Raw genomic sequence first — 243,793 nt, 5'->3', positions numbered from 1 at the left:
TATTACAGTGATAGATCGGTAATTTTGACATCTGTCAACACCCGATTTCTTTGGGATTGGAATTATTATATTCTTCTTGAAGTCCAAGGGTATTTTACCTGTATCATACATGTTGCTCACCAGATGGTAGAGTTTCGTCAAGGCTGGCTCTCTCAGGGCTATCAGTAGTTGTACTCGCTGGGCCTTGTTTCGACTTAGGTCTTTCAGTGCTCTGTCGAATTCTTCACGCAATATCACATCTCCCATTTCATCTTCATCTACACTCTCTTCCACTTCCATAATATTGTCCTCAAGTACATCGCCGTTGTATAGATCCTCTATATACTCCTTCCACCTTTCTGCTTTCCCCTCTTTGCTTAGAACTGGGTTTCCATTTGAGCTCTTGATATTCATATATGTTGTTGTGTTGTGGTCTTCAGTCCTGAGACTGGTTTGATGCAGCTCTCCATGCTACTCTATCCTGTGCAAGCTTTTTCATCTCCCAGTACCTACTGCAACATACATCCTTCTGAATCTGCTTAGTGTATTCATCTCTTGGCCTCCCTCTACGATTTTTACCATCCACGCTGCCCTCCAATACTAAATTGGTGATCCCTTGATGCCTCAGAACATGTCCTACCAACCGATCCCTTCTTCTGGTCAAGTTGTGCCATAAACTTCTCTTCTCCCCAATCCTATTCAATACTTCCTCATTAGTTATGTGATCTACCCATCTAATCTTCAGCATTCTTCTGTAGCACCACATTTCGAAAGCTTCTATTCTCTTCTTGTGCAAACTATTTATCGTCCATGTTTCACTTCCACACGTGGCTACACTCCATACAAATACTTTCAGAAATAACTTCCTGACACTTAAATCAGTACTCGATGTTAACAAATTTCTCTTCTTCAGAAACGCTTTCCTTGCCATTGCCAGCCTACATTTTATATCCTCTCTACTTCGACCATCATCAGTTATTTTGCTCCCCGAATAGCAAAACTCCTTTACTACTTTAAGTGCCTCATTTAATAAATCTAATTCCCTCAGCATCACCCGACTTAATTAGACTACATTCCATTATCCTTGTTTTGCTTTTGTTGATGTTCATCTTATATCCTCCTTTCAAGACACTGTCCATTCCATTCAACTGCTCTTCCAAGTCCTTTGCTGTCTCTGACAGAATTACAATGTCATCGGCGAACCTCAAAATTTTTATTTCTTCTCCATGAATTTTAATACCTACTCCGAATTTTTCTTCTGTTTCCTTTACTGCTTGCTCAATATACAGATTGAACAACATCGGGGAGAGGCTACAACCCTGTCTTACTCCCTTCCCAACCACTGCTTCCCTTTCATGTCCCTTGACTCTTATAACTGCCATCTGGTTTCTGTACAAATTGTAAATAGCCTTTCGCTCCCTGTATTTTACCCCTGCCACCTTTAGAATTTGAAAGAGAGTATTCCAGTCAACATTGTCAAAAGCTTTCTCTAAGTCTACAAATGCGAGAAACGTAGGTTTGCCTTTCCTTAATCTTTCTTCTAAGATAAGTCGTAAGGTCAGTATTGCCTCACGTGTTCCAGTGTTTCTACGGAATCCAAAATGATCTTCCCCGAGGTTGGCTTCTACTAGTTTTTCCATTCGTCTGTAAAGAATTCGTGTTAGTATTTTGCAGCTGTGACTTATTAAGCTGATAGTTCGGTAATTTTCACATGTGTCAACACCTGCTTTCTTTGGGATTGGAATTATTATATTCTTCTTGAAGTCTGAGGGTATTTTGCCTGTTTCATACATCTTGCTCACCAGATGGTAGAGTTTTGTCAGGACTGGCTCTCCCACGGCCGTCAGTAGTTCCAATGGAATATTGTCTACTCCGGGGGCCTTGTTTCGACTCAGGTCTTTCAGTGCTCTGTCAAACTCTTCACGCAGTATCATATCTCCCATTTCATCTTCATCTACATCCTCTTCCATTTCCATAATATTGTCCTCAAGTACATCGCCCTTGTATAGACCCTCTATATACTCCTTCCACCTTTCTGCTTTCCCTTCTTTGCTTAGAACTGGGTTTCCATCTGAGCTCTTGATATTCATACAAGTCGTTCTCTTATCTCCAAAGGTCTCTTTAATTTTCCTGTAGGCGGTATCTATCTTACCCCTAGTGAGATAGGCCTCTACATCCTTACATTTGTCCTCTAGCCATCCCTGCTTAGCCATTTTGCACTTCCTGTCGATCCCATTTTTGAGACGTTTGTATTCCTTTTTGCCTGTTTCACTTACTGCATTTTTATATTTTCTCCTTTCAGCAATTAAATTCAATATTTCTTCTGTTACCCAAGGATTTCTACTAGCCCTCGTCTTTTTACCTACTTGATCCTCTGCTGCCTTCACTACTTCATCCCTCAAAGCTACCCATTCTTCTTCTACTGTATTTATTTCCCCCATTCCTGTCAATTGCTCCCTTATGCTCTCCCTGAATCTCTGTACAACCTCTGGTTCTTTTAGTTTATCCAGGTCCCATCTCCTTAAATTCCCACCTTTTTGCAGTTTCTTCAGTTTTAATCTACAGGCCATAACCAATAGATTGTGGTCAGAGTCCACATCTGCCCCTGGAAATGTCTTACAATTTAAAACCTGGTTCCTAAATCTCTGTCTTAACATTATATAATCTATCTGATACCTTTTAGTATCTCCAGTGTTCTTCCATGTATACAACCTTCTTTCATGATTCTTAAACCAAGTGTTTGTTATGATTATGTTGTGCTCTGTGCAAAATTCTACCAGGCGGCTTCCTCTTTCATTTCTGTCCCCCAATCCATATTCACCTACTATGTTTCCTTCTCTCCCTTTTCCTACACTCGAATTCCAGTCATCCATGACTATTAAATTTTCGTCTCCCTTCACAATCTGAATAATTTCTTTTATTTCATCATACATTTCTTCAATTTCTTCGTCATCTGCAGAGCTAGTTGGCATATAAACTTGTACTACTGTAGTAGGTGTGGGTTTCGTATCTATCTTGGCCACAATAATGCGTTCACTATGCTGTTTGTAGTAGCTTACCTGCATTCCTATTTTCCTATTCATTATTAAACCTACTCCTGCATTACCCCTATTTGATTTTGTGTGTATAACCCTGTAGTCACCTGACCAGAAGTCTTGTTCCTCCTGCCACCGAACTTCACTAATTCCCACTATATCTAACTTCAACCTATCCATTTCCCTTTTTAAATTTTCTAACCTACCTGCCCGATTAAGGGATCTGACATTCCACGCTTCGATCCGTAGAACGCCAGTTTTATTTCTCCTGATAACGACATCCTCTTGAGTAGTCCCCGCCCGGAGATCCGAATCGGGGACTATTTTACCTCCGGAATATTTTACCCAAGAGGACGCCATCATCATGTAATCATACAGTAAAGCTGCATGCCCTCGGGAAAAATTACGGCTGTAGTTTCCCCTTGCTTTCAGCCGTTCGCAGTACCAGCACAGCAAGGCTGTTTTGGTTATTGTTACAAGGCCAGATCAGTCAATCATCCAGACTGTTGCCCTTGCAACTACTGAAAAAGCTGCTGCCCCTCTTCAGGAACCACACGTTTGTCTGGCCTCTCAACAGATACCCCTCCGTTGTGGTTGCACCTAGGGTACGGCTATCTGTATCGCTGAGGCACGCAAGCCTCCCCACCAACGCCAAGGTCCATGGTTCATGGGGGGAATATTCATATAAGTGTTTCTCTTTTCTCCAAAGGTCTCTTTAATTTACCTGTAGGTAGTATCCATCTTACCACTAGTGAAATTTCCTCTACGTCCTTACATTTGTCCTCTAGCCATCCTCGATTAGCCATTTTGCACTTCCTGTCGATCTCATTTTTGACAACTTTGTTTTCCTTTTTTCCTGCACCGTTTACAGCATTTTTATATTTTCTCATTTCATCAATTACATTCAATATATCATCTGTTACTCATGGATTTCTACTAGCCCTCGTCTTTTTACTTACCTGATCCTCTGCTACCTTCACTATTTCATCTTATTCTGCTGTATTTCTTTCCGCCATTCTTGTCAATGGATCCCTAATGATCTCTCTGTAACACTCTACAACCTCTGGTTCTGTCAGTTCATTCAGGTCCCATCTCCTTAAATTCCCACCTTCTTTCAGTTTATTCAGTTTTAATCTACAGTTCATAATCAATAGATTTTGGTCAAAGTGCACATCCGCCCCTGAAAATGTCTGACAGTTTAAAACCTGTTTCCTAAAAGTCTGTCTTAGCATTATATAATGTATCTGAAACCTTCCAGGATCTCCAGGCCTCTTCCATGTATACAACCTTCTTTCATGATCCTTCAACCAAGTGTTAGCTATGATTAAGCTACGCCCTGTGCAAAATTTAACGAGGTTGCTTCCTCTTTCATTCCGTACCCCCATTTCATATTCACTTACTACGTTTCCCTGTGTTCCTTCTACTACTGTCGAATTCCAGTCATCCATGACTATTAAATTTTGGCTCCCTTCACTATCTCAATAATTTCCTTTATCTCGTCATACATTTCATCGATCTCTTTTTCATCTGCGGAGCTAGTTGGCATTTAAACTTGTACTACTGCGGTAGGCGTGGGCTTCGTATCAATCTGGGCCACAACAATTCGTTCACTATGCTGTTTGTAGTAGCTTACCCGCACCCCTATTTTTTATTCATTATCAAACGTACTCTTGTGTTACCCCTATTTCATTTTGTATTTACAACCCTGTATTCTTCTGACCAGAAATCTGGTTCCTCCTGCCACCGAACTTCACTAAGCCCCACTATATCAAACTTCGACCTATCCATTTCCCTTTTTAAATTTTCTAACCTACCTGCCCAATTAAGGGAAGTGACATTCCACACTCCGATCTGTAGAACGTTAATTTTCTTTCCTTTGATAACGACGTCCTCCTGAGCATTCCCCTCCCAGAGATCCTAATGGGGAACTATTTCATCTCCGAAATATTTTACCCAAGAGGACGCCATCATCATTTAACCATACAGTCAAGCTGCATGCTATTGGGAAAAATTATGGCTGTAGTTTCCCCTTGCTTTCAGCTGTTCGCAATACCAGCACAGCATGACCTTTTTGGTTAGTGTTACAAGGCCAGATCAGTCAATCATCCAGATCGTTGCCCCTGAAACTATTGAAGAGGCTGCTGCCGCTCTTCAGGGACCACACGTTTGTCTGGCCTCTCAACAGGTACCCCTCCATTGTCGTTGCACCTACGGTAAGGCTATCTGTATCTCTGAGGCACGCAAGCCTCCCCACCAATGGCAAGGTCCATGGTTCATTAGGGGGCTTGAAGGAATATTCTTGAAGGAATATTAAAATATAATTTCTGTAGTATAGTATGAGAACTAGGTTGGTTGGTTGGTTGCTTGGGGAAGGAGACCAGACAGCGTGGTCATCGGTCTCATCGGATTGGGGAAGGAAGGGGAGGGAAGTCGGGCGTGCCCTTTCAGAGGAACCATCCCGGCATTTGCCTGGAGTGATTTAGGGAAATCACGGAAAACCTAAATCAGGATGGCCGGACGTGGGATTGAACCGTCCTCCTCCCGAACGTGAGTCCAGTGTGCTAACCACTGCGTCACCTCGCTCGGTGAGAACAAGGAGGTGGGACAAAGACTATTTAAGCACAAAGGAAAGAGAAATCAAAACTGAAAAATAAATAATTTTTCAGTTATTTTGTTCCTCATGCTCCTATTGTGAATAATAAATATCAGTAGCCTACTGAATCGTACCAAACAGATCCTACAGAAAGCAGTATTAAAGACTGTAAAACTAAGGCATTATGACACTGTAATTGACAGTGAAGGATTATGTGCCTTACATTTTGCTTTACACCTCATAGAACAAGCAAAAGTAAGTCATATGCGATATATAATCCATATATTGAATCTAAGACTACTTTCCGTCATGTATGGTAGCTTCTGTTTATTGCAACTCTAAATAATATCATTAAATACCGAACTCATTTTTAATATAATGAATGATAATCTTGCTATTTGTATTCAACCGAAACTACTCACCTAGAGGTCCTTGGGCACCAACTGCAACGCGTTCTGGAAAGAAAAGAAACCTTAAATTTATTAACTTGTGTGTAAAAGAACTTACTTCAAGATACAGACCGTGTTTCATAAGGAATTAAGGCGTATATCGATAATTCCGCATCTCCTTGTTAAAAATGTTGTACAATCATTTTACTTTCATTGACTGCAATAATATAATAAACTTTAATTGTGTTTTCATTACATTCTAGCCCATTAAGTATCACATTAATCGTCACTTTGTGAGCCTGAGTTGCATATACTGGCAGTTTCCATACACAACAGTCAACTTAAAATATCATGGCAAATATCTTTTTTAGACCTTTGATCACTTTTTAAATTAAAATTACTTGATACTACATGGTAACATAGCTTTCAGATGAAGGAAGCAAGCCTTAATGAGGCGAAATATGATTCACGAAACTGGATTACAAACATGGCAAGATCATATGTTGTCCATGTTGCAGTGTGACTTGGAAACTTCTGTTGTTTATAAATTAAAACAACTATCTCCACCAGTCATTTTTATTTTCTCACATGACGCATTTTGATGGATTACGTCTTCATCTTCAGGTGGGAAAGGTTTGTTTACTAAATGTAGCCATCTGTTTGTTTTGAACTTCATTTGGCAAATGGTACAGCATAAAGAACGCATAGGGTTGTTGAAAATATACATTTTCATCAATAAGTGGCACACACGCGAAAGAACACATAAATGATGAAGATGTGTATTTATGAGGACTATGAGGGTCCGTTCTGCTGGAACATCTCCGAAATGAAGTTTGAAACAAACAGCTAGGTACATCCAACAAACAAAATGGAGTGAAGACCACTGATCCAACTAGCTCATGGAAAGCATCGTGGGTGAAACTGAAAGTGAGCAGGTTGAGGGTTTACGTATTGAATCATAAAAGTCGAAATTGCCGAGCATAACACGCGTAAATAACATATCTTTGATGGTATCAACCTAGGTGAGGCCATAGTCATAACAGACGAATTATGCCTCAGTTTTCTATGGAAAAATAAACAAATAATTATAAGAAGACATTCCATCCTCTTCATTGTACTGCTGTCTTCTGTAGCCTGTTGTCACATTTCCTCATCAGATGTCACATTGTAAGTTATGCTTATAATAATGTTGAAGTTTGTGTCTGGCTTTGATTACTGCTTGGACTTTTTACTACCAATTGATTCATTCATTTGGTCCTAGTGAATTAATAGGAAGTTGGAAGCACAGTCAACCTAAAAAGAATGATTATCAAATGTTTCAAGGTAGATTACGCAAGCCGGCAGCAGTGGCCGTGCGGTTCTAGGCGCAACAGTCCGGAACTGCGCGACCGCTGCGGTCGCAGGTTCGAATCCTGTCTCGGGCATGGATGTATGTGATGTCCTTAGGTTAGTTAGGTTTAAGTAGATCTAAGTTCTAGGGGACTGATGACCTCAGATGTTAAGTCCCATAGTGCTTAGGGCCATTTTTGAAGATTAGGCTAAAGCCTTCACACACAACAGTGGTTCAAAAACTCAGATGCAAAAGGAATTTTCTCAGGCATCAAAACAAAATCATTCCTTTATGTTTCGGCAAAAAGCAGGAAATTACTTTTTAAACTTCATTACTATAATCACTATTTCGTAATACTGTAATACAGCACTAGCATTATCACGTGACATGGTGTGGTGGAAGTTAAAGATTGTGCAAACGAATGTAGGAACAACTTCTTACTCACACTGTTCACCCACGAGGCTACGACACTAAAATTTAGACATAAAATCATACACTATTGACCATTAAAAATGCTACAGCACGAATATGACGTGCTACAGACGCGAAATTTAACCGACAGGAAGAAGATGCTGTGATATGCAAACGATTGGCTTTTCGGAACATTCACACAAGGTTGGCGTCGGTGGCGACACCTACAACGCGCTGACATGAGGAAAGTTTCCAACCGATTTCTCATACACACCGGCCGAAGTGGCCGTGCGGTTAAAGGCGCTGCAGTCTGGAACCGCAAGACCGCTACGGTCGCAGGTTCGAATCCTGCCTCGGGCATGGATGTTTGTGATGTCCTTAGGTTAGTTAGGTTTAACTAGTTCTAAGTTCTAGGGGACTAATGACCTCAGCAGTTGAGTCCCATAGTGCTCAGAACCATTTTTTTTCTCATACACGAACAGTAATTGACCGGCGTTGCCTGGTGAAACGTTGTTGTAATGATTCGTGTAAGGAGGAGAAATGCGTACCATCCCGTTTTCGACTTTGATAAAGGTCGGATTGTAGCCTACCGCGATTGCGATTTATCCTATCGCGACATTGCTGCTCGCGTTCGTCGAGATCCAGTGACCGTTAGCAGAATATGGAATCGTTGGGTTCAGGAGGGTAATACGGAACGCCGTGCTGGATCCCAACGGCCTCGTATCACTTGCAGTCGAGATGACAGGCATCTTATCCGCATGGCTGTAACGGATCGTGCAGCCACGTCCCGATCACTGAGTGAACAGACGGGAACGTTTGCAAGACAACAACCATCTGCACGAACAGTTCGACGACGTTTGCAGCAGCATGGAGTATCAGCACGGAGACCGTGGCTGCGGTTACCCTTGACGTTGCATCACAGACAGGAGCGCCTGAGATGGTGTACTCGACGACGAACCTGGGTGCGCGAATGGAAAAACGTAATTTTTTCGGTTGAATCCAAGTTCTGTGTACAGCATCATGATGGTCGCATCCGTGTTTGGTGAAATCGCTGTGAACGCACATTGGAACGTGTATTCGTCATCGGCATACCGGCGTATCACCCGGCGTGATGGTATGGGGTGCCATTGGTTACAAATCTCGGTCTACTCTTGTTGGCATTGTCGGCAGTTTGAACAGTGGACGTTACATTTCCGATGTGTTACGACCCGTGGCTCTACCCTTCATTCGATCCCGGCGAAACCCCACATTTCAGAAGGATAATGCACGACCGCATGTTGCAGGCCCTGTACGGGCCTTTTCGGATACGGAAACTGTTCGACTGCCGCCCTGGCCAGAACATTCTCCAGATCTCTCACCAATTGGAAACGTCTGGTCAATGGTGGCCGAACAACTGGCTCGTCACAATACGCCAGTCACGACTCTTGATGAACTGTGGTATCGTGTTGAAGCTGCATGGGCAGCTGTAACTGTTCACGTCATCCAAGCTCTGTTTGACTCAATGCCCAGGCGTATCAAGGCCATTATTACGTCAAGAGGTGGTTGTTCTGGGCACTGATTTCTCAGGATCTATGCACCCAAATTGCGTGAAAATGTAATCACATGTCAGTTCTGGTGTAATATAATGGTCCAATTAATACCCAGTTATCATTTGCATTTCTTTTTGGTGTAGCAATTGTAATGGCCAGTAGTGTATATGCTCTAATATTTCATGTAAATTCCATGTCTGAGGTGTAGTTATTTCCCAAAATTGACCATAAATGACTTCATTATTTAGTTCGCAACAGATAAATGAACTATTTTGTAGTAGAACACAAATTAACAATGTAATGGCTACTAAAATTTCAAATAGCCTACATGCTATTATTATTATAACTATACATGCCAGTGGTCAGATAGAAAACCTGAAGTTCTCTAATTTCTGCCACTGCAGAAGTAATGATTACAACATTTAAGTGATTTGCAAAGGGAAGTGCGGACATTTTGAATCGGTTGATTTTAAATGGGGGTGCGGTATGTCCCTGAACCAAGTGTCACAAGGGAGGGGGTTGGTGCGGAGGGGACGTGTTTTGTAACAATGTGTACACCCTCACGGTGGAAAAAAAAATGGTTGAAATGGCTCTAAGCCCTTTGGGACTTAACATCTATGGTCATCAGTCCCCTAGAACTTAGAACTACTTAAACCTAACTAACCTAAGGACAGCACACAACACCCAGTCATCACGAGGCAGAGAAAATCCCTGACCCCGCCGGGAATCGAACCCTGAAACCCGGGCGTGGGAAGCGAGAACGCTCCCGCACGACCACGAGCTGCGGACTCACGGTGGAAAACCAGCTTTCTTTTGTGAGGAGGAGCTACAGGAGTCGCATGCGATGAACTGTTGATTGTTTCATGACATTACAAAATAAAAGACTGTTAGAAATAAGCAGTATCAATTGTGTTTATGACTCGTGTAATTAATAAAACATACACAAAACATGATTTATCTTTCTTTACAAATAAAAGTGTTTAACGAAAATTCTTTTTCATTCTAAAGTGTAGGTAGAGGACTACCAACAAATATCTGATCGCACTGAAGAATAATGCTGGGAGGAACGGTTGAAATCATTGATCTCTATTGGGTCATGAATACTGTCCGTATTTTCATACTCAGACTTTATACACACACCAAAGAAGTTTTCCATCACCTCGGTCCCGAGAGTTAGCGAAGCTGTACAGAAAATAGGAATAGAGATCAACATAAACGTAATTTCCGCCCTCTTTACTGGTCATGAAATCTACACATTGCATGTCGCACCACCTTTCAGCGAGACCTTCGGAGGTCGTCGTCCAGATTGCTGTACCACTAATACCCAGTAGCACGCCCCCTTGCATTGGTGCATGCCTGTATTTGTCGTTCCAAAGTACCCACAAGTTCATCAAGACACTGTTGGTCCGGATTATCCGGCTCCTCAACGGCGATTCGGCGTAGACCCCACAGAGTGGTTGGTGGATCTCATCGTCCGTAAACAGCCCTTTTCAATCTATCGCAGGCATGTTCGATAGTGTTCATGTCTAGAGAACATACTGGCCACTCCAGTCGAGCGATGTCGTTCTCCTGAAGGACGTCATTCACAAGATGTGCACGATGGGGGCGCGAATTGTCGTCCATGAAGTCGAATGCCTCGCGAATACGTTGCCGATATGGTTGCACTATCGGTCGGAGGATGGCAGTCAAGTATCGTACTGCCGTTACGGCCTGTTATATCACCACCAGCGGCGCACGTCGGCTCCACATAATGCCACAACAAAACGGCATGGAACCTCCACCTTGCTGTACACACTGGGCAGCATGTCTAAGGCCTTCAGCCTCACCGGGTTGCCTCCAAACATGTCTCCAACGATTGTCTGGTTGAAGGTATATGCGACACTCATCGGTGAAGAGCACGTGATGCCAATCCTGAGCGGTCCTTTCGGCATGTTGCTGGGCCTATCTGCACTGCTCTGCATTGTGTCTTGGTTGCAAGGATGGACCTCGCATGGACGTCTGGAGTGAAGTTGCGCATCATGCAACCTGTTATACACAGTTTGAGTCGTAACACGACGTTCTGTGGCTGCACGAAAAGCATTATTCAACATGGTGGCGTTACTGTCAGGGTTCGTCCGATGCATAATCCATACGTAGCGGTCATCCACTGCAGTAGTAGCTCTTGGGCGGCCTGAGCGAGGCATGTCATCGACAGTTCCTGTCTCTCTGTATCTCCTCCATGCCCGAACAACATCGCTTTGGTTCACTCCGAGACGCCTGGACACTTCAGAGCCCTTCCTGGCATAAAGTAAGAACGCGGACGCGATCCATCCGCGGTATTGACCATCTATGCACGGTTGAACTACAGACAACACGAGCCGTGTGCCTCCTTCCTGGAGCAATGACTGGAACTGAACGGCTGTCAGACCCCCTCCGTCTAACACGAGATCCTCATGGGTGGTTGTTTACATCTCCTGTCGAGTTTAGTGACATCTCTGAACAGTCAAAGGGGCTGTGTCTGTGATACAATAACCACAGTCAACGTCTATCTTCAGGAGTTCTGGGTACCGGAGTGACGTAGAAATTTTTTGATGTGTGTATTTTGGGTACAGGATATACATACATTTCTTTCCATTTTACATTCCTTGATCAGCTTTTACCTCTCACTGTTTCCATACGATCCTCCGTTAATTATCAGTACACGTTAACGTGACCATGCTCTTCATATGCCTGCCAGCGACTACCTTCATAAACAGACTCCAACTGCTCGTAGCTGAAACTCTGGAACGACGTATCTGTTGTCACACACCAGAGAAGATTACCTATTCGTCCACCGATTGACTACCCGTGGCGTGAAAGAATAATTTATAGAATGTGCGGAGAGTAAATTTGTACAAAACGCGATCTATGTGAGGACGTAGTTTTCTCACCGAGTTATTGCTTAAGTTGTAGCAAAACGCTGTATTTACACTTCATAATTAACAAAACCTAAGGCATGTCCATGTTTGTACTGTAAAAGCTGGAAATTGAAAACGTAGCAGCTACATTATTTGCATCTGAGTACGTGTTGCAAAATTAAGATACCTGTGCAGCGCCACAGAGGAAGCCTATTATATATGTAACGAACACCTCGAGAATGAGCTAAGTAACTAAAATAACGAAACTCCCCCCAAACAGGCCATGAAGTCCCAACGGCACCGACCGGCCGCCGTGTCATCTTCAGCCCTCAGGCGTCACAGAATGCGGATATGAAGTGGCATGTGGTCTGCACACCACTCTCCCAGCCGTATGTCAGTTTCCGAGACCGGAGTCGCTACTTATCTGTCAAGTAGCTCCTCCGTTTCCCTTACAAGGGCTGAGTGCACCCCACTTGCCAAGAGCGCTCGGCAGACCGGACGGTCATCCATCCAAGTGCTAGCCCAGCCCGACAGCCCTTAACTTCGGTGATCTGACGGGAACCGGTGTTACCACTGCGGCAAGGCCGTTGGCAACTAACTAATTAGTGTGAAAGAAGTCTAGTCCTCCCCTCCCCCCCCCCCCCCTCTATGCAACACTCTGATAAACCCATGAACATCAAGTATAGTCCTACGCAACCAAACATTTCCTTTATGTCGAATTACGTGATCATTAATAAACATTGTGAACTACTGTGCTAGGATATGTTATTTCATTCTGTTTTATTGCCTTCTCATAAAATTTGGGACGTTATGAAGATAGGATACTGGTCAAATTGCCTGACACGAAAATACAGGCATTCTGCGCTTGGCAGGATACTGATCAAATTGGTCGAGAGGGAAAAGCAGGTCTTCTCCGGCAGGCAATAGCTGTAAACGTAGCACAAAAAAAAAACACAGAACAGCACGCCACACTGATTTATGTGAGGTTACACACAGCTATGTAGGTCATGTTTGGTGGAACATAAATGCGTACAAGCAAAAGGTTTGAAATGTATTTTGCAGTAGCGTATTTATTTGGTTTCTAGAGACAGGAACAGCCTTTGTAGAGAACACCTATGACAAATACCCATTGACAGAATACTGAAGTGTCAAAGAAACTAGTGTAGGTATGCGCATTCAAAAACAGACATATGTAACCAGGCAGAATACGGCGCTGCGGTGAACAAAGCCTATGTAAGACAACAAGTATGTGGCGCCGTTGTTGGATCGGTTACTGCTGCTACAGTTCCAGGTTACCAAGACTTAAGTGAGTTTGAACGTGGTGTTATAGTCGGTACACAAGGGAAGGGACATAGCTACTCCAAGGTAGCGATGAAGTGCGGATTTTTCCTTACTACAATTTTACGAGTGTAGCGTGCAAATAAGGAATCCGGTGAAACATCAAATCTCCGACATCGCTGCGGCCGGTAAAAGATTCTGCAAGAACGCGACCAACGACGACTGACGACAATCGTTCAACATGGCAGAAGTGCAACCCATATGCAGATTGCTGCAGATATCAATGCTGGGGCATCAAGAAGTGTCATTGCAAGAAACATTCAACGATACATCATCGATATGGGCTTTCGGAACCGTAGGTCCCCTCGTTCACCCTTGATGACTGCACGACACAGAACGTTACACCTCGCCTGGCCCTGTCAACACAGACATTGGACTGTTCATCACTGAAAACATGTTGGCTGGTTGGATGGACGTTCTCGTTTTAAATTGTATCGAGCAAGTGGGCGTGTACGGGTATGGAGACAACCTCATGAATACATGGACACTGCATATCAGCAGCGGACCGTTCAAATTTGTGTAGGCTCTGTAATGGCGTGGGGCGTGTGCAGTTGGAGTGATGTGGAAGCTCTGATACGTCTAGATACGATTCTCACAGGTGAAACGTACGTAAGCATCCTGTCTGATCACCTGTATCCATTCATGTCCATTGTGCATTCCGACGGATTTGGGCAATTCCAGCTGGACAATGCAACACTAGGGACAGCTCCAACATTGCTACAGACTGGCTCCGGGAACATTCTTTCGAGTATAAATACTTCCGCTGGCCGCCAAACTCCCCAGACATGAAGATTATTGAGCATATCTGGTATGCCTTGCAACGTACTCTTCATAAGACATTAACGCTACCTCTATCTCTAACGGATTTGTGGACACCAATGTAGGATTTATTGCGTCCTCTCCAGCACTACATCAGAGATTAGTCGAGTCCATGCTACGTCGTGTTGCGGTACATCTGCGTGCTCGCTGGGGCCCTACACGATATTAGGCAGGTGTACCAGTTTGTTAGGCTCTTCAGTGTCGATCAGGGAAGTTTGTTTGCTAGGTAGTGTTCAGCAATTCATTTTGTAGTATCCACGGGAAAAGGGCAAGTCCTGTCAGTGCGAAGCATAACTCACGGAAAGTTACGAGACTGGAGGAACTGGTCACATAGGCCCAACAACAGCCAGACCTCGAAGGGAGGTTTCATAAAATATCACAGGCTCCTAAACGCATACAGGAGAAAACGCTGACCAGAGGCGCCAGGGTGATGAAGGTCGTGTATAGTGGTGACATTACAAGGTGTAAAAACGAGAATGATATAAATGCATACAAGGAGAGATGTAAGAGGCAGAAGAAGGGACCGAGTCCTTGCAAGGGTCACCCGTACATAATTAAGAATCCATAGCCGGCCTAAAACATAGTGCAACGACAAATGCAGTTAGTACTGTTAGTTCCATTTTAAGTAGACACAGCGGCACTACTTAGTCACCGCCTGTGTGTAAAGACTTGTCCTCTTTGTGAGTATAGTTCTCTTAGAGCTGGTATATCAGGAGTCAATACTGTTTCCTGAATACAGTCAGAACCTGTAAAACACTCATACTGTTTGTAATTTCAATACTTATTCAAACCTCTCACCTTTTGTAATAAGGATATTTTAACATCTTCAGTAAAGACACTCTCTCACTTAGAACTATTCTCACCTTCCCCAACCTTGTTGCCCAGTAGCAAGCAATACTAACTATTGGGACACGAGAATTTTCTGTCCCTGGGTTTCCTTAAAACCCAGTATCATTATCATCCTTAGTAGATGTTGGGAAGTAATCGGGAAGGAGACATTATGTGACACTACAATGTTTCTAGTCACTTATGCAAGCATAAGTATTTGTGGGTTTTTTCCATGGAGGTTAAAATATCTCATTATTAGACCATTCTATAAGAAGGATGACCCCACAAATATCAATAATCCTCTTTAATGTCATGCCTTATACAATTTTCTAAAAGTTTTGAGAAGGTTATGTACTCACTTCCTGGTTGTCACATACCTGTATGGTAATGGGAGATTTGGCCAATCACAGACTGTATTTGAGAAAGAGCACTCTACTGAGAGTGACTATGATACATTTACTGAGCCCATAATAATTATCTTAAAATGATAAAATATATCACCATTTAGGAGATTTTGTGGTTTGTCAAAGAGGTCTGATTGTGTGAATCATAACATTTTATGGTACTGGAGTAGTTAACAGACGCCTTGTTGAGCTCCTATTTAGGAAACAAAAATCACCCTAGCCTCTTTGATTAATACAAAGAAAGAAGCCACACGTGGAGAGATACGACAATGAGAGTTCCACATGGTTCGAATATTGGCACACTACTGTGTGTTTTAATTATTGTATTTGGATCAGGAGGAAGAAATAGTTCAGCTTGCAGATCATACAAACATTGCTGAGAAGCGGAGAAAAGAATTATATGTAGAGAAAATAATAAGTGATGGTCTTGTGAAAGTTGGTGACTGGTCCTGCACAACTGGACTACCTTTAAACTTTGAAAAACACAGCTAATCCAGTTTAGCACTGTTGAAAATATACCACTTCCTGTTAATCTAGTGTACTGCTAAGAAGTAATAAACAGTGTAGAAAGTTTTAGGTTCTTATATGTTGATATTAACGAAAATTTAAATGGAAAAACTATATATCAGACTTGCTACAAGGTTTTGGTTCACCTACATTTGAATCAATCGTTTTTCCACTTCTTAGGTCCTACAGAGGTAGGTCTATCATTACTGTTTAAAAGAAGACCAGTGATGCTATTGATTGGGTAGTAAAGGAAAACTAAGTTGATAATTATTTTTGAATAGGCAATAGTCACTAACGTGCACCACCCTAAAAAAAAGAAAAAAGAAAAAAAAATGGGCATGGATACAGCTGAACAGCGAGTAGCAATTGTTTGTTACTTATAAAATTTTATTACCTAACAAATGTTGTGTGATGCAGATATTGCAAGTTATACTGAAATTGTAAGTAGAATAAGGAAAAAGGGGAAGAATTTCTTCCAGTTACATTAGTAACAAAACAAAATCTGCTTCATTGAAGGGTACTAAAATTACACTCATGAAAATTAAAACTTAACAAACGCGCTATTACGTTTGATTATCACAAACATAACCTCCAATATCATCAGCAAAAGAAAGAAAACAGCTGTAATAAATATCCATTTCATTATTCTGTAATCAACTTGACTTATTTGATCCAGGTGTAAGAAGAATTGTTTCAAAGTAGCTTGAGAGAAAAACATATTTTTTTAAGGATTAATAGATCCTCAAGAGGCCAAACAGGGATGACCAAGAAAAAAGTTAAACTCTACAATGTACTTTCTACTACTTTGTATATCATGAGTAGGTTGGTTATTATATGAAGAGGTTTTTAACATTACAGTAGTGAGAAACAAGCATGAAGAATAAGATAAGTTAAGCTCTATGGAAAAACCCCAAATGACAGGAGAGGTAGAAGAGTTACACATAGCCTCAAATGCTCTGTTCATGAGGAATACATCCAGTCATTCCTCTTATGAGAAAGTCATGACACTACTTACAAGGTGTACTATCCTAGTGCAGACTTAAAAGTGAAAATGATGTGGAAATTGTTCTTGAAGAAGACAGTAAAATAGCTTATGACTTTTACTGGAACTTCTTTAGGAACAATTCAAGTTACTGATTTGGAAGCCAAAGGCCTATGAAGAGCTGCATTTAAAACTTAGAACTACATTTCTCAGTGTTGTAGCAAACCGAATAGCCACTGCAGAATTGATGATACATCAACATACAAGTAGAAAATTTTACTCAGATCTCAAGCAGAAAGTGTCAGGTGGGACAAACAAGGAGATGAAAGTATTATCCTTATCATTGTATTACATACCAAAATCACTTTGGTGGACGTACCAGAACAGGAACTCTTTTATTTAAAAACACTTAGAGTGAATGTTTTTTTTTGCATTCATGATAGAAAAAGAGGATTTAGTGCATATTATTTTTACCAGGAAGGAAAAGGTAAAAAGGCCCTAGTGAAGTCTGTTCTTTTCTGTTTGGCTGTCTTAAGTCTGTAGTCAAAAGCATCACAGATGTTAGGTTGTTTTGTGACAACTGTGTTGAACAGAACTGGAACCAGTCTCTGTGCACTTTCTTGCTATCACTTACAGATTCTGGTCATTTGCAAAACTACAACAATATTACCCTATGAGAAGGCACAGCTTTCTAGTTGTGGCTGAGATTTTGGGATTATCTGCGAATGGGTTAGTTGCTATGACAGAATTTTAATTATCTGTCAGATTATAAAGTACATTATTCACAGTACAGAAAAGTAGGCAAACTCAATGATAACAGAAGTCAAAGCATCCATAATTGAAGACTTCATGTGCTGATGGATGAAACACAATAAGAAAAACACTTTTCTGAGGAAACAAGGACCAAGTGTAGAACTGAAAGAGATAACTGTGGAATCAGCACTCTGTTCCACTTTGTTTACTTCTGTGACAGATACAGATATGTGAAAGGATACAGTAATATTGATCATAGCGTGTAAGAGAGGATATCTTCCTCCACCATCAGAATTTGCGTGTTCCTGAAGAACAGTTCCAGTAGCAGAGAAAAAAAAATGCAAGACTTCAAATAGATGAAGCAGTATATTACACGTGAATTTAAGACATTTTATGAGGAAATATTCAGCTGGCCAACAGATAATAATGGTGTAGAGGGCGATTGAAAAAAGTGAATTTCCATTTAATTGCATGTTTTTTAAACTTCTCCAATATTACGCACTTTGATTAAAGTTTTATTCTTTGTGTGCGGTTCTGAATGATTTACAGTGTAATAGAATGTTAATCACCAGGCCTCCATTACGTTTCTGTGTGTCATTAAGACAATATATTTTAAAACTATGAATTTTCCCATTTTTGAAACCCTAACAACTACTATTAGGTGTTACAAATAGTGAAAAGTTACACTAAAAACCAATAAACTTTCATTAAAACTCTGTTGCTATGTTTAGAAGTCTATATTTTCAAACAGTTTGCTTCTAAATTATTTTTCTTCAATTTCCCACACATTTATATTTCTTGATATACACTCTTCATCTGCCATACAAGTAATAGTAAACTTCCGTGATACTGAAGTTAGAAAATTAAGATATGTTGCTTATCTGCTTGCTTAATGTAGGAAAATATTCTTGGTTAACTCCTCCCGTAGACAAATAGTATTCAGTTCACAAAGGAGAGTAATGAGAATTATCTGTTTAATACACATATGCACATGCCACAGGCATCTCTTTAAGCATAGGGAATATTAACCATGGCCTCACACGATATTTATTCATGTATGAATTTTTTTATCAATACTTCATCTGGGTTTGAGAGTAACTGAGATATTCACAAGTTTAACAATAGAAGGAAGAATGGTCTAACTTTGGTACAGAAAGGATTGATATCTGGAGCTGTAAATTTCTTTGGAACTTTATCCAATGAAATAAAATACTTGTCAGAAAGCAAAGAGCAAAGGTGACGAATATGAGTATTCTCCCTAGCAGATCCTTGTGTATCATAGTGAAATTCTTGGATATATGCATGGAGATTTTTTCTTATATATATATATATATATATATATATATATATATATATATATATATATATATACATGAACAGAATGTAGTCATTTTCTTTGTGTAAAAAACTATGTGTTGTATATTTGTTCATTTGACATATTCCACACTATAACATTTATTGTGAATTTTGCCATTTCAAGGAAGCGTACTTTTTATCTCCGTTAAATTGATATGTTCGACATCTTAACATTTATTGTGAATATGATCTAGGGAACTCTTAGCTAGACAGTTAACCCTGTAGAGACTATTCAATACTCAGAGTTGACAAGACAAAATGCACTTGGTTTGGTAATGATTGTCTGATACACAATAACAACTAGCACTTAATGATTTGGGGAATGCAAGAAAACAGCTATGAGAAAGAAACTGATAGCATAAAACAGAACTACAGTGAAGGATCAAAGAAACTGATATGCATATTCAAATACAGAGATATGTAAACAGGCAGATTACGGCGCGGCGGTCGGCAACGCCAGTATAAGACAACCAGTGTCTGGAGCAGTTGTTAGATCGGTTACTGCTGCTACAATGGCAGATTATGAAGATTTCAGTGAGTTTGAACGTAGTGTTACAGTCGGCGCACGAGCGATGGGACACAGCATCTCCGAGGTAGCGATGAAATGGGGACTTTCGCGTGTGACCACTTCACAAGTGTACCGTGAATATCAGCAATCCGGTAGAACATCAAATCTCCGTCATCGCTACGGCAGGGAAAAGATCCTACTAAAACGGAACCTACGACGACTGAAGAGAATCGTTTAGATGCAACCCTTACGCCGATTGCTGCAGATTTAATTCCTGGAACATCAATATGTGTCAGTGTGTGACCCATTCAACAAAACATTATCGATATGGGTTATGGGAGACGAAAGCCCTCTCGCACACCCTTGATGACTGCATGACACAAAGCTGCACCTCTCACCTGGGTCCTTCAACACCGACATTCGTCTGTTGATGATTGGAAATCATGTTGCCTGGTCGGATGAGTCCCGTTTGAAATTGTATCGAGCAGTTGGATGTGTACAGGTATGGAGACAACCTCATGAAACTATGAACCCTGAATGTCAGCAGGGCACTGCCCAAGCTCGTCGAGGCTGTGTAATGGTGTAGGGCGTGGGCATTTGGAGTAATATGGGACCCCTCATACGTCTAGATACGATTCTGACGGGTGACACGCACGTAAGCATCCTTTCTGATCATCTGCATCCATTCATGTCCATTGTGAATCCCAACGGACTTGGGCAATTCTAACAGAACAGTGCGACACCCAACACGTCAAGAATTGCTAGAGTGGCTCGAGGATTCTGAGATCAAAGACTTCCGCTGGCCACCAAACTCCCCAGACATGAAGATTATTGAGCATATCTGGGATGGCTTGTAACGTGCTTTTCAGAAGAGGTGTCCAGCCCCTCGTACTCTTACGTATGTTTGATGAACAGCCCTGCAGGATTCATGGTGTCAGATCCCTCCAGCAGTACTTCAGACACTAGTCGAGTCTATGTCACGTCGTTTTGCGGCGCTTCTGCGTGCTCGCGGGGGCTCTACGTGGTATTAGGCAGTTGTACCAGTTTCTTTGGCTCTTCAGTGTATGAACCAGAGATATTTTAACGTATAAAAAATAAGCAACTAAGTTATCTTCAGAAGCGGATAGAAATTCGGTACAATGACTATGGCTGTGCTTGTACTGATCAGACAGTTGTGGTTGCAAGAGGTTTCGTGCTTGTAGTCCGTGGAATAGCACATACAAGTGAAGGAGTACACGGTGGAAAACTTCAAGTAGATCTGTAACATATAGCTGGTTTCTTTGACATCACTAAGTGCAACAAGTTGCATTTTATGGAGCCCTCCATGATTGATGGGTCACATATTTCTCTTTGAAGTGACTCTTTGTGAAGAATTTCACTGTAGTCGTATTACGCTCAACAGAGTCCATGGATTTATGATATGAATGGGCATACTGATAAAGACCTGTCACATTATCCACTGCCAATCTTGAAAGATATTCGAGTTATGACCACTGGCGCTGTTTCAGAACAGCGATCTGTCACGAAATGTGTGCCACTGAGGCAATGATACGCTGATGATGACTGTTCGCCAGAATTCTTTACTCTCTTTGAGAGATCATCAATCGGATGAAACGAGTTGTATCGCCCTAAGAGCTTAATTATTTATGTTTCTGGGCCGGCTTCAAGTCTGCCTTAAGCTGCTAAGATTTAAATTGGTTATTATAACACAATATATGTATATATTGTTAGAGATTAACATAGAAAGAATAAAATTTCGTTTATTATCAATTTACATTGTCTGTCACAACTGTGCTGCAGTGGGCAGCGGGACTCTGTAGTAAAAATTTTCTCCCTTTTGGTAGACAGCTGTAGAGTTTCCTTCTGGGGATTATTAGACACACACTAAACGTTACAAGCAGCAGGTTTCTGTAACTGTAGACCCAGTGCAGATTTGCTTCAATTTCTCTAACACACAAGTTAACTGGGGAAACTTATGCTTGAAACAAATACAGCCCCTTAACATCGTTATGAACTCACTGCATTAAAGATTTTTCTAGTAACATGGCAATTTACAGTGATGCTGACGAAGTCTAGGTACGACTCTTTTGTGCTAGGAAAAGCTCAATTTCACCGACAGCATTATGGTTTTGTGACATTGTGATTTTGAAAACCATCTCTCAACAGGTTATTCATGAGAATTACGTCGTCTTCCTTCCATGGATTCCCGTTAATTCGATGCATCTACGTGAACTACATCCACATACTTACTCCACAAGCCATTGTACGGTGCGTGGCGGAGTGTGCTCTGTACCGCTACTGGTTGTTTCCTTTCCTGTTCTACTCGCAAATATAGCGAGGAAAAAGCGATTACCTATATGCCTCCCTGTGAGCCATAATTTATCTTATACTCGTGTTCCTTACGTGAAAAGTATGCTGGAGGAAGTAGAGTAGTTCAGCAGTCAGCTTCAGCTGAATTTTCTCATTAGCGTTGTCGAACCGTAAGTCGCCTTCCCTTCACGGATTCCCACTTCAGCTCCGAAATACTTCTGTGTTGTTCGAATCAACCGGGAACAAATCTAGCGGACCACTTCTGAACTGCTTCGATGCCCTCCTTTAATACGACGTGGCAGCCATCCCAGTAGGAGCTAAAGGCCGATTTCGGATCGAACAAAGATCAAGCAAAAATGGTATAAAAACGCGATTTTTTCAAAGCACCCTATTTCCTAATGAAAGTCCATTTGCAGTGTTGCATGAAGGAACATAGAAACAACCATTTTTTCAAGCATTTTTCACTGTTTTTACATCATGTCTGGGAAAAAAACCGATTTTTTAAAAATCTTAAAATTTCAAGCAAATAAGGAGAAAGAAGGTTTTATACTGAAAAAGAAATTTTTAAAATACTTTCTGTGTAGATAGATGCGATTATCACTAAGAAGTGTAAACTTTGTGAAGTGGGGAAATCAATCGACAACTATCGTTCACATGGGCGCACGAAAAATAAACATTCATATATGAGTAAAGAATGTGATAAAAAAGTATCAAAAAATTTGTATCTCACCAATACCAGAGCGCTCTGTGTATGTGGAATATATATTATATATCAATATTATAAAAAGCTCTACAAGCAATTTTCGAACAATTAACACAAGAAACTCTTGGAATCCATGAAAAATAAAGAGGAGGATAATACAACAAAAATATATGAACTGTCAAGAAATTAAAGATTCTGGAAATTTTTATCCAGATCCAGCGTCTAGGGGCAAGGTGCAAGCAAGTGTAAGATCTATTATCCAGAATATTGGAAAATAAAGTGATCAGTATCTGTGGCACAGAAGTTGTTACATGTTGTCTTACAGAACATCTACTAACGGCCAAAAATCCAGATTCAACAGGCTGCAGGTTGCACTTTCTTCTGCAGGTGCAAAAATACAGAAAATTGAACTTTCATGAAATGTTTAAAAATTATCGTTTGAAACTCTGTGTTGTGCGTCATATGTCAAATATTTCTTGCCGTATATAATTTTGTAGGTGAGGGCATCATTTGGAATTATATCGAATTTAATCACTGAAAGGGGCACACAGTGTCATAGCAGTCTTTGGTGTTCTGAGGAGGAGCAGACAGAAGTTCAGAGCACTCTCTTGCCCATGGGGCGCGAAACTGCCCCTAAAGGCGAAAGAATCGGCAATGATCAACAGCATGAGGATGCAGAAGGCAGGGGAAACCACAGCATTAACGACACGTAACGTGTATCCACAGGACATGTGCCCTCTAACTGACAAAGTGACATGATGATCTCTCCATTGGCAAATGATTCCGAAACAGTTCTCCATTCGGATCTCCAGGAGGGCTCTGCCAAGGGAGAGGTAACCGTGAGAAAAAGATTGAATAAACAACGAAAGCATAACGTTCTACGAGTCAGGACGTGGAGTGTCGGAAGTTTGAAATTGGTAGGGAAACCAGAAAATCGGAAAACGGCATTACAAAGTTTCGATCTATATATAGTAGAGGTCAGTGAAGTGAAATGGAAAGAAGACAACGATTTATGGTCAGATGAGTGTAGCGTAATATCAACAGCAGCAGATAATCGAGAATGAGATTTTCACTCTGCAGCGGAGTGTGCGCTGATACGAAACTTCCTGGCAGATTAAAACTGTGTGCCCGACCGAGACTCGAACTCGGGACCTTTGCCTTTCGCGGGCAAGTGCTCTACCATCGGAGCTACCGAAGCACGACTCACGCCCGGTACTCACAGCTTTACTTCTGCCAGTACCTCGTCTCCTACCTTCCAAACTTTACAGAAGCTCTCCTGCGAACCTTGCAGAACTAACACTCCTGAAAGAAAGGATATTGCCAGTACCTCGTCTGTGAGTACCGGGCGTGAGTCGTGCTTTGGTAGCTCAGATGGTAGAGCACTTGCCCGCGAAAGGCAAAGGTCCCGAGTTGGAGTCTCGGTCGGGCACACAGTCTTAATCTGCCAGGAAGTTTCAGCAGCAGATAATGATACAATGAGAGTAAAATTTTTTAAGAACATGAAGATAGCGCAGAGAGCGTCTTACTGTAAACAGTTCAGTGATATGGTAGTTCCCACTAGAATTTACAGCAAAGTAACACTGACATCGACAGTTCAGATATACATGCTGAAGTCGCAGGCTGAAAATGAAGTGATAAAGAAAGTATGTGGTGATACTAAACAGATAATTCAGTATGTAGAGCAACATGAAAATCTGTTAGTCATGAGACTGGAATATGTTTGGAGGGGAAGGTTTAGAGGAAAGGGCTGCGGGAGAATATAGGCTAGGTACTAGGAATGAAAGAGGACAAAAACCAGTTCTGTAATAAATTTTAGCTAGTTGTAGGGAATAGTCCCATGAAGAATCACAAGAGCAGGAGCTATACTTGAAAAATGCTGGGAGGTATAGGAAAAGTTCAGTTTGATTATATCATGGTCAGACAGAGATTCCAAAATCAGGTACCGGATTGTAAGGTGTACCCAGGAGCAGATATGGAATCAGATCACAATGTAGTGGTGATCAACAGTAGGCTGAAGTTTAAGAGACTAGTCAGGAAGAATCAATGCTCAAAGAAGTAGGGTATGGAGGTACTAAGGAACTACAAGATACGCTTGAAGTTATCTGAGGCTATAGACACGGCATTACGAAGTAGCTCGATAGGCAGTACAGTTGAAGAGGAATGGACATCTCTAAAAAGGGCAATCACAGAAGTTGGAAGCAAATATACAAGCAGCATGAAGGTAACTGCTAAGAAACCATGGCTAACAGATGAAATACTTCAGTAGTTCGATGAAAGAAGGAAGTACAAAAATGTTAAGGGTAATTAAGATATACAAAAATTCGAGTCACTGAGGAATGAGATGAAAGGGAAGAGCAAGGAAGCTAAGACGGAATGACTACTCGAAAAAGTGAAGCAATCGAAAAGGAATGAGTGTTGGAAGCACTGAATCAGCATATAGGAAAGTCAAAACAACCTGCGGTCATATTAAAGCAAGGGCGGTAACATTAAGAGTGCAACGCGAACTCCACTCTTAAATGCACAGAAGAGAGCGGATAGGTGGGAAGAGTGCACTGAAGACCTCTCTGAGGGGGGAAACTTCTCTAATGTTATAGAAGAAGAAACAGGAGCCGGTATAGAAGAGATAAGAAATCCAGTATTAAAAAATGAGAATTTAAAAGAGCTTTGCAAGACTTGCGATCAAATAAGGCACAAATGATAGATAACATTTCCTTAGAATTTCTAAAATTATTGGGCAAAGTTGCAGCCAAACGACTATTCACATTCGTGTGTAGAGTCTATAAGTCTGACGATGTACCGTGTGACTTTCTGGAAAATATCATCCACACAATTCCAAAGACTGCAAGAGCTCACAAGTACGGCAATTATCGGATAATCAGCATAACAGCTCATACATCCAAGTTGCTGACAATAACAATATTTAGAAAAACGAAAAAATGGGATATGTTAGTGACGATCAGTATGGCCATAGGAAAGGTAAAAGCACCCGGGAGGTCGTTTTTGACGTTGTGGTTGATAATGGAAACGAGAGTAAGGCAATTCAGAATAAGTTTATAGGATTTGTCGACCTGGAAAATGTGTTCGACAATGTAAAATGGTGCAAGATGTTCGAAATTCTGAGGAAAACAGGGGTAAGCTACAGGGAGTGACCAGTGATGTACAACAACTTCAAGAGCCAAGACGGAGTAGTAATCGTTGAATACCAAGAGTGAATTGCTAGAATTAAAAAGGGTGTAAGACAGGGCTGTAGTCCTTCGCTTCTACTGTTAAATTTACACGTGCAAGAAGAAATGATGGAAATATAAGGAAGGTTCAAGAGTGGAATTAAAATTCTCGGTGAAAGGATACCAACGATAAGATTCACTGATGACATTGATATCGACTGGAATTACAGGATCTGCTCAATGGAATATACAGTCTAATGAGTACCGAATATGGATTGAGAGTAAATCGAAGTAAGATGTAACTAACGAGAAGTATCAGAAATGACAACAGCAATAAATTGAACACCAGGATTGCTGGCCGTGAAATAGATGAAGTTAAGTAATTCTGCTACCTAGGCAGCAAAATAAACCATGCCAGACGAGCAATGAGAATATAAAAAGCAGAATAGTACTGGTAAAGAGGGCTTTCCTGGCCAAGGGAAGTCTAGCAGCATCAAACATAAGCCATAATATGGGGAATAAATCTCTAAGAAAGTAGGTTTGGAGCACCCCGTTGTATGGTAGTGAAACATGGACTGTGGGAAAACCGGAACAGAGGAGAATCGAAGCATTTAGGATGTGTCACTACAGAAGGGAGTTGAAAATTAGGTGTACAGGTAAGCTAAGAAATGCGAAGGTTCTCTGCAGAATTGGAGAGGAAAGAAGTATACGGAAAACACTAACAAGAAGAAGGGACAGAGTGGGACATCTGTTAAGACATCACGGACTGCCTTCCACAGTAGTAGAGAGAGCTGTAGGTCGTAAAAACTGTAGAGAAAGAGAGAGACTGGAATACAAACAGCAAATAATTGAGGACATAGGTTGCAAGTGCTACTCTGAGATAAGGGGGTTTCCGTACGAGAGAAATTCGTGGTGGGCCGCAGCAAACCTGCCAGAAGACTGTTGATTAAAAAAAAAATTCTTACCTGACATGTTGATCACATAAATGGGGTACTTTTCTATGAAACAACAGGTTTACGTTAACATTGCCTTACAGATGTGTAACACGTTTAAAATCACGAAATGTGTCGTAAGCCTTCAGATACTTGTTTGATGGACCTAAGTTTCTCATCTCTTGTGGAAAAACTTCATTTTTTTCAGTTTTCACGTGGATAATTTGTAGCGTGAGATGATCAGACAATGCAAAGCCAACGAGTTGATTGTTTTTACGATTTGTCTGAAACACAACGAACATAAAGTAGATCATGTGGAACTGTGTAGAATTGGACATTAACTGAATTGAACATTAACTGAAAACATCTCTTGTAACTCAATCTTGTACTCTGCACATTTTGTTCTTCAGTGAATGGCACGGTAATTTTCGAATTTTTAAGCCTTTCTTGTTTTAGTTAAATTTGATATTTAGGATAGTGTTTGACAACAGGCACACGAATTTCCGTGTTTTCTACTATAATTGTATCTTCTTTTGGTAATGCCTCTTTTATCTTAACATTGCATCATTTCGATCACTCCATCGAAGACGAGCGCCGTCTGCACTTTAACTCCAAGGGAAGCTTACTGTTAGATTACATACCCCTGTAATTTCTTTAAAAACTTTTTTTTTTTTTTACTTTTCACTTTATCATTCATGAGTATATGATCTTCCATACCTAATTCATCGACATGGCACGAACTCAAACATAACAAAACTGATGAAAACATAAAAGCATGCTCCATACTAGACAAAATATTATTTCCTTTTCTTATGGACACGAAGTCAAAAAGTTTGCTACATCGTTATCAGTTTCATTCAACTGTTAATAATACGTTGGATATCCTGTCCCACCAGCTTGAAAAATTCGGAAACTCATTTACAACTGGACACGAAGGAGACGAACCTAACCATTACAAATGTGAATGTTGACCTCCACACCTTTGTTAGGAATATTTTAAGTTAGGAATATTTTTAGTCCTCTAGCTCACAGGCAATGAGTAAAAATAGTAGTTTTGTAAGTTGCTCATTTATAGAGAAATAAATTTTATTACTTCATTTCTAAAACGGCTTTTATACTGATGCCATTGAAGTCACTCAAATTGTCATTTCAATAGATATGGTTACTTCCAAGTTCTTAACTTTCTCGTGGATTGGAACAACTAAAGGATGATGAGGCTCATTAATTATTGGTGAACCAAACCCGTCATTGGTCTTAAATGATGCCATAATGGTAGTTTCTCAATGACACGGGTCCCTATCACATACATTCCATTGGGCAGATTAAAATGTACGTTAATTACCTCAAATGGTATAATTTTTGGAAGGTCATGAGTGGCGGTTTTTACATTTTCAGAAATAATTTGTTCGCCAAATCACAGTACTCTTCGAACACTGCATTTTCTGCCCATGTGACCTGCCACAATTCTCACATGCACGTTCCATTTCGTATCACTTTGTAACGTTGAACCCACATATTTACACAAAGTGACTGTGTCAGGAAGGGCACTATTAATTCTGTATCTGAACATTAAAGGTTTGTTTTTTCTACTCATCCGAATTAACTTATATTTTTCTATATTTAGAACCAGCTGCCATTCATCACACCAACTAGAAACTTTGTCTAACTCGTCACTCACTTTCGACACCTTCCTGTACACCACAGCATCATCACGAAACAACCACAGGTTGTTGCTCACCATATACACTCCTGGAAACTGAAATAAGAACACCGTAAATTCATTGTCCCAGGAAGGGGAAACTTTATTGACACATTCCTGGGGTCAGATACATCACATGATCACACTGACAGAACCACAGGCACATAGACACAGGCAACAGAGCATGCACAATGTCGGCACTAGTACAGTGTATATCCACCTTTCGCAGCAATGCCGGCTGCTATTCTCCCATGGAGACGATCGTGGAGATGCTGGATGTAGTCCTGTGGAACGGCTTGCCATGCCATTTCCACCTGGCGCCTCAGTTGGACCAGCGTTCGTGCTGGACGTGCAGACCGCGTGAGATGACGCTTCATCCAGTCCCAAACATGCTCAATGGGGGACAGATCCGGAGATCTTGCTGGCCAGGGTAGTTGACTTACACCTTCTAGAGCACGTTGGGTGGCACGGGATACATGCGGACGTGCATTGTCCTGTTGGAACAGCAAGTTCCCTTGCCGGTCTAGGAATGGTAGAACGATGGGTTCGATGACGGTTTGGATGTACCGTGCACTATTCAGTGTCCCCTCGACGATCACCAGTGGTGTACGGCCAGTGTAGGAGATCGCTCCCCGCACCATGATGCCGGGTGTTGGCCCTGTGTGCCTCGGTCGTATGCAGTCCTGATTGTGGCGCTCACCTGCACGGCGCCAAACACGCATACGACCATCATTGGCACCAAGGCAGAAGCGACTCTCATCGCTGAAGACGACACGTCTCCATTCGTCCCTCCATTCACGCCTGTCGCGACACCACTCGAGGCGGGCTGCACGATGTTGGGGCGTGAGCGGAAGACGGCCTAACGGTGTGCGGGACCGTAGCAGAGCTTCATGGAGACGGTTGCGAATGGTCCTCGCCGATACCCCAGGAGCAACAGTGTCCCTAATTTGCTGGGAAGTGGCGGTGCGGTCCCCTACGGCACTGCGTAGGATCCTACGGTCTTGGCGTGCATCCGTGCGTCGCTGCGGTCCGGTCCCAGGTCGACGGGCACGTGCACCTTCCGCCGACCACTGGCGACAACATCGATGTACTGTGGAGACCTCACGCCCCACGTGTTGAGCAATTCGGCGGTACGTCCACCCGGCCTCCCGCATGCCCACTATACACCCTCGCTCAACGTCCGTCAACTGCACATACGGTTCACGTCCACGCTGTCGCGGCATGCTACCAGTGTTAAAGGCTGCGATGGAGCTCCGTATGCCACGGAAAACTGGCTGACACTGACGGTGGCGGTGCACAAATGCTGCTCAGCTAGCGCCATTCGACGGACAACACCGCGGTTCCTGGTGTGTCCGCTGTGCCGTGCGTGTGATCATTGCTTGTACAGCCCTCTCGCAGTGTCCGGAGCAAGTATGGTGGGTCTGACACATCGGTGTCAATGTGTTCTTTTTTCCATTTCCAGGAGTGTGTGTATATATATATATATATATATATATATATATATATATATATATATATATATATCAGATACTCATCAACCAGGATAGGAAGGTCACCAATCGTTAATTTGCTGTCTTGTTGCACAAGAACTGATCAGCAGAACATCTGTGCAGGAATACCCGGAAAAATTGGATTCTAGTACAGGCAGTAGTTAACAAAGCGATACAAATTCCACCATTGCAGTGGTAGCAAGTGATTCGAAAGTATGCAATTCTCATAAGGGAGAAAGTTCCAGTTTAATCAAAAGTACATTCTTCTTTTTTATCTTCATCTGTTCCTATCAGAATGTTAGTTATAAATGCAAAAGCAAATGTGTAAATATTAAGTTGATTATGTAACAGCAACCTTTACCATTCTTCTTTTGAACAGTGAGGTATGACCACAACGTGTTGTCCGATAGCTGAGTGGTCAGCGTGAAGGAGATCCGTCCTACGTGCTCGGGTTCGATTCCCAGCTGGGTCGGGAATATTCTGCGCTAAAGGACTGGGTGTTGCCTTCACCATCATTTCGTCCCCATCCGGCGCGCAAGTCGCCCAATGTGGCGTAGAGTGTAATAAGACCTGCACCGAGGCGGACGGACCTGCCCCGTAAGGTGCCTCCCGACCAATGACGTGAAACGCTCATTTCCAGTACCACAATGTGTTCTTCGTTTGGAGAGATTAGTCAACGATAGCCTAAGACCTACGCGATTAAAGAGTTATCCGCAGACAAAATGTCAGATCATCTAAGTAAACCGATCGAATTTTTTTAACGTCATAAGCAACAACTAAAAGGAAAGGTCATATTCCTCAAAAACCAGGTACCAGTTCCTATTAAAGTCCTATGAAGATATATCCAGGTATCCTACTTGATTGCAAAATCCAAATCACCACACATTATTGGCGAGAAATTAATTCTTCCCACAGCCATCTAAATACAAGGAGAAAGGTTAGACGAGAGTCTGAAGTTGATACCACAGTCAGACGACATGGTGATTGTCTTGATACAGCAGCCTCTGACATGACAAATCAGTTGCTGGAACGTCTTCATGAAAGCCTAAATTTCGCCCTGCAACTTGATGACAGTACTGATACGGGAAATCTTTCCCAGCTTCTTGCTACTGTACGCTTCTGTTACGAAAGTGAAATACGAGAGAAAAAAATGGTTAAAATGGCTCTGAGCACTATGGGAGTTAACTTCTGAGGTCATCAGTCCCCTAGAACTTAGAACTACTTAAACCTAACTAACCTAAGGGCATCACACACATCCATGCCCGAGGGAGGATTCGAAACTGCTACCGTAGCGGTCGCGATGTTACAGACTGTAGTGCCTAGGACCGCTCGGCCACTCTGGCCGGCCGAAATGGGATAGAACTTCCAATTTCTCAAAGCTCTAGAAGGGAGGACTTCTTTTTCGTCCATTCCTTTTTGTTGACTGCAATCTGTCTTGGACAAATTGTATTCGTACATGTACCAATGGGGCGGCAGCATTTACTGGAACTACGATCGTTGCCCAGAAAGTAATGCATCGCAATATTTCCTCAGCTGAAAACAATGCTACGAATGCGAAACGTTACGTATCTATCATTTGAAGTCTCCTGAGTGAGCGGGCGGAGTTTCCGTCACTTGCCCTGAAAAACAGGTACTGGTTCCCATTAAAGTCCTAAGACATCGTGATTCTAGGTCAGTTTAAAAATGGCGTCCGTAGGACATGTACGATACAAACAACCTGCCGTCACTGAATTCTTCACTGCAGAGGAAGAACTTATGGGGAATATTCACAAACGCTTATACAAAGCTTATGGAGCATCTGCACCAGAGGGCGGTTCGCCGGAGTTCCACGATTTCAAGCGGGAGACCATCCACGGCTGTCACACCTGGCACACCTGACCTAGCCTACTCGGACTTCCACTTGTTTGGACCATTAAGGACACCACTCGTGGAAGACATTTTGAGGACGATGAGGAGGTGATTCACACAGTGAAGCACTGACTCCGCCACCAGGACAAGGACTTCTACCGACTGTGCATACACGTCCTTTTTAGTGCTGGAGGAAGGCCACAGAACGGGATGGAGATTGTGAGGAAAAACCGTGTGTATACATCAAACAACGGCCTTTCGCGTGAGCAATTCTCATTGTGTTCAATAAAGAAAAAGAAAAAAATGTGCTTCATTATTTTCTGGGCAACCCCTCGAAGAAAGCGGTTCGTAGCAAGGGGATGTGCTGTTTTAGCTTCAGTAAAATTCACACCAGAAAGCATTGGCTTCTGAAGTAATACGACTGGAAGTCAATAAAGTGCTCAACAACACTGTCGGTGTTGCAAATTTTAGTAAAAGTACAAGGTTTAAACAGTAGCTGTTTTCCATTCTTTGCGAGGAGATGGGTTGTATACATGCTTCGCTTCTACTGCACTCTGAGGTACCTCGGCTGTCATGTGGTAAAATGATTCGTCGCGTTCTGGAGCTCAAGGGTGAATTTTTCCTACTGAACAGCAATCCTACACTCACGACTGTGTTTTAGAACGACAAATGGATTGTAATGTTACACTACTTGACCGACGTCTTGAGAAGCCGAATTTTCTCTAGGTACACTATGTAATCAAAAATGCTGACTTTCAAGTTCGTGGCGCCCTACGTCGATAATGCTGGATACTGGAAGCTTTCTTGGGGAACGGCAGCCCATTCTTCACGGAGTGCTGCACTGAGTACAGGTATCGATGTCGGTCGGTGAGGTCTGGCACGAAGTTGGCATTACAAACCATCCCAGAGGTGTTGTATAGCATTCAGGCATGGACTCTGTGCAGGCCAGACCATTACAGGGATGTTATTGTCGTGTAACCAATCCGCCAAAGGTCGTGCATTATGATCAGGTGCTCGATCGTGTTGAAAAATGCAGTCGCCATCCCCGAATTGCTCTTCAACGTTGGGAAGCCACAAGGTGTTTAAAACATTAATGTAGGTCCATGGTGTGACAGTGTCACGCAAAACAACAAGGGGAACAAGCCCCCTCCATGAAAAACACGACCACACCATAACACCTCCGCCTCCGAATTTTACTATAGGCACTACACACGCTGGCAGATGACGTTCACCGGGCATTCGCGATACCCACACCCTGCCATCGGATCGCCACTTTGTGTACCGTGATTCGTCACTTCACACAAAATTTTACCACTGTTCAATCGTACAATGCTAAACGCTCTTTACACAGAGCGAGGCTTTTACCGGCGTGATGGGTGGCTTATGAGCAGCCGTTCGACGGTGAAATCCAAGTTTTCTCACCTCCCGCCTAACTGCCATAGTACTTGCAGTGGATTCTGATGCAGTTTGGAATTACTGTGTGTTGGTCTGGATAGATGTCTGCCTATTAGACATTACGACCCTCTTCAACTGCCGGCGGTCTCTGTCAGTCATCAGACGAGATGGGCCTGTACGCTTTTGTGCTGTATGTGTCCTTCCAAAATTCCACTTCACTATTGTATCGGAAACAGTGGACCTAGAGATATTTAGGAGTGTGGAAATCTCACGTACAGACGTATGACACAAGTGACACCCAATCACCTGACACGTTCGAAGTCTGTGAGTTCCGTGTGGCGCCCAACTCTGCTGTCTCACGATGTCTAATGACTACTGACCTCGCTGATATGGAGTACCTGGCGGTAGCTGGCAGCACAATGCACCTAATGTGAAAAACGTATGTTTTAGGGGGTGTCCGGATACTTTTGATCCCATAGTGTATCACTTCAGCGAGGCAAGATTAGTAACATCTTTCGAAGGGGGAAAGTGCTTGCGTTTAAGGAAAACTTGTACTTTGAAAAACCTGTATTGAGAACAGTAACTGCAAGATGTTTTCTTGTCTCAATGAGTTCGCGGAGGAAAATAGTGTGGATGTAGGGAAAATTAGTACCGTTAGTGTAGGGTATGGTTGTGGCCTTACTCAGCAGTTCCATGATATATATCCGAATTCTTCATTTGAGTATAATTTGATCCACAAGCCTTTCGATACGATCGACCACTTATGAACAGTGGAACAGGAGATGTTAATGGAATTCTGAAGTGATAGAACTCTTCGAAATGAATTTAAATAGAAGTCTCTCGAAACGTTTTGTGTGCAGACTCGGAATGAATATCCCAATTCATCAAGAAGTATATTGGACGTGTGATAGCCCTTCATGTCGACTTACTTGTGAGATTCAACATTTTCCACGATCGTATTAGTGAAGATGGAATTTCAGTCTCAGCTGCAGATGTAAAGGGGCTTATGAGTCACTGTTTCAAACATCCAACGAAGACTGGATCTGCTTTATTCGCAAATTCAAGCGCCACATCACACTAAAAGTCCAAATGTCAAAATTTTACAAATTTTGAACCATGTGCATTTGTGCACTTTTTTATTTTCTTTCCAGATGATCAGTCTGAATAAAACAGTTTCTAAATGAGTATTTAAAATTTGATTATTGTTCTATCTCATTTGCACATTGGTATCTTTCAAATACGAAAGGATTCGTAATGAATTAAGGTCCATATAAATGGATAAATGGAAACAAACTGTGAACAACTAACTTATTTGTGAACTAAGTTTTTTTAAAAAAGGTTTGTTAACTTTCAGTTCCTTAGAATAATAGAAATGTATGATAATTTCAAAAATATTTAAATTTAATATCATCGAAGCACATTCTCTATTAATCATTACTGTTATAATAATAATAATAATAATCATTATTATTATTATTGTTATTATTATTATTGTGACAGATAGTTACAATAATCAAACAGAACTAAGTGGATATCATGGGATATTTTTGTGCCAAGTATAAGAAGTGTTGAAGAAGGAAAGAAAAATGGGGCGGGAGGGGAACAAAAGAAGAATTTTGGTTTCAGAAGGTGAGTGCAGAGGGAAAAACTATGAGAACCCCTGCATTGGTGGCCAGTACTGTGGAGGCCAACTGTTCGGTTCCCAGCGACCACCTCAGATACTTCTGATCTGGAAAGGTCAGTATTGGGATGCCTTTTAGACTACATAACAAGCCTTCAAAGTGGTGCCAAGTAGAAAGGCTTGAACCAGTCTGGCAGCCGCATGATATCAATTTATTTTCGTATCGCTGTTCCAAAGAATTTTCCAAACTGTAGGACCAGTAGGTACTTGCAGTTAACACATGTTTTGAAAGAAATGTTGAAAATTATGTAATGAGATAGAAAGTACATACCAAGGTTAAGACACCTTCCAAGGTTGTAAACCTTAGTACCTTTTCCGAAGAACTTGAATTTTACTTCATGATTTCCTTGGTCATACGGAATCCGGAAAATGTCTCTTTGCCACTTCCCGTCAGGGTGCTATCAACATAAAACAGGATCTCCTATGAGCATAAATACTGTAAAATCACAATACTGTAACAATGAATGCGAATTCTGAACTGAATTTTGCACATTGTAATTAATCCTCTACATAAGGAGAACTATTACACTAAAGCAGAGAAAAAAGAAGGAAAACTATTACTAGCAAACAGAGTACTCATCAAGAACAACTGTGAAGTAGTGAAATATGGAGAGCACAAAACTTAAGGAATTAATGCAGAAAAGACTAAATAAGTAACACATAAGATGCATCTAGGAAATACAACTGTCTCTCAAAGAAATGTTGGAGGACACATCTATAATATTTACCCACAAAAATTTAATCTCTAGCAACAACAATGTTTCCAAATACAAATTAAAGTTTTTTCTTCCTAAGAATCTGATCATTACTGTATGTGAATAATGGAATTAAAATAATTAGATAATTACAAACTTTTAAACGCCTTTCTTGTACTTTTATAGATGTATTTAATTTAGTGTGTTCTACTATTATCTTTTCAACTCAGTGACACTGCACAGACTGAACATGAGGTTACAGTGTACATTACTTTTTATCTTCCTCCTAGCCACACAGTATTTTATTTTTCGCTGTTCTTCACGTAATTATTCGATACATCCAACTGAAAGCACGTCTTTTATGCTACATATTTCATGTTAATCGTCGATCATAATCATATGGCTATTTCTCCATTCACAAATGTTCTTCCAGTCATACTGAATAAAGGTCTATTCCCTTATCTCATGCTGTACTACTTCTAGATTCTGCTCTTTGTTGCATTATGGCTAACTTGTAGGAACTGCATTCCTTGGCATATTTTGTTGTTATGAGTAAATGCTTTTCTGGACATAAGAAATCCCCATGCAGCAGTACCTTAACTTCATAACAAGCTCTAATGTCCTTTAATGTTCAATAATTATTTGTCTCCGCTCACAGACTATGAAAGAATACTACTACTCGACTGTGCATTATGAACACACATGCTGCTAGCACCATAATATAGTGTAACACCAGTTCATTACATATGTAATAAAGTTAATGAATTTTCTGGAAGGTCGCGTCAGCTCTGAAGCTACTTGTACAGTTGTCTCTGGCAACCTATGCATATCTATCCGCATTCCTGCTCTTAACGAACGTTGCTACAATTGTCTTTCTAGCAGACTATTAGAAGCAAGTGCTGACTGCACAGAGATTTCCTTGAGCTGTTTGGTAACAACTCAGTGGTTCAAGATCCATTTCCCACCTTGTTTAAGTATACAGTAGTGATAGAACTACACATGCCGTAGCAGTGCCCGTCTATGACTGAAAATAAGTTAATTTGTTCAATATATACTAAAAAGCTAAAAACAAAAAAGAAGGTTTACGAAGGAATTAATCCCATAGGACGGAAATTAGTAGACACATGTACAAATACAGACAAACAAATGACTACAATTTTAAAAGAGAAAGAGCTCTACAAACTGGGCTAGTGAATAACGCGTTGGTCCATATCTGGCCTTTCCGCAAGTAGTTATTCGTCTTGGCATTGATTAAAACAGTTGTTGTGTGTCCTTCTGAGGAATCAAAACCAACAATATCAGAGGCCAAAGAGCAAAACTGGCACGAAAACAGCATGAAATTACCATTTTTTTTACCAAAAATAGAAATTTTCACAGAAATGAGGAAAACCACATTAATGGAGGAAAAATAGTCAAGCTGTATCTTGCTTATTACTTCGAGCTTCATCATCATTGGCTGCTGAGCTTTTTCTACTCCTTTTTTTTCTCTTTCAACATCAATGGCAGTTCTCTACCAATCATAATCTTGAAAAGTTCATCGTCGTCGTCGTCGGCTGATACTCGTATCCGGGTTTGCATTTCTTTCCTGAGATTTCCTTTGTCACGGTTCAGGTGTGGAAGTGTCGTTGATGGCTTAGCAATCCAATCCTAGAGTGGAACAGGTGGCTGAGCCTGGAGGAGTTTACGTCTCCGGCGTTTGTCATCCTCCATTCTTCGACGTTCCAGCTCAAAGTTTTGAAGAGCATTTGAGGTAACTGAGCGCCAGCGACTTCGGTCTTCTGCTATTGTGGACCAGTTACTCGGATCGATCCTTATAACGTTTGAGAGGGGCACCTCGTGGCCTTTTACCTGTGCTCACTTCGCTGTACAGATTACGTGCTGCCCATGTAGCATTTGGACGCCTTACAGAGCGTGTCATCCTGAATAAAGACCTAAAACTGTACACCAAACTGATGGTGTACAAAGCTGTAGTCATTTCCACCATGCTACATGGTTGCGAAACCTGGACGTTATATCGCTGAGCTCTGAAGAAACTAGAACGCTTCAAATTTTTAAATTTGCTGATTCTCACTTTATTCCTCACCTTACATTTAGGCTTGGCATCTTCAACATGAACTGCCTTCAGTAGTTCCTTCTCATTTCCTTTGCTTACATCTGTTGGCTTCATCTTTACCGTTGAAAGTTCATGCATTAACTCGAACCATCCATCTTGATCATTCCAACACATTTCTACTTCTTCTTTCCGTAAGTACCAGGCCTTTCATTTACTTAGAAAAATTTTTCTATAGAATAAATTTTCTGTTCACACCCAACTTTTGTTTAGTCATAAAAAACCCAGGAATTTCACATACACTTTGTCATCCTTCTTCCTCAAGAGTTTCTCAACAGGCTATACGTGTGGAAACTTCATCTTCTATAGCTGATGTTCATTAAAAATTTCTTTCCCTCCTTCCCCTCCAAGGTATTCAGCTTGTATGAAACTGGCTTAGAGAAAACAGCTCGATCAACCATAAGAAATTTTGTTAACTAGTTGACTTTGTAGCCCTTTTGTAAAATTTTTAAATTTGCTGATTCTCACTTTATTGCTCACCTTACATTTAGGCTTGGCATCTTCAACATGAACTGCCTTCAGTAGTTCCTTCTCATCTTCTTTCGTTACATCTGTTCGCTCCATCTTTACCGTTGAAAGCATCCAGTTATTGTACTCATCAACCAACTTTTCAACCAGTTCAATTGATTTGTAGTTACCCTGAACAGCAAACTCTTTGCACATTTTCTTCCATTGGTGTTCCGTTAAATCCTTCGACAAAAGATGCATTCGTCTCTCAAAATGTTGAGTACCGGTTGATATCTCGTTTCTTCGCCACTTTTCAAAATTGTTTGTTGTAAAAATTTTTACCGTTTCTGTCTGCACATTTTTTTCCGAAGGCATCCTCCACATATTTGTCGTTACATGCGATGGCCGATGCAAAATTTGAGAAGACATTGATGACAGTCAATAAACATTTGGGTCTTTTGTTAATTTTTGAAATGGATTTCAGAGTACCAGAGTCCATTTCTATTACGTCAGCTAGCCATCAATCGTATATGAAAAGTTGGATGACATTACTTCTTTTAAAAAATTTTCCCAAGTTTTCTGTAGTTCGTTGGTGGTTTCTTCACGAACATTCACTACCTCTCTAGCGGCTACAATTTTTTTGACAAATTTACTTTTCTTTCTCTTACATACTGTAGGAAGACCTTCATCAAAGTGAAATATTCTCCCGACATAGTAGTATAGTTCATGTTGACCTAGGTCGTCAACCAATTGTCTTGGTGTTAGCACCAAATAAATCGAAGACAAACTTCTTCTCGTTGTCTTTGTGGTAACGCGCCAAGTGTGTGTCAACGTTAACAGAAGTATCTAAATTTACCGCTCCACACACAACACTTTTTGGTTGACTGGTTAGTTCACCGATCATGCAAATACCACGAAAGTGGCTGATTTACAACTGTTTTGCCAACTTTGCTAGGTTAAAATTTGGTTGAGCTTTGTAGCTCCCTCATTCTCTATTGCATGGTTGTGTCCCTTCTGTTCTTCCAATACTACATCGTTCTTTTGTTTTGTCGTGATTACGTTTTGCAATGGCAACAACGCCACCAGGCAGTGAACGAATTACTCCTGGTGCGGCAAGTAAAATTGGTAGAAATCCTCCTTTATGTTAGGGTAGTCCTGACCCTTAATTCTTTCTCATAAGATATCCAATAATTTTTTACGAGACGTATGCCTAGAGTTATGAGTAGGTTTACACCAGTATTTTGCTTGTCTTTCCTCGTCCGTTGCGAGTCAGTCAAAAACTCGTGATTGCTGTAGAGCGGATAGTTGCTGAGTTTAGTCTTCCCACTCGGCAGAACACTGTAGTCAATCGTGAAATTGTTCATTTACGCAGACAAAAAAGATGAACCATTTTTATGAACCTCATCTGTTGTCATCCAAGCCATGGCTAGTTTTCCTTTTCCATACACTATTCCTCTTATTGTCATTGCAGGCAATTTTTAACCAAATGAAGCATATTCCGCTTGCATTTGTCCCTTTGGGGCCGACTGCCGTTCTTTGCCAGCTCTACGTGTTTTATCTAGACCTTTGTGGTATCTGTAGACTACGTCACGTCTTTTGCCTATTTCATACAACGGATTAATTCCTTGTTTCCTTGAGCCAGTCTTTCATCCAGTGTTGTTCCTGGACCACAATAAATGTGTCCTGGTAGATGCCTTTCGAACGCAAGTTCGTTGATCATCGTTTTCACCAAGCCTTTACCATACTTTTCACTTTAGCGGAATGTATGCGGAAGATTGTTCAAATATCTGACTCCTGGGAATGTTGATGAATAAGTTACTGTATTTATTCCGCAACATCTGTTTTACTACCTATATTTTCAGTGTTAAAATATTTGTTGCCTTCCATCTCCTCACCATGGATACTCATTAATCTATCTCGTAACTGATGTACATCATTCATCCAGATATACTCGACTGCTTTGTCTGTGTACATATTTATGACGACTTCACCCACTTTCTCATCAGCATTTGAACGAATGGTCAACACTTTGATCAAACTTCAGTCTTGGGAAGAAAAGGTCAACCATTTCTCTTACCAAATAAATGTTCTTGGCCACCACTCATGAACCATGGACCTTGCTGTTGGTGGGAAGGCTTGCGTGCTTCAGCAATACAGATAGCTGTGCCATAAGTGCAATGGAGGGGTATATGTTGAGATGCCTGACACACGTGGGGCTCCTCAAAAGGGCCAGTAGCCTTTTCAGTAGCTGCAGGGGCAACAGTCTGGACGATTGACTGATCAGGCTTTGTAACACTAACCAAAACACAATATCTGTGCTGGCACTGCGAACGGCTGAAAGCAATGGGAAACAAGCCCTAATTTTCCCCCAGAATATGCAGCTTTACTGTATTGTTAAATGATGATTTTGTCCTCGTGGGTAAAATATACCGGAGGTAAAATAGCCCCCATTCGGATCTCCAGGCGAAGACTACTCAGAGGACGTCGTTATCAGCAGAAACAGAACTGGCGTTCTACAGAGCATAGCGTGGAATGTAAGATTCCTTAATCGGACAGGTAGGTTAGAAAATTTAAAAAGGGAAGTAAATGGGTTAATGTTAGATATGCTGGGAATTAGTGAAGTACGGAGGCAGGAGGAACAAGACTTCTGGTCACGTGAATGCAGGCTTATAGAAACAAAATCAAGTAAGGATAATGCACGAGTAGGTTTAATAATGAATAAAAAATATAGGAACGCGGATAAGCTACAACGAAAAGCATAGTGAACACATTAGTGTAGCCAAGATAGACCCGAAGCCCACGCCTACCACAGTAGTACACGTTTATATGGCAACTAGCTCCGCAGATAATGAACAGATTCAAGAAATTTATGTGAGATAAAAGAAATTATTCAGATAGTTAAGGGAGAGGAAAATGTCATAGGAGAAGATAGAGAATGAGAAGTAGTAGGTGAATGTGGATTAGGAGTAAGAAATGAAAGATGAAGCCGCCTGGTAGAATTTTGCACAGAGCATAACTTAATCATTACTAATACTTGTTTTAAAAATCATGAAGGAAGGCTGTATACATGCAAGAGGCCTGAAGACACTGGAAAGTTCAAAAATGGTTCAAATGGCTCTGAGCACTACGGGACTTAGCTTGTGAGGTCATCAGTCCCCTAGAACTTAGAACGACTTAAACATAATTAACCTAAGGACATCACACACATCCATGCCCGAGGCAGGACTCGAACCTGCGACCGTAGCGGTCGCGTGGTTCCAGATTGTAGCGCCTAGAACCGCTCGGCTTTCCCGGCCGGCCCGGAAGGTTTCAGATAGATTGTATAAAGGTAAGACAGAGATTGAGGAAACAGGTTTTAAATTTACAGGGGCAGATGTGGCCCTGACCACAATTTATTGTTTATGAACTATAGACTGAAATTGAAGAAACTGCAAAAGGTAGGAATTTAAAGAGATTGGACCTGAATAAATTGAAAGAACCATAGGTTGTAGAGCGTTTCAGAGGGAACAAGATCGAGAGCTATCAGTTCTGTCCGTCCCCAGGAAACGAGAAGATGAAAGACAAACTAAATACTCCCAACAAGGATCATCCGTTCTTCTAGTCAGCCTCGTCACGCTTGACTTCGTCTCTTGCCGATGAGACAGCTATGAAAGGTCACATCCTCAACAACGGGAAGATAGAGAGTATGAAAGATGTTCTTGGTGGGTTCTTCAAAGCTTATATATAAAGAAGTGATAGTGACGTAAGAAGGCGATCTACCAGTATGTTTCACATGAAGTTGAGGTGCCAGCGATGCCATTCTTCGTTAGTCTGATCGAAATGACGCCGTTGTTGAAGTAGTAGGTATGCTTCCAAAGGTAGGCAAAATTGTTGTCGAGAGTGTGGCAATCCGTGCTGCCGCAGTAAGATGCGCACCAGAATATTTGCTCAAACTACTACAAGAAAGGCCTCAAATCTGAAAATTCCCATTTATTTCTTTGAAGCACAGACAGTCGAGATGACAGGACTGAGCAGCAAAAGAAATTTCGAGCTAGATGTCACAAATTACTACATTTCCTAAGAATTTGGCATGCCTCACCGAATTTTCGTTCTGATCCAAACTAATTGCAAAAATAATCAGTTGGCTGACTCTTCCCTGTTCGATCACGTCCAGCTTCAGAACGCCTACCTGACGAATAGGGGAAACGAAGTTTTTCCTCAATAAATGTGGAAACCCGACCCACCTGGCGACATTCTGAAAGCTTACGGTGCTTTTCGTGATTTGAAATGTGCGACACAGGAGAGGGGTGACTTTAACTTAAATCTATTCAGTTTCGTCCAAAATTATTCCATCTGTGTCTTAGACATGTCAGTAATCATAACTGCATTGGCAACGCAAAATATGACAATGAAGCTGTGTGCAACGTTCAACGGTAAAATTCCGAATGATGCACATGTCTATATAATCATATATGGCAAGATAACATTTGATATACGACGCTCGACACAGAATTGTCAGTGAAATTTTTTAAGAATTTTCTGTACGAAGTGACTTCTGAAGTAATCTTTCGACTCTGTCCAGTCTTAAGACTGCTTCCTCTGGCTCTTACATTTCCATTAGTCTTATGTGTTTTGCCGTTAGTTCATGCCTTTTCATGTCTGCAGGCCCCCCTCACCCACACACACACACACACACATTACATTTATGTCAGTGTTACTCCTATGTTGTCGATGACAAATTTTACATCTGTTTGCACGTTTATCCATAGCTAATAGATTTATAAAAACGCAGTCACAAGTTTAATTTCTTGGCACTTACTATATATTTTTTGTTGCTTTCTTCTCTTTCGTCATCCCCCACGGAATATAACACTCAGAGTTCTTTGTTGGTGAGATTCTTTATTTTTTAGATATTTTATGACATTCTTTGCCTGTGTTATAATGTTTCTCCATCATTTACATATGTGGTTGAAAGTCATCGAGTGACTTCTCCTTATAACCGTGAATTCGTCTTTATGTCACCACCATTTATGTAGAAAAAAGCCTTGGTATGTTTAAAGTCGAATTGCTTCAAGATCTTTTTCTACATAAATGGGTAAACGTGAGGTAAGAATACCTGCCCTTTCTTGTTTTGTAACCGTGTGTTACCCTGATAAAGATGAAGTGTCTGCCTTTATAATCAGTTGAGTGATTAACACGTTTTTCATTTGTTTAATCCCGATGACGACGAAATTCGTGCAGTTTATGAGTATTACCAACAACGTAATTGGGTAAGTAGTGCTCGTACGGGAGTATATCTATTATATTTTTCAGGTCTATATCTTATTGTTGTGAGGAATCAACGCTTGTTTATTCACTAATTTGGGACGACTTCACTTCTATCACGTATCTTCGTACCAGGTTCATCGTTCTTTATTTTTCAACGTCGATGAACAATCTTTGCACTCTTGAAGCCACATTATATCCTTCATTACACATGTTTTGACTCCTTTCGAATTTTCTTTCTTTCTTGCTATCAACTTTACTAACATACATTTTTGCTCTCATACAAAAAAATTCTTTCATTATTGTTCCATTGCACTGATCCTTCATCTTTCCTACAACTTTCTTGTTCACTGGCGGTACACTGTAAATACTCTCTGTTCGATAGTCACTTGTGTCAACTTTTTCGATCATCAGTTCATCTCATCGTAGAAATCTTCAGACTCTTTGTTTTAGATGATGCTGCCAGTGCCTTCGTAACTAAGTTCAGTTTTTTCTCCGTATTTAACCTTCATCATGTTGTGGTACAGGTCGCACATTGACTGTACACGTCGAGTACGCTCATACCAACAAAACATGGCTTGTTGAAGACGATTTTTACCTTCTAGAATGAAACTTTCACTCTACAGCGGAGTGTGCGCTGATATGAAACTTCCTGGCAGATTAAAACTGTGTGCCGGATCGAGACTCGAACTCGGGACCTTTGCATTCGCGGGCAAATGCTCTACCAACTGAGCTACCCGAGCACGACTCACGCCCCATCCTCACAGCTTTACTTCTGCCAGTACCTCGTCTCCTACCTTCCAAACTTAATCTGCCAGGGGGACGAGTACAGTAATCAGGTCCAGATGGATGTGAGTTGCAGTGGCTATGCAGAAATGCAGAAGATTGCACAGGCTACGGTAGCATGTACAGCTGCATCAAACCAGTCTTCGGACTGAGGACTATAACAACAACAACAACAACGATTTTGTCAGTTTCTTGAATAAATTTTCGAAAAGTAGCAAAGAAAAGAATATTAGGAAAGATTTAGGATAAGAACTCTTTGACCCTCTTGGACAACTACATCTTCCTTGTTTCTTCAGAGAAAGTCATAAATGACTTCACAACAAGGTTCTGCCAAGGAATAAACAAGAAAATTTGTCTGGAGGGCACTACCGAATATTAGACCTTAACGTTCTGCCGAAGATGAGGACTAGGACAAGAACGAATAAATGAAAACGTTAAGAGAGGAATCATCCCGGCGTAATCAAATCAGGGAAAACATGAAAACGTAAATCCTCACGACCGAAAATGTTTGAAACGTCCTAAACGTGAGATCAGGCTCTTAACTACCATAACACGGCGCTCCTTCTAGCTCCATGTGGCGTGCTCAACGATTCTGCCAAAGCCTTCCATTGCACGGATCTCAGAATTCCCCATGGGCAACTTAAGTGATACGATGTTGATGGGATCCTTTTCGCATTTATAGTTACCACATTGACAAACTATAACACAGAAATAAAAATTGTAGCACAGAGTGGGAGGCATTAAGACAACGCAACTGCTACCGACCATTAACTGTTCACGTAAATAGCTTCGTTCTGTCTTGCGTGCTTCATTTATAACAACAAATCGCTGCGTACTTTTATTCTTCGCCTGTCTGTTACGAAGGAACATAGTCCCTTGTGATGCCGTCTGTATCGGGATCAGGCGAAAGGCCTGACACAAACACTTTAGTACAGTGACCAAATGTGACAAAATACGTATGTTGATCATCTGTCTGTTTTATGTGTATCAGTTGGGAAAGAATTTTTTACTACGTTTTCAGAGTGTTGTGCCATCCCCATGACATTAGTGTGAAAACCTACGAAACTAATGCGGCGATATTAAAAACAATCGTATTGATAAAAGTCATAAAGACGATGTGTTGTGATTATTGCAGTGAAGGGGATGCAACGCACTTCCCTGGGGCACACTCGAGGTTACTTCCACGTCTGACGGAGAGTCTCCATCCGAGATAACAAGCTGCATCCTCCCGACAAAAAATCCTCGATACACTGACAAACACCGCTTGTACGCCACATTGTCGTACTTCTGACAATAGGCGTAACTGGTACTGAGTCAAATGCTTTTCGGAATCGAGAAATACCGCACCTACCTGATTGGCTTGATCCGAAGCTTTCTGTATGTCACGAGGGAAAAATGCGAGTTGGGTTTCACATTACCGATGTTTTCAGGGGCCATGCTGGTTGACATGGAGGAGATCATTCCGTTCCACATACCTCATTACGTTTGAACTCAGGATATTGGACGGTAGTTTCGTGGATCACTTCTGCTACCCGTCTTGTAGGCAGGTGTCATCTGTGCCTCTTTCCAAGAGATGGGCACGGTTTTTTGTTGGAGGGGTTAGTTGGAAGAGGGGCTTACACAGTCTCTATAGAGTCTGACAGGTATTCCATCGGGCCAAAGAGTTTTGTTTAGTTTTAACAATTCCAACAGTTTCTCAATGCCACTGACACTTTGTTTTTACTCGTGTGAGGACTAAATTCTATTGGGTTTTCCTTCGTGAAGGAACATTTGAAAACGGAATTAAGCATTTCAACCTTTGCTTTGCTACCCTCAATTTCATTTCCTGCCTCATTTGCTAGGAGCTGGACCATAACTAACTGACTAACAAACCAACAGTATTTAGATATTGTGCTGCCGTACACCTTCGCCACCTCACCGGTCGGCACTGGGAAACCCTGTATAGAAGGCACTGCTGAACTAGGCGCGCCTATGGTCGAGAAGACCAAGACACGCCCCCAGGCTCCACGCTGATAACGCCCCCTGGGCAGCGTGCATATCGGCCGCTGCCTCCGACCGACCTGTCTCAAGCTCTCAATCTCAGCACCCAAGTGCGTCGCATTGTGCTCCAGTCGTCCACAGTGATAGTCATCAACTTAGTTAGCTGTGAGGTCATCGCATATACACTACTGGCCATTAAAATTGCTACACCACGAAGATGACGTGCTACAGGCGCGAAATTTAACCGACAAGAACAAGATGCTGTGATATGCAAATGACTAGCTTATCAGAGCATTCACACAAGGTTGGCGCCGGTGGTGACCCCTACAACGTGCTGACATGAGGAAAGTTTCCAACCGATTTCTCATACACAAAGAGCAGTTGACCGACGTAGCCTCGTGAAACGTTGTTGTGATGCCTCGTGTAAGGAGGAGAAATGCGTACCATCGTTTCCGACTTTGATAAAGGTCGGATCGTAGTCTATGGCGATTGCGGTTTATCGTATCGTGACATTGCTGCTCGCGTTGGTCGAGATCCAATGACTGTTAGGAGAATATGGAATCGGTGGGTTCAGGAGGGTTATACGGAACGCCGTGCTGGATGCCAACGCCATCGTATCAGTAGCAGTCGAGATGCCAGGCATCATATCCGCGTGATTGTAACAGATCGTGCAGCCACGTCTCGATCCCAGAGTCAACAGATGGGGACGTTAGCAAGACGACAACCATCTGTACTAACAGTTCGACGACGATTGCAGTAGCACGGACTATGAGCTCGTAGACCATTGCTGCGGTTACCATTGACGCTGCATTACAGACAGGAGCACCTGCGATGGTGTACTCGACGACGAACCTGGGTGCACGAATGGCAAAACGTCATTTTTTTCTGATGAATCCAGGTTCTGTTTACAGCATCACGATGGTCAATCCGTGTTTGGCGACATCGCGGTGAACGCACATTGGAAGCGTGCATTCGTCATCGTCATATTGGCGTATCACATTGCTTGATGGAATGGGGTGCCATTGGTTACACGTCAAAGTCACCTCTTGTTCGCATTGACGGCACTTTGAACAGTGGAGGTTACATTTAAGATTTGTTACGACCCGTGGCCCTACCCTCCATTCGATCCCTCAGAAACCCTACATTTCAACAGGATAATGCACGACCGCATGTTGCACGTCCTGTACGGGCCTTTCTGGATACATAAAATGTTCGACTCCTGCCCCGGCCAGCACATTCTCCAGATCTCTCACCAATTGAAAACGTCTGGTCAATGGTGGCCGAGCAACTGGCTCGTCACAATACACCAGTCACTACTCTTGACGAACTGTGGTATCGTGTTGAAGCTGCATGGGCAACTGTACCTGAAAGCCCCATCCAAACTCTGTTTGACTTAATGCCCAGGCATATCGAGGCCGTTATTACGGCCAGAGGTGGTTGTTATGGGTACTGATTTCTCAGGATCTATGCACCCAAATTGCGCGAAAATGTAATCACATGTCAGTTGTTGTATAATATATTTGTCCAATGAGTACCCATTTATCATCTTTATTTCTTCTTGGTGTAACAATTTTAATGGCCAGCAGTGTAGTTCAAATGCTGACACGGATAGGGTTCAGGAATTGGTACATGTTATCTGATTGCTGTTAACCACAGAAATTCAGACTACACGCTATTGAAGTTAAGTATTCAATCGATTCCTGTAATAAAGTGTATGGCAACCGCGTTTGCATCTTGTGTTGTACAGAGAAGAAACTGGCCACCCAGTCCTCATCCAGCCAGAACCACAAAACGTTACAGAAGGCACAGCCACAACAGATAACAACAGAACAAGATCATTTGAGAATATTCTGGTACCAGAGTCATTGAAAGTGTCATTCATTGCTCTTTTAAGAGCCAAACGCATTTCATTAAGCATTTCGCTATTTGTAGGTCTATGGTTTGTTTTATACCTATTATGCAGTAACCTCTGTTTCTTTAAAGCTTTCTTTGCTGTGACTGTTTACCATGTACCATCCCTCCCATTATGAACTGTCCTACACATACACTATGTAATTAAAAGTATCCAGACCCCGCCCCCTCCCAAAATATACGTTTTTCATATTAGGTGCATTGTGCTGCCAACTACTGCCAGGTACTCCATATCAGCGAGCTCAGTAGTCATTGGACATTGTGAAAGAACAGAATCGGGCGCTCTGCAGAACTCGCGAACTTCCAACGTGGTCAGGTGATTGGGTGTCATACTCCTAAACAGCTCTAGGTCCACTCTTTCCACTGTGATAGTGAAGTGGAAACGAGAAGGGACAAGTACAGCACAAAAGTGTGCAGGTCGAGCTCGTCTGTTGGCTGATAGAGACCACCGACAGTTGAAGAGGGTCGCAATGTGTAATAGGCAGACATATATCCAGACGATCACACAGGAATTCGAAACTATACTATACCAGGGTCCATTGAAACTACTACGACATTTAGTCGGGAGGCGAGAAAACTTGGATTTGATGGTCGAGCAGCTGCTCATAAACCACACATCGCGAAGGAAAATGCCAAACGACGCCTCTATTGGTGTAAGGAGCGTAAACATTGGACGATTGACAATGGAAAAACGTTGAGTGACGAACCACGGTACATAACGTGGCAATCCGATGGCAGGGTGTGGGTATGGCGAATTACCGGCGAACGTCATCTGCCAGAGTGCTAGTGCCAATATTAAAATTCGGTGGCGGTCGTGTTACGGTGTGGTCGTGTTTTTCATGGAGGGGTTTTGCACCCTTAATTGTGCCACTATTACAACACAAGCCTACGATGATTTAAATACCATCTTGCATCCCACTGTTGAAGAGCAATTCAAGGATGGCGATTGCATCTTTCAACATGATTGAGCACCTGTTCATAATGCACGGCCTGTGGCGGAGTGGTTACACAACAATAACATCCCTGTAATGGACTGGCCTGCACAGAGTCCTGACCTTAATCCTACACAACACCTTTGGGATGTTTTCGTGCCAGGCCTCACCGACTGACATCAATACCTCTCTTTGGTGCAGCACTCCATGAAGAATGGGCTGCCATTCCCCTAGAAACGTTGCAGCATCTGATTAAACGTATGCCTGCGAGAGAGGAAGCTGTCATCAAGGCTAAGGGTGGGCCAACACAATTCCAGCATTACCGATGGTGGGCGCCACGAACTTGTAAGACTTTTTCAGCCACGTGTCCGGGCACTTTTGATCACATAGTGTGTGTAAGAAAATGAAACACCTACTGTAGACCTTAAGATGTCTTCTATCGTCTGGCCACCAGTTTCGGTGCTTCAGTCCAACATCTTCAGGACTGAGGTGATGCTGAAGGGGTTAACACCATCCATATACACCAAGCGTCATCGGCCAACATCTATAGCTGTTTACACACACCATCTGTAACTGTGATGTTGACTCTCCAGCCATGAACTTAACAGTTGAAACTGGTTTCCATACAGTAAATGAAATCATAAGGACGGCTGTAGGTGTTTCATTCTCTGACACAAGATTTTGCGCACCCATCATAATCTTCAAAAAGTAGGGACATATAACGCCACTCGATTATATGGCGCGCAATGTGGTAACCCTGCAGCTGTGCAATATCCTCAAGTGTGACTTACATGCGTTTTGCTCAGACCATTAGCGAAAATTGTCTCCATTGACAAAGCCACTGAGGTGGAAGTGAACTTTATCGAAAATTGGCAGGTTGTTAATGAAACTATCGTGCATTTTTGCTAACTTGCGTTCAGCATATTGTGTACCCATCCGCAGAGCGTTGAAGTTGCCTTACGATCTGCAGCTTGTATACTTTCAGTGTTTCCAGAATGAGATTTTCACTCTGCAGCGGAGTGTGCGCTGATATGAAACTTCCTGGCAGATTAAAACTGTGTGCCGGATCGAGACTCGAACTCGGGACCTTTGCCTTTCGCGGGCAAGTGCTCTACCAACTGAGCTACCCAAGCACGACTCACGCCCGGTTCTCACAGCTTTACTTCTGCCAGTATCTCGTCTCCTACCTTCCAAACATTACAGAAGCTCTCCTGCGAACCTTGCAGAACTAGCACTCCTGAAAGAAAGGATATTGCGGAGACATGGCTTAGCCACAGCCTGGGGGAGCTTCTGTAAAGTTTGGAAGGTAGGAGACGAGATACTGGCAGATGTAAAGCTGTGAGAACCGGGCGCAGCTCAGTTGGTAGAGCACTTGCCCGCGAAAGACAAAGGTACCGAGTTCGAGTCTCGGTCCGGTACACAGTTTCAATCTGCCAGGAAGTTTCACTTTTAGTGTTCTTTGGACGCTGGAACGATGCAGCTGTGAGGAATTTGCATGATGCGGAACAGAGTGAAAAGTGCTTGTTACGAAAGCAGTTCGCACGGCCCCGATTTTATCTCGGGTGTGAGCTGTTCACGGACTCCCTGCGGACTGCTTCTTCAGTGTAGAGTCCGTCACTTAAAATAGCACTGGGGGGGGGGGGGGGGGGAAGACGGCAAAATTCTCAATGCGCGGCATTCACAGTTCCATACTTGTAATACCGCAGAGGCATGCCGCACTCCGCCCCACTGCCCCAAGTTTACTGTCCACTAAATGGCGAGACAGTGCGAGCAGCGTGTAGTGGATAATTCGGTGTCGCCAGCCTCACAGCACGCCCACAACATGTTCCAAAATTTCCTATTCTCTTGAGTCGCCCTGTACTAAGCACTTCCAGTAAAACTAAAATTATATATCGCTGTAATTACTGGTAATGACTACATCAAATCGCCACTAGATGTCCCTATGTAGATGTCAACTTCTCTACGATAGTCAGGAAGGAATTCGCAATTCTAGTTTGAGCTAAAAAGAATGAATGCAACATCTCATTCGGTTTGATTCTCTGTAGTATTTTTATGAAATTTCTATGTTTACCGTCGCAAGCATAATCTCTTTTGCCACAATGAAGCTGGAGCAGTGCAAGGGAGACAATGGTACTCACGGGGGAGCGTCGGTGTTCGTTATCGAAACTTACATGACAACGATTTCGTGCAAACGTTGTGGTCTGGTGTTTGCTGAGAAGTAGTGCCAGCAAAGAATGCCCTACAGCGCTTATTCCGAAAATGGGTCACACCGGATCTGTTTCCAAGAAGTAAAAGAAAAATAAAACATTCCGAAACGTGCCCACACACCAGAAAATGTGGCTGTAGTTCACCAGAAAATGTTTCCGAGTCCTTCCAAATCAACTTGACACCTGTCACAAGAGGCCGGCACATTACTTCTATCGTGCGGGCGAGTACTCCACCTGGATCCGCACGTCTATCGCTACCGAGTGACTATTTTCTGCATTGAAACCAGCACATGCTCTTCATCACCTGCAGTTTTGTGAGTGGCTGTTCACCGAGTTAATAATGTATGGCCTGGACATAGATCTGTTCTTTATGTGGATAAAGCTTACTTTCACCTCAGTGCTTATGTCAACTCACAGAATTACAGGTTCTGCGCAGCGGAGAATCCATTTAACTTCCGTGAACCACCACTGCATGATCATATGGTTGACGTTTAGTGTGCAGTGTCTGCACGTGACGTTATTGGTCCCACCTTCTTTCATCAGACGCTGACCTCGGCGCTTTACATTACGAACATTTTGAAACCATTTGAGCCATTATTAACGGAGGCTGAAAAGACCTACAGTTACTTCCAACAGCATGGAGCAACTGCTGACACAGCTGACCAATGCTTGGAACACATTCACACAATCTTCACGTATGACAGAGTTGTTAGCATAGACCAGCTCTAGCTAGCCATCCAGGCAACTTTATATGTCAGTGTGCAATTACTTTGTGTGGGGAGCCCTCAATTCGAAGGTGTATCGCAACAATCCTCATAGTTTTCAAGAACTACTACAAAATATTCCGGATGAGGCAGCAGCAACTCCAGCACTCTAGCTTTGATCCGCCTTCAGCAACTTGGTGACCAGAATCCAAAAGTGCCTGGACGTGGATGGCGGTCACTTTTAGCATATGCTGTAGTCATCTTAGTACCGTATTTTCTTTCCTCCGCTGTGTTTATTCGTATCCTGGAAATCTGTTCTTCTGCCCACTTTAATTTTCCCCATCCTGTACACACACACACACACACGCACACGCACACACACAAACACACACACAATAATGTATACAGGGTTAATGACCTAATACTTGAACCTCATATATCGCAGAAATGGAAAGTGCTATTATGTGTAGTTTCACAAAATGGATTCTAAATCTGGGGCTTCTCTTGATAGCTAATAAAAAGATTGTAATAATCCAGTCTATTGTTTCTACTAACATACAATTCTTCAAAACAAATTAAACGATGCTTATTGCCATTAACAAAGAAAAAGCAGGGCAAATTACATTGTCAGAGGTGTTTGTTATAGGATTCTAGTGCAAGCCGTCATGTTTTGTATCCCTCGTCGACACTTGTTCGTGGTATTCAACCTGCATAGTTGCTAGGTACAGCGTTATGTTTGCCTGCAGTGTGCTTGTGTCTGTTACTGTGTGACAGGTCAGGCAGAGGGTCATGAGTGGACTGTGGGATTTTCCAAATACAGAAAAAGCCGACATACTCGTGCTATATGGAGAGTGTAGGAAGACCTTCACAAAAATTATCTGTTATTCCAATATCGAACAGTGCGTCCAGAAAACGAACACCTGTATCTCTCTGTGTGAGCTCTGATTTCCCTCATTTTATCATAGTGATCGTTTCTCATCATGTAGGTCGGCTCAACAAAGTAACAAAATATTTTCGCTGTCAGAGGAGAACGTTTGTGATTGAAATTTCCTGAGACGATACTGCCGCAACGAAATACGCCTTTGTTTTAATGACATCCACACTAAATCCGGCATCATGTCAGTGACATTCTTTCCCCTATTTCTCAGTAATACGAAACGGGCTGCTCTTCTTTGAACTTTCTCGATGTGCTCCGGAAATCCTAACCAGTAAGAACTGCACACCTAGCACCAGCACTCCAAATGAGGACGGACAAGTGTACTATAGGCAGTCTCTTTAGTATATCTGTTACGTTATGTAACTGTTCTGCCAATGAAATGCATTCTTTGGTTTACATTCTCCACAACATTTTCTATGTGTTCTTTCCAATTTAAGTTTTTCGTAATTGCTATTCCTAGGTATTTAATTGAATTTACTGCCTTTAGATTTGGTTGGCTTGTCGTGCAACCGAAGTTAACAGATTCCTCTTAGTACTCATGTGGATGACCTCTCACTTATTATTTAGGATCTACGGCCAATTCTCGCCCAATACACATATCTTTTCTAATCGTTTCGCAATTCGTTTTGGACTTCTGATGACTTTACTAGACGATAAGCGACAGCATCATCTGCAAAGAAACCAAGATGGCTGCTCAGATGTCTCCTAAATTGTTTACGTAGATCAGCAACAAAATAAGATCTACAACACTACTTTGGGGAATACCAGAAATCAGTTCCAGTAAATCCAATCACATAACTGAGACGATATTCCATAAGCATGCAACTTGACTACAAGCTGCTTGTGAGGGTAATGCAGCTAGTCTTCAAAGGAAATTGCTTATGGTTCACTTGTTAGATGTATCCAATAATATCTGTCATTTGTGCAGGACCCATTCAAAATAAAACTAACTTGAGATACAGTCTGTATAAAACTAAAGGCAGCACGAATGGTACACTTGTTTGGCTCGCAAAAGAGCATAATGGAGACCAGTTGAGGCTTGAATATATATTGCACACAAGAACTTTAAGCAGCGAGTCACTCTTTCCAGTCTGCATCCGTGAATGGAATGTACAACAACATACATATGTCGCACAAGGAGAAATATCGTCTGCCATGCACTTCATAGTAGTGTGTAGAGTGTGCGAGTAAATGTAGATGTTGCAGTTATTGGACATTTAAAGCAGCTATTCGGTTCTGATTTCCTTTAAGGCTGCATGTCTGTAACATGGCTAATTTAAAAACAAAAAGGGGAAACACGTACCTTCAACTTTTGGAGTTACAGGGATTTTACTTTATGTGTGGTTGTGGCCCATCGCCCTTACACCTCAGTAAGAAATTTATCTATCGTCTGCCTACCAACAACGTTGCTTGCAGAAAGGTTGCGAAACTGTAACTCTCTTGTTTCTATGTCCACTTCTAATGTGTTAATCCTGCTACACTTAATTGTGTTCCTGTCCCGTGGTCCGCTACGTAATCATATTAATCTTTTCAGTTAATTTTTGTATATGTTATTATTACTGCGGTAATAAATCAGTCTTCCATTGTTCACGCAGTTACCGGCACATTTATTGCTGCCCAAGTCCCTCACATTCCATCTCACTAATTTTACTTTATTCTGTGTAACAAATTTCATTTCACTGATCCTGACTTTTTGTTTTTTCCTGAACTTCTTCGCATTACCTCAGTAGACTTACGTTTCAATAGTAGTCATTCTACCTGCAGTGTCAAATGAAACCCATTAAGATGAAATTCAAGTTGACTTGTCAAATGATGGTTCTAACTACTGGAAAAATACATTAATATCTATCTCTTTACCATTGTTAGAAAGAGATGAATGCATAAGTCAGTCCTCTTCTAAAAGAACGTTGCGTGAAGCTAAAATATGCTGTGAAGTTGGCATTCCTATCAGGATGCATGTAGCTTTTTGTTTATGTGACTGGAAGAACAAAAATAGAATGGCACACACATAGGAAAGGACCGAAATTTACTGCTGAGTTAGCAGCAATACAATTTAGATTTTGGCATATATCTTTTCTATTTAGCTCAAAGGACAGTAAGTTTAATAAAAGACTCTAGAAGCAAAATGGTGCAAGCTATGACTTCCAGGCATAGCACACATTATCCATGTTTAATGAACCCTATGGGTAAGAAAAGGAACATAAATAATTGTTTCACTCAGAGCTTTTAGCATTAAGACTGTAATCAATTTATTTGGTCTCACATCCTAGCATGTGGTAACTATGTTTCGTGGGTAAGGTTAAGGTTTAATTAACTGTGAACGAAATGCTTAACAATGAGGTCATTTAAGATGATGCACCAGCTAAGGTGGGACAATAATGGAGATAAAAAACTGATTTGACCCTTTTCAAATAAACAATCAAGGAACCTGATTTAATCGTTTAAGTGAAACCACAGAATATCTAATTACCTTGACTCGATGAGGATTTGAGGGTAAGTCGTCATTGACATGAATCTAGAGAATTAGCCAATCCACCACCTAACTGAGTGCTCATAGTTTTGCAAAACTAGTTAAAACTTTTGCAACATGGAAGTAGTGTTATGAAGTGAATGTGAAAAACATTTGGGAGATCGTATTATGAAGAAAGCTAAGATAAAGAGCTAAATTTTTATTTTGTTTCATCTCTTCCATGGTAAAAAAATGCAATAATACTACAGTAGTGATCTTTTCTTTGGATCAGCTTCAGAGTGTCAGAGGTTATTTCAGAACTCTCAGACAGCTAGCAAACTTGAAGTTTACACCAATGACTAGAAAAAAGGGAAAAATTTACTTGTAGTATTTAATTAATAATTATTTTTAATTGTAATATCTTGCTTGTTTTGATAAACAGCTGGATGTGAAGAAATGGTGAAGGTGAATTTTAATGTTTGGATTCAAAGGAAATATTTGTTTGCCCAAAAAGTCTATTAGAGATAGCCCTGTCCTATCTATTGATGGAGTGCAAGCACTACATTGTCATCTCTAGCTGATACTGAAGTTAAGTTGACTAGGTAATTTAGCCCAAGTATTCAAATATTCATTACTCTAGACGTCATTTCCTAACGTATCTGAACGAAAATGGAGGCTTTATCAAGTGTACGAATATCTGCAGCGTCAGAATCACTTAGAGGGAGACCCTATTCGTCTCGTGAGTCGCGAGTGTTTAGAAGTCTGCCACTGACACAAAACAGGTGGCATCCAGCTGGAGCCTGTTCCATTTGGAACGCACCTCTTGTTTATGTGGATGTATCAGCAATGAAATACCTTTTTCAATTTTTTTATTATTCAGTAGGCGATTTTAGGTGCAGGCATCACGACTGTATTCTGTTTTGAATTTAGTTTCACTACCCCACATTCACAATGAAATCTTAGAAATTTGCCAACATCAGAGAGTCAATTGACAGATTCCAGAGATTGCTAAACCAGTCTCTTAACTTTAGGAATGGCGAAAGCTTTCATGTTAACTCTTCCTAAAGAACCATGGTTATCTGAATTTATCTTCAGGATGTATATGACATATGATACGTGCATGCCATGTCTTAAGACAGTAAATTAAGTTGTTATAATCTGTTCAGTGACCTCTTAATGTTGATTACATTTGTTCATTGGGTTTTCAAATATCTTGAATATAAGGAACATGGAAATAGGTTGACTGGCGTACTATGATGGAGGCTGAAGTGTTAGTCACATTTACAGAGCTCAAGGATATGCACAAAAGAGGGAGGCCTGCAGAAGGCGTGAAGAAAACAATGTAACACAGAAGGGAAAATGTGATGAGTTCTTTGGCTCTGAATTTAAGATATCAGTCACCCAGAATTGTATTTAGTTATAACCTTTCATGTTACATGTTTCTGAACAACCATGGTTATCTGGAATCATCTTCATGATGGATATCATCCTATGTCTTAAGATAGTGGATTGAGTTGTTGTATACTGTTTAATAACAGTTGAACTTTGATTATTTTTGTTCATTGCCTTTTTATATATCTTGAGTGTATGAAACATAAAAAAGGTTTAGTTATGTAGCATGACGAAGGCTTAAGTGTTAGTCAGAGTTACAGAGCTTAAGGATATCTACTAAAATGGGAGGCCTATGAATGGTTTGAACAAGGCATATTAAAACAGAAGGGAAAGGCAGTGAGTTCTTTGACTGCAAATTTATGTTTTCAGTCACCCAGATTGGTATAAAGTTGAGATGACATTTGAATGAATGTATGGATAAAACTTCATCCACCTAAGGATTGCATTCTATGGGGCAAGAAAACAGTCAGGGGATTAGCTTGAACTTGAAGTAAGATGCATAGTTTGTAGGACTTCAGATGTGACAAAATACAGCTAGTAGTGCTCACTGTGAACAGTACGATATAAATTTAGAATGTGTAGAAAGTATAGAAGGTCACGTACACAGTTCTGATATTCTGGAATAACTGTCATAGTTTCGTGTGACATGTATTACTGGCTTATAAGTGATTGCTGTAGGCTAATTTATACAAATGTTTTGTTAGCACAAAGAGTAATACCAAGAATGAGTGCAGTGAACATACTAATGAGAGCAGTGCCATTTGCATCACTTTTATTCATTTATTAATTGAAGGAAGCTGTAATTTGCTATTGTCATTCCCACTGAATTTAGAGAATAATGGAAATCGCACAGGAAGAATACGTAGGAGAAATCTGTAAGAATAGGCCAAAGGAAGGCAGAAAATATGAAAAATAAATTCACAAAACACAAAGAAAAAATACAGAGTGAGATCAGTGCTGGAGGTCATTGGAGAAAACTATAATTTTAATAAATAAGCCTATTTTGCTTTGGTATTACATTTAATTTCTTGTCTAAAGTTTTTAGACTTTGGAATATGCTTTAAAAGTGTTGCCATATTCATAAGAATACATGAAGTATGAGGTGCCCCATAATAACACTTGACACAGCATTTCACATAGGTGTTTAATCATTTGGACTTTTATTAATTGGTTGCTTAAGGGAGACTAACATACTTATGTTCAGTACTCAGTGCAGGGCATAGTAAATTTTATTCTTAGGTAGTGGTATCTACTCAAAGTGTATTATTAACTGGAACAAGTTTCTACACAGACCACTTCTATAAAAGAAATTTTCCTCTGAAAATAGGTTATATTTAAAAATGAAGTTTAAATCTAAGAATTTAATTAATAATTTAGGTTAATGTAGGAAACCAAAATGTTTAATATAAATAATAATAATTGTTCTTCAGAGAGATTTCCATAGCTAACAACAAAAGACATCCACAATCTCTTTCTTAAGTGTTTAGAAATTTAATAACTTGGATGTGATGATGATGATGATTCTTGTAGTGTACAAAACTAATTCCTGTGCAAAGTGATTATTATTTCTTGCGGCTTATGAGTGTACTTTGATCATCTATAGGGCACATCATTGCAAGTTATGACTATATTCAAATAGTTACATTCTCCAATTTTCACAAAGGAGAGAAGCTAATCATAAGATTGAGTTATGAGAAAGTGGGTAATTCCAACCAGTCAGGTTGTTTTAAGAAATATGAGGTCATTATTTTGTTGGTAGCTATGAAAGGAGATTGGAAAGTTCATGTCCAATATCAGAACCATGAATATGAAGGATGCAAGAAGAAATAGTCAAGTTAATTATGTTTCACTATTTCTCTACTATTACAAGACTTATAGCAGATTCTAGTATTATAAAATATGATTCTCTAATTTACAAACTTAAATGATTCACTCAAATAAAATAAATACAGTACAAAAGAGACCTGCATTATGCAAGAAATGAGTTCATTGACATACCTTGAAGGTAAACTGTGGATTAATTAATTGGTCACTGAGGCTCACCATCAGGGAACCATGTTGTATACTGTATGTCAGAGACAAACAATCTTCACCGACAGGTAATGAAGAAACAGGAAGTGTTAGATGGCCATCATTCTCACCAGCTTCAATTTCTAAATATTTGAAACCTGTCATTATACAGCACTTGTTTATTAAACATTTTCCATATGTTCTACAAGCTTTCATCAAACAACTCAAATATAAACATAATGGGAACAAAAAACTTCCTGGCAGATTAAAACTGTGTGCCCGACCGAGACTCGAACTCGGGACCTTTGCCTTTCGCGGGCAAGTGCTCTACCATCTGAGCTACCGAAGCACGACTCACGCCCGGTACTCACAGCTTTACTTCTGCCAGTACCTCGTCTCCTACCTTCCAAACTTTACAGAAGCTCTCCTGCGAAACTTGCAGAACTAGCACTCATTCTGGATAATGGGAACACTTTCCAACATTGAAGGTGTTGTAGAAATATATATTATTTGAGCTATAAAAATATAACTAAAACAACTGGAAATGTAATATTAAGGCAGTGTAGATGCAAAAATGAGCTGACTGAATTGACAGATAGAGGACATATGTAACATTAAATTAGAGATGTAAATATTGAGCTCTGACTGACTGAAACTACTAGCACAGCAAATGCCAATTTGTTGAAGTTAGTTTCAAACTCGCCAGAAAAAGAATGAGAGGCAGTGAATGAAAATGTGATGTGTCTCAGTTAATAAACACCGAGTATCTCCCTTTAAGAGTCTTGAGATTACACTAACTGTTGGTAATTACATAAAGGTTATTAAAATTTTGCAAAGAAATTAAAAGAATTAGTGAGATAGAGTATTTGAGATGTAACTTATTTTCCCAAAATTGCATGACAGAAACCAAATAACATCAGAAACTGAAAACTAGAGGCAAAAAGAATTCATCTATAGATATATTAAACTTCAGTATTTTCTGTCTGCAGGTGCAGTAAACACTGTACATATCTAATTCACTTGAGCCCATACTCATCAATGCAAATGATTTCCTTGGTTGCCTTACAGTAGTTCTTCCATTTATATCTATGTGAAGAGCTGGGTAATTTACCTGTCTCTTTGTAGAAAAACGATCACATACAAACAAATTCCTTCAAAGCACTCAAGCAAATTGAGTTGTTGTTTCATTAGCTGATCTTTTCAGTAGAATAATATGAAACAATTTGAACAGTATCAATGTTTACTGCTGGTAGAGACTGGTTTAAAAATAATTAGTTGCTCTACATCTATCAAAAAATGAACTGCTTCTCACATGTAACAACAGATTTTCCCTAATATAAGCGTTCACAACATAGTGAGTAATGAAATATGTTAAAGTAAATACAGTGGGAATCATAAGTTATGAAAGATACAATAATAAATGTCAGAACTGGTTGAATAACTGTAATAAGGGAAGGCAGGGCGTTTTGGTAAAGTATTGGAAACAGTGTAACAATGAGAATGTTGTTTTCATGACAACTTCACATTAAGTTAGTCACTAGTATATTCAGTTATTCTAGTAAATTCTTGCAATATTTTGCATATTTTGTTTGTCCATTAGATGTCATAGAAAAGAACTAAAATTATGGGGACAACTTCTAGAAAAAAATATATAAGCAAATTTTAAACTATGTCACCCATGCCCTATTGATCTTATCACTGAAACAATAATAGTAATAATAATAATAATAATAATAATAATAATAATAATCATTAGAATGGATTGCATTGTAAGACAAAACAATTACAATAAAAATAACAAACTGAATGAAAGTACAGATTAAAATATAAATGCAAAGTACTTTTTGTCCACTGTTGTTCACTGTAAGACAAATATAAGAGGTGACGCACCATAAGGGAGCTATGCAAATAGCTTACAAATTTATATTCATACATGCATTGATGAAAAATACAAAACAGTAAACTTTGGCGGCTGTTGGATGGATATGTGACACTGCAGTGTAGATTAATTGTGCTGTGGGCAAGCATAACAAACAGGGGCGTTATTAATACCAAGGTACAAGATCTTCACGAATTTCATTTCGTGTACTCAGTTGGACAGTAATTAAGCCTTGCCGACAGATGTGTGGACAATATACGTGAGATGTAAGCATTTGAGAGAGGATGTATGGCTGCGCTCAAAGAACCTGCTTGGTGAATCGTTTGACATTTGAATAGGAGTGATATCACTATTCGATGATGTTGGCAGAAATGGGTGAACCACGAGAGAACACGGCATCAAAAAGCAAGCAGTCGGCCTAGAGAGCTGACAGAGCAAGAGGACTGAGCACTCGTCTTAGCCCCAGATTTAACATTGTCATTGATCCAATGTGCACCTGCTGCCTCAGTGACCACAAAGACCACTAATAGGTGGCTGACAGAAAGAGGGCTGAGCTCACAGCACCACTTATGCCTACTAGCATGACCTTTGTACACAAACAAGCCCATTTGCAGTGGCTTTGGGCACATTCACTCTGGAATCTCATTGACTGGACTATAACTGTCTTCAGTGATGAGTCCCTCTCCAAACTGAGCCCTAATGACTAGTGAAAGCACGCCTGGAATACACTCCAGACAGCGGCCATATGACTCGACAACCAGAATTGATGGTCTGGGACATCATTTTATGTCATAGCAGGACCCCTTTCGTTGTTGTGCTTACCAAACCTTACATTGGCTACCAAGGTCGCTGGATCTCTCCCCAACTAACAACGTTTGGGCCATTAAGGGCACGGCCCTCAAAGCACATGGGGATTTTTACCATGTAAGGTGCTGATTGGACAGAATTTGGTATGATATCCTCAAAATGACGTCCAACAACCCTGTCAGTCATTGCCAGGACAAATACCTAGTTTCATAAGGCCCACATGTTCACCAATTCCTTATTGACTCGATCAGTTTTTGAAGTTCTTTCTCTTGAATAAATCATCCTATTTTTCTGGAAATGTAGTCACTTATTTGCCTGTACATTTACATCGCATCTACCATTTCCGTCCCACTCGGATAATTCCTTCGTGGTTCATCATTGTCGTTTTTTTTCTTTCTTTTTTTCGTCATCGACTGTATTATGTTGTGATCAAGGACACTGCCAGTGGATACAAATAAGACCACCATCTTTTAGAATGTATTGTTCTTATTTCCTGTTACAAATGTTTTGTTTCTTTTAGCCTTTAGAACAATGTTCTAATCTTAAGTAGGATAAAATAATGTTTTCCTGTGATCCCTTAAGAGGACTACGAGTTTGGGATCCAGTCAGTTACATGTCTTGTTCAAGGTCACTTAAAATGAATATGAAGCCAAGTGTTTTAACAGTTGTAAGGTCTGAGGATAATTCCGCTAGAGAGCGGCAGTGTGTGAATTACGGATCTCAGATGCGTCGAGAATTGGTACGTCTGGAAATTACAGGCGCCTCCAACACAGCGTGCCATGGGAGCACGGGAAATTGTGGCAGGCTAAACAGTGAAACCCAATAAGACCTGAACGCTGCGGTAGTAACGGCGCGCGAGCTACGCCACACAGCGAGGGGTCGACTGGAGCATGGCAAACAAGGCACTGCTCTACGTAACTAACTGTGGAACGGCAGCTGTCACGAAAATTAAACTTGATTCACACTAAAAACATACAAATAATATACTTGTGTACTTCACCCAGGAGCAATGGTACGGCCTGGAACGGATGTTCCAAGGGAAATGGACATCTAAGTACGACTTTTGGCATCGCTTTAAATACACTCATGCTCACAAATTAAGGACAATTACAGAATGTGGCGCCACACGACGTGGCACTGCACAGAACTGGCGCTAATAGCATAGGCACATAGGGTACACACACTACACAGATCTGTAAGTCCACGGTATTGGTGATATGTTGAGAAAACCGTTCCGAAACACATGCGCTACCGAACGCCACTGTTTCCTGCGCATTTACCCCGACATCAATATGGGATATGATCACCATGCACACGTACACAGGCCTCACAACGAGTTGGCATACTCTGGATCAGGTGGTCGAGCAGTGCCTCTCGGAGTTCCTGGAGTGTTCAAGCGGTTTGAAGATGTGCAAGGACGTCGACCGAGAGCATCTCAGACGTGCTCGATGGGGTTTTGGTCTGGAGAACAGGCAGGCCACTCCATTCGCCTGATATCTTCCGTTTCAATAGCAGCTCTGTGGGCCTGTGCGTTATCACCCATCAGGAGGAAGGTGGGACCCATTGCACCCTGAAAAGGCGGACATACTGGTGCAAAATGACGTCTCGATAGACCAGACCTGTTACAGTTCCTCTGCCACAGACATGCAGGGGTGCACGTGCATCAATCATAATCCCACCCCACACCATCAAACCACGACCTCCATACAGGTCCCTTTCTAGGACATTAAGGGGTTGGTATCTGGTTCCAGGTTCACGCCAGATAAAAAGCCGCCGAGAATCGCTGTTTAGACTATACCAGGACTCGTCGGTCAACATAACCTAGGACCACTGTTCCAATGACACCTGACTTTACGGGCTCTCCTGTGACCAGGGGTCAGTGGACAGCACCTTGCCGGTCTCCGGGCGAATACATCGTGTCTGCTCAGTAGTCTGTAGATTGTATGTCTGGAGACAACTGTTCCAGTGTCTGTGATAAGGTCCCGAGCGAGGCTACCTGCAGTATTCCGTGGCCGTCTGCAGGCACTGATCGTGAGATATCGATCTTCTTGTGGTGTTGTACACTGTGGACGTCCCGTACTGTAGCGCCTGGACACGTTTCCTGTCTGCTGGAATCATTGCCATAAACTTGAGATCACACTTGGTGGCACACGGGGAGCGCGTGTTACGACCTGCTGTGTTTGACCAGCCTCCAGTCGCCCTAGTATTCTGTCCATCATAACGTCATCTATATGTGTTCTTTGAGTCATTTTCAACACACAGTCACCACTAGCACGTCTGAAAACGTATGCACACTTATTCGCTGCACCGTACTCTGACATGTACCAACACCCCTCTGCGTATGTGGACTGCTTCCAGCGTCACCGTGCGACGACCGGAAGTCAAATGCACCGCACGGTCATTCCGCGAAGTGATGTAGAGCCGAAAACGCCCACCAGAGTGTTGTTTCACCATTTATCAGCATTATCCTTAATTCATGAGCATGAGAGTGTAAGAGAGGAGGAAAAATGAAACTGTGCGGTTTTATAATTCCGGCGATACTGATGCCATACTAGTATACAATCACAGTAAATGGTTTTCAAAATACAGTCTATTCAAGAGAAGACTTCCAGTGCCATGCCAAAGGAAACATTACAAATCACTCACTCTTTCACGCAGGAAGATGCAGTTGGTGACCTCTCCCAAGTGTTGGTAGATATGTGCTAGGCATTGGTAGTAATACTAGCACGTTCAGTAATGCGTGGATCATTTTTAGGAGGAGACTGGTCAGGTTACAATTTAACAATAATAACAGTAACACAATTAATAGTTCAGACATTTACAGTATATACCTACAGGTGTAGTGTGACAAGAAGTGGACAAAGTGGGAACTATCGCCTCTTTTGCCTGAAGTAAAGTAAGGAAACCATGGAAAATATAAACCAGGAGGACCAGATGAAGATTAGAGCCTCCATAATTGTAAATAAAAGGTCAGACTGTTGGAAACACAGTAACCTCATTCAGGTTATACCTAGTGCAGAGTACGTTTTTGCACAGATTTTTTTTCACATAGGAAAAGATTGTTGCTACACTGTCCACTCACTCCTCACAATCTATCACAGTACACTTTTTACACGTCATTTCATGCTGAAATTCTACGTCCAGCATCATTATACATAAATAAGGTCATATGAACGATGTTTTGGTAAATTTACCTGTATAATGAGTGAGGTATTAAGCTCAGGAAGAGGGTAAAATCTTAGTATCACACATTGTGGAGGTTTAAGAGTAAGTCGAAGTGTTACGTGAAATGGCAATGTGTTATTATTATTATTTACAAATTTGAAAGGAGTCTACTGGGGCAAACATGTATGTGACACCCGAATATGACAAGCATGTTGATGTAAACTAAACTGAAACTCTGATACTGTAAACGATGTACGTCTCTTGTAGGCTTTATAAATCGGATAGCCGACTGTGCCCGACCGCAGAGCCAAAGATACCGCTTCTGGTCTGAGACTGTGGTGTTGGAGTAAGAGAGCGCTTGGCACACAGTTGTAGGCAGCTGTCTGTGAGCGAAAGACGATGGAGCAGGCAGTTTCTGTGGTGTGCTCTGTGAAGCCACCAAGTGTTAGATTACTGTTAGTGTTGTTGAACATGGAAGCAAAAGTCTTCATGCACGCAAGGTAAAGATTTTAAATAATTGTGATATTTGTTTTTGCCAGCACGTTAGTATAGATGAGTTGGCTGATAATTTATAGTTGTTGAATGACCCCAGAATGTATAAGTAAACATTTTATAAGAAGGCTAGTTAGATATTTCACTTTCGTAATGTTGTTAAGATTTGTTAACAGAGCTATGTGTAATTTGCATTTATATAGGATTAGTGACGTTAGATGATACTTGCTGTTCAAATCTCATTGTTTGTGAATCAGTTGTCAGTAATGTAACTTCAGTAATCAGATGTTTTTGAATAGACAAACTTAACTTCCAATATAATTTTGCTAAAAAAATCTGTGTTATTCATTCACCACAATCAGTACCACCTGGGTAGGTCATATGTTTTTTTAAAGACGTTGGATATTCCTTAAATGTTTTCATTTAGCAACCAAAAGAATTTCATGTGCATTTAAAGGTTTCATGGCCAGTACTGCACACTGCTGAACCTGTAGCTACCATATTTATAATTTTTTTATGAGGGATCAGAATATATCGCATTACTCCGTTGCTGCTTTAGAGGTAAGTCAGTTCAGTTTATTTGTTATGTGCGCAGAGACAAAAGTTATTGAGTTTTGAACAGGGCCAGGTGATTCAGTGCCTAAGGGGCTGAATGTATTTTGCAGTGACTGTATTATTGGTATTGTGAGCTGCATTGCCCAATCAGTTCGTATAAAGCTTTTTCAAACAATAACACAGAGTAAGCACACCAGTTATAACACGCTACACGACGATTCGAATAAAGTATGCATTCCCACTTCAGGCATTCATTCGATGTAATCGCAAACATTTTTAAACGGACCTTACACAATTTCTACCATACCTCTACTCTGCACAAGCCAATAAATTCTTTACTGTGCGGAATACGTTACTCAACCGGTACTTTCTAAGTGCCTTTTTAAAATCAGTTCGTTTTGGTAATCGAGTCAGTTTCCTTCGGATATTTATTGTACAGTTCTATTCCTTGCTAGAACCTCTAAATCCACATTTAGATCTACGTGACTACTCTGCTAGGGACTACATCGAACGGCCTACAGACTATTCCTCCACGGTTCCACCGTCTAGCGGCGCGCGGAAAAAACAAACACTTAAATATTTGCGAGGAAGACCTGATTTCTCTTATTTTATTACGACGGCCGTCTCTTCAAATGTAGGTGTGAGTCAAAAATATATTTTCGCGTTCGTTGCAGAGAGTCGATGACTGAAATTTCTCGTGACGAAAATACCTTTGCTTTCATGACTGACACCCGAGCCCACTCATCTTGCCCGTGACACTCCCTCCCCTGTACTACGAAACGAGCTGCACTTCTTTGAACTTTTTCGATGTCCCCCGTCAGTCCCGTCTGGTAAGGATTCCATATCGCACAGTAGTACCCTGGGCACGCACAAGCGTAGTAGAGGAAAGGTGCCTACTATGCGATAGTTCCCTAATATGAGACACCCCAACTGTGCTCATGTTAGGGGTTGCACTCTGGCGGAGAGTTTCTTAAACACGTCTACTGCGTGCCAGACGGCGACACAGCGAGTACGATGCCTTAGTTGAGCCGGACACAGTACCTAGAGATTGATACAAAATTTCTTGTGTTTGGAGTTTTTGCGACATCTGTGTTAAGACAATATTTCAGCTTAATGGTGAGTGGATATTACTGCACTCTTTTATTGATGTTATTTGTGACGCTATTACCTACAATAATTGACATTTAGGTTCATTTTCCAACGAACGTTGTTAGCAAGTGCGTGATTCTTTGTGTAACACGGCGAAATTCCTAATATGCGATAGTATGGGGATCCAAATACGCCACAGTGTCGCATATTACGATATCTATCGCATATTGGGGGGAGTCGTTCTCTCACGATTTGTTATATGTAATGTACGCAATATTATCACGACATAACAATGTTTTATCATTTATTGTAGTAAAATGTTGGCAAGTGAAATACTGCCTTGCAATGGAAGAGCGATTTTATGCTCTTAAATGTAAGGACATACGAAGCATGGCCTTCCTGTTAGCTGTCAGAAATAGGCTGAAGAATCCCTTCAATTCAGAAAAGGCTTCAGCAGGAAAGAAATTGTTCCGAGTTTTCCTTAACAGACCTCCCATTTCATCAATGGAGACTCCTCAGGGTCTTGCAGCAGAAAGAGTGAAAGCTTTAACTCCAGAAAATGTGGGGAGATTTTTTGATATTTACGAATCTGTGCTATCTGAAGTCAACCATAACCAGCATCGAGTCTTCAATGTTGACGAAACTGCAGCACAAACACAGCAAGTTTATTACTAGGAAAGGGAAGAGACAAGTTGCTGCCTTGACTTCAGCAGAAAGGGGAGATCTCACCACAGTTGTAACGTGTATGAACGCAGCTGGCACTTACGTTCCACCACTAATAGTCTTCCCAAGGAAGAATATGAAGCAGGAATTGATGGACGGTGCACCTGCAGGATCAATATCAGCTTGTCATCCAAGTGGCTGCATGCACACTCATTTTTACTCAGTGGTTTGATCATTTTGTGAGTCATGTCGAGCCATCTTCAAAAAAAAAAATGGCTCTGAGCACTATGGGACTCAACTGCTGAGGTCATTAGTCCCCTAGAACTTAGAACTAGTTAAACCTAACTAACCTAAGGACATCACAAACATCCATGCCCGAGGCAGGATTCGAACCTGCGACCGTAGCGGTCTTGCGGTTCCAGACTGCAGCGCCTTTAACCGCACGGCCACTTCGGCCGGCGAGCCATCTTCAAATGGACCTGACATTTTGATTCTTGATGGTCATTATTCCCACACAAAGAATCTCGATGTGTTTGACAAAGCACGCGAAAACAATGTTCATATTGTATGTTTTCCATCTCACTCAACGCATAAAATGCAGCCACTTGACGTCGGATTTATGGGGCCTTTGAAAACCTACTATGCCCAAGAGATAGTAACGTGGTTGGCAAGTAATCCAGGTCATGTTATCACGCCATTATTAACAGCCAGGTTATTTGGGGCAACTTACAACCGAGCAGCAGCAATGGAAGCATCTGTGAATGCCTTCAGAAAAACAGGTCTCATCCCATGCAACACTAACATCTTCGCAGAACATGAATTTTCAATTCATCGCTATGCTGCCGCTCTTCAAGAAAGAGATGCCAAAACCGAAAATGAAACTACTGATGGTGATGGTCAAGCTGTCAGCCCGGCAGACATCAGACCTCTCCCACACATCGCAAAACCACCTGGAGACAGTCAAATATAACGTCGACTCCTTATGTGAAGCAATTTCAAGAATCTAAACAGAAGAAATCAGAGGTTGAAACTAAGAAAACAGCCAGAATGTTATTTGGGGAGAAGAGTGGAAAATCTTCAAATCGTTAACCTAAAGCAAAAGAATCGTCTAGTGACTCCGCATCCGATGTCCATCTTGATGTCAGTGCACATTCAGACAGCATTGATGATGATGCGGAGTGTCTGTTCTGTACTGGGGGCTTCTCTGAAGGCAAACACTGGGAGAAATGGGCACAGTGCATGAAATGTTATCGCTGGGCTCATGAAGATTGCCGTGTCACAGAAGACAATTTTGTTTGCCCCAGATGTCGTAAATATAAACCTAAGTAGTGTGAAATGAGTGAAGGATAACAGAAATGATTGAACATTTAAAAATTGTATATTCATATGTCATTATTCTGTAATAAAATAATGAAAGCAAAATCCTGTTACTGCCTCAGATTAGCAAACCTTGATCTCATTTCTACGAAATGCCATGTTTGTGAAGATTTAATTACTGAAAGATTGTTTATGATTGCAAATACGATAATTCGATGAAAAAATTAAATAACGCAAGATATTATTACCATCATAAAAATACAATTGCACTTACTTTTAGGTCTTTCAAATGGGTTTACAAAAGTGTGTCTCATATTAGGCATCTTTCCTCTACAGGTAGCTTCTTTATTGGATTGTTTTCAATCTTCTAAGTGTTCTGCCAATAAAACGCAATCTTTCGTTCGATTTCCCCACAGCACTGTCTGCATGATACTTTCGATTTAAGTTGTTAGTAGACGTAACTCCTAGGTATTTAGCTGAACTGATAGCCTTTAAATTTTTGTGATTAGTAGATTACTTTTCATTCTCGCTTGGGCCACATCACGCCTTTTATTTTTTGGAGCCAACTGCCACATTTAGCACCATATAGATATCTTGCCTATATCATTTTTAAGTCAGTTTTGATCTTCTGATGATTTTACTAGACAGTAAGTGGCACTATCATTTGCAAGTAACCTAAGACGGTTGCTGAGAAAGTCTGCTAACTCATTTATATACGCCAAGAACATCGTGATTTGGGAAACGCCAGATATCGCTTCCGTTCTCCTCGAGGAATTCCAGTCAGTTCTTATGAGCTGTGACCTTTCTGACAGGAAATGCCGAATCTAGTTATATTTAAAGAGAAGTACTTGCTTCTAATTCTCCGTTGATACCAAAGCTATAAACATTGACCAAAATAAATACTTTCTCCTCGACGCTCTCACATTTGCCGAAAACCGCGCTTCGACTTGTCTAGCCGCTATAAATGGGGTGTTACGGTTTTACATAACTCACCCTGTATACCACTAAAAAATCTATAAAACCGTAGTGTCTATCTGTTTGTTTCTGAACATACTAATCTACAAAACTACTAGACAAATTTCCATGTGATTTTCCTAAGTCGTTTCAGCAAAGTTTTGGGCACCGTACAGACTTTAGTTCATCATCAGATCACGAAAAAAAAATGCGATTTCAAGTTTTACTAAGACCTTCCTGTCCGTCTATCTACCTGAACTCTAATCTCTAAAACTACCAGACGACTTATTATGGAATTTTCACTCGTAACTTTACCGTAGCTAGGGACACCGTATTCCAGCAAAATCATGTCACAAGAAAGATATTCATACATATTATAAAAATTTATCTACATGTGTATGTATGTGCATTTTCCCCATCTTCTCCGGAACCACTGGACCAATTTCAACCAAACTTGGTACACATACATTAGATGATCAAAAGTATCCGGACAACCCACAAAACACACTTTTTTCATATTAGGTGCGTTGTGCTGCCGCCTACTGCCAGGTACTCCATATCAGCGACCTCAGTACTCGTTTCAGATCGTGAGAGAGCAAAAATGGGGCGCTCCGCATCACTCACGGACCTTGAACGTGGTCAGGTGATTGGGTGTCACTTGTGTCATACGTCTGTACCTGAGATTTCGACACTCCTAAACATCCCTACGTCCACTTTTTTCTGATGTGATAGTCAAGTGCAAACGTGAAGAGACACGTACAGCACAAAAGCAAGCAGGCCGACCTCGTCAGTTGACTGACAGAGACCGCCGACAGTCGAAGAGGGTTGTAATGCGTAATAGGCAGACATCTATCCACGACATCAACACGAATTCTGAACTGCATCAGGATCCACTGCAAGTACTATGACAGTTAAGCGGGAGATGAGAAAACTTGGATCTCATGATCTAGCGGCTACTCATAAGCCACACATCACGCCGGTAAATGCCATACGACGCCTCCCTTAGTGTAAAGAGCGTGGACATCCGACGATTGAGAAGTGGAAAACGTTGTGTGGAGTAACAAATCACGGTACACAATGTGGCAGGGTGTGGGTATGGCGAATGGCCAGTGAACGTCATGTGCCAGCGTGTGTAGTGCCAACAGTAAAATTCGTAGGCGATGGTGTGGACGTGTTTTCCATGGAGGGGGCTTGCACCCCTTCTTGTTTTGCTTGACACTATCACAGCAGAGGCCTACATTGATTTTTTTAAGCACCTTCTGGCTTCCCACTGTTGAAGAGAAATTAGGGGATGGCGATTGCAACTTTCAACACGATCGAGCACCTGTTCATAATGCACGGCCTGTAGCGGAGTGGTTACACGACAATAACACCCCTGTAATGGACTGGCCTGCCAGAGTCCTTCCCTGATTCCTATAGAACACCTTTGGGATGTTTTGGAACGCCGACTTCGTGCCAGACCTCACCGACCGACATCGATACCTTTTCTCATTGCAGCACCCCGTGAAGAATGGGCTGCCATTCCCCAAGAAACTTCCCAGCACCTGACTGAACGTATGCCTGCGAGAGAGGAAGCTGTCAACAAGGCTAAGGGTGGACCAACACAATATTGAACCCCAGCATTACCGATGGAGGGCGCCACGAACTTGCAAGTCGTTTTCACCCAGGTGTCTTGATACTTTTCATCACATAGTGTATCATTAACTGTCTGGAAAGAATCGCTGTGAGTGTAAGAGCCACCTATACCCATCAAAGGCGAGAGAAAAATAAGTGTAGGTCGCAAAGCGCAGATACACAGATTGTATTCATCCATTGTTTGAGAACAAGAGTTCTTGGCGATATACGAAAGTTATTCCCGCTGATCCCTCACACGTAATGACGAAAGTAAAAAAGTTTCCATTTCCGCATCAGGCATTACGTTTTACGTTACTAATCATTTATCTGTAATTCTATTCGCGACCCATTTCAGGACATATGACGTCGTAGACACTAAGATGCATCGTGCATGATTTTTACATTTATTATTAATAACTCACTGGACCAGAAGAATAAAACATGGTGTCAGGAGCATAAATCCTGGACCGCTGATCAGTGGAAGCTCGTCATATGGTCCGACCAGTCAACGTTTTCGTTTCTTCCGACATTGGGCCGTGTTTACGTCTGGAGAACACCAAAAGAAGTCTACATTCCAGATTCCTTAATTCTAACGGCTAAGCATGGAGGTGGAAGTGTGGTATTGTGAGCTGCCATATCATTCCATTCTGCTGTTCCCATCATTATTCTCAAACTCCGTGTTACAGCCAACGATTATGTGAACATTTTAGGTGATAAGTCGTATCCCGTGATTCAAAGTTTGTTCCTCAACAATGATGCCATATTTCGGGACAACTATACACCCATTCACACAGCCAGGACAGTAGAATCGCCGAGCATGCAACAGAACAGCAGCGTCTTCTCTGGAAAGCACAGTCCCCGGACCTGAACATTATGGAACCCTTGTGAGCGGTTTTGGTGAGCAGACCATGGAGCAGATTTCCGCCCCCCTCGTCACTACAGCTGTTACAAGAGGTTATGATAGAAGAGTGGCACAACATTCCACTAGAGACTATGCAATTATTATATGACAGAACTTCAAGAAGAATCACACCTCTATTAAGGGCAAATGGGGCTCCAACCCTTATTAATAAACCATCGCCCAACTAAGTGAAGTGTTCACATTACTTTGCCCATCCCCTGTACAATGTATACTATGGTACTATACGCAATGTCTAGTACGGGATCACTTACCGATTTTCAACAAATTTTACACACAATTTCAAACGTGTACGAAAATCCCCACGAAATGACGAAAGGAAAACAGTGTACCTCTCACTACGTTTTCGCCGCTCACACAGTAAAACTGCGGCATCAGGCACGACGTTTTAATTGATTACTGCTGTACTACTACCTATATTTGAGACACATTTTCCAGATAGTGTTTGCGTATAGCACCGAATATACGTGCTAAATTGTGACATTGTACGGCACAAAGTTAGGACATACGACTTCATAAAAACATAGATGCGTGAGGAAGTACCGACGTCTGAATTTACAATTTCTTTGATATTACCTCTATGTGTAACGTATTTATCAGACAGTATGCACATATGCTGTTGAATGTATCTACAAAAATATGTCATTGACGGCACAAACAGAGGGTCATAAAGGGATCGATATAGCAAGGAAAGAGGAGGAGATAGAGACAGGGTGGGAAGATGGTCAGAGGAATTGGGGGGAAGGAGATCGACTAATAGAACTGAAATAAGTATTACCCGGGCCACGTTGGGTACTCAGATACGTTTGGTTAGTGAAATGTCAAGTTTTCTTCTGCCTTAGAGAATTTCACTTATATATGGTGACCGCCGCTGCAACTTTTTCATTTCAGTGACGTTGAACTGTCACAACGTTATTAACATCTACCACAGGCTCTTGGTTGTTTTTTCACAAGTCTTCCAAGTAAGGGGAGCTGACTGCCTCTATGTCCTTTTTACGCGACCAGCGTTCTGTTATCCTACTCCTTCTGTCTGCATGAACATAAGTCAAAAACTTTTGCCCCACAGATTTTGTGTAATAACATACCGTCTTGAAGTCTTGAAGTCTGGAAGGTAGGAGACGAGGTACTGGCTGAAGTAAAGCTGTGAGGACTGGGCGTGAGTCGTGCTTGCGTAGCTCAGTTGGTAGAGCGCTTGCCCGCGAGAGGCAAAGGTCCCGAGTTCGAGTCTCGGTCTGGCACACAATTTTAATCTGCTAGGAAGTTTCAACGTACCGTCTTCCTTGTTTTCTACAGATATCGGTTTACACATACTGAACGTCGCTGTAACATTTCCGTATGAAATAACCTGAACTATTACGGTGTTAGTGGTATGTCTGAGAAGTTATTTGGTGTTTTCTCTCAAGCCTGTGAGCTAAGGGAGAACTGACAGGTTGTGTGACATCTGTATACGTCTGGAGCTACTGTATATTACCTAACTCTAGTTCTCCATCGCGGAAAAGAAGTAATAAGGGCAGCAGAATGTTTCAAACTCAACCTCGGATTCAGGGTTCCTACATTTTTCCAAAAATGAGAGTATCGAAGGGCGATCTGTTTTAATTGTTAAAAACCATTCAAACGCCAAGAACGCACAAATTTTTTTATTCAAGATAACCGGTTTCAGGAGTCTTACTTCTCATCTTCAGGTCTTAAACATTTTTTGTAGTGAAAGACGTTGATTTTACGTTGAACCTTCTTGTGCATGACGATCAACGCAAAATGAATATGTTTCAATACAAATAATGTTTAAGACATGGAGATGACAGATAAGACTCCTGAAATCGGTAGTCTCGAATGAAAAACATTTTGTGCGATCTTGTCTGCTGAATGATTTTTAACATTTTTTCCAACAGTTTTCGTGTGAATAACTGCCCCTTTCTTCTTCTCCTCCACAGATTTCCACGTACATATCCTGAACATGTCTGAAGAACTTCATTACGTCGTTAATTAAGACTTCCGGGCCAAGAGGCCGTGATCGAACGGTAGAAAATCTTCCGCCTGACGTTTCGGTGACAGCTACAGGCAACATTTTCTGCAGTGAGCCGACCATTGGCTCCTAGGCATTGTTAGAATTATTTGTCGGAAAAACTGATCATCACATTAAAAATTTAATGCAAAACCTGAAGGAGATTACTATCAGCCCATAATCATTGCAGTTTCGATGTGGTATCCCTGTTCACCATGGTTTCGATTGACGAAGCTCCTTCTTCCACAGCTCACACGTTTACTACTGGTATAGTAGCCTTGTTTCGACACTCCCTATCCTCGACTTATTTTCAGGATAACAGTGAGTTCTACCAAGGTATTGAAGGAGTGGCAATGGGAAGCCCTCTAAGTCCGGTTGTTGTCAATCATTTTATGAAATTTTTTGAACAACAGGCGCTGCAGTCAGCCAGTTAAAGTTCTTTGAAGTGGTATCGGTATGTGGATGATACTTTTGTGATATGGACTCACTGTGAAGAGGAACTGAATGGTTTCTTGTTGCATTTAAATAGTATTTATCCGAACACACAGTGTACTATGGAGACATAGAGTAATGGACTGCTTAATTTTTGGATCTTACAGTAATAACATTGAAGAGGGGACCTCAGGTCAGAAGATATATAGGAGGGTAGGAAAGGTACACATAGCGATCGTTACCTCCATAAGGATTCCATGTAGTTGCGGTAAGGTTTATGTTGGAACAACAAAAAGAAGTGTTGATATTTGCCTGGGACACACCGACAGAATGGCTGTACCGGATTATGTTTTTGAAAAAGGTGATCATCAAATAAAATGCAGTCAGGTGAGCGCGCCACCTAAGACACTGCATTACTATGGACATACACTGAAGAGCCAAACAAACTGGTACAACTGCCTAATATCGTGTAGGGCGCCCGCGAGCACACATAAGTGCTGCAACCCGACGTGGCATGGACTCGGCTGATGTTTGAGTAGCCGTCTTAGATTGTTTGCATATTATGCTGTCATTTACCGTTTTGTACAGTCATCAGATGATCAAAACCACGCGCAAAATGATTTAGATATCTGTACGGTGCGAAAAGTGCCTATTGGCCCTGAATAAAGAAAACTGCGAAGTTATTCACATGAATACTAAAAGAAATCAATTAAATTTCGATTATGTGGTAAGTCACACAAACCTGAGGGCTGTAATTCGACTGAATACTTAGGGATAACTATTACAAATAACCTAAATTGGAACGGTCACATAGATAATATTGTGGGTAGAGCAAACCAAAGACTGTGATTCATTGGCAGAACACTTAGAAGGTGCAACAGGTCTACCAAAGAGACTGCTAACACTACGGTTGTCCGCCCAATTCTGGAGTACTGCTGTGCGGTGTGGGATCCGCATCATGTGGGACTGACGGATGACATTGAAAAAGTGCAAAGAAGGGCAGCTCCTTTTGTATTATCGCTAAACAGGGGAGATAGTGTCACAGACATGATACGTGAATTGGAGTGGCAATGATTAAAATAAAGGCGTTTTTGAAACTTCCTGGCAGATTAAAACTGTGTTGCGGGCCCAGACTCGAACTCGGGACCCTTGTCTTTCGAGGGCAAGTGCTCTACCAAGTGAGCTACCCAAGCACGACTCACTCTCCCGCCTCACAGCTTTACTTCTGCCAGTACGCCGCCTCCCACCTTCCAAACTTTACAGAAGCTCTCCTGCGAACCTTGCAGAACTAGCACTCCTGAAAGAAAGGATATTGCGGAGACATGGCTTAGCCACAGCCTGGAGTGAATTCACACCTATGAGTCCTGCAGGACTGCCCATAAATCCGTAAGAGTGTGAGGGGATCGAGCTCTCTTCTGAACAGCTCATTGTAAGGCATCCTGCGGAGTTGGGTGTGCAGCGGAAGTGTTTAAATTCAGAAGAGTGCTCCTGGAGCCACACTTTTGCATTGTCCTGCTGGAATTGCCCAAGTTCGTTGGAATGCACAATGGACATGAACAGACGCAGGTCATCAGACAGGATGCTTACGTAAGTGTCACGTGTCAAAGTTCAAAATGGTTCAAATGTCTCTGAGCACTATGGGACTTAACATCTAAGGTAATCAATCCTGTAGAACTTAGAACTACTTAAACCTAACTAACCTAAAGACAGCACACACATCCATGCCCGAGGCAGGATTCGAACCTGCGACCGTAGCGGTCGCCCGGTTCCAGACTGAAGCGCCTAGAACCGCTCGGCCACACCGGCCGGCTTTCGCACAATTGTTTTATTGATCTCCATTGTAGGATGTAATTTTAGTAAGTAACTAAAAGATTTTGTTCCAGCATTACTCTGGTAATTTGACGGTTACTTAAGCTTTAGTGTTTTTTCTTTCTTAATTCCGATGTTAAGGTTTTGCTAATGAAAGTGTCCTCCTATTCAGGATTTTTTACTTCTGATGAAGGTATATTTATATATACCGAACCTTGGTTAAGAATTTTAATAAATCTTTATCCGCCCGGCGGATTTGTGTCGAGGTCCGGTGAGCCGGTCAGTCTGTGGATGGTTTATAGGTGGTTTTCCACCTGCCTCGGCGAATGGAGGCTGGTTCCCCTTATTCCGCCTCAGCTACACTATGTCGGCGATCGCTACGCAAACACGTTCTCCACGTACGCGTATACCACCATTACTCTACCACGCAAACATAGGGGTTATACTAGTCTGGTGTGAGACATTCCCTGGGGGGTCCACTGGGGATCGAACAATACAATAACCCTGGGTTCGGTGAGGGGCGGCGGAGGAGTGAAGTGGACTGCGGTAGTGGTCGTGGGGTTGTGGACCACTGTGGCTGCAGCAGGGACGGAGCCTCTCCGTCGTTTCTAGGTTCCCGGATAACGTAACGTAACATAACAAGGACATAGAAGCATTGTTAATTCACTATGAGTGAAATGTGTTCATTTGCAGTAGAAGAACGTAACACTATTTAGTACAGTATGTACAGAACAACACGAATGTTCACCAAAATGCCATTTACTAAGATCTTGTGTCAGCCAGTACAACACAACATTGTTTTATACATCTGCACGTGTAGCAGGGCTTCCACCAAGATTACCTACCTGCCTATGTGTAACGTATAAGATAACCAGAATATGTGTATAAAATACGAGGATGGTTTGAAAAGTTCTCGGAAACACCACGAGAGGTCAGCGCTAGCGCAACGAGTTGCTCACGTGACATTCACTGGACTGCTGCCTGTAAACATGTGCCACGGAAGACAGCTGTGGCGGTGACGTGGCTCTGTTGATGTTCCCGCGTAGTGATTTGCGAAGATGGAAAAAATCGAGATTCGAGCGTGATTAAGTACTTTGTCAAGAAAGGTATGAAAGCCAAGGACATTCGTGCCGATTTCCAGAATACTCCCTCATATTCAACTGTCGCCAAGTAGACAAATCAATTTAAATTTGGTCGGGAGAGCTTAGACGATGATCCGCGCAGTGGTCGGTCAACATGTGTCACTACTCCAGAAAACATTGCAAAAGTGCACGAAATGGTCACGGAGGATCGCCGATTGAAGGTGCGTGAAATTGCTCACACCTGCCAGATGTCATCTGAAAGGGTATTGAGACGGGTGTTACGATAAATGAAGGAAAACCCCCAGTTGGGAAACGGGGCCAAAATTAGTTGGTTATTGTAGAGTTACAATTTACAATTTCTTTATTGATTACTTCAACCATTAAAAGTCATTTCCTTATCACTTGACCAGTAACAGATCCAAAAAAGCTAGTAGGCATGACTGCCTTTTCAAAACAATTTACTTTACAGTTAACGGCCAAACCATTTTACTTAAATCCGACTTTGTTAAAACATTTGACAACAAATCAAAATTTTCCAAGTAATGAAACTAAAAACTTTACTTTACCGTTAATAGCCAAGCCATTTTACTTAAAACAGACTTTGATAAAGCATTTAATAACAAAAATAACTTTCCAAGTAATGAAACAAAAAAAAACACCAATTTGCATACAATTTCGCTACCGAACATGTAGGGAACCAACTTCTTTTAAACTTTGGCACAACAAGATATTAAATTATAAGGGCTCGCTTACAGGGAGGCAGAACTCGCATTTTCAATGGATGCCAAGTAGATTAAAACAATCAAAGTAAAGATACAGTCATTCACCTTTTACAATAACTACCAATTTTAATGCCACGTAATTTTAAAAACCTACCAAAAAGAGAAACTTAACCTTTCTAAACAGTGGCCAAAAACAGTCAGAGTAAAACACGACCATTTAACATTTTACAATAACTAACAACTTTAATACCACGTCCTGCCACCAAAATGTCCTGGGATAGAAATAATTAACCGACCGGGTGTAAGGGCGGCCACAATTGTCTCCCGAAGAATGCTCAGGCTAGAAGCGGACTAACAGAACCACAACGCCTCACATTCAGCAGTCACATCGACCTCACGGGAGGCCAGGGGAGGAGGAGGAATCAAATCAGGAACCACAATCCCTGCCCAAAAATACACTTCCTCGCAAGCACTACTAATAAGAAGCCAAAAGATCACTGTCTATAGCTACACCGGCGACAGGGACAGGAAACCCGAACGCAGGAGGCCACAAGGCAGGAGAGACGCTGGTTGCACAAACCAAAATTCTTCAATTAACATTTAAACCTTTAACCAACTTAACTTGCAGTTTAGCAGAGAAACAGCGGGTGAACTCCGATGCAAAGGTTCCTCACATCCGACCGTGTCCACGTCGCCAGCGAACCCAACCGGGCACAGTCACGCAGCCACGCGCTCTGTCACCGCAGCCCTCGTCTTCTCTGCACCCACGGTGGCGAAATACCACTCCTCAGGTTAGGCGAGTTACTAGTCCGTCATTCCCGCCTCCAGACGGAAAATTTAAAGACGTCCGTTGCCACTCCCACCAAGTAGTGATTCGGAACCACAGCCGTGGCCCCCGGGTGTTCGCAGCAAGAGCTTACAGTCTTGTCCCGTCAACTCGTCCCACTCGTCTCGCACCGCCAGTATAGACCACGCGGCTTCTCGGAACAACAGCCAACTCTCAACGGCCACGCCACGCCGCGGTCTCAACTACGACATTCTCTAATTCCCGATTTTAAAAACCCGACCGACTGACTCGTCACCAGCCGGCCGCGGTGATCTAGCGGTTCTAGGCGCTCAGTCCAGAGTCGTGCGACTGCTACGGTCGCAGGTTCGAATCCTGCCTCGGGCATGGATGTGTGTGATGTCCTTAGGTTAGTTAGGTTTAAGTAGTTCTAGGGGACTGATGACCATTGATGTTAAGTCCCATAGTGCTCAGAGCCATTTGAACAATTTTTGACTCGTCACCGCTAGGCAACCAACCGGCCATCCCCCCAACGATCTAATCGCCTTACACAAGGCTAACAGGAAGCAACGACTCGAAGATCGATAAGACCGGACACGCGGCCAGAGGGGAATCTCAACAGAATCGTACGCAGCATAACGATAAATATGAAAGACTCAATTAACGATGGAATGGAAGGACTCAGAACAATCTTTACAGCGCGATATATGTTGAGAGCCGACACACGGCTCAGGTATATCACATTTTATCTGAATAATTGGAAATGAAAAAAATTACCTACAAGATGGATGCCACGACTGTTAACGCTGGATCAGAAACGCACAAGAATGAACATATCGGAGCAACGTTTGTCCCGCTTTAGGAGAACGAAGAAGAATTTCTGCCCCGTTCTGTGACCACAGATGAAACCTGGGTGCACCACTATACCCCAGAGACAAAACAACAGTCAAAGCAGTGGAAACATGCTGATTCTCTGCCACCAAAGAAAGCAAAGACAATTCCTTCAGCAGGAAAGGTCACGGCTTCAGTGTTCTTGGATGCAAAAGGGATTCTGTTTGTAGATTGTCTTCCCACTGGGCAAACAATTACTGGAGAATACTACGCTAACCTAACGGACAAATTGCAACAAAAAATAAGCGAAAAAGGCCAGGTTTAGCGAGGAACAAAGTCATCTTCCATCAAGTCAATGCGTGCCCGCACACATGTGCCGTCGCCATGGCAAAATTACACGAACTAAGGTATGAAATGTTGCCACACCAGGCTTATTCACCTGATACGGCTCCGTCAGAGTTCCATCTCTTCTCAAAACTGAAATTTTTTTTTGGTGGACGAAGGTTCACTTCAAACGAAGAATTGATAGCCTGAGTTGACAACTATTTTTCAGACCTGGAGGAAACTCATTTTCGAGATGGGTTCAAGGCACTGGAACATCGTTGGACCAAGTGCATTAATGTAAAAGGACAGTACATTGAAAAATAAAATAGTTTCAGTGATGTAAGCACTTTTTTCTATTCCGTTCCGACAACTTTTCAAACCACCCTCGTACACTGCATTCGTTTAGAAGGTAGGTGAATAATAAACAGTTGTGCTGTAAATAGTGTCCTCTATCACGGTCACTATACCTCCCAACCAGTGGAAAAGTATGTAACGTTGGCAGTAAAACTTATACAAAAAATTTCAGGACAGCACTACGTTTGGTTGCAGGAAGAACACATCTATGGCTGGGAAGTGTAGCACTCAACAAGTGAATTTATTTGCAAGCAGTACACTGCATTCGTTTAGAAGGTAGGTGAATAATAAACAGTTGTGCTGTAAGTAGTGTCCTCTATCACGGTCACTATACCTCCCAACCAGTGGAAAAGTATGTAACGTTGGCAGTAAAACTTATACAAAAAATTTCAGGACAGCACTACGTTTGGTTGCAAGAAGAACACATCTATGGCTGGGAAGTGTAGCACTCAACAAGTGAATTTATTTGCAAGCAGTACACTGCATTCGTTTAGAAGGTAGGTGAATAATAAACAGTTGTGCTGTAAATAGTGTCCTCTATCACGGTCACTATACCTCCCAACCAGTGGAAAAGTATGTAACGTTGGCAGTAAAACTTATACAAAAAATTTCAGGACAGCACTACGTTTGGTTGCAAGAAGAACACATCTATGGCTGGGAAGTGTAGCACTCAACAAGTGAATTTATTTGCAAGCAGTACACTGCATTCATTTAGAAGGTAGGTGAATAATAAACAGTTGTGCTGTAAATAGTGTCCTCTATCACGGTCACTATACCTCCCAACCAGTGGAAAAGTATGTAACGTTGGCAGTAAAACTTATACAAAAAATTTCAGGACAGCACTACGTTTGGTTGCAAGAAGAACACATCTATGGCTGGGAAGTGTAGCACTCAACAAGTGAATTTATTAGCAAGCAGTACACTGCATTCGTTTAGAAGGTAGGTGAATAATAAACAGTTGTGCTGTAAATAGTGTCCTCTATCACGGTCACTATACCTCCCAACCAGTGGAAAAGTATGTAACGTTGGCAGTAAAACTTATACAAAAAATTTAAGGACAGCACTACGTTTGGTTGCAGGAAGAACACATCTATGGCTGGGAAGTGTAGCACTCAACAAGTGAATTTATTTGCAAGCAGTACACTGCATTCGTTTAGAAGGTAGGTGAATAATAAACAGTTGTGCTGTAAATAGTGTCCTCTATCACGGTCACTATACCTCCCAACCAGTGGAAAAGTGTGTAACGTTGGCAGTAAAACTTATACAAAAAATTTCAGGACAGCACTACGTTTGGTTGCAAGAAGAACACATCTATGGCTGGGAAGTGTAGCACTCAACAAGTGAATTTATTTGCAAGCAGTACACTGCATTCGTTTAGAAGGTAGGTGAATAATAAACAGTTGTGCTGTAAATAGTGTCCTCTATCACGGTCACTATACCTCCCAACCAGTGGAAAAGTATGTAACGTTGGCAGTAAAACTTATACAAAAAATTTCAGGACAGCACTACGTTTGGTTGCAGGAAGAACACATCTATGGCTGGGAAGTGTAGCACTCAACAAGTGAATTTATTTGCAAGCAGTACACTGCATTCGTTTAGAAGGTAGGTGAATAATAAACAGTTGTGCTGTAAATAGTGTCCTCTATCACGGTCACTATACCTCCCAACCAGTGGAAAAGTATGTAACGTTGGCAGTAAAACTTATACAAAAAATTTCAGGACAGCACTACGTTTGGTTGCAAGAAGAACACATCTATGGCTGGGAAGTGTAGCACTCAACAAGTGAATTTATTTGCAAGCAGTACACTGCATTCGTTTAGAAGGTAGGTGAATAATAAACAGTTGTGCTGTAAATAGTGTCCTCTATCACGGTCACTATACCTCCCAACCAGTGGAAAAGTATGTAACGTTGGCAGTAAAAGTTATACAAAAAATTTCAGGACAGCACTACGTTTGGTTGCAAGAAGAACACATCTATGGCTGGGAAGTGTAGCACTCAACAAGTGAATTTATTTGCAAGCAGTACACTGCATTCGTTTAGAAGGTAGGTGAATAATAAACAGTTGTGCTGTAAATAGTGTCCTCTATCACGGTCACTATAACTCCCAACCAGTGGAAAAGTATGTAACGTTGGCAGTAAAACTTATACAAAAAATTTCAGGACAGCACTACGTTTGGTTGCAAGAAGAACACATCTATGGCTGGGAAGTGTAGCACTCAACAAGTGAATTTATTTGCAAGCAGTACACTGCATTCGTTTAGAAGGTAGGTGAATAATAAACAGTTGTGCTGTAAATAGTGTCCTCTATCACGGTCACTATACCTCCCAACCAGTGGAAAAGTATGTAACGTTGGCAGTAAAACTTATACAAAAAATTTCAGGACAGCACTACGTTTGGTTGCAAGAAGAACACATCTATGGCTGGGAAGTGTAGCACTCAACAAGTGAATTTATTTGCAAGCAGTACACTGCATTCGTTTAGAAGGTAGGTGAATAATAAACAGTTGTGCTGTAAATAGTGTCCTCTATCACGGTCACTATACCTCCCAACCAGTGGAAAAGTATGTAACGTTGGCAGTAAAACTTATACAAAAAATTTCAGGACAGCACTACGTTTGGTTGCAAGAAGAACACATCTATGGCTGGGAAGTGTAGCACTCAACAAGTGAATTTATTTGCAAGCAGTACACTGCATTCGTTTAGAAGGTAGGTGAATAATAAACAGTTGTGCTGTAAATAGTGTCCTCTATCACGGTCACTATACCTCCCAACCAGTGGAAAAGTATGTAACGTTGGCAGTAAAACTTATACAAAAAATTTCAGGACAGCACTACGTTTGGTTGCAAGAAGAACACATCTATGGCTGGGAAGTGTAGCACTCAACAAGTGAATTTATTTGCAAGCAGTACACTGCATTCGTTTAGAAGGTAGGTGAATAATAAACAGTTGTGCTGTAAATAGTGTCCTCTATCACGGTCACTATACCTCCCAACCAGTGGAAAAGTATGTAACGTTGGCAGTAAAACTTATACAAAAAATTTCAGGACAGCACTACGTTTGGTTGCAAGAAGAACACATCTATGGCTGGGAAGTGTAGCACTCAACAAGTGAATTTATTTGCAAGCAGTACACTGCATTCGTTTAGAAGGTAGGTGAATAATAAACAGTTGTGCTGTAAATAGTGTCCTCTATCACGGTCACTATACCTCCCAACCAGTGGAAAAGTATGTAACGTTGGCAGTAAAACTTATACAAAAAATTTCAGGACAGCACTACGTTTGGTTGCAAGAAGAACACATCTATGGCTGGGAAGTGTAGCACTCAACAAGTGAATTTATTTGCAAGCAGTGGGCTGTTCATAAAAATAAAATACTTGCTAAACATAAAGGGAGCTTAAATTTCAACACAAAAGCACAGTTATAGATGTTACATGGAGGTAATGCAAATTTTTCTATAGTGCTGTTCAATCTCTCATTCATCTCATGTACCTCCCATCACTTCCTACAGCAATGTGTGGAAGTATATTTGAGGGAGGTGGATGGTTTGAATTCACTTGCGACAAACATACGATTAGAAACCGAATCAATGGCCATTTTTGGAGAAAACGAATGGGCTGTTCATAAAAATAAAATACTTGCTAAACATAAAGGGAGCTTAAATTTCAACACAAAAGCACAGTTATAGATGTTACATGGAGGTAATGCAAATTTTTCTATAGTGCTGTTCAATCTCTCATTCATCTCATGTACCTCCCATCACCTCCTACAGCAATGTGTGGAAGTATTTTTCTACTTTTTAAGCTTTGTAGATCTCACCTACATGTCTTGAATGTGACGTGTTTGATTTGTTTACTTCAATTAACGACGTTTCTTTCGTTCTTATAAGAATGCTAAACCCTAGCTTGTAAACAGGGATTATTGTCTTTTTCTTACAGCACTCAAGTAAAGAGGAAGAAAACTGATGAGTAGAGCATACGTTCATCATGTGTAGTTTATGGGAAGATAACATATTTATACAGACGTAATTCCATTTTTATTCGTTTCTTGAACAGGATCTCACTATCCGTTGCTACAAAATGTAAGGATTTATTTTGTTGTTAATAGTCTCTGCATACACATTCAGCGAGAGAATGTATCGGTTTGAGGATATTATTGTACCTAAGCAGTCTACAGTCGCTGAGATGCAGTAAATTACGTACCTGTCGTATATGAAACACGTTGTCTGAAGGAATATGAATTCCAACTTTGTCCACTTGTAATGAGTAAGTTTTGACCAGAGCTTCTGAGTACAGTTTCTTCCGTACTCGGATAGAGACGCTTAATAACACTTGCTTCGGTAGTGTCTCCGTCATATAGATATCCAAAATCCGTATCGTAATTAAGGCGATACCGTTCATGATGATTACTCGTTTCGTGCAATGTCTGAGAAAGAAAATGCCCACAAAAATTACTTAGGATATCACTTTAAAGGATGCAAACAGAGGCAAAAGGAACAAATCATTCATAGAGAAATATAAAAATTTAGATACCAACAGTGTATTATTATTTCACATTTTAATGACTAAACGTATGTTAAAGAGGAGTTATCTACATTATCATTTTTGGCTTAAAGCCAGCAAAACTCTTTAAATGAAAGAACACAAGACTTCCCTTTTCTGATATTGCTAAGCATTCGTTTTTGCTTTTCGGCTTCCAAGGATAACGCTAATGTCAACCTAATGCTGGAAGTCCAGTCCAACTGCTTTTGGTATATGACTGGCTGCAAAAGTCTTCTGCCTCCTTATATTAAATAAATTCCTGCAGACTTACGCAACTGCCTTTGCACCATTTTTCCTAGACAACTTAAATTATCCATCGACAGTACGCAAGTTTGATAGGAATTAAACAGACCAGTAACAGAACACAAGGCACTTATCGAAACATTTAAATTCTTCATTAACACGCGAGGATAAGCACCTGACGTGTCCAGACAGAACATACTGGGATGGTCGTGTTATATAATTTATATAGTACCAGAAATTATCGGCAATCACTTGTAAACTTCCCAGCTAAACACCTTTGCTAAAGGACTGAAGAAGGACTCACCCATGAGAAGGTGTGCATATCTGAACCAAAGTAAGGTATTTAATTTTGATACAGCCTGCCCCTTGAGACATGCTGTGTGGGGGAGGGGGGGAGGCTGGTGGATATGGCAGCAGAATTGAATTCGTAATTAGTGGAGTAAGGCTAGAAAACCGTAATGTCACACCCTTCATAACCTGGTTACCAAATTGCAAATTCCAGCAGGATAACGCAAGATCCCAGAATACGGTTCACGTCTCTCATAGCTTGAAGAATTTACGGATGCTAGACTGGCCTGCTCTGTCCCCTGTGTGGCTCACGTGGTACATGTCTGGGATGAAAGCGAAATCCACACACACTACCATCCCTGTATGTCATCAGCAATGTTCATGAAATGAATAAGCGTGGTCTATAGATACGGCTGTTCTTTCACTCCACATCGAAAACAAAATTTATTCGTGCCTGTAGGGATTATACCTGGTACTGATATTGATAATGGGCATCAGTCCTGAGTGGTACAATAGGTTTGCTCACTTAATACTGTTACGTGGTGAACATCTCCAAAAAGTTTGATCGAACTGGACAGGTGCTTCATGGTATAACACTTCTCATTTCAGTCGCTGTACAACATTTACAATGTAAAGTCTCAACGCTTTTCGCTTCAGTGACTTGGTAGAGGTATATACCCTTCCCAACAAAAATGAAACACAAAGGGTACATACGCCGCATGCCTTACTACCGTTATGTCGCTACTTGTATTTGTTTATATTTTTTATTGCGCGTCATACTCTATATTTGCATCAATGAACGATATAGAAGTGCGTACGTCATAAAAATGGGATCACCTTTCAGAATTTCAGCTACAGCTTAGGTCGAGTAAGATGTATTTTAGTCTTGCCTGTCCCCAGTGCTGCCAAATGCTCCAACAGAAACGACACCCTGGTTCAGTTTCCTTTCTGTTGAGAGTGAAACAAAACTGTACGGCGCGTAAGCATTACCTCGTTACAAGTTTAACAACATTAATCTCCTTATCTTACACAACAGACAGGTATGTGTTAGTGTGGACACGTGTCGTAGTGTACGGAAGTGTTCTTCTGCATTCATTAGAACTCTACAGTTTACTGTCGATGTTTTCATTTCCAGAGGGGACTACGCTTTAATGCTTTCAAATATTACTTTCCCAAATTATAATATGCTAAGAGATGAACAAAAAATAATTCCTACAATTAACAATGAAGGCTCTCTCTGGCATGGCTCTCTCTGGCATGGTGAATGGGGATTCGGTGCCTAACTTTGATAGCGTCAAGACATATATCAGTGGATGACAATAGTTAATTTTCAACCATCGAAGTAGAGTCATGTACACTTCACTTTTATTTACAAAAATGAAACTGCCCGCCGCGCGGAGTGGCCGCGCGGTCTCAGCCGCCATGTCACGGACAGCGCGGCCGCTCCCGCCGGAGGTTCGAGTCCTCCCTCGGGCATGGGTGTCTCTGTTGTTCTTGGCATAAGTTAGTTTAAGTTAGTGTGTAAGCTTAGGGACTGTTGAGCCCAGCAGTTTTGTCCTTTGAGAATTCACACACATTTGAACATTGGCCCTATGTACAACCTTTATTCGCATTTTTTTTTTGTGGAGGGATGTATATTTAACGTAACAGACTCACAGCAATTAGCTTTGCATACCATTTCTCCTACCTTTTCAATTTGCTCCTCTTATTGATATTATGCCCCAGATATCGTTAGTTATTAATTTATTGATTCAATGATTGTTTTCCCTAAATTGCATCAACGTCAGTGACTTCCAATATTGTGTAACAAGGCAGAAGAAGTGAATGCTAGATCTGTCGTAGACTGTACTAAAAATCAGTTACTTACTGTTATTCTGCCCATTTTCTTAAATACAAGAAATTTATCTATATGATTTTTAATGTACTAAAATTTACAAGACCATTGTCTGAAAGTACTTGCATGGACTGTAGTGTTATATACAACTTCTAAATGGTGGAACTACTTCTAGGTAGTTCCCACACAGGGAAGTGTGGTAGGTCCGCTGTTGTTTTCTATCTACATAAATGACCTTTTGGATAGGGTGGATAGCAATGTGCGGCTGTTTGCTGACGATGCTGTGATGTATGGGAAGGTGTCGTAGTTGAGTGACTGTAGGAGGATACAAGATGACTTGGACAGGATTTGTGATTGGTGTAAAGAATGGCAGCTAACTCTAAATATAGATAAATGTAAATGAATGCAGATGAATAGGAAAAAGAATACAGTGATGTTTGAATATTCCATTAGCAGTGTAGCGCTTGGCACAGTACGTCGATTAAGTATTTGGGCGTAACATTGCAGAGCGATAGGAAGTGGGCCAAGCATGTAATGGCAGTTGTGGGGAAGGAGGATAGTCGTCTTCGGTTCATTGGTTGAATTTTGGGAAGATGTGGCTCATCTGTAAAGGAGACCGCTTATAAAACACTGATACTACCTATTCTTGAGTACTGCTCAGCACTTGGGATCCCTATCAGGTCGGACTGAGGGAGGACATAGAAGCAATTCAGAGGCGGGCAGCTAGATTTGTTACTGGTAGGTTAAATCATCACGCGTTACGGAAATGCTTCAGGAACTCGGGTGGGAGTCTCTGGAGGAATGGAGGCGTTCTTTTCGTGAATCGCTACTGACGAAATTTAGAGAACCAGCATCTCCGGCTGACTGCAGTACAATTTTACTACCACCAACTTACATTTCGCGGAAAGACCACAAAGATAAGATAAGAGAGATTAGGGCTCGTACAGAGGCATATATGCAGTCATTTTTCCCTCGTTGTGTTTGGGACTGGAAGATGCTAGTTGTGGTACGAGGTACCCTCCGCCACGCACTGTATGGTGGATTGCGGAGTATGTATGTAGATGTAGATGTAGAAGTACAACAGGCTACCAGTTTTATTATGCAAAGTACCTTTATTGCACTATGTACATGTTTCCATTACTGGCCAGTCTCGACGCTTGGCCGCTTTCAGATGTCTGCGAATACAATGCCAAAAGAACAGTAAACAGGTGAGACACATTGATGAACCACCCTACGCTTCCGTATTACGGTTCTTGTCACATTATTCACATAACGAGGGTGATGCGCGTCCCACATTTAAAACCTGTTTCCTGCTATCTGGAGACTGATATTAATTCCTACAGACACATATCGAACGTTTACATACACACATAAAGAAAAGTTTTTGCATCACCCCGGTTCCCAGAACTCCTGAAGACAGACTTTGACTGTGGATATTGTATCTCAGACAGAAACCCCTGTGACTGTTCAGAGCTCTCACTAAACCCGCCCAGAGATGTAAACAACCATGCATGAGTAGCGCCTATTAGACGGAGGGGGTCCGACAGTCGTTCCACCAGGAAGGAGGTACACGGCCCGTGTTGTCTGTAGTTCAACCGTGCCTAGACGGTCAATACCGCGGTTCGATCGCGTCTGCATTGTTACTTTGTGCTAGGAAGGGCTCTCAGCAAGGAAAGGGTCCAGGCGTCTCGGAGTGAACCGAAGCGATCTTGTTCGGACATGGAAGAGATACAGAGAGACAGGAGCTGTCCATGACATGCCTCGCTTAGTCCACTGCAGTGGATGACCACTACCTACGAATTACAGCTCGCACGAACTCTAACAGCATCGCCACCATGTTGAATAATGCTATTTATGCAGCCACAGGACGTCCTGTTAAGACTCAAACTGCGAGCAATAGGCTGCATGGTGCGCAACTTCACCACCGACGTCCATGGCGAAGTCCATCTTTGCACCACGACACCATGCAGCGCGGTACAGATGGGCCCAACAACATGCCGAATGAACCGCTCAGGATTGGCATCACGTTCCTTTCACCGCGAGTGTCGCATATACCTTCAAGCAGACAATCGTTAGAGACGTGTTTTGAGGCAACGCGGTCAGGCTGAACGCCTTAGACACACTGTCCAGTGAATGCGGCAAGTGGAGGTTCTGTGCCGTTTTGGTGTGGCATTATGTGGGGCCGACGTACGCAGCTGTTGGTCACGGAAGGCGCCGTAACGGATGTACGATACGTGAGTACCATCCTCCGACTGATAGTACACTATTTTCAGCAGCAGATTAGTGAGGCATACGTCTGCATGGACGAGAATTCGCGCCCCCATCGTGCACAGCCTGTGAATGAGTTCCTTCAGGATAACGACATCGCTCGACCAGAGTGGCTAGCATGTTCTCCGGACATGAACCCTATTGTACATGCCTGGGATAGATTGAAAAGGTATGTTTATGGACGACGTGACCCGCCAACCACTCTGAGGGACCTACGCCGAATCACCGTTAAGGAGTGTGACAATCTGGACCAACAGTGCCTTGATGAACTTGTGGATAATATGCCACAATGAATACAGGCACGCATCAATGCAAGAGGAGGTGCAACTGGGTATTAGAGGTACCGGTGTGTACAGCAGTGTGGATCACCGCCTCTGAAGGTCTCGCTGTATGGTGGTACAACATGCAATGTGTGGTTTTCATGAGCAATAATAATGGTGGAAATGATGTTTATGTAGATCTCTGTTCCAATTTTCTGTATAGGATCCGGAACTCTCGGACCCGAGGTGATGCAAAACTTTTTTTGCTGTGTGTAAGACTGTGATAAACAACTGTTCAAACTCTTCAGATGTCCCTGAAATAAATTCAATTTTAGGGACGAAAATACCATTTCACATTTTTCGAAATTATTACAATTATCTAAATGGATAAAAGTAGACTGGTCAGATAACTAACACAATCAGAAACGCAGGACGCAGTGTAGAATAAACAGCAATGTTACAAAGCAGACTCAATGAGTTGGCTCATGCCTTGAGTGTGTGGAAGAATCATTGCAATGATAGTTATGTTCTGGAAATATTGGGGAGAGCGAAGTAGCTGATAAGAAACATGACCCAAATGCAAAGTAATTACAATAATTTTATGAGAAAGAAATGCAAAGAACTGAAATAAAAGATAATTATGAAATGAGCGCACAATACTGCATTAATAGCAAAGGATTATAAATTCTTCTGTTTCACTGAGTACATTTGACAGACAGAAAATTTATTGGAACAAGGGATAAAAGCACAAGCAGATAGCATCAACGACATTAAAGGAGAGATTCGGGTAATTAGTGACACTGCACAAAGTGTAAGACGTCGTGGTGTCCTGACCTTCATTGCTTACATATTCCGCCCTCGCAATCATATTCCGCACATCAAGATGCTTCATTCGAACCCAAACTCGATAAGTTAAAGTCAATGTTGTATGAATTCATGTAAACGATATGCAAATAACTAGTAAATCGCAAATGCGCAATGAGATTGAAATACTCGAGGCTTGCGTACGCACACACATTCCAGACATGACGGTCACTGGAGCTTTTAGTTCGGGAGAGGCAGACCGCGCCTGGGAGGCCAGTCACTTCAGAGGACGATTCAGCTTATCTATGACGGCCGATGACCACCCGTGGAGCGGACAGCATTTGCCCGAGTGAAAGGGGAGAACGACCCCGTGTTCGCCTTAAAAGCAAATTCCGCTACATTGTGTGGGAATGCCCAACCTACACATTCTTTACAAACATAGCATGCAGTTTCAGAGGTTTTCACAGGGAGACAGCAAACGCCAAACGCCGATGCTGCAGATTTCCGGATTGGTCGCCTTTAACGAAACGTCATTCTCCCGTTTTAGAAGAGTAATGCTGATTGACAGACGATATTTCTGACGCCTTGAGCTGAAGGAGTAATGGAAGAGACAAAAAGATATACCCCTTCACGTCTGGTGTGGAGAGGGGCCGTTCCGTTGTAGCTCGTGGAACGAGAACACGTAACGAGAGTGTATACGCTCGTACGTGTACTCAAAAAGTGAGGAACAAGTCTCTCCTCAGTACTTCACTGGGAGAGGACCTTTCTCGAGAGCTAATCGGAGTGCGACTCTATAGTGAGTCCTTGCGATTAAGCGTAGTTTACTGTATTGGCCGCCACACTTATTGTGCAGTGTCAACAGACAGAGTTACAGTTAAATGCCTGCGAGCGAATTTTTGAGTGGCATCGTGGTGGACTGTTTATCTGACCAGTGTACCACGCCAATAGGTAGACTAGGGGCGAATAGGAGTCCTTGACTTCATCAAGGCGTAGGGAGAGTTTGATTGGCGAAGGTCAATCCAGATAGAACGAGAGTTACCTTATTTGTCAGCAACGAGCGGCGCAGACAGCAGTCATCGCAGCTTACGGTATTGTGTGCTACAGCTCTTGCGAGCCCCATATTTCCTCCACAACAGTACACTTCACTGCATTTCACACGTCACAGCATCAACCGTAACTAACAACACTCTACCAAATAATTATTCAAGTTGAGTAGGCGCGACTCTCAGCCATTCTGCCAAGTCAATAACAATCTTAAACTTTGTATAAAAATTTCATTAGTAAATCCTATCCTTAAGGGGTAACTTCACATTCTGAAAAGAACACCAAAATAACTTGTTCAGTTCATAAATAAAAGTGCCATTGTGATTTCTCAGAATTTTTTCAAAATAAATAATAAATTTCGTTAGTTTCATGTTTTTCTTACACTAACTAGCACTACTCCAGTACCAAAGTATCCCACTAGTTACGTAAGAAATGTTGTGAATTTTTTGTGTCATTTCCTTCCAGTGGACGACTCCAGAAGATTTTTATTGCTAAAAGTTTTTCAGGCATTTCTATTTAGAACGTTAGGAGCGTCTGTCTGACTTCTGTAGTAGTGTGGGGGTGGAAATGGCATCTTGCAGGAGCCAAAGTGTAAAGGGTACATCTCTGATTAATCCGTTGCGCGGAATGACAAAATAGCACTCACAGACTCACAAAGGGATTAAAGGAATAGATTAAGAATTCGACAGAGTAAATGCAAAGTAAATTTAAATATTTCAGAAAAAAGTGAATAACTTTGGTGCTGGAGCCAAAAATATTCTAGTTATTTAGAAAAAGGAATGCTGAGAAGAGAATGAACCTGAAAACCATTTAAGAATCAAGTCAAACCTGCAAAGACAAACAACTGGGTGTGGAGAAGTGCTATGTCTGCTAGAGAGGGAGTTGAAGTTAGGTGGGTAAAAGGGATAGATAATAGAGAAAGAAATCGAGGAACTGTAGAAAAAGACAGCATTAGTTTACTCAGTTGCTTAATAAACTGCACTATGCTAAATGAGATTTGGAGGGTACATATGTGGGAGGCATGAGCTCAGCAGGAATGGTATCGTGTAGTACAGTGTGGTATTGTTTTATTAATTAGAAATGTAAGGCAGTAGGGATTTTACATTCTGAACTTTCAATAGGGCTGTTATAGAACATTTATCAAGTAAATGGCATGAAAAATGAAAGGAAATTTATTTTGTAGAAGTCTATTGCAGGTTAATGGCGTTTCATGCACTTGTGGAGCGAAAAAGAAGCTTCGCAATTTTAAGGACTTCCAAGATTAAACTATGGTAGCTCACTTTACCAAAGGAAGACCAAGAAGAGCTAAAATTGAGTTTAAGAAGACATCTGCTTAAAACGAGCGTACTATGTTAATCGGATACTACTTTGAAGAAATATTAAAGAAAGTGTAACACCTATGTTGTAGCTCAGATACTGAAAATATAATAGAAATTTCGTGCAGGTAATTATATACATCCACATAAATAGGCTGTAAGCCAAATGACTTTCAGTGGCAGAGCGTACTTCTGGTACCACTAACTGATCCCCTCTTCCTGGTTCCATTCGTGAATGGCTCGTTGGAAAAATGATTGTCAGTAAGCCTCTGTATTAGCTATAATTTCTCGAATTTTCTCGTTGTGGTAGTTTCACGAGACGTATGTCGGAGGAGGTAATACGTTTTCCGACTCCTCCCGGAACGCACAGTAGTTCTCACAGTGACGCACAATTCCTCTCATGTGGCGCCTGCCACTGGAATTAGTTGAGTATGTCTGCAACGCTCTCGCACCGACAAAATAACCCCTCCCTCCCTCTCTTCTCCCCCCTCTCCCCCCTCACTCTCCCACTCACTCTCTCTCTCTCTCTCTCACTGTGTCTCTCTCTCTTCTATCAGTCCTAGTAGGTAATGATAGGAGATAGATAAACTGCGCTCAGGAATCGGTCGAACAAGTTCGTCTTGTGTGGAAGAGTTACATTTCCCTCAGAGTCGCCCTCAATCTACTATCTCCTTTTCGTGCTATTTGTGTTATCTGGTCACTCCGCTTAAGATCGCTTCGGATGGTAACTCCCACACAGTTTATAGAAGAATAACTTCTTATCAATAATTATGCAGAACTGCAAATTTTTTTCCTGGATATGTGTAAAATTTTGCATTTATTTACATTCATGATGAACAGGCAGCCCATGCACAAACGTTTTCAATCCTTCTATCTAAATAATCGAATGATTTGAAGGACGCAAATGAAGCAACGTCCATCTAGACGTCAGCAGTGTATCATTAGGGACAGACCTCCTAGGGCTGGCACCCCTTGCCTCCCCAGACCCAAAGAATTGGTGCTGGGGGACCTACAGTTCGATGTGGGTACTGAAACCTTGTGCTACTTGCCTGTTTCCGCATTAACAAAAAATACAATGGGTGAAACATGAAATAGGTAACAGAAAAATCGACTGATGGTTAAATGGCAAGCCTCTGATTTTGTAGTCTGACACTTACCTGCTTAGCTATCGAGCCACACTTTTAGCAGGACGCTTAACAAAATACGTTTTCAGTTACCTTCAAGATTCGTAGGGATCCAGGTGAAACCTAGTTTTTGTAATGGGGTACAATTATCAATAAGGTTCAAATCCACTACAAAGTGAATGTAACAATAGCAAAAATTTAAAAAACTGGCTGTGTATTGCTTATATTTTCCAGGTTTAAAAATATAAACTGTAGCAATCAATTTAATATAGTTGTAGCACAACGTTAATATTGCTCCTAGGCAAAATTCTAATAAATCACCGACTTACTTACAAGGGAACCTCCCCATCGCACCCCCCTCAGAATTAGTTATAAGTTGGCACAGTGGATAGGCCTTGAAAAACTGAACACACATCAATCGAGAAAACAGGAAGAAGTTGTATGGAACTATGAAAAAATAAGCAAAATATACAAACTGAGTAGTCCATGTGTAAGATAGGTTGTCCCGTGGTTAATTTGTGCAGCTGTGGAGCGATAGGTCGTTGGTTCAAGTCTTCCCTCGGGAGAAAATTTTTATTTTTATTTTCAGACAATTATCAAAGTTCAGGCACTCACATATAATCAACTTCGCTCTTCAAAATTCCAGGACATTTTCAGATTTGCTTGGACATATGCAGGATTTGACGGTTTACACACGGAAAAATTTGAAAACGTTAAAAACATATGTTGTGACAGAGCACAGACAAAACTGTGCAACTGTGAAACTGGTGCATTCATTTGTTGCAGTTTATGTGACAAACTCTTATGTTTTCACACTTTTTTGGAAGTGATTATCACATCCACAAGAAAACCTAAATTGGGCAAGGTAGACGAATCTTTTTACCCATTCACCAAGTGTACAAGTTAGGTGGGTCGACAACATATTCCTGTCATGTGACGCACATGCCATCACCAGTGTCGTATAGAATATATCAGACGTGTTTTCCTGTGGAGAAATCGGTTGACCTATGACCTTGCAATCAAATGTTTTCGGTTTCCATTGGACAGGCACGTCCTTTCGGCTACTAATCGCACGGGTTTGCGGTGCGGTCGCAAAACACAGACACTAAACTTATTACAGTGAACAGAGACGTCAATGAACGAACGGACAGATCATAACTTTGCGAAAATAAAGAAAGAAAAATTTTCACTCTTGGGAAGATTTGAACCAGGAACCTCTCGTTCCACAGTTGCTCACGCTATCCACGGGACCACTGCGCTCCTGAACGCAGATTGTCCTAGACGTTGCCTATCTTGCACATGGACTATATATATATATATATATATATATATATATATATATATATATATATATATATATATTTTGCTTATTTTTTCATAGTTCCACGCAACTTCTTCCTGTTTTCTCGATTGATCTGTGTTCAGTTTATCAAGGCCTATCCACTGTGCCAACTTATAACTAAATCTGAGGGGGGTGCGATGGGGAGGTTCCCTTGTTAGAGATTTACTCAGTCATTAATTTAGTTTATTTTCCACTGCGTGAGCAAGTTCAACTAAATTTTACACTTAATACAAGTCAGTTTGTATCCCAATACTGTAACATTTCCAAGTCAAAGATATAATTTGTTACTTACGATTTCTACAATATGACCCTTTGGTGCTTTTATCAGCCACCGACAATAACTGTTACGGATAGTAAACTCTCCTGAAGTTCCTGACAAAACAAAGTCACATCCTGGAATCTCAGTGCAGATAGTGGGGCTTGTGAGAGTGTATCCTTCATTACAAGAGCAAACTGTTTCATATTCCACGGTTTCACATTTCTGTGAGCAGTTACCATTATTTTCTATACAGCGATCATCGTGAGGCATTGCTGAAACAAAAACCATAAATTCTGAAATAGGGTAAGTAACGTCACCTGGAAAATTTATAATAATAGCATAAATTTCTAAGAAATATATTAAAATATTTCCAAATGTATATTATCAATATTCCCTTTTAAAATGAATGTTGTACTAAACAATTACAAATCAGAGTGGCAGCTTTAACTTTGACAGAGCTCAGAACATGAGTTCTCTTCCAAATCGTTCTTCATTCGTAATATGGGAAGTAGTAAAGCCGTAGATCAGAGAAAACAAAATGAATGAAAGCACAGTATCCGGAAATTTACCTTGCAGCCTATATTACAGATTCGAAGTGGACGTTTGGGCCATCAACAGACTGAAACGTATATTTCTTGCTACAGTCTCTCAAATATTGCTTCTGTGATTGAATTAATAACTTCACTCATAAAACGTGTTACGTTATTACGTCTACCATTCCAGCACTTCATACAATTCTGAACCGATGTTTTAGAAAGTAAACCGACCACAGAGAAGCAAATCGATTCTATGAAAACAACAGTCACAAATGACGAGAGTTCCATCAAAATAATTTGTAAGGAGACACAATTTTTCTTTCCAACTTGACGCACATGTGATAGGTATAATCTGACAGGCGACTTGGGTAATGAACATTAGTACGTTTTGTTCATTGGAGCCTGTTTTCTATGGTAAAATTGTATATTAGGATCGATGATCAAAATGGACTACACGGGCATACAGAAATACCCTTTTCTCTTTAACCCAATATATAAACTATCAGAGAAAAAATGATAGAGAGAGAAAGAGAGATACAACAACAAAGAAAATTGCAAATGAGCTTCAGGTTTGTGTAGCTGTCACACGAATACGCCAGGTTGATGTTTCTGTTTTTAACCTAGAGGGCAGGATCCCTAGCATATCCTCACTGAACGTATTAGGCAAATTGCTTGTTACAGTACTCCATCTCTTGTACAGTTTCCCGAAATTCCTTCCGCCAGTGAATTTCTAACTGGGAATCTGTACCTCATGTTTTCTTAATTCCTATGGCATAAATGTTCCTTCCATTTTCTCCTCCTTTGATTTATTTTTTCTTTTAGGTTATACATTCCTAAAAATTGTCGTATATCTTCATTCTATTTATATTCTTCCGTTGAACATCCTTCCATTCTTCTCAGAATGCTCGTTTCTGGAGCCTGTATTCTTGTTTCTTGGTGTATTGTTGTTGTCCAAGCTGCACTTCCCCGTGTACTGGTTGGTGCTATTATGTTTCGATAAGCATCACCTAGGATTCTTTCTTGGCTTTATTCTGAAAGTTTTATACCACGATTCTCATATGAAATAAAATTTAATTTTTATTTCACTTCATACCTTTGTTCATATGTGATATCACAGTCCAGATATCTAAAATTTCTTATTACCTCCAACATTTTGTTATTCAAGAGCATTTTTGATCTTACTGCTTGTATGCGCTACAACGACCTACCTTTCGTTTTATCTACATAGATTTTTACGTTGTAACCTGAAGCCATCTGGTGCAACTTACACAACTCCACCAGAACGTTGTCTCAATTCTCTACAATCAGAACTAAGTCATCTCTATATACAAAAAGCAAAGTCCTGCGTAACTGACACACTGATTCATCTTCCCCAGCCCAAACGCTAAGGATACATACTTAAAATCTTATACTGTAGCGAAATACCTACTTTAAGTCGATGGAATAGGGTGATACACCATGTGATCAAAAGTATCTGGACACCTGGTTGAAAATGACTTACAAGTTCGTAGCGCCCCCCATTGGTTCCAACGGTCTGTGCACTATGGGACTTAGCATCTGAGATCATCAGTCCTCTAGAACTTAGTACTACTTAAACCTAACTAAGCTAAGGACATCACACACAACCATGCCCAAAGCAGGATTCGAACCTGCAACTGTAGCGGTCCCACGGTTCCACACTGAAACACCTAGAACCGCTCGGCCACTCCGGCCGGCCTGTAAGCATTGTTTACCTTCTAAATCATTCTCTATATTGCTAATAGAGCGTTCCCAAGAATGCTTTTGAAGTGATGTTATTTATTATTCCGTAGGACCAAATTGAGGAGCAAATATCCAAGGTCATGGAACTTTTCAGTATACGGAATTACAACACAATAGTAATAACAGATAAAAATAAAATGTTTATGAACCCGAAAAACGTCAATCCATAAGTTTAAGTAAATGCAATCAACTACACAACCAGAATCAGCTTCATTTTTCAAAGAACTCCTCGACAGAATAGAAGGAGTGACCCATGAGGAAACTCTTCAGTTTCGATTTGAAAGCGCTTGGATTACTGCTAAGGATTTTGAATCTGGTAGCGTACTGAAAGTGGATGCATCAGTATACTGCACACTTTTCTACACAAGAGATAAGGAAGTCCGATGCAACCGATCAAAACGCAGGTTTGAAACAGATGGTGCTATGGTTGGCCCGCTAGATGACGCTGCCATAGGTCAAACGGATATCAACTGCGTTTCTTTTAAGTAGGAACACCCATTTTTTACTACATATTTCGTTCTTTGTAGTTTTTTCGTTTGATGCGTATTTCGTGAGATATTTGGCCGTCACTATCATTGGACAATCCTATATATATATATATATATACTGGGTGGTCCAATGATGTAGTTTCAAAATACCCATACTCGTGATCAGGGGTCGACAACAGTTCGTAAACTTACACCACTTATTGCCCGAACCGCCCGTTTCTGAGCCAAAAATATCCTTTTAGAATGGGAAGAACTACCCCAAATACAATGCCATACGACATAAGCGAATTAAAATAAGCAAAGTAGATTAATTTTAGTTTCGAACGATCACTCACTTCAGATACCGTTTGAATAAGATCCTGAGCGTGGACTTTCCACGACGATTTACTATTTATCTGAACTGTTCAGATTCACTAATCATATAAGCATGCTGTGACATTAAAATGTCTGATTTTGTTGAATTGTGTGATAGAAACTGTAAAGCCTGCGTCTTACTGTGATATTGCGTTAGTTTATTTGCCACAAACCATTAACTTAGGCCATGAACTGCATTATGTTGCAGATAACATCCTTTACTACCAAGCTAGTGTCATCAGCAAACAGAAATAGTTTAGTTACCCGTAATATTAGAGGGCAAATTATTTATATAAATGAGTAACAGGAGTGGCCATAACACTGATCCCTGGGGCAACCCCCCACTTGAATGCACCCTACTCAGACCACACATCACAGCCATTCTCAGGATTATGAATAATAACGTTTGGCTGTCTGTTGCTAAAGCAAGAGGTGAACCAATTTTGAGCTACTCCCTGTCTTACCTAATGGTACAACTTCTGGAGCAATATTTTGTGATCAACACAATCAAAAACCTTAGTTAAATAAAAAATATGCCTAGCGGTCGAGATCTTTTGTTTAACCTACCCAGTACTTCACAGAGAAAAGAGAATATAGCATTTTGAGTTGTTTAACGGCCTCTAAAACTGTACATTTGATAGTAGATTATGTGATTTAAAATAGCTTTAGCAAACGCCGATGGCATAGAAATAGGTCTAAAATTGTCTACATTGTCCCTTTATCCCTTTTTTTAAGGCGGATTTACTACTGAGTACTTTAATCGTTCAGGAAACTGACCATTACGGAAGGAAAAATCACAAATATGGCTAAATACAGGGCTAACGTGCAGTACAGTACTTCAATTTTCTGCTGGGCACTCCATCATATCCATGAGAGTCTTAAGTGTTTTCATTATTCACTCAATCTCACCCTTGTCTTTAGCACAGAGGAGTATTTCAGACATCAATCTCAGAAAGGCATTTGCAAAGAAAGTTATATGATTCCCTGTGGAAACTAAATTTTTATTTAATTCGCCAGAATGCTCAGAAAATGATTGTTAAATACTGTACATGCATTTGTTGTATCAGTAACATAAATATTGTTACTACAAATTGATTTTATATTGTCGACCTTGCGCTGCTGACCATATGGTTTTAATGTTATCCTGTGAATTAGTTATTCTATTTGATACCACATACTCATAGCCTTTCTAATAACGTTTTTAAGCACCTTACAACTGTAGCTTGATTGTGACTACTTCCAACATTTTTATATAATCCCACTTTTTTCTACATGATATACTTATCCTAATAGTCAACCACTTAGGCTGCCTATTACTGCTAGTACCCTGTTTAGAACTTTCTAATGGAAAGGAACTCTCAAAGAGCATGAGAACTGTGTTAAGAAATGCATTATATTTATCATCTATGTTATTGGCACTATAAATTTCCTGCCACTCTTGTTCCTTGACAGGATTCAAAAGGCTGTTGTATTAACTTTCATACATAGCTTATAAATATATGTGACATTTATTTGAGTAGCAGAGCATTTTAATGTTAAAATTCGTGCATCATGGTCTGAAAGGCCATTCAGCCCTTTACTGACAGACTATTTATGTTGGTATTGAAAGCTTCTAGTTTTTCTTTAACTGCTGTTTCCATGTCTTCTTTCCAAATCCTCACTTGTCAACATTTCCTTTGTATCCCTTTTTTTCCCAAACCTAGATATAGCTGTTTCTAAGTTTTTTGCGTTTTCCAAGTCTTCTACCGATACCAAATTTGCTAATGTCATTATTGTTAGACATCTCTTATGCTGTTATCTTCTACAAGGCACTCCTTAAAAACTTGTTCTTCCTTTAGGTCCTAAATTGATTTTTGTAGTTTTCTCCTTCTTGTGTAGATGTCAGTTACTGACAGAAGTAAGAAGTGGTATGATTGATCCAGTATCCACTCTTCACTAGCCTCCGTATGTCTACTCTGTACTTGTAACCCCTTATTTGTTCTTATATTATACGTAATATGCCAACATCGTCCTGCTGAACAGGTGTATTTGTGTACATCATTTCCCCTAAAGTAGCTATTGGAATTTTGAAGCAATGAAACGAAGGAAAATCTCTTAGCATTTTGCCGTTTTCACTACATACATTTTCTTCAAATGTGCCACCTATTTTTAAACTTGTATATTTCCAATTCTATCAATGAGATCCGCTTTGAGTAAAACGTAATTTTTATTATACCTGTTTAATGTCATTCGTAATTGTCTTTGAACGGGAATCGTCAATTTTCTTTCTTCCAGGGCATCTTTAAATCTTTTTTACAGCAATACATTCATTTAGATATTCATAGTCTAGTTTTCTATTATCCCATTTTCTATTACCATAGATGGCAATAATATAATAATTGCAATCCGAAAGAAAGTAGGTGTTGACAGATGTGAAAATTACCGAACTATCAATTAAATAAGTCACAGCTGCAAAATACTGACGCGAATTCTTTACAGACGAATGGAAAAATTGGTAGAAGCCAACCTCGGGGAGGATCAGTTTGGATTCCGTAGAAATGTTGGAACACGTGAGGCAATACTGACCTTACGACTTATGTTAGAAGAAAGATTAAGGAAGGGCAAACCTACGGTGGCAGGGAGCGAAAGGCTATTTACAATTTGTACAGAAACTAGATGGCATTTATAAGGGTCGAGGGGCATGAAAGGGAAGCAGTGGTTGGGAAGGGTGTGAGACAGGATTGTAGCCTCTCCCTGATGTTATTCAATCTGTATATCGAGCAAACAGGAAAGGAAACAAAAGAAAAATTCGGAGTAGGTATTAAAATCCATGGAGAAGAAATAAAAACCTTGAGGTTCGCCGATGACATTGTAATTCTGTCAGAGAAAACAAAGGACTTGGAAGAGCAGTTGAACGGAATGGACAGGGTTTTGAAAGGAGGATATAAGATGAACGTCAACAAAAGGGAAACAATGGTAATGGAATGTAGTCAAATTAAGTCGGGTGATGCTGAGGGAATTAGATTAGGAAATAAGACACTTAAGATAGTGAAGGAGTTTTGCTATTTGGGGAGAAAAATCACTGATGATGCTCGAAGTAGAGAGGGTATAAAATGTAGACTGGCAATGGCTGGGAAGGCGTTTCTGAAGAAGAGAAATTTGCTAATATCGAGTATAGATTTAAGTATCAGGAAGTCGTTTCTGAAAGTATTTGTGTGGAGTGTAACCATGTATGGAAGTGAAACATGGACGATAAATAGTCTGCACAAGAAGAGAATAGAAGCTTTCGAGATGTGGTGCTGCAGAAGAATGCTGAAGATTAGATGGGTAGATCACATAACTAATGAAGAGTTATTGAATAGAATTGGGGAGGAGTTTGTGGCACAACTTGACAAGAAGAAGGGACCAGTTGGTAGGACATGTTCTGAGACATCAAGGGATCACAAATTTAGCAATGAAGGGCAGCGTGGAGGGTAAAAATCGTAGAGGGAGACCAAGGGATGGATACACTAAGCAGATACAGAAGGATGTAGGTTGCAGTAAGCACTGGGAGATGAAGAATCTTGCACAGGATAGAGTAGCATGGAGAGCTATATCAAACCAGTCTCAGGACTGAAGACCACAAGAACAACAACAGATGACAACACCTTTACTTGTTCTTTGTTCTTGTTTTACTCCGCTATAGATGATAATATCGTCATCGACATATTAATTTCGGATTTCTTATCTGTGTCTTCAATCGCCACAAAATCCTTTTCCCTCAAATGTTTAGCTAATTCTGCTTCCTTAAGAGCAAGTCCCCTAACGTTACAGGTGGCGAGTTTCTAAGCTTCATTAAACGGTTTTGTCCCTGTCTCTTGCCTGTGCTGTATCCTGCTAATCCGTTCTGTTTCTGAAGCTAGATTGGACACTATCAGTGATGGTTGAGTCCCTGAATGGGGTACTGAGCCATCACAGTCAAGACTGGTTATGAGGCAGCATTCTCTGAACTTTATCAGGTACAGCCGATAGCTGGCGTAGGTGGGTACCGTGCAGTACTTCCTTTCTACTCAATGTTGTTGTTATTATACAGCCAGTACTCGGTCGTCAGAATGTGGACTGCTAGGCGGGGTACACCGTAGGTGGGTTATGTTGACAGGCAGATGAGAGAGACTGTACACTCGCTTCATGATCGCACTGGTACCCACTAGTCGGCAGGATATACAGAAAATTCACTGTCTGAGATTATAGTCATTAGTCATAGATAGCCGATAGTGATGGATGTATGTATGAGACAGTGAACCGATCTTTGCACAGATTATCACAACTATATCATAAGCAACACCTACGATTTTCATCTCAAATACCATTCGACATGTGTAATAAAAACACATTGTCTTATTTTATGAACCCCTCGTGCTCATTCATAGACAAGAAAATCGGAAGTGAAATGAATGGTTCAAATGGCTCTGAGCACTATGGGACTCAACTGCTGAGGTCATTAGTCCCCTAGAACTTAGAACTAGTTAAACCTAACTAACCTAAGGACATCACAAACATCCATGCCCGAGGCAGGATTCGAACCTGCGACCGTAGCGGTCTTGCGGTTCCAGACTGCAGCGCCTTTAACCGCACGGCCACTTCGGCCGGCCTGAAGTGAAATGAGTGCAGCTGTTTAATGACAATGGAACTAAATATGTACATCCTTTCTAGGCCTAAGGCTTTAGTCACATACACAGTAAAAAGAAACGGAAATATCAACCAGCCATAGCACCAGTGCTAAAATTATTTAAGGAAACGCGTAATTTTATTTCGGAAAATTTGCTTCGGTTTGAAATATGAAATGGGGAATGCGATGAGTGCTATTCTATTAACAATGCCAACAGAAACGAGGCAAAGACACATGTCACAAGAAGTGGTTCAGCACTGCAGAGACAGCAATGTCCCAGTACCATGGCATACTATACAGGGTGAGTCACCTAACATTACCGCTGGATATATTTCGTAAACCACATCAAATACGGACGAACCGATTCCACAGACCGAACGTGAGGAGAGGGGCTAGTGTAATTGTTTAATACAAACCATACAAAAATTAACGGTTGTATGTTTTTTAACACAATCCTACGTTTTTTTAAATGGAAACCCGTTAGTTTGGTTAGCACATCTGAACATATAAACAAATACGTAATCAGTGCCGTTTGTTGCATTGTAAAATGTTAATTACATCCGGAGATATTGTAACCTAAATTTGCTGCACACAATTGCAATCTCTGGCTTAAAGAATGTCGTACACGCAGCAGTACATCTGGTGTAATGTCGCCGCAGGCTGCCACAATACGTTGTTTCATATCCTCTGGGGTTGTAGGCACATCACGGTACACACGGTACATGATGGCCACCACATTGAACATCTATTGGCCCGACATGTCGGGACACACTCTATTCCACTCGGTAATTGAAAACAGAAACCACGTGTGTACGTGTACCTCACCCCTCATGGTAATGTACATGTGCGTCAGTGAAAAAGACCACTAAAAAGGTGTTAGCATGTAGACGTAATGTGCTGTTCCAGTCTCTTCTGTACCTAAGGTCCATCACCGTTCCCTTCGGATCCCTACATGATTTGGTGCTCTCCGATACACACGATCGAACAGCGGAGGAGTGGTACTCAAGCGTCAACTTTAGGTTACAATATCTCCGGATGTAATTAACATTTTACAATGCAACAAACGGCACTGATTACGTATTTGTTTATATGTTCAGATGTGCTAACAAAACTAACGTGGTTCCATTAAAAAAAACGTAGGTTTGTGTTAAAAAACGTACTTCTGTGCATTTTTGTATGGTTTGTATTAAACAGTTACACTAGCCCCTCTCCTCACGTTCGGTCTGTGGAATCGGTTCGTCAGTATTTGATGTGGTTTACGAAATATATCCAGCGGTAACGTTAGGTGACTCACCCTGTATACCTTTTATAATGTGCACCTCGTCCACCCGGTAGCTACTCACTGCCACTGGTGGACACACATTGTTTAAGTATTACAGAATGGCACCGACCATAGTCTGTAAATACACTGGTGTCCAAAATTAAAGCTAGAAACCGCTATTTTCCCTTCCCTTGTCTGCTTCAAGATATCATTGTACAAACTGCCAAGAGATGTCTTTACGATCGTGTTCTGCATGGAAGATGGTATTCCAGTCCATGGACAACCACGCCAGCAATTATTTCAGGGACCCCATCAAATGAGGTGGTATTATCATTTTCTTTAGTACTAATCATAGATTTTCTGTCCAGTTCTCGAACTTCCAGTGCCAACATAGTGCGTTATTTCACAATTCCGACAGGACTCGTTCAGATGATTAAGTTACTGCCTTATTTCCATTTTTATTCAGCAATTTATCATATTACTATCGTTACTCATAATTAGAACCATTAATAATACATTGTGTTTTTGTCCCATTTATCTTTCCTTGCATTTTTTGTATTAGTATAAACCGGGACCTAGAAACGACGGAGAGGCTTCGGAGAGGCTTCGGAGGGGCTTCGTGGGGTTCACAACCCCACAACAGGTCACAGCAGCCCACCCAACCCCCGCCGCCCCGCATCGAACCCAGGGTTATTGTGCGGTTCGGCCCTCAATAGACTCCCCCGGGAGCGTCTCATACCAGACGAGTGTAACCACAAATGATTGCGTGGTAGAATAATTAGGGTGTACACGTTCATGGAAACGGTGTTTGCGTGGTAATCGCCAGCATAGTGTAATTGAGGCAGAATAGAACCAGCCCGCATTCGCCAAGATAGATGGAAAACCGCTTCATCCCTCAATCGTTGTTGTGGGGTATGAGGATACCCCACCCCCCAAAATTCCAATGCCTGTAACGTCAGAATTTTACGTACTGCACACTTCCGTTCATACGTAGCTTTCGTTCAGGTTGTTATGAGAAATTGTAGTGACCAGTTTTTGTTGCGAGCTGCTGTTATTTTGACTTGGTAAGTAGAATAACTTTCTTAGGGTATGACGTGACCCCACGACACAGTTTTATTTACGAACTCAGTAATTTTAAACAATTTATAAACTGACATTTCTTACAGAAATATCACTCAGTATGGCTAACAAGGCCAGAGTGGGATATCCCCGTTTTTCAGACTTTTATCACTCAGTGGTTACATGAGTTGGAAGATATAGACGAGCCGACTAAGGCGCTGCAGTCACGGACTATGCAGCTGGTCCTGGCGGACGTTCGAGTCCCCCCTCGGGCATGGGTGTGTGTGTTGTCCTTAGGATAATTTAGGTTAAGTAGTGTGTAAGCTTAGGGACTGATGACCTTAGCAGTTAAGTCCCATAATATTTCACACAAATTTTTTGGAAGATATTGAATACAGTGTTGCTGAAGCTGCCAACGAAAGTGGTCCTCAATCCAACAGTGAACACGACACTGAATCAGAACTGGAAATAGCAGGTGGGTGTGAATGAGTTAGACAAGGAACAAAACAGAACACTTTGTATGGACGCAACCGCTGTAAGTGGTCAACAGTGGAACCGAAGAAAAATATTCGAACGCCTGCTCATAATATTACAGTACAACTTACTGGACTCAAAGGGAATGCACAACGTTTTGGCCATTCTTGTAACCTACTGCAGGTATGGCAATGCCCTTTCTTTTCACAGGTCATGGTAACTGAAGTTGTAACACACACAAATGAGAAAATCAAGCAATATAGAAGTCGATATGTTGATGAAACCAGAACAGAATTGAGAGATGTTTCACTGATAGAAATGAAGGCCTTTATTGTATTACTGCACTATACTGCAGTACTGTAATGTTATTCAATCTGTATATTGAGCAAGCAGTAAAGGAAAGTAAAGAAAAATTCGGAGTAGGTATTAAAATTCATGGAAAAGAAGTAAAAACTTTGAGGTTCGCCGATGACATTGTAATTCTGTCAGAGACAGCAAAGGACGTGGAAGAGCAGTTGAACGGAATGGACAATGTCTTGAAAGGAGGATATAAGATGAACATCAACAAAAGCAAAACGAGGATTATGGAATGTAGTCAAATTAAATCGGGTGATGCTGAGGGAATTAGATTAGGAAATGAGACACTTAAAGTAGTAAAGAACTTTTGCTATTTAGGGAGTAAAATAACTGATGATAGTCGAAGTAGAGAGGATATAAAATGTAGACTGGCAATGGCAAGGAAATCGTTTCTGAAGAATAGAAATTTGTTAACATCGAGTATAGATTTAAGTGTCAGGAAGTCGTTTCTGAAAGTATTTGTATGGAGTGTAGCCATGTATGGAAGTGAAACATGGACGATAACTAGTTTGGACAAGAAGAGAATAGAAGCTTTCGAAATGTGGTGCTACAGAAGAATGCTGAACATAAGGTGGGTAGATCACGTAGCTAATGAGGAGGTACTGAAATGGATTGGGGAGAAGAAAAGTTTGTGGCACAACTTGACTAGAAGAAGGGATCGGTTGGTAGGACATGTTTTGAGGCATCAAGGGATCACACATTTAGCATTGGAGGGCAGCGTGAAGGGTAAAAATCATAGAGGGAGACAAAGAGATGAATACACTAAGCAGATTCAGAATGATGTAAGTTGCAGTAGGTATTGGGAGATGAAGAAGCTTGCACAGGATAGAGTAACATGGAGAACTGCATCAAACCAATCTCAGGACTGAAGACCACAACAACAACCACAACTGCAATTTTCAGATCCAGTAAAGAGACTCTTGAACCCCTCTTTGCTACCGTTGGTACCAGTCGCGATATATTTCGCTGCACAATGTCATAGAAACGGATGTTAATTCTGCTAATCTGCCTTTGATTCGATGACTCTTGAACTGGGAATGACAGACTGAAAACCGAACCTGCAGCTGCAATATCATATCTATTTAATTCACTTGTCAGAAACTGTCAAGACTGCTACTGCATAGGAGAAACAACCTGTATTGATGAAATGTTGCTAGGATTTCATGGAAGATGCAGAAATAAAGTCTATATGGCATCGGAACCTGAAAAATATGGCCTCAAAACCATGATCTTATGTGATCCCAGAACACAGTACCTCCTAAACGCCTACAAAACACTGGCAAAGGCAGCCACAGAATGGGTTTGTCATCTGAGGAGAAGAAATTACTGATATCATCACGGAGTGTAAACCTGTCCAGGGTACTTGAAGAAATATCACAGCTGACAATTACTTCAGCTCAATAGAAGTAGTTGACGAGTTGAAGAAAAAGAAAAGAAAACGGAAGCTAACTTACGTAACCACTCTGAAGAAAAATGACACGGAATTTCCATTAGGATTCTTGCCACAAAAGAATCGTAAACAGGGCTCGTCCAAATATGGGTTTACTAGAGACAAGACCCTGGTTTGGTATGTGCCCGATAAAAATGAAGCAGTGGAATTAATTTCATGTATGCAGCACTCTAAAAGCACGGATGATGAGACAAGCAAGGCTGCAATAATACAAACAAAAGGAGGTGTTGACGGATTAGATAAAAAAGATGTATGACCTTATCAACTAACAGGCGCACCTGTCGTTGGCCAATGGCAATGTTGTTTTTTGGTATGGTTAACACTGCTGATGTAAATTCACATGTACTTTATTCAGGCCTCAGGGACAATAAACCTCTCTCATGATTCGATTTCCGAAAGGACCTTTCAAGGCAACTGTGTCAGATGCACCTAAATGAAAGGTTACTCAATGCAAGACTACCTAGTTTCTATTGGACGTATTCTCAATAAGCCATAGCATTCTTAAGTGCAAAACGTTGGTCCAGTGAAACGGAAGATGCGTTTCCTGTTTCCTCGATCATCGGATAAGAAAACTGAACTGCTCTGTATGAACTGCAAACGACATATTTGTGCATGCTGGAGGCACTCAATACCTTTTGAGTGTGTGACTAAATGAATATTTGCGTAAGTTCAGGGTTAGTGGAATTACGTTAAATTGAACCTTACCTGATTAACCTTTGTTATGTTTGATATTTTGGACACTAATGCACATAACTGAAGTGCTCTTAATTTCCAATGTCATGCTTTAAATTTTTTTCGGTTATTAACATATACTTTGCAAAAAGTTAGTTTTAATTTTCTTCCATAACTAACAGATACTTCGCAATTTGAACTGGCGAGCTACAGAGGTATCAACTTTTAAAAAGGCCATTGTTATGTTTTGATTTTGCAAAGCTGTTTTGATGGCAATAAAGGCTAAATAGCAATGGGAACAGCAAGTATTCATTACTTTATATTAATGTTCAAATGCTTGTGTAGAAAATTCGATAAGAGTGTGGGATATGTAAGTATCCGACGACACAGTTTATTTCATAAAACATTCACGACACCGACTAGGGTTTAGAAACCCTCCACAGGCTGGCCCACTCGGGAAGCAGCGCGTAAGACCACGCGCCTATCTGGGTGGGCTCCTGTTAGTCTGACTTTCAGCACTGTTACACACAGATTCTTCTAGTTCTGTTTAACGAGTTTCTCCTGTCTTACTCGAACGCTTTTTTGGCGTGTTTCGTCATATGACCACCCGTAACGCTAGTGTATACTTCTGCTGTCTTCGCTTAGCTCGAATGTTCTTCATTTCAATAATGAAACAATACATCGGGTACGTATTTTTTCGTGCGTAGAACAATGCGTTTCGAGAATTTATTCTCACTGTCAAGTGAAAATATTTACAGAAGTGTTTTGCGTGCTGTTTGCATGTGTGTGGTGCCTCCCTCGCAATGTGTCGTCTTTTTGGGGTTAAGATATCGTACTGTGATAGCTCACGCACACACACAATGTGAAATTTTACGCACAGCATTATGGAGAAGGCACAGTAAACTCTTACCACAAAGAGACGACTGCACGTCGGTCGTATGAACTGCAGCCAAGCCTGAAACTCGTATTACGTACAAGCAGAAGGGGAACAGAGTCAGTCAAGTTGTGAGACATACAAAACTTAAGACATCCCAGTACATTAACATTAACCGACAACAGCATTAGACCAGCTGTCTTACGGAAAAACCTGCGTGGTCTTGGTAAGGGCAAAGTAATACGTGTAGGTTTGTCCCAGCGAACAGAATGGCACTTTATATTACCTACAGTAATAGCTGAACCACAGACGAAACAAAGAGTCGTTGATTATTTCATCCAAGAAAACGACTGTAGCCACGAAAATTTGTGTATGTAGCAAACAAACGCCATAAGAAAAGGTCATCATGAGTATCAGATCAGCACCTACTGGATACGATGGCGTCGCAGTCCAAATGGTGAAACTTATTATTGGACATCTGCTGCCCATCATAACAGATATCTTCAACCACTCCTCAACCGAAAGTGGTTTCCCTCAGGCCCGGAAACAGGAACTAGTTAAGCCGTTACCTAAAAAAGATGCTGCTACAGCAACCTCTGAATACAACATACTTGCACAATTCCTGCACTGAACAAGGTGTTAGAATATATCGTCTACGACCAGCTAACAAACTGCTTAACTGCAGACAACCTACAAGACGAATGACAATCAGGCCTCCAGAAACACTGCAGCACAACATCTGCCTTAATACAACAGTTGAGCTGAAGCTTGCCATGGATGAACAAGAGGCGGCTGTGATGTGCTTCTTAGACTTCAGCAAAAACTTGCACACTGCCCACTATTACATTTCACTTGTCGAGCTGAGCAGCCTAAATTCCTCGCCAAGTGCATTGCCATGGTTTTGCTCATATCTGACGCTCCTCAGCAATCCGACGCGCCCAGCACAATAAATTCATAACCGAGGCAGGTACTATCAGGTGTCCCCCACGGTTTCGTAATAGGTCCTTCACTCTTTTCATTGTACATAAATGATGTGTCCTCACTTTTGTCCTACAGGTAATACCACACCCACTGTGGTTACCTCCAGTGGTATATTAGTGCAAAACCAATAAACCTGAAGACAGCTATCAGGAATTTTAGTACCAACCTGTGCGCACTTGCAAAATGGGTGCTGGATATAGCGTTAAGTCTCAACTCATCTAAAACCCAAGCAGCGCTGGTTAGTCATTCTAGGTTCATCAGCCTGAAATCTCGGTAATACGTAGCATCTTTAACCCTAAATGTGACAAATATCAACTTATTTCCTTCAGCAAGAGTCTATGGGTAATAATAGATGAAAATCTAAACTGGACATACCATGTGAAAGAAGACGTCAGCATCTCTCCAAGCATAAGAAACTCTTTCCTCTTAATGCGAAAAAGAAACTTGTAGAAACTGCTATACTTCACTTATTGATAACTGCAAGGTCTTTGTCAAGAAAGCTCGTGGCCGCTGGAACTGGTTATGATTGCTTGTGTTCATTCTATTGATGACGATCGACTCTTTGGACATTTTTCCCCATTACGGTAGATGCGCAGTTGCCTTGGCTGCGTGCAGAGAAGCGCACAGATTTCCGTACTCTCTGTCCTCTCTATTGGCTGATCAACGTACGCTGTTCTCCCCTGCTTCTCCTCGATCTTAACCATCTGAACAACACGTCAGAAACACCCATTCCCACCAGGGCAAAATCCCTTCCGTCCCACTCCATCGTTCACCCACGTTCTCGAGTCCTTCTCAGTAGCAGCAACTCGGCTTTGGATTGAATTCCCCCATTATATTAGAGAACTGAGCAACAACTCCAGCTTCAGTCGACAGTTACTGACATTTTGACTCAAACAACAACAAGGATTACCACTGCCCCCTTACGTACTCCAATTCGCAGTATTCTTAACCCATAACTCGTTGTATCAGAAAACGTCTATTTCAAACAACTAAAAATTCTTCTTATACCTGCCACTATCATTACTGTCATTGTCATTATTGTTATTACTACTATCATCACTGTTGGTCGCAGTAGCTGTAGCATTACAAGTACTGACAGTACTTTCATTAGTTCACAGATAGCGTAATTTATTCAGCCTTGCTACTTCAGACACTCAGACCTTATCTCATATTAAAATTATTATTTCTTGGTTACTATGATGTAATAAAGGCACTGTATTTGTGAAATCCTGGTCCGATGTGAAAGAGGGCCTGATGGCTCTAATCAGACCAAGTTAAATAAATAAAATAAAAGATATAGTATATAGCTTAGATATTAGAGTAAAAACGTTATGTTGCATTATGATAATATTAAATATGTATTTAACAACATGGCCAATCAGTAAAGTTTTTTATTTGTATTTTTTATTTTATCTGAGTTAGTGCTATGGTGGTATTCCACTTTGCCTTGCTCTGTAGCGGTAATGTTCAGCATACTTAGTTTTGCGATATACTGTTTTCCCTAAATCCCAGGTGTCTCGTCACAGTACCTCAGTCGAAACCGACCAGTAGGACTCGAGAAATGACCATTCTGTACGAACTTAATTATGTACATAGGTAGTTTATCCATCCCGCGAACCTAGATTTTCGACAATTTTCGCCCTTTATCGTTAACGATACTGGCAATATATCAACATCTGGCAGATAAATGGCCTCATGTTTTGAATGCATTGACTTTAAAGCCTAATTATTTTACATTGCAAAGAAACCGTTGACCTTAGTACGTGACATACATTTCAACTTCATAGATCTGCCTATTCCTGAGGAAAAGGAATCTTAACTGACAGACAGACGGTAAAGAAATGAAAAAAAAAATACTTTTTTCGTGTGATAGAATTGCACATTAATATTTTCAATTTTTTTCTCTTACTTGTGCTGTGAACCCTTAATTCTTGCCAAATTTTATGATTCTAGGTCAATTTGAAGTTCTTCCCTATAGGTTTTGATGAGAGAGTATTTTCAAATGTGACATACATGGCCACACCTTTGGATTTAACTGACTTACACTGAAAAGCAAAAGAAACTGGTATACCTGCCCCTGCGAGCACAAAGAAGTGCTGCTACACAAGGTGGCATGTACTTAACTGTCTGAAGTAGTGCTAAAGGGAACTGCACCATGATTCCTGCAGGGCGGTCCACAAATCCGTAAGAGTATGTGGGGGTGGATATCTCCTCTGAAGAGCACGTCACAAGGTATCCCAAATTTGCTCAATAATGTTCATGTCTGAGGAGTTTGGTTGCCAGCGGAAGTGTTTAAATTCAGAGGAGTGTTCCTGGAGCCACTCTGTAGCAATTCTGGACGTGTGGGGTGTCGCATCGTCCTGTTGGAAATGCCCAAGTTAGTCATAATGCACAATGGACATGAATGGATGCAGGTGATTACACAGGATCCTTACGTACGTGTCACCTGTCAGAGTCGTATCTAGACATATCAAACGCCCCACGTCACTCCAGCTGCACGCGCTCAGAGTGTTCCTACAGCCACTCTGTAGGAATTCTGGGCATATGAGGTGTCGCATTGTCCTGCTGGAGTTGCCCAACTACGTCGGAAAGCGCAATGGTCATGGATGAATGCAGGTGATAAGACAGGACATTTATGTACGTGTCACCTGTCGGAGTCGTATCTAGACTTATCAGGAGTCCCATACCACTCGAACTGCACTCGCTGTAATATTATTGGATTTCAGCTACTTAGCATGTGTGATATTTGTCATTAAAGAAAAGGACAGCCAACGAGCTGTAGTTTGTAAAGATGCTAAGCATCACAACTTCCAATGTGTTAATCTTTCTCTTACGAAATTCCACTAATGTGCTTTCATTTCAATTTTTATATTCAAGTAGGTCCCTTAGGCATTTTCATCGAAGATTCTGATTGCGTGAAGGCAATCCGGGTCAAAAGGTGAATTATTCGCGTAATCAATCCGTACGTCTCCTGAACACAATCGAGAACTGACGCATCGGTGATCAATTAATAATCTCGCTCTCTTTTCAAGTCGTACTGAAAAACCAGCACACAGGATAGCCGTAAGTACGCAATCTGGTGTTAGGCTGCATTTTGCCTGTAAATATCACCAACAAATAGTGACAGCATCACTGTTATTATTTACTACTATTTCTTATACAGTATAAGCAAGTTCCCAACGCCAGAACGCCCCACACAATAACAGCCTCCGCCAGCTTGAACAGTTCCCTGCTGATATGCAGGGTCTATGGAGCCGTGAGATTATCTCCAAATTCATACACGGCCATGCGCTCGATACAATTTGAAACGAGATTCGTCCGACCAGACAACACATTTCCAGTCATCAACAATCCAATGTCGGTGTTGACGGGCCCAGGCTCTGTGTCGTGCAGTCACCGACGATACACGAGTGGACCTTCGGCTCCGAAGGCCCATATCGGTGATGTTTCGTCGAATGGTTCGCACACTGTCGCGTGTTGATGGACCAGCACTGAAATCTGCACCAGTTTGCGGATGGCTTGCACTTTCGTCACGTAGAACAATTCTCTTCAGTCGGCGTTGGTCCCTCACTTGTAGTATCTTTCTCAAGCCGCTGCAATGTCGGAGATTTGATGTTTTAGCCGATACCTGATATTGACAGTACACTCGTGAAATGGTCGTACGGGAAAATCGCCACTCCATCGTTACGTCGGAGATGAGTCCCATCGCTGTTGCGCCGCATATGACACTATCTACATCTACATATACATCACATGATTACTCTCCAATTCACATTTAAGTGCTTGGCAGAGGGTTCATCGAACCATAATCATACTATCTCTCTACCATTCCACTCCCGAACAGCGCGTGGGAAAAATGAACACCTAAACCTTTCTGTTCGAGCTCTAATTTCTCTTATTTTATTTTGATGATCATTCCTACCTATGTAGGTTGGGCTCAACAAAATACTTTTGCATTCGGAAGTGAAAGTTGGTGACTGAAATTTCGTAAATAGATCTCGCCGCGACGAAAAACGTCTTTGCTTTAATGACTTCCATCCCAACTCGCGTATCATATCTGCCACACTCTCTTCCCTATTACGTGATAATACAAAACGAGCTGCCCTTTTTTGCACCCTTTCGATGTCCTCCGTCAATCCCAGCTGGTAAGGATCCCACACGGCGCAGCAACATTCCAACAGAGGACGAAGGAGTGTAGTGCAAGCTGTGGACTTGTTGCATCTTTTAAGTGTCCTGCCAATGAAACGCAACCTTTGGCTCGCCTTCCCCACAATATTATCTATGTGGTCTTTCCAACTGAAGTTGTTTGTAATTTTAACACCCAGGTACCTAGTTGAATTGACATCCTCGAGAATTGTACTATTTATCGAGTAATCGATTTCCAACGGATTTATTTTGGAACTCATGTGAATCACCTCACACTTTTCGTTATTTAGCGTCAACTGCCACCTGCCACACCATACAGAAATATTTTCTAAATCGCTTTGCAAGTGATATTGGTCTTCGGATGACCTTACTAGACGGTAAATTACAGCAACAGCTGCGAACAACCTAAGAGAACTGCTCAGATTGTCACCGAGGTCATTTATATAGATCAGGAACAGCAGAGGACCCAGGACGCTTCCCTGGGGAACACCTGATATCACTTCAGTTTTACTCTATGATTTTCCGTCTATTACTACGAACTGCGACCTTCCTGCCAGGAAATCACGAATCCAGTCGCACAACAGAGACGATACCGCATCGGCCCGCAGCTTCATTAGAAGTCGCTTGTGAGGAACGGTGTCAAAAGCTTTCCGGAAATCTAGAAATACAGAATCAACCTGAGATCCTCTGTCGATAGCGGCCATTACTTCGTGCGAATAAAGAGCTAGCTGCGTTGCACAGGAACGATGTTTTCTGAAACCATGGTGATTATTTAACGGATCTGCGCCTGACACTTGTTGTCTTAGATAGACGTTCCCGACCACAGCGCAGTGTTCTGGCTCTTTACGTACCTCTGTATTTGAATAGGCGTGCCTATACGAATGGCTTTGACGCTGCATTGTAGAAGCTTAAATCTTTTATACCATGGAGAGACTTGATACGTCTACCTGTTCCAGAGAAAAAGGGTTCTTAAGAGCCAAGCAGGAAGATAGACAGACGGACAAAGTGATCCTACAAGGTTTCCATTTCTACCGAATGAGCTGCAGAACCTTAAGAAAGAAGGAATATCATAGTTTAAGGTCCAGTCAACAGGGAGCTCATTAGAGATGGAGCGCAAGCTCGGATTGTGAAAAGAAGAGGAACGAAATCGTCCGTGCCCTTTCAAACGAACCACACCGGTAGCTCCCTACACCTACATCTACATCTACGTGATTACTCTGCTGTTCACAATAAAGTGCCTGGCAGAGGGTTCCATGAACCACCTTCGTGCTGTCTACCGTTCCACTCTCGAACGGCATGCGGGAAAAACGAGCACTTACATTTTTCCGTGCGAGCCCTGATTTCACTTATTTTATCGTGATGATCATTTCTCCCTATGTAGGTGGGTGCCAACAGAATGTTTTCTCAATCGGAGGAGAAAACTGGTGATTGAAATTTCATGAGAAGATCCCGTCGCAAAGCAAAACGCCTTTGCTTTAATAATTGCCACTGCAATTCATGTATCATGTCTATGACACTATCTCCCCTATTTCGCGATAGTACAAAACGAGCTCCCCTTCTTTGTACTTTTCCGATGTCATCCGTCAGTCCCACCTTATTCGGATCCCACATCGCACAGCAGTACTCCAGAATAGGGCGGACAAGCGTAGTGTAAGCAGTCTCTTTGGTAGACCTGTCGCACCTTCTAAGTGTTCTGCCAATGTATCGCAGTCTTCGGTTTGCTCTACCCACAATATTATCTATGTGATCGTTCCCATTTAGGTTATTTGTAATTGTAATCCCTAAGTATTTAGTAGAATTTACAGCCTTCAGATTTGTGTGAGTTATCGCGTAATCGAAATTTAGCTGATTTCTTTTAGTACATCATGTGAATGACTTCGCACTTTTCCTTATTCAGGGTCAATTGCCACTTTTCGCACGATACAGATATCTTATCTAAATCATTTGGAAGTCGTTTTGATCATCTGATGACTTTACAAGACGGTAAATGACAGATTCATCTGCAAACAATCTAAGAGGGCTATTCAGATTGCCTCCTGTGTCGTTAATATAGATCAGAAACAATAGAGGGCCTATAACACTTCCTTGGAGGACGCCGGATATTACTTCTGTTTTATTCGATGACTTTCCGTCTGTTACTACGAACTGTGTGCTTTCTGACAGGAAATCACGAATCCAGTCCCAAAACCGAGGCGATACACCATAGGCACGCAGTTTCGTTAGAAGACGCTTGTGAGGAACGATGTCGAAAGCCTTCTGGAAATCTAAAAATATGGAATCAATTTGACATACCCTGTCGATAGCACTTATTACTTCATGAGTATAAAGAGCTAGTTTCTTTTCACAACAACGATATTTTGTGAATCTGTGTTGACTATATGTCAATAAATCGCTTTCTTCGAGGAACTTCATAATGTTCGAATACCGTATATGTTCTAAACCCCTACTGCAGATCGACGTTAGTGATATAGGCCTGTAATTCAGCGGATTACTCCTCCTTCCCTTTTTGGGTATTGGTGTGACTTGAGCAATTTTCCAGTCTTTAGGTACGTATCTTTCTGTGAGCGAGTGGTTGTATAAAATTGCAAAATACGGAGCTATTTTATCTGCATACTCTGAGAGGAACCTGACTGGTATACAGTCTGGACCGGAGGCCTTGCCTTTTTTTAAGTGATTTAAGCTGCTTCTTTACAACGAGGATATCTACTTCTATGTTTCTCATCTTGGCAGTTGTTATTGATTGGAATTCATGAATATTTTCTTCATCTTCTTTGGTGAAGGAGTTTCGGAAAATCGTGCCATTGTCATCAGTGACTTCACCGTTGTTATCGCGCAGTGAAGGTATTGATTGTGCCTTGCCACTGGTGTGCTTTATGTATGACCAGAATCTCTTTGGGTTTTCTGCCAGATTTTGAGACAGACTTCCGTTGTGAAAATTATTAAAAGCATCTCTCATTGAAGTACGTGCCATGTTTCGAACTTCTGTAAAACTTTGCCAATATTGGGGATTTTGCGTTCTTTTACATTTGGCATGCTTTTTTCGTTGCTTCTGCAACAAAGATGACCCTAGAGCGACTTTAGGGAAATCCTGGAAAAACTAAACATGGAACGTGCGGCAGGGGGATTTGAGCCGCTGTCTTCACGAATGGAGCTTCACCGTGCTGGCCAGCCTGCCGACTAGCAGGGTCGCATCGGGGAAGGATTTACAGTTCACGAGACCAGGCTTACCCTCTCAGCACGGGTAGGAATGACAAATCCTCAAACGATCAACTTACAGGTCAACATCAACGATACAAATAAAGGAAGGTAGCTACACAACAGTTTGACGTCTACACACATTATCTGGAGACCACCATACAGCGTGTGACCGATGGTACGTTGAACCAATACTGGTCATCTCCTTTCCTGTTGAACTCGGAAATTGAATGTGGCAGAAACAACCGTCCATATGGCACAGTATGAGCACAAATTTCTCGTATCTTGTCCTTTAGCGAAACGTACCGTGTCAGCAGAAGAATCGTTCTGCAGTCAGCCGTAAGTGCCCGTTCTGTAAATTTTCTCGATAGTGGTTCGCGAAATGTACCTCGTCTTCTTTCCAGGGATTCCCATTTTAGTTCACGAAGCTGACCCGAACTACTCACGTGATAATTGAACCTTATGCTAACGCTTGTAGCAGCGTAGTTCTCAATTGCTTCGATGTCTTCCTTTAATCTGAACTGATGGGTTCCCAAACACCCCAGCTACTAAATACTTAGGGATTACAATTACAAATAACCTAAATTGAAACTATCACATAGATAATACTGTATGTAGAGCAAACCGAAGACTGGGATTCATTGGCAGAACACTTGGAAGGTGCAACGGGTCTACCAAAGAGACTGCTCACACCACCCTTGTCCGCCCTATTCTGGAGTACTGCTGTGCGGTATGGGATCCGCATAAGGTGGGACTGACGGATAACATCGAAAAAATACAACGAAGGGCAGCTCCTTTTGTATTATCGCAAAATAGTGGAGATAGTGTCACAGACATGACACGTGAATTGGAGTGGCAATGATTAAAAGAAACGCGTTTTTGAAACTTCGTGGCAGATTAAAACTGTGTGCCGGACCGTGACTCGAACTCGGGACCTTTGCCTTTCGTGGGCAAGTGCTCTACCAACTGAGCTCCCAAAGCACGACTCACGCCCCGTCCTCACAGCTTTACTTCTGCCAGTACCTCGTCTCCTACCTCTCAAACTTTACAGGAGAGCTTTACAGTGCACACTCCGCTGCAGAGTGAAAATCTCATTCAAAAGGCGTTTCTCGTTGCGACAGGATCTTCTCATGAAATTTCAATCACCAGTTTTCTCCTCCTATTGCGAAAACATTCTGTTGGCACTCACCTACATAGGGAAAAATGATGATCACGATAAAATAAGAGGAATCAGAGCTTGCACGGAAAAATTTAAGTGGTCCTTTTTCCCGATTGCCGTTCGAGAATGGAACGGTAGAGAGACAAATATTTGGGCGTAACATTGGAGAGCGATATGAAGTGGGACAAGCATGTAATGACAGGTTTGGGGGAAGGAGGATAGTCGTCTTCGGTTCATTTGTAGAATTGGCCGCACTGGTGCTCGCACTAGTCATCTCCTATGTAGGTGAGCTACACTTCCCTACAATTTACCAAGTAAACAGTAGTAAGCCATTCACTTTCCCTACTTATAACCTCATGTCTTCACTCACATTTCCTCGGAAGGCTACTCTTAGACTTTTAACCGATTGACTGTGTCGGACAGCATACCACTAATATTACACTGAAGCGCCAAAGAAACAGGAGTAGCCATCAGTATTCAAATACAGAGATATGTAAACAGCCAGAATACGGCGTTACAGTCGGCAACGCCTGTATGAGACAACAAGTGCCAGGCGCACTTGTTATCTCAGTTATCGCTTCTACAATGGCAGGTTATCACAAGTGAGTTTGAACGTGGTGTTATAGTCGGCGCACGTGCGATGGAGCACAGAATCTCAGAGATAGCGATCAAAGGGGCATTTTCCCTGATGACCATTTCACGAGTGTACCATCAATATAAGGAATCCGGTAAAACATCAGATCTCTGACATCCCTGCAGCCGGAAAAAGATCGTGCAAGAATGTAGCAAACGACGACTGAAGAGAATCGTTCTACGTGACAGAAGTAGAACCCTTCTGCAAATTGTTGCAGAATTCAGTGCTGGGGCATCTACAAGTGTCAGCGTGCGAATCATTCAACGAAACATCATCGATATGGTGCTGAAGGCCCACTCGTGTACCCTTGATGACTGCATGACACAAAACTTTACACCTCACCTGGGACATTGGACTGTTGATGGCTGGTCGGACGAGTGTCGTATATAACTGTATCGGGCGGATGGACGTGCACGAGTATGCACACATCCGTGGACCCTGCATGTCAGCAGGGGACTCTTCGAGGTGGTGGAGGCTCCGTAATGATGTGGAGCGTGTGCAGTTGGCGTGATATGGGACCCCTGATACGCCTAGGTACGACTCTGACTGGTGACACGTGCGTACGCATCCTGTCTGATCACGCGCATTCATTCATGTCCGTTGTGCCTTCCGACGGACTTGGGCAAATCCAGAAGGACAGTGCGAGAACTCAAAAGTCAAGAATTGCTGCAGTGTGGCTCCAGGAACACTCTCCTGAGTTTAAACGCTTTCGCTGGCCACCAAATTACTAACAATATCTGGGACGCCTTTCAACATGCAGTTCAGAAGTGACCTCCAACCCTAGTACGGATTTATGGACAGCCCTGCAGTATTCATGGTGTCAGTTCCCTCCAGCACTACTTCAGAAATTAGTCGAGTCCATACCACGTGGTGTTGCGTCACTTCTGCGTGATCGCCAGGGTCCTACACGATATTAGGCAGGCGTACCAGTTTCTTTGTCTCTTCAGTGTATTTCCATTGCACAAATACTAGAATTCTACTTGTAACTGATTTACTACCTTTGAACTGATTTCGGAAGCCTGCCTGAAATCGAGTGGACAGTCACAGCGGCTGTGATTAACAATCTGTTCTTGTAGTCGGCATAGCAAAGTAGTGGCTGTAACATTGTGAACTGCTTATTGTGATCTAAGTTACGAGCTTTCCTGCTGACAGGAACTACTGATCAGTTCTTGCCAAATAAGACAGCAGATTAACGATGGGGGAGTTTCCCGCCTTTATTCATAGTAATGACTACCTGTCAGTAGCAATATATGTTCACTGGAAATCTTTTTTTTTTTCCTTAGACAATATGAAATATAAATATTTCAATGTAAGTCGGTCCCCCCTCTATTACTCTCTGTAGTTTTCGTCCCCACTTTGAGAACTGATGGCTCGTCCTAAAAATAAAAATTCCTGCGAGCTGTCCAAGTACTCAGCTACCCGAGTACTTCCTATCCGTGTGTTGACCGCACAAGAGCAATCCTAAAGCCCTCCACTGCAGATCGTAGGTCCAGAAACCTGCAGTAAAGACCATCGGAGAATCGACAGGGCCTTTTTTTGGGCTCCAAACAAAAGGTTTTCCAAGGACAGTGTTCCAAAGAGTACTTTTCCAATGCTCCAAATTCGTGTAAAACGGGAAGAAACCTAATATGTAGTACAATGAAAGTACCCTCGGCCATGCTCTTAATTGTGTTCCGCGAAGTATGAATTTAGGCGCCGAATCATGTGTAATGTCTTCAAATCAGATTTTCTTGTTCATACATAAATTTTATTGCCGTAGTCGAGATTGACTCAATGGATACGTCAATGAACTTAAAACGTGCAATTTGTTAGTTTCTGACGCCCTTCAGATGATAACGTTAACCATTTATAAACGAGGAACTTAATAATGTGAATTTCCATGCTTTTGTCTTCGTATATATTGGTTACAATATTTCTGTAAGTGTTTACGGTCAAACAGTTATTTACTGTATCTCTATATTCTCTGTTTTAGTCATGTAAAGAAATGCTATAAATTATTAACTGCAATGTAACTATAATTTTAAGAAAATTTTGAAGTCTACAGATTTTCTACAGTAGAAACAATTTTCATAACACAGTCTAGGTGTACTAAAGTTATCGCTTATCCGCAAAACAGGGTCGGTAACACAGCTTAAGCTGCTTATTTTCGATTATTAAAAAAGGTAAGTTTCAATACTGCTGCATCTTTACACAGAAACTTCAAAGCGGTTTTATCAGTATAGTGTATACATATTATTTCTCGATTGTTTCATTTTGTGGTTATGGGCAGACAAAGTGACCTTCCATCTAAAAACGTTACACTTGAAAAGATCTTACAACAAGTAAAACAGAATTTACACAGGGAAATAGCTAAAAGGCTGCAAAATCTGACAAAAAGGAGTAAACCACATTAGACACACATTAAATTGTGGTCAAAATTATCATTCTGCTCGACAAGGAGGATGTGGACAGAAAGCAAACTCAGTCAAAGAACTGAATGGAAACATATCCGAGTTGCCAAAAACAGAAAGAGTGCTAAGATTCAAGACTTTAAGAATGTTAAAGACTTCTACAGAGTACACATTTTTATCTCCAATGCCTTCAGAAAACTGCTGCAGATCTTCTACACCATCAGCCAAGGAGGAAAGCTAGTTAACTCCTGCAGTGGCTGAGAAAAGACCCAGCAAGGCTGATGATCTTCAAAATCAATTTGCGAGTGTCTACATCAAGGTAAGAACCATTTAAATTCTGAATACTCCATCTTCTTAAAATTTGTTGACACATAGTTTTTCATAAAAATACATATTTGTTTTGGGACACATCACGTGAAACAGGACTGAGTTCCAGCATTCTTTGAAGCTACCATCTAGAAGTTGTAAACTCAATTCTTTTTAGCCAACCGTAATACTACATTAATACTTGATTGACTTTCAGATGTCAAGAAAGCAGCCAACATATGACAAGTCCCATAGATAAGGAATTTTCGTTGTCATATGTCGCTGAAATCAGGAAACATTTTCTTTGTTACTTTGTGCTGAATTCATCAAACATGCAGCTTCTGTTTCAGTGTAGAACCTAATGTACGCCCTTTGTATACGATCTCTTTATATTGTTGACATTTCCATAAATCAACAGCAATCAATTTCTGTAAAAAGTTCAAGGACTGGTTTCCTGGTGAAGACTTTGCTTTCAAAGCATGATGGCGACCAACATATTAAAGCTGAATTGTTGTTGTTGTTGTTGTTGTTGTTATTGCTGTTGTTGTCCTCAGTCCAAAGACTGGTCTGTGGCAGCTCTCCATGCTACTGTATCATGTGCAAGCCTCTTCATCTCCAAGTAACTACTGCACCTACATCCTTCTGAATCTGCTTAATGTATTCTTTTTCCCTTCCCAGTTCTATTCGGTACCTTTCCATTACTTAGGTGATCTACCATTTAATCTTCAGCATTCTTCTCTAGCACCACATTGGAAAAGCTTCTATTCTCTTTATGTGTATACTGTTTGTCGTCCACGTTTCAACCCCATACATGGCTACACTCCATTCAAATACTTTCAGAAAAGGCTTCAAACACTTAAATCTATGTTCGATATTAACAAATTTCTCTTCTTCAGAAATGCTTTTCTTACCATTGCCAGCCTACATTTTACATTTTCTCTACTTCGGCCATCAGTCATTCTGCTGCTCAACTAGCAGAATTCATCTGCTACCTTAAGTGTATCGTTCTGTAATTGTCTCGTTTCCTAATGTGATTCCTCCGGCATCAAGTATTTCAGTTTGACTACATTCCATTATCCTTGTTTGCTTTTGTTGATATTATCTGATACCCTCCTTTCAAGACACTGTCCATTCTGCTCTTCAAAGTCTTTTGCTGTCTCTGAGAGAATTATAATGTCATTTGTAAGCTTCATAGTTTACTATTTCTTCTCCCTGGACTTTAATGTCTGCTCCAAATATTTCTATGGTTCTCTTTACTGTATGATCAATGTACAGATAGAATAACATTGGGTACAGGCTGCAACCCCATCTCACTCCCTTCTCAATCACTGTTTTCCTTTCATGCGCCTCCACTCTTGTAACTTCCATCTGGTTTCTGTACTGGTTGGTAAACAGACTTTCTCTCCCTGCCAGGAAGTTTCATATCAGCGCACACTCCGGTGCAGAGTCAAAATCTCATTCTGGAAACATCCCCCAGGCTGTGGCTAAGCCATGTCTCCGCAATATCCTTTCTTTCAGGAGTGCTAGTTCTGCAAGGTTCGCAGGAGAGCTTCTGTGAAGTTTGGAAGGTAGGAGACGAGATACTGGCAGAAGTAAAGCTGTGAGACCGGGCGTGAGTCGTGCTTCGGTAGCTCAGATGGTAGAGCACTTGCCCGCGAAAGGCAAAGGTCCCGAGTTCGAGTATCGGTCGGGCACACAGTTTTAATCTGCCTGGAAGTTTAATATCAGCGCACACTCCGCTGCAGAGTGAAAATCTCATTCTGGAAATTTCTCTCCCTGTATTTTGCTCCTCTTACCTGCAGCATCTCAAAGAGTGTAGTCCAGTCAACACTGTCAAAAGCTTTCTCGAAGTCTTCAAACGCTATAAATGCACATCGGCATCTAACGGTTTTTCCGTTCTTCTGTAAAGAGTAGGTGTTAGTGTTCTGCAGTCACGACTTATTAAACTATCTGTTCGCTAGTATTCACAGCTGTTAGCACCTGCTTTCTTTGGAACGGGAATTGTTATATTTATCTTGAAGGGTGGTGTATGTCACCTGTCTTATACATCTTGCACGCCAGATGGAAGAGTTTCGTCATAGTTGGTTCTCCTAAGGATATCAGTGTTTCTGACTGAATGTCGACTACTCCCAAGAACTTTTACCGACTTAGGTCTTTCATTGCCCTATCAAATATTCTCTCAGTATGATATCTCCCATCTGATCTTCATCTACGTCCTCTTTCATTCTATAGCATTGCCCTCAAATACATTTCCCTTGTATAAACTCCCTATATTTTGTTTCCAACTTTCAGTTTTCCCATCTTTGCTTTTCTCTGGACTTCGATGTGAGCTCTTGATATTCATACAGGTGGTTCCCTTTTCTCCAAAGGTCTCTTTAATTTTTCAGTAGGCGCCATCTATTTTCCTCTAGTGACACATGCTTATAAATTCTTACATTTCTCCTCTATCCACTCCCGCTTAGCCATTTTGCAGTTCCTGCTGTTTCATTTTTTAGACGTTTGTGTTCCCTTTCGCCTGCTTCATTTATTGGGTTCTTATATTTTCTCCTTTCATCAATTAAATTCAATATCCCTTGCATTAGCAAGGATTTCTACTAGCTCTCGTCTTTTTATCTACTTGATCCCCTGCTGCTTTCCCTATTTCGTCTCTTAAAGATACCCTTTTCTCTTTTACTGTATTCCTTTCCCCTGTTCTTGTCAATCGTTCCCTAATGCTCCCTCAGAAAGTCAGTAAATCTTCGGTTGTTTCAGTTTATCCAGGTCCCTTCTCTTTAAATTCCCACCTTTTTGCAGTTTCTTCAGTTTTAATCTACAGTTCATAACCAGTAAATTGTGGTCAAAGTGCACAGCTGCCCCTGGAAATGCCTTAAAATTAATAACCTGGATCCAAAATCTCTGTCTTACCAATATACAGGATGTTCCATTGACAGTGACCAGGCCAAATATCTCACGAAATAAGCATCAAACAAAAAAACTACAAAGAACGAAACTCGTCTAGCTTGAAGGGGGAAACCAGATGGCGCTATGGTTGGCCCGCTAGATGGCGCTGCCATAGGTCAAACGGATATCAACTGCGTTTTTTTAAACAGAAACCCCCGTTTTTATTTCATATTCGTGTTGTACGTAAAGAAATATGAATGTTTTAGTTGGACTACTTTTTTCGCTTTGTGATAGATGCTACGGTAATAGTGACAAACGTATAAGTACGTGGTATCACGTAACATTCCGCCAGTGCGGACGGTATTTGCTTGGTGATACATTACCTGTGTTAAAATGGACAGATTACCAATTGCGGAAAAGGTCGATAGCTTGTTGATATATGACTATTGTGATCAAAATGCCCAACGGGCGTGTGCTATGTATGCTGCTCGGTATCCTGGACGACATCATCCACGTGTCCGGACCGTTCGCTGGATAGTTACGTTATTTAAGGAAACAGGAAGTGTTCAGCCACATGTGAAACGTCGACCACGAGCTGCAACAAATGATGATGCCCAAGTAGGTGTTTTAGCTGCTGTCGCGGCTAATCCGCGCATCAGTAGCAGACAAATTGTGCGGGAATCGGGGAATCTCAATAACGTCGGTGTTGAGAATGCTACATCAACATCGATTACATCCGAATCTCTATGCACCAGAAATTGCATGGCGACGACTTTGAACATCGTGTACAGTTGTGCCTCTGGGCACAAGAGAAACTACGGGACGATGACTGATTTTTTGCACGCGTTCTGCGAAGCGGCTTTCAGGAACAGCAGTAACATAAACCGGCACAATATGCACTATTGTGCAACGGAAAATCCACGATGGCTGCGACAAGTGGAACATCAGCGACCTTGGCCGGTTAATGTATGGTGCGGCATTATGGGAGGAAGGACAATTGGCCCTCATTTTATCGATGGCAATCTAAATGGTGCAATGTATGCTGATTTCCTTTTTGTTCTACCGATGTTACTACAAGATGTTTCGCTGCATGACAGAATGGCGATGTACTTCTAAACATGATGGATGTCCGGCACATAGGTCGCGTGCGGTTGTAGCGGCATTGAATACCATAATTCGTGACAGGTGGATTGATCGTCGAAGCACCATACCCCCCGCCCGTTCACCGGATCCGACGTCCCCAGATTTCTTTCTGTGTGGGAAGTTGAAGGATATTTGATATCGTGATCCACCGACAACGTCTGACAACGTGCGTCAGCGCATTGTCAATGCATGTGCGAACATTACGGAAGACGAACTACTCGTTCGTGAGATATTGGGCCCAGTCAGTATCAATGGAACACCCTGTGTAAAAAATCTGAAACCTTCGAATGTTTCCAGGCCTCTTCCCCATATACAGCCTTCTTTCATGAATCTCGAACGGCGTGTTAGAAATGATTAAATTAACCTCTGCACAAAATTTTACCCGGTGGCTTCCTCTTTTATCCCTTTCCCCCAGTCCATATTCACCTACTATAATTCCTTCTGTTCCTTAACCGGTCAGTTTTGGTGGACAACTGTACAAAATCTTTGTTAAGGTCTCGGAGTAGTCCAGTTACGAAACTACTAAAGAATTTGTGGGAAGTTGTGGATCACAGATTGGGGTAAACTTCTATTACCACAAAGACAAAACTCACCGATGGCTTACAAAAATATTCCAGGGATAAGTAGATTTTTTATTTTTCTGGGACAGTTACACATGAGATTTTATTTCAAGAGTGCAGCACACAGCTTCAGTACAAGATTCAGAATATATTTGTTGTGTGTGTAGATATTCGCCAATTAGCCACATTCAGCAGTGTTTGAGATACAGAATTTTCTATCATCATGTCCAGCGACTGTCACAGAACCAAACCCATTTCTCACAGCATCGCATTTATACAGAAGTCACTGTGTTAACTTGACCCTCAACCAGAGATGCTGGTAATCTCTTGACATTTTCCTAGTTCGCTTAGTTCAAAAAACGAAATAAAAAACGTTTTCAGTACCATATACACTGAAGCGCCAGAGAAACTGGTATAGACATGCGTATTCAAAAACAAAGATATGTAAACAGATCGAATACGGCGCTACGGTCGGAAACACCTATATAAGAGAACAAGCGGCTGAAGCAGTTGTTAGTTCGGTTACTGCTGCTACCATGGCAGGTTATTAAGATTTATTTGAGTTTCAGTGTGATGTTATAGTCGGTGCACAGGTGGTGGGACACAGCATCTTCGCGATAGTGATGAAGGAGGGATTTTCCAGTACGTCTATTTCACGTGTGTACCTTGAATATCAGGAATCTGGCAAAACATCAAATTTCTATATGGCTGCCTTCCGGGAAAAGGTCCTGCAAGAACGGGACTTATGACAGAAGTGCAACCCTTCCGCAGATTGCTTCAAATTTCAGTGCTGTGCTATCAGTAAACGTCAGTGTGTGAACCATTCGACGAAACGTCATCGATATGGGCTTTCGGAGCTAAAGGCCCTCTCGTGTACCCTTGATGACTGTACTGTACTGTTGATGACTGGAAGCATGTTGCCTTGTCAGACGAGTCTCGCTTCAAATTTTATGGAGCAGATGGACCTGTATGGGTATGGAGACAACCTCACGAATCCATGGACCCTGCATATCAGCAGTGGACTGTTCAAGCTGGTGGAGGTCCTGCAATGGTGTGGGACATTTGCAGTTAGGGTGATATGGGACCCCTGATACATCTAGATACGACTCTAACAGGTGACACATGCGTATGCATACTGTTGTGATCACCTGGATCCATTCATATCCATTGTGCATTCCCTCGGACTTGGTCAATTTCAGCAGGACAATGCGACACCCTACACATCCAAAATTGCTACCGAGGGGCTCCCGGAACTTTATTCTGGCCACCAAACTCCCCAGACATGAACATTATAGAGCATATCCGGGACGCCTTGCAACGTGCTGTTCAGAAGAGATCTCCAGCCCCTCGTACTCTTACGGATTTTTGGAGAGCCCTGCAGTCAGTTCCCTCCAGCACTACTTCAGACATTAGTCAAGTCCATGCCATATGGTGTAGTGGCACTCTTTTGTGCTCGAGGGGGCCCTACACGATATTATGCAAGTATACCAATTTCTTTGGCTCTTCAGTGTATTTATTAGGAGTACAATACAGTGCAAGTATCTATACTCCTGCAGTTATATCCTCTACAGAATGAAGAAGAGAAGCCATTGGCCTCTCATCTGACATTAGAAAAGCATTTCTCAGCTCCATTGAAAGTGTACAGAATAAAGACCCGGACTTCTGTGCAGTGAGTGAGGAAGTGATGTTCGAGGGTAACGCTCTTCCCTCTATCATATTCGCTAAATTTTACAATTCCTGTATAATAACATTTAACTGTTACTCATTAGGCACATGTAGAAATGGATGTACAGGAATGATTTAGTCACAATTTCAAGATATGCTCGGAATGACCTACATAAGTATGTCAAGTCAGAACAGATAATCCTCATCATGTTTTTCTGGGATACGAATATCCTTTGTGCACATACAGAATCTCCTCAAAACGTGGTTCTACATGACAGAGAAGGGAAATATCGCTTATATGTATATGTGAGGCTTGAATTTGTACTTGCAAGAAGCCTGTCAACTTCTTCTGTCTTAAGATGTAAGGCGTTTGGTATTATTGATTGATTGTCTTGTGATAAAAAAGTTTTGCTTGTAAACGTTCTCAGGAAAAGTGTGTGTGTTATGTTTATGTTGAGAGTGACAGTTTTTCGTAAACCTCATCCTTTTACAATTTGGCAAATCATTCACATTACACGCCACATCACTCTTAATTATGACTATGTTATCTTCAAATACTTTCTTTTTTTCTTATCTCCCCCATTTATTGGAAAACCACTGATGCAAATCAAGTTCTTTGTTAAACAGGAACTGGAATGATTTATCAAATAATAAAATAAAATCACTCGTATCGATATAAGACAAATTTGAAACAGCAGAAATGTATGTCTTCATTAACGTACCCTACTCGTTTATAATACAGCTATCTACTTTGTGATTGTCACTTGTTTTATTAGCAAACTTCTACTCGTTGGTGAACCAATCTTTATTGACAATAATGATAAGAAGACGAATAGAGTGGATCAGATGTAAAACGCACAACATATTCCACCAAGTACAGAAAAGACAGATACTTGCCTTGGTAAGCATAGTAAGGTACCGCAACAGCTTTTCTCTCAAAATTGTACTGCTCTGTAGTCTGAAGAAATTGTCGCTCTGCAACATTGGAAAAAGTAATGAATTACATTCTCGTTATGCTTGTCTTTTCTCCACATTTTCTTGAAAAAGAAATAAATTAGAGTTACTGAAGTACTGACGCAAAAGCAAAAGAAACAATTGATGATGAACTAAACTAGAATAAATATTCCATGTATTAGATCTGTCTGATTGTACAGATACAGTCGGTTAAATATCAGGAAAATATATGTAAGCCAATGTCACCGTACTTTCACCTCTTAGAATCTTGTTTTTGTAATTACAGTGAACGATGGACCTTTCTGTTGGTGGGGAGGCTTGCTTGCCTCAGCGATACAGATATCCGTGCCATAGGTGCAACCACAATGGAGGTGTATCAGTTGAGAGGCCGGACAAACGTGGGGTTCTTGAATAGGGGCAGCAGCCTTTTGAGTAGTTGCAGGGGCAAGAGTGTAGATTATTGACTGATTTGGCCTTGTAACAGCAACCGAAACGGCATTGCTGTGCTGGTACTGCGAACGGCTGAAGGCAACTACAGCTGTAATTTTTCCCAAGAGCATGCAGCTTTACTGTATGGTTAAATGATGATGGTCTCATCTTGGGTAAAATATCTCAGAGGTAAAATAGTTCCCCATTCAGATCTCTGGTCAGGGGCTACTCAGCAGGACATCGTTACCAGGAGAAAGAAAACTGGCACGTGGAATGTTAGATCCCTTAATCAGCAGTTAGGTTAGACAATTTAAAAAGGGAAATGGGTAGGTTAAAATCATATATAGTGGAATTAGTGAATATTGGTGGCAGGAGGAACAAGACTACTGGTCAAGTGAGTACAAGTCATAAATAGAAAATCAAATAGGGCTGGTGCAAGAGTAGGTTTAGTACTGAATAAAAATAGTAGGAACAGGATAAGCTACTATGAACAGCACAGTGACGTATAATTGTAGCCAAGACAGGCATGAAGCCCACGCCTACCACAGCAGTACAAGTTTAGACGCCAAGTAGCTCCGCAGATGAAGAGATTCAAGAAATATATATGCGATAAAAGAAATTATTCATATAGTTAAGGAAGACGAAAATTTTATAGGAGAAAAAGGAGAAGGAAAAGTAGTAGGTGAATATGGACTGGTCGGTAAGGAATGAAAGAGGAAGCCGCCTGGTAGAATTTTGCACAAAGCATAACCTAATCGTTGCTAACACTTGTTTGAAGAATCATGAAAGAAGGCTGTACACGTGGAAGAGGCCTGGAGACACTGGAAAGATTCAGATCGGTTATATTACTGTTAGACAGAGCTTTAGGAACCAGGTTTCAAATTGTAAGACATTTCCAGGTGCAGATGTGGAGTCTGACCACAATTTATTGGTTTGAACTACAGATTAAAACTGAAAAAACAGCAGAAAGGTAATATATAAGTAGATGGGCCCTGGATAAACTGAAAGTACCGGAGCTTGTAGAGAATTTCAGAGAGAGAATTACGGAAAGATTGACAAGAACAGGGGAAATAAATGTAGTAGAAAAAGAATAGGTAGTTTTGAGAGATGATATAGTGAAGTTAGCAGAGGATCAAGTAGGTAAAGAGGCAAAGGCTAGATTAAATCCTCAGATAACCGAAGAGATACTAAATTTAATTGATGAAAGGAGAAAATACAAAACTGCAGTAAATGAAGCAGGCGAAGAGAAATATAAACGTTCCAAAAATGAGATCAGCAGGAAGTGCAAAATGGCTAAGCTGGTACGGATAGAGGACAAATGCAAGGATGTAGAGGCACATATCTCTAGGGGTAAATAGATACTGCCTACAGTAAAATTAAAAAGACCTTTGGAGAAAGGTTAACCACCTGTATGAATATCAAGAACTCAGATTGACAACTAGCCCTAAGCAAAGAAGGAAATGCAGAAAGGTGGAACGAGTATATAGAAGTGAACTCTACCTAAGGGCAATATTATGAAAATTGAAGAGGACATAGATCAAGATGAAATGGAAGAGGTGAAACTGCATGAAGAATTTTACACAGCACTGAAAGATCTAAGTCAAAACAAGGCACCAGAAGTAGACAACAATCCATTAGAGACAAGTAAAATACCCTCAGTCTTCAAAAAGAATATAATAATTCCGATCCCCAAGAAAGCAGATGTTGACAGATGTGAAAATTAGCCAAATATCAGCATAATAAGTCACGGCTGTGTAATACTAACACGAATTCTGTATAGATAATTGGAAAAACTGGTAGAAGCCAACCTCAGGAATGATCAACTTGGATCCCGTAGAAACGTTGGACCATGGGTGGCAGTATTGTCCCTACGACTTATCTTAGAAGATAGATTAACGAAAGGCAACCTACATTTCTAGCAGAGAAAGATTTTGACAATGTTGACTGGTATACATTCTTTCAAATTCTGAAGGTGGCAGGATCCAAATACAGATAGCAAAAAGCTATTTACATTTTGTACAGAAACCAGATGGCATTCATAAAAGTCGAAGGGCATGGAAGGGAAGCAGTGGTTGAGAAGGTAGTGAGACAGGGTTGTAGCCTCTCCCCGATGCTATTCAATCTGTATATTGAGCAAGCAGTAAAGGAAACAAAAGAAAAATTTGGAGAAGGTATAAAATCCATGGAGAAGAAATAAGAACTTTGAGTTTTTCCGATGACACTGTAATTCTGTCAGAGACAGCAAAGGACTTGGAGGAGCAGTTGAACGGCATGGACTGTGTCTTGAACGGGGGATACAAGATGAACATCAACAAGAGGAAAACGAGGATAATGGAATGTAGTCGAATTAAATCAGGTGATTGTGAGGGAATTAGATTAGGAAATGGGACACTTCAAGTAGTAGATGAGTTTTGCTACTTTGGGGAGCCAAATAACTGATGATGGTCGAAGTAGAGATGATATAAAATACAGACAGAGTATGGCAAGGAAAGCGTTTCTGACGAAGAGATAGTTGTGAAGATCGAGTACAGATTTAAGTGTTGGAAATTCTTTATGAAAGTATTTGTATGGAGTGTAGCCTGCTTCGAAGTGAAACATGGACCACAAGTAGATTAGACAAGAAGGGATCAGAAGTTTCCCAAATGTGGTGCTATAGAAGAATGCTGAAGGTTAGATGGGTAATCACGTGACTAATGAAGAGGTATTGAGTAGAATTGGGGAGAAGAGGAATTTGTGGCACAACTTGACTAGAAGAAGGGATCGGTTGGTAGGACACGTTCTGAGGCATCAAGGGATCCGCAATTTAGTACTGGAGGGAAGTGTGGAGGTAAAAAGTCGTAGAAGGAGAGCAAGAGATGAATACAGTAAGCAGATTCAGAAGGACGTAGCTTGCAGTAGGTACTCGGAGATGAAGAAGTTTGCACACTAAACAGTGGCATGGAAAGCTGCATCAAACCAGTCTCTGAACTGAAGTCAACAACAACAACAACACCAACAATTGCAATCGTTCGGCATTAAGCCATTTCCAAATAGAATATTTTGACATGTAGGCTTATGACACGTAGAGGTAACGACATAATACGCACACCCCTATCAAACATAAACCTATATGCGAAAATCGTTTCTTCAGGATAGCTTAATGCGGTAACTACAAGCATGAAAACAAAATTCCAAGAGTTGAAAGTAAGATAACATCATTAAAAAATTGTAGAAGCTGGGGACCCATATTTCAAGAAAGTAAAACAAATAATTTTGACAGGGACAGACATTTCCTCTCTTTTTCCTCTCTATTTCAATCTAGTCAATGACTCGCTGACGTTTTCTTTTACTACCCGCCCTCCCCCTCCCGCCACCCCCCCCCCCCCCCCCACACACACACTTTACATTGATCTTCACATTCTGATCTGTGTGTTGCATTATAATGTGCAACCATCAGAGTTGCTGGGTGAGTCAATTCATTCATGAACTACCAGTACCAGCAACTGCAGGAACATAAATAAACTATGACAACAACAGACTATAACTACGAGTATTTCCAGCCTACTCACACCAGTAATTTTTCGAAAGAGGAAAGCAGCTACATAAAAAAATAAAAAAAACTCCTTTCCTCTCAGACCATCCAACTTAACTTCTTTAGTACTGTATCTATGTACTCTATGCACAGTGAGTAGCCTGTTTTCGATAAGGTTACACTGTAATAGATTCGTAATATATCAAGACACCTATACAAATAAGGAGATGCTGCACAAAACACGATAACAATGCTTCCATGAACCACAAAAGATAGCCTTAGCAATATTTGTGAGGTATGTCAAAAATGGCTCTGAGCACTATGGGACTTAACATTTGTGGTCATCAGTCCCCTAGAACTAATTTAACCTAACTAACCTGACATCACACACATCCATGCCCGAGGTAGGATTCGAACCTGCGACCGTAGCGGTCACGCGGTTCCAGACTGAAGCGCCTAGAACCCCACGGCCACACCGGCCAGTGATGTATGATACTCTGCTGCTTAAGTCTTCCTCCTCCTTCACCACATGTTAATTTTCAAATAATGTGGACTCCTAAATATTGTTAGAAATTTGCTGCTAAGAAATAAACCTGTTCACTAGACATACTGTCTGATTATTCACAGCAGACATTGCATATCCTTATTGTAAAGACTTTCCATGAATAGTTAAATGGGTAATTAGTGAAGTGTGAAAGCAGGTTGCATGAACAGTTAAATGGTTAACTGAAGAGGTGGTACATGTTTAAGCTGACAAATAAAGCTAAGCTTACTATTGCTGGTAACATGGCGTGATGGATTGATGTCTGAGGGCTTTCACTGTTGTTGGCTACAATTTTTGTGAACATTTACTACCTTATGAGGAAGAGGCTACTGAGTACTTGGTTTCTTAGGTGTTTCTACCTCCTTTAACTGTGTAAAAGAACAGTTACGGTTTTGCAAAAATTTTTTTTAGAATTCTCTTGCTGTGTGGACATTCTGTAAATAAACTTGCTTGGTTAATTCAGTTTTTCTTTCAGGTTTCTTTATTTCTATTGAAATACCATTCCCCAGACATGTTTCCATTCTTCAAACCATGAATGGATTCATATATCACATCTATCATTACTTCTTAATGTCATTGTTTTCAATATCTCTTTCTACAATTCTTATTCATGTCATAAACCTTCATTTGCTTGTGCCTTAATTCTTCTCTTTAGTAGTTACTGTGTTCCATATGAGGTGTTATTTACTGCTGCTTTCTTTACCTGTACAGGTTTTGGTGTTGTCACAGATACATTTACTAAATAATTTCTCCCTTATTCCACATTCATGAATCATGCTAGCAGATCATGTACTTCTGCCACACTGGGGGTGAAACCCGGATCCTTGCCTTGAGCTGTGAGTACGCATCGTCAGTCGTGTCCACTTTATTTAGTTGATAACAGAAAACGATCTGGGTTCTACGTCCCAGTCCGTCGTACAACTTAATCTACTGGGAAGTCGCAAAGCAGTGCACACTCCTCTGCAGAGTGAGAAAATCATTCTGCTGTCGACACGTTTGGTTGCTGGCCTAAAAACTTCATTGCTTCGCAATTTTGTACTTCAATTTTCTTTTCACTTTACAAACACTGAATGACTGTTTAACAAAATGTAATCAATTTTCTTTTAGCATACCTCGCTACCTTAAAAAGCCACTTTTTTAATCGTTTTCTTTTGGAATAACGCCTTGAGGACAGTCTCGTTCTTCTTATTCGCAAATTCCGTACTGACTGATCTTCACTTCTATTCCCTTATCCAAAATTCGAATTATATCTTTCACTTTTGGCACACTTTTGAATTGAAGTCCTTTGCTGTCATTTATTACTCTCTGTAACTGTTCCTTAAAATCGTCATTGTCTTCGAAATAATATATTAAATGTATAAACAACCACCAGCTGTAGTAGAATGAAACGATGACATGGAAATTTGCGCCGGACCGGGACTCAAACCCAGATTTCTCGCTAGTCACTAGCAGTCGCCTTGCGATTCGGCCATCCGTGCACGACTCGCTGCGAGGCCCGAACTTCCGTATGCCGTTAAGCACGCCTCTGCAGCCTATACTCGTACAGCCATTACGTATGTACCAGTACAGATGGGACATTGTACCCGAAATTCACCTGCACGGTGTCGGAGGGTAAGTACGATAGTGCAGCGTCTGTGTCACTCTGAACATGACCGAAAGTTCCTTCTCACTTGCAGCTAGCCACCAATCTTTAGACTCATTTCTGAATGGCTCTGTCCCTGTCTCCTGTAGAATGGACAGTCCAGCAGAGAAACATTACTATACAGGGTGCTAATTAGAGAAATTTACATTTCACATGGTAAGCATAGAGCAAAGATTAGATTTTACTAGTAACAATTGCTGACCAAATTAGGAGATGAAGGGTTGTCTCTCCATAGCATCTCAAAGATGAAAAGACGTATATCAGTCATAAATAGCATTTGGAACTGTGAATTGTTCAGATGTAATTCAAACATCATCACATTCGATTTTACTCATGCATATGCAAAGTTATCTTTCTACTTAATTTTGAAAATAGCTAAACAAGTGACTCTTCCTCGATGTACAGCGTGGAAATAAAGTGATCCGGTGAAACAAATGAAGTAGGTGACATCAAGAAGGTCAGTAAACACAGAATATCTAAGTAGGTACGGTATACAAAGATACAGTCCCTGTAGTAATGGACTAATGTCATAGAGTAAATTATTACCCAGCTATAATATTATATGCTTATTGTACAACTGAAGTTCTTCAAACTCAGTACTGTGTGTAGATGTTTGTGAATTAGTAAGTACTCAATATGGATATCTAGAAAAAGCATATGCTCAAACTCATTGCAAACCGGAAAGGTCTTTATTTCACGTTATGTGGAAGCTTTTAGTTTTCATTCTACTGAGTTAAAAAAGTACTAATTTTGTTTGGAGTGCATTCCTTGAGGATTCTTTAGGTACTCATTTTTTTCTCTTGGTAAGATTAGGTAGGATCTTCAGGTCCTCTCATGTGTCTTGTGAGATATTCTTTGTAAGTTAATATTTCATTATGATTAGTAAATGAGCGATTCTCAATAATAACACTAATAACAATAGTAATAGCTATTGCAATATTCACAAACATATAGTACATAGCATTATGTGACAATTACTTTAATAATAAATGCAACTATAGTAACAATTATGAATGTATGCTACTTCAGGGATGTCAGTCTAATTAACAGAATGATAGCCTATTATCTCCACACGTTTTGTCACATGTCAGTAATGAGATCCAACAGTAATATATTGCACCATTACAGTGGGAAACATTTCTGGAGAACAGTACCATTCAGCTGGAAAGACGACAGCTTTTCATCAACTATATACACCGGAAAAGTCTGTATTCTAATATACCATCCATGGTACTTGAAATGAAGGTCCTACATTGGTCACTGAAGGTTTGTATTTAAGATCCTAACTATCTGATGCATTTTATTTAGTCTTTCGTACTGTTCGTTTTCATACAATGTGTCCTTCTTCAGGCAGATTCAGATTGACGTATCTCCTGTCCATCCTCTACCCCAATCAGTTCCTCTTTCCTCCCTGATGGAAGAATCTGTGTTTACCATACATGCATGTGGTGCTACCTACTTTTATTTTATTGTTCACAGTACTGGGAGTTGCAGTCACATAAGCTAAGAACTGAGCTGCCCATCTGCTGCTCTGCGAATTTTAGTGATCTAACTGTATTTCTCTTCTTTTATGTAAGATTGTGACGAGACTAAGATACAAAGGACCAAAAACTAGATGATGAAAGACACTATTTAACTAGGTGACTTTGATGTTACAGAGGAAAACTTTAGTATAATTTTCTTTATAGCTTCTCAATGACAGGAGGCACAACATGTTACGAACTAATGGACAAGTGTGTGTGGTACTTGATGTAACTAGTAGTTTTGTATAGTGCTAAACACCAACAGCAGTAGCCATCTAATGTCATTGCCACCATTGTGTTTGTTCTTACCTTTTACAGCATATGGGACTGCTTTAGGTCTATCTATTGTTTCACAGTCCTATTTATGTGTCTTCTGTGTTTCTATTGCATTGCACTTCTTATCAGGTGAAACACTAACATTTCCTTCCAGTTTGGAACGCTATTAAATCTAAAAATAGGCCGATTTTGAAATTAAAAAAAATTTATGTACTGTCGCTTCTTATCCTTACAACACGTGACCTGTATACAGCCATTGACATAAAATGCAAAAGCTACTGGGCTAAAGATCCATGCAATGTGCCATGCTTAGCTGTGGATGATGGTGAGATGTTTAACTTACCATGGTCATGTGGCATTATTAATTCTCCAATATTTGCTGCCATTCTTGCCGCATGATCATCTTGCAGCGTTTCCCCTGAAATTAAAAAAAAATCCCCTGAAATTTATCATAGAAGATATTTTCTTATTTAAAAAATATCCAAAAATTTTTGGTACTCAGAGCCACTAGGTACACAGACATTTGAAAATGAAACGAATATTTGTTTTCAGCAGCTTAGCTTTTGTAATGTCTCAAACACTTTTTTGTATTTTGAAACTTCTGATGTAATTTTTTACTTCCAGTGTGTGCGAAACGTGATTCTTACAGCTTCATCATCATAAAAACAGAAAATTATTTTCTTTTAATTTATTGTCAATGTGTGTTTCATTAACAATGTATCACATTTGTGACTCCCGTTATATTTCTGGAAAAATATGGAAAATTTTTACTGATTTCGTCAGTTGGTAGAGCACTTGCCAGCGAAAGACAAAGGTCCCGAGTTCGAGTCTCGATCCGGCATACAGTTTTAATCTGCCAGGAAGTTCCATATCGGCGTCCAGTCCACTGCACAGTGAAAACCTCATTGTGCATACATCCCCCAGGCTGTGGCTAAGCCACGTCTTCGCAATATCCTTTCTTTCAGGAGTGCTAGTTCTGCAAGGTTCGCAAGATTGCTTGATTTCCTGTGTTATTATCACTGGACTAACATTAATAATATGTGCATCTAATTCTGTTGTGGTTGTTCACTTTATTGAATTTCATTTAAGTAATGTATTTTACATATTTCGTGGTCTGGAATTGCAGATTTACGAAAGTAGTGTGCAGTGTTGAGTGGCAAGTTCTGTCTTTCCTGTGGCCAGCAAGTCATGGTCGGTAGCTTGTTCCACTGGTGCCATGCGAGGGCAGGCCAGCAGGCACATCATGGCCACAGCTGGGACCAATGGACAAGACAAAGTCAGTTGGTGTGGGCTCCATTGTGTTTGAATTATATTTATAGATCTTTACTGGGGTGCCAATTAATTTATGTTTCATAATGTTTCCATAAGGTGAGGTTCAACAGCGATATAGTGTTTTATAAAATGCATTTTAAATACCAGCTGTCTACCGGTTTTGGTAATAACCACCCTCCAGAATGCCTATCAACATCAACATTAATGATTTAGGAATGTACAATTCCTACACAAATTACAAAACTCAACAAATATACGGTTGCAAAATTCATTTTTGTACTTACTGCGTAATACAGATTACTTAAAAGTATCCCATACTCCACTGAAGCTGAACAATATTAAAATTATCGAGTGATATTGTACAAACACCTGACATAATTTGTGTTAGAATACTGACAGTCATATCTCATGTCAAACAGACAGACGTCACAGGAAAAACAAGACGAACAATTACTGGAAGAATGCGTCAGGAGTCAAGTTATATCAGAGAAAGTACATTTGTACTGCATAGGTAACACAATAACATACTTTTGCTGCAGTGGTAAAGTGAAGGAACAGAACATCTTTACCGACATCGTTGACTGAGAGTAAAAAAAAAGAGAGGAATATTAATACTGGAATTTATAGTAAAATCTGTGGTAAGATAGAAGCGGAACCACATATAAGTGAAACCAGAAATTATTACAACAACAAATGTGTACACCTGGTTCAGAGCGCAAAAGAAATTATGTAATAAAAGCAGTAATGTTAGTCTAAAGAGCAACAACTAATTTCCGATGGTACTTCACTTACAACACCCCTTTTTTTTTTACTTAACTGATATTTTTGAAAAGAGACTGTATCTAACGTATTAAATCAAAACAAACAGTGCTGTGCAATTGCGTATATCGTTTCAAGACGATCAGTTATATAGTTCTGTGTAACGTAATGACAAACTTCAAAATGTAATTTTTTCGTGACAGCGCTAAAATTACCTATACCTCATACTGTAAGTGCTATTCTTGAACAACAGATGACAGTCAGCAGGTGAGTATATAAAGATCACGAAGAGGAGAGATGTAAGAAAAAACATAAATGCTTCATAGGATGATAGTAATCGATTAACAACAAATAATTCCTATATTAACACACAGCAGCAGAAAAAAACTAATTTTCTACTCAGTGTGGTACAATTAAGTGCTAAAAACCACCTAGGCATCAGGTTACACATCATCATTATTAACTGTATTGGATATACAGAACAGTAACGATCATGGCATAACATTGACATCTACACTATTGAGAAAATTTAGGGAACTGGTATTTCAAGTTGACTGCCAAACTAGTCTAATGCTGCCAACATACATTGCGCATAAGAACCATGAAGTTGTGGATATTAAACCAATCCATGTCTAAAAACAATCTAATCATTATACTTCTACCTATTTAAAGATAACAGGGTAAGGAGATGAACCCAGTCAGATTACATACAACAAATATTGGTCATAGATATCATTACTGTAGAATACAATAAGACTCTATATCAGTGTTAGTTTCGTGACCACAGATGAACGATAAAAAAATTAAAGATAATTACACAAATACCAGATATTACGTATTTGGTGACAAACCGTATCACATCCAGGCCAAGAACATTGCCCCTAGCACAACGTCTATATACAGATACCACAAAGACCTACATTTCTTAATGGAACATGATTACAATTGGCGTACAATTTCATATAATCATAAGGTAACTTATCTATGTATCTATGTATCTATGTATCTATGTATCTAAGAGGACCAAAACATGCAAATAAGAGGTTTGAGATCAATAGGAGATATACACTATGTAATCAAAAGTATCCGGGCACCTGGCTGAAAATTACTTACAAGTTCGTGGTACCCTCCATCGGTAATGCGGGAATTCAGTATGGTGTTAGCTCACCCTTAGCCTTGATGAACGCTTGCACTCTCGCAGGCATACGTCCAATCAGGTGCTGGAAGGTTTCTTGGGGAATGGCAGCCCATTCTTCACGGAGTGCTGCACTGAGGAGAGGTATTGATGTCGGTCGGCGAGACCTGGCACGAAGTCGGCGTTCCAAAACATCCCAAAGGTGTTCTATAGGATTCAGATCAGGACTCTGTGCAGGCCAGTCCATTACAGGGATGTTATTGTCGTGTAACAACTCCGCCACAGGCCGCGCATTATGAACAGGTGCTCGATCGTTTTGAAAGATGCAATCGCCATCCCCGAATTGCTGTTTAACAGTTGGAGGAGGCAAGAATGTGCTTAAAACATCAGTGTAGTCCTGTGCTGCGATAGTGCCACGCAAACCAACAAGGGGTGCAAGCCCCCTCCATGAAAAACACGACCACACCATAACACTACCGACGCCGAATTTTACTGTCGGCGTTACACACTCTGGCAGATGACGTTCACCGGCCATACGCCATACCGACACCTTGCCATCGGATCGCCACATTGTGTACCGTGATTCGTCACTCCACATAACGTTTTTCCAGTGTTCCATATTTAATGTTTACGCTCGTGAACCCGAACGAGGCGTCGTTTGGCATTTATCAGCGTGATGGGTGGCTTATGAGCAGCCGCTCGACCATGAAATCCAAGTTTTCTCACCTCCCGCTATAGCACCCCAACGACTCCCTTAAGGTCAATTAAGACAGAATATAATAATATGAAGTAGGGAAGAGTTATATTGGCAAATACGTCATCTTTGCCGATAAGCTAACACCAAGAAGTTTTGATAACAACAACATTATACATCACTGAGAGTTTTTCTCATGAAAAGAGGAGGAGGAAACCTCAGATTTAATTAATGGACAAATATCCAAGTGATAATTGCAATTAATATCTTGAAAGCTAAGTCCAAGGTGATGTTAGTCAGAGATAACTTTTATGTGGAAGAGAGTTTTAAGCGCAAACGAAGAAATTCAATGTGGTTACAATACTCTTTCACAGAAGAAGTCGCTTGCTGGCTCTCGTCCTGTAAGGACGTGCGAGAACAATTCTTGTTTTAGTTATTGAGAGTACGGAAGGCGACGAGATTGTTTTGCGTTCAGAAGTGTTTCTTGCGTGACGTGATTCACGAACTTCGGAAACTGATTTTATAAGCAGAGACAGGAACTGATAGACGCGTTTAACCGTGCATAGCGGGTTAATTGAACTTTATTGACGAAACTAGTGAATATTGGAACTAAAAGAAGACTGGATAGTATATCAAAGGACTACACTCGATTAGTCTCGAGTAGGACACAATTACACGACTTCTCGAAGATCGTAATTGTCAAGAAACTTAATTTTAACAGAACTGACTTTACCAACCAACTGCGTGTGAGTGTGGTGCGAAAGTTATACAGTATTTAGTGGACAAGGAACAATAAACTGTTCGTTCCAAGTGAAATATCAAGCGTGGACTACATTATTAAGTGATGTAATCGATGATGGTTAACGAACGACTGTTCAGCAGGGACAATTTAATCTGAATATCAAAATACCTACTTCATTAATTGAAAAGAGAACTTTTGAACATTTTTTTTAACACTACGGCGTAGGTTCACTCAGACGTGATCAAATAGTATCTGTGGATATCGCTTCATACAGGTTCAAGAACTCCATAGCAACGAGCCAACAGCCGGCCGAAGTGGCCGAGCGGTTAAAGGCGCTACAGTCTGGAACGGCACGACCGCTACGGTCGCAGGTTCGAATCCTGCCTCGGGCATGGTTGTGTGTGATGTCCCTAGGTTAGTTAGGTTTAAGTAGTTCTAAGTTCTAGGGGACTTATGACCACAGCAGTTGAGTCCCATAGTGCTCAGAGACATTTGAACCATTTTTGAACGAGCCAACAACGTACGAGAAGAACGATAATTACAATGTTTCCTCGCAATTGGTGGTGTGTACGATGCGGATGAGATAAGATTTAACAACTACTGCATATCCGGGCAATGAATCATTCAAGCTTAAATCAGAAGATGCGTCCATCGTACGAGTTCGCATTTGTGTCTCCCGTTCGCCAACGGGGACCTGCGTCATTGTGCACCGTGTCTCAACTCGACTGCGAGAGCTGTGGCAGTAGCAGCCTTACGGCGTCCACAGTATGAGCACGCGGTTCGAGTGCAGGGACGCCAGAATGCCTAACTGTCACAGTACTTGCAGAGGATCCTGATGCAGTTCGGAATTCCGTGTGATGGTCAGGAATGATGTCTGCCTATTACGCATTACCACCCTCTTCAACTGCCGGTGGTCTCCATCAGTCAACAGATGAGGTCGACCAGTACGCTTTTGGGCTGTACGTGTCCCTTCACGTTTCCACTTCACTATCACATCGGAAACAGTCGATCTATGGATCCTTAGGAGTGTGGAAATCTCGCGTACAGACGTGGGGCACAAGGGAGACCCAATCACCTGACCACGTCCGAAGACCGTGAGTTCTGTGGAGCGTCCCATTCCGCTCTCTCGCGATGTCTAATGACTGCTGAGGTTGCTGATAAGGAGTACCTGTCAGTAGGTGGCAGTACAATGCACCTAACATGAAAACATATGTTTTTGCGGGTGTCCGGATACTTTTGATCACATAGTGTATCTCACTTCAAGGTGTTACGCCAAAAGCAGGAGAAATGAAAACATTTTCTCTAAAAAGAGAGGAATTATACAAGCTACAAGTCTGTTAACTTAAGTGAATCCACAACAAATCTAAAAAGATGAGTTTATTGATTACAAAGATCGCAGTACATTGAAACATAAGCCAAGTATAAAATATATATACACGATAACACCTATTTGAAACCACATTGCAAAGATTTTTGCAAAGATATTTGAATTCTTGCGGTAGCTTACTAAAAATGGATGCAGCAGTATACTGCACACCTTTCTACACAAGAGTTAAGGAAGTCCGACGCAAATGCAGGTTGGATTTATGCCGAGTATTAACTGAGCGAAAGCTGCTTATGCTTGTGAATGGGCTGATATTGTTAATAGGGAATGACAGTACAGAATATATATATTCAAAATACCCAGACTAGTGAAAAGGGGTCGACAAGAGGTTGCGAACTAACACCACTTATTGCCCGAACCGCCCGTTTCTGAGACAAAAATATTCTTTTAGAATGGGAAGAGTTACCCCAAAATATAATACCATACGACGTAACAGAATGAAAATAAGCTAAGTAGACTAATTTTCGTTTTATACAATCACTTACTTCAGATAACGTTGGAATAGTAAAAATGGAAGCATTGAGTGTCAGAACAAAGATCCTGAACGTGGGCTTTCCGTGACAATTTAGAATATATCTGAACAGCCAGAAATTTGAACTGTTCAGTTTTGTTAATCATATCCCCATTCTGTGAAATTAAAACGTCGGCTTTTGTTGAATTGTGTGTTAGAAACAGTAAAAACTGAATCTTACAGTGATATAGCGTTAGTTTATTTTCTACGAACCATGAACTTATGTCACGAACTGTACTATTTTAAACCGAGCCAATGTTGCACACAACATCCTCTATTGCCAAGCTAGTGTCATCAGCAAGCAGAAATATTTTAGAGTTACCTGTAATACTGGAGGGCATAACATTTATATAAACAAGGAACAGGAGCGGCCCCAAGTCTGATCCCTGGGCCCTCCCCATATGACCTTACCCCACTCAGACCCTACAGCACAGCCATTCTCAACACTATTCTCTGCTGTTGAAGTAAGAGTTGAACCAACTGTGAACTACTCCCCAAATTCCGTAATGATAAAACTTCTAGAGCAATATTTTGTGATCAACACAAACGCCTCAGTCAAATCAAAAGATACGCCCAGCGTTCGAAACCTCTTGTTTAATCCATGTACTGTCTCAGAGAGAAAAGAGAATACAGCGTTTTCAGTTGTTAAACGGCTTCTAAAGCCGAACTGTAGGGGGGCAGGAATTTCGAGGGGGGAGACTGTACGATGTCGAATGGCGCGCTTTGCCTTCCCTGCTGTGAGACAGTCCTTCCTGGCATCTTTTTGTGCTTACGCCATGAGATGGCAGGTCAACAGGCATGTCACTGCACCGCGTGTTGCTGCAGTCCTGGTGAGGCAGTGGTGGATCACAGGAAGTCAGCTGGTGCAGATCCCTAAACAGAAAGCCTGCTGCCAGCTGGTACGCCAGGCAGCTGTCTACAGGACATCACACAAGTGTGACCGCCGTGTGGGCACAGAGAGTCTGGCGAGGAGGTGGTTTGTTTCCCCAGCGCAGTGGACGGCTATTCCAGAGCATATGGCGAAAGGGGCTACTGCATTTCAAAACGAGCATTACCTACATCCGAAACTTCCTGACAGATTAAAACTGTGTGCACAGTTTTAATCTGCCAGGAAGTTTCATATCAGCGCACACTCCGCTGCAGAGTGAAAATTCTCATCCTGGATTACCTACATCTCCCTACCTACCTACCTGCCTACATTAAATAATCACAGTATAGTGTATAGTCCAGAGAGCAACTGGTGCATTCAGTGTACTGGTTCCCAAATAATATTACACGCTGGAGGTGGCTGTACAGCGATGTGCTATCGTCTGTGCGACGGTACCCTGGCCACACAAATACACTCCTGGAAATTGAAATAAGAACACCGTGAATTCATTGTCCCAGGAAGGGGAAACTTTATTGACACATTCCTGGGGTCAGATACATCACATGATCACACTGACAGAACCACAGGCACATAGACACAGGCAACAGAGCATGCACAACGTCGGCACTAGTACAGTGTATATCCACCTTTCGCAGCAATGCAGGCTGCTATTCTCCCATGGAGACGATCGTAGAGATGCTGGATGTAGTCCTGTGGAACGGCTTGCCATGCCATTTCCACCTGGCGCCTCAGTTGGACCAGCGTTCGTGCTGGACGTGCAGACCGCGTGAGACGACGCTTCATCCAGTCCCAAACATGCTCAATGGGGGACAGATCCGGAGATCTTGCTGGCCAGGGTAGTTGACTTACACCTTCTAGAGCACGTTGGGTGGCACGGGATACATGCGGACGTGCATTGTCCTGTTGGAACAGCAAGTTCCCTTGCCGGTCTAGGAATGGTAGAACGATGGGTTCGATGACGGTTTGGATGTACCATGCACTATTCAGTGTCCCCTCGACGATCACCATTGGTGTACAGCCAGTGTAGGAGATCGCTCCCCACACCATGATGCCGGGTGTTGGCCCTGTGTGCCTCGGTCGTATGCAGTCCTGATTGTGGCGCTCACCTGCACGGCGCCAAACACGCATACGACCATCATTGGCACCAAGGCAGAAGCGACTCTCATCGCTGAAGACGACACGTCTCCATTCGTCCCTCCATTCACGCCTGTCGCGACACCACTGGAGGCGGGCTGCACGATGTTGGGGCGTGAGCGGAAGACGGCCTAACGGTGTGCGGGACCGTAGCCCAGCTTCATGGAGACGGTTCCGAATGGTCCTCGCCGATACCCCAGGAGCAACAGTGTCCCTAATTTGCTGGGAAGTGGCGGTGCGGTCCCCTACGGCACTGCGTAGGATCCTACGGTCTTGGCGTGCATCCGTGCGTCGCTGCGGTCTGGTCCCAGGTCGACGGGCACGTGCACCTTCCGCCGACCACTGGCGACAACATCGATGTACTGTGGAGACCTCACGCCCCACGTGTTGAGCAATTCGGCGGTACGTCCACCCGGCCTCCCGCATGCGCACTATACGCCCTCGCTCAAAGTCCGTCAACTGCACATACGGTTCACGTCCACGCTGTCGCGGCATGCTACCAGTGTTAAAGACTGCGATGGAGCTCCGTATGCCACGGCAAACTGGCTGACACTGACGGCGGCGGTGCACAAATGCTGCGCAGCTAGCGCCATTCGACGGCCAACACCGCGGTTCCTGGTGTGTCCGCTGTGCCGTGCGTGTGATCATTGCTTGTACAGCCCTCTCGCAGTGTCCGGAGCAAGTATGGTGGGTCTGACACACCGGTGTCAATGTGTTCTTTTTTCCATTTCCAGGAGTGTAGTTCGGCAGCCAGCTTCAAATGCCGACTCTCTAAAGTTTATTAATAGGGTTTCCCGAAAACAACGGCGCTTTCCCTCCAGCGATTGACATTTGAGTTTCCGAAGCATCTCCGTAACACTTACATTTTGTTCAGATCTACCGGCAACGAATCTAGCAGCCCTCCTCTGAATTACTTCGATGTGGTTCCTCCAGTCTGACCTGGTACGGATCCCAAACACTCGAGCAGTACTCAAGAATAGGTCGCACAAGCGTCCCATACGCGGTCTCCTTTACAGGTGAACCACTCCTTCCTAAAAGTCACCCAATAAACCGAAGTCGACCATCCACCTTCCCTACCACACTTCTCACATGATTGCACCATTTCACATCACTTTGCAACGTTAGGCCCAGGCATTTAAACAACTTGACGGTGTCAAGCAGGACACTAGTAATACTGTAACTGAGCAGTACGGGATTTTCTTCCTACTTACCAACATTAACTTAAGTTTTCCACATTTAGAGCTAGCTGCCATACCAACTGGAAATTTTCTCTAAGTTGTATCTTCCTAAAGTCATTCATCTTCGCACCTTCCTGTAGACCACGGCATCATTAGCAAACAACCGCAAATTGGTGCCCACCTTGTCCGCTAAATCATTTCCATCATTTCCACTACTGGCCATTAAAATTGCTACACCACGGATATGACGTGCGATGGACGCGAAATTTAACCGACACGAATAGTATGCTGTGACATGCAAATGATAAGCTTTTCAGAGCATTCACACAAGGTAGGCGCCGGTGGCGACACCTACAACGTCCTGACGTGAGGAAAGTTTCCAACCGATTTCTCATACTTCATGCCTCGAGTAAGGAGGAGAGACGCGTACCATGACGTTTCCGACTTTGATAAAAGTCGGATTGTAGCCTATCACGATTACGGTTTATCGTATCGCGACATTTCTGCTCGCGTTGGTCGGGATCCAATGACTGTTAGCTGAATATGGAATCGGTGGGTTCAGGAGGGTAATACGGAACGCAGTGCTGGATCCCAACGGACTCATATCACTAGCGGTCGAGATGACAGGCATCTTACGCACATTGGAAGCGTGTAGTCGTCATCGCCATTCTGGCGTATCACCTTGCTCGATGGTATGGGGTGCCATTGGTTACACGTCTCGGTCACCTCATGTTCGCATTGACGGCACTTTGAACAGTGGACGATACATTCAGATGTGTTACGACCCGTTGCTTTACCCTTCATTCGATCCCTGCGAAACGGTACATTTCATCAGGATAATGCACGACCGCAAGTTGCAGGTCCTGTACGGGCCTTTCTGGATACAGAAAATGTTCGACTGCTGCCCTGACCAGTTCATTCTCCAGATCTCTCACCAACTGAAAACGTCTGGTCAATGGTGGCTCGTCACAATACGGCAGTCACTACTCTTGATGAACTGTGGTATCGTGTTGAAGCTGCATGGGCAGCTGTACCTGCACACGTCGTCCGAGCCCTGTTTGACTCAATGCCCAGGCGTATCAAGGGCGTTATTACTGGCACAGTGGTTGTTCTGGGTACTGATTTCTCAGGATCTATGCACCCAAATTGCGAGAAAATGTAATCACATGTTAGTTCTAGTATAATACATTTGTCCAACGGATACCCGTTTTTCATCTGCATTTCTTCTTGGTGTAGCAATTTTATTGGCCAGTAGTGTATGTATGCAGAGAACAACAGCGGTACTGTCACACTTCCCTGGGTCACTGCTGACGATACCCTTGTCTCTGGAGAACCTTTTCCTCCGATGACGATGTACTGGGTTTTATTACTTAAGACGTCTTCAAGCCACCCACGTATGTGTGAACTTCCATACGCTCGTACCTTCGTTAACAGCCTGCAACGGAGCACCACGTCAAATGTTTTCCGGAAATATAGAAATATGGAACCGGCTTGCCCCTCGTCCATATTTCGCAGTATGTCATGTGAGAAACGCACAAGCTGAATTTCGCACGAGTGAGGCTTTCTGAAATCACGCTGATTCGTCGATACGGGCTCCTCAGTCTCAAGAAGCTTTATTGTACTCGAACTGAAAATATGTTAAAGGATTCTGCAGGAAATCGACGTTAATTTTGCGGTTCCCTTCTTTTACCCTCCTGCGCTCTTTTCCAGTGGTTTGAGACTTTGTGCTGCGTGAGGGATTCACGATAAATGCAAGCTAGGTACGGGGCCAACACCGTAGAGTACTTATTGCATAATCTAACTCGGACTCCATCGGGAGGTGGTGATTTATTTGCTTTCAAATCTTTTACCTCTTTCTCTGTACCAAACATGCTTATAGCTATGCCGTCTATACAGGAGTCTATATCCATACTCAAATGACGGTATGTTCGTACAATTCTCCTGTGTGAACGATTTCTTGTACGTGAAATTTAAAAGTTCGGATTTCGTTTTTCTGTCTTCTATTACCACTCAAGCTGGTCAACAAAGGACTGAGTGGAAACCGAATGCAACTGTATTCTCTGTTGCAAATGGAGCATGCACGTGGCATGAAGGAAAACCATTACTATCTATGTGTACCGATCAATTTAAGCTACGCCAGTCATGGATTAAAGTTACATGACAACCTCCACCTACTAGCAAATGAGTGCCCCAATGAAATATAGGGTCGGCACAGAGTCTTGCCCTGATTATAACAATTTATTACAGAATAACCGTTTGATGTAATAACTTAAATTTGATGCCGTTACATAGGTTAGTGCTACTAGGTTTTTTGAGGTCACATATGTCAGTGAACCTAAACGTGTGTTCCCTTGGTAGCTTGGAGAATGTCGAGGCGGTATTCCAGTTACCACCAGGAGTTTCGTAACATGTGTTCTGTCACAGTACCCAAAGCAGCTTGTATCCTAGCCTTCAGTTCGTCGATGTCAGAAACTGGTATGACGAAGACTCTGTCCTTGATATAGCCCCAGAAAAATAAGTCAAGGGGTGTAATGTCTGGAGAGCGGGGTGGTGGGGAGGTCTGCCACTTCGAGAGCGATCTTCAGCGCTGCCTGTTTCGCTAAACTTTGCATTCCAAAGCTTTCTTGATTTAACGTCAGGAGGCGTGCGTCCATAAGAAGCTCGAAATTTATGCTGAGCACTGATGGACGATTTCGTCTCTTGAAACCAAAGCACACATTGCCCTTTCTCCTGCTTCGACGCCATTTCGCCAGCAACTAGCAGACCTAATAGACAGCGCCATCTATTGGTCACAACAACTAGTAACACTAACCTATGTAACAGCATCAAATGTAACTTATTATGTCAAACGTTTATTCTGTTATAAATTTTTAAAATTAGAGCTCACCCTTTATATATGGCGGTACCAGTTGTGGAGTTCGAGTTAACAATCAATACTAGAATCTCATTAGAAGCCAACAATGCACTGAACAGCTAAAGAAACTGGTACACATGCCTAATATCGTGTAGAGCCCACGAGCAGACAAAAGTGCCACAACACAATGCGGCATCGACTCGACTAATGTCTGAAGTAGTGCTGGAGCGAATTGACACCATGAATACTGCACGGCTACCCACAAATCCGTAAGAGTACGAAAGGGTGGTGATCTCTTCTGAACATCACGTTGCAAGGCATTCAACATATGCTCAATATTATTCATATATGGGGAGTTGGGTGGCCAGCGGAACCTCTGTGTAGCAATTCTGGACGTGTGGGATATCGCACTGTCCAGCTGTAATTACCCAAGTCCGTCGGAATGCACAATGGACACGAAGGGATGCAGATGATTAGGCAGGATCCTTATTTACGTGTCACCTGTCACAGTCGCATCTAGACGTATCACGGGTCCCATATCTCTCCAACTGCACACGCCCCACACCATTACAGAGCCTCCACCAGCTTGAACAGTCCCCTGGTGACATGCTGGGTACAAGGATTAAAGAGGTTGTCTCGTCAATCCGCTCGATACAATGTTAAACGAAACTCGTCCGATCAGGCAACATGTTTCGAATCATCAATAGTCGAATGTCGGTGTTGACAGGCCCGTACGAGGCGTAAAGCCTTATGTCGTGCAGTAATCAAGGGCACACGAAGTGCGGTTTCTGCTGCGAAAGCTTACATCGATGATGTTTCGTCGAATGGTCCCACGCTGACACTTGTTGATGGCCCAGCGTTGGAATCTGCAGCAATCTGGGGACGTATTACACTTCTGTCACGCTGAAAGATTCTCTGCAGTCGTCGTTGGCCCCGTTCTTGCAGGATCATTTCTCGGCAGCAGCGGTGTGAAATGGAAGTTCGGGAAACCCCTCCCCCCCCCACCCCCCTCAGAGATGCCTTGTCCCATCACTCGTGCACCGACTATAGCACCAAGTTCAATTTCACTTAAATCTTGATAAGCTGTTGTTGTAGCAGCCGTAACCGAACTAGCAATTCCGCCAGACCTTTGTAGTCTTATACAGGCGTTGCCGACCGCAGCGCCGTATACTGCCTATTTACATATCTCTGTATTTCCATACGGATACCTATACCAGTTTCCCTGGTGCTTCAGTGCAGATCTCTCCATTGGCAAAAGATTCTGGAATAGCCCCCATTCGGATCTCCGGGAGGGGACTGCCAAGCGGGAGGTTACCTTGACAAAAAGATTGAATAATCAACGAAAGGATAACGTTCTACGAGTCGGGGCGAGGAATTTCAGAAGCTTGAACGTTGTAGGGAAACTAGAAAATCTGAAAAGGGAAATGCAAAGGCTCAATCTAGATATAGTAGGGGTCAGTGAAGTGATTGGAAGGAAGACAAGGATTTCTGGTCAGATGAGTATCGGGTAATATCAACAACAGCAGAAAATGGTATAACAGGTGTAGGATTCGTTATGAATAGGAAGGTAGGGCAGAGGGTGTGTTACTGTGAACAGTTCAGTGACCGGGTTGTTCTACTCAGAATCGACAGCAGACCAACACCGACAACGATAGTTCAGGTATACATGCCGACGTCGCAAGCTGAAGATGAACAGATAGAGAAAGTGTATGAGGATATTGAAAGGGTAATGCAGTATGTAAAGGGGGACGAAAATCTAATAGTCATGGGTGACTGGAATACAGTTGTAGTGGAAGGAGTAGAAGAAAAGGTTACAGGAGAATATGGGCTTGGGATAAGGAATGAAAGAAGAGAAAGACTAATTGAGTTCTGTAACAAGTTTCAGCTAGTAATAGCGAATACCCTGTTCAAGAATCACAAGAGGAGGAGGTATACTTGGAAAAGGCCGGGAGATACTGGAAGATTTCAATTAGATTACACCATGGTCAGACAGAGATTCCGAAATCAGATACTGGATTGTAAGGCGTACCCAGGAGCAGATATAGACTCAGATCACAATATAGTAGTGATGAAGAGTAGGCTGAAGTTCAAGACATTAGTCAGGAAGAGTCAATACGCAAAGAAGTGGGATACGGAAGTACTAAGGAATGACGAGATACGTTTGAAGTTCTCTAACGCTATAGAAACAGCAATTAGGAATAGCGCAGTAGGCAGTACAGTTGAAGAGGAATGGACATCTCTAAAAAGGGCCACCACAGAAGTTGAGAAGGAAAACATAGGTACAAAGAAGGTAGCTGCGAAGAAACCATGGGTAACAGAAGAAATACTTCAGTTGATTGATGAAAGGAGGAAGTACAAACATGTTCCGGGAAAATCAGGAATATAGAAATACAAGTCGCTGAGAAATGAAATAAATAGGAAGTGCAGGAAAGCTAAGACGAAATGGCTGCAGGAAAAATGTGAAGACATCGAATAAGATATGATTGTCGGAAGGACAGACTCAGCATACAGGAAAGTCAAAACAACCTTTGGTGACATTAAAAGCAACGGTGGTAACATTAAGAGTGCAACGGGAATTCCGATGTTAAATGCAGAGGAGAGAGCAAATAGGCGGAAAGAATACATTGAAAGCCTCTATGAGGATGAAGATTTGTCTGATGAGATAGAAGAAGAAACAGGAGTCGATTTAGAAGAGATAGGGGATCCAGTATTAGAATCGGAATTTAAAAGAGCTTTGGAGGACTTACGGTCAAATAAGGCAGAAGGGATAGATAACATTCCATCAGAATTTCTAAAATCATTGGGGGAAGTGGCAACAAAACGACTATTCACGTTGGTGTGTAGAATATATGAGTCTGGTGATATACCATATGCTTTCATAAAAGAATCATCCACACAATTACGAAGACGGCAAGAGCTGACAAATGCGAGAATTATAGCACAATCAGCTTAACAGCTCATGCATCGAAGCTGCTTACAAGAATAATATACAGAAGAATAGAAAAGGAAATTGAGAATGCGCTAGGTGACGATCAGTTTGGCTATAGGAAAAGTAAAGGGACTAGAAAGGCAATTCTGACGTTACGGCTAATAATGGAAGCAAGCATAAAGAAAAATCAAGACACTCTCATAGGATTAGTCGACCTGGAAAAAGCGTACGACAATATAAAATGGTGCAAGCTGTTCGAGATTCTGAAAAAAGTAGGCGTAAGCTATAGGGAGAGACGGGTCATATACAATATGTACAACAACCAAGAGGAAATAATAAGAGTGGACGATCAAGAACGAAGTGCTCGTATTAAGAAGGGTGTAAGACAAGGCTGTAGCCTTTCGCCCGTACCCTACTCTTCAATCTGTACATCGAGGAAGCAATAATGGAAATAAAAGAAAGGTTCAGGAGTGGAATTAAAATACAAGGTGGAAGGATATCAATGATACGATTCGCTGATGACATTGCTATCCTGAGTGAAAGTGAATAAGAATTAAATGATCTGCTAAATGGAATGGTCTAATGAGTACACAGTATGGTCTGAGAGTAAATCGGAGAAAGACGAAGGTAATGAGAAGTAGTAGAAATGAGAACAGCGAGAAACTTAACATCAGGATTGATGGTCACGAAGTCACTGAAGTTAAGTTCTGCTACCTAGGCAGTAAAATAACCAAGGACGGACGGAGCAAGGAGGACATCAAAAGCAGACTCGCTGTGTCAAAAAAGGCGTTTCCGGCGAAGAGAAGTCTACTAATATCAAATACCGGCCGTAATTTGAGGGAGAAATTTCTGAGGATGTACGTCTGGAGTACAGCATTGTATGGTAGTGAAACATGGACTGTGGGATAACCGGAACAGGAGAGAATCGAAGCATTTGAGATGTGGTGCTATAGACGAATGTTGAAAATTAGGTGGACTGATAAGGTAAGGAATGAGGAGGTTCTACGAAGAATTGGAGAGGAAAGGAATATGTGGAAATCACTGATAAGGAGAAGGGACAGGGTGATAGGACATCTGCTAAAACATGAGGGAATGACTTCCATGGTACTAGAGGGAGCTGTAGAGGGCAAAAACTGTAGAGGAAGACAGAGATTGGAATACGTCAAGCAAATAATTGAGGACGTAGGTTGCAAGTGCTACTGTGAGATGAAAGCACAGGAAAGGAATTCGTGGCGGGCCGCATGAAACCAGTCAGTAGACTGATGACAAAAAAAAAAAAAAAAAAAAAAAAAAAAAAAAAAAAAAAACTGTAATGTCGATCATGTGCGTAGTCTGTCAGGATATTGAAGTAAATTCATTTGGTGTGATAGGATGGGAGATCCACAAGAGAGATGCTATGGCGCGTGTTTGCCAGTTCTTTCAGCTGGACGCCACCTCTGTGACTTGCACGCCCTTAACCTGCACCAGTAGTCAGTAATCCTACTGGGGACAGGGGACCCACAGGTTATGTGGAATCACAGCTACGTATAGTTCCTGGCACATCTTCACTTCATGCAGAGGTGAAGCTGGGGCATAGGTATCCATCACTGAAGGCTTCATGTTACAGATCACAATACACATATGTGAGCGCTGACACTTCATAATAAAGCGCATATTAAAATATAATGAGACTTTAATTACTCATAAAAATCACAAATGATGTCCCTTCGACTTGAAACTCGTTCATTTTTTTTATGTCATACACCAAACGTTGAAAGTATCTGTAAATTAAGGTTTTGTTACTGTTCATTATCAATGGTCTATACACCAATTCTTTACAACTGTAGAGAACAGTAAGATGATCAACATATACAACAAACATCACCCAAACAGGTTTTGAAAGTCCAAGAGTACTGACCGACAGCCATGTCATCCTCAGCCCATAGGAGTCACCGGATGCCGACACGGGGGGCGGGGGGGGGGGAGGGAGATGCATGTGGTCAGTCAAGTAGCTCCTCATTTGGCTTCACAAGGTATGAGTGCACTCCGCATTATATACAGGGTGGTCCATTGATCGTGGCCGGGCCAAATATCTCACGAAATAAGCGTCGAACGAAAAAACGACACAGAACGAGACTTGTCTAGCTTGAAGGGGCAAACCAGACGGCGCTATGGTTGGCTCACTAGATGGTCAAACGGGTATCAACTACGTTTTTTTTCTAAATAGTAACCCCCATTTTTATTACATATTCGTCTAGTACGTAAAGAAGTATGAATGTTTTAGGTGGACCACTTTTTTCGCTTTGAGATTGATGGCGCTTTAATAGTCACAAACATATGGCTCACAATTTTAGACTAACGGTTGGTAACAGGAAGGTGTTTTTGGATTAAAATGCAGGACGTAGGTACGTTTGAACATTTTATTTCGGTTGCTCCAACGTGATACATGTACCTTTGTGAACTTATCATTTCTCAGAACGCATGCTGTTACAGTGTAATAATCTGTAAATACCACATTAATGCAATAAATGCTCAAAATGATGTCCGCCAACCTCAATGCGTTTGGCAATACGTGTAACGACATTCCTCTCAACAGCGAGTAGTTCGCCTTCCGTAATGTTCGCACATCCATTGACAATGCGCTGACGCATGTTGTCAGGCGTTGTCGGTGGATCACGATAGCAAATTTCCTTCAACTTTCCCCAGAGAAAGAAATCCAGGAGCGTCAGATCCGGTGAACGTGCGGGCAATGGTATAGTGCTACGACGACCAATCCACCTGTCATGAAATATGCTATTCAGTACCGCTTCAACCGCACGCGAGCTATGTGCCGGACATCCATCATGTTGCATGTACATCGCCATTCTGTCATGCAGTGAAACATCTTGTAGTAACATCAGTAGAACATTACGTAGGAAATCAGCATACATTGCACCATTTAGATTGACATCGATAAAATGGGGGCCAATTATCCTTCCTCCCATAATGCCGCACCATACATTAACCCGACAAGGTCGCTGATGTTCCACTTGTCGCAGCCATCGTGGATTTTCCGTTGCCCAATAGTGCATATTATGCCGATTTACGTTACCGCTATTGGTGAATGACGCTTCGTCGCTAAATAGAAGGCGTGCAAAAAATCTGTCATCGTTCCGTAATTTCTCTTGTGCTCAGTGGCAGAATTGTGCGAAGTCGTCGCCATGCGATTCCTTGCACATATAAATATGGTACGGGTGCAATTGATGTTGATATAGCATTCTCAACAACGACGTTTTTGAGATTCCCGATTCTCGCGCAATTTGTTAGCTACTGATGTGCGGATTAGCCGCGACAGCAGCTAAAACACCTACTTGGGCATCATCATTTGCTGCAGGTCATGGTTGACGTTTCACATGAGACTGGACACTTCCTGTTTCCTTAAATAACGTAACTATCCAGCCGACGGTCCGGACACTTGGATGACGTCGTCTAGGATACCGAGCAGCATACATAGCACACGCCCGTTGGGCATTTTGATCACAATAGTCATACATCAACCCGATATCTACCTTTTCTGCAATTGGTAAACAGTCCATTTTAACACGGGTAATGTATCACGAAGCAAACACCGTCCACATTGGCGGAATGTTACGTGATACCACGTACTTATACGTTTGTGACTATTACAACGCCATCTATCGCAAAGCGAAAGAAGTGGTCCAACTAAAACATTCATATTGGTCTATTTGGTTTGTGAGTCCTAAGAAATGGATATCCTGGGAAATGAACAGACTGAGAAGTTACGTGTGGCTTAAGCCCCATTTCAGACACGGGGTCTTTGTGAATGCTTAATCGTGGAGAAAAGAAGCTTCATTTCTTTATAAAGCGCGAGCCAGAATTGGCAACGATTGCCTATCACAATGCGCTGCTAATATTCCTGACAAGTGTTTCCAGGTGAGCCGCAGGTGTCCTTTTACCAAGTTCATCCCTCCCTCTGGTGGAAGACACCGAGTCACAGCTCCGTGCAGTGGTGTAGCTCAAGAGTGGTCGAGGTTTTGAGCACCAAAGCTGGTTTCCGCTTGTGGACACTGAACGAGGGGAGATCTCCATGAGCGAGGTTGGTCTTCCCAACTTCCTGTACCAGACGCTCGAATCATCTAAGTACGACTTCGGAAGCCAGTCGACAGCCATCCTTTGTTGGAACATGTGCCACGATCTGTACTATGCTTCATCCTGTTCCCCCAGGGCTGCCAAAGCGTTATACAAATACTTCGTACGAACACGTGACAGCAACTGAGCCCATCTCAGTTGCTGTGATGTCTCAATATGAAATACTTGTATAACGATTGGAATTCACGATATGCAGTGTTTTATGGCGCTATAAGATCAGTTCGTTTATTTGAATAAAAGCCTATGGGGCCTGAAGATGGAAAAATGAATTGCCGAAACTGATTGCTTTCATAATAGATAAAATATCTCAATGTATACGGTTGTTGATGATGATTATTGACATTGAAAAGTACTTATCAGCCAATGTTGCGTGGCCATGACGGACCAACAGAGATTGCTTAGCTTGCCCGTCTTTGGAACGAAATATGTCACTGATTCTGAGGTCAGTGATCCGAAAGTTAGTTGGTAGGTTTGTGGAGGTATGTGACATTAGATGTCTATGCACAGGTCATGTAATATGGGTACATAATGGGCGGGTGATTCGGGTAACCAGTGATGGAGCCGGATAGGATCCCAGATGGGCTTGGTTCAAATGGCTCTGAGCACTATGGGACTTTTCTGAGGTCATCAGTCGTCTAGAACTACTTAAACCTAACTAACCTAAGGACATCACACATGTCCATGCCCGAGGCAGAATTCGAACCTGCAACCGTAGCGCCTAGAACCACTCGGCCACAAAAGGCCGGCCAGATGGCTTTGATAAGGTTTACATCAGGCCAGTTGTGGTCGCAGAGACATCAACGTCTGTTCACTATAATGCTCCTCAAATAAACTCTGAGACACGAAGAGCTATGCTGCTGATAGATGATAGCGCCATCAGGGAGGACAGCAAACGTGAAGGGATGCAGATGGTTCACAGCCATCAGAGTGTCTTCCTTTATTAACACAGGTCCCAAGCGAGCGCAGTAGAATCTCACTCACAGCATACTGCTGCCCCCACCAGCCTATGTCCGTGCCGCACTGCACTTTTCGAGCCATCGTTCACCTCGATGACGGCGTTTTGTGGAGACGACGATCGATCTACTGCAGCAAAATTGTGATTCGACCAAAGAGCCCACAAAATCCCAATGATTGACAGTCGAATCCGATTGGTCCCGTGCCCACAGTCACTGAAACTGACGATGTCATTGGGTCAACATGTTAACACTTAGGGGTGGTCTGCCAAAGAATTCCATGTTCAACATTCTACGATGAACTGTGTACTCCGAAATACTTGTACGTGCACCAGCATTGTGCTCTTTCGGCAGAGATGCAACAGATCACCATCTATCCTACTTCGCAGAGCACACAAGCCTCCTAACCGCACATACTGTGAAGAGTCGTTGACGTCCGACCATTTAGCGTGTAGTGGTAGTATTACTGTCTCTAGCGTGTAGTGGTAGTATTACTGTCTTTCTGTGTCTTTCCATAGATGCTGACTGAGATGTGGCTGGCTCGTGTTATGCTTGCATTGAACCTTGGTTGCTATTCTGTGATTAGTCTCCTACGGTTATCGCGATTATGCTGTTAATCTCTCTCTCCACGAGTGGCAGCAGCAATGTGTATCGATATTCGCACCCTTGTACTATCTTTGGCCTCGCGCTGATAGTTTCCAGCTGTGCCATGTGCAGACAGATGGTCGGTTGGGGTGGAGCAGCGAGGAAGTCTCCGTGGCGCGTGTCTGGCCGGGGCCACTGGCGGCGTCCAAACGCGCTCGGAGTGTGAGGCGAAATTCATGGCCGATAACGTTCTGGTTACCTGCCCTCAGCCGTTGACGTAAATTCAGGCTGTGTATTTTCCTCGTTGTGTTGTGGCTGTCCAGCACGGAGTGTAGTTTCACAGCTGAATGTGTAATTCGTTGTGGGCGCCGATACCTTCTGCGTTGTTCCATTGAACGCCCTGTTGTGTGCTGGTCGGGTGGAGCAGAAGTTATCCTGTCGCTTGGTCCGTTGACTATCTGTCGCTTGGGTTGCCGCCGGATTGAGTATTGTTGGGCCGACTGCCTGTCTCACCTAAGCGAGCGCCGTTCGATGTGCTGACTTTTCTTATTTGTCTTCGTTGTTGTTTATGTATGGCTTTTAGCCGATTTTAAATTGAAGTTGTGCTTAAGGTGTTAGAGTGTTTGGCACTTCATCCTAATTTAGAGAAATGTTTTAAGATGAGGCTTTCTCCCTATTAAAATTCAAATTTTTGTTTTTGAGTCTTAACTGATTGGCCTTCAGCTGGTTTTAAATTAAAGTTGAAAGTGAGATTGAATGGCGCATTTAGCTGGGAATTAGATTCTTAAATTAATGTTTGGCTTGCTCTGATTTTAATGTTTTCTTTACTCTTGTAACGTTTGTCAAATAAATAAAGTAGTACGTTCCAGTGTAGCTGACAGCCACTCATTTTGGCCCCTTTCCGCAAAGTAAACTATCTGTCCTGTCCTGTGGGGGCAGCAGGGGATCTCACAGACGACAGTAGCACGTGAACATTCGACCAGCTTCGCCATTTTCGGGATACTCGTTCTCAGGCTGTGAGTAACAGTAATCTGCCCTTCGTCAGATTCGCCCACCTCAGTGTATTTCCCCATTTGCAGTACACGACTTCGCTATGGCACCCCCCCCCCCCCCCCGTCCCCATCTGCTCCACCTGCACAGGATGGTCACCGCGCCACGCGTTCGCAACGCCACCAGCCGGCATCCTGCGACGCGGAGAGCAGTGGCCGTAATATTTTGGCTGCTCAGTGCAGGTGTAAGTAAACACAAGGACAAAGGGCACAAATTTTGTGCGTAGCTGGTTTCGTGGCACCTTTTGGACTAGTGCCACTGCATCGGCAGTATACGAGAACCTCACAAAAATGACGAAAAATGTGGAGCACAACATTGCGGCTAGCTATACATTCGTAAATCGGTGACGTAAAAGTATTGCCAGGTTTCGAAAAAATGCTACAGTGATACCTGTAAGGCACTGTAGAACATGTGTGCTAGAGATAAATAAATGGCATTCCAACTAATACACTCTAACACCAAGCACAATTCTTCATTAAGACTCAATCATGTTATAGAGTTCATTCATAATAACCACGTGATGACACCGTTACTCAAAGCAGGTATCAAATCAAGAAATGGGACTACCACAATGAGGTAAATTAGCTCACGCCAAATGAATTAGTGGAACCATGAAATGTCTCTAAAAATACTTACCCGGGCTGTCAGTTCTTAAACGGTAGACAGTGACATCGCCATCGGATCCTGAAAAAGAAAATCGTGCTTATCTCTAAGAAAAACTGCACATGTATTTCATTACTTGGTATAAAATTGTTATTCACTATCATTCCAAGACATACATAACATAAAAAACTAATGTATTTACCTGTAACGGGATCAGCGGCGCTGAATTCAGTAGCTGTGCCTACTGCTAAGAAAACGCAGATGACAAAATTAGCGCTTCTGCAGAACATTATGCAGGCACAAGGATGTCGACCCAAGTAAAGAACTTTTCCTTCAAAATATCTTCACCACATCTGCACACTGCTGAACAACCTGTAATTTTATGAATAAATAAAGTTCTAACATTAGTTTTCTTTTAGCTAGGTGTGTAGCAAATTAGCTAGGGAAAATAAGTGTTTTCGTCCAACTTGGGTTGCATCATTGTATAAGATTGATAGCGCACAGTCCTACCCAAGCGGTTTACCTCTGGAACCATTTAAGATATCATAATTCTATTTCCTTCTGATCAAATGTGAGGAAGGGCTCTCTAGAAAATCCCTGTGCACCTGTGATCTAGGGCTGCAGTCTTTGACTAGTAACCAAACAGTATGCAGTCCCAGGTTCAAAGCCCGCCACCGCTTAAACCTTGGTTAATAATTAACATTGGCGGCCCTGACTTCCGTTATAAGTAGTCACCCTCATTCTGCCAACGGCCATGTCAAAGAGAGCAGAGGAGCGGACAGAGATTCAGGGCATTCACTTACTCTTTGGGGTGCGAAACTGCCCCTAACGCGGAAGAATCGGCAAGGATCAACGGCGTGAGGGTGCAGAAAGCAATGGAAACTAATCCATCAGAGAGACATAAATTTAATCTACAGGACATGTGGACTGCAATTGAAAAAGTGTCATGATGATCTTTCCGTTGGTAAAAGATTCCGGAAGAGTCCACCGTTCGGATCTCTGGGAGGGGACTGCCACGGTGGAGGTGACCAGGAGAAAAAGATTGAATAGTCAACGAAAGGACAGTGTTCTACGAGTCGGGGCGTGGAATGTCAGATGCTTGAACGTAGCAGGGAAGCTAGAAAATTTGAAAAGGGAAATGGAAAGCCTCATTCTAGATGTAGTAGGAGTCAGTGAAGTGAAATGGAAAGAAGACAAAGATTTCTGGTCAGATGAGTAAATGGTGTTATCAATAGCAGTAGAAAGTGGTGTAACGGGAGTAGAATTCGTTATGACTAGGAATGTAGGGCAGACAGTGTGTTATTGTGAACAGTTCAGTGACAGGATTCTTATTATCAAAATCGACAGTAAACATGCCGATGTCGCAAGCTCAAGATGAAGAGACAGAGAAAGTATACGAGGTTATTGAAAGGGTAATACAGTACACAAAGGGAGATATAACTGTAATAGGCATGGGGGACTGGAATGCAGCTGCCGGGGAAGGAGTAGAGAAAAAGGTTACAGGAGACTCTAGGCTTGGGAACAGGAGTCAGAGAAAGACTACTTGCGTTCTGTAATAAATTTCAGCTAGTAATAGCGAATACTCTTGTCAAGAATCGCAAGAGGAGAAGGTATACTTGGGAAAGGCTGTGTGATACGGAAATATTTCAGTTACACTACATCATAGTAAGATATAAATTCCGAAATCAGATACTGAATTGTACGGTGTACCCAAGAGCTGATATAGACTCAGATCACACAGTAGCAGTGATGAAAAGTAGGCTGAAATTTAAGAGATTAGTCAGGACGAATCAATACGCAAAGAAGTGGCATACGGAACTACTGAGAAATAACGAGATACACTTGAAGTTCTCTAAGGCTGTTGATGCAGCAATAAGGAATGGCTCAATTGGCAATACAGTTGAAAAGGAATGGGATATCTAAAAGGGGCAATCACAGAAGTTGGAAAGAAAAATACAGGTACTAAGAAGGTAACTGTAAAGAAACCATGGTAACAGAAAAAGTACATCAGTTTATCTATGAATGATGATCAGGGAAAGTCAGAAATACAGAAATACAAGTCGCCGAGGAATGAAATAAATAGGAAGTGCAGGGGAGCTACAACGAAATAGGTGAATGAAAAATGTGAAGAAATCGAAAAAGAAATGATTGTCGGAAGGACTGACTCAGCATGTAAGAAATTTGAAACAACCTTCACTGAAATTAAAACCAAGGGTGCTAACATTAAGAGTGTAATGGGAATTCTACTGTCAATTGCAGAGGAGCGAACGGATAGATGGAAAGGGAACATGAAGGACTCTATGACAGGGAAGATTTGACTGATGTGTTTGAAGAAGAAATAGGAGTCGATTTAGAAGAGGTATGGGATGCAGTATTAGAATCAGAATTTAAGAGAGCTTTGGGAGACTTAAGATCAAATAAGGCGGAAGGGACCGATAACATTCCGTTAAAATTTCTAAAATCATTGGGGGATGTGGGAAGAAACCGAGTATTCACGTTGGTGTGTAGAATGTATGAGTCTAGCGATATACCATCTGACTTTCGGAAAAATATCTTCCACACAATTCCGAAGACCGCAAGAGCTGGCAAGTACGAGAATTATCGCATAACCAGCTTAACAACACATGCATCCAAGTTACTGACAAGAATAATATACAGAAGAATGGAGAAGAAACGTGACGATGCATTAGATGACAATCACTTTGACTTTAGGAAAGGTAACGGCACGAGAGAGGCGATTCTGACATTGGTGTTGTTAATGGAAGCAATCTTGAAGAAAAATCAAGACAAGTTCATAGGAGTTGTAGACCTGGAAAAAGCGTTCGACAATGTAAATAGTGAAAAATGATAGAAATTCTGATAAAAATAGGGGCAAGCTGTAGCAAGAGAACGGGTAATATACAGTATGTACAAGAGCCAAGAGAGAACAATAAGAGTGGACGACCAAGAACGAAATGCATGGATTAAAAAGTGTGTGGTCTTTCGCCCCTAATGTTCAATCTGTGCATCGAAAAAGCAATGATGGAAATAAAAGAAAGGTTCAGGAGAGGAATTGAAATCAAAGTGAAAGGATATCAATGACACGACTGGCTTGTGGCATTGCTATCCTCAGTGAAAGTGAAGGAGGATTACATGCCCTGCAGAATGGGATAAACAGTCTAATGGGTACAGAATATGGAATGAAATTATAGAAAGGCGAATGTAATGATAAATAGCAGAAATGAGGACAGGGAGAAACTTAACATCAGGTTTGATGGTCACAAAGTAGATGAAGTTAAGGAATTCTACTACCTCGGCGGCGAAAAAACCAATGACGGATGGAGCAAGGAGGACATAGAAAGAAGACTGGTAATGGCGAAAATGGCATTCCTGGCCAAGAGAAATCTACTGGCATCAAACATAGGCCTTAATTTGAGGAAGATATTTCTGAGAATGTACGTTGGGGTACAGCATTGTATGGTAGTGAAACATGGACTGTAGATACAACGGAACGGAATAGAATAGAAGCATTTGAGATGTGGTGCTACAGACGAATGTTCAAAATTAGGTAGACTGATAAGTTAAGAAATGAGGAGGATCTGCACAGAATCGGAGAGGAAAGGAATATGTGGAAAAGTGACAGGGAGAAGGGACAGGATGATAGGACGTCTGTTAAGACATGAGGGATTGACTTCCATGGTACTAGACGGAGCTGTAGAGGGCAAAAACTGTACAGGAAGACAGAGATTGGAGTACATATAGCAAATAACTGAGGGAGTAGGTTGCAAGTGCTACTCGGAGATAAAGAGGTTGGCACAGGAGAGGAATTCGTGGCGGGCCAAGTCAAACCAGTCAGAAAATTGATGACTCAAGAAAAGAATTTATAACTGGGTGTCATCCACATATTATTTTACACTGCTGTAAATATCAACTTTCTCGAATGAAACTGCTCTGTATGACATCATGAGCAGGTCCTTCGCGCAAAGGGAGAGAGGGATGGTGGTCTTGTCTTGTCTTCAGCAGCGGCATTTGCCGGCAGCAAAGACGCCAACTGTAGCTAATCGAGTCTTAGTGTGGGAGCGCAAAGACAGTACGTAACTCGGGTGCGGACTAGCTATGCTGTCCAGCATAGCTATATGCCCCGACAGGTGCCCACATAGGTCGCTGGTTAACCAGGCAGTCAGTGCCGCAGTACTATACCACCAGCAATGTGTAGCACGCGCGCCAGTTGCTCTGCATTTTTCCTCAAACACTTTTACCGAAATTGTGTGGAAAGAAATTGTTGATATTTTCTTTACTTGTAGCCTCATATGTCAGCTTCGCGGTGAACTGCCTATCCTTTTGTTAGTGGCCATAATTATTGTGATACTTCTTAGTTAAGTAGTCGTTGGTATGAAATTCGAATAGTCTGTAATGAGAGATAGGGCATGGTATGAGTTTACATTGGTGCACATTAGGTCATAAAATGCTATGTATACTAAATTTTTCTTTAGACTTTGGAGCCGGTCTACATCTATTGCTGATCTCGAGAAAACAAAGGAAGTAGGTTACAGTACGCTTGTTCGCTCACTGCTTGAATGCTGCTCAGCAGTGTGGGATCCGTACCAGATAGGGTTGATAGAAGAGATCGAGAAGATGCAACAGAGAACAGCGCGCTTCGTTACAGGATCATTTAGTGATCGCGAAAGCGTTACGGAGATGATAGATAAACTCCAGTGGAAGACTCTGCAGGAGAGACGCTCAGTAGCTCGGTACGGGCTTTTGCTGAAGTTTCGAGAACATATCTTCACCGAAGAGTCAAACAGTATATTTCTCCCTCCTACGTATATCTCGCGAAGAGACCATGAGCATAAAATCCGAGAGATTAGAGCCCACACAGAAGCATACCGACAATCCTTCTTTCCACGAACAATACGAGACTGGAATAGAAGGGAGAACCGATAGGGGTACTCAAGGTACCCTCCACCACACACCGTCAGGTGGCTTGCGGAGTATGGATGTAGATGTAGAAAATGGATTTTATGTAGCACACTCAATATTACCCACATGCGGCACAATACAGCACAAGTGAACTAATCGTAAAATTATTCGGTTACTCATAAAACTTACACTTCATAAACAGTTCAAGATATCAATATAAGTATCATGGAAATAGGAAACTTTCATATATGTAGACATAAGTAAATACAGACCTCCTCAGAGCTTTAATGTAATTTTCAGGGACTATTTCTAGCTGATTAAACGAGAAATTGTGTGGGTTTGCAAAAAACGAAGAAATTTCATTTTGTATACTGACAATGAACTTCTTACAAGCCATTGATCTATCTTGTTCTTAGTTGTTTGATTAATAACGGACTATGATCAAGACACTATCACAATTTGAACTTCATCAGCACATTGGTGAAGCTGAGTTATTTACAATTTACCATGCTATGGTAAAAGAAGCAAATATTTAACATGTTAGCAAGACAAATCTAAGTGCTACTAAAAAGTCAGAAAATCAGGTTAAGAAGTTGGACGAAAATAAATCATCACTTCTTTTGCAGTTCGCTGGAATTCTGTGAATTAGCTCGTTATTAATAAAGAACAGCTCCGAAGGAAAATTAGCAAAATATTTTCTCCCAAGAATTCAATGATCTGAGAAACATGAAACATTTAAACCAAATTATGCATCAACTCCTTGTTCACATCCTCAATCTCAGTGAAGTGCTGAACGCTATGTATATACTCATATATAGGGGGAAGGGCTTATACTTTGAGCATGTTTCATTTTTGACCATCACATCAGATACAATAATTGGCCTTTCGATGTGCTTAATTAACAACTTCTTTACTTATCTTATTTCCCATCAAATGAGTGACAATGCACATATTGTATTGAAGGCTTTTTCATAGAGATAATTTTCAAAGTGTTACAATTGGCTCAAGATACAGTGTTATTCTATAAGACGAGTCGCAGATTAAAATAAGTGGCCAAGTCAAAATTATGAATACATTTTACTGAAGAAACTGGAAATCCAAATGAAAGTAATTATTCTGGTTACTGGGATTAGCCGAGCGGTCTAGGCGCTGCAGTCGTGGACTGTGCTGCTTGTCCCGGCGGAGGTTCGAGTCCTCCCTCGCGTATGGGTGGGTGTGTTTGTCCTTAGGATAATTTAGGTTAAGTAGTGTGTAAGCTTAGGGACTGATGACCTTAACAGACCCATAAGATTTCACACACACACCTTCTGGTTACTGGGCCTAAAATGTACGTACATTTATTGTTTCAAGTCTATGTAGTATTTCTCTATTGTTAATCTCTATTGCCGTATTGTACACTGAAGCGCCAAATAAAGTATTTTACGAATGCGTATTCAAATACAGAGATAACAGGTAGAATACGGCGCTGCGGTCAGCAACGCGTATATAAGACAAGTGTCTGGCGCAGTTGTTAGATCGGTTCCAACTGCTACAATGGCAGGTTTTCAAGACTTTAGGTGAGTTTGAACGTGGTGTTATAGTCTGCGCACGAGCTATGGGAGACAGCATCTCTGAGGCAGCGATGAAGTGTGGGTTTTCCCCGGCGACCATTTCAAGAGTGTACCGTGAATGTCAGGAATCCGGTAAAACATCAAATCTCCGACATCGCTGCAGCCGGAAAAAGATCCTGCAAGAACGACGACGGAAGAGAATCGTTAAACGTGACAGAAGTGCAACTCTTCACTAAATCGCTCTAATTTCAATGCTGGGCCATCAACATGTGTCAGCGAGCGAACCATTTAACGAAACATCATCGATACTGGCTTTCGGAGCTGAAGGCCCACTCACGTACCGTTGATGACTGCACGACACAAAGCTTCACGCCTCGCCTGGGTGCGTTAACGCCGTCATTGGACTGTCGATGATTGGAAACGTGTTGCCTGGTCGGACGAGTCTCGTTTCAAATTATAGCGAGTGGATGGCCGTGTACGGGAATGGGGGTGACCTCATGAGTGGACGTTGCTTGTCAGCAGGCGACTGTTAAAGATGTGGTGGAGGCTCTATAATGGTGTGATACGTCTGCAGTTGGAGTGATATGCTACCCCTGATACGTCTAGACAGGTGACACGTACGTAAGCATTCTGTCTGATCACCTACATCCATTTGAAACGTCCCCTTAGAGAAATTAATGCTGATGCTGGTAAACCTCTTACGTTATTTGATTTTCAAACAGTTGAGCGAAACCGAACGTACTCAGACATTTCTCTCTTTACTTATTCTGATCATCACTAAACTGACACACAATATTTTCAACGCAACGCAATCTGACTTCCAATAATCCCTACAAAAGAATGGCCCTGACTAACAATAACCTATACCTGTCATGATTCACTTACCTCACAAAAATCTTCGTTACCGAACTACTGAAGTACAGCGAGCGCCACTACTGCCTGCTAAATAAACGATTCTAACTACTGAAGGGACTAACTACTGATAGGCATAGTTAGCAAATGAAAGATTTTAACGGAGAACAAAGAATGTATTTACCTTAATAATGTTCAAAAGTCGTAATATATATATATATATATATATATATATATATATATATATATATAAAGAGCTCAAATGGGGGACTATTTTACCTCCAGAATATTTTACCCAAGAGGACGCCATCATCATTTAATCATACAGTAAAGCTGCATGTCCTCGGGAAAAATTACGGCTGTAGTTTCCCCTTGCTTTCAGCCGTTCGCAGTACCTGCACAGCAAGGCCGTTTTGGTTAATGTTACAAGGCCAGATCAGTCAATCATCCAGACTGTTGCCCCTGCAACTACTGAAAAGGCTGCTGCCCCTCTTCAGGAACCACATGTTTGTCTGGCCTCTCAACAGATACCCCTCCATTGTGGTTGCACCTACGGTACGGCCATCTGTATCGCTGAGGCACGCAAGCCTCCCCACCAACGGCAAGGTCCATGGTTCATGCAGGGGATATATATATATATATATATATATATATATATATATATATATATATATATATATATATAGGAGTAGGTTAGCGCGTTAGCTACTACAAAAAGCATAGTGAACGCATTATTGTGACTAAGATAGATACAAAGCCCATGCCCACTACAGTAGTACAAGTTTGTATGCCAACTAGCTCTGCAGATGATGAAGAAATTGATGAAATGTATGACGAGATAAAAGAAATTATTCAGGTAGCGAAGGGAGACGAAAATTTAATAGTCATGGGTGACTGGAATTCGTCAGTTGGAAAAGGGAGAGAAGGAAACATAGTAGGTGAATATGGATTGGGAGGAAGAAATGAAAGAGGAAGCCGCATTGTAGAATTTTGCACAGAGCATAACTTAATCATAGCTAACACTTGGTTCAAGAATCATAAAAGAAGGTGGTATACCTGGAAGAATCCTGGAGCTACTAACAGGTATCAGATAGATTATATAATGGTAAGACAGAGATTTAGGAACCAGGTTTTAAATTGTAAGACATTTCCAGGGGCAGATGTGGATTCTGACCACAATCTATTGGTTATGAACTGCAGATTAAAACTGAAGAAACTGCAAAAAGGTGGGAATTTAAGGAGATGGGACCTGGATGAACTGAAAGAACCAGAGGTTGTAGAGAGTTTCAGGGAGAGCATAAGGGAACAATTGACAGGAATGGGGGAAAGAAATACAGTAGAAGAAGAATGGGTAGCTCTGAGGGATGAAGTAGTGAAGGCAGCAGAGGATCAAGTAGGTAAAAAGACGAGGGCTAATAGAAATCCTTGGGTAACAGAAGAAATATTGAATTTCATTGATGAAAGGAGAAAATATAAAAATGCAGTAAATGAAGCAGGCGAAAAGGAATACAAACGTCTCAAAAATGAGATCGACAGGAAGTGCAAAATGGCTAAGCAGGGATGGCTAGAGGACAAATGTAAGGATGTAGAGGCTTGTCTCACTAGGGGTAAGATAGATAGTGCCTACAGGAAAATTAAAGAGACCTTTGGAGAGAAGAGAACCACTTGTATGAATATCAAGAGCTCAGATGGCAACCCAGTTCTAAGCAAGGAAGGGAATGCAGAAAGGTGGAAGGAGTATACAGAGGGTTTATACAAGGGCGATGTACTTGAAGACAATATTATGGATGTGGAAGAGGATGTAGATGAAGATCAAATGGGAGATAAGATGCTGCGTGAAGAGTTTGCTGAGCACTGAAAGACCTGAGTCGAAACGAGGCCCCGGGAGTAGACAACATTCCATTAGAACTACTGATGGCCTTGGGAGAGCCAGTCATGACAAAACTCTACCATCTGGTGAGCAAGATGTATGAGACAGGCGAAATACCCTCAGACTTCAACAAGAATATAATAATTCCAATCCCAAAGAAAGCAGGTGTTGACAGATGTGAAAATTACCGAACTATCAGTTTAATAAGTCACAGCTGCAAAATACTAACGCGAATTCTTTACAGACGAATGGAAAAACTGGTAGAAGCGGACCTCGGGGAAGATCAGTTTGGATTCCGTAGAAATGTTGGAACGCGTGAGGCAATACTAACCTTACGACTTATCTTAGAAGAGAGACTAACAAAAGGCAAACCTATGTTCCTAGCATTTTTAGACTTAGAGAAAGCTTTTGACAATGTTGACTGGAATACTCTTTCAAATTCTAAAGGTGGCAGGGGTAAAATACAGGGAGCGAAAGGCTGTTTACAATTTGTACAGAAACCAGATGGCAGTTATACGAGTCGAGGGGCATGAAAGGGAAGCAGTGGTTGGGAAAGGAGTGAGACAGGGTTGTAGTCTCTCCCCGATGTTAATCAATATTGAGCAAGCAGAAAAGGAAACAAAAGAAAAATTCGGAGTAGGTATTAAAATTCATGGAGAAGAAGTAAAAACTTTGAGGTTCACCGATGACATTGTAATTCTGTCAGAGACAGCAAATGACTTGGAAGAGCAATTGAACGGAATGGACAGTGTCTTGAAAGGAGGATATAAGATGAACATCAACAAAAGCAAAACGAGGATGATGCAATGTAGTGAAATTAAATCGGGTGATGCTGAGGGAATTAGATTAGGAAATGAGACACTTAAAGTAGTAAAGGAGTTTTGCTATTTAGGGAGTAAAATAACTGATGATGGTCGAAGTAGAGAGGATATAAAATGTAGACTGGCAATGGCAAGGAAATCGTTTCTGAAGAAGAGAAATTTGTTAATATCGAGTATAGATTTAAGTGTCATGAAGGCGTTTCTGAAAGTATTTGTATGGAGTGTAGCCATGTATGGAAGTGAAACATGGACGATAACCAGTTTGGACAAGAAGAGAATAGAAGTTTTCTAAATGTGGTGCTACAGAAGAATGCTGAAGATAAGGCGGGTAGATCACGTAACTAATGAGGAGGTATTGAATAAGATTGGGGAGAAGAGAAGTTTGTGCCACAACTTGACTAGAAGAAGGGATCGGTTGGTAGGACATGTTTTGAGGCATCAAGGGATCACAAATTTAGCATTGGAGGGCAGCGTGGAGGGTAAAAATCGTAGAGGGAGGCCAAGAGATGAATACACTAAGCAGATTCAGAAGGATGTAGGTTGCAGTAGGTACTGGGAGATGAAGAAGCTTGCACAGGATAGAGTAGCATGGAGAGCTGCATCAAACCAGTCTGGGGACTGAAGACCACAACAACAATATATATATATATATATATATATATATATATATATATATATATATATATATATATATATATATATATATATATATCAGTTCGTGACATCCAGTCTTACGAATTTCCTTTTTCTGGCGGACACACGTCCAGATCGTCCGCTCTCAAAACTCTGCCGTCTCTCTCCCCACATCCACCACTGCTGGCGGCTCACCTACAACTGCACAACGCTACGCGCTGTTCACATCCAGCTGCCCAACATTGCAATAGCAAATACTACAACAATGCAAACCAGCCACAGACTTCACACAGCACAACCAGTGATTTTCATACAGAGCGCTACGTGGCGTTACCAACATAAAAGTCTAAACAGCCTACTTACACATTCATGTCCATTGTGCATTCCGAAGAACTTGGGAAACTCCAGCAGGACACCCTACACGTTCAGAAATGCTGCAGTGTGGCTGCAGGAACTCTCTTCTGAGTTTAAACACTTGCGCTGGCCACCAAACTCCCATGACACGATAATTATTGAGTACATCTGGCATGCATTGCGACGTGCCGTTCAGAGGAATTCTTCACCCCCCTCGTACTGTTACGGACTTATGGACAGCACTGTAGGTTTCATAGTGTCAGTTCGCTCCAGCACTACTTCAGACATTGGTCGAGTCTACGCCACATCGTGTTGCGTCACTTCTGCATCCTCGCATGGTCCTCTACGATATTAGTCAACTGTACCAGTTTCTTTGGATCTTCTATTTACAGAATAAGATCAGTCCTTTCACACTTTGCTGGAGCGCTCTTGACGATACCCTTGCCTCTGGTCAACACCTGCCGTCGAGGACGACATACTGGCTTCTGTTACACAGGAAGTCTTCGAGCCACTCGCCCATCTGCGAAGCTAACCCGTGTGGTCGGGCCTTCGACAGTCTGCAGTGTGGCACCGTGTCAAATGCTTTTCGGAAATCTGGGAGTATGGAAGCTACATGTTGCTGCCCTCCATGCATGGCTTGTAGGATATCACGTGAGAAAAGGGCAAGTATGATTTCACATGAGCAGTGTTTCCTAAAAATCCATGGTGATGTGTTGGCAGAAGCTTTTTTAAGTCAAGGAGATGTATTATATTCGAACTCAGAATGTGTTCAAGAATTCTACTGAAAACCGATGTTAACTGTATTGGTCTATAGCTATGCGGGTCCGTTCTTTTACCCTTCTTACACAGGGTGGCCCACTTTAACGTATCTACGCAGGTATCTCTAGAACTACCGTACATAATGGAAATCGGCTTTCGCTGCTATGAATGTAAGGCAGGGAGTCATGAAAGTAAATACAATGAGACGTTCTAAAAGGTAAGCAAATATTATTTTCATCACAAAGTTCTGATTTTGAAATGTATACCGAATATGATTTGTTAGTCAGTCGAAAAGAATGGCACTGGTTGCAACGTAATACGTCAATTACGTGCTCAGAAACTGTAAAGCAAAGTTGACGCTTGAAATAAACTGACCCCGCCGATGTTAGACGTCCCGAGATGCAAGCGCGAACGCAACGTTGCTAGTAATTGCGATGTGATTGACGTACATAACGGTTTCCACTTCAGTGTGTTATTTATGAACGTGCATACTGCGAAACAGTATCCGACAGTACACTAAACTAAAAATTCCCAATTCGACGGCTAGTGTGGAGCAATCGTGTTGAGAGATTTCCAGCGCCGACACACAATCTCATCCCCATGAACCATTTTATCTGGGAACGTGTGAAAAATGTGTTGTATCGGAGGGTTCAAACAACAATGGACGACATGAAAGGTCGTATTACCGCTGCATGTGCTGCAAGAACGCCTCAAACACAGAAACCAGTGAGTCGATCAGTGTTAGGGCGTGCATAGCGGTGTTGGCATGAAAATGGCGATCTCTTCTAACATACGTCGTAACGTGTCTGCTGTGAGAAATGTGACAGCATACCCGCGTACTTTTTTTGTGTTTCCGAGAAGACGTGTGTTTTGTGAGAAATACTCCACATTTATTTAACCGTTTCACCATGTGCAGAAGCCCAGCTGTAGCGTAATCATTAAAAACATTCAGTAACATGTGCTGCACGTGTCACGTACCAGTGTGTAACTGATGTCCAACTACATTCAACCTCTCTGTTACATCCTCGGTCAGCCAATGATTATGTTAACTCTGACCGGTGAAATTCGGTAGTTCGTTAACCTTATGTCATAGTACCATAGCAAACATTAACGAACCACGAACGAGTAAACCGTTCCCTTATTTTTCATTGTGTGTGACTCGACATCGTATAGTTTCCAGTCCACTTAATAACGGTGTAAATAGCAATAAGTACAGGGTCTGTTCCATGGTAGTACGTCAATCAAACAGTGATTGCGAACAACATACGGTTCACGCTTGCCTCTCGGGAAGTGGAACATCGGCGAGTTTCGTTCATTTCAAGCACAAATTTCAGACAGCACTTTCTCGTGGTGTAATTGACATACTGCTATGCAATCGACGCCATCGTATTTGTCATTTCTCCTGTTGTTGATTGCCTAAGAAATAAAACGGGGTTTCTATTTACACTGAACAGCAAAAAAAAAAAAAAAAAAAGAAGACTGGTACAGCTGCCTAATATCGTGTACCGAGCTAGGTGGCGCAGTGGCTAGCACACTGGACTCGCATTCGGGAGGACGACGGTTCAATCCCGCGTCCGGCCATCCTGATTTAGGTTTTCCGTGATTTCCCTAAATCACTCCAGGCAAATGCCGGGATGGTTCCTTTGAAAGGGCACGGTCGACTTCCTTCTCCGTCCTTCCCTAACCCGATGAGACCGATGACCTCGCCGTTTGGTCTCTTCCCCCAAACCAACCAACCAACCTAATATCGTGTACGCCCCCTCACTCCCCCCCCCCCCCCCCATGCAGCCATCAAGGACACACGAGTGGGCCTTCGGCTCTGAAACCCCGTATCGATGATGCTTCGTTGAATGGTTCGCACGTTGACACATGCCGGTGGCCCAGCATTGAAATCTGCAGCGATTTGCGGAACAGTTGCACTTCTGTCACGCTGCCCCTCAGTCGTCGTTGGTGCCGTTCTTGCAGGATCTTTTTCCGGGCTCACCGATGTCGGAGATTTGATGTTTTACCGGATTCCTGATATTCACGGTACACTCATGAATGGTCGTACAGGAAATTGCCAACTCCACCACGGCCTCGGAGATGCTGTGTCTCAGCTGGCCGCGGTGGCCGAGCGGTTCTAGGCGTGGAGTCCGGAGCCGCGCGACTGCTACGGTCGCAGGTTCGAATCCTGCCTCGGGCATGGATGTGTGTGCTGTCCTTAGGTTAGTTAGGTTTAAGTAGTTCTAAGTTCTAGGGGACTGATGACCTCAGCTGTTAAGTCCCATAGTGCTCAGAACCATCTGAACCAGCCATTGCTGTGTCTCATCGCTCGTGCGCCGACTATAACACCACGTTTAAATTCTCTTGAATCTGGTTAACCTGCCACTGTAGCGGCAGTAACCTATATAACAACTGCGACAGACACTTGTCTCATATAGGCATTACCGACCGCAGCACCAGATTCTGCCTGTTTACATATCTCTGTATTTGAATACGCATGCCTATATCAGTTTCTTTGGCGCTTCAGTGTAAAAAGCACAAGTGTGTGTCGAAAATAATATTTGCTTACGTTTTAGGATGTCTCATAGTATTTACACCACTGGCCATTAAGATTGCTACACCACGAAGATGACGTGAGACAGACGCGAAATTTAACCGACACGAATCAGATGCTGTGATATGCAAATGATTAGCTTTTCAGAGCATTCACACAAGGTTGGCGCCGGTGGCGACACCTACAACGTGCTGACATGAGGTAAGTTCCCGACCGATTTCTCATACACAAACAGCATTTGCCCGTTGTTGCCTGGTGAAACGTTGTTGTGATGCCTCGTGTAAGGAGGAGAAATGCGTACCATCATGTTTCAGACTTTGATAAAGGTCGGATTGTAGCCTATCGCGATTACTGTTTATCGTATCGTGACATTGCCGCTCGCGTTGGTCGAGATCCAATGACTGTTAGCAGAATATGGAATCACCGGGTTCAAGAGGGTAATAAGGAACGCCGTGCTGGATCCCAACGCCCTCGTATCACTAGCAGTCGAGATGACAGGCATCTTATCCACACGGATCGTGTAGCCACATCTCGATCCCTGAGTCAACAAATGGGGACGTTTGCAAGACAACAAAGAACTGCACGATCAGTTCGACGACGTTTGCAGCAGCATGGACTATCAGCTCGGAGACCGTGGCTGCAGTTACCCTTGAACCTGCATTACAGACAGGAGCGCCTGCGATGGCGTACTCGACGACGAACCTGGGTGCACGAATGGAAAAACGTAATTTTTTCGGATGAATCCAGGTTCTGTGTACAGCATCATGATGGTCGCATCCGTGTTTGGCTACATCGCGGTGAACGCCCCTTTGCAAGCGTATATTCGTCATGGCCATATTGGCGTATCACCCGGCGTGATGGTACGGGGTGCCATTGGTTACACGTCTCGGTCACCTCTTGTTCGCACTGACGGCACTTTGAACAGTGGACGTTACATTTCAGATGTGTTACGACCCGTGGCCCTACCCTTCATTCGATCCCTGCGAAACCCTACATTCCAGCAGGATAATGCACGACTGCATGTTACAGGTCCAGTACGGGCCTTTCTGGATACGGAAAATGTTCGACAGCTGCCCTGGCCAGCACATTCTCCAGATCTCTCACAAAGTGAAAACGTCTGGTCAATGGTGGCCGAGCACCTGGCTCGTCACAATACGCCAGTCACTACTCTTGATGAACTGTGGTATCGTGTTGAAGCTGCATGGGCAGCTTTACCTGTACACGCCATCCAAGCTCTGTTTGACTCAATGCCCAGGCGTATCAAGGCCGTTATGACGGCCAGAGGTGGTTGTTCTGGGTACTGATTTCTCAGGATCTATGCACCCAAATTGCGTGAAAATGTAATCACATATCAGTTCTAGTATAATATATTTGTCCTAATGATAACCCGTTTATCATCTGCATTTCTTCTTGGTGTAGCAATTTTAATGGCCAGTAGTGTAGAGCCCTTGTGTTACATTCATAGCCGCGGATGTCGTTTTTGAGTATCTACTATTGTTCCTGAGATGTTTGCACTGAAACGTTTACGTGGACCGACCCGTGTAGAGGAGTTAGTTGTGCTTTTTTCTATTCGCTTCTGACTTTGAGCTAGCGGAATGGTTCACGATAAACGCAAGCTAAGTCAGAGGCCAATGGCGCAGAATACGCTTGTTGAAAACGAAACGGGATTCCGTCTGGACCTGGCGACTTATTTGTGCTCAACTCTTTCAGTTGCTTCTCTACGCCACGAATGCCTGATCATATATCATCCAGGCTCCAATCAGTGTGACAGTCAGACATCGGTTGAGTTTTTGCCATCGTGCTGCGTGAATGATTTCTAAAACGAGGAATTCAAAACTTCAGCTTTCCTTCTGCTGTCTTCCGTCGCTAGCGCGAACTGGTCGTCATTAGCCTTCGATCTGGCTGGTGACTTCACTCACGACCAGAATTTTCTCTGCTTCTCGGCACGACCTTTCGCTAAGATATGAGTGAGGAAGTTGCTGTACGCTTGGCGCGTTGATCGTCTTACCGACGCACGATTTCCTACCGACGCTTTCCTGTTGATATTTGAGCGTGCTTGTGTGAGTTACGTTGAGATCGTTTTGTAATCGTAGTTAGCACTCCGTCTTCAGGCCACTAGTGGCCTACCGGGACCATCCGACCGTCGTGTCATCCTCGGAGGAGGATGCGGATAGGAGGGGCGTGGGGTCAGCACACCGCTCTCCCGGTCGTTATGATGGTATTCTTTGAGCGAAGCCGCTGCTATTCGGTCGAGTACCTCCTCAATTGGCATCACGAGGCTGAGTGCACCCCGAAAAATGGCAACAGCGCATGGCGGCCGATGGTCACCCATCCAAGAGCCGACCACGCCCAACAGCGCTTAACTTCGTTGATATCACGGGAACCGGTGTATCTACTGGGGCAAGGCCGTTGCCATAAACTAACCGTACATTTGCGAGTGCTTGTGTGAGTTAAGTCTGTTTAGTTATTTTAGATTGACACTCTAATATCACACATTTTAACTAACTCCTTAGATTATCTTAGATAATCACTTGCTAATAAATTTATTGTAGTTCTTTCAATTACAATTGGTATAAATCGACCGTTTTTTAATCGTAGTACACCCACCAAAAAAAGCTAAATATGTTATTGGTTCTCGTTATCTAGAAATGAGATAGATGTCTTACATGTATTGTTCGGTAACTCAGAATATTTCGGAAACGAAAACTATATTGTGTGATCGTGAAATCAAATAGGAACAGCATTTTAAAATACGACGGTTGAGTCAAATGAAAACCTTAAATTTGTAATAACAAATCGAAGTTTGACGCCCTTATCCTGTAAGTTGGTAATTGTGCTACAAACAGCGTGCAGAATGGCCTGTAAGTGGCAGCATAGTGTAGATTCGCACATACCGTCGCAGTATCAGTATAAAGATGGCCGCCCCACTTGCGCCTTGCACAAGGGAGGAACAGCGTTCTGTTATTCTGTTTTTGCATAGTAAAGGTGTGAAACCTATTGAAATTCATCGACGAATGAAGGTTCAGTACGGTGATGCAATTTGTCACAGCAGCAAGTCTACGACTGGAGTAGGAAGTTCGCAAGTGGTGTGACTTCAATGGAAGATGCTCCTCGTCCAGGCACAGAGAGTTGTGACTCCACGGAACATTGCACCAGTTGAAGCCATAGTGAAGGTAAACCTCTGAGTGACACTGAATGGCATTGCAGCAGATTTACAGATTCGTCATGGGTCAGCACACCACACTGTGCATGATGTGCTCCAGTTTCACAAAGTGTCTGCAAGATGGGTGCCACGGCAGCTGACTCCTGAAATGAGAGAACGACGTGGGGATGCTTGTGAAGAACTTTTTCGGCGCTTTGAACGAGGAAGTGATGGCTTCCTCGCAAGAATCGTTACTGGGGACTAAACCTGCTTCCACTTCCAGCAACCGGAAACGACGAGAGCGAGCAAGGAATGGCGCCATTCCCCATCACCAAAACCAAAGTTTTCGAACAGAACCATCGGCAGGGAAGGTAATGCTGACTCTCTTTAGGGGAAGAAAAAGGCGTCATTTTGGAGCATTACGTGCCTAGAGGGACCAATGTCACCAGTGCACCATATACAGATCTCCTAAAAAATCATCTACGGCTTGCAATTAAATCAATGCGACGTGGACTGCTGTCAGCAGATGTCTTTTTGCAACATGATAATGCAAGGCAAGGAATAGCGCAGTAGGCAGTACAGTTGAAAAGGAATGGACACCTCTAAAAAGGGCCATCACAGAAGTTGAGAAGGAAAACATAGGTACAAAGAAGGTAACTGCGAAGAAACCATGGGTAACAGAAGAAATACTTCAGTCGATTGATGAAAGGAGGCAGTACAAACACGTTCCGGGAAAATCTGGAATACAGAAATACAAGTCGATGAGGAATGAAATAAATAGGAAGTGCAGGGAAGCTGAGACGAAATGGCTGCAGGAAAAATGTGAAGACATCGAAAAAGATATGATTGTCGGAAGGACAGACTCAGCATACAGGAAAGCCAAAACAACCTTTGGTGACATTAAAAGCAATGGTGGTAACATTAAGAGTGCAACGGGAATTCCACTGTTAAATGCAGAGGAGAGAGCAGATAGGTGGAAAGAAAACATTGAAAGCCTCTATGAGGGTGAAGATTTGTCTGATAGAAGAAGAAACAGGAGTCGATTTAGAAGAGATAGGGGATCCAGTATTAGAATCGGACTTTAAAGAGAGCTTTGGAGGACTTACGGTCATATAAGGCAGAGGGGATAGATAACATTCCATCAGAATTTCTAAAATCATTGGGGGAAGTAGCAACAAAACGACTATTCACGTTGGTGTGTAGAATATATGAGTCTGGCGATATACCATCATTCGGAAAAGCATCATCCACACATTTCCGAAGACGGCAAGAGCTGACAAGTGCGAGAATTATCGCACAATCAGCTTAACAGCTCATACATCGAAGCTGCTTACAAGAATAATATACAGAAAAATGGAAAACAAAATTGCGAATGCGCTAGGTGACGATCAGTTTGGCTTTGGAAAAAGTAAAGGGACGAGGGAGGCAATTCTGACGTTACGGGTTATTATGGAAGCAAGGCTAAAGAAAAATCAAGACATTCTCATAGGATTTGTCGATCTGGAAAAAGCGTTCGACAATATAAAATGGTGCAAGCTGTCCGAGACTCTGAAAAAAGTAGGGGTAAGCTATAGGAAGAGACAGGTCATATATAATATGTACAACAACCAAGAGGGAATAATAAGAGTGGACGATCAAGAACGAAGTGCTCGTATTAAGAAGGGTGTAAAACAAGGCTATAGCCTTTCACCCCTACTCTTCAATCTGTACATCGAGGAAGCAATGATGGAAAGAAAAGAAAGGTTCAGGAGTGGAATTAAAATACAAGGTGAAAGGATATCAACGATACGATTCGCTGATGACATCGCTATCCTGAGTGAAAGTGAAGAAGAATTAAATGATGTGCTGAACGGAATGAACAGTCTAATCAGTACACAGTATGGTTTGAGAGTAAATCGGTGAAAGACTAAGATAATGAGAAGTAGTAGCATTAAGAACAGCGAGAAATTTAACATCAGGATTGATGGTCACGAAGTCAATGAAGTTAAGGAATTTGCTACCTAGGCAGTAAAATAACCAATGACGGACGGAGCAAGGAGGACATCAAAAGCAGACTCGCTATGGCAAAAAAGGCATTTCTGGCCAAGAGAAGTCTACTAATATCAAATACCGGCCTTAATTTGAGGAAGAAATTTCTGAGGATGTACGTCTGGAGTAGCACACCGCTCTCCCGGTCGTTATGATGGACTGTGGACTGTGGGAAAACCGGAACACAAGAGAATCGAAGTATTTGAGATGTGGTGCTATAGACGAATGTTGGAAATTAGGTGGACTGATAAGGTAAGGAATTAGGAGGTTCTACGCAGAATCGGAGAGGAAAATACTGATAAGGAGAAGGGACAGAATAATAGGACATCTGCTAAGACATGAAGGAATGACTTCCATGGTACTAGAGGGAGCTGTAGAGGGCAAAAACTGTAGAGGAAGACAGAGATTGGAATACGTGAAGCAAACAATTGAGGACGTAGGTTGCAAGTGCTACTCTGAGATGAAGAGGTTAGCACAGGAAAGGAATTCGTAGCGGCCCGCATCAAACCAGTCAACAGTTGCAACAATCACAGACCTGCATTTTGAGTGTCTTCCTGGTCCACCGTACTCACAAGACTGGTTTGATGCGCGACAAATTCCTTTCCTGTGCTAACCTCTTCATCTCATCTCAGAGTAGCAACCTACGTCCTCAATTATTTGCTTGACGTATTCCAATCTCTGTCTTCCTCTACAGTTTTTGCCCTCTACATCTCCTTCTAGTACCATGGAAGTCATTCCCTCAAGTCTTAGCAGATGTCCTATCATCTTCTCCCTGCTCCTTATCAGTGTTTTCCTCATATTCCTTTCCTCTCCGATTCTGGGGAGAACCTCCTCATTCCTTACCTTATCAGTCCACCTAATTTTCAACATTCGTCTATAGCACCACATCTCAAACGCTTCGATTCTCTTCTCTTCCGGTTTTTCCACAGTCCATGTTTCACCACCATAGAATGCTGTACTCCACACGTACATCCTCAGAAATATCTTCCTCAAATTAAGGCCGGTATTTGATATTAGTAGACTTCTCTTGGCCAGAAATGCCTTTTTTGCCATAGCGAGTCTGGTTTTGATGTCCTCCTTGTTCCGTCCGTCATTGGTTATTTTACTGCCTAGGTAGCAGAATTCCATAACTTCATTGACTTCGTTACCATCAATCCTGTTGTTAAGTTTCTCACTGTTCTCATTTCTACTACTTCTCATTATCTTCGTCTTTCTCCGATTTACTCTCAAACCATGCTGTGTACTCATTAGACTGTTCATTCCGTTCAGCAGATCATTTAATTCTTCTTCACTTTCACTCAGAATAGCAATGTCATCAGCGAATCGTTTCGTTGATATCCTTTCACCTTGTATTTTAATTCCACTCCTGAACCTTTCTTTTATTTCCATCATTGCTTCCTCGATGTATCCTTTCACCTTGTATTTTAATTCCACTCCAGAACCTTTCTTTTATTTCCATCATTGCTTCCTCGATGTACAGATTGAAGAGTAGGGGCGAAAGGCTATAGCCTTGTCTTACACCCTTCTTAATACGAGCACTTCGTTCTTGATCGTCCACTCTTATTATTCCCTCTTGGTTGTTGTACATATTGTATATGACCCGTCACTCGCTATAGTTTACCCTTCCTTTTTTCAGAGTCTCGAACAGCTTGCACCATTTTATATTGTCGAACGCTTTTTCCAGGTCGACAAATCCTATGGGAGTGTCTTGATTTTTCTTTAGCCTTGCTGCCATAATTAGCCGTAACGTCAGAATTGCCTCTCTCGTCCCTTTACTTTTCCTAAAGCCAAACTGATCGTCACCTAGCGCATTCTCAATTTTCTTTTTCCATTCTTCTGTATATTATTCTTGTAAGCAGCTTCGATACATGAGCTGTGTAGCTGATTGTGCGATAATTCTCGCACTTGTCAGCTCTTGCCGTCTTCGGAATTGTGTGGATGATGCTTTTCCGAAAGTCAGATGGTAAATCGCCAGACTCATATATTCTACACACCAACGTGAATAGTCGTTTTGTTCCACTTCCCCCAATGATTTTAGGAATTCTGATGGAATTGTATCTATCCCCTCTGCCTTATTTGACCGTAAGTCCTCCAAAGCTCCCTTTAAAGTCCGATTCTAATACTGGATCCCCTATCTCTTCTAAATCGACTCCTGTTTCTTCTTCTATCAGACAAATCTTCACCCTCATAGAGGCTTTCATTGTTTTCTTTCCACCTATCTGCTCTCTCCTCTGCATTTAACAGTGGAATTCCCGTTGCACTCTTAATGTTTCCACCGTTGCTTTTAATGTCACCAAAGGTTGTTTTGACTTTCCTGTATGCTGAGTCTGTCCTTCCGACAATCATATCTTTTTCGATGTCTTCACATTTTTCCTGCAGCCATTTCGTCTCAGCTTCCCTGCACTTCCTATTTATTTCATTCCTCAGCGACTTGTATTTCTGTATTCCAGATTTTCCCGGAACGTGTTTGTACTTCCTCCTTTCATCAATCGACTGAAGTATTTCTTCTGTTACCCATGGTTTCTTCGCAGTTACCTTCTTTGTACCTATGTTTTCCTTCTCAACTTCTGTGATGGCCCGTTTTAGAGATGTCCATTCCTTTTCAACTGTACTGCTTACTGCGCTATTCCTTATTGCCGTATCTATAGCGTTAGAGAACTTCAAACGTATCTCGTCATTCCTTAGTACTTCTGTATCCCACTTCTTTGCTTATTGATTCTTCCTGACTAATGTCTTGAACCTCCGCGTACTCTTCATCACTACTATATTGTGATCTGAGTCTATATCTGCTCCTGGGTACGCCTTACAATGCAGTATCTGATTTCTGAATCTCTGTCTGACCATGATGTAATCTAATTGAAATCTTGCTGTATCTCCCGACCTTTTCCAAGTATACCTCCTCCTCTTGTGATTCTTGAACAGGGTATTCGCTATTACTAGCTGAAACTTGTTACAGAACTCAATTAGTCTTTCTCCTCTTTCATTCCTATTCCCAAGCTCATATTCTCCTGTAACCTTATCTTCTACTCGTTCCCCTACAACTGCATTCCAGTCGCCCATGACTATTAGATTTTCGTCCCCCTTTACATACTGCATTACCCTTTCAATATCCTCATACACTTTCTCTATCTGTTTATCTTCAGCTTGCGACGTCGGCATGTATACCTGAACTATCGTTGTCGGTGTTGGTCTGCTGTCGATTCTGATGAGAACAACCCGGTCATTGAACTGTTCACAGTAACACACCCTCTGTCCTACCTTCCTATTCATAACGAATCCTACACCTGTTATACCATTTTCTGCTGCTGTTGATATTACCCGATACTCATTTGACCAGAAATCCTTGTCTTCCTTCCACTTCTCTTCACTGACCCCTACTATATCTAGATTGAACCTTTGCATTTCCCTTTTTAGATTTTCTAGTTTCCCTACCACGTTCAAGCTTCTGAAATTCCACGCCCCGACTCGTAGAACGTTATCCTTTCGTTGATTATTCAATCTTTTTCTCATGGTAACCTCCCCCTTGGCAGTCCCTCCCCGGAGATCCGAATGAGGGACTATTCGGGAATCTTTTGCCAATGGAGAGATCATCATGACACTTCTTATATTACAGGCCACATGTCCTGTGGATACACGTTACGTGTCTTTAATGCAGTGGTTTCCATTGCCTTCTGCATCCTCATGTCGTTGATCATTGCTGATTCTTCCGCCTTTAGGGGCAATTTCCCACCGCTATTACAAGATAGTGCCCTGAACCTCTATCCGCTCCTCCGCCCTCTTTGACAAGGCCGTTGGCAGAATGAGGCTGACCTCTTATGCCGGAAGTATTCGGCCTCCAATGCTGATTATTTATGAAAATTTAGGCAGTGGCGGTGATCGAACCCGGGACCGAAGACGTTTTGATTATGAATCAAAGACGCTAGATCACGGTCCGAAAAGTCCTTTACCCAAGTGATTCCCATATGTTTTGACCACTCAAAGACGCAATGGGACGAAAGAGGTTCCGTTCTGATGAAGAGGTACGCCTCGCGGTGCACGAGTGGTTGGACAGACTACCAAAAGAATTTTTTTCTAAAGAAATTTATGCACTTTGTAAGCGCTGGAGGACTTGCATTGAGCGTGGGGCGATATTATGTTGAATAGTGATACAGCTTTGTATCACTTCTGGACAATAAATAATATTTATTTCACTCACCCTCATACAAAAGAGTAGGAATGTCCCACAACATCAAGAAACCAAAAATATGTTTAGCGCGCTGTTGAGTAACATTTAGTTCCTCCACGAACCCTCGGGCTCTCTTGATAGCGAAGAAGCATGCTCAGTACCAACTCATTGCGGGCGTTTTGACACATATTGTTTCAGCATTCATGAGAGCTTCAGTCGTTGAGGACTAGAAATGGCTCTTTAGAGCAAGCTCCATCCTTGGTCTATGCAACTCAGATCCGGTGAGCATGCTGGCCAATCCCACTTCCTGTCAGCTTCCGACACACACTGCGACCCCGATGAGGTCGGGCGTTGTAATCCTGTAGATAGAACCCCCCCCCCCCCCCCTGCAGTCTCTGTAGATCCACTGACTGCGGGTCGCAGTATGTTGTTTTCACACACTGCAGCAGTCACGTGGCCTTCAATAGGAAGGAGTGGTGTGCGGCAGCCGTTCAAGATACATGCCCAGAATACGACTCAGCCACTGAGCTGTTGGTGACGTCCCATAGCCACTGAGGGATCGTTGCGTAACCCCGTTCGTCTCCATATGTCGTCAGGCTGCAAGCGTATTCGCATTTCGTCTATGATCAGCGTTTTTGCTCCGGCGGTTTCGTGTCCAACGTTCGTGTGCTCCACCCAATCATACACGAGCACGCCTGTGATGTGGACGGGGTGGTGGAGCCTCGAGAAGTCTTTGGCTGTACAATTTGCATCTACATTTACGTGGATACTCTGCGTTTAAGTGCCTGGCAGAGGGTTCATCGAACCAGCTTCACAATTCTCTATTATTCCAATCTCGTACAGCGCACGGGAAGAATGAACACGTATATCTTTGCGTAGGAGCTCTGATTTCCCTTATTTTATCTTGATGATCGTTCCTCCCTATGTAATTCGATGTCAAGAAAATATTTTCGCATTCGGTGGAGTAAGTTGGTGATTGGAATTTCGTGAGAAGGTTCTGTCGCAACGAAAAACGCTTTTCTTTTAATGATGTCCATCCCAAATCCTGTATCATTTCAGTGACACTATCTCCCATATTTCGCGATAATACAAAACGTGCTGCCTTTCTTTGAACTTTTTCGATGTAGTTAGTCAGTCCTACCTGGTAAGGATCCCACACCGCGCAGCAGTATTCTAAAAGAGGGCGGACAAGCGTAGTGTAGGCAGTCTTCTTAGTAGGTCTGTTACATTTTCTATGTGTCCTGCCAATAAAACACAGTCTTTGATTAGCCTTCCCCACAACATTTTCTATGTGTTCCTTCCAATTTAAATTGTTCGTAATTGTAATACCTAGGTATTTAGTTGAATTTACGGCTTTTAGGTTAGACTCATTTACCGTGTAACCGATGTTTAATGAGTTCTTTTTAGCACTCATGTGGATGACCTCACATTTTTCGTTATTTAAGGTCAACTGCCACTTTTCGCACCATTCCGATATTTCTTATAAATCGTTTTGCAGTTTGTTTTGATCTTCTGATGACTTTATTAGTGGATAAACGAGAGCGTCATATGCAAACAACCGAAGACGGCTGTTCAGATTGTCTCGCAAATCATTTACATAGATAGGGGCCTATAACACTACCTCGGGGAACGCCAGAAATCTCTTTTACTCGATGACTTTCCGTCAATTACAACGAACCGTGACTTCTCTGACAGGAAATCACAGATCCAGTCACATAGCTGAGACGATATTCTATAAGCACGCAATTTCACTTGAGGCCGCTTGTGTGGTACAGCGTCAAAAGCCTTCCGGAAATCCAGAAATACGTAATCGATCTGAAATACCTTGTCAATAGCCCTCAGCACTTCATGTGAATAGAGAGCTAGTCGTTGATTGGCGACTCCATGGAGTGCTGTGTGCACAACGACCATATATGTTAAATTAAAAGGAAGGTCAGCGTTGGCCGTAACATTCTGCTATCGATAAAACATCAATATTACGGCCAACGCTGACCTTCCTTTTAATTAAAGAGCTTGTTGTGTTTCACAACAACGATGTTTACTAAACACATGTTGACTGTGTGTCAATAGACCGTTTTCGTCGAGGTAATTCATAATGTTCGAACACAATATATGTTCTACAATCCTGGTGCATATCGACGTTAACGATATAGGCCTGTAATTTAGTTGGTTCCTCCTACTACCTTTCTCGATCACTGGTGTGTCCTGTGCATCTTTCCAGTCTTTGGGCACGGATCTTCCGCCGAGCGAACGGTTGTATATCATTGTTAAGTATGGAGCTAATGCTCCCAAAGGAACCTAATTGGTATACAGTCTGGGCCAGAAGACTTGCTTTTATTAAGTGATTTAAGTCGCTTCATTACTCCGCGGATATCCCCCATCACGAAGGCTGATGCGCGCAGTCTGGGTACTTGCGGCAGCCGCTGTGGCTTCTCGAAGCTCGTGGAGCGGAGCAGTCGTGACTTTGCAGGGCCTCTCCATGCTGACATGGTGACATATGGATGGTGAACTGCTGTAGTTTTACGTGGACATAGTCAACCACAACGAAGAAAACCAGCAGAAAATATCCACTGCCCCCCCCCCCAAAAAAATGCCGCACCAGCCGCTACAGTAACAAACAAACAATGGACAAAGAGTTCTAGATTAATCTAATTTAAGACTGAAACTTCCTGGCAGATTAAAACTGTGTGCCCCACCGAGACTCGAACTCGGGACCTTTACCTTTCGCGGGCAAGTGCTCTACCATCTGAGCTACCGAAGCACGACTCACGTCCGGTACTCACAGCTTTACTTCTGCCAGTAAAGTTTGGAAGGTAAGAGACGAGATTCTGGCAGAAGTAAAGCTGTGAGTAACAGGTGTGGGTCGTGCTTCGGTAGCTCAGATGGTAGAGCACTTGCCCGCGAAAGGCAAAGGTCACGAGTTCGAGTCTCGGTCGGGCACACAGTTTTAATCTGCCGGGAAGTTTCATATATTAGCGCACACTCAGCTGCAGAGTGAAAATCTCATTCTGGTAATTTACGACTGTTTATTTTTAAGTAACATTTCTCTGTATGTATGTATAAACGCCTGAAGATGAACAGAACATGTTCGAATCGCGTTGTATTATGTTGGATTAAACATAAAACAAAAAATAAAAAAGTGACCGGTAGCATAAATTAGAAATAAACAATCATCTCACACAGACACGGTTCTCAAATATAGCCATTATGACCGAGAATAATTATGACTCGACGTTATTTTCTGGCTTCATAGACGGCAAGTGTTCTGTACCAATTTGTTCGTTTCGGCTTCAGCTGTAGTACGGTGGTACGTTGCAAAACAGTTGTTGTTTACACCTGTGTGTGTTTGTGTGTGTGTGTGTGGGTCCGTCCTTGAGATAAACTATCGCAATGTGACTCAAAAAATAATGAGCAGCATGTTGTCATAATAATGAGCAGCACGTTTTCACAATTTTATGATCGACAGGGATACAAGTTACACTATCTTTCAGCTAGAACTGCGCTGCTACTTCTCAAGGTGAAAATACATTATTAATAGCAAGCAGGTCTGATGATAAAATATCGATATATCGACACGTTCCAGAAAATATCGTTACATATCGGCGATATTCTTTCTTCCGATATATCCATATCGCAACTGTAATGTAGAGTCCGAAATTTTCATTTTATATCGTAATTTTCACAATTTTCGGTAAATATTTGAAGTAGTTCTTTTGAAATTATAGTAGAACCTAATTTTACTTTCAGTGTGTAAAGGAATCTTTCTATTTTTTGCACTTCCATCACGTCCAGTATTTGTCTTTGAGTGTGTGAAGCAAGTATATACGGCACAAAAGAAGAAGTCCGATTGTACTGTGGAGTTACAGATTGAACGAAACAACAAGCTCCCCAATGTGAAGAAATTGCACACCAGTTCCATTAATTAAAATTTTTTTTAATGCAACTAGTGTGCTGTTTCTTCACATCGGCATTATTCTGAAACAGTTGCTGAAAATGACGAACAAACATCTGAATGACGAGACTGGTCTTTGCTGTGGGCAGAGGCCTGCGAAGCGAAAATGCTGACTTAATCGGCGCTCGGCGCTACCAACATAAATTGCAGTTTTGACACTACAGAAATGAGAATACGGTGAAGTCGACATGGAGCGCTCCGGACAAATCCGATATGTGACGAAACCGAACAACGTACCCATCGGACACCTCTTACTCAAAAAATGGTTCAAACGGATCTGAGCACTGTGGGACTTAACTCCTGAGGTCATCAGTCCCCTACAACATAGAACTACTTAAACCTAACTAACCTAAGGACATCACACACATCCATGCCCGAGGCGTCCGTAGCGGTCGCGCGGTTTCGGACTGAAGCACCTAGAACGGCTCGGCCACAGCCGCCGGCCCCCTCTTACTGTACCTCTTATCTGCACTTACCATTGTTAGGAAAGTGGTGATCGCCAAGCGTGTACGTGTATCGTTTCCCTTTCAATTTCTGCTCTAAGGAGGATAAACGAGCTGCTAGCTTCTTGATGTACAGAATAAATAATAACAAATCATTAAACCCGCAGTATCTTAGGCCGGTATTACACTATCAAATTTCTTTGTCCAATATCTTTGTCCAATATCTTTGTCAAAGATATTTGATAGTGTAATAGGGACTTTGTCAAATGTCGTCCAATATTTGATCAAATCTAGGGCCTCGCTGTATATTTGATCAAAGAAACCGCTTGTCTTCTGTTCACTGCAATGTGACATGTTACCACATGGAGCGCTAGCATCGCTGCAGCGTTCTGTCGTCTGTAGTGTTTTTGCAACCATTGCCGGTAAATACAATCGGTGTGTGCCGACAACTCCAAAATTAATAGAGATGTCTGAAGCTGATGAGGCGCTTTACAACGTGAGGCAACCTGAATACAAAAACAGATTAAGAAGATTTGAGACCTGACCTGACCTGACCTAACCTAACCTAACGTAACCTAAAATACCCCTCTCCTGTAGCAAGGAATCGGAGTGTTACAGTGAGCTTTTCTTCTGAAGATGTAGCAGTTCTTAAGTGAATATTGTGCTTTGTGATATGAGGATACACTTCATTGAGCACATACAGAAATGTATGCTCATCCATTCTTAAGTAATTGATGTACGACTTGACGTCTTCCACTGTAAACTCACGTAACAAGTTTTGTGGAATGCTTTTATCGTGTCGTCGTAAAACCCACGGCTTCACCCAGATTAGATTAGTTTTTCGTTCCATAGATCCGTGCTGAGGAGATCCTCGTGGATGTGGGACATGTCGATTTTTTTTAAGCTGAAATAACAATACTAATAGTATGAATAAATACAATACATCATTTGTTTCTATTAAAAATTTCGCGAATGGAGTAGAAGGAGTTGGCCAGTAGTAAGTCTTTCAGGCTCCTTTAAACTGATCTTTATTTCTAACTAAATTTTTAATGTTTCCTGGCAAATTATTGAAGATGAGTGTTCCTGAGTAGTGGACCCCTTTTTGAACTAAAGTAAGTGCTTATAAGTCCTTTTGCAGATCGTTTTTGTTCCTGGTATTTTATGTATGAACTGAGTTGTTTGTTGGGATAGGAGATATATTATTTACGACGAATTTCATTAAGAAGTATATATACTGAGTGGCAATAGTTATTATATCCAGTTCTTTGAAGAGGTTTCTGTAGGACGTCCGTCAATTTACTCCACAAATAATACGTATTACACGCTTTTGGACTCTGAAAACTTTTGTTTGACTTCAAGATTTACCCCAAAATATTATCCCATAGACATTATGGAATGAAAGTAAGCCAAGTATGCAAGCTTTTGCATTTTTATGTTGCCTATGTCTGCTAACACTCGAATTGGAAATACAGATTTGTTAAGGCTTTTCTGCAGTTCTGTGGTGTACTCCTCCCACTTCTGCGGTTAATAACAAGTTGTTGTTAGCCATCTTGAACTTTGACGAAAAATTTGATGACAGTGTAATACCCCTTCTAGCGCTACGTCAAAGATCTTTGTCAAATATATTGGACGGAATATTGGATCAAATCTTTGATCAAATCTTTGTCAAAGAAATTTGATAGTATAATACCGGCCTTAGCAATGTGCAGCCGATATTTTTACAGGCCAGTGCGTATATATTTTATCCTTCGATATATCAAATGGCTCTGAGCACTATGGGACTTAACTGCTGTGGTCATCAGTCCCCTAGAACTTAGAACTACTTAAACCTAACTAACCTAAGGACATCACACACAACCATGCCCGAGGCAGGATTCGAACCTGCGACCGTAGCGGTCGCGCGGTTCCAGACTGTAGCGCCTAGAACCACTCGGCCACTCCGGCCGGTCTTCGATATATCGATACTTTCGTCGACATGTCGTGAGACGATGACGACAGTGTTTTAAATATCCAATTATCGGACCCCTAATATTTTTAAAATATCAACTGGCTAGAAAGAAGGATGAGATATACGAAGTGAAAATGTTCAGTGCTCCATTGCGTGAGCAGGCCGGGTGGCCGAGCGGTTCTAGGCGCTACAGTCTGGAACCGCTTGACCGATACGGTCGCAGGTTCGAATCCTGCCTCGGGAATGGATGTGTGTGGTGTCCCTACGTTAGGTTCTAAGTTGTAGGGGACTGATGACAACAGCAGTGAAGTCCCATAGTGCTCAGAGCCATTTTTGAACCATTGCAGGACAAAATGTGGGATGCTATTTGTTGTGAGTTATTTTTTTTTCATTTCTCACGGATCACTGAGGTGTAGAAAGCATGTTCGCTGATAAGTTTCAGTTAATGCTGTTTAGGGAGGTAAGGTCGGGCCAGCAGGTATTGGCAACACACTGGGAGGGGGAAATACGGTCGGGCGAATCCAAAGCAATATGGTTACGCGGTTGCTGATCGCTGACTCGAATTTGCGTCTTCCAGTTTCCTAAACACGCTACAGTGATACCTCGTGGTGGTGAGACGAGCTCATTGTGACACAGATCATAATTTTATGGTGACTATTACGAACGTTTGTGGACATAAATAGGCAGTACAATATTAAACAGTACACTTTGTGCCCTCGATGGCTAAGTCAGATACAGCGTTTTCCATGTAAGCAGAAGATTCCGAGTTCGAGTCTCAGTGGAGACACACATTTTCAGCTGTCCCCGTTGATTTTTATCACTGGTCTGGATTTCATTGTAATTTCATCCTTCAAAATGGTTCAAATGGCTCTGAGCACTATGGGACTTAACTTCTATGGTCATCAGTCCCCTAGAACTTAGAACTACTTAAACCTAACTAGCCTAAGGACATTACACAACACCCAGTCATCACGAGCCTGAGAAAATCCCTGACCACGCCGGGAACCCGGGCGTGGGAAGCGAGAACGCTACCGCACGACCACGAGCTGCGGACCTTCATTCTTCCACAGCTGAAAGATCACCAATGGTGTCTGTTCTTTCGCATATCTCCACATTCCGAATGGATGACAGCTCGAGATGCAAATCTGATAACCATTGTATCTTCGCCTATTATCCCTATAAATATCTAATACGACGAATGTAAGTATTTTGCGCTCCGTAAACAAAGACCACTTCATCTCAGATTCAGGAGAAGTAAAAATCTAGCTTACAAACAAAAGCTGAACGAAGCGAAACTGAGTGTTAAGAGAGCAATTAGGGAAGCGTTCAATGATTTTGAAAGTATGCTATTATCAAACGATGTGAGTAAAAACCCTAAGAGATTTTGGTCGTATGTAAAATCAGAAAGTGGGTCAACATCGTCTGTTGATTGTCTCAGCGACTACACCGGCATCGAAACGGAAGATAACAGAGAAAAGCAGGAAATACTGAATTCGGTCATCCGAAGTCATTTCACCCCGGAGGATCGTAACACTGTCCTCCGTTTTAATCGTCGTATCAACGTCTAAATGGCAGATATTGAGATAACCGATCCTAGTACTGAAAAGCAGCTACGATCGGTTAGTAGGGGAATGGATTGAGTACCAGACGATACTTACTAGGTTTTGTAAAGATTATGCGAAAGAAGTTGGTCCCCATCCAGCAGTAATTTATCGTAGATCGCTTGAGCAACGAAAGGTACCTAACGACTGGAAAAAAGGGCAGATCGTTCCCGTTTGTAAGAAAGACCGTAAGACAGATCCACTCAATTATAGACCTATATGGTTGACATCAATCTGTTGAACTATAGAACATGTTTTATGCTCAAGAATTATGATCTTTTGGAAAATGAATATCTCCTCTATAAAAATCAACATGGATTTCGCAATCAGAGATCCGGCGAAACTCAGCTCGGTCTGTTCCTCCACGAGATCCACAGCACAGTGGACAACGGCACTCAGGTTGATGCCGTGTTCCTTGATTTCAGTGAGGCATTTGACACCGTCCCGCATTGGCGTTTAATGAAAAAAATACGAGCTTACGGAGTACAGGAGCAGACTTGCGATTGGGCTCAAGACTTTCGTGCAGATAGAACTCAAAACGTCGCTCTTAACGGAACGAAAGCGACAGATGTAATGGTAAATGCAGATAAGTGGTACAGTAAGAGGTGGCCGGCAGCTGTGGCCGAGCCGTTCTACGTGCTAGGTTCTAGGAGTACCACAGGACCGTTGCTGTTTACAATGTGTATAAATGCTCTAGTAGAAGGCGTCGGCTGCTCTATGAGGCTATTCACTGATGATGCAGTTGTCTGTACCAAAGTAGCACCGCCACAAGGTACTAGGAAATTGTAGAACGACCTGCAGAGAACTGATGAATGGTGCAGGTTCTGGCAGTTGATCCTGAACATAAATAAGTGTAACATATTGCGCATACATAGGAAAAGAAATCCACTACTGTACTGCCACTCAATTGATGACAAACAGCTGGAGACAGCGTCTGTCGTAAAATATCTAGGCGTAACTATCCAGAGCGACCTTAAGTGGAATGACCATGTAAAACAGATAGTGGGAAGAGCAGACATCATACTCAGATTCGTCGGTAGAATCTTAAGGAAATGTAACTCATCCTCGACAGAAGTGGCTTATAAGTTGCTTATTCACCCGATTCTTGAGCACTGTTCTTCTACATGGGATCCCTATCAGATAGTAGAGAAGATAGAGAAGATCCAACGAAGAGCGGCGCGTTTCGTCACGGATTCGTTTAGCTAGCGAGAGAGCGTTACGGATATGCGAAGCAAACTCCACTGGCAGACGTTACAAGAGAGACGTTGTGCATCACGGAGAGATTTACTATTGAAATTTTGGGACAGCACTTTTCAGGAAGAGTCAGGCAACGTATTACTTCACCTCCCATATACCTCGCGTATTGAGTACGAGGAGAAAATACGAGAAATTGGAGGGAATACAGAGGCTTAGCGACAATCATTCTTGCCACGCACTATTCGCAAGTGGTACAGGGTTGGAGCGACGAGACAGTGGTACCGAAGGTACCCTCCGCCACACACCATTAGTATGATGTAGATGAAATGTCACAGCACCACTAAAGATTTCACTGGTTCTGAATGTTCCAGACTATATTATAATAGTATGATTGTGTAAATGTGCCATTACTCAAAATTTTTCTGGACGCAGGACGTTGTACTAAGTGTGCTACAACTGCGTGCGGGACTTGGAATATGACGATTCTTAAGCACTTGTTGGAACGTCGCGGTTGTAAGCATCAAGACAGCAGTGAACTCAGATTATTTTGCTGACGATGATGTTCGCTGTGGCGCTAGATAATGAGTAATGGGGAGTGTTTCGCATAGTGTTCAGCGAAGGAACACTGTATCTGGACTTTAAACGTTTGCACATGCCTTTTCGTAGTTGATGCTTCGGGAAACCAACACGGAATTTAAGCTCCGCTACTAAAGTTTGTCAGTATTTATAATTATTTGTTAACAGCTCCCACCACGCAGAGACATGTGAGGCCACCGTTCGGTGATACCTGGGTAACTTCATCAAACTTTTATAAGATATAATGTAGTTCTATTGTCTTAGTCAACATAATTAACCTTAAGCTAATTATTTGTTAAATCCTTTATTTTACAGCCCGCTAACCTGGCTATTAATTATTAGACCAGAGCGTTAACCCTTTCAGGCGATGTGGTTCCGTTTGGAGGCGCCTGGTATTTTTTCATTTCGATTCATATTCACAGTAGCGTCGCCTGTAGCCAACCTTTAGGTTTCAAGTACACTGGTGTCCAGAATTAATGCAACAAACCGCTATTTCCCAGTCATGTACCAAAGTCGATAACCATACAAATTGTCAACAGATCTCCATACGAGCGTGTTCTGCCAGGAAGACGGCATTTCGGTCTTCGGAAAACCACGTCAAGGATGGCATCAGGGCACCTACCAAACAAGGTAGTGCTTGCCGGGTAGCCCCCCCCCCCCCCCTTCACCCACACTCACTGTGTACACAGGCACAGCCGGCGCAGAGTGGCACAGAGAAGGCGCCTACCAGACTCTCGGCGGTGGAGGGACGTAGGAAGAGTGGAAGCGGGACAGCCGCAAACTGATTTGGCCCGATGGGTTCAAGTCAGTAGTTCTGTTGTTTCTCGGATGTGGCGACAGGTAATAGAGACCGAAACTGTATCCTGAAGACCACGCAGGGCAGTCCACGTGAGATATCAAAAAGAGAGGACCGTTATTTGACTATAAGGGCACGGTGGTATCCTCAGTACTGCACGGCAACTGGCGTCTGACCTCGCAGCATCCACTGGACGTGTTGCAGCGAGCCAAACGGTGTACCGGAGGCTTCGGCAGAGTGGCCTTTATTGTCAGAGACCTGCTGTGTGTGTACCTCCGGCGTGTCTTCACAGGAGGGAACGTCTAGAGTGGAACCGTCAAAATGCCACCTGCATGGTCAAACAGTGGGCCAATGTCCTTTTCTCAGATGTGTCCCGATTTAGTGTGGAGAGTGGTTCTCAACGGATTGGCATCTGGAGGGAACGTGGAAGACGAATTTGGAACCGAAACATTGTGGGAAAATACCGATATCAGAGAGGATTCCTAATGGTGCGGACAAGGATTATGTTGACCACGGGATCAGCTCTACTCGAAATTGTACTGGAGAATCAGGAAGTTTTAACTGTGAGGTCATCTTGGGACCTCATGGAAAGATAGGATCCCCAATGGTGTGGGACGCTCGACCGCCTCTTCATGAAATTGTACAGGTGAATCAGCAAGTTTTAACTGCTACCAGGTATCGTGAGGCTCTTGCGAGGTGCTGTGGGCCCACACTTCGTATTGAAGGGCGATAATGTTCGACCTCTGAGAGCACAGGTGGTTGATGTTTCTTTGGAAATCCCAGATATCGCACACATGACGCGGGCCTCCTTACTCTCCTGATTTGAATCCCACAGAGCATGCCTGCGATGCGCTAGAGAGGCGGATCGCACCACGTTGTCATCCACCAACCACTCTCCAAGACTTCCGAGTGGCTCTGCGGGAAGAATGGGCGTTACTGCCTCAACATGAGACCGACAACGTCATTCACTGCATCCCCAGTCGTTGTCAGGCCTGTATTGCTGCCAGAGGTGGTCACACCACATACTGAGAACATTAATCAGGTTATCGGAATGTGTGTGCAAATCGGTTAATTTGGAAAAAAAGGAAGAACATTTTTGTCTACCGTTACACATGTTGCAATTGTTTATGTTCAGTATTCTCACCATTTGAACTGCCAGCAAGACAAACTTTCATGTAAGTATGCAGGCTTTCGTGGCTGTTGTCACTGAAGTTAAAATCTTCTGGGTTATTAAGCCGCGCCATGTTTCAAGACAAACTTTCGTTCTGAAATCTCTTGCTCGCATAGAGATGGATAATGCATTGCATGCAACATTCTGTGGCCAGACGAAACCCATTTCCAATTACTAGGACATCATCGATATGTCCTTCCGGACACAAAGCTTTCTGCCCCGCCTGTGCCCCTCAACACCGACACTGGACTGTTGCTGACTGGAAACATGTTGCTCGTTTCAAATTATATCTAGTGGATGGTCGCGTACGAGAACGGAGACAACCCCACGAATCCATGGACCCTGCATGTCAGCAGGGGACTCTTGAAGATGGTGGAGGCTCTGTAATGGTGTGGGGCGTGTGCAGTTGGAGTGATATGGAACCCCTGTTACGTCTAGGTACGACTCTGACAAGTGACACGTACGTAAGCATCCTGTCTGATCACGTGCATCTGTTCATGTCTACTGTCATTACTACGGACTTGGGAATTTCCAGCAGGACAATGCGACACCCCGCACGTCCAGAATTGTAGCAGGAACATTCTTCTGAGTCTAAACATTACCGCAGGCCAACAAACTCCCCAGACATTGACATTATTGAGCATATCTGGCAAGCCTTCCAACGTACTGTTTTCATAAGGGATTCCCCCCCCCCCCTTTTACAGATTTATGTACTGGTGTCAGTTGTCTCTAGCACAACTTCAGACATTAGTCGAGTCCGTGCCACGTCGTGTTGCGGCACTTCTCCGTGCTTGCCGGGGCCCTACACGATATTAGCCAGTCGTACCAGTTTCTTTGCCTCTTCAGTTTAAATTAACAAGCGTATAATATGGGAATGAGGAGTGTCAGTTTTACGCAAGATGGCGCTCCTCTGCGCACTGTGCAGCCAGTGAAGCGTCTGCTGCAGACGAATTTCTGAAATGCTAGAATTATCAGTCGTCACTTTCCATGCACACTGGCCGTCAAGATCACCAACTCCTTATGCGTGTGACTTCTGGCTGTGGGGTTATCTGGAAGATGTTGTGCTCAGTGCTCCAATTACGATTGTAGCTGAAATGAGGCAGCCATTGCGCAATGCTTTCTGAACGTGACCCCCCCTGAGACACTGCGAACTGTTGTGTAACGTGTTGCTTCTCGAATCCTATTTGTGGTAGAAGGCGGTGGACACCGTACTGATGACATCTTGCGCCAGTCTCACGACAGTTAGAAACCGATCCCATTTGGCTTTATGTGTAGTTGTCGGGAGAATTACAAATGCATATTTCCCATCCGATGCGGTACGACCTCGCCTTGGTGGATGACGCCACCGAACTAACAGTGAAACAGCAGTTGTCTGTCATGCACATTGAATGGCGTAGATGGTGCAGTATGCAACTTCAACTGTGCCGTCTTGCTGTGATTAATCTATAGGTTCGAGCAGTCCACCGGTTACTGCCGGTTCATAATGTCCAACGGGCTCAATATTTCGGCAATCAGACACGCCGCCATCGTCAGGTGCGCTGACGAACTGAGCTCCTGAGGGCGCGCGGCGGCGGTCGCGAAATATTGTGCCCGTTGGACACTATGAACCGGCAGTATACCCGTGGACTGCTCGAGCAACAAATACGTCGGGAGAAACTGAAGAATCACAATCTATAAGTTGTCGCCGACCCAATTTCCGTTAAGGGGGTAGGACATGAAACGGTCGGACATGGAGACGCCACGCAGGGCAGTTTAATTTCCACTGGCTATACTTTTAGAAATAAATTCATAAAACTTTGTCACCAGGAAAGATTCAGGATTCACACTCATAGCAGTGGAAGTTCAAAAACGTAACAGAATAAATTATTTTTTACATATGCAATTTCTTCACTTTTTTCACTTACTATTGGCTGCATTTGTTGCAATACGTACGCTTTTGTAAATAAGTAAGAGAGATTCTTCGATGAAGTTTGCACGTGATACAAACTATACTTACAGGTGTATGAAATTCTAGATTTTTTCCAACCTATTAAAAACTGTGGTAAACACTGAGACAGTTAACTATAAAGTTTGAGTTTCTTCTAAAGATGAAGTTTAAAATGTAACAGCTCATTCACTTTTTCATAAATCAAATAAATTCTAGAGTTTCATACACCTGTAAGTATGGTTTGTACGCTGTGCAATTTTCATCGAAGAATCTCTCTTACTTATGATGAAAAATGTGCCGATAGCAACAAATGCAGCCAATACTAAGTGAAAAAATGAATTGCACATGTAAAAAATAATGTATTCTATTATGTTTTTGAACTTCCACTGCTATGAGAGTGAGTCCCTCCTGGTCATGCCGACAAAGTTTTATGAATTAATTTCTAAAATATAGACACTGGAAATTAAAATGTAATGTGGTGCCTCTCCTGCTCCAAATCGTCCGATCCCTCTTAAGAGACATACAGTGCCGTTTATTGGTACAGTTTTCGTTATCACTGTTGTTGCATTATGTTTCCCGCTGCATCAGTAATATAATGTTCAGATTAGACATCAATCTGAGCAGTGGTTCTCCTTGTACAGGGTTTTGAAAGTGGAACTTCAAGTATCGACACTGAAACGCCAAGGAAACTGGTATAGGCATGCGTATTCGAATACACAGATATGTAAACAGGCAGAATACGTCGATGCGGTCGGCAACGCCTGTATAAGACAAAAAGTGTCTGGCGCAAGTGTTACAACGGTTACTGCTGCTACAATGGCTATCAAGATTTAACTGAGTTTGAAAGTGACGTTACAGTCGGCGCACGAGCGATGGGACACAGCATCTCCGAGGTAGCGATTTTCCCGTCGACCATTTTACGAGTATACAGTGGATATCAGTTATCCGATATCACTGCGGCCGGAAATAGATCCTGCAAGAACGGCACCAATGGCGACTGGAGAGAATCGTTCAACGTGACACAAGTGTAACTCTTCCGCAAATTGCTGCAGATTTGAATGCATGGCCATCAACGAGTGCCATGGTGCGAACCATTCAACGAAACATCATCGATACGGGCATTCGAAACTTAAGGCCCACTCGTTTACTCTTGATGACTGCACAACACAAAGCTTTACGGCACGCCTGGGCATATCAACACCGACATTTGACTTATGATGCCTGGAGCCGGCCGGAGTGGCCGAGCGGTTCTATACAGTCTGGAACCGCGCGACCACTACGGTCGCACGTTCGAATCCTGCCTCGGGCATGGATGTGTGTGATGTCCTTAGGTTGGTTAGGTTTAATTAGTTCCAAGTTCCAGGGGACTGATGACCTCAGGAGTTGCCCGGTGAAACGTTGTTGTGATGCTGGTGTAAGGAGGAGAAACGCGTACCATCACGTTTCCGCCTATCGCGATTGCGGTTTATCGTATCGCGTTGGTCGAGATCCAATGACTGTTAGCAGAACATGGATTCGGTGGGTTCAGGAGGATAATACGGAACGCCGTAATGGAACCCAACGGTCTCGTATAGCTAGCAGTCGAGATGACAGGCATCTTATTCGCATGGCTGTAACGGATCGTGCAGCCACGTCTCGATCCCTGAATCAACAGACGGGGACGTTTGCAAGACAACAACCATCTGCACGAATAGATCGACGACGTTTGCAGCAGCACGGACTATCAGCTCGGAGACCATGGCTCCGGTTACCCTTGAAGCTGTATCACAGACAGGAGCGCAAGCGATGGTGTACTCGACGACGAACCTGCGTGCACGAATAGCAAAACGTCTTTTCGGATGAATCCAGATGCTGTTTACAACATCGTGATGGTCGCATCCGTGTTTGGCGACATCGCGGTGAACGCACATTGGAAACGTGTATTCGTCAGCGCTATTCTGGCGTATCACCTTGCTCCATGGTATGGGGCGCTATTGGCTACACGTCTCGGTCACCTCATGTTCGCACTGACGGCACTTTGAACAGTGGACGTTACATTCAGATGTGTTACGACCCGTTGCTCTACCCTTCATTAGATCCCTGCGAAACGGTACATTTCATCAGGATAATGCACGACCGCATGTTCCCGGTCCTGTACGGGCGTTTTAGGATACAGAAAATGTTCGACTGCTGCCCTGACCAGCTCATTCTCCAGATCTCTAACCAACTGAAAACGTCTGGTCAGTGGTGGCTCGTCACAATACGGCTGTCACTACTCTTGATGAACTGTGGTATCACGTTGAAGCTGCATGGGCAGCTGTACCTGTACACACCATCCAAGCTCTGTTTGACTCAATGCCTAGGCTTATCAAGGTCGTTATTACTGCCAGAGGTCGCTGTTCTGGGTACTGATTTCTCATGATCTATGCACCCAAATTGTGTGAATATGTAATCACAGCTCAGTTCTAGTATAATATATTTGTCCAATTAATACCCGTTTATCACCTCCATTTCTTCTTGGTGTAGCAATTTTAAAGGCCAGTAGTGTACTTCCCTGCACATCATTGTACAAAATTGACGAAATAGTTCTGCAGTATTAGTAAATTTAGAGGTAGCTATTGAGAATGTTGACTGGAAAATGGGCTTTGTAATTCTTGAGGTAACCAAGATAAAGTACATGGAGCGAAAGTTTAGTTAGAAGTTTTACAGAAACGATACTGCAGCTATAAGAGTCGAAGTACAGAATATGGAGTCAATTGTTGAGAACAGGGTGGGACCATATTGCAGTCTATCGCCAGTGTTACTCAGATTGTACATTGAGCAAAGACGAAAGCAAAGGAAAGCGAAATTTGGAAAGGGAATTAGGATTGAAACGTGACACAGGGCTCCCTCCTATATGGCACATTCGCCGCAGTGCTACTGTAAGAGGTATGTATTTATGGTCATATCTATGTCATCCATGAGTTTCCAGGGCCTTACAGTATTCGGAATTCTCAATGCGTTACTGTTATGGCCGTCTTCCTTTTATACTAACAGAATGAGAAGGTAGAGAGAGAGGGGGGAGGGGCAGGGAGAGAGAGGGAGGGAGAGACACAGAGGGACACAGATAGAGAGAGAGAGAGGGTGGGTGAGGGTGGAGAGAGAAAGGGAGGGAGAGAGACCGACAGACAGAGGGAGAGAGGGGGGAGAGCAGGGGGAGAGAGAGAGAGAGAGAGAGAGAGAGAGAGAAGGGGGAGGGCGGGAAGAGGGAGGAGGGACAGAGAGAGAGGCAGACAGAAAGGTGGGAAGGGGGGAGAGAGAGGGAGGGAGAGAGGCAGACAGAGAGGGGGGAGGGCGTAAGAGAGAGGGAGGTAGAGAGACAGAGAGAGAGTGAGAGGGGGGAGGGTGGGGAGAGGGAGGGAGTGAGAGAGATACAGAGAGAGGGGGAGGGTGGCGAGAGAGAGGGAGGGAGAGAGACAGACAGACAGAGACAAAGGGAGGTGTGGAGGATAGTGTGATCGAGACATGGTCTGTCATAGAACTTTTTTGTCACAATCTTTGTCCGAATCATTTTTCCTGCAGTGAATCTATGAGTTTGCAAGGGTCACTCAGGACCTAACAGCTCACTTTTTGTTCTGAACTGACAACAACGTTTCATATCAGCGCACAGTCCGCTGCACAGTGAAAATCTCATTCCAGTTTGTGGCTTGTTGCTGTTCAACATGAACAATTTAAAGTAGACGTTATTTTTTTAAAAAAAGTTCTTTCTTCTATATCTCAGTTGACACCAGCGCTAAAAATATGAACCAAATAAAAACATACTTGCCACTCTATGCTCTAACATATCTCGAAAACCGCATGTCGCTATGTGTAGGGGTGCTACGTCTTACTTGACTCACACGAAAGGAAATTTTACGTCTAAAAATTTCACCTTAAAAGGAAAAAAAAGCTTATTCGAATGGAACATTTTTATCACGACTGCTATGGTTAATTAATATTTCGGTTTTATTTCTCGGTTATTAGTAGAAAAATAAACAACATCTGTGACAACAGAGAGCAAAGAAATACCGGTAATTTAGAACTAGGATACCGGTATTTGCCGGCTAGTGTGGCCAAGCGGTTCTAGGCGCTTCAGTCTGGAACATCGCGACCGCTACGGTTGCAGGTTTGAATCCTGCCTCGGGCATGGATGTGCGTGATGTCCTTAGGTTAGTTAGGTTTAAGTAGTTCTAAGTTCTAGGGGACTGCTGACCTCAGACGTCAAGTCTCATAGTGCTCAGAGCCATTTGAACCATTTGAACCCAGCTGTGGACTGAGCCAACAACAACAACAACATTAACAACACCCAAGTACTGAATTACTCTCCAGTCTTTGCGCAACACATGCTTGGCAGTGCGCCTACACGTTCCGGCTATAGCGTTAAATAATCGTGCGGAGCTGTTGCGGTCCTTCAGTTTATCGACGTGCAGCCATTCTATTTTGAGTCCTTTCTTGTCTCCTACTGATAGTGAGTCACTTTTCGTCGCCGCTGTGTGCCGTGGCTCACAGCTGTAGCTGCTGCTACCAACGGCGCCACTAGTTGAGGAGGATGGGGCGGGGGGCTGGAAGGGCACAGGTATGGACGGCTGATGCTAATAACTCTGCGGGTGGCGGGTGGAATGTATGGAGAACGCGAAGCGCAGTTCCGCAATGCGTTGGACTCGAATATTAGGAGAAGCCCTTTAGTAATTACAGAACATGCTAGTGACACCTATTTATAATGGACACTTACCAAAATAAACAAGCCTACGACAAAGACTTGATTACCATGCGATACCCGCCCGCTACCGTGTCGTCTTCTGCCGTATGACGACACTGATAATTTCCTCACAGTGGCAACAAACCCAACACACACGCAATAGATTTATTTCAGCAGGTATTACACGAATCACTGACAGACATTCATTTAAAATAAAAAATTATCAGATGACTGAAAAGTGGAAATCACGTTGCTTATGGTGTGGCTTACAGAAGAACATTTAAGTCTTGTCCCGACTTCACAGGATTACTCTTAAGAAAATTACGTAATCAATGAACAGTGATCTATGAAACTGAGGATAAGCAGAATATGTTTCCAGAATGAGGAGAGCTTCTGTAAAGTTTCGAAGGTACGAGACGAGATACTGGCAGAAGTAAAGCTGTGAGGACGAGGCGTGAGTTGTGCTTGGGTGGCTCAGCTTGCAGAGCACTTGCCCGCGGAAGGAAAAGGTCCCAAGTTCGAGTCTGGGCCCGGCACACAGTTTCAATCTGCCAGGAAGTTTCAGAGTATGTTTAATTGCAGACGTGTTTCACTCGATCCTGTCTTTTCAAAATCCCTGAGAAAGTTGCTGTCAAGGGGTACTGAGACCTATAGATTAGCCTTCGTAAAGACTTCTTCACAAAGAAAGCGTAAACGTAAGATCAGTCGACAGGCAACGCAGACCCAACGGTACCGACCGGCCGCCGTGACATCCTCAACGCACAGGCGTCACCGGATGCGGATATGGAGGGGCATGTAGTCAGCACACCGCTCTCCCATCCGTATGTCACTTTCCGAGACCAGAGCCGCAACTTCTCAGTCAAGTAGCTCCCCACTTCGTCTCACAAGGGCCGAGTGCACCCCGCTTACCAACAGCGTTCGGCAGACGGATGGTCACCCATCCAAGTGCTAGCCCAGCCCGACAGCTCTTCTGTGATCCGAGGGAACCGATGTTACAACTGCGGAAATGCCGGTGGCTCACGAAGGAAACAATACATCAAAAATTTAGTATTTTCTCAGCTAAGCAGGAAAAATTATCCTATTGACATATTTGGTGACCTTGCACAAATCCGTTTGCGCACACCACAGAATCCTACTTGTCAGTCTAATGAGTGATGGTGTCATTAACGGCATCCGTCTACCATAGATGGAATCTGGCCTTCGCAACACAAATCTTAGTGTGGTGCAAGCATGAGACTCACCTCATAAAGGTGGGGAACACTTCGTATGAGCTCCAACAACGATCGGTAGCACTCTTGTTGTTTGACTACGTGAATCGTCTTGCATTGACTTTAAAGTGCTGATCAAAGAACTTAAGTGTTTGCAGGTGGCACGAGCACTGCACTCAGCCTTGCGAGACAAGCTCTAATCACAACTGAACAGCTCTACACGCGGTTCACGCTTGACTGTTTAAGTCTTGATACGTACTACGTGATATCAAAAAGGGTTCAAAAATGGTTCAAATGGCTCTGAGCACTTACATCTCGGACTTACCATCTGAGATCATCGGTCCCCTAGAACTTAGAACTAATTAAACCTAACTAACCTAAGGACATCACAAACATCCATGCCCGAGGCAGGATCCGAACCTGCGACCATAGCGGTCGCGCGGTTCCAGGCTGTAGCGCCTAGAACCGCTTCGCCACTCCGGCCGGCAAGCAAGAAGACTCGAGATCGAACCGATCAGGGCACGAATCTAGATTTATTTCTTCAGTTTCCATACGCACTAGCTACGTGAAGGACAGTTTGCTAAATTCCTTATGGTTCAAATGGACACCAGGTTAACACGGAATCAATATGTAGATACACAAATCAAGAATATTTTTAAGCTGAAGAAATGAATTAAAATCTGTGCCGCGGTCGTGTTTCGAACCTTGATCTTCTACTTACTAGGCAGAAATGATGACCATAGGTCTACTGTACTGTGGTGACACAGTGGTCAACATCTCTGTCTAGTAAGCAAGAAGAAAAAAAAACTGGTTCAAATGTCTCTGAGCACTATGGGACACAACTGCTGTGGTCATCAGTCCCCTAGAACTTAGAACTACTTAAACATAACTAAGGACATCACAAACATCCATGCCCGAGGCACGATTCGAACCAGCGACCATAGCGGTCGCGCGGTTCCAGAATGTAGCGCCTAGAACCGCCTCGCCACTCAGGCCGGCAAGCAAGAAAACTCGGGGTCGAATCCCGATCGCGGCACTAATGTTGATTAAGTTCTTCAGTTTCCATACGCACTAGATAACTGAAAGACAGTTTGTAAAATTCCTTATGGTTCAAATGGACACCAGGATAAAACAGAATCAGGACGTAGATACACAAATCAAGAATATTTTGGAAGCTGAAGAAATGAATTAAAATTTGTGCCCCGGCCGTGTTTCGAACCCAGATCATCCGCTTACTACACAGAAATGATGACGGTAGCTCTACAGTACTGTGGTGGCGCAGTGGTCAACATCTCTGTCTAGTAAGCAAGAAGAAAAAAAAACTGGTTCAGATGTCTCTGAGCACTATGGGACTCAACTGCTGCGGTCATCAGTCCCCTAGAACTTAGAACTACTTAAACCTAACTAACCTAAGGACATCACAAACATTCATGCCCGAGGCACGATTCGAACCAGCAACCATAGCGGTCGCGCGGTTCCGGACTGTAGCGCCTAGAACCGCCTCGCCACTCAGGCCGGCAAGCAAGAAAACTCGGGTTCGAATCCCAATCGCGGCACTAATGTTGATTCAGTTCTTCAGTTTCCATACGCACTAGATAACTGAAAGACAGTCTGTAAAATTCCTTATGGTGCAAATAGACACCAGGTTAAAACAGAATCAGGACGTAGATACACAAATCAAGAATATTTTGGAAGCTGAAGAAATGAATTAAAATTAGTGCCCCGGCCGTGTTTCAAACCCAGATCATCCGCTTACTACACAGAAATGATGACGATAGCTCTACAGTACTGTGGTGGCGCAGTGGTCAACATCTCTGTCTAGTAAGCAAGAAGAAAAAAAACTGGTTCAGATGTCTCTGAGCACTATGGGACTCAACTGCTGCGGTCATCAGTCCCCTAGAACTTAGAACTACTTAAACCTAACTAACCTAAGGGCATCACAAACATTCATGCCCGAGGCACGATTCGAACCAGCAACCATAGCGGTCGCGCGGTTCCGGACTGTAGCGCCTACAACCGCCTCGCCACTCAGGCCAGCAAGCAAGAAAACTCGGGGTCGAATCCCGATCGCGGCACTAATGTTGATTCAGTTCTTCAGTTTCCATACGCACTAACTAAGTGAAAGACAGTTTGTAAAATTCCTTATGGTTCAAATGGACACCCGGTTAAAACAGAATCAGGACGTAGATACACAAATGAAGAATATTTTGGAAGCTGAAGAAATGAATTAAAATTTGTGCCCCGGCCGTGTTTCGAACCCAGATCTTCTGCTTACTACGCAGAAATGATGACGATAGCTCAACAGTACTGTGGTGGCGCAGTGGTCAACATCTCTGTCCAGTAAGCAAGAAGAAAAAAAACTAGTTCAAATGTCTCTGAGCACCATGGGACTCAACTGCTGTGGTCATCAGTCCCCTAGAACCTAGAACTACTTAAACCTAACTAACCTAAGGACATCACAAACATCCATGCCCGAGGCACGATTCGAATCAGCGACCATAGCGGTCGCGCGGTTCCGGACTGTAGCGCCTAGAACCGCCTCGCCACTCAGGCCGGCAAGCAAGAAAACTCGGGGTCGAATCGCGATCGCGGCACTAATGTTGATTCAGTTCTTCAGTTTCCATACGCACTAGCTAACTGAAAGACAGTTTGTAAAATTCCTTATGGTTCAAATGGACACCAGGTTAAAACAGAATCAATAGGTAGATACACAAATCAGGAATATTTTGAAAGCTGAAGTAATGATTTAAAATTTGTGCCGCGGCCGTCTTTCGAACCTGGATCTTCTGCTTACTACGCAGAAATGATGACCATAGCTCTACAGTGCTGTGGTGGCGCAGTGGGCAACACCTGTGTCTAGTAAGCAAGAAGACTCGGGATCGAATCCCGATCACGGCACTAATCTAGATTCATTTCTTCTGTTTCCAACATTATCGTAGATCAAGATGAGACTTAAATGCCTCGGAGTAAATGTAATTATAAGATCTATACATATCAAGACGTCCAGTTTTGCACGTATTGCCCTCAGAAACATCTCCAAGTCTGTTGATGTAAAGACAAGAATGTTAGATTATTTTGAATGTTTCCATCCTCATTACGTCCTGCGGAAGCACATTAAAAACATAGATAATGTGGTTATTCAGCGAAGCAAAGCAAAATTGTAGAAGTCTTTCTAGGACCTTGGAATTCTTACACTCACCTACCAACACATTTACTCTTTAGTGGCTTTGGCCTCTGACACTAAAAATCGCTGTAAGGTGACTCATGAGTTGCACGGTTGATAGGGAAGACTTAGAAATACTGACTATCTGGACTGTGCCTCTGGTACTGGATTCAGAACGGCGTTCTACACTTCAACACGCTGCAGTCTAACGTGAAGCAGAAATTTGGTAATCCCTACCATGCCAAAGGAAGAGAAAAAATATTCGTCATTAGCCTTGTAGTATTTATTTCATTAGTCGTTGAAAATCTTCGTCCTTTCCTAGGTCTCTTCAGCTATGGGGAGAGGAAAACGTCGCAGGGGGCAAAACTCCTTGAATATGGTGGCCGAGGCACGATTGTCGTGTTGTTTCTGGCCAAAAAATCTCTCGCAAGCAACTATGAACGAGCAGATGCATTCTTGTGATGCAAAAACCATGAATTGTGTTTCCACAATTCCGAAGTTTTTTGCTTCTTGCCTCTCGCAAACAGCACGTAACGTCAAGGTAATACCCCTTATTGACCGTACGACGTTCAGGGAAAAATTAATGATGCACTACGCCACCGTAATTAAAAAAGAACTGTGAGAAAAACTTTGACATTTGATCGACCTTGGTAGAGTTTTTTCAGTCTTGACTCTCCATTGGGGTGATTCTGCTTTGGTTCGACGTCATAACCATAAACCCATGTTTCGTCACCACTTACGACCATTTTGAGCAAATCGGGATCATCACTGAGGTCATTCAAAAACTCCTGAGCGATGCTCATTTGACAATTCTCTTGATCAAAATTGAGAAGTTTTGGAACAAACTTCGCAACACACGTCTCGTGCCCAAACAAACCATCTGAAAAAATTGCCCGACACGAGCCGACAGATACGCCAACATCCTCACCCACTTCTCTTACGGTAATTCGACGATTTTCCAAAGCGATTTTCTTCACTGCGTCGATCTGTTTTTCATGCGCTGGGGCGTCCAGAGCGGCGTTCGACATTGGCACCTTTTCCGCCACGCTGGAAGAGCATGAACCGTTCGCAAAAATTTTTTTTTCTTAGAGAAACATTTCAAGTGTTTCAGAGCACTTGATACTATTTTTCACACAAAATTTAATGCAAATTCGTTGCTCCATTTTGTATATTAATCCAAAATCGCCGAGCATACTACAACACATCTGACTTTTCTGTCTGTCAAAAACAAACGATGAATGCTGTACACTTGAGTCTGTGAATATATATGTTCAGGACATGTGTACCAATATTAAAACAACAAAAAACGAATGTACGCTGCCCGCTCAATTTGAAAAATCACCTTACTTTTTGAGCTGCCTCGTAGATCTGATGATGTTCTATGTAGCAGATCGAAACTAATCATCTACTAATAAGAAGTAACCGCATGCGACCACAGCTGTGTTTGCTAAACAGATTATAAATTTAGACCTGTGTTTCGTGCAACAATGTTCCCAAAAATTTTGAACACGTAGAGACTTACGACATGGGTCCTGCTCCGTTGCTCGCCGCAAACACCGTGCACAGTGGGCGCCCGCCGGCTTGGCCTCTTATCCTCAGGCTATCAGCCGCTGAGCTGCCGACCTTCCACCCACTCTGTCCTCTCTCTGTCCTCTCCTGCAGACCCCTCGCCCACCCCCTCCCCACTCCCCCGGCACACACACACAGTCACACACACACACACACACACACACACGCACACGCACACACACGCACGTTCGTAGTATCCTTGCGCAACACCGAAACCCACAGAGGCCAGACGGTACGTCATAACTAAGGCGATTTCCATACTGCATATTCTCAGCTTGCCTCGTCAACCGACTAGGGATGGGAAACACCGCCCGGTTTAAACTGATAGCAAGATTTCAGTTCCGAATAACCGGTAATTTCGGTATTTCTTTAGTCTCGGTTATAACAGGAGCATTTTTTTAAAATTTTTTACTAAGCTTCAGCTGCAAAATACTAACACGAATTCTTTACAGACGAATGGAAAAACTAGTAGAAGCCGACCTCGGGCAAGATCAGTTTGGATTCCGTAGGAACACTGGAACACGTGAGGCAATACTGACCTTACGACTTATCTTAGAAGAAAGATTAAGAAAAGTCAAACCTACGTTTCTAGCATTTGTAGACTTAGAGAAAGCTTTTGACTTTGTTGACTGGAATACTCTCTTTCAAATTCTAAAGGTGGCAGGGGTAAAATACAGGGAGTGAAAGGCTATTTAGAATTTGTACAGAAACCAGATGGCAGTTATAAGAGTTGAGGGACATGAAAGGGAAGCAGTGGTTGGGAAGGGAGTGAGACAGGGTTGTAGCCTCTCCCCGATGTTATTCGATCTGTATATTCAGCAAGCAGTAAAGGAAACAAAAGAAAAATTCGGAGTAGGTATTAAAATCCATGGAGAAGAAATAAAAACTTTGAGGTTCGCCGATGACATTGTAATTCTGTCAGAGACAGCAAAGGACTTGGAAGAGCAGTTGAATGGAATGGACAGTGTCTTGAAAGGAGGATATAAGATGAACATCAACAAAAGCAAAACGAGGATAATGGAATGTAGTCTAATTAAGTCGGGTGATGCTGAGGGAATTAGATTAGGAAATGAGACACTTAAAGTAGTAAAGGAGTTTTGCTATTTGGGGAGCAAAATAACTGATGATGGTCGAAGTAGAGAGGATATAAAATGTAGACTGGCAATGGCAAGGAAAGCGTTTCTGAAGAAGAGAAATTTGTTAACATCGAGTATAGATTGAAGTGCCAGGAATTCATTTCTGAAAGTATTTGTATGGAGTGTAGCCATGTATGGAAGTGAAACATGGACGATAAATAGTTTAGACAAGAAGAGAATAGAAGCTTTCGAAATGTGGTGCTACAGAAGAATGCTGAAGATTAGATGGGTAGATCACATGACTAATGAGGAAGTATTGAATAGGATTGAGGAGAAGAGAAGTTTGTGGCACAACTTGACCAGAAGAAGGAACCGGTTGGTAGGACATGTTCTGAGGCATCAAGGGATCGCAAATTTAGTATTGGAGGGCAGCGTGGAGGGTAAAATGAAGAAGCTTGCACAGGATAAAGTAGCATGGACAGCTGCAACAAACCTGTCTCAGGACTGAAGACCACAACATCAACAACAATCGTGCTTGCAAAATACTACCACAAATCCTTTACAGAAGAATGGAAAAACTGCTAAAATTTTAACTTTGGGAAGATTAGTTTGGATTCTGGAGAAATGTAGGAACACTGGAGGCAATGCTGACTCTTCGACTTATCTTAAAAGCGAGGCTCAGGAAAAGAAAACCTATGTTGTGGACTTAGAGAAAGCTTTTGACAATGCTGACTGGAATACTCTCTTTCAAATCCTGAAGGCGGTAGGTGTGAAATTCAGGGAGCGAAAGGCTGTTTACAATTTGTACAGAAACTAGAACAGTCGGGGGACTCGAAAGGGAAGCAATGGATGGAAAGGGAGACAGACAGGGTTGTAACCCATGCCTGATGTTATTCAGTATTTACATTGAACAAATAGTACAGGGAAAAAAAGAAAAATTTTGAGTAGAAATTAAAATCTAGAGAGAAGAAGTAAAAAAACCTTGAGCGTTACCGATGACATGGTCATTCTATCAGAGACAGCAAAGGACTCGGAAGAACAGTTGAACGAAATGGACAGTGTCTTGAAAGGAGGATATGAGATGAACATTGACAAAAGCGAAAGGAGGGTAATGGAATGTAGTCGAATTAAATCAGGTGATGCTGAGGGAACTAGATTAGGAAATGAGACACTTACAGTAGTAGATGAGTTTTGCTATTTGGGGAGCAAAATAGCTGAGGATGGTCGAAGTAGAGAGGATATAAAATGTAGACTGGCAATGGTAAGGAAAGTGTTTCTGAAGAAGAGAAATTTGTTAACATGGAGTATAGATTTAAGTGTATGGATACCTTTTCTGAAAGTATTTGTATGGAGAGTAACGATATATGGAAGTGAATTAAGGACGATAAAGAGTTCAGGCGAGAAGAGAATGGAAGCATATGAAATGTGGTGCTACAAAAGGATGCTACAGATTACATGTGTAGACTATGCAACTACTGCAGAAATATTTAATACAATTGGGGAGAAGAGGAATTTGTGGCAAAAACGTGAGTAGAAGAAGGGATTGGTTGATAGGACACGTTCTGAGGCATCAAGGATTCACCAGTTTAGTAGCGGAGGGCAGCGTGGAGGATAAAAACGTAGAGCGAGACCAAGAGATGAATACAGTAAGCAGATTGAGAGAGATGGTGTTTTTGCAGTAGTTACTCGGAGATTAAGAGGCTTGTACAGGATAGGGTAGCATGCAGAGCTGCATCAAACCAGTCTTTGGGCTGAAGACCAGAACAATAACACTAATAATTTGGTAAAAAACAAAATATGAATTAGCCGCAGCAGCACTGCTAAAGTGTTTAGTTTTGAAATGAACTTTTTTTAAAAAAAGTACGAGTCATTTGCTTTCGTAAAATATTTATTGCTTCGAAATATTGCGTTGTTGTAGACAATGGGAAAAGCGGTTAGTGCTATTGCAGAGAGAAACGAGCAAAGAACACATGGCATAAGAAGCGGTACGGCATTACTAAGACGTTAATGTACCTGTTACCGCGTGGCACGGTCTGTTAGGCGAGACACATGTTCTTCATACCTGGTCAGTATGGTAGTTTGCGGGGTGAACGAGAAATGCAGGCCCTGCCACAAACTTGTCACGTCACACTAGTGGGGTTGTTCGCCATTCTTCGCAAACGCTCGGCACCCTCTAAAGGTCCTAATTTTGTCGAGTGCCATCGAGGACTTGCGTGCATTTCAACAGTCAAGAACTCTTAAACTCGTCAGAAATACACTCATCAGAAAAAGTTTTGCATCACACCGGTTCCCAGAACTCCTCAAGATAGACGTTGACTGTGGATGTTGTATCAGAGACTCAATTCGTTTGACTGTTCAGAGATGTCTCTAAAGCCGCCCAAAGATGTAAAAAAACCATGCGTGAGCAGCGCCTACTAGAGGGAGTCCGACAGTCGATCAGTTCCAAGCAGAAGGGAAGTGTCTTGGCGTGTCGGAGTGAACCAAAGCGATATTAAACTTCCTGGCAGATTAAAACTGTGTGCCGGACCGAGACTCGAAATGGGGACCTTTGCCTTTCGCGGGCAAGTGCTCTACCAACTGAGCTACCCAAGAACGACTCCCGACCTGTCCTCACAGCTTTAATTCCGCCAATACCTCGTTTCCTACCTTCCAAACTTCGCAGAGCACTTGCCCGCGAAAGGCAAAGGTCCCGAGTTCGTGTCTCGGTCCGGCACACAGTTTTAATCTGCCATGAAGTTTCATATCAGCGCGCAGTCGCTGCAGAGTGAAAATGACATCCTGAAAGAGATGTTGTTTGGAGATACAGAGAGACAGGAACTGTCGATACCACGCCTCGCTCAGGTCACACAAGGGCTACTACTGCAGTGGATTACACCTGCCTACGGATTATGGCTCGGAGGAACAATGACAGCAACGCCACCATGTTGAATAATGGTTTTCGTGCAGCAGAATGACGTCGTGTTCCGACTTAAACTGTCCCGAATAGTCTGCATGATGCGCAACTTCACTCCTGGTTTCCATGGCGAGGTCCGTCTTTGCGACCACGACGCCACGCAGTGCGGTACAGATGGGCCCAAAACATGACCAGTGGACCGCTCAGGATTGGCATCACGTTCTCTTCACCGATGAGTGTCGCATACGTCTTCAACCAGACAATCGTCGGAGACGTGTTTGGAGGCAACTCGGTCAGGTAGAACGCGTGTGCAGCGAGGTGGAGGTTCAGTACTGTTTTGGGATGGCATTATGCGGGACCGACGTACGCCACGGGCGATCATGGAAGGCGCCGTAACGGCTGTATGGTACGTGAATGTCATCCTCCGACCGGCAGTATAACCGTATCGGCAGCATGGACGACAATTCGCGTCCCCATCGTGCACATCTTCTTTGAGAATAGCGACATCGCTCTACTAGAGTGGCCAGCACGTTTTCCAGTCATGAACCCTATCGAACATATCTGGGATAGATGGAAAAGGGCTGTTAATGGACGTCGTGACCCGCCAACTACTCTGAGGGACCTACGGCGAATCGCCGTTGAGGAGTGGGACAAGCTGGACCAACAGTGCCTTGATGAACTTGTGGGCAGCGTGCCACGACGAATCCAGGCATGCATCAATGCAAGAGGAAGTGCTACTGGGTATTAGAGGTATCTGGACCACTACCTCTGAAGGTCTCGCTGCATGGTGGCACAACATGCAACGTGTGCTTTCCATGAGCAATATAAATGGTGGAAATGATATTTATGTTGATCTCTATTCCTACTTTCTGTACAGGTTCCTCGGAACCGAGCTGATGCAGAATTTCATTGATGTGTTTCATAATTCGCTCGCCGCTGGAGACGGCTCCCAGCATTCGTAAGACGTGCAGTGTCGCGGGCCGTGACGTACCCGCCACGGCCTGTCTACCTCGTGGGCCTCGGCTGGTTTCACGCTGTCGCCGTGGGATATTAATTGCATTAGAGAATGGCTCCATCCATAGTCTGGAAGTTTTTCACGGAGCGCGGTATCAGTCGAGTACAACGCTGTACAATGTCCTTAATTTATGAAAAGATGAATGACGTGTTAGAATTTAAACTTCATTTACAAGAAATTAAAATTTTACAGTCAATAACACTACTGTCCATTAAAATTGCTACACCACGGGGATGACGTGAGACAGACGCGAAATTTAACTGACAGGAAGAAGATGCTGTGATATGCAAATGATCACCTTCTCAGAGCATTGACACAAGGTTGGCGCCGATGGCGACACCTACAACGAGCTGACGTTCGGAAAGTTTCCACCCGATTTCTCATACACAAACAGCAGTTGACCGGCGTCACCTGGTGAAACGTTGTTGTGATGCCTCGTGTAAGGAGGAGAAATGCATACCATCACGTTTCCAACTTTGATAAAGATCGGATTGTAGCCGATCGGCCTCGTACCACTAGCAGTCGAGATAACAGCCATCTTATCCGCATGGCTGTAACGGATCGTGCAGCCACGTCTCGATTCCTGAGTCAACAGATGGGGACGTTTGCAAGACAACAGCCATCTGCACGAATAGTTCGACGACGTTTGCAGCAGCATGGACTATCAGCTTGGAGACCGTGGCTGTGGTTACCCTTCAAGCAGCACCACAAACAGGAGCGCCTGCGATGGTATACTCGACGACGAACCTGTTTAGAGCATCGTCATGGTCGCATCCGTGTTTGGCGACATCGCGGGGAACACGCATTGGAAGTGGGTATTCCTCATCGCCATACTGGCGTATCGCCCGGCGTGATGGTATGGGGCGCCATTGGTTACACGTCTCAGTCACCTCTTGTTCGCATTGACGGCACTTTGACCAGTGGACGTTAGTTGTCAGATGTATTATGACCCGTGGCCTTACCCTTCATTCGATCCCTGCGAAACCTTACATTTCAGCAGGATAATGCACGACCGCGTGTTGTAGGTCCAGTACGGGTCTTTCTGGATACAGAAAATGTTCGACTGCTGCCCTGACCACCATTTTCTCCAGATCTGTTACCAATTGTAAACATCTGGTCAATGGTGGCCGAACAACTGGCTTGTCCCAATACGCCAGTCACTACTCTTGATGAACTGTGGTATCGTGTTGAAGCTGCATGGGCAGCTGTACCTGTACACGCCATCCAAGCTCTGTTCGACCCACTGCCCAGACGTATCAAGGCCGTTATTACGACCAGAGGTGGTTGTTTTGGGTACTGATTTCTCAGGATCTATACACCCAAATTGTGTGAAAATGTAATCACATGTCAGTTCTAGTATAATATATTTGTCCAATGAATAGCCGTTAATCATGTGCATTTTTTCTTGGTGTAGAAATTTTAATGGCCAGTAGTTTATCTCAGTTTTTACCACAGTTTTGGGATATCCTAGTCTTCCATATACCTGTAAGTATGGTTTGTATGCAGTTCAAAAACCATCGAAGAATCTCTCTTACTTATGAAGAAAAGTGTACCTACAGCAACAAATGCAGCCAATAGTAAGTGAAAAAATAATGAAGTTTCACATGCAAAAAATTTTTTTGGAACTTCCACTGCTATGAGTGTGACTCGAAATCCTTCCTGTTCATGCTGACAAAGTTTCATAAATTTATTTCTAGAAGTATAGACACTGAGAACCAAAATGTCATGTGGTGCCTTTCCTGCTCCAAGTCGGCCCGTTTGTCGGGAAATCTCCCATCCCCACCACCCATCCCCCTCTTTATAAGATTAAGAGTGGGGGAAACCATGAAGGGATGCCCATTTTTTACGACTTACCTTCCAGTTTGTTTACCGTCTGAGTTATCGGCTGTTTTGGCGAACGACGCGTGGGCTGTTTTACATTTTATCCGTCGTACCAATATGGCGACGGCCATTTAATCTTTGGTTTAATACCAGCGTTGCTCTATAGCGCGTTTTATTGATCTCTCTCCACGCCCCTGTTTTTAGCTGTCTTCTCTTCCGTCGTTTTTAAGTCCTCTCTTCGTCTTCGTGTTCTACACTTCTGACATGGGCGCGTATGACGCTAGTTGCGCCCTAAAACAAAGCAAAACAATTTTGAGTCATCACATGAGGAGAAAACTTGAAACTTAATGATTTATTTACTATCAAAAACAGTCTTAATCACAATTTATTTATTATGGTGACTGGTTTCGACCACTACTGTCGCCATCTTCAGACCAATGAGTAAGGACCTCCTTCTGCCGGAGAATCACTACTAGTGGTTCTCCAGCAGAAGAATATCCTTACTCACTGAATAATAAATAAATAAATAAATTGTGATCACGATTGTTTTTGATAGTAAATATTTGTAACACTTTCATCACTGTTCACTCCCTCAATGTATTCAAAAGTAAATAATGAGTTATTCATAATTTACAATAAAAATAGGAAGTAGCTCTGTACCTTCATAATATGCCTTTATGTACTTGTACCCTTCGAACTGGAGAAATTAACAAGAAAAATAGGGTCATCCAACCACAGTATCCACCCTTTTGCACCGACTATTCGTAATGGCCAGATACTACTGTGATCCTCGATTACAACACGATTTTTGAGCAGAGTTTGAAAAAATTACAATCGGTAGGTGAGCAGCAGTGACTTTTTGCAGGATTCAACGACTTACTACTTATCGAGAAAACCAGCAAACAGCGCTCAGACTAAGTTCTCTTCCATTTGTCTATTTAATTTAACATTTTGATTCTATATACCTTGAAACTGAGAGTGTCAAAACGTGTAAATCTTTGAGGATGTCAAAGTGAACACCTTTCAGCCGTCAAGTTTCAACCTTATTTTATTAGGCAACGAGTTTCGGCGCTTTATTACGCCATCTTCAGTTTCAAATGGTTCAAAAGGTTCTGAGCACTATGGGACATAACTTCTGAGGTGATCAGTCCCCTAGAACTTAGAACTATTTAAATCTAACTAACCTGAGAACATCACACACATCCATGCCTGAGGCAGGATTCCAACCTGTGACCGTAGCGGTCGCGCCATCTTCAGGCCCCTGACCGACGTGTAGGAGTAATCTATCTCGCTTGTGATCGAACCAGCGGCCAGCAATACTGGTTTTAGTAGATATCTACTTGCTGCGGTGACCACTTCAAACATCGCCCACCGACTGTTAGATAAATTGGTTAGATAGATTGGTTTACATAACAGTCGGCAGGTGATGTTTGAAGTGGTCACTGTAGCAAGTAGATATCTACTAATACCAGTATTTCCGCCCCTGCTTCGACCACAAGCGAAGTAGATTATTCCTACACGTCGGTCAGCAGCCTGAAGATGGCGTAATAAAGCGCCGAAACTGGTTGCTTAATAAAATAAGGTTGAAAGTTAATGCCTGAAAGGTATTTAATTCGACATCCTCAATCGAACAGCCGAGTCCCGCGACCATCGCTAAAATAATGGACATACAGAGACGTTTCAGTCATTTTCCTATTTCGACGATTATTACAAGAAATACTAGCAATAAAAAACTGAAAATCAATTGTTTCCGAAACCGCTTGTTTTGAGCGGTTTTAACGCTCACGTTAAACCTGCGTCTAAAGAAGCCGATATAACCAAAAAAGCGATAAACGCCATCGCTGCTACCGACCCGACTCCACAGTGGCCAGTTGCATACCAACTGCGCAGCGTTCATTTAGGAGCCCTTTCTCTCCCCTGCTCTGAGACACGCGCACGGAAAAAAAATTAGCCGTACTCAGGAGACAGGATACTCACACCATCAACGCCGCTCTAGAACTGACGATAGTCCTGAATGGACGAAGAACAGCGTCCACAGGTTTATTCAGGTATGCCACGCAACTGATTATCAGATCCAAAGAGAGGCTGAAATGGTTCAAATGGCTCTGAGCACTATGGCACTTAACTTCTGAGGTCATCAGTCCCCTAGAACTTAGAATTACTTAAACCTAACTAACCTAAGGACATCACACACATCCATGCCCGAGGCAGGATTCGAACCTGCGACCGTACTGGTCGCACGGTTCCAGACTGAAGCGCCTAGAACCTCTCTGTCACTCTGGCCGGCTCCAAGGAGAGGGATTTTGGTTGCTTCGTTTCACCTGCTGTGTTCAGATAACGTCAGATATTTTTATGGTTGTGTAATCGATCGATTTTGCTAGCAAGTAGAGGCGCAGTCAGGGGCTGACTAATCGTTCGTCAAACAAGCAACGTCTACTGACGGCCCTGGCGACTACTTGGAAGACGCGAGTGTCCACTGCATACTTGGCAGTCAAGAGGCGAAACTGCGACTTGTGGCCTGTATCTCTCTATTCTGGCCTGTTCAAGAGCCGCAGTCCTATTTCCTGCTGCGAGAATGGTCCTTTACGAAGCATCAGGCTCGAATTGATATAGTCATTTTTGGAAGGGTCTTACCCGAAGTTTTGACAACATTATTTAAGAACGGTACCAAGTTCCATACACATACACTGAACGCCAAAGAACTGGTACAGGCATGCTATTCAAATACATGGATATGTAAACAGGCAGAATACGGCGCTGCAGTCGGAAACATTGTAATTAGGCTGTTTAGGTTTTTATATTGGTAACGCCACGTAACGCTCTGTATGAAAATCACTGGCTGTGCTGTGCATAGTCTGTGGCTCAGTGGCATTGTTGTAATTTTGTAGTGTTGGGCTGTTGGCTGTTAACAGCGCGTAGCGTTGCGAAGTTGGAGGTGAGCCGCCAGCAGTGGTGAATGTGGGGAAGTGAGATGGCGGATTATTGAGAGCGGATGATCTGGACGTGTGTCCATCAGATACAGTACATTTGTAAGAATGGATGTCATTAACTGCTATATATATTATGACTTTTGAACACTATTAAGGTAAATACATTGTTCTCTATCAAAATCTTTCATTTGCTAACTATGCCTATCAGTAGCTAGTGCCTTCAGTAGTTTGAATCTTTTATTTAGCGGGCAGTAGTGGCGCTCGCTGTATTGCAGTAGTTCGAGTAACAAAAGATTTTTGTGAGGTAAGTGATTTGTGAAAGGTATAGGTTAATGTTAGTCAGGGCCATTCTTTTGTAGGGATTTTGAAAGTCACATTGCGTTGCGCTAAAAATATTGTGTGTCAGTTTAGTGTTGATCAGGATAGGTAAAGAGCGAAATGTCTGAGTACGTTCAGTTTTACTCAGCTGTTTGAAAATCAAATAATGTAAGAGGTTTATGTGCTCAGTAATTCAATAATTTTTCTAAGGGGACGTTTCAACTTATACATAACACAAGTGTTTGGCGCAGTTGCTAGATCGCTTACTGCTGCTACAATGGCAGTTTATCAAGGTTTCAGTGAGCTTGAACGTGGTGTCATAGTCGGCGCACGACAGACGCCACACAGCATTTTCGAGGTAGCGTTAAATGGGGATTTTCCCGTACGACCATTTAACGAGTCTACTGTCAATATCAGGAATCCGTTAAAACATCATATCTCCGATGTCGCTGCCGTCTGAGAAATATGCAGCAAGAACGGGATCAACGACGGCGGAAGAGAATTACTCGACGTGACACAACTGCAACCCTTTCGCAGATTTCAGTGGTGAACCATCAACAAGTGTCAGCCTGCGAACCATTAAACAAAACATCATCGATATGGGCTTTCGGAGCCGAAAGCCCACTCGTGTACCCTTGATGACTGCACGACACAAAGCTCTACGCCTATCCAGGGCCAGTCAACACCGACATTGGACTTTTGATGACTGGAAACCAGTTGCCTGGTCGGACGAGTCTCATATCCAGTTGTGTCAAGCGGATGCACTTGTCGGCTATGGAGACAACCTCATGAATCCATGGACCCTGCATGTCAGCAGGGGAATCTTTAGGCAGGTGGAGGCCCTGCAATGGTGTGGGGTGTTGGGACCATAGAATATTTTAATTTCTATTCTTGCTTTTGTGACCATAGTAAGAGTCCAGGCTCCATAGGCAAACAGCCAGCCGACATTAAGAAATAGTCCACAAGGACATATGGTCAAGATAAGTGGCGGGGGCTGCCATGTATGGTTTCTTGATCAAATAACTTAGTGTTTGACTTCCTGCCAGAAGAAGCAACATGAATCAAACTTTCACAATTGAGGACGCAAACACCAGGGCGATAATACAGCAAGAGCGAGTGTCAGTCATGTGCAGAAAAGTCGCATGTGGAACCAAAGTAAGCTGTGTGCAGCTAGAAACGAAGTGTCGCGTGGAACCGAAGGCATTCTTGCACAAGCCGACCAATTAGAAACGAGATTGTCGTGTGGAACCATAGGCATTCTTGTGCAATCCGATAACTTAGAAATGAAAGGGTCGTGTGAAACAAATTAACTCATGTGCACCCAAGTACATGAGAAACGAAATAAAAGGCCAGGCAGCGGAATAGCTAGAAGCAGAGATTCAGGTGTTTCGAAATGATTCAAATGGCTCTGAGCACTATGGGACTTAACTCCTGAGGTCATCAGTCCCCTAGAACTTAGAACTACCTAAACCTAACTAACCTAAGGACATCACACACATCAATGCCAGAGGCAGGATTCGAACCTGCGATAGTAGCGGTCGCGCGGTTCCAGACTGTAGCGCCTAGAACCGCTGGGCCACTCCGGCCAGCAGAGATTCAGATACAGATTCAGAGCCAGTGCCAGCAGTTTGGAGATTCCACAGCGTGACGCCAGCGGGACCGAGTAGTCCCACAGCAGCTGATACAGCTGATAAAGACTTCAACTACGAGAAGATGGTGATAGACTTTGGAGGACAATCAGGAGCTGCAGGTCAAGTAGGACTTTCAGGTTTCATTGAAATAGTGTTGAACAGAGCCTGTCAGTCTTTGTCTCAGTTACTTAGAGAGATTTCAGTGCTAATCAAGAACAAGTGATTGTTTTGTAAATGTTTCTTATATGTACTGGCAATTAGCTTTGACGTAGCAGGTCTGAATAAATAGACTGAATCTTACTAAGCGGTTTATGGTCCAACAGCTCACATAAGTACATTTGAGAATAAATTTGATAGAAACTAACCAATCTTTTCTGCCTATCGCAGTTCTGTTACCTATTTTCAGGAAACTTATTTGCTTCAAACCAAGGAGATTCTCTCCCTCTCATCTCTGATATAAAGGTTGACAGCAATTTATAACTAACCCATTGTCGTTTACGTCACGATTGCGCTACTCATTTTGCACTTACTTCATTCTGGAATAGTGAGGCTGTGCCGGGTTGCGTGCAGTTGGAGTGATATAGGACCCCTGATACGTCTAGATACGAATCTGACAGGTGACACGTATATAACAATCCTGTTTGATCACCTGCATCCATTCATGTCCATTGCGCATTCCGACGGACTTGGACAATTCCAGCAGGACAATGCGACACCCTACACGTCCAGAATTGCCACAGAGTGGCTCCAGGAACACTCTTCTGTGTTTAAACGCTTCTACTGGTCACCAGAATCCCCAGAAATGAACATTATTGGGCGTATCTGGAATGCGTTGCTACATGCTGTTCAGGAGAGATCTTCGGCCCCCCGTACTCTTACGGATTTATGGACAGCCCTGTAGGGTTCATGGAGTCAGTTCCCTCCAGCACTACTTCAGACATTAATACTACTTGATGTGGCATTTCTGCGTGTTCGTGGGCGCCCTACGCGATATTAGTCCTGTGTACCAGTTTCTTTGGCCCTTAACTGTAGATACACCTTTCTGCGTGAAAAGAGCTTTCTTCCCGGTAGGGTATCGTAAATGTTTCTCTTGCAACCTCGTGATTGCAACGTCATTTTTCAACGAGCTTTACTCTTGGAATAATCCCCTTTCATTGGTGATCATCTTCGCGTACCGACTAATAGAATACCTAATCCACTATGTGTTACGCTTCGCTTTTCTCAGTTGAGGTCATTTGTTGAATGATAGTGCTAAATTGTACGCATAACATGATAAATTATGAGGCTGTAATGCATGTATACCATGAAGGCATTGCGACGAAAGAGGCAGATGAAGTGTGCTCATTCCGGTTTTATATGTATCAGAAAATGTCAAAGATCTTTGTTTGTTTCCAGTGGTTTCGGTTGGGCAAAATATGAATCACTGAAAGATTCCAGCAGGCCAATATTTGGTCAACACAAAACATTTTGATAGAGTGGAGCAGTGTTTTCCTATTCGTCAACATTCGTAATATGTGTGTGACAGGAAACGTTCCAGGGTGAAACAAGTACCAGAAGAGCTCAGAGAGAGTGGATGGCGAAACAGTAGTGTGAAATCAATGCTTCCAAAAATCGTAGGCTCATGTAACGAATTTGACAGGGGGCGACTGGAATTGTGTCGTAAATACAAGAAAAAAATAATCATTGAAAGGTTGTTTAATTAAACAGAGAATCTGAAAAGTTTGTTTTTATACTTACGTTCCATTGACATCAATAACGTGTGATCATGGGGGTGTCTTTGTTACTGATCACTCTGGCCTCTTCGACTGAATCAAACCTTTGAGACAGATACATATGTTTACTGCTAGAACAGTTTCCAAATCGTTTTATAGTGGTTTCTTAATGAAAAGGCGAACAAATTCTTCTCGGTGTGAGCCCTCTCCACACAACAGACTACACAGTCACCAAAACCACTGTAGTACAACAATCATATTATTACACTGACATGCAGCACAGTGGTCGCGTCTGTGAACCGTCTCCAACTGAGCTTTCTGCTCCCCTTGTTTATGTGGTCTTAACAATGAAGTTAACAAAACTATAGTGCAAATTTATAATATTAACAATTCATAGCTCAAAGTTCTTATGAATGACTATATACAAAGCCTTTCGTATTTTACGCCCAGACTGGCGGATACAATATAGAAGATTTTTACGTAAGATATACATCACATTATACAAAATAGTACAAAACAACAATGCCAACCATATTTTTCTTAATTATGGCTTAATTAGTGCATGCAAAGTAATGCTAGCATATAATGGACGAACATAACATACAAGTAAACAAATGAAATAATAAATTTTATGAAATTTAATATATTACACGAAACCACTTATTTTGTGGAGGTATACTTGGTACAATCAGAATTACGAAACTCACACTAAATTTCCTCTTCAAAGAGTATTTTATCAGGGTATCGAAAAAGGAAAGTAAAACAAGGGGTTCTTTGATTTCACACACCATCAAGCTAACAGAAACTTAAGACATGTGCAACGCCTTTATGTGGTGGCCAACATACGATATTTGTTCTCGTACAAATCAAAACACAGGCATGTTCCACAATGCCAGGAAGTCAGGGTTCAACCATGATTTTGTATGCATTTTGAACGCATTAAGTTACAAATAGGTGTTGTGACATAATCCGATCTTTTACATCTGGAAGTGTGTGTTGCTTTTAACTTTCAAAAGGCTTACACAGGACGAGTGGCTAGTAGCAGGAACAAACTGTAAGACATTCAACGTCTACCTGATGATACTAAGTGTGAATACAGGTATTTCTGTCAAGGTTTGGTGGAATGGCCTGTATGTAACAGTGCTGCTGCTACTGCCACAGATGATGACCAATCAAACCATTTTGTATGAACATTGGTTAGAGTTGCAGTACTGAGAAAATGTACGAGTAAGAGAAAGAAACTACTAAGAAGATGACTTGATAATGCATATAAATTACTTCCTCAAGAAAACGAACTTTAATCAACATTTTGGACATATTTTTCCCAAAAATATTGCAATAACTAGCTACTAAAGGGAGCGAAAGGTTATTTACAATTTGTACAAAAAGCAGATGGCAGTTATAAGAGTCGATGGGTATTAAAGGGAAGCAGTGGTTGGGAAGGGAGTCAGACAGGGTTGTAGCCTAACCCCGATGTTATTCAATCTATATATTGAGCGAGCAATAAAGGAAACAAAAGAAGAGTTCGGAGTAGGTATTAAAACACATGGAGAAGAAATAAAAACTTTGAGGCTCGCCGATGACATTGTAATTCTGTCAGAGACAGCAAAGGACTTGGAAGAGCAGTTGAACGGAATGGACAGTGTCTTGAAAGGAGGGTATAAGATGAACATCAACAAAAGCAAAACGAGGATAATGGAATGTAGTCGAATTAAATCGGGTGATGCTCAGGGAATTAGATTAGGAAATGAGACACTTAAAGTAGTATAGGAATTTTGTTATTTGTGGAGCAAAATAACTGATGATTGCTGAAGTAGAGAGGATATAAAATGTAGAATGGCAATGGCAAGGAAAGTGTTTCTGAAGAAGAAAAATTTGTTAACATCGAGTATAGATTTAAATGTCAGTAAGTCGTTTCTGAAAGTATTTGTGTGGAGTGTAGCCATGTATGGAAGTGAAACATGGACGATAAATAGTTTAGGCAAGAAGAGAGTAGAAGCTTTCGAAATGTGGTGCTACAGAAGAATGCTGAAGATTAGATCACATAACTAATGAGGAGGTATTGAATAGAATTGGGGAGAAGAAGAGTTTGTGGCACAACTTGACTAGAAGAAGGGATCGGTTGGTAGGGCATGTTCTGAGACATCGAGGGATCACCAGTTTAGTATTGGAAGGCAGCGCAGAGGGTAAAAATCGTGGAGGGAGACCAAGAGATGAATACATTGAGCAGATTCAGAAGGATGTAGGCTGCAGTAGGTACTGGGAGATGAAGAAGCTTGCACAGGATAGAGTGCCATGGAGAGCCGCATCATACCAGTCTCAGGACTGAAGACCACAACAACAACAACAACAGCTACTACAGTAGTTGCGAAATATCCATTTTGTTCTGTTCTTTAAACCTTGGAAAGCCCATCCTGTTATATTCCATAAATTCACCCGCACAAAGTTTTCCTTTGTTCATGTTGTTCCTGAAAATATTCTAGAGTAAGCTCCTTAAAATATGCACTATGTTATAAAAAGTAGCAGGACACCCCCAAAAACATACGTTTTTCATATTAGGTGCATTGTGCTGCCACCTACTGCCAGGTACTCTACGTCAGCGACCTCAGTAGTCATCGTGAGAGAGCAGAATGGGGCGCACCGCGGAAGACACAGATTTCGAAGGTGGTCAGGTGATTGTTGGCCGTCACTTGTGTCATATGAATGTACGGGAGGTTTCCACACTTCCAAACATCCCTAAGTCCACTCTTTCCGATGTGATAGTGAAGTGTAAACGTGGACACGTTCAGTACAAAAGCGTAGAAGCCGACCTCGTCCGTTGACTTACAGAGACCGCCGACAATTGAAGAGAGCGGTGATGTGTAATAGGCAGACATCTATCCAGATCATCATACAGGAATTCCAAAATGCATCAGGATCCATGCAAGAAATATTACATTGCATCTTTCAACACGATCGAGCACCTGTTCGCTGCCTGCGGTGCAGTGGTTGCATGACAATAACATCCCTGTAATGGGCTGGCCAGCACAGAGTCCTTACCTCAATCCTATAGAACACCTTTGGAATGTTTTCGAACTCCGACTTCGTGCCAGGTCTCACCGACCGACATCGATACCTCTCCTCAGTGCTGCACTCCGTGAAGAATGGGCTGTCATTCTCCTAGAAACCTTCCAGCACTTAATTGAACGTATGCCTACAAGAGTGGAAGCTGTCATCAAGGCTGTTGTTGTTGTTGTTGTGGTCTTCAGTCCTGAGACTGGTTTGATGCAGCTCTCCACGAAACTCTATCCTGTGCAAGCTTTTTCATCTCCCAGTACCTACTGCAACCTACATCCTTCTGAATCTGCTTAGTATATTCATCTCTTGGTCTCCCTCTACGATTTTTACCCTCCACGCTGCCCTCCAATACTAAATTCGTGATCCCTTGATGCCTCAGAACATGTCCTACCAATCGATCCCTTCTTCTGGTCAAGTTGTGCCACAAACTTCTCTTCTCCCCAATCCTATTCAATACTTCCTCATTAGTTATGTGATCTACCCATCTAATCTTCAGCATTCTTCTGTAGCACCACATTTCGAAGGCTTCTATTCTCTTCTTGTCCAAACTATTTATCGTCCATGTTTCACTTCCATACATGGCTACACTCCATACGAATACTTTCAGAAATGACTTCCTGACACTTAAATCAATACTGGATGTTAACAAATTTCTCTTCTTCAGAAACGCTTTCCTTGCCATTGCCAGCCTACATTTTATATCCTCTCTACTTCGACCATCATCAGTTATTTTGCTTCCCAAATAGCAAAACTCCTGTACTACTTTAAGTGCCTCATTTCCTAATCTAATTCCCTCAGCATCACCCGACTTAATTAGACTACATTCCATTATCCTTGTTTTGCTTTTGTTGATGTTCATCTTATATCCTCCTTTCAAGACACTGTCCATTCCATTCAACTGCTCTTCCAAGTCCTTTGCTGTCTCTGACAGAATTACAATGTCATCGGCGAACCTCAAAGTTTTTATTTCTTCTCCATGAATTTTAATACCTACCCCGAATTTTTCTTTTGTTTCCTTTACTGCTTGCTCAATATACAGATTGAACAACATCGGGGAGAGGCTACAACCCTGTCTGACTCCCTTCCCAACCACTGCTTCCCTTTCATGTCCCTCGACTCTTATAAGTGCCATCTGGTTTCTGTACAAATTCTAAATAGCCTTTCGCTCCCTGTATTTTACCCCTGCCACCTTCAGAATTTGAAAGAGAGTATTCCAGTCAACATTGTCAAAAGCTTTCTCTAAGTCTACAAATGCTAGAAACGTAGGTTTTCCTTTCCTTAATCTTTCTTCTAAAATAAGTCGTAAGGTCAGTATTGCCTCACGTCTTCCAGTGTTTCTACGGAATCCAAACTGATCTTCCCCGAGGTTGGCTTCTACTAGTTTTTCCATTCGTCTGTAAAGAATTCGTGTTAGTATTTTGCAGCCGTGACTTATTAAGCTGATAGTTCGGTAATTTTCACATCTGTCAACACCTGCTTTCCTTGGGATTGGAATTATTATATTCTTCTTGAAGTCTGAGGGTATTTCGCCTGTTTCATACATCCTGCTCAGCTGATGGTAGAGTTTTGTCATGACTGGCTCTCCCACGGCCGTCAGTAGTTCCAATGGAATATTGTCTACTCCGGGGGCCTTATTTCGACTCAGGTCTTTCAGTGCTCTGTCAAACTCTTCACGCAGTATCGTATCTCCCATTTCATCTTCATCTACATCCTCTTCCATTTCCATAATATTGTCCTCAAGTACATCGCCCTTGTATAGACCCTCTATATACTCCTTCCACCTTTCCGCTTTCCCTTCTTTGCTTAGAACTGGATTTCCATCTGAGCTCTTGATATTCATACCAGTTGTTCTCTTATCTCCAAAGGTCTCTTTAATTTTCCTGTAGGCGGTATCTATCTTACCCCTAGTGAGATAGGCCTCTACATCCTTACATTTGTCCTCTAGCCATCCCTGCTTAGCCATTTTGCACTTCCTGTCGATCTCATTTTTGAGACGTTTGTATTCCTTTTTGCCTGTTTCACTTACTGCATTTTTATATTTTCTCCTTTCATCAATTAAATTCAATATTTCTTATGTTACCCAAGGGTTTCTACTAGCCCTCGTCTTTTTACCTACTTGATCCTCTGCTGCCTTCACTACTTCATCCCTCAAAGCTACCCATTCTTCTTCTACTGTATTTATTTCCCCCATTCCTGTCAATTGCTCCCTTATGCTCTCCCTGAATCTCTGTACAACCTCTGGTTCTTTCAGTTTATCCAGGTCCCATCTCCTTAAATTCCCACCTTTTTGCAGTTTCTTCAGTTTTAATCTACAGGTCATAACCAATAGATTGTGGTCAGAGTCCACATCGGCCCCTGGAAATGTCTTACAATTTAAAACCTGGTTCCTAAATCTCTGTCTTACCATTATATAATCTATCTGATACCTTTTAGTATCTCCAGGGTTCTTCCATGTATACAACCTTCTTTCATGATTCTTAAACCAAGTGTTAGTTATGATTATGTTGTGCTCTGTGCAAAATTCAACCAGGCGGCTTCCTCTTTCATTTCTGTCCCCCAATCCATATTCACCTACTATGTTTCCTTCTCTCCGTTTTCCTACACTCGAATTCCAGTCACCCATGACTATTAAATTTTCGTCTCCCTTCACAATCTGAATAATTTCTTTTATTTCATCATACATTTCTTCGTCATCTGCAGAGCTAGTTGGCATATAAACTTGTACTACTGTAGTAGGTGTGGGCTTCGTATCTATCTTGGCCACAATAATGCGTTCACTATGCTGTTTGTAGTAACTTACCCGCATTCCTATTTTCCTATTCATTATTAAACCTACTCCTGCATTCCCCCTATTTGAATTTGTGTTTATAACCCTGTAGTCACCTGACCAGAAGTCTTGTTCCTCCTGCCACCGAACTTCACTAATTCCCACTATATCTAACTTCAACCTATCCATTTCCCTTTTTAAATTTTCTAACCTACCTGCCCGATTAAGGGATCTGACATTCCACGCTCCGATCCGTAGAACGCCAGTTTTCTTTCTCCTGATAACGACATCCTCTTGTGTAGTCCCCGCCCGGAGATCCGAATGGGGGACTATTTTACCTCCGGAATATTTTACCCAAGAGGATGCCATCATCATGTAATCATACAGTAAAGCTGCATGCTCTCGGGAAAAATTACGGTAGTAGTTTCCCCTTGCTTTCAGCCGTTCGCAGTACCAGCACAGCAAGGCCGTTTTGGTTATTGTTACAAGGCCAGATCAGTCAATCATCCAGACTGTCGCCCTTGCAACTACTGAAAAGGCTGCTGCCCCTCTTCAGGAACCACACGTTTGTCTGGCCTCTCAACAGATACCCCTCCGTTGTGGTTGCACCTACGGTACAACTATCTGTATCACTGAGGCACGCAAGCCTCCCCACCAACGGCAAGGTCCATGGTTGATGGGGGGGGGAGGTGGGGGGAGGGGGGGGGCTAAGGGCAAACATAATATCGGAGCATTACCGATAGAGGGAGCCACAAACCTGTAAGTCATTTTCAGCCAGGTATCCGGATACTTTTGATCACATAGTGTAGTGTGTCCTGTGCAAGCCTCTTCATCTCCCTATAACCACTGCAACCTCGACCCACTGCACTCAGGCCTTCCTTTCCCTCTATAATTTTTACCCCTAATCTTCCTTCAATTACAAAACTGGCCAGTTGTTGATGCACCGGAATGTGTTCTATTAACGCAGCTCTTCTTTTAGTTAAACTGTGCTACGAATTTCGTTTTTCCCCTCTTTCATTTAGTACGCCCTAATGTTTTAGTCAATCTACCTAACTTTTACCATTCTTATGCAGAACCTCATATCAAAAGCTTCTATTCTCTCCTCGTCTGAACTGCTTATCATCTATGCTCCGATTCCATGAAAGGCTACACTCTGAATAAACACTTTCAAAAAGGTCTTCCTAGCACTTAAGTTTACGTAGACGTTAACAATTTTCTGTTTTTAAGAAATGCTTTTCTCGCTATTCACAGGCTATATTTCACGTCTGCCCTACCGCGGCCATTATCTGCTGTCCAAAAACGTTAAGTCGCCGGAGTGACCGAGCGTTTCTAGGCGCTACAGTCTGGAACAGCGCGACCGCTACGGTCGCAGGTTCGGTTCCTGCTTCGGGCATGGATGCTTATGATGTCGTTAGGTTAGTTAGGTTTAAGTAGTTCTAAGTTCCAGGGCACTGATGACCTCAGAAGTTAAGTCACATAGTGCTCAGAGCCATTTGAAACATTTGAACAATACACCAAAGCCGGAATCGGCGGTCCGCACTACGTCCCCCGAATACTGTGTTTAGAGCACCCGGAACAAGGAAGGGAGCACTACCACCAGAGTAGAAGAATCACCCACCGAGCTACAATCAAGAAAGCTGTCAAAACTACACGCCTCGCCGGACAGCAGTGGAAAGGCGAGGAAACGTACACTGCCGTTACGTACACTAACGCCCAGGGCAGCTAACTGGAGCGTTAGCGGCCACCAGCCAAGAAAAATTACCGCTGGTTGAACTCAATAAACTGTAACAAGTTGAACGCAGTAAATAGTGTTAAGAAGTCGAGGAAAGTAATCAGATCCGCTCTCCCCAAGCACTCCACTCGCTGCCCTTCGCCTTGTCGACACTACGAGCAGCGACACGAACCCAAGTCACTGGTGGATCGCCAGATATCACAATGGTAGAGGTTTCTCTACTTGGATTGAACTGTGTTGTAACACCCCACCCGTTGCTTTTCGGCGTTTTGCGTGTGTTCGCCCCTGACAAACAGCTTACAGAGAAATTGGGAGTGGAACCGTACGCAAAAATGGATAACGCTAGATTTAAATGTGGCCCTGTCACCCCTAATTAATCTGCGGTGGTAGCGTTGATGATGAATCACACCTGTTTTTACTTCCGAACATGAATGGTCCTGAATGAGTGTTTAATGACATCAAACACATACACACAAATAAAATAACGCAAAAGGGTAAATTCAGGATCAACTACTGAAAGTAAAGGCTCTACTGAATCACAGTAATTTTATTATAACCTTCAGATCAATGCTGAATAAAACACAATGAACAATTTACAAAATATCCTCCTGACTGGTTAAACATTCCCGTCTCCTCTATACCTCTTTTGTTGTTACGCAATAACCATCTCCTCTATGTCTCTTTTGTTACGCAACCTACCCTTTTACAATAAACTATGAAACATATCCTTAGGTTTTCTATCTCTTGCTTAATAATAACAGATGAAATCTTTCCTTTGAAATTTATTCTCTTTCTGAGTCTTTGCATACAAATTTAATTGCTGCTTATTAAAAGTGATTTTCTGATTATTTCGACGAAACATAGAATGTGTCGTCGTCGTGGCCCTCAGTCGTTATCTGCAATAACCCGAAACTGTTCCTCACCTTTTTTTTTTTTTTTTACTGTTACTGTATCGCCATCTGACTGCTATACCGAACTGCGACATGAATATATTTACTGTTTTACTATACTCTATTAGCTGCTGGTGGGCTGTCATAATAAGTGGCTGTATTTATTACCAAAGCTGACGTTATTCTTTAATTAATTAGACTGAAGTTACGTAAGTAATAGTTACACTTTTTCTTGACAACCATAAAATTTTTGCAAAGTTTTAAGTTGATGGTTTTTGGGATGGATTATAATCAGTAATGCAACATTGCTGGCAAAAATTAATTATATTCTGAAAACGCTTCAAATATTTATTGTTGGTAATGATGTGATTTTACAAACGTTCAAATGGGACTGACTTTTTACAATAATCTTACAACTAGCATTGCGCAAACATACCTTCAGTAGTCTTTAGTGTCGCAAATAAAATAATTCAATAAAATTAGTTCCTCTTATGATAATACACTCCTGGAAATTGAAATAAGAACACCGTGAATTCATTGTCCCAGGAAGGGGAAACTTTATTGACACATTTCTGGGGTCAGATACATCACATGATCACACTGACAGAACCACAGGCACATAGACAAAGGCAACAGAGCATGCACAATGTCGGCACTAGTACAGTGTATATCCACCTTTCGCAGTAATGCAGGCTGCTATTCTCCCATGGAGACGATCGTAGATGTGCTGGATGTAGTCCTGTGGAACGGCTTGCCATGCCATTTCCACCTGGCGCCTCAGTTGGACCAGCGTTCGTGGTGGACGTGCAGACCGCGTGAGACGACGCTTCATCCAGTCCCAAACATGCTCAATGGGGGACAGATCCGGAGATCTTGCTGGCCAGGGTAGTTGACTTACACCTTCTAGAGCACGTTGGGTGGCACGGGATACATGCGGACGTGCATTGTCCTGTTGGAACAGCAAGTTCCCTTGCCGGTCTAGGAATGGTAGAACGATGGGTTCGATGACGGTTTGGATGTACCGTGTACTATTCAGTGTCCCCTTGACGATCACCAGTGGTGTACGGCCAGTGTAGGAGATCGCTCCCCACACCATGATGCCGGGTGTTGGCCCTGTGTGCCTCGGTCGTATGCAGTTCTGATTGTGGCGCTCACCTGCACGGCGAGAAGCGACTCTCATCGCTGAAGACGACACGTCTCCATTCGTCCCTCCATTCACGCCTGTCGCGACACCACTGGAGGCGGGCTGCACGATGTTGGGGCGTGAGCGGAAGACGGCGTAACGGTGTGCGGGACCGTAGCCCAGCTTCGTGGAGACGGTTGCGAATGGTCCTCGCCGATACCCCAGGAGCAACAATGTCCCTAATTTGCTGGGAAGTGGCGGTGCGGTCCCCTACGGCACTGCGTAGGATCTTGCGGTCTTGGCGTGCATCCGTGCGTCGCTGCGGTCCGGTCCCAGGTCGACGGGCACGTGCACCTTCCGCCGACCACTGGCGACAACATCGATGTACTGTGGAGACCTCACGCCCCACGTGTTGAGCAATTCAGCGGTACGTCCACCCGGCCTCCCGCATGCCCACTATACATCCTCGCTCAAAGTCCGTCAACTGCACATACGGTTCACGTCCACGCTGTCGCGGCATGCTACCAGTGTTAAAGACTGCGATGGAGCTCCGTATGCCACGGCAAACTGGCTGACACTGACGGCGGCGGTGCACAAATGCTGCGCAGCTAGCGCCATTCGACGGCCAACACCGCGGTTCCTGGTGTGTCCGCTGTGCCGTGCGTGTGATCATTGCTTGTACAGCCCTCTCGCAGTGTCCGGAGCAAGTATGGTGGGTCTCACACACCGGTGTCAATGTGTTCTTTTTTCCATCTCCAGGAGTGTATATATATCTTATCTTCTCATTTTCATTCAATATCGCAACAGAATAATTTCCCTAAATTTTTGTGCAAGATAAGCTATTCCACATCGAAGCAAGCAACCACAGCTGCAGATAGCGGGACTTTCATACCTCAATAGCTGTACAACTAATGTCTTTCACATACTATTTCATCATCGAACCTTGGTAGAAGTTTGGGTTTAAAAGATACTACAAAATTATTTTGATGCAGATGGTTCAGATTTTCTGTGCGTGAAACACAGTTTGTATGTCCCTAGCACAGCATTTAATGCTTCCAACTTGAGTTGTTTTTTTGTCCTTTACCCGCAATACGGAAACAAACCAGAACAGCAAATATTTTAATATGCTTCCATATAATCACTGAATACCTCAAAAAGAATGGCCACATCCAAAGCTAGCCAACGTGGATTTTGAAAAGGTCAGGCATGTGAAATTCAACTTGCACTTTTTTCATATGACACCTGAAAGTCGTTGATCAAGGGAGTGAGGTGCATGAAGTATTGTGACTTATTGTATGAAGTCTGTGACTTATTGCCACAGCAACATCTACTAACGAAAGTGCAATATCAAATAAAATTTGTGACTGGATGAGGTTTTCTTGGTAGGGAGAAAGTAGCATATTGTCTTGGATGGAATGTCATCAGTAGAAGTAGAACTAACTTCACTCCTATTCACTGGACGTGAGTTGATGGATATTAATGACTTGGCTGAAAGTATCAATAATAATAGATGAGATTCTCATCTGTCATGAAATGGTATATGATAAGACGCTGGACAGTTACTCAGATATACTTGTCTTTTTTTATTTTTTTGAATAGTGTTCTAATGCCTCACATCAATGCCAAATAACAGCTAACAAGACATCGTAAACGTAGAGAAATAAGGAAAGGATTAATGGTTCCTTTGATCCACGAGAGAGCATATTAGAAATACCGTACAACCTGAAATGTCAGACACCTGCAGACAGACGCCAACTGTTCTGTAAATAACACTTCAAAGCACTGGAAAATAGTATTAGTTGAGGAATGCAAGAGTATACCAAAACCCTCTAAGTGAAGGGTTGAGCGGACAAATTTTGACTAATTACAATGCACACAGAAGCAATTACGTTCTCTTCTCTCACTTCATTCACAAATGGCACAGGAATAGAGTTTACTGTACAGTAGTGTGGAAAGCATCCATTGCCATGTACTTCAGTGATCTTCAGCGTATAGATGTAGATACAGAAATGTTCAGAAACCCACCTGAACAGTAGCTGATTGTAACCCTTATCAGTAATGATTAATGCCTTCCACAACTGGGCCATAGTAAACTGCTGTCTGTAATGCTTCCATATGTGGCATAATGTCCCTCTCATTAGAATCACAGTCACTGTTCGGCTAAGAGAAACACAGAGCTAAAGGATTGCAAATTTTGTCTCGAATATTTGTTTTCTGGATTTACCTGAGAGAATTTTGTGGAAAGCTTGCCTTCCTTTGAAACAAGCCCATGTTAGTTCCCTGTTGGATCCAGTTACACTTTCCTTGCAGCACACTGGCCTGCTAAAAGCGTTGCAACATGCCTTGTTTACTGTCTGGCATCTTGCCTGCATAATAATGATTGCAAACACTAGCCACCAAGGCAGTGCACTAAAATTTGAAGCAGTGGGCTGTTGTATAAGAAATAGTAGACAGATACACTGCAGCTTCAAAGAATCTTCCCAAAAGTCTAAGTGTCTCATGCTGTCTAGATAGTGATGAAATAGGTATTAAATGGCCTAAAATCAGGTCGCATAATTAAATTACTGTTATAATCTCGAGAATTGTTAAAAACATGAAAGTAGAAACTGGCAATTTCCGTAAAGTTACACAGAAGCGAGTATACAAGTGTTTTCGGACTGAAGTGTGGACATTGACAAAAAGAAAAATTAAGGTTCCATGGAATAGAAGTTATGTACAGTACATTGCAAAATGACAATTATGGACAGAGCAAGAAATGAAGAGATGAAAAGAATAGTGTAAATAGACTCCAAATTTGTGCAGAGGGCAGAAAGGAAACTATTGAAGTAGTACAGCCATGTGAGACATTATACTGCTAATATGTGCATGTTTGACATACCGACTCCCTAGCAGGAGGAGGAACAAGGTAACACAGTCAAGGGAAGCTGTAGCAATAACTGATTGAAGTATTCGTCTCCAGAAACTGCATGATATTCACTATTGGTTGGCTGTAAATTTCTTCTGTTAATCAGGTCCCGGTTTGCAAATTGAAGTAAACTATTTGTAAAATAGCTGTACTGCAGTAGAACAAAAAAAAAAAAAAAATCTCAGATGCTACCTCCAAGTCTGTTATATGCAATAGGTATACATCTCCAACCCATAGTTATCGAATGGGAGTGGTTATTTAATACACTCAGACTGTACATTCCACTAAAGAACAAGCGTATGTATATAGTCAGTGAGCTATAGGTTAGAAACTGCGACATAGTGTTTAGAGTAAAAGTGATTCAGGATTCAGCCGCAGATTGTGTATGTGCTGATGCATACTTAAATATGTAGAGTTTTAAGGTTAATTATTCATGTACACTCCCAGTCACTACAACACACATTTTGGCACCACACATTTGGGACAATAAAGGAGGCACCACGCGTGCACTATCTGAGATAAGAGTCCGAGAATCATCTGTCAGATAATGGCGGCGTCCCCCGGAAACGTTGCAATAAACGACAACGGCCAATCCTTCCAACACCGGAAAAGCAAAAAGAATGGGACCTTCTCAGAGCCTAAACGTAGAGGGTATCACCAAAAACGAACAACAAATCATATCTCAACTTTGCCGCACACACAAATGGGACATACAGTGTATACAAGAAACACACAAGAAAGAAGGGGAAATAAGAGCAGAAATAGAAAGAATGAAATTAGCCATAGAAAATCAACATCCTAAATATGGCAGCGCTGTCTTCACAAAGCCTGAGATGGCCATAATATCAACTAACTACATACAATAACATAGAATTACTGACTGTCGAGTGTAGCACCTTCACCACAACGTCGGTATACAAGACGCCCGGAAAGAAGTTCAACTTGACTTTGCCACCAAACTTCAACAACCAGAAAACACAGTTCATCTTAGGAGACTTCAACTGCCACAGCACATCATGGGCCTACAAACATACAGACGACAACGGACATAAATTAGAGCAGTGGGCGGAAATGAATAACTTATCCCTTATTCGTGATCCTAAGCTACCATGCTCAATAAGCAGCAAAATCAGGAAGCGCGAATACAACCCTCATTTTTGTTTTGTATGCGCAAACGTGGGAGACCGATGCTTAAAAACTGCATACGCACCTCTTCGTAAAACACAACACCGACCTATTGGAATCCAAATATACACTGCTTTGAGAACAACGAAAATACCATTCCGCAGACGCCTCAACTTTAAAAAAGCTAAATGGACAGAATATGCTGTGGAACTGGATGCAGAAATAAAAAATCTACACCAAATTCAAAAAAATTATCAAACCTTCGTAAAGACCCTCCAAAAGATTTCTCGAAGACACATACCTCGAGACTGCAGAGAGCATTTCATCCCAGGTCTCCCTGACGAATCAAAGAACGTCCTGAGGGAGTACAAAATGCTTTACGAACAGGACCCCTTTAGTGAAGAAGTATTCCAATGTGGAGAAACACTAATGGAAATGATTAATGAATCAAGACAAAGGAAATCGGTCGAAACTCTGGAAAGAATGGATATGACCCACAGTCGCAAAGTCACGTGGAACTTAATAAAAAAACTTAATTGTTACTTTGGGACAACGTTAGTATACTAGCCGCCCGGAGAGAAGCTCAACTTGACTTTGCCGCCAAACTTCAACAACCAGAAAACACAGTTCATCTTAGGAGACTTCAACTGCCACAGCACGTCATGGGGCTACAAACATACAGATGACAACGGACATAAATTAGAGCAGTGGGCGGAAATGAATAACTTACCCCTTATCCATGATCCCAAGCTACCACGCTCAATAAGCAGCAAAATCAGGAAGCACGAATTCAACCCTCATGTTTGTTTTGTAAGCGCAAACGTGGGAAACCGATGCATAGAAACTGCATACGCAACTCTTCCTAAAACACAACAATGACCTATTGGAAACCAAAAATACACTGCTTTGAGAACAACGAAAATACCATTCCGCAGACGCCTCAACTTTAAAAAAGCTAATTGGACAGAATATGCTGTGGAACTGGATGCAGAAATAAAAAATCTACACCAAATTCAAGAAAATTATCAAACTTTCGTAGAGACCCTCCAAAAGATTTCTCGAAGACACATACCTCGAGGCTGCAGAGAGCATTTCATCCCAGGTCTCTCTGACGAGTCAAAGAACATTCTGAGGGAGTACGAAATGCTTTACGAACAGGACCCCTTTAGTGAAGAAGTATTCCAATGTGGAAAAACACTAATGGAAATGATTAGTGAATCAAGACAAAGGAAAGAATGGATATGACCCACAGTAGTAAAGTCGCTTGGAACTTAATAAAAAAAACTAAATTGTGACTTTGGGACAACGTTAGTATACAAGACGCCTGCAGAGAAGTTCAACTTGACTTTGCCGCCAAACTTCAGCAACCAAAAAATACAGTTCATCTTAGGAGACTTCAACTGCCACAGCACATCATGGGACTACAAACATACAGACGACAACGGACATAAATTAGAGCAGTGGGCGGAAATGAATAACTTACCCCTTATCCATGATCCCAAGCTACCATGCTCGATAAGCAGCAAAATCAGGAAGCGCGATTACATCCTTGATATTTGTTTTGTAAGCGCAAACGTGGAAGACCGTTGCTTAAAAACTGCATACGCACCTCTTCCTAAAACACAACACCGACCTATTGGAATCCAAATATACACTGCTTTGAGAACAACGAAAATACCATTCCGCAGACGCCTCAACTTTAAAAAAGCTAAATGGACAGAATATGCTGCGGAACTGGATGCAGAAATAAAAAATCTACACCAAATTCAAGAAAAATATCAAACTTTCGTAGAGACCCTCCAAAAGATTTCTCGAAGACACATACCTCGAGGCTGCAGAGAGCATTTCATCCAAGGTATCTCTGACGAATCAAAGAACATACTGAGGGAGTACGAAATGCTTTACGAACAGGACCCCTTTAGTGAAGAAGTATTCCAATGTGGAGAAACACCAACGGAAATGATTAGTGAATCAAGACAAAGGAAAGAATGGATATGACCCACAGTAGCAAAGTCGCTTGGAACTTAATAAAAAAAACTTAATTGTGACTTTGGGTCAACGTTAGTTTACAAGCCGCCCGGAGAGATGTTCAACTTCACTTTGCCGCCAAACTTCAATAGCCAGAAAACACAGTTCATCTTAGGAGACTTCAACTGCCACAGCACATCATGGGGCTACAATTATACAGACGACAACGGACATAAATTAGGGCAGTGGGCGGAAATGAATAACTTATCCCTTATCCATGATCCCAAGCTACCATGCTCAATAAGCAGCAAAATCAGGGAGCGCGAATAGAACCCTCATGTTTGTTTTGTAAGCGCAAAACTGGGAAACCGATGCTTAAAAAATGCATACGCAACTCTTCCTAAAACACAACACCGACCTATTGGAATCCAAAAATACACTGCTTTGAGAACAACGAAAATACCATTCCGCAGACGCCTCAACTTTAAAAAAGCTAAATGGACAGAGTATGCTGTGGAACTGGATGCAGAAATAAAAAATCTACACCTAATTCAAGAATAATATCAAACTTTCGTAGAGACCCTCCAAAAGGTTGCTCGAAGACTCATACCTCGAGGCTGCACAGAGCATCTCATCCCAGGTCTCTCTGACGAATCAAAGAACATCCTGGGGGAGTACAAAATGCTTTACGAACAGGACCCCTTTAGTGAAGAAGTATTCCAATGTGGAGAAACACTAATGGAAATGATTAGTGAATCAAGACAAAGGAAATCGGTCGAAACTCTGGAAAGAATGGATATGACCCACAGTAGCAAAGTCACTTGGAACTTAATAAAAAAACTTAATTGTGTCTTTGGGACAACGTTAGTATACAAGGCGCCCGGAGAGAAGTTCAACTTGACTTTGCCGCCAAACCTCAACAACCAGACAACACAGTTCATCGTAGGAGACTTCAACTGCCACAGCACATCATGGGGCTACAAACATACAGACGACAACGGACATAAATTAGAGAAGTGGGCGGAAATGAATAACTTATCCCTTATCCATGATCCCAAGCTACCATGCTCGATAAGCAGCAAAATCAGGAAGCGCGATTACAACCCTGATATTTGTTTTGTAAGCGCAAACGTGGAAGACCGTTGCTTAAAATCTGCATACGCACCTCCTTCTAAAACACAACACCGACCTATTGGAATCCAAATATACACTGCTTTGAGAACAACGAAAATACTATTCCGCAGACGCCTCAACTTTAAAAAAGCTAAATGGACAGAATATGCTGCGGAACTGGATGCAGAAATAAATAAATCTACACCCAATTCAAGAAAATTATCAAACTTTCGTAGAGACCCTCCAAAAGATTTCTCGAAGACACATACCTCGAGGCTGCAGAGAGCATTTCATTCCAGGTCTCTCTGACGAATCAAAGAACATCCTGAGGGAGTACAAAATGCTTTACACACAGGACCCCTTTAGTGGAGAAGTAGTCCAATGTGGAGAAACACTGTTGGAAATGATTAGTGAATCAAGACAAAGGAAATCGGTCGAAACTCTGGAAAGAATGGATATGACCCACAGTAGCAAAGTCGCTTGGAACTTAATAAAAAAACTTAATTGTGACTATGGGACAGCTAAACAATGCTCTTCAGTAACACCCAATCAAATTGCCCATCAGCTCCTATTAAATTGAAAACCCAACAAGAAATGTCAGAAAATAAAAATCAGCAGAATTCAGAGTCAAGTGTCAAGCATGTTCGAAATACCGTTTACCATGAAAAGTCTTAGTCATGGAATGAACTCAATGAGAAACGGGAAAGCAGCGGGAGTCGACGATATATGCGTGCAACAGATCAAACAGCTCGGACCTAGTGTCAAGCAATGGATCCTGCAGCTCTTTAATCATTGATTAAAAACGTGTAAGATCCCAAAGATGTGGAGGAAATCAAAGTTAGTGGCGCTACTAAAACCTGGGAAAGACGCAGGTCAACCGAAGAACTACCGCCCAATAGCACTCGTGTGCCATCTGTACAAACTGTACGAACGAATAATCCTAAACCGCATAGCAAATATTGCAGACCAAAAGCTCATTCCCCAACAGGCTGGATTCAGACCCGGGAAATCATGCACCAGTCAAATCCTAGCACTCACAGAACACATAGCGGAAGTGTTTGAAAACAAACAAATAACCGGTGTAGTATTGGTGGACTTAAGTTCTGAATACGACACCGTCAACCACAGAAAGCTCATGGAAAAACTGTACTGTACATTTAAGGATCATCAGTTCACAAAAATCATTGAATCTCTGCTGCAAAACAGACAGTTCTATGTAACGCTGGATGGAAAAAATAGCCGATGGCGTCGACAAAAGAACGGTCTCGCCCAGTGCAGTATGCTGGCCCCCCTACTATTTAACCTATACACCAATGATCAACCAACACCGGAACCTACTACCCATTTCTTGTATGCCGATGATCTGGCCATTACAGCGCGAGGAAATAGCTTCGAGGAAGTAGAAGGGAAATTGGAAAGCTCGCTACACGTAATGTCTGAATACTATAAAGAGAACTCCGTCAAACCAAATCCATCTAAGACACAGGTTAACGCTTTCCACCTCCGCACAAAACAGGCAAACAGGAAGCTGAACGTCACCTGGAATGGCAACAAACTGGACCATAAGGACAAACCAACATACATTGGTGTCGTGCTGGGTAGATCAGTGACGTACAGATATCACTGTGAAAAAACCTGCCAAAAAGTTGCTGCCAGGAACAATATTTTAAGAAAACTGACGAATAGTAAATGGGGAGCTAGTCCGACTCTATTACGAACAACTGCTCAAGCACTTTGCTTCTCCACGGTAGAATATGCATGTCCTGTATTGTCTCGATCCACACATGCCAGAAAAGTCACAACAGTCCGTAATGAAACATGCAGGCTAACAACAGGATGCATGAAACTCGCTCCACTTGGGAAAATATACAAAGGAGGTGGATTCTCATCTCCTGAATCCCGAAGAATTGTGCACGAACATACAGAAAAAATTTAAACAGATTTTCGACGAGCGCCTCCCGCTGCATGGTTCTTCATGTGGACATAGCAGACTTAAATCCCGCAAGAGATTTCTCACTAGTGAATTGGACGAGCCTCCGAAGGACTACCCTGCCTCACGAGAAATACCCAGCGGCAGTACATCAAGCTGGAAGATTTGGAGAACACTGAACCACATCAGAACAGGCGTAGCACCAGTTAAAGCAAACCTAGTCAAATGGGGCTCCAAGGACGAAGGAGACCACAAATGCGACTGTGGTGAAGTTCAGGATATGGAACACCTTCTACAGTGTTCCATCTGCCCCACAAGGTGTACCCTTGACGAACTATGGCTTGAGAAGAGTGAAACATTGGACTTGGCCCGACATTGGGCTGAAAGGCTTTGAAACAAATCTCCGGACACGAAAAAGTAAAGTAAAGTAAGGCACTGTAAACAACGTATACCATTGACTAAAAAATTCAGACGAATGTGACTATTCGAACTACATTTTTCAGCCCCATACAGTATAGTTCCGTATTTAGTGACTGTTCTTTTCATCATCTGACTATTAAGAGTTTTGCTAGATCACGTCTCCAGTAAGTGTTCAAAGTTATGTATGTGCCCCAGGTACTTATTCTTGGCAAAAGACAGAGGAATCAGAATTTTTTGTAAGAAACTTCGGCCATTTGACTGTTAATTGTTCATTTATTTACGCAATCAGAGTTCCGGCTTTGTTGCTGTTCATAAATGCATGTTGAAATGTTAAAATGTGTTCTGACCTGTCTGTGATATGTCATCATCACAGACAGGTCAGACACATTTTGACATTTCAGCATACACTAGAGAATGGCAGCAAAACCGAAACGACGGTCTTGTAAATAAATGAACAATTAAAAGTCAAATGGCGGACAGTTCTTACAAAAAATTCCATACGGCTGCGTTTCCCCACGAAGGAAAGACGGAAAATAAGAGTTTTGATTAAATTTGTAACTCCTCATTGCAGCAGAATGTGAGCTGATCTGAAACTTCCTGGAAGACTGAAACCGTGTATGGTACTGGGACTCAAACCCAGAAGCATTGCCTATTGTAGGCTACTGAGTGATCGTTCCAGGTGCAACTCACACCAGCCTTCACTCCTGGAATTATTGTGTAAAAAGTATTTAGGGGACCTGCAGAGAACTTTTGGAAGGTGCCGGTAGGAGGGAGAAACGCGGAAGTGAAGGTGTGAGGGCAGGTTGTGTTTCATGCTCGGATAGCTCCATGAGCAGAACAGTTGTCCATGTTAGTCAACGGTTCTCGATTCCACTCCCAGTGAGACATACAGTTTATACTACTGGTAAGTTTGAACCATGGATATTGTCGATTTGTGAATTCATGTTCACCTCATGCCACTGCAAGCAACTGGTTGGCTAATAGATATATGAATGATGAGTATTTGGTTGAGTAGTTCGTGGCTGGCCACATGTGAAGGTGTGGTGCGGGAATGCTGCGACGTGGGTGAGATGCCCGCTGAGCGAGTTACGGCAGCCGGGTGACTGAGGCTATGAAATAAGAAAAAACGACTGATATATCCTCCGAAAACACCAGAGATGCTTACAGACATACAATGGGGATGCTGGAGGCAGCTTCTATTTGTGATGCTCAGGTGAACTCGCTCGCGATTATACCACACTTATAAAAATATCGTTAACCAAGTTATTAACATATATATTCATATGTGTGTTTGTGTATATATACAAAAGTCAATGTCCTACATCATCACCCAGTCCAAACCGCTATGGGTAAAAACTTGAAATTTGGAGAGGGTCTTGGTCATATACCGTAGAGGTCGTTTAAGAGGGATTTTCCGTAATGCTTCCCCTAATGGGGTGAAATAGAAATATGTGTCCCAGAAATTTTGGAAATTTAACTCTTACAGGGACGAAATAGTGGGTGAAACTTTTTTTCAAAAAGAAATCATTATTTGAGAACTTCCACAGCATTTTTAGAACTACATTTACGAAAAATTGCATTTGAGTTACAAATAAAAAACAAACATGGCATTGCTTTTAGAAATTCGTCCTCTAAGGGAGGATAAGGGATGAAATCCTTTAGGAAATTTTTAAGCCATTTTTACAGCTACAAGTGTGGAAATTTGCATTCGGACTCTGTTAGAAACAAAAATACACATTTAACTGTTTTTGGAAATCCTGCCCCCCGATGGGTGAAATAGGGTGAAATGTTTAATGAAAATATCTCATTGTCAAAGCTAAATCAATAGAAACTGGTATGTGACTTCTCTATTGGAAATAAAATAATGCATGTTTAACTGTTTTTGGAAATTCAACCCATAATAGGTTGAAATAGGGGATGAAAAGTTTTAAGAAAATAATTCTTAATACAAAAATTTTTGAAATTAAATCTATGAAAACTGGTATTTTATTTCTCAGCTATATAAAACGTAATTTGTGTTAGGGGATGAAAATTTCTATGGAAAAATCACAACAAGAATGCAGAGGGCATGATTAACAAAAGCCTTATCTATCTAGCAGATTCGCTTTTATGTCAGATGTTCATTTGGTAAAGACCAAGCTTGTGTGGCCTTAATTAGAGTTTAGAAGGTTTTTGCAGTTTTTGAAGAACATAAATATTCGATTAAAGAAAAACAAAAAATGAAATAAAACAAAATAAAATCTATGGAGACAATATGGTGAACAGTAGCAAAGCAGTGGGCACTAAGCTAGTACTACTACATAATGACCAGATGTAATTTGATCTTGCTACCAGAAACCTCAAAAAGTTCTTGACCAGTTAAGTTCTAAGTTTTACATGATACTATAATTAACGTTTGGACAGACACAGACGACATAGTTTTTCAATGTGTATGTTATATAAATTGTATGTACTATATACAGGGAAAAAGTTGTTAAAAACTGTCTCGAAAGGTTCTTGACTTGTTTTCTTCCAATTCTTACACAATACCCTAATAAACATTCATACAGACGTAGGCTACATATTTCATTAAACAACAATGTGCAGGGCTTCTATTACAACCAACGGCAAGAAAGACAGTGCTGTGCCGTATGGTAAACTTTGTTTCTCACAGTCAGGTTTAAGTATGATAGCTGGGTACTTAATACATTAGAAAATTATTTGTCTGATATAGTCTTGTTCCTTATGTACAGTTTTAAACAAAAATTTTATATGTAACTATGTGTTGTTTTGTTTCCTCCTTGCAGTTGGTTTTAACAGAAAGTGGGAAAGCTGTAGTTATGGCTTATGATTAGAATACTACTACCATATCTGAATCGTCCAAAACTTCGAAATCCTAACCATCTGCTGATGAAAACTGTGCAAAACAATGTTACTGAAGCTACAATCTCCACAGATCCAACAGCTGCATGGGTCTCTCATACTCTCTACAACAAGTATTCCAAGCGATGGACGCATTCATTTTAAGTGATTCAGTTCCAATCAAGGTTTCGATGGGAATAAACATACATAAGGCTCAAGGTCAGAGTGGAGGGTACGGGTGA

General features: G+C 42.2%; 1 protein-coding gene across 1 annotated transcript; it reads right to left on the bottom strand.

Annotated features, from left to right (window-relative positions):
- Positions 1–6,021: 6,021 nt before the first annotated feature.
- LOC126426510 (uncharacterized) lies at positions 6,022–208,360 on the bottom strand. Its single transcript, XM_050088416.1, has 10 exons — positions 208,238–208,360; positions 160,631–160,800; positions 160,462–160,509; positions 137,972–138,046; positions 129,647–129,724; positions 95,811–96,049; positions 84,657–84,879; positions 58,652–58,821; positions 35,131–35,257; positions 6,022–6,062 (listed from the first exon to the last, which is right to left on the bottom strand). Exons 2-10 carry the CDS (start codon positions 160,716–160,718, stop codon positions 6,022–6,024), a joined length of 1,089 nt encoding a protein of 362 aa, XP_049944373.1. The 5' UTR covers positions 160,719–160,800; positions 208,238–208,360.
- Between the last annotated feature and the right edge of the window lie 35,433 nt (positions 208,361–243,793).

The sequence above is a fragment of the Schistocerca serialis genome, chromosome 11 (genome assembly GCF_023864345.2).
Source record: "Schistocerca serialis cubense isolate TAMUIC-IGC-003099 chromosome 11, iqSchSeri2.2, whole genome shotgun sequence".
NCBI lineage: Eukaryota > Metazoa > Arthropoda > Insecta > Orthoptera > Acrididae > Schistocerca > Schistocerca serialis.
Note: the sequence above shows the minus strand (reverse complement) of the source record. Positions and strands in the feature narration are given on the sequence as shown.

Coding starts and splice junctions, on each gene's coding strand:
- LOC126426510 (XM_050088416.1), bottom strand. CDS start 160,718: ATGTTCTGCAGAAGCGCTAATTTTGTCATCTGCGTTTTCTTAGCAGTA. Junction 129,725..137,971: donor AATAATGCCACATGACCATG/GTAAGTTAAACA, acceptor CCAATGTTGCAG/AGCGACAATTTCTTCAGACT. Junction 35,258..58,651: donor ATCCACAGTTTACCTTCAAG/GTATGTCAATGA, acceptor TTATGTTGATAG/CACCCTGACGGGAAGTGGCA.